The sequence below is a fragment of the Juglans regia genome, chromosome 2 (assembly GCF_001411555.2).
Source record: "Juglans regia cultivar Chandler chromosome 2, Walnut 2.0, whole genome shotgun sequence".
Classification (NCBI taxonomy): Eukaryota; Viridiplantae; Streptophyta; class Magnoliopsida; order Fagales; family Juglandaceae; genus Juglans; species Juglans regia.
This window is the reverse complement of record NC_049902.1, coordinates 772734-1020664: the sequence shown is the minus strand read 5'-3', so window position 1 is coordinate 1020664 and position 247931 is coordinate 772734. Positions and strand designations below refer to the sequence as shown.

The following is a 247931-nucleotide window of genomic DNA, read 5'->3' as shown; positions in this document are numbered from 1 at the left end:
AGGAAACACCTCATTAAACAAGTCCAAAACCATGTTGATTGCTTTTGTCGACATCCCACACAATGACTTAATGTGAAGCAGTCGCGTTCACATTCGCGCAATAAACGACATTTTGCTATGTTTTGTACATCTAGGGTAAAACTCACGCATCTTCCCACATTTTAGAGAAATTCTCTGATTTAGTCCCTCAGCCACTTGAGGCGTCCTTGTCCATTTCATCCATAAACATCTCAGCTTTAATATCACCTAACATCTCCTCCATCTCATTCTGCTCATTAAGGTCATCCCGCTCGGTACCATCCATGTGCCGCATATCAATACCATGACCAAACATAACCTCGGTTGATTGTTCGTATGGCTCACCATGCCAATACCCATCGGGTATATCCCAAATCCATATCATTTATAAATATACGACTTACTACTTCATCCAATCCTATAGCACACAAATTTTTGCACCCTCGACGTGGACACTTAATTTAACTGCGACTATCAGCAGAGACCCGAGCAAGATCAATAAAGGCTTTAACTCCACATGCATGCACAGTATAGTCCTTTCCAAATGTATCGCCAAGATACATCCAACTTTTATCCATTTCTAAAAAAACCAATCGATTAGCATAATGCAAACTAATTTCACACGCATTACAAGCTCCAATTCTCAATGCTTTTTAGATTTTCTGTAGTTGGTCTTATCTCATTCGAAATTATATCATCCATAACTTATATACTAGTACATAGTGTTATTAGTATAGCATATATTATTAGCTTATAATATGTTAATACATAATATTAGTTTTTAATTACACTTCATTAAACAAATTAACAATACTACACTAGTATATATACCATATATATTATATTAGTGCACTATGTAGTAGTAAAACTTATATACTAGGACATAGTGTTATTAGTATAACATATACCTTATAATATGTTAGTACATAACATTAGTTGTTAATTACACTTTATTAAACTAATTAACAACACTAAACTAGTATATATAGTATATATACTACTCTAAGTATGCACTATGTACTAATATAACTTATATACTACTAGATAGTGTTATTAGTATAAAATATATTATTAGCTTATAATATGTTAATACATAATATTAGTTGTTAATTACACTTTATTAAACTAGTTAACAACACTAGATTAATGTATATAGTATATATACTATGCTAGTGCACTATGTACTAGTATAACTTATATATTAGTACATAGTGTTATTACTATAGCACATTTCTTAGCTTATAATACGTTAGTACATAACATTAGTTGTTAATTACACTTTATTAAACTAAATAAAAACATTAGACTAGTATATATAGTATATATACTAGTCCATAATGCATAAGTATAGTGTATATATAATATATTATTTACTATAAATTATTTAAAATTTATTCTAGAGACGTTTGAACGTACCAATATAACGTTCACATGTCTCGGACATTAAGTGACAAACGTCCGCACGTACTAACATAACGTTCGCATGACATGTGAATTAAGTAATTGAACATTCGCATGTTATAATTGAAACATTCAGATGTCTTTCTCTCTCATCCCTTGACATTCGCACATTAACACTTTAATGTTTGCACGTTACGTGTATAAAATGTCAAGTCCGAATGTGAAACGGCACAACTCACGTTTCTCTCACATTTCCATCTGTTGCATGCTGTCGCCGCCGCCGACAAATTTCACCACAAACGTCACAACATAGGTAGGCATCCCTGTTTAACCTTTGGGTAGATTTTTCTTTTTTATGTTTAATGGAGGTTTCGGTGGTTCTTGAAACCCATTGGTGGTCGAACCTTCATGTAACGCCCCAATAGAAGGCCCAAACCACATGACCTATACTCCAAAAGGACTAGTTAATGATACAATTGGAGCCCCATTGGAACCTTATAAAGAGCAATAACTTCTCATTCCAAGCAATGTGAGATCTCATACACCACTTACCCTTATTCATATCATATGAGATATCATAATCTACCCCCCTTAAATTCCCGACGTCCTCATCGGGCCTGTCTATTGTAGGTGGCATGACTCAAGTCCCACATTTCTGGTTGGGATAGTCTCTGATACCATTTGTAACGCCCCAATAGAAGGCCCAAACCACATGGCCTATACTCTAAAAGAACTAGTTAATGATACAATTGGAGCCCTATTGGAACCTTATAAAGAGCAATAACTTCTCATTCCCAAGTAATGTGGGATCTCATACACCACCTACCCTTATCCATATCATATGAGGTATCACACTTCATCTTAATTTTCCGGCCATCACGGGTTGCTAATGGCCAAACGGCCACCATAGAAAGCTTTTTTAAAGTCTATATTTCAATTCTACGATGGCTTTCGGCCACTTTCATTATGTTTGAGGTGTTAGGAAATGACTGAGTCGACTCAGCCATTTTTGTCTCGTAACGTTCAAACGTTAGACATTCCAAATGAGGAAGACGATGTATACGATTGCACGTTAATCATATAACGTGCGAAGGTTCTATAGTATGTGCGAATGTATTGAGAGTGCGTGCAAATGTATATTTTATATTTGAATGAACATTTGTAACATTCGCACGTATGATCGTTCATATTCTTGAGCAGCACATACGTGCGAACGTTTTTTCGAATCTGTGCGAATGTAAAACCTTTCAATTGTTATAAACCAATTATACGTGCAAACTAATAGTTCTGTACGTTCGTACGTATTATTAAATACGTTCAATAGCTTCATAACATGCGAACGTGATATGTTTTGTATGTTTGAACGTGTGTTTTTCATCACGTTCGAATGTACCTCATCTTACGTTGGAATGTTTATTCTAGAGAAATTTAACGTGCGAACGTAACAATCGAAACATTTGCACGTTTAAGCTTAATGTCCGAATGTTATATATTACGTTTGAGCCTATTCTCGTAATAATTTAGATTATCGTACATAATATGCATTCCAATATTAATATTGCTTAATTTTTTTCTTTATTTTAGGATATGGCTTATCCTCTGACGACTAGGAAAATGGAGAGGGAAGGAATAAGCAATGTCAAGTCTCGAATCGAGGCTTGAACAGTGATGTCTGTATGAAAATTTATGATCAACCACTTTTACGAACTCATGTGGGAGCAAAAGAGCATTCGGGACGTGTTCGTTATAAGAGGCTAGATGAGTATCTGCACATTGAGTGGTATCCCTCAATGGTTCGGGAGTTATATATATAGGGATGTTAAGGACGAATCCTCTCACACCATAATAGTACGCAGTGTTCAATTCGAGGTCTAGGCGAATGTCTTCGTCGCGCTTCTAGGGATCCGTCGCGTACCTAAGATATTGACTGCAGGAGATGTTCAGCCTATGGATGGATTTCGAGTAGATGCACATGTAAGCACTTTTATATCATCTACTGGCCTAGTTAACCGGTCAAAGGTTTGGGATACAGATGCCTAGGATTAAGATGCCTAGGATTATCCATTTTTTTCGTGTTTGACTTTTTTGTATTCCTTTTTTTATGGATTTTGAATTTTCTTTCAGGGCTGACAAGGTGAAATGCAATGCTTGATAGGTTAAAAGGAAGAGAAAGTCCAACTTCAGTTGTAAGAAACCACGAATGGTCTATGTAGTTTCGTAGAGACAGAAACCGTCAAGGAAGATTTCATTGGCCATGTGCTTCAATATATTCAAGATAATTTTAACTAGCAAAGATATCGCACAACAATTTTTACGACACATTTTATAATTATATTTTAAAATAAAAATATTTTTATAAAGTAATATTATTTTTATGAAATATTGTGTAGATATCATTGTTCTTTTATAAAAGTATTCCTCATTTTATCATATAATTATATAAAATATTGTGAAAAATATTATGTATTTATCATTTTCTAATTTTAACAGAGGTTTTGCACAACAATATACTTAATTTTTTTTATACAAACAATATACTTAATTAAAGAGAAAATATATTTACAACCGTGAATTGTATAACCGCCGCGTAATCAATTTGAAAAAAGTGAATAAAACATGGGACCTACAAGAAAAAAAAAATATTTTTTTAATAGTAGATTCCACTATTTTTCAAAATGATTAAATGGCGTTTCCGCACTTCACGGTTGTATGTAGAATTACTAATTAATAGTATAAAATAGAGTACAGTCAGAGTTCGAATTAAAGATTTATGCTTTAATATATATGAAATCATCATCTATTTCAAAAATTTAAAATTGATTATGAGAGGAATGAAATTTGATTATTTATATTATATATATTCTTAACATACATATGTATTTATCTATTTATATTTTCCTTCTTCAAATATATTTTTCTTGTCCGATAAAATATTTTTTCCATTGAGATAAATAGAAGAAAAAATGATAAATATTCTAAAATTTTCTTTATAAAAGAAAACACCTATTACTATGATATTGTAAAATGTAGAGTTTTGGATACAACATGAATTCCCCCCAAGAATATTATCAATTTGCTTGAAGCCCTGAAGTCCTCTAAATCATTTATTGCAGCTCGAAGGCATTACGATACAATACAAGGTGATCAAGGAATGTGATTAACTTGCATTGTAGGCATTACATGGATATATAGGAAACTAAAACCTAAATCATCAAGCTTGATCTGACTGAATCACAATCTAACAACTTTGACCATCCATAGCCATTTCTTGAATTACAAAACAACAACTTTGAAAGAAAAATACATCCCCTATCAGTTTGCTTCTGCAAATTAACAACAAGCATAAGAAACCCAAGAAAAAAGAGACATTCTCAAGAGGCCAAAGTGCTTGGTGCACAACTATCATGAACACAAGCCAAGACATCAGTGTATTCCCTCATAATGGTGAATGAATCATACACCTTCCCGTCACTACTTTTCTTGTACTCAAAGAGCAGATAAGAGTGGTTGAATGCTGTCAGTTTTGTAAAGCCAAAGTCATAGTCTCTGAAAAGGCTCCAGCTGGGTATTTCCGCGGCAAAGGATGATAAATGACTACCTCCACCTCCAGCGACAACATGGATTGTTCCATTCATGACCCCGGAATAACTCGTATTTCCTGATTTTACGCATGTATTCTACAACACCAGCATTGAAGACATACAAAAAAGGTTAAAAAATGGCAATGAAGTGATGTTACTGTTTGGACTAGAAATGTTATTAGACAATTTAATTTAAATAATTGAAGTTGCCATTAATTTACTATCATTTTAAACTTTTGAGACAAAAAAATGTGAGATTTTGGCAGCATCCATTACCTGGTAAATGGGGCATGTTCTTTCGTAGTTATGGACATGGCCAAAAAAGGCAATGTCTACCCTGTACTTCTGCCAAAGCTTTTGCAAATCGTCCCTTCCCATTGGTTCTGAATATGCACCCTCCTCGGCATACCATTCATTAGAGGAATATCCTAGAGGCCTATGAGCAGCAAAGATCAACCAAGGTTGCTTCCTTCTATCCACAGTTGCAAGGCAATGCTTAAGGAATTGGTACTGTTCTGATCCCTCCCTCCAATCATGTTCACTGTCAGCTATGCAAAACCGAAACATGCCATAATCTGTTGAATACCTGCTCATTGAGTTGAAATTTCCATCATGAATCTCAAAAAGAAAAATCATTGTACAAAAAACAAAGGAATGCTTTAAGTTGCTACAAATCTATTGGATAACTCGAAAAACTTATATGTGATTGTTTTTACCAGAAGTTCGCTCTGTTCTCAGCAGGAACGTAGAAAAGGGTCTCAGCAGTCACACCGCACTCCCCTCCAGAATCTGTATGTTGATAGAAGCCTCCTGAATTTGGCCACGTACGTTCATGATTACCACTGCATGATAACCAATAAAAGATACATAACTTAATACAAATAGATGAATTTAATTATTTGGGATTTATTGTTACAAGGTTATGATTAGATGGAAACGAGTAACGGGGCAAACCTTGCAATCATAAATGGGACAGCTGATGCAATGGGCTCAACCTGTGACATGAATTGGTCCCACTGTGAGATGTATCCATTTGCATAAGCTAAATCTCCAATAAGGAAAACTATGTCGATATTTTTTAAGTCCTTGATGAGTTGGTCGGTAGTATTAAGAGATCCTGGCTGATAATCAGCATACATAGTTGAACCATCACGTTCAGCCTGAAATACAGAGGAAAAAATGTAAAATATTTTTACCATAATTCATGCAGAAGAAATCTTATTCATTAAACTCTAGGCAGAGGTTTTCAAGTTCCCTCCCAAGGCTATGGATATATCAGCTGGTTACTGGAGCTAATCTCTTTATAATTTTTGATCTATAGATTTCATTTAGTCAATTGATCTCATAACTACCTTCCCAAGGTCGCCAAATATTATGACACGTTGTGGTGAGTCCTGTCCAGGATAAGGGGATGATCTGAAAGAGTAGGATTTGCTCCAGATATACGAGCCATTCGATAAGAGATGACCCATCCTATAAGTGTACCTGAAATACCATCATAACCAACCTTCAATAAATATCTTCGGTCAACAATTTATGATAGTTTTGTGTCAAGAAAAATGTATAAAAACATACACAAAGTTGGGCCATAAACTTTTCAAGAAACTTGTATGTATGAAACCCTGATCACGCCACCCTACTGTCCGTGCAGGAGAACCTACAGAATACCAAGGAAATCATGTTATGCAACCGCCTTTCGGAACACTTTGAATTCAAAAGTAGATATCAATAAACTTGGTATATCCAAAACATTAGAACTTTAAGAAACATGATTCAAAGCAATGCTCAAATGCATTGGAAAGCTGTTGAAAGGTTTGTCCTAAATTATAAATATAAAGATTACACTCATGGACTTTTTTCATCACTAAAAGCTTTCTTGAAAGCAATGAACTAGTTATATATCGCAAACAAAGTATGCAATACTCGTGGGTAGATGAAACGAATAATACCACAAAGGCTGTTCTGATCAATTGTCAATGTTCCAGCTGGGGATCGAGCTTTAGCTTGCCCCTTCACAGCATATTCAACAAATGGAACGGCTTCATTTAGTGCATATCCACTAGTCCAAGTTACTGTCATCTGCAAATATCATCAAATGATCACTGCTTGAATTATTTGTATAAATGTGTTCTTTTTAAGTCCAAAATATGTATGAAAAACCCTCCTGGCAGTGTTGAAATTTCCTAAATCAAGTCTTCTTTGGGTTCTATTACTAAAAGGGATGGAGAAAAAAAGATTTTATAGGTGTTGTTAACTGTTGTGAAATGGACTTACTTCATCCCAAGACTTCCCTTGAGCAAGGCGAGGATATAGAGGTGCTTTAGGATTAACAAATGTTATGAAATTTGAAACTGCCACTAGTTTAGGCTGCAATATCCAGAAACATAATTTTTCATTAGCATGCATACACAGGAGAAAATCTTGGTTAATCTGAACGGTAAGTGATGCAGAAATATAAAGCATAAAAACACCTTTACAAGGATCTTAGGGGAGAAATGGACATACAGTTGACAGACCGCCTGAAAATAATACGAAGGAGAAATCTGCCCTCTGATTGATCAACTGAAATTTTAGAACAGTTTTGCCAGTTTTTGTATACTTTGAATTGGAGGAATTTACATACTTGAACTGTAAAGAACATCAAATATGTTAATTAGGAGAACCAAAAAACCAAACAAAATTTTCATTTTTTGTCTAATTTTAATTTCAAAGTAGTTCACATTGGAGACACCTTAATCGGGCTTGAGCATATATATGGCTCCTCTTCTTCACCAGTCACTGGCGAACAGGTCGATGCGCTGCCATTTCAAAACAAAAATACTCCTTCAACTTGAGAGCATTCACAGAAAAATATGCAACAAAACATTCTAATTCCCTGTCTGTGCATGATTATAAACTTTGGTCGCATGGCTATATTAATCTCCGAACCATATCATTCATCAGTTTGTAGAAGGCCAAAAACTAATTAAATTGCATTCTATAATTCAATGGTATTAATGTGTATTAAAATTGAGCAGCTTGCTAGATTGTATTAAGAGATGTATATGATTAGTACTTGAACTCTGCAGGAGAGAAAACTGCAACCCAATCATCCTCAGATGGATCTGGGTTCACAACATTCACTGTCACCCATTCTTTATCCTTGCCCTGTAATCATATAAAGAAAAGATCGAAAACACGCAACAAATTTTTAAGACTTCTGCATAAACAATGATATATCATCATGATCAACACCAATAATCAAATGATAAATTAATCATAAAACAAAGCACGTTTTTTGCATGTAATCAGTAGATGCATCCGAAAAATATTATACATGTTGTCAGATTACTCAATTATTTATCAATAAGAGAAATGATTTATATAGTCATATGATGTGCAAACTTCACGCATTTCGTTTTAAAAAAAAAAAGCGCGTGATGTTTGCCTACGGGGCCCTAAGACTATTTGTAGTATTATTCTTATTAATAAACAATTATAATTTTTGGACCACATGTGGGGTTATACAAACAACCCCAAATAACAATTTGTTGTAAATCATATGATCATCATTCCATTGAAATGTTAGGATGATAAGCTTTCATTATCAGGACTTCGAAAGATTAGCATATAAATAAAAATAATAATTTTTTAATCATCCTATATATTAATATTCATAAGATTTCCATCCACTGCATGACGCATGCATGCGGCCAACCTTCCAATATAATGCCTTTAATAAAATAATCAAAATTAACTAAGGAGGTCGTACGTCTATCTTAATTAACTGACACTTTGGCTTTTGGGTCAAAAGCTCGTTAATTTAAATCTTTGGTATTTGTTTTGTCGGTCCAAAAATATTCCTTTTGGTTAAAAAAAAAAACTAATTAATTAACTGACACTTTGGCTTTTGGTTATAATATATAAAAACAGATCTTCTATAAAAAAAAAATAATAATAATAAAAACAGATCTATCACGTGCAACTTACCGTTATACTATATTTTAATTTTTACAAACATGTTTCATTCAGTTGTTAAAAGAGTAATCTCGCAAGTCGATCTTGCACTGATTCTTTGTTTAAAAAGTATATCTCATTAAAAAAAGTATAAAAAAGTATTTTTTTTTTTATAAATTAAAGTCAAAACTAAAATAAATATTTAAAAAAATATTATTTTAATAGAAAGTTGTAGAAAACTGTAGAGGAGCAGTAAAGGTCCAAACTTTGAACCAGAAGCTGTGAAAAGCGAACAAGTATATTTTTCAATAAAATATATCTTATCATGTCTTTTTCAATCTCATAATCAATTATTTTTTACTCTCTTTACTTTTTCTTTCAACTGTATCATGATAGACTTTTGAAAATTGTTTTTTTTACTTTCTCCCTCTCCTATGATAGAGTTTTGAAAAGTGTTTAGTAAGAACTTATAAAATTAATTTATAAATTAATATAATATATTAAATTTATTTTATAATAAAAATAATTTTATAATTATATCAATTCATTTTAATTTATAAATTTATTTTAATAAAATCTCGTTGTAGCTTCTCCAGATATATATCGCGCGTATCATTGAAGTTTAAATTACAACGTATTCATGACATGACATGAATAAAACGAGAGATAAATTAATAAAACTTAGCAGCGTGGAGCAGTCAATTAGCATACATTAATTGTACGTGGATGAGATAAATCATGAGAGGAGAAATGCTTTGGATCAGAAAATATGTCCCGAATGAAAAATTTTTTATTTAATAATTAATAAAATATTTATTTAATAATATTATGAATTTTTTTATTTTTTAAAAAATATTTATAATCATTAAAAAAAATACATAAAAAATAAAATGAGCTTTTCGAGATAAGCATTCGGGACATTTTTTCGAGAAGTGCAGTGCTGCTACCACGAGAGATACCTTCAAGCCAAGAATGAGGGGGTTGGCTTTGATGGAGACAGAGTCACGGAGGGCAAGAGTGGTTTTGTAAATGTCGATCTCAGAGAGTGGGTGCTTGTCAAATCTGCCATGACCGTGACCAGATGCCAAGCCCATGCTCCCCAACCACCATAGCATCCCCATTGTAAAGAACTTCATCATCAGGCCACAGCTCCAGGCCGTGTCTGCCATTTTTGTTAACCTAATTTTTTTTTTCTGGCTTAGAAGGATCAGGGGAGTTCTGGAATGAGCGAAGAACTGCAGAGAAGAGAAGAAGGAAAACTCAGCTAGCTGAAGTAGTTGTAAGAAGCCATTAATGGAGGTTGCAAGGGGGTTATTAGGCTGTGGGCTGTGAGGGAGAGAGAGGCAACACCGGCGCGTTATATAGAGGAGCTAGTGGCCAAGAGACTCGTTGATCCCGAGCTTGTAAACTGTTGTTTTTTTATTGGAAAAATGATATTTGCGTGAGTGTGAAAGTGTCGTATAATTATTTTGAAAAAAGTAAATAAATATATAATTTATATGAAGAGAAATTAATTTTTTAATAATAGATTCTATTATTTTTAATAGTAAATTTTTTTATCTCATTTATGTAACGAAAGGAGCGTTTTGTTTTGCTGCATCAAGTAACCAGTCAGAAATAATCTTGTTAGAAAAATCAAATATTCGAGAGATTAGCAGAGGAAGAAGAAAAAGAATAAACACAGAATTTGGGATGTTTCCATCCGAGCGGTCCACGTTCACAAGAGACGAAAACCCTATAAAGTATGCGTATATTCCACACGTGAGTCTCATGCTACGGTACTGTTTTTTGTGTTTATTTTCCCAAGACAGAAGTCTTATAATTATTAAAACAATCTACAAAAATATCTTTACGTTACGGTGATTTCATATCTATTTAATTTATTTTATAATAAAAATTATTTTATAATTTGATAAATTACAGACATCAATTTATAAAATGATTTTTATATAACACATTTGTTGACAAAATATTTCTCTTCCCAAAATATTAAAGCCAATGTAAATTGAATTCCTCCAACAATGATTATATTAAAGAAAAAGAGTAATGTTAGATATAAATTTTAAATAAATAAAGAGTAATATTAGATATAAATTTTAAATAGATAAGTAGTAATAGGTCTCACTAATAAATAATAATTATTTTTATATTTTTTTTAAGATAGTCTATTTTTTTACAATAATTTATATGAACTTATCTATTTAAGATTTGTACAAATCATTTCTTATAAATAAATTCTATATAAGTCTTTTGTAAAATAATGAGTCATACTAATAAATAATAATTTTTTTATATTTTTTTAAAATAAATTTTATTTTATTTATAAAAATTTATATAAAATTTATCTATTTAAAATTTATACAATTTATTTCTACGAAGAAAAAGGTGAATAGGGACAAATATGTCTGAATAGTACTCTGTTTTTATGCTGGTCCGGCAGGTGTCAACCAGATCTAGATAAAATATTTCTGAGGTCCATGTTCGGTGGATTTATTTAATTGGGCCCGATGGGACCACCAAATAATAGATCCAAATTAATAAAGTCATATAATATGAAACGCGCGTTGCACGAACAAATAAGAGCAATAATGCTATCGGAAAATGATACACATATAACTCTTTTTACAACTTTTTATATAATTATGTTCTAAATTAGGTTTCGTTTGGTTCCTTAACTACTCTCAACTCATCTCAACTCATCATTATAACTTTTTCAAATCCCAACATAAAATATAATAAACAATTCAATTTTTTCAAATCTCAAAATAATAATAATATTAAAAAATAATATTCTAACAATATTTTATCATCTCAACTCAACTCAACTCAACTCACTTCAACATCCAACACAATAAGAATGTTTTTGTAAATTAACTTATAAAAATAATATTATTTTACCTTACATAAATATCCTCATTTTAAAATATGATTGTACAAAAAGTTGTAAAAATAGTTGCAAATGTATAATTACTCAATGCTATATTATAATTATTAGGTAGCAATCCCATTTTATCAATGTTTGTTTCTTCAATTTGAATCTAAAATTTTGAATTTTAAAATCTTCACCATTTTCAATAAATCCATCAGCACATATGATTATGTATGTAAAATTACAAATATAGATAATATTTTTTATAAAATAATGCTAGATACAGTTTTAAGATATACAAATCTCGCGCACTCTTTTTGAAAAAAAATAAGCTTTATTATTAAAAAATAATTTTTATATGGGTCTTAAGTTTATTCAATTTTTTTTAAAAAAGTTTGCACTAATGACAAATATAATTTTTTTATTATAAAATAATTAATTAAATAAATTTCGAAGAAAGAAAAAAATCAAAATAATTACACGTTTATGTATCCAGCTAAGCCACTTTGGCATCTTGGCAATTTCTAAAATTAGACTTTTTGTTTTATAAAAGTGTCCTTTGTGTTGGTAACTTGGTGAGGTCAAGAGCGAGAAAAGAAAAAGAGCGAGCTGCAGCCGTACGAGAATCTCTCTTTTTCTCGCACTTTTATAAGAGTTTTGATTTTATAAGAGTTTTGAGGAGTTATTTATTTTTCTCTTTTTCTCACATTAGAGGATTTTCTACGTAAAAATTTTGGTATCTTAATTTAATTTAAGTAAAAAATATTCTGTTATTTATTTGTATTCAACTTAATAAGTACGTGATGTATAGATGATAATCAGTAAAATAATTTAATTAATTTAAATAAAATTAAATAAAATTAAAATATATAAAATATATTATGTGAGATGATAAATAATACCTTTCAATAATTAATTATTATCCTGTGTAGGTAGGTAATAATAAAATATTTTAAGTTAAAATATTTTATGAAATATTGAAAAATGAGATAGAAAAATTTAAATAAGATTATAAAGTTAAAAAAATATTAGAATATTATTTTTGTTTTAGAATTTGAAAATTTTAAATTATTTTTTTATATTTTATTTAGAAGTTTAAAAAAATTGTAATAATGAAATGAAAAAGTTAAATATTTGAAATTAAAAAATATTTTTATTTATGATATTTAGATGTTGAGATAAGATGAGATATTTAAAAAAAAAAATACTAAACATTAAAAAAAAAAAACTGAAAATCCATCGCAAAATAACTTCCTTTCAAGTTTCAAGAAATCTTTTATCTCGATCTGGTTGACACCTGCCGGACCAGCAAAAAAAAAAGTAAAGTACTGAATCATGATTCAGAATTTCAGATTTATTTGTCCCTATTCACCTTTTTCTTTAACATAATCGTTGAAGGAATTCAATTTACATTGGCTTTAATATTTTCGGAACATAAATACATTAGTTTATATAAAAATATAATATATCTTATTGAAATGAGTTGACTTGAATTGAATTGAGATGATAAAATATTATTAGAATATTATTGTTTATTATTATTATTATTTTAAAATTTTAAAAAATTGAATTGTTTATTATATTTTATGTTAAAATTTGAAAAAATTGTAATAATGAGTTGAGATAAATTGAGATGAGCTCAACTTCCAAACGAAGCCTAAGACTTCTCTATTGGGAAAATAAACACAAAACACAAAAATCAGTACCATTGCATGAGACTCACGTGTGGAATATACACATATTCTATAGGATTTTCGTCTCTTGTGAATGTGGACTCGGGCGAAATTAGTATTTGGTGTGGGCGATTAGTAAAGTGTATCGCGGATAAATGGTAATTAACATTTAAGATGATAAAATATATTATTAATATTTAATATTAATCATATAAGATAGTTATTTAAGAACAACTAAATTATTCAAATCGCTAATCTAAACCTCTCACTTGAGTTAACATCAGACTTAAGTGAATGATAAAAATTAAGATAGAAATAGTTATGTGAAACTTGTTAAAACAAATGATAAAAATTAAGTATATAAACGATAAAAATTAGCTATGTGATTTTATCTCTGCCTTCACTCCTAATTATTAATTCAATGATAGTACATATGTATTTACTAATAAAACTAATCCAAATCAATAAATTATCCGGTGGAAGACTTGAAGATAAAAGTGTAAATAAATTTCACGGTCGCCATCTGTGCAAAGAGTCTAATAGATACTTGCTGTCAACAAATCTGAGGTGCAAGTAACCTTGAAAGAATTTGAATTTCAAGGTAAAGTTTAAGATGCGGAAGTGGTGGGTTCACAACCATCATGCACACAAGCCAGGACATCTTTGTACTCTCTTGTTATGGTGAAGTAATCAGATACGTTGCCATCGCGGCTTTTCTTGTACTCGAAGAGGAGGGAGGAGTGATTGAACGCTGTCAGTTTGACAAATCCATGGTCATAATCTCTGTAAAGACTCCATTTGGGTGTCTCTTGGCTGAACTTTGATAAGTGGCATCCTGCCCCTCCAACAACAACATGGATTGTTCCCTCTACAGTTCCTGAATAATGAGATCTTTCTGTATTCACGCACTGATTCTGCACCACCAACAAATTAACATATCATTTAAAGACATTGCATTGAAGTGATCTAAAACCCAGTGATTGAGCTATTTGGAATTGAAAATGATTAAGACGTACTAGTGCTACCTAACAGGCATTGAATACTACTACTTACCTAATAGAGTTGATAATCGAACCCACTTACCTAATACTGATATACAGAACTCGATAAACTACATGAACTCATTGAATACTAACTGCTGAAACTTAATTAACTACAGATACGGCATATTGATTAAATACAGATATGACATGTTTGTAGGCTGATGTATGCATCATGAAACTCTGTACATGTGTGGATTCATAGATAATCAAGCTTACTTGAATGAACTTTATAGAAGTTGGATAAACTTGCTATTGTATTTACCTCGTAAACGGGGCATGTCCTTTCATAGTTATGGACGTGGCCATAAAAGGCAATGTCCACCTTGTACTTCTGCCAAAGCTTTTGCAAGCTTTCCCTTCCCATGGGCTCTGCAAATGAGCCTTCCAAGGCGTAATAATAGTCAGAGGAGTACCCAAGGACACGATGGGCAGCAAAGATCAACCAAGGTTGTTTCTGTCTGTCCACCGACGCAAGGCAACGCTTTATGAATCTGTACTGTTCTGATCCCTCCCTCCAGTCTTGCTCACTATCGGCTATACAGAAGCGGAACATCCCATAATCCGTGGAGTACCTGGCATGCATATTCAGAGTTTTTTTATTTAAGAAGTTAGAAACAAAAGCTTGAATACAAGGCACTAATCTACAGCAAAGAAAGCAAATGAAAATAACGTACTAAACTGCCTTTTAGGAGCACCACTGTTAAGGATTGGACCCCTTTCCCAATCACTTTAACCAAACACAAACGTGCTCATAGGATGAACTTAAATAAAATTATCAAGGGAGGTTTAATTGTTTGTGTATCTTTGAACACCATTCATTATACTAGCAACCTATAAATGCTTAAAATAGGTTTAAAGAAGATATGCAGTTACCAAAGCTTGGCTCTGTTCTCAGCAGGAACGTAAAACATGGTGCTGGCAAGCACACCACATTCTCCACCTGAATCCGTTTTGTTATAGAAGGAGCCAGTATTTGGCCAATCACGCTCATGATTACCACTGCAGAGGAATTTAAAATAATAAAAAAAAAATCAACCAGAGTCATAAAGTAATATTAAAATCCAAATCAATATACAGACAAGTATAGGGTGAATAATTGCACAAAACCTTGCAATCATATATGGGACAGTGGATGCAATTGGCTCCACCTGTGAAGTGAATTGGTCCCATTGCGAGATGTATCCATTTGCATATGATATATCTCCTATATGGAAAACTATGTCAATGTTTTCCAAGTCCTTGATGAGTTGGTCGGTAGTATTGAGTGAACCCGGCTGATAATTACTATATTCATTTGAGCCATCGCGCTCTGCCTGAAAGAAGTTAAAACAAGTGTTGATAGTTTTATGTGGGCATCATCAAACAAGAGAAAATCAATCGACTTGAATTTTTCTTATAGAAAAAACACAAAAGCAGACATAAAATGTTAAGCAAAGGCTTGCAATGGAGCCTTGAATGCGTAGCAATGATCTCAACCAACCTAACCCGGTGCAAGTTTTAGTTCCATAACCAGGGATGCTGATTTGCAACATGACATATAATGATTGGAGAGGTAGCAGAGGTATGAATGGAAGATTATAAAAATCATAATGCTACCTTTCCCATGTCACCAAATATCACAACACGCTGTAATGAGTCCTGCCCAGGATATGGTGATGACTTGAAATAATAAGACTTGCTCCAGATATAGGAACCATTTATTAACCTATGACCAAGCTTGTAAGTGTACCTGAATAGCTAATCATCATCAGAGCCTTTAAGAATAATAATCTAAGCACTTACACGACATAAAACTTATTGATTAAGGTACTTACAGTGAGTTTGGCCACAATTCTTTTAAGAAACTTGTGTGGATGAAACCAGGATCACGCCATCCAACTGTCTTCGCAGGTGGAGCTGCAGAAATCAGAATGGAGAGCCCAACTTCATTAGTAACTTTGGCTTCGCTTAGTGTCATTTTCATATTCTTGGATCAATTTTTTCAGAGAATTTCAGATTCTTGTCCTAATTTCTTCCCATCGTTTCTCAAGTTTTTTGTACCAAGTGAAATTTGGTGGTTTGTATTATGTTTCTTCACATTCTACCACAACCTTCCAAATTGTTCTCCTGAACAGTTGGCCAAACAGTAGTCTCCAATAGGGATATATAGTAGAATCTTGAATCGTGAAAAATACTCATTTATTTACATATTATGAGAAAAGCTCGAGCCTGATTAAGGAATAGTTGTAACATATAACATAATAACATGGTGGGACTTACAATAGCTTGCTAGTTGAACAGGTTTTTCATTTGAAAGTAACTAATCAAGCAAAGTTAGAAATAAAAGGGTACAACCTCAACAAAGTAGTACAGTTAGAGGAAAACGTAGTTCATACCACACATGGAATTTCGACTAAAAGTCAATGTTCCAGCAGGCGATTGAGATTGGGGTTCTCCATCGAGACCCCACGAAACAAAAGGTACAGCCTCCGTAGCTTTATAGCCACTGGTCCAAGTTACTGTCATCTGCATGAGAGCATAACAACATTTGATGGAAATGTGAGTGCACATATTCTTAAGCCCAGTACAATGAATCATACAAAACATTGTTCCATTACATTAGTTGTAGGTTTGGTAATTATCATCCACGAAAGAAAAGAGATAATGAACTTACTTCATTCCAAGACCTCCCTTGGGAGAGGCGAGGATACAGAGGTGCCTTTGGATTTGCAAAAGCTATTATAGTGTTTGAGACTGCTAACAATTTTGGCTGGCAATATAGCAGAACAAAATTAATCAAATGTGATTTTCTGAAAGATTTAGGCTTGAGAACTAAAAGAAAATAAGAAATTTCCCCTTTAAACAAGAAGAATAGAATTGAATACAAATCACTAAAAAGGCAGACAGACAAGGGCTTACATTTGACAAACCTCCTGAGAATAACGCAAATGAGAAATCTGACCGTTGATTGATCAATTGAAATTTTAAAGATGCTTTCCCCGTCTTTGTATACTCGGCAGAGGAATCTTTGACAAACTTGTACTGGAAATTCAAGCCACCATTAATTAATCAGAGAAAGAGTTAATTTTAAATGGTTAAAAATTGAATCGAGTTAGGCATAGGGATATATATATTGCAATTACACATACCTTTATTGGAGCTGAGCATATATATGGAGCCTGCTCTCTTGGTTCATCATCAGGTGGGCAGGTAGATGAGCTGTCATTATAGGATTTTTTTTTATTATTTTTCATAAGATATAGGATTTGTGAATTCTATTATGTAAGAAAATTCATAAGAGGTAAGGAGACAAACATTACTTGAACTTTGCTGGAGAAAATACGGCAACCCAATCATCTTTAGAAGGTCCAGGGCTCTCAACTTGCACATTTATCCACTGAGAATCTTCCCCCTGTGCTTAAATCAATCAGACATTACTAATCCCATATTACCTAACAACACAGAGATATATAGCTTTAAGGATTAACCAATGTAATCCAGATACACATGTTCATCATATGGTTACTACATAGATGTGGGTGTCTTGCACCTTACGTAAACAGGTGGGACTTGCTTCAGCTATGTCTCTGACTCTCGACTCAATCAAATTATTACAGAAGGATGAATGGCCTCGATAACAACACGAGAATAATGCCCCGTTAGCCATTAAGCGATTGAATTTATAGATAAATCCGTTCTCTTTAGACTTTTCTTTTTTGGCCAGTAATACCTTTCAACATTTTACCATCAAATTTGAATCTTGAATCAGAAAGAGAAAGTTAGAGAGAGAGAGTGAGAAGATTAAGCTTGACATTGTTACAAAAAATCGCTTTCATTCTTTAGCAGCGTTCAAAATATTTCTTTGTTCCCTATTATCATTTCTCAATGAACCAAACAAGGACTTTCAGAAGTCGACAAAGAGAAGAAGAGGACGAAGTTTACGTCACCTTGCAGCCAAGAAGGACCGTTTCAGCTTTGATAGAAGCATTAACATGAAGGGCGAATAGGGCCCTGTGGATGGCGATCTTGGACAGCGGCTGCTCTCCAATTCCGTGTCCTCCAACATGAACTGCAACACAACACACTAGCCACAACAACACCACCAAGGGAACTCTCAGGGACGACACCAAGCTCTCCATTGTTTAAAGCGACCAGCAAGCATTCATCCAAAACTCAATACTTGGTTGAAGCCTCAGCAACCCATCGTATATATATACTAAGCCGGCCTTATAAGAACGTCTCGTCGTGATAGAGATCATAACAATCAAATTTTTTTGTTATCTCAATCTTTGGCCTAAGAACGTCTCTTTGATTTACGTCTCTTTAAATTTGATTGTAATCTCAAAGTAACGTTTTTACGTATACTCCAATCGAATTTCATTTTAAAAAAAAAAGATTTTAAAAAAATCTTAAAAAAATTCTAAAATACAAAGCTCTAAACTTTAAAAACTCTAATGCTAATTGTTGGAATTGACCAAAGTCCGGCAGCCGATCACCGGATCCACTCGGCGGGCGTCGGAATCCAATGGCTGGCAGCCACCGTTTGATTTAGAGGTCTATTTTATGGCACATTATTCTATTTTTAAATTTTGCCTACTTGATTGAGAGGTTTAACTTATTTAGAGTTTTGATTTTTATAATTATTAACATATTTATTTTATCTCATTTATATATAATTTTCTTATAAATAGGGAGCTATCATCTATACTTTTTATTTAATCATTGAAAATAATAAAAATATTTTAATTTGTTAGTCTAATTTTATTTTATTTTTTATTTTATTGAGCATGATTTGAAGTCTCAAACTCATTTTTGTTGGCATTTTGTTCTTTTTAGTGCAGTTACCAATGTCACATTTAGCTATTTAGCTCATCGTTGACTCAATCTCTTGACCTATTATTACCCTTTTGTTGATTTTGGCCAATTATCAAATTCTTGCCAGCGAAAGCTCCAAATTTGATGTTTGATCTAAAGATTTGAACTTTAATAATTATCTATAGATTTTATCTAATCTTATCTTTATATACTTTCCTCATAAATAGATATATACACTCTGATTCAATCTCACATTAATCTAACATTGAGAATAATAAAAAGAGAGTTTTGCACACTAAACTCACATCCTACTATATATTAATTATAAGATGTGACATTATCTTTTAACTTTTAGATTTTTTTTTTCTAAAAGATAAAAGATGATTCAAAGGGTGATAAGTGTAAGTAATGCTAGATACTACATATTTTCCACTTTCATTCCGTCATATAAAATGTACGTGTTATATTTATCATTATTAGATCAATTTGTTAAAAAAAAAATTTTAAAAATTGATGGAGAATATCAACTTATCACAATAGAATAAGTAGAATTATTTTAAAAGTATATTACCCAAAGATCTTCTCTGTCATTTTCCTTACAGTTCTATTATATTATAATTTCCATCATGATCTCACGTCCTCTTACCATATTTTTGTCAAGCAGCGCTTTATATTGACTACTCTTGCCAGGTGGGAATTTATTTTTTTATGTAAATGCATGAATATGTATAAACAAGATTATAAGATGCGTTCATGCAAAAGATATTAATCCACTTTTCCTTCGGCCTTCTTAGAGCATTCTCATTGAATTAGCTAAAAGTTAAATTTAATGAAAATTTAACTATTAAGTCATAAAATAGCTCACATTAAATTAGCTATATTCTACAATAATATCTAAAATTATTTCTAAATTTGAAAGGAACTATTCATTCATAAAATCTATTTTATATTCTTTTTTTCTCTCTCTTTTTAATATAAATTATTTTTCTCTCCATTTTAAATGACAATTGAAAAAATATAATTAGAATACAATTACTAATTAATATATAATATTATGAATAGTAAAATATGATAAAATAAAATAAATTCATAATTAAAAAAATTAAAAAATTAAAAAATTTTCAAAATTATTAATTACTCATTACTATATAATAAATAAATGAATAATTCAATATAAAGATTTGATGTGAATAGTTAAAGTTAAATTCATCTTATATTATTTTATTATCATATAATGAAAAAATGACTATTCTAATGTAGAAACTTATATGAATGTAATAGTTAAATACTAAATTCATTTTGTATTTATTAAAAATATACTTTAACTTTAACTAATCCAACGAAAGTTCTCTTATAGCAACTAAACATAAGAGCACAGAAAGTCTCCGAGAAAATGCAAGACCACCTTTCATTTCATTATTTTAGATAGATAGAAGTTAAAAATAAATAAAAATAAAGCATCGCTTTCTGTTTTGACTTCGAAAGACCCGCAACCAAATTCATTCAACCGATTACATTGGTTTATAGCACTAGTATTGATTTTTCTACGTGTATATATAAAATTACATTATTTAAAAATTAATTTTACATATAAAAAAAAAACTCATATATTGGATTATGTATCTTTAAATAAAATAATAATAAAATATTATTTTTTTTTTTTTTACAATTAACATCACTGCAAATTCTATCATTTAGCATCTACTAAAATTTTTTTCTTAAAATTTTATCTATTGGTGAAGAGAGAGAGAGGGGGAGGAGAGAGATAAATGTAATAAAGTAAGATTTAGAAAATGAACAGTATATCTTAAAATTTGTAGAAATATTGTTCATAGTTATGCAAATTTTGAGATATGCATAATCCAATGCAATCTAATTTAAGGTCATATTATATAAATATATAGATGCATATGCACTATACAGATACATAATCCAATGCTAATATTTACACGGTGTCTCGTTTTACTTGCATCACTTTCTTGATAGTACACTATAAAGTAGCTAGGATTGAATATTAAACATTTAATTAAATGGAGTAGAGTATAGAGTTAGAATTTAAAAGCAGAAGAAGTCAAATCTCTATTATGATACTATGTAAAATCACAACTTATCTTAAAAATTTAAACTAATGAAAAGAGTAAGACTTTATTATTTATTTATTTTATATCTGAACAAATATATTTGGCTTGTTTTATAAAAGTAATCCTCATTTAAAATAAAATTGTAAAAAAACTATACACTTCTCAATTTCAATTAGAGAGAGAGAGAGAGAGAGAGTTAAATGCTAGCCTAAGTTAGCAAGGGTTCTTTTTGACACAATCGCAACGAAACGCAACACGATTTTTGTAGCTTTCATGTTCTTTTCCAATGCAATCGTGATTCTGTCAACAGTGGTTACTCCAACAGAGGTCTCTGAAACCGAAACTAAACAAATTCCCTTGCATTTGTTGAGTAGTTCTCTTCCCCCCCGCCACCTTCCGTGGGAATAAATAGATTTGCACTGTTTGGCTAATCTTTGAATTTGGATGTGATGCCATTGAGATTCCCAGAATCTTTGAATTTGGATGTGATGCCATTGAGAATCCCAGAATTATACGACTTTAAACTACTTTTCGGGTCTCCTTCTTATTGGTTACTTACCCATTAAAGAAAAAGGAGAGCTTTTTTTGTGATGTTTGTTTGGGAACGTAGCACTTCTAGTTCTCTTTAAGAATTAACAGTGAGCTCCTTGTCTATCTTTAAGAATCAAAGCAGAGAATTCGATACATCAAACACTGATTATCTTTCATGGGGTGTCCAAAAGTCCATACAAAGCTGTAGTGATAAAAATATGAACTTGATTCCTCTGGGCGGCTCAGAATGATTATCTTCCATATTATTAACCATAATCTATTGGAAAGGGAGGAAAGAGATGGTGCATATAACTTTCTTATTTATTTTGTAATGGCGACATCAATTGCATTAATAATGCTGGAACATTTTTCTTGTCAATCATATAAAGGAAATCAAGCAAATTCCTTCAATCAAGCATCAGACCAAGGAGGCAGATTCTCAGCCTTGAATCAAGCTCGTATCACCATATTTAATTCCTGTATAATATTCTGTAACAGCTAGCTTTATTCTTTCTTAAAATAGTTTCTGCAAATGTGTATTTATTTAGTGATCAACTATTGTAATTTGTGTGTGAATATTTTCCAAATACAGTAGTAAATCATTCTGTGCAAACACTTGTACTTCTCATAATCTTATCATAGTATCATCCGAGCCACCCTCCCACGAGAATTCGGTCCCCACCTCTGAAAATACTTGCAACCCAGTCTCAAACCCACCATCCCCAATCGATATTCCTCTCATCGCACTCAATATTACTGCTCAAATAAATGAAAAACTCACACCGTCAACCTTCCCTCAATGGCGTGCCCAGTTTGAAGCTCTTCTTATTGGCTATAATCTACTTGATTATGTCACCGGTGATAATCCATGCCCTCCCCTCACTGATTCCTCCATTTCCAATCTCCATAAAACCTACTGGGTAAGACAAGATAAACTTATTCTTAGTGCTATCTTGGCTTTTACTACCACCACAATCACTCCATTTATTTCCGCTGCCAAAACATCTCACCAAGCATGGACCAAACTGCACACTCTGTATGCGAGTAAATCCCGGACTAGGGCAATGCAATTAAAGGAGGAGCTTACTATGATCAAGAAAGGAAATAACTCGGTTCAAGAGTACCTACATATTGTTAAAGCTCTTGCCGATGAAATCTCTCTGATTGATCACCCCATTTCCGAAGATGATCTCACTTTGTACATCCTCAATGGACTGGGAAGCGACTTTCGCGAAATCGCCGCACCCATTCGTGCTCGGGAAAAGCCACTCATGTTCGAGGAACTTCACGATCTACTTGTTGGACACGACGCATATCTTCGTCGACTTGATGCCACCACTCAACAATTGGTAGCCTCCGCCAACTACACGAATCGCCGCTCCGGATCTTCATCTGGTGCACATAGCTTCAAGAGTTCTTCCAAACAAGGGGCTGGTCGTCAAAATGGTTTCTCAAAACCTGATTATACCTCAGGCCCGTCTAGCGGCCCAAAAGACAACAAAATTTTTTTTAAGCCCAATGGTCACCGAAGGTATACACCCAAATGCCAGATATGTGATGAAGTGGGTCACACGGCCAAAAATTGTCCCCGGTTTCAACGTGCTGAGCCCACTGTCAACTATGTCACTACTTCCCCTGCCACGGACACCAAATGGCTGCTTGATTCAGGGGCTTCACACAATATTATTGGTGACCTGGCAAATCTATCAGTCCACTATGAATATGACGGTACTGATGAAGTTGTCATAGGTGAAGGTTCAGGTTTGCATGTTTCACACATTGGTTCACTGGTTCTTCATTCACCTAATCGAACTTTTCATTTTAAAGACACTCTTTGTGTTCCCAATATCTGCAAAAATCTCATTTCCGTGCATCATTTCACCAACCAAAATAATATTTTTGTTGAATTTCACCCCTTGTTTTTCCTTGTTAAGGATCAGATCACGGAGGCGGTTCTACTAAAAGGTGAATGTGAAAATGGTGTCTACACCTTCCCGGAATCCATGGTGAAAGCTTCATCAAAAATGGTTGCAAACGTGCATGAACGAACCTCTATAGATGGATGGCACTGGCGTCTTGGACATCCCTCTCAAAAAATTGTTCATCATCTTGTTACCAATTTTTCTCTTCCAATAATGCAAGAAGGGCCTAGCTCTAGTCTTTGTACCTCTTGTTCTATCAATAAAGCACACAAACAACCTTTTTGATCCAATAGTCTTCAAAGTCATCCACCTCTTGATTTAATTTACACCGATGTTTGGGATCCCTCACATACTATTGGTATTGATGGATCACGATACTATTTGATTTTTGTTGATCACTTCTCCAAATATATTTGGTTCTATCCTATGGAAACCAAATCTAGAGTTAGTGCTATTTTTCCAAAATTCAAACATCTTGTTGAAAATCGTTTTCAATCAAAAATCAAAAGTATTTATTCGGATAATGGTGGTGAATTTATTGCCTTAAAAAATTATTTTTCCATTCATGGCATAAGTCATTACACCACCGCCCCTCATACACCACAACAAAATGGTGTCTCCGAGCGTCGTCATCGTCATTTGGTCGAAACAGGTCTTACTCTTTTAACTGATGCCTCTTTATCATTATCCTTTTGGCCCCATGCTTTTTCCACCGCAGCCTATCTTATAAATCGCCAACCCACATCCATTTTACATAACAAATCTCCATTTGAGGCCCTGTTTCATCAGCCACCGAACTACCTCAAACTCAAAAAATTCGGATGTCTATGTTACCACTACACCAAGCCATATAACTCAAACAAGCTCCAACCCAAAGCTGTTCCCTGTCTTTTCCTGGGCTTTTCTTCAACCCATAACGCTTATAAGTGCTTTGACCCGAAAGCCCATAAGCTCTACTTGTCTCGCCACGTTGTGTTTGATGAGAATCAAACTCATCCTCATTTTCGTTCTGCAGAAACAGAGTCTCTCGTGCAAACCCACTCGTCCGCAACACCCAGGTCATCCACTCTTGTGTCGTCTCTGCCGGAACCACCGCCAGCACCAACGGGAACCGACACCATTTTCGCATCATCTACTGGTAATCAATCTCTCCACACTTCCTCTAATTTTCGAGATGATTCTCTTTCACATGATTGCCCTAATTCTTCTTCCTTACATGAGCATGCATCTTCTTCCTCCGATTCACGCACCACTCAAGTCACACAAATCACCACTGTTCCTGATGACTCTCACTTGGCCTCAAATCTTGACAATACCAACCGCACCCACACAATGACCACTCAGTCAATGAATAATATTCACAAACCTAAACAGTTCAACTCTGTCACCAAGCACCCTCTCCAACCATGTATTGAACCTACTTGTGTGGGACAAGCAATCCGTGAACCTCACTGGAGACAAGCCATGTCAAATGAACTCACTGCCCTCATGCGGCACAGTACCTGGGAACTAGTTTTCCCACCCCCAAACTGTAACCCCGTGAGATGTAAATGGGTTTTTCGTGTCAAACGAAACTCAGATGGGACGGTTGATCGCTTTAAAGCGAGGCTTGTTGCCAAAGGTTTCAACCAACGTGAGGGGCTAGACTACAAAGAAACTTTCAGTCCAGTAGTGAAACCTGCTACTATTAGAACTGTCCTGACAGTGGCTGTGATGCAAGGGTGGTCCTTGAGACAATTAGACGTAAACAATACTTTTCTGCACTTTGAGTTAACTGAGACAGTGTACATGGTACAACCACCGGGATTTAAAGATGCTACTCATCCAAATCATGTGTGCAAGTTAAAGAAGGCCATTTATGGCCTCAAACAGGCTCCAAGAGCTTGGTATTCAGCTCTCAAATCTGCCATTCTGGGTCTTGGTTTTCAAAACTCAAGATCTGACTCATCTCTTTTTATCTACAACAAGGATTCCATTATATGCTATTTATTAGTCTATGTGGATGATTTGGTACTTACTGGTAATGATAAACATTTTGTGGATGAAATCATTCAACAACTTGGTGGTCGTTTCTCCTTAAAGGACTTGGGGCAGTTACATTTTTTCTTGGGAATGGAGGTCATTCCCACAACATCTGGTATTTTCTTGTCTCAACATAAGTACATCCGTGATCTTTTATCCAAAACAAACATGGCTGGAGCTAAAGATGTGTCTACTCCTCTATCAACCAGCATTTCTCTCCAATTAGTTGATGGCACATCTTCCACTGACAGTACCGAGTTTAGAAGTGTTGTTGGAGCACTTCAGTACTTGTCTCTCACTTGCCCAGACATCTCCTTCTCAGTAAATAAACTTTCACAGTTTATGCACAAACCAACGGTGACACATTGGACAGCTGCCAAGCGACTTCTTCGCTATTTGAAGCACACTATTTTTCATGGTATTCATATCAGAAAAAATTCCAGTTTTGATCTCTCTACTTATTCTGATGCGGATTGGGCCGGAAACTATGATGATCGGACCTCAACCTCAGCCTATATCAGTTTTCTTGGTAAAAATCCAATCTCTTGGAGTTCAAAAAAACAAAGGGCAGTAGCACGATCATCCACTGAAGCCGAGTATCGAGCCCTTGCAAATGCAGCTTCCGAAACTACCTGGCTCATCTCATTATTCAAAGAACTTGGCTTACCACTCAGACGACAACCAAAGCTGTTCTGTGATAACTTGGGAGCTACCCATCTCAGTTTCAACCCTGTCCAACACTCTCGCATGAAACACATTCAGATTGATCTTCATTTTGTTCGAGATATGGTTCAACGGGGGCTTCTCGATGTTCATCATGTTAACACCCAGGACCAGCTAGCTGATCTTCTTACCAAAGCTCTTTCACGGCAACGAACTGAAATTCTAAGGAACAAGATTGGTCTGGCCGATGGCAGCTCAATCTTGCGGGGGCGTATAAAGGAAATCACGCAAATTCCTTCAATCAAGCATCAGACCAAGGAGGCAGATTCTCAGCCTTGAATCAAGCTCGTATCACCATATTTAATTCCTGCATAATATTCTGTAACAGCTAGCTTTATTCTTTCTTAAAATAGTTTCTGCAAATGTGTATTTATTTGGTGATCAACTATTGTAATTTGTGTGTGAATATTTTCCAAATACAGCAGTAAATCATTCTGTGCAAACACTTGTACTTCTCATAATCTTATCAAATCATACAGCAATAAATCACATTAAGCTAATGTGGTGGGTTCACAGCCATCGTGTACACAGGCCAACACATCCCTGTAGTCCCTGGAAATGGTGAAGGAATCATAAACCTTTCCATCACTGCTCTTTTTGTACTCGAACAGAAGGGATGAGTGATTGAATGCAGTCAGTTTGACAAAGCCAAAGTCAAGATCTCTGTAAACACTCCAATTGGGCTGAACTGGCCCAAATTCTGATAAGTGGCTCCCTCCCCCTCCAACAACTATGTGGATTGTTCCATTCACTGTGCCCGAGTAGTGAGATCTTTCTTTATTCACACACTGATTCTGCATCACCCACATAATCTTTAAGTGATCAAAACTTTTGTGTGAAGTATCTTTAACAGAAAGGGCCTGCCCTTTGATTGAATAACCATTTGGCAATACTGGAAATATAAATGAAATAAATAAATTTTTATTCAAAACATGGGAAGATTTCTATTATTCCTAACCTGGTAAATGGGGCATGTTCTCTCGTAGTTATGGATGTGGCCAAAGAATGCAATGTCTACTTTGTACTTCTGCCAGAGCTTTTGCAAGCTTTCCCTTCCCATGGGCTCCCCAAACGAGCCATCCTGCCATTGTGTGGAGGAATAACCAAGCACACGATGAGCAGCAAAGATCAACCATGGCTGTTTTTGTCTATCGGCTGATGCGAGACAGTTCTCTATGAATCTGTACTGTTCAGAACCCTCCCTCCAATCATGTTCGCTGTCGGCTATACAGAAGTGGAACATGCCATAATCTGTTGAATACCTGTAATGACCAATCAACAAGATTTTCAAAAGGGAAGTTTGGACATGTCAGTGTGGGATTTAGCAAGCAGACCAATTCAAAATGAAACTTGTAAAAATGGTCCTTTACAGAAGCAGAAATAAGTAACATACTGGGAATTATCATAAGCCAGTGCAGAAGATTTTATTAACTAAGTAACATACTGGCACATTTTGGCATGCTCTAAAAATTCTTGCAGACAGTAACCTTGTAGACAATACTCTAAATACTCTGTAAAATTGAGCTATCAAAGCCTGAATCTCAACTCCCCCCTGATCACTAACATTTACCGTTTATCTTTCTGAACTCTTTCTTCTAATGGCACCTTTAATAACTCTAAGAGGGAATTCACAGTACTAATAAAAAATTAATAACTCAAAGAAGAGTCGATATTATTTACCAAAACTTGGCTCTGTTCTCAGCAGGAACATAAAACATGGTCTCGGCAAGGACACCACATTCACCACCTGAATCATTAGAGTCATAGAAGGATCCTGTCCCTGGTACATCTCGTTCATGATTGCCACTGCAGGAGTACTACATGTGAGTTCCAACCAATATAACCAAAATATGCTTCAAACATAACTATACATGCAATGCAGCAAGCATCCGAACCTTGCAATCATATATGGTACTGTTGATGCAATGTGCTCGACCTGTGATGTGAACTGGTCCCACTGCGATATGTATCCATTTGCATAGGTGATGTCTCCAATGTGAAAAACTATGTCGATGTTATCCAAGTCTTTGATGAGTTGATCGGTGGTATTGAGTGACCCTGGCTGATAATTACTGTACTCATTAGAACCATCACGTTCAGCCTGCAACACATGGGAACAAAGTGTAAATATCTTATTTTAAATTTAGGAAAATGTATAATATCTACCTAGAAAGCTACAAATTTACTGGTGACAACTTTTATTGTCCATTCAACATTCTTTTGGTAGTTGATACTTGCTAGGGAATACACTTTACAATGAGAACTGGGAAAAACAAAGGAATAAAATCAATGAACCTTTCTAAGATCCATTGACACCAAAGGAAGAGGAACCGCTGGTAAGAAGAGATTTGGAGAAGCAACTATAGCCTATAGGACATATGTGCTTAACAGTTGCTAGGAATTCATCTTCTCAAATTGCATAGGAAAGAATTGTTGCACTAAATCACAATTACACTGAATAGTTTCTTTAATCATAGCTCTTTTTACTTTCATTAATAAATTGGTTAGGCATGCTTAGGAAGACATTGCTCAATGCTTGATGCATTTCTTCCACCAATAATACAGTATTAGTTTGTTACAGTAGTAGGAAAGAAAAGATCAATTCATTGACTTTCGAAACATATGTAAAGAGAATTTCTCGATTATTATTTTGATAACCAAAAATTATCATTCATTATTGTAATCAGATTCCATTAGATCAATAAATAAAGAATGAAAGGAGATGGAATGATGGAAACAAGATTCATGCTATATAGAAGCCTCACACTCTGCACATCATTTAAAAAACATGTAATTTTATTTTTTTATCCTTATATTTCATATTTTCCTATTTCATGAAATATAGAGTAAAATGGTAAAATTACATATTTTTAAGTGGTATGTAGGAGTGTGGGACTTATGTTTAAAATTTTTCAAGAAGTAAAGGTTTACTACCAGAAGGTACTCATTTATCAAACTTTCTATAACTTCTAATACTACTACCTTTCCCATGTCACCAAATATTACAACACGCTGTAATGAGTCCTGCCCTGGATATGGCGATGACTTGAAATAATAAGATTTGCTCCAGATATAAGAACCATTAAATAACCTATGGCCAAGCTTATAAGTGTACCTGAATAACCATCATCATAAGAGCCTCAAGAACAATAATCTAAGCACTTCCACAACATAAAGGTTATTGGTTAAGGTACTTACAGTGAGTTTGGCCACAATTCTTTTAAGAAACTTGTATGGATGAAACCGGGATCACGCCAACCAACTGTCCGTGCCGGTGGAGCTGCAGAATGGAGAGAGCCTAAATTCGTTATTACATTGATTTAGTGTCATTTTCATATTCTTGGGTCAATTTTTTCCCTGTTTAGGTCCACAAAGAAGTTCAAATGCTTCTCCTAGTTTCTTCCTATAGTTTCTCAAGTTTTCTGTATTTAAGTAAAATTTGGTAGTTTCTATGTGTTTCTTTCACATTCTACCCCGACCTTCCAAATTTCTCCTGAACAGTTGGCCAAACAGTAGTCTTCAGGAGGGATATACAATAGAATCTTGACAGAGTCAATTCCCAACTCATGCCGTGAGAAGTTTCATCTATTTAGATATTATGAAAATCGCTCGAGTATTAATCCACAATAATATTCTTCCTTCCTTCCTTGCTAGCTTTCTTTTGTTTCCCTGTTCTCATATTTAATTTTTATCAATCACTGAGGGATGAGATCCTGATTAAGGAATAGTAGTATCATATAAAAAGCATAGCACGTCAGGATTTACAACATGATATGCTTACAATAGCTTGCTAGCCGAACAGGGTTTTCATGTGAAAGTAACCGATCAAGCAACTTAAAAATAAAAGGGTACAGCCTTGTCAAAGTAGCATAATTAGAGGAGAACATGGTTCATACCACACATGGAATTTCGACTAAAAGTCAATGTTCCAGCAGGCGATTGAGATTGAGATTCTCCCTTTAGACCCCACTCAACAAACGGCATAGCCTCAATAACGTTATAGCCACTGGTCCAGGTTACTGTCATCTGAATGATAGCAGAACAATGTTTTATGGACATGTGAGTGCTCATATTCTTAAGTCCAGAACCATAAAGTACACAAAACATTGCTACATTACATCAGACAACTTTGGCTTCCACAATAAAACTAACACTTAGGGCCCATTTGGATACAAAGGTCTCATCTCATCTAATTTCAACTAATAATATACTACTATTCACAAACCATCTCAACTCATCTCATCTCATCTCACTATCCAAACGGGCCCTTAGTGATAATCCATATTATATATAATATTCTATCAATAATTTAGGTAGGCTTAGTAATTAATATCCATGAACAGAAAAGACATAATGAACTTACCTCATTCCAAGACTTCCCTTGGGAGAGGCGAGGATAGAGAGGTGCCTTTGGATTCACAAAAGCTATAGTATTTGATACTGCCAACAATTTTGGCTGCAATACAGCAATACAAGCTTAGTCAACACTTGAAGTGTCCTTTGCTTTGCTGAATAATTTAGGCTTGAGAATTAGAAGAAAGTCAGTAATTTGCCCAGTACAGCACAAGTTCCATGTGAGAAATATGTAGCACAATGAAGCTTTGAACAATAAGAATATAATTGATTACAAATCACTAAAACGGCAGACAGATAAAGAATTACATTTGACAAACCGCCTGAGAATAATGCAAATGAGAAATCTGACCGCTGATTGATCAATCGAAATTTCAAAGATGCTTTCCCTGTCTTTGTATAATCGGCAGTGGAATCATTGGCAAACTTGTACTGAAAATTCAAACCACCATTAATTAGTCTGAGAAAAAGTTAATTTTAAATGGTTAAAAATTGAATCGAGTTAGCATAGGATATATTGCAATAACAAATACCTTTATTGGAGCTGAGCATATATATGGAGTCTGCTGTCTTGGTTCATCATCGGATGGGCAGGTAGATGAGCTGTCATTATAGGATCATTTTATTTTATTTTTCAATCCACAGGCTCCAAGATATGGATTAACAAAAATCCTAAAATGAGAACTTATCAATATGAACTGTAACGAGCACGATTATGGTCCTATAAAACATTCAGAAATGATTGCTAATGGATGAAGCGACACCAAGTATTAAGGCTTACAATTACTTTCCGAGTTTAGTATTATTTTTTGAATTCTAGTACTCCAAACAGTCAAACTATGTAAGAAAGAACATGAGGGAACTTCATAAGAGGTACAAAGGCAAACATTACTTGAACTTTGCTGGAGAAAAGACAGCGACCCAATCATCTTCAGAGGGGCCAGGACTGTCAATTTTCACGGTTATCCACTGAGAATCTTCCCCCTGTGTGTAAAAAATCAATCAGATAATGGTTACTACATAGATGTTGGTGTCTTGCACAGTAAACAGGTACGTGGGACTTGCTTCAGCTTTGTCTCAATTCCATTAATAATTACAGACGAATGAATGGCCACTATACCAACATGAGATAGTACCCCATTAGTGATTAATCGATTGAGTTTATAGATAAATCGCTTTCATACGTTAGCAGCTTTCAAAATCTCTTTATTTCCCATCCTTTCAAAACGAACCAAACAAGGACTTTCAGAAGTCAACAAAGTAAACCTCTTTAAACCCAAAAATGAAAAGAAGAAGAAGAAGTAGTTTCTGTTACCTTGATGCCGAGAAGGACCGGTTCAGCTTTAATGGAGGCATTATCGTGAATGGCGTAGAGGGCCCTATGGATGGCGATCTTGGACAGTGGCTGCTCGCCAACTCCATGTCCTCCTACATGAATTGCAACACAACGCACTAGCAACAACAAAACCAAGGGAACTCTCAGGAATGACACCAGTCTCTCCATTGTATAAAACTACCAAAGCATGATTCATCCAACACTGAGAATCATTGTGTATATAAAGAAGCCGGCCATGGCCGTCTCTGACCCCTCCCTCACTATATTTTTTGTCAATCTGCGGTGTACCTAGAAAGTCCCCTCGACTATTCGTGCCAAGTGAGAATTTATTGAGAAATACTTGGGTGGGTCTCGTATTTTTTGTCATTTTAAAATAATAGTCACTTTCTTAATTATTAAATAAATATAAAATTAACACTAGTATTAACAGTACTAAGCAAGTACACTCTGGAGTCTTCTCTCTCAACCGTCTGCTGAAGGGCGATTGAAAGGTGGAGTTTGTTAGTCTGTTTTTTCCCGCGTCAGTGGGAGGAAAAGTGTGGAGTTAGACTCACTACGGTGGGTTGCAGAGGAGAAATGGAGGAAATAGAGGAGGTTTGGAGTCGACTAAGGCTTAATGAAGAAGAAAATACTCCTATTGAAGTAAATGCAGGGGAGGATGAGAGTATCAGGAGAAGGGGAGAAAGAAGTTTGGTGGGGAAAATATGTTCGTCGAGAGGGATCGGAAAAGAAATAGTAAAGGCGACATTGGAGAAGATATGGAGGGTGGGGAAACCTCTGGATTTTGAAGAGATTGGTTTCAATTGCTTTGCTATTACCCTAGCAAGTGCGAGAGACAAATCGAGAGTACTGGACGGGTGCCCCTGGCTTTTTGATAATTTCCTGTTTGTGCTAAAGGTTTATAATGGGGAAACTCAAACTAACCTAATAGACTTTGATTCTGCGGAACTCTGGGTTCAAATGAATAATTTGCCTTTGGGATATATGAATAAATGGATGGGGGAGCAGATTGGGTCTTCGATTGGAAGGGTGAAAGAAATTGATGTTAATGATGATGGAATGGCATGGGGCCGTTATTTGAGAGTGAAGATTGAGTGTAATCTGAGGGCTCCTTTGGCCAGGGGAAGAACTGTCAATATTTCGGGAGGGAAGATTTGGGTGCCTTTTCAATATGAAAAGTTATCAAAACTGTGTTTCACTTGTGGATGCATTGTTCATGGGAAAGATGGTTGTACTGGGAGAGGGGATGGGGAAGGAGCACAATATGGGACCTGGTTGAGAGCTAAGGTGGTGAATCGAAAACATTATGAGAAAAAGAGGAATATTAACCGAGAGGAAAAAAGTTCTGAGGAGGTAGAGGAAGAGAGGGTGGATGGCATGAAAGGGGAGGGACGTAAGAAGAGGCAGGAGCCTATAATTTTCTCTAAGGAAGTTATTACTAAGGCAGATGAGGAGGAGGATGAGAGTTTGGATAGGGGAGAATCATTTGTTAGTGGAAGGATTGGGTCAATAAGGCTAGAGGAGGGGGAGGTCTCAGTTCCAAAGTTGAACTCCAACTCTTCTCGGGCTGATCAACTGCTAGAGGCAGATCCAACCTCTAATGTCAAAGGTCAATCAAAGGAGCGAAAGAGGAGCTGGAAAAGGAGAGCAAGGGAAAAGGATCAGGCTAGTTTGGTATGTCTCTCAAACCTTAACTATAAACATTTTTTGATTGATGAAGTTGATGAAAGGGCGATGACTGTGGGAGGAAAGAAGGCAAGAATGAATGAGGGTGCAGAGCCTGTGGAGGATCTCTGTGAGGTGGTGGCTGTGATGCAGCCCCACCAGGCATTATGAAAATCATCAGTTGGAACTGCCGAGGGCTTGGGAACCCTCGGACAGTTCAAGATCTTCACCTGTTGGTGAAGGATAAGCAGCCTGATGTGGTTTTCCTGATGGAAACCAAGGTGAAAGGAGGCAGGTTGGAGAGGTTGAAGGGTATGTTACATATGGATGGCTGTGTCAGTGTGGATCCATTGGGAAGAAGGGGGGCATTAGCTTTGTTCTGGAAGTATGAGGAGGAGGTGGAGTTAGTAAATTTCTCACAATGGCACATAAGTGTTTTGATAAGGAAGAAAGGAGAAAGGGGTGAGTGGTTTTTTACAGGATTTTATGGACACCCGGAAGTGAGTAAAAGGAAGCTCTCGTGGGATTTACTGAATAAAATAAGGCCTTCAAACCAGGCTGCCTGGTGTGTTGCTGGAGATTTTAATGAAGTTCTTACACAAGCAGAGAAATGGGGAGGAAACCAGAGAAGTGAAGTTCAAATGACTCATTTTCGTGAGGCCTTAGAGAGTAACAGTCTGTTTGATTTGGGTTGTCAGGGTGGTTTCTTTACCTGGAGCAATAGACACACTGACAGTTCTTATACAAAAGAAAGATTGGACCGATGTGTGGCAAATAACCTTTGGAGGGCTTTATTTAAGGAGATTAGGGTGGAGGGACTTGCAGGGAGAAGTTCTGATCACTTACCTATCCTGTTATCAATGATGGGAATAGAGGAAAGACAAGGGAGAAGGTATTTTCCTTTTAGGTTTGAGGCAAGCTGGATAAAAGAAGAGGGTTGTGAGCAGCTGGTAAGACAAGGTTGGAACAGAGAGGGCAGAATTGCAGATCCTATAAAGAGAGTGAAAGGTCTTTTAGAGGCTTGCAGGAGGGATTTAGTGGGTTGGTTCAAAAAAAAAGACAGAGAAAGAGTTAAAGATATAGATATGCTCACGAAAAGAATTCAAGAGGAGCAGGATAAAGAAGGGCCACAGAATGTAGAGGTTCTCAGATCCCTTCAAAAAAATGTGGGGTCTTTACTAGAGCAAGAGGATTTGAAATGGAAGCAACGAGCAAAACAGAAGTGGCATTGCATGGGAGATAAGAACACAAAGTTCTTCCATGCATGTGCTAACCAGAGAAGAAAAAAGAACAAGATTTTGTCTGTGTTGGATTCAGAGTCAAATCTGAGATTGGATCAAAGAGGGATTGCTGAAACTTTTAGATCCCATTTTTCTGAGATATATACTACTGCTGCCCCTTCAAGCAGCATCATTGATTCTTGCTTAAATGCTGTTAAGGGCAGAGTTACTGAAGATATGAACAATTACCTGCAGCTATCTTTTACAAGGGAGGAAGTGTTAGAAGCTTTAAAGATGATGGGCCCTCTAAAGTCCCCAAGACCTGATGGTTATGGGGCATGTTTTTTTCAGACTTATTGGGGTATTGTTGGGGATGATGTATGTGAGGTTGCATTGAATTTTTTAAATGGGGGAAGGATGGATAGTGGACTGAATCATACCTTTGTTGCCCTTATCCCAAAGGTTAAAGAGCCAAAAACAGTAAATGATTTCAGACCTATTAGTCTTTGCAATGTGATGTATAAAGTCATTGCAAAGTCTCTTGCAAATAGGTTGAAGAGAGTGCTAGGGGATGTTATCTCGAGAAACCAAAGTGCTTTTGTCCCTAAAAGGCTTATTACTGACAATATCATAGTTGCATATGAAGTTTTGCATTTTATGAAAACTAGGCAAAATGATAAGGTGGGAAGTATGGCCCTAAAGCTAGATATTTCTAAGGCATATGACAAAGTAGAGTGGTCTTTTCTCAAGGAGGTTATGAGGAAGCTTGGGTTTTGTGAGAAATGGGTGATGTTGATAATGGATTGTGTGTCTACTGTTTCCTATGCAGTGTTGACAAATGGGAGCCCGGGTGAGTTGATTAAGCCTACAAGGGGTCTGAGGCAGGGAGATCCACTCTCTCCCTACCTTTTTTTGTTGTGTGCTGAGGGGTTGAGTGCTATGCTCAATCGGGCAGAAGAACAGAAGGTATTAAAAGGTGTGGCAGTGGCTAGAGGTGGTACAAGAGTGACTCACCTTTTGTTTGCAGATGATTGTATTATTTTTGCAAAGCAAGCTGGTCTGAATGGAGGACAATTATGAGTATCCTGGAGTTATATGAGAAGGCCTCGGGGCAAAGTCTGAATAAGAAGAAGACCACTGTTTTTTTCAATCCTAATGCAAAGTCAGCTGTGAGGGAAGGTGTGTTAAAGGAACTTGGGGCAAAACTGATTACAAACTGTGAGAAGTATTTAGGTCTACCAATTATGGTTGGCAGGTCACGATACAATTCCTTTAGAGGTATAAAGGATAGGGTGTGGCAGAAGGTGAATAACTGGAAGAACAAGTTTTTATCTCCTGCTGGGAAAGAGGTTCTATTGAAAGCAGTTATCCAAGCTATTCCTAATTACTATATGAATGTTTTCAGGTTACCTAGAAAACTTTGTAAGGAAGTTGCTGCGGTTATGGCAAAATACTGGTGGGGTTTTAAGGAGAATAACAAAAAAATTCAGTGGAAAAGTTGGTCAAAAATGGGTGTGTCAAAGGCTGAGGGGGGTTTGGGATTTAGAGAGCTAGAAAGCTTTAATACTGCTTTGCTAGCCAAACAATGTTGGAGATTGTTCACAAATCCTCAGTCATTGGCTGCTTTGGTTCTGAAAGATAAATACTTCCGACATTCTGAGGTATTGCATGCAAGGTTAGGCCAAAGACCTTCTCTGATCTGGAAGAGTTTATGGAGCTCTTTGGAACTTCTCAAGGCAGGTCTGGTTTGGAGAGTTGGTACTGGTCAGAATATAAAGGTTTGGGGCGACAAATGGATCCCAACCTTGTTAACAAACTACATTCAATCTCCTGTTGCTGTTCTTAGCAGAGAGGCGAGAGTTAGTGAATTCATTGACTCCAATCGTAGGGAATGGAAGGAAGTTCTCATAAGGGAGGTTCTTAATGAGGATGAAGCTTTGGTTGTGTGCAGCTTGCCTTTGAGTAAATCTGGTATGCTTGACAAACAGATTTGGGGAGCAACAAAAGATGGGCTGTTTAGTGTGAGAAGTGCCTATTATTTAGAGGTGGGAAGGAAGATGAGGGAAAAAGGGGAACAGTCTGAAGGGGCAAAGTTTGATTGGAAGAAGATTTGGAGCTTAAATGTGTCGGGAGTAGTCAAAGTTTTCCTTTGGAAAGCTCTAAATGATTGTTTACCAACTAGAAGGAATTTGTTCAAGAGGAAAGTGGTGGACAATCCTTGCTGCCCTGTGTGTGAATCAGAGATGGAGTCTATAACTCATGCTGTATGGAGTTGTCAAGGAGCAATGGATGTCTGGGCTGAGCAGAAGAGTCCCCTGTAGAAATGGTCGAGTGAGGAGCTGCAGCTTACTGAGTTATGGGATATGTGCTTTAAAAAGTTACTCAAAGGGGAGCTGGAGTTGGTGGCAGTGATGATGAGGGGGGTATGGCTGAGAAGAAATAATCTTATTTTTGAAAAAAAGTTTGCTAGCCCTGGTGCAATTCTTGGACAAGCTGCAGCAACATTAGAGGATTTCCAGATGGCTCAGGTATCAGTGAAGGGAATGGATGAGGTTTCTGCAGTAGGAAGAAGAGGTAGTAAATGGAAGGCCCCACAATGTGATCAGGTGAAAGTTAACTAGGATGCTGGCTTAAATCAGAAGGAAGGTATTATGGGAACTGGTATTGTGGCAAGGAATGATAAGGGGGAGGTTATGGTATCCCTGTGCAGTTCGAAGAGAGGTCACCACAGTCCAATAGTTGCTGAAATAAAAGCTCTGTGGAGAGCAATGAAACTATGTGCAGATTTGCATATGGATAGAGTTGTTTTCGAGGGAGATTAGTGGTTGTAAAGGCAGTTAATAGTAAAGAGGAAAGTTGGGAATGGTTTGGTCAAATGATTGAAGATGTGAAAGGAGTATTGAAGAATAGACCAAGTTGGACAGTACATCATACGTTTAGAGAATGTAATCAAGCTGCACATAAGTTTGCAAAGATGTCGCTTTCTATAGTTGAGGAAAAAATCTGGAAGGAGAGTGTTCCACCAGAAATTCATAGTATTGTTTTACAGGAAAGTTTGTATACAGATAATTCATAAGTAATACAAAGGAGGTTTTTATTTCAAAAAAAATAAATAAATATAAAATTAAAATATATAAAATATCAAAATAAATAGATAAATAAAATAGAAAAATTAATATATTTTTTTAATTACTTTCATGGTTCAGGAGAGCGTGCATGTTCACATGCTTTGTTGTCTGATAGTTCAAGAGCTACGGGCTACGTGCGTGGTGAGAAATGATTTATAAAAATCTTAAACTAATTACATTGAAGATCACGTTCAGAAAACAATACGACTTTCTCGTTAATTTGATAAAACGGCACAGTCAACTTATTCTTTTTTATTATTATTTTTAATTAATTTGATATTATTAAGCTGATATTATAAGATGTATTTTATGCTTCTGTTTTGAGTTAAACGGCTGGGCTTGACTTTCTCTATTACCAGTTCACACGCAGCCAAACACAATATAAGAAGAGAAATGATTTTTACAAATTATTATTGAAATTATATATTATAAGTCCCTTTTTTAATTTATTCTTGCTGAATCAAATTATTATGAGTAATCTCTTAAGATGGCACCTCTTTCTAATTTTACGATGATTCTTTTCAACTAAACGATTTGTTTTTCCTTTGTCCACAAAATGATTTCGCATGCAAATTGAACGGCAATAGGACACTTCCAGGAAAATAAAATAAATAATTTAATTTTTTAAAATTTTAAAATAAAAATAATATTAAAAATATATATTTTATTCAACTTTTAATTTTTATCTCAATTTATATCATTTCATCTCATCTCACCTGTAAAAATAAATAAACTCGCATCACTTTTTTTTTTACGTATACTTTGAGCTAAGAAAATAGGACCGGTTTCTTGGGCTTGGGCCAATAAATCACAAACCATCTTTCCACCTAAGCCCAAATATCCTCACAAATGACAAATAGAACTTATGATTAAAGTAGCTATAAGTGACAAATAAAATATAATTATAAACATAAATATTAGAGAGAGAGAGATTTTGATGCTCTAATTCTCTCCAGCCGAACAAGAATGCTGGAGATCGGAGAACCAATCCCATGATCATTTATTCATTAACAAGCTGAAAAATCTTGAAAAGAAGAAAACTTTAGATCAATAATAGTTGTGTAAAATACATATTTTATTTGCATAATCTCCAAAATTGATTGATCGTCATTAAAAACAAAAGAATCGAACATACCATATTAATGTTTAGTGTTAATGAAGAAGTATCGTAAATGTTCTCTTTAACTTATCTAAATTATGTAAGTCTAGAAAACTTCTCAGAAAGAAATGTCAGGATTAATTTGGAACTAGATTACTTACAGCCAGTAATCCAAAAATACAAAAATTCATATGCCAATTTTAATGTCACCCACGTCAAGCTGAGCAGCAATTTCTTCCAAATGTTTCTTGACGCTCATATCAATCAGCTTGGAGCCAGCATTCCCATACCTGACGGTGAACCCGGCCACCAAGCTCGGGTCAATTAGGGTCTTGATCCTCACGTTCTTTGCCCCAGTTAGCTTTTGCACCTGCTTTGCGATCTGGGCCAAGTGCTGCGACTCCAGCTGCACCACCGAGCTCACCACCGCCAGCTCTGTGTCGGTCAACTTGTTGTAAACCACCTCGAACTCCTTCACGATCTCCTGAATAAGGTCGATTCTCTTGCCGTCCACTAGGATGTTGAGAAAGTTGGTCGTGTGGGGCTGGAGGCCTGACGACGCCGATATTTCGTCAAGCACCTTGCGCTTCTTCTCCTCGTCGATGGTGGGGTTGACGAAGAATTCGTACACCTGCGGGTCCGAGAAAATCTTCTCGATCTTCTCGATGTCTGCGCTGGTCGTGTCGAGGGTGTTGTTAGACTTCGAGACGTCGGCGAGAGCCAAGGCGTAGCTGCCGGCTGCTGCGGAAGACATTTTGGCGCCGCCCTTACTGTTAGAAACGAAGATTCTCAATTTGAGTCTGAGAGATGGGAATGCGGTGGAGAAAGAGAGGATGTGGGTTAGGGTTCTTGGGTTTCTAGCGGACACTGGAGATTTGGGGGATTGGAGGGAGATAGGGGTGTGTTGGAGGACGGCCATGGCTGTTGGTGGCGGAATGCTTTGGCTGAGCCGGTGGGTGGAGGAAGTGTATTGGGGGGTTTTGGACCTCTGGTGTTGAAACGGACGGAGAGGATTGGAAGGAGTTCGGTCACATACGTGGCTAAAATATGAGATTAGCATCTTAAATTATTAGGAGCAGCGTAGCCCCTTATCTACAAAAGATAAGGAATTGACACGCGTACGCATTTCAATGTGTCGGAGATTTTGATTAAGGAGATTCATGGTATTCCAGGAAAAAAAAAAAAAAAAAAAAAAAAAAAAGGCTCATATTAAGAAGAAGTGAGATTTATTATTATAAAATTAATTTTTTTTATATAAATATTATATATTTTTTTTAATTTTTTTAAATAATTATATAATACTTATGTATTTATAATTGTAATTATCATTACTCAAATTTAAAATTGCCCAACAATAAAATGCTATTAACGTAGTTTTATCCCTGAGAGAGTCACCAAATAGAAAAAAAAATTTCAAACATTTTTTTTAAACTCATTAAAAATTTTCAAAAAATAAAAATCAAAATCACAAATTCATTAAAAAAATATTTACTTAACCAAAAAAAAAAAAAACTCAATCGGTCGGTGACCACCATTTGTGAGATAAGCATTTTCCTTTCGGGTTTTATTTTTTGAAATCTTGGCTAAAATAGGCCGGCCATTTTGTTAAATTTTCTTTTCAAAAGTTTTTCGAGCCCTACTGGGGTAACTGCTAAGGACAAATTAGAGTAGTGCTAGCACGAGAAGGGTCTCTATAAGGACAAAAAATATTTTCTTTTTTTTTTTTCTTTTTTTTTAAATATTTAAAAAATATTTTTTTAATAATTAAATAAATAAATAAATAATTATCGAATCCAATCGAGACCTAACTTTCAATGAAAGTAGCCCTTTTCCACAAATTAACATCAAACGTGTCAACTTTATTGAATGTCAAAAGTTCAATAATTACCATGTAAGTTTATCCAAAATAATATTGTAATGGCTAACTTATGGCTCCATGTTTTGACACATATATTGGGTAAACCATAATGGGATGTGACAGATGATGTGCAGCTCATGACCACGTCTTTTTTATATTTTTTCAAATAATTTGTATAAATTTTAAATAGACCAACTATATACATGCTCTTGAAAAAATGTAAACCCTATCTAAAAAATTGTAAAAAAATTATTATTTATTAATAAAACTTATTCTTTTATAAAAAAAAAATTTATATAAAACTTGTTTATTTAAAATTTATATCTAAGGTTACCCTACTTGACGTATAGCTCTGCGGCTGTTGGTAGTATGGTCTTCAGTCACGTTAAAAGACAGCACCAAGTACTTGAGAGCATGTCGTTCCTGACTTCCCTTTATATGTTTGTGATATGAAATTGTGGAAAAATATCTTCTCCAATAAAAAAGAGATGGTTATATTAAGTGTATCCGAATGAAAAGAATAGGATTTTGGACCTCGAGTGAAAATAAATAAATATATAAACTAGGTCTTATAGTATTGTTGGGTTTTGTGAATTCTGGTTTGTTGTTATCGCAGTCTGATTTGATGACCCGGCCCTGTCATGTAATGTTGTGCAAAATACATACATCAATGATGACAAATGAAATAAAAATAAGTACGATTAAACACACAACGCACAATATACATAGTTAGACAAATTGCCTATATTCACAAAACTGTAGAAATCTTATTAGCCAGAAGAGATTACAATCACTCAATATCAACTCACACTCTCTAGGGCTTTTTTCTCTCTCACACAATACGCACTCACTTGACAATTGTTCTCTCTCAAAATATGATGAGAGTCGTACAAAACAAATCAAATATGACATATATATATCAAACGGCGCTGAAAACCCTAATCTGGCAAAAATTGCGTTCTTTGTTCGAGCAGAGTATCAAGCGCGCATTGAGTGAACGGCCAAAAAAATATTGGCTCGAGCAGGGCTTGAGCGAACACTAAGGTTTGTGTCTCACTTGAGCTCATTGTCGCGTATGACTATGGCAAACTCACAGGTTGAGCTTCACTCGAGCCCACTGTCAAGTGCACGTCGAGCGAACTCAGGGGTTGAGTTTCGATCGAGCGCACGTCGAGCAAACACTCTGTTTCTCGATTTTCAGCTCCAAAACTAGTCTCCACATACACCCAAAAAGACCTGTCAAGATTTCATCAGATCTTTTTTGGTGGAGTTTCAATGAGGCTTGTCTATGTCCACTTCAGCTTGGGCTGCTTTCAGGAAAAATTTTGGCAATGTTTTTTCACTCGGGAAGCGCCAGGTAGAGAATTCAGTCTAAGTTCGCACGACAATTCGCTCAAACGAAGCTCAAGCAGAGAGTTCGTTCGATGATTCCTCGATAGGTCGCTCAAGCAAATATCGGATAGAAAGTCCACTCGATGGAATAATGTAGAAAAGTGAAAATTAGGACTTCCATCATATGATACTACAAATATGTACTTAATGAACAGTATAGCTGGTTTTGAATAATGAATTTCATCCTAAAGTGTATTTTATCATTTCTCATAATAATAAAATCTTTTACAACTCTGTGGAATTAGGTACGTTGCTTAACTACGTTAATTTTATATCGTATAATTGATTTATGTTCTTGTCTGCCTTTTACCTATTTTTTTCATTGTTTTCAAAACAGTAGTACTTGTTACTACCTAAACATTTCGTGTTGTAAAAAACGATGACAATACTTGAAAGTAAATGCGAAAAGAACAATCAAACAATCACACAACACAAAATTTATGTGATTCGACGACTTGTCTACGTCCATGGGAGCTATAAATGATTTTTATTAGTTGAGGAATCATAATACAATAGTGGGGCGACTACTGTGCACACACTATACGGCCACAGTAACACAAAACACAAATATATAGGGTACACGGTGGAAACCCTAAAATTTCATCAAAAGCAATGTTCGCTTGAGCGACGTGTCAAGCAAGCATCGAGCGAACCTATTTCCCATCAACTGCTCGAGCCATGTGTCGAGCGGCTCATGAGCGAACTCTCTGACTTGAACTCAACTCGATCGGTATGTCGAGCAAGTGTTGAGCGAACTTTCTGTATCGAGCAGATCACACGCGAACTCTCTATCTGACGTCTCCGCTCGAGTGGCATGGATGCCCTGCTAGAGCGGACTAGACCAGGCTCCACAATACTCAACAATTCTCCCACTTTCAGACTAGCACAACCACTGTATCACCCTCTGCCTTAAAACATGATATCCTCTACCTCTGCAATTCATTACCCTTGTCTTCATGCTAAAAGACCAACTGAAGTTGCGCATAACTTCAATTTCTCAAGTATAACACCATTTGTCAACATATCAGTAGGGTTCTTACTTCCATAAATTTTCTCAAGTAACAATTGCTCATCATCTAGCAATGATCGAATAAAGTGATACCTGAACTAAATGTGTTTGGTCCTGGAATGAAATACTGGATTCTTGGCAATAAATATGGCACTCTGACTGTTGCTGTAGAGAGTGCCCTTTTGATTTTTTTTACTAAATTCATCCAAGAAACCTTGTAACCAAATCATCTCCTTTGACAATTATGACACTGCAATATACTCAACTTCTGTAGTAGACAAAGAAATTATTTTTTGAAAATTAGAAGCCCATGACACGGCAGTACCACCCAGAGTGTAAACAAAGCTTTTGGTATTCTTTCTACTATCAGTATCTCCAGCAACATAACCCTGCACCTCTAAGCTCTCTCCTAAGAAACACAAGCATGTTTCTAAAAAGCCTTTTAGGTACCTCAGAATCCACTTCACAGCTTCTCAATATTGTTTTCATGGGTTACTAATATATCTGTTCACAACTCTCATTGCATGGGTAATATCTGGTCTTGTACAAACCATAGCATACATAAGTGAACCAATAATCGAGACATAAGGAACCTTACTCATGTAGTCTTATTCCTCCTCTGACTTTGGTGACTAATCATTGCTAAGTCTGAAGTGACTACCTAAGGGTGTGCCAACTGGTTTGACCTGGTTCATATTAAACTTGTTGAGTGCCTTTTTCACATACTCTGCATGCAAGAGTCTCAGCGTACCTTTGACTGTCTCTGACAATTCTCATGCCAATGATTTGTTTTGCAGCTCTTAAATCCTTCATTGCTAAGTGTTCTGACATGTTCTTATTCAAATCATTGATCTCATCAATACTAGCCCCTACAATAAGCATGTCATCCACATACAACAATAAAATAATGTAAGAATTGTCAAAATGCCTGACATAGTAGCAGTGATCTGCTTGACATTCGAGGTACCCTGAACTGAACATAAAACTGTCAAACTTATTGTACCACTGCCTGTGAACTTGCTTCAGGCCATACAAGCTCTTCTTTAGTCTGCAAATTGAATCTTACTTTCCCTGTCCTACGAACCCCTCAGGTTGATGCATATATCTTTTTTTATGTCTTCGTGAAGGAAAGCTGTTTTGACATCTAACTTCTCAAGAAATAAATCTTCAGTGGCAACCATAGCCAACACTAACTTGATGGTTGTGATATTTACCACAGGAGAAAATATCTCAGAGTAGTCAATACCCTTTTTCTGCTGAAAGCCTTTTACAGCAAGTTTGGCATTGTACATCTTAATGTCATCATGCTCAATCTTTACCCGGTACACCTACTTGTTATGCAATGCCTTATTCCCTTATGGAAGTTCTGTCAACTCTCATGTATGATTTCTTAACAAGAAATCCATCTCATTCTTCATTGCTAGCTATCACATAAATTTTCATCCTGCAAAGTTTCCTCATACCTCTTCAGTTCTCCACCATCTTTCAACAGAATGTAATTCAAAGTAGGTGGGAAACGTTGTGGGGGATGAATAGTTCTAATTGACTTGCGAACTGCAATTGCAGGAGTGGACGGAGCTGGATCTAACTGGAGAATAATAGGAATGGGTGCACAAGGCCCACTCTCCCCGTCACTCACATCTCTTCATTGCACTGCGACCTCTGGTCTTACAAACTCAGACTCCTGAGGAATTGTTTCAGCAACTGTACTGAACTTGTCCTCGTCTCCATAGCCAATAAAATAACATTGTTTTGACTTAGTCTCAAGCTTATTATGAGCATTTGACATCTTTCCCGCTCCAAGCCTCTTAAGACAGTCTACACTCCTACGAAACTGATGGTCCTCTATTTATCAGGTAGACGGAAGTGCTGACTGCGTCTACCTAGAATGTAGGTGGTAATCTAGCATGCAGCCTTATGCTTCTAGCACGCTCATTAATGGTTATATTCATATGTTCAGTAACTTCATTTTGTTGTGGTGTCCCAAGAATGATATTCTCTATTCTAATGCCCTGAGCTGCACAGTACTCATTGAACCCTCCATCAATGTACTCACCACCATTATCAGATTTCAAGCATTTCAACTTGAAGTCTGTCTCTGTCTCTCTCAACTAAGGCTTTCCAATTTTTGAACACATTAAATACATCAGATTTATGCTTCAAAAAAAAACTCATTCATTCCAACTGTGGTTGTCAATGAACGTGACGTAATATCAAGAACCTCCAAGAGATGCCACAGGAGAAGGTCCTCACATGTATGTGTGCACAAGATGCAACTTTCTTGTTTTTAGTGTTTTGCCATTCTTCAAGAAACTGACATTTTTCTGTTTTCCCAAAATACAACTCTCATACATACTGAGATCAATTGATTTCAGTTATGGTAGCTTGTCTTTAGATAGTAGTTCTTTCAAGCCCTTCTGACTCATATGGCCAAGCCTACAATGCCACAAATTTGTTGTACTCTCTGCAACGGTAGTAGTTACAATGTTATTCAAACCAGTAGTTATATACATACTACCAGTTTTCTTATTATGGAGTGCAACATCAATGTCCTCCATTCCCACCACATTCAATGTCTCTCCATCAGCCATGTACACCTCCCCAAATCACCAACAACATAGTTCTGTATTATTTCCCGATGAGAAGAAGTGTGAAACGAGACCTTTGAATCCAGTATCCAGTCATCAACTGAACTATGAATTGCAAGCAATAGTGCATCTTGTGCTTCTTCAATAACCACATTAGCACTATTATTCTTCGTATTCTTCAGGATTTTGCAGTTATTCTTTATGTGACCAGCCTTGCCACAAATCTAGCCAAGTGCTGCTGCCTAGGCCTTGACTTGTTCTTTCCCATGTTCTTTGATTTTAATCTACTTCTGTTTGAGTTCCTGTCTTGTGATCTCCCCCGAAAATCAACATTCAGTGTTGAACTTGAACCCGAGGTCTCGCCTGAATCCCTCATGCGTACCTCCTTAGCCAAAATCAAATCACGTATATCATCATATTTCAACTTTGTTTTACCTACAGAATTATTAACAACCATTCTCATGGCTTCTCAATTGGTTGGCAGTGAAGCTAACAGTATTAGTGTACGTATCTTATCATCAAACTCAATTTCAACAGACGACAATTTATTTGTGATAGTATCAAAATCGTTCAGATGTTGTGCAACAGACGTGTCTTCTGCCATCTTTAAATTAAATAACTTTTTCATCAAGTGTACTTTGTTATTCGCTGACGAATTTTCATACATACCTGACAAAGCCGCCATGAGATCCGCAGTCGTCTTCTCCTTGATGATGTTGTGTGCAATGGATCTCGACAGAGTTAGCCGAATAACCCTCAGAACTTGTCGATCAAACTGGTTCCAATCAACTTCTTCCATGCCCTCCGGCTTCTTCTCCAACAATGGAAGATGAAGTCTCTTCCCATAGATGTAGTCCTCTATCTACATCCTCCAATACTTGTAATCTATGACATCGAACTTCTCGATCCCGAATACCTTCAATTTTTCTCCAGCCATCGTTTTTCCTCAAACCTGAACCTTGGCTCTTGATACGAATTGTTGTGAAAAATGATGACAATAATTGAAAGTAAATGCGAAAAAAAATCAAACAATTACACGACACAAGATTTACATAGTTCGACAACTTGTTTACGTCCACGAGAGTTGTAAAGTATTTTTATTACTTGAGAAATCACAATAAAATAGTGGGGTGACTACTATGCACACACTGTATGGCCACAGTAACACAAAACGCAAATATATAGGGTATACGGCGGAAACTCTAAAATTTTCATCAAAAGTGATATTCGCTCGAGTAGTGTGTTGAACGCATATCAAGTGAACTTGTTTCTCGTCAACTGCTTGAACCATGTGTCGAGCGGCTCACGAACAAACTCTCTGACTTGAATTCCGGTCGAGTGGTATGTCGAGCGAGTGTCGAGTAAACTATTTGTATCGCATCTATTTGAGCTGTCTGTCGAACAGATCATGTGCAAACTCTCAATGTGACACCTCCGCTCAAGCGACGTGGATACCCTGCTTGAGCAGACTGAGCCGATTATGAGCTTGGTTTTATGCATTTGCTTCTTTTCAATTGACTTGGAGAATCTTGAACAGGGCCAAAACGCGTTGGAAGGAGTGCTTAAAAACTTGGTGGAAAATGAAAGTTGCATTTCTCCCTTGTAGTACTGCATTTCCAAGAAGGAAACAAGGTTGTCTTTCTCTTTTGATATTAGAAAGTTAGCTAGAAACTTATCGTAACTTGCATAAAAAGCTTAGGACATATATACCAGTTAAAACAAAAAAGTAAAGCTTGATTTGATTACAAATAGGAAAAAGCTTGATTTGATTTGATCACATTTGATTATAAATGGGACCGCTCAATTTGATCGATCGGAAAAAAAAAAATTTAATAATTAAGAAAGTAATTTTAAATATATTAATATATATATTTTTTAAAATATTAAAATATATTAAAAAAATAAAAATTATAAAATATAACTATTAATCAAGTAGAACGAATTATTCTGAACGACAGAATAACCCGACTCTTACAAATATTGGTGCGCATGTCCGTCTGTCTGTGACGCACGTACACCAATAATATAGTTTAAACTGTAGCTCATAGAAAATGTATGGTGCTTATAAAAAGCTGATTTTGGTTAAGAAGTCATTTATATAGTAATACCATATTTAATCGTGGAGATCGTAAAGATCACGCAATAGTTTTAAAATGAATAAAATTTACTATTAAAAATTAGAACGCCCACGTGTATGTACCAATATCATCATCAGATCATGTGAAGATCCATGCTGCATGCATGATCATGACAACCATGGGCTGCATGCGACCGACAGACATACGTGTAGTACTATTAATAGTACTTATTTTTATAAGTTTTGGATTTGCCAAGATCAGAAGCTAAAAGATAATTGCATGCGTCTTTAGATTTTTTTTTTTCCCTCTCGTTATGTTTCTTCTCCCACGCATAAAACTTCTTAATTAGTTCAATAGATCAGCAGCGCTGTGGATTGCTGATCAATATTTGCATGATTGTTAGGCTTTTCTTTTATCAACTTTTTTGATCATGATAAGGATGTTTGAATCCCTCGTGCATGTTTCAAATATGTGAACTGGTTTTGATTAATATTAATTAAACAAAGCCACGATTGAAGCGTATATATGTGTATATGTATATTTATATATGTATGATTCGATTATATATATTTTATATCGAATGAGAAAATAATGAATAGAATGATCTATCAATATCTTAATAATATTACAAAATCATCCCTTATCTTAAAATTAATTTAAATTGATCTCTCTCAATTGTGATATAACACGGAGAATATTTAATTCAATAAAATAAAGTGTAGAGTCGAGATTCTAATTCAAAACTTTTGTTCTAATACTAGTATCATATTGCGGAATCACAACTTCATATTCCAAAAAATTAAACTAATAAAAAGAAGTAGATTTTATTATTTAAATTATATAGTGACTGTAGAATTATGGACTCAAATATATATATGAAAATCCCATTTTTTGGGTCTTTATTATTATTTTTTTTTAAGTGATGAATGCATGGGGGGTAGGTCAATGATCCAGAAGATCATGCTTTCGTGTGATATATGTAAAGGGGCAGATCAAGTCTTGGTCTGAACGTATGGAATGGGCATGCGCGCAGTTGGAAGTTGGAACAAACTCATAAATATTAGTCATGTGACTTGCAAGCATAGGGAGCCAGAGCATATGTTTTTGAAAAATAATATGTTCTATTTTTAAAAAATAATTTTCTTATGTAAATTTTAGATTTAACTATTTTTTTTAAAAAAAGACGAGTAATTTGCATTCTAAGGTTGTAAAATTATATATAAGTATTAAGAATAAATATATATAAAAGTTACTATTGAAAGTATCTATTTTATATACACGATATGACATTATCTAGACTACACATCTTTCTAAGTGAATGTTAGAAACAATTAATTATAAACAGTTACGCAGTGAGTATAAAATATACACTGCTATAATAATTTCTCTCTAATATTATTCAAGTATTAAATCTATATCTTAAAAAAATAATTTAAGACCATTAGAAATTACTGTAATATATTAAATCTAATTTAATTTGATGGATAACGTTAAATTACGTCTCTGCCAATAAATATTTTTTCCTAAAATTAGAGTGTTGATCGATTTTCTCAATATTAAATCGACAAACATACGGTACGTATCCATAGCTTATAATGCTGTAGGTGTGCAGAGACGACTTCATGCACAGTATGATGCATGCGCTCACTCACAAGTCATTAAGCAGGCGCGCCTGCTATCTTTGATGTGACATCACTATATAAAAATATATATATATAATTTACATATTTTTAATTTTTAAATAAACATAAAAAAAGAACTTCATAAATTTGTGACTCAGCACTTTATGCGGCTTACAGCATTCTCAACGACTTTTTCATCTAATTTTTTATATTTTATTTATAAATTTATCATTTAATACTATAATGAGAAAATAATAAATAAATAATAAATAAATTTTTTCATCCTTTAAAACACACCACTAAAATTTATTTTTTTTATTTTACATATTAACTTATACAATATACTATATATAAACTTATTTATTTATTTTTATATCATTTAAATATTATATTTTTTTAATATTTTTTACTCATTTTAAATATTTTATCAAATTATCATTGATATTCTAATATATTTTGATACTCATAATATCTCTCTATATATAATGTCATATAATTATATTTTATTTTAAATTAATTCAAATTTATAAGTTAAACTAAAATATAAATTAATTGAAAAATATATTATATTTATAAGAATATTCTCAAAATATATTATGAAAACAGGAAAGACAATACACAAAATAACTCTTCTACTATATATCCATCCTCTCACCCGAATAAGAAAAAAATGATAGTCATAGAATGTAGCTAAACTCGAAGGTGAATAATTTTATTTTATTTTATTTTACAATGATGCCATGAAATGTTAAGTATTAAGCCATGAAATGAAAGAGAAAGGCTAAAATAAAAATATAATAATTTGGAAAAGTGGAAAAAGAAACTTAGAGGAGAGAGAAATTAATTTAAAATATTTTAAAGTTGTGAACAATATTCTCTATATTTAATGGGATTACTGTAGCAAAGTATATAACAAAGATGAAATACAAAATCTATTGAAATGAACTTTTGAGCAACTTTATTTACATTTTACAAAAATAATTGTGAATGCTAAAAACTCTCGTTCAAATTAGGCCGAAATATTATTACTTTACTTTATTTTATGGAAAATGCTAGTTTACCCTCACTTTGTCCACTCATTTTAACTGCTTGTCTATTTAATTTTTTTTAATTAATGATTAAGAAAATAATTTTTAATATATTGATATATTTTTTTATTTTTTAAAAATATTTAAATATATTAAAAAAAAAATCAAAATAGTCTAGGGGTCAAATGCTGAGTAGCACTCTCTTATTTTATTAATGATTTGCTTAAAAGAATATTTATTGGGGCCGCATATCCAAGTCTTTGTTTTGGTCTTATCTTTTCTTTTTCTTTTTTTTTTGGAAATATTGTTCTTTTCTCTCTTAGAACTGATCTAATAGAGGGATTTGTGCCTGGAGTGGTCGATTTTTCCGCCCCCACTCAATGTGTTGTTGCACTGCTGAATCTGGGAGAACAGGTCGATCTTTGTCTAGAAAACGTTCTTAAATCCAAGTGAAAGTTCATCGAAGTTTCCCAACTCCTATGCCCGAGCAACGAAAGGAAAGGTCCAAATTTGGCTTCTTCTCCACCGAATATGCATAAGTATTGGGCTGGCTTCATTGATTTTCGGATCATCATGTTTTTTATATATAGGTTACAACACCATTCTCCAACTTGATAATGAATTGGAATTACCACCAAAAACTATCCCTTGGAACGTGAACAACAAAAATAAAATGCATATACAATTTTAGTAGATAAATATTACAATCACAACAAGATTTTATGAAAATAAATTCATAAACTTATATATTTTTATACGATAAGTTAGATCTATTTTACAATCTACCGTACCGCATCAAATTATATGAAATTGTAAGTTTACTCTATGGTTTTTTTTTTTTTTAGTAGTTAAAATATCTCTCATTTTGACACCATAATATCTCTCAAATTATATGAAATTGTAAGTTTACTGGTGCAAAGAGTCGCTTGCAGAAAGGCTTTTTCATAAAAGTGAGAAGGGGGGAATGGAAGCAGTACAAAAATGCATGGATTTTTACTGCTCTCATAGTCATATCGATTCTCTACAGCAAAACACACATCATTGATCACTTTATGTCCCTTTCCTTGTGGATCTTTCTTTGCCATGCTTAATTTGTACACAAATCCAGCCTTTGTACGTCCATTTACTCCGCTGGATCTTCCTACCCACCTTTCTTAGATCCTTTAATTTTTTTTTTCTTTTTGTCTAAGCTTTTAAATTTAAGGTAAAAGTAAAACATTAATAAATCTTATTTATTGAACATTTACTAAAACAGCTATAAAATGCTGAGAAATGTACACAGATTGTATACAAAAAGAGATCAACAAATTGACTGTATATCAAATCAATTTTATAATAAAAATAAGTTTGCAATCTAATATTTTTTAGAATTTTTTTTTAATATCAGTCATTAAAAAACACCCTCACACCTTATAAAAAAAATTATAGATATGGAGTATATGAATAACTAGTGATTGATACAAAGCTTTCATCTATATCTTATCTAAGATTTATTTTGTAATATACTATAAATCGAATATTTCTCCAAAATGTTATAGGAAACATCAATTATTGATAATCTATTGTCTGTTTTTTTTCTATCCTGTAATTACTAAATGGCAATAATTGATAATATAAAGTTCTATCATAAATTTATTCGCCTAGTGTAGAAAGAAAACCATAATAATAATTAAATAAAAATATATGATTTTTTCTACCTATGTTCAGAAAAACATAACGTCAAGGAAAGGGAAAAAGTTGGATCTCACCCATTAATAATACGGGATTTTAATTAACATTTAGCATTTAATTCTGTATCATTCAATATCATCTTCAACCTCAACCATTCCTCCAACACCATCGGCGACATTGTCCACTGCACCTACCTCGTCCAACCACCGCTCCATCGGCATGCATTCCAGCTTGTGCCGCTGCTTCCAATCAAGCGCTTGACACCCACGCGAGCAGTAGTTCACCTTGCCACAGACTGAGCACCGCCGAAACTCGTGCGACCGCGTCTCAACCCGACCACACCCTCCGTGTGAGCACAGTCTCAGTCCCTGACCCAGCCCTCCCCGGCTCGACTCGAACCACTCCTTTAAAAACCGGTTCACGGGGTGTGCCTCCGGCGCCGGCACGTTGCACCCGAAGTCGCTCAACAGCCCTTCGCAACACGAACCGGTTGAGCACGGGAAGCTGTCGTTTTGGTGGGGCCGTTGCCACGTCAGCAACGAGCGGGAGCGTACGACGGACGCGAGCTCGCGCGCGTTGGCTTGGACGAGGAGCCGGCGTCCCTGGGCGACGTTTTGGCGGGCTCCGTAGCCGTCCTGGAGGCAATGTCCAAGCTCGCGAAGCGCATCCACGTGACCGAGGAAGGCGGCTCGGGCACAAAGAGCCACGCCAGCTTGAAGGTTCTTATCGCTCTTGGATCCTCCACTACCGTTGAACTGTATCACTGCGAGCGAGTACAGAGCCGGCGCGTGGGACTTCATCGCCGCCTTAGCCATAAGCGAAGCGCCGCTTCCTCGTTTTTGGAAACAATAAAATCGGATCTACAGCAGAAGAAAACGAAGAATCAGTGAAAAATAAAACAACATACTGAAATACCGAAATTTAACCTATAATAAATTAACAATTTTCAGAAATAAAACTACTGACCATTCCTAGAGTATAGGAGGCTTCGACGTTGCCGGCGTTAGCACACAGTTTGAGAAAACGATGAACGGATTCGGACCAGTTTTTGGCTTTGATTGCAAAAGCCTTTGGCCCCGCTTTGGATAAAACCAGAGGATGTAGACCTAAGCGGTTCAGTCTTTTGCATCTGTTACAGAAATTAGCCCCATGAAAAGAGTTTTCACAGAATAAGAAGAAGAAAAAGAAAAGGAGCATGATGCATAGGCGTACGTACGTGAAGAGAATGTTGATGAGATCAGAGGGGGAAGAAGCAGAGGAGCTGAGCTTGCAGAGGATGAAGACGACGAGATCGTCCGGCAAGCCGTCGAAGAGATCAAGATTCTCGGGGAGCGAGGTCGTGGTTGGAGTTCTTGGCTTCTTCCTGAACAACATGGCTGAGGCGGGCTTGGTTTCTAGCCTCTATACTGCATGTTGCAAGCGTAGGAAGTGTTAGAAATCGGAATGGCGGAGTGGGGTTCCTGATCTCAAATATTCGGGCGGAGTGTGTCTGAGTAAAGGGCATCGTGGCTATATATGGCAGAGAGGAATGGAGAGTGGAACCTCCGCGTCAGCAACGTCTGCAACAGGTAACGTGGGTTGGGTCCACGTGTGACTTAATAAATTATTTAACCTAATTACTCCACGAACACCACGAGTGCTCCCTTCCATTTTCAGTTTCCCATTTTGCAAGTTTTGTGCCTTCTTTCTATGTATCACAAGTAAATTCGTATATATATATTATGAAAAATATTCTAGTTATAAAATAATTATATAAAAATAATTTTATAAATTGATATAATTTATTATATTATAAAATTATTTTTATTATAAAATAGATCTGATAAATTATATAAAAATACGTTAATTTATAAAATTATTTTTATTTAATTCTTTTGTGACTATAACACTTCTCATATATTATTTGTAGCTGAGAAAATATTCTTCATTTTTTCTTTTTTTGTTTAACTTGGAAACATGCCTAAAGATACGGTCGTGAAACATATAGAATACGTCTTATTATTAAGTTACGTGTGTGTTTGTGTGTGGGGTTCAGACATATAGAATCATAAATATCCAAACTCAACATATCAAAATACTTAATTTAATTAACTTTTTAAAATCTAATGAATATTAAATCCAAAACAAAAAAAAAAGTACTCGAATGTTCGGTGCCCATTAATCTTTCGTTGAAAATAAAAGAAAAAGTTTGTTGTCGCAGCCAATTAAGTTGACAACTTTGAAGTTGTAATCAAATGCTTTGGTTTGGTATTCATTTAACAAAGTGAATAAATATTGAAACGGGTAACAATTACTTTGGTTTGGTTTGGTTTAATTTAATCAATCTTTGTGGTGTGCGCGCATCATCACTGCAAGTGATTGCTCAAAGACTCAAAGTGAACTCATAATATTTAAAGATTTTCTATTCATCATTTTTACATCACACATCTCTTAAAAAACAAAAATGTATGTTGTAAAATGATACGATGCATGCCAAAGTTTGGGATTTCTTTCTCTATTTTTGTTAAAAAAAAAGGTGGGTAAAATAAGAATTAATTTGGTGCTTATTTATATATAATAGGAGTAAATTAGACCCTTATAATTAATTTATTAGTATTAATTTGATCAACACCATTAATAACCTATCCAAAATAAACCATTTGAATAATTAGCAATTAAATATATGTAAATCTATTGATATAAACTAGCTAGTTTATGTATCAGATTTTGGAATTTGCTACCGAACTCATAATATTAATTATGATGAAACTAGTTGAATTATGGGTAGCTTTTTCATTGACCCTATTTATATATATATATATATATATATAGAGAGAGAGAGAGAGAGAGAGAGAGAGAGAGAGAGAGAGAGAGAAGCCAACGTCTTAACCCCAGCTAAGTGCATGCCCTGCTAGCTAGCTAGCTACTTTGGATAAAGAAAAGCCACCTAAACTGCATCCTACTCGATCGATGATCTGTGTATATATCTTTATATATTAGTCTCATGAGAACTATATATATATACACACACCCACGTACAAAACTGCAAGCTCGATCCATATATAAACGTGCTCTTTGACTACAATATATATTAATCTTGTGCCGTCTCCAAGAGTGACGGAAACGCTAAATTAAGGAAGTTTTAATTAATACATATTTAAGACAAACGATCGAAGCAATTATAACGTCGTCAATAAGCATTAATATTATCGATCAATAGTTAATTTATTATCTGATCATAATATATATTGTTGCTTGCACCGATCGGCGATGATCGATCTAAGTATACTTTGTATGTATAAAGATGGTTTAAACAAGGGGATAAGGTCTTATATTATATGTACGTTGAAGTACTAGTACAAATTAATTGAGAGTTGATCGAGAGAGATAATTGTGTACGTAAATCAAGCTAATTAATTAAGTTCACTATAATAAAAATAAATTTTTATGGTCATTTAATTGCAACGAAAATGATATTTGTGATCAAAATAGATTCATTTTAATTATAAATAATAATTTCACTAAAATTATATAGTTACAAATAAACAATTTTCTTGTAATGGTTATATGATATTTATTATGTTGTACGTGGAGATCAGATCACGTATTGATCATCATGATGACAATATTGATCAATATAATTGGGGACTGTTTTGAATTGAAAATAATGGCCGGGAATGTAGGTTTGGATCAGGTTTGAATTAGAATATGTGTGGATCGAGTTGGTGGAACAATATAACAAATGATCTTTTTCCCACTGATCAGTACACCGAAAAGCTAAACATCAATGAATCTCGAGCTCGGTTAGGTAGGAAACGATTGCGGCATCAATACTGCCATATGCTGCGCCCATCTGATCTTAAACCTTTTTCATTAATCTTCACCTTTTAATTACTTATTATTCCTTTTTTTCTTCTCTGGATCACTAAATTATAACACACCCTAATTATCAACTTTAGAACATATATAGATGCCTTAAAATTTCTTATACAACTCTGAGACCTAGTGAGAGAGATAGTTCATACATGCATGCAGTGAGTTTCTTAATAATTATTGATTATTGAGAAGTGTTACTGTCACAAAAAGATTATCTCACAAATTGATATGATTTCATATGATACGTTAGATATTTATTTTACAATAAAAGTAGTTTTACAATCTAACATACGTCTTACATTAAGTCACGTCAGTTTGTAAATTTACTTTTGTGTGATCTTTTTGTGACTAAAATATTTCTTATAAGTATTATATATATAATCCACATTTATGTGTGTATCCCTCTCTCACTTTAAGCTTTTGTGTTAGATCAAAAACTCTAAAAAAAATAAAATTTGTAGAAAGCATTAATTAATCACAAATTATCAGTGATGTAAAGATTTAAAATAACTAGAAAACAATTTTAACCGATACATCAGTTGCAACATGCATGCATGTGGTACTAGGTAGTTGTTGTCTTGTTGAGATCAGCTATCTTTTCACCCCTCATGATGCGTGATAAACATGATCAAATTAAGGGTCGAGTTAATTGATAAAGACCTAGCTGATCACCGGGCTGGGTTCAAATTTTGAACAAAAGGTAAGATGGAGTTTTCCCTTTTAAAGCGAGAAACTTACCAATCCATCCCACATATATATATATATATATATATATATATTATATATGCAATACATCACTTATATTTTTTTTTTATAAAATATATTGCATTTATTAATAATGGATATTATAACTTTGACCTGAAATATATATAACAAGCCAACACAACTGTGACTAGCATAGTCTAATCCATGCTGCAAATCTCTACAGACCATTGTGTGAGAGATAGCACATCTCTATCTAAGACAAAGTTTATAAATCCTATACTCTGTTTAAGACGGAGTAGATGACACACTTTATTGACAAAAGTTAAAGAGACTGTGTTTTTTGTTTTTATTTTTCTATAACAAAAGACATAACAGATATTAAAGATATATGGAAAAAAATAAATTACATTTTGGAAAGGCATAGAATTGCATTTTTAGCTTTGGAAGAAAAAAGACAAACAAAGTGACTGTGATGGTGCGCCACCCTAGGAGTATGGTGGTTAGTTAGGTTTGAATTAACTAGTGGTCCTGGACCCAAAAAAGCCGCGTGTGGTGGCAAAAAAGCACCCTTAGTGGTTGTGCGTGGATTTCACGTGCCCACTTTGGACTGCGCGTGTGGCTCACACGCAGCATCATTTGGCAGAAATCTTCTCTAGTTTGAAGGATCAACGACTTGGAAAACTTATGGTAGGGCGCGTGGTGATAGTTGGACGCCTGAAAATAGCAGATCGGCTTTCTGTCATACTTAACCTTGTAAAAATAACTAAAAAGAGAAAATAAAAGAAAAAAATTAGAGAAGAGATGAATGAGGGAGGGAAGAGCCGAAACTTTTCCCTCTTTACGCAAGTTTTGATTTGGCGGTAGATTTTAGAGAGAATGATGAGTCCTCTAAAACTAGGGCGATTGTCTCTATTTTTTTATTTAATACGTCACATATATAACACAATTTGATCATTGGCAATTCTAATTGTACCCGGATGACAATAATTTCCTATAAAGAAAAAATGCCTGAGATCAAATAATTAAGAGAGAGAAAAATAACTAGAATTAATAATTATAAGAAGAAAGCCCCTCAGCACTTGAAAAGAATTTCAAAGCCCATTAAAATCTTGGCATCGAAGATTCTTAACTGCTACAATTCAATCGCAAGTTGTGATTTGTGAGCAGTAGTCTGAAAGTAACAGTGTTTCACGCGTCAAATTGAAATGAATCGATGACGAACGAGTTTGATATTATATATTTATATATGAATGATTTGACAACTCAACAATCTCGTTGGTTTTTAATTATGATACCTGATGTCAAAGCATATTTTCTCGGTTCATGATAATAAGTAGTCCAGCATTTAATGTGAAAGGGATATGTCTGATCTAAAATCTTTCAAGTTTGAACTTTGAGAAATAGAGCATATATAGTTCTATCAATTGACCCGTGGTAAAAGGGAAAATTATTCTATATATATTATGCCTCAATCAAAGGAGTGAATGTTGTAGGAAAAAAACCTAGCAGCCAACTCGTGGTTTCGTTTGGTTGCATAAATATTAATAAAAAATAAAAAATTTATGAATAATAGTGAGATAATTTATAAATAGTAATAAAATAATTTGGATTAAGATTTTTATGAAATTTTGGAAAAGGAAAAAAAAAAATTGAATAAAAAATTATAAAGTTAAAAAAGGTTTATAATTTTTTAATATAATTTTTGTTTTATAATTTAAAAAAATTGAATTATTTTTTGTGTTTTGTTTGAAAATTTGAAAAAGTTATAATGATAAGGAAATAATTAAATGAAAAAATTAAAAATTTAAAAATTTGAAATTAAAAAATATTTGTGTTTGAATAATGTTTGGATGTTCAGATAAGACAAGAGATAATATGAGATGAGATAATTTGAATGATTTGTGAAACCAAACTAAGCTTATTTCTTAGTTTGAATTAACGTCATAAATCCCAAGCAACAGTACCTATATATTGCTATTCAGCTTTTAATTTGTATCTTACGATATCATGAAAATGATATTTGCAGTATTGAAGTGTACAGTCTTGGCGTATTTTTTTTTAAAAAAAGTAGGTAAGGCCCTGTTTGGATAGTGAAAATATTTTTATCTTATTTCATCTCATCTCATAATTATAATTTTTTTAAATTTTTACATAAAATATAATAAATAATTCAACTTTTTTAAATCTCAAAAAAATAATAATATTAAAAAATAATATTCTAATAATATTTTATTTAACTTTTATTTAAAACTATTTAATCTTATCTCGCTATCTAAATCGCACATAAATCTTAAATATACATAAAAAAAAAAATTATGTTTTTAATAATAACGCCCATTTTTTAAAAAATGAGTACGATGCTGCACGGTTCGTAGCATTATTATATATATACCTTTATTACAAATATGCAAACATTTTTATCTTGATTCTTGACTTAATTTTATGCCTCAAGTAATATATATAGCACAGAATTCGAAATTTTTTATCTCAACTGTTTAATCCAACATTGGTGACAATTCACACTTGATTATAATTAGAACTATATATGCAAAATAAAAACATATAGGACTCGCTAACGGGGGAAAATCGATCTCGCCCACAAGTAAAAAAGAAAAAGAAAAAAGAAGATAGAACTATATATATATATAATAACATCATGAACTATATATTATGTACGTCCCTTATAATTTCTTTAGGAGCTTAATTAGAGCAGATCATGAGGTCTTTCTTCTTTCTTCTTGGTTCACTTTCGGCCTGATCAGGCTCGCTTCCTCTTGGGGCAAACCATGCATGTTAAGTTCCACAATATACAACGAACATCGATCCTAATAATATTGTTGCTTAATTATAATTTTTGGACTTGAAGAGGCAGAAATTAAGCACATAACTTGCCACGATATATCAAAATATTATTTTTCCTCGGTAATCAAAAGAAGTATATACTTTAATCACAAGATCATGCTTTTATTTTTCTAATGGAGTTGTTTTATTATTAATGAACCACGCTAGTTTTAATATTTTTATGCTAGCTGATATGATAAACTACTTTAATATAATAATGTATTTAGCGTACGTGTCAATAAACAAGCTTGTCAATAAATTTGTTCTCTTTTTAAATACATAAAAAATTAATTAATAAAGATTGGTCGGTACGTACCTAACTAGTCCAGCAGAAATACACGCATGATTTATTGCAACTCTTTTGTTTTTGATCTGATCCTCGATTTTATAGTCAGTACCTTACGCAAATTAATAATGCACAAATGGGCCACAAACTTGTTGCTTAGAAAAGCATGAAAATGACTGATGTAAATGGTAGTGCTTGATGAAACGTTCGCATGCACGTCTCATGTTTTTGTTTACATCCACTGATCAATATCAATGAACCCCACAATATCGTCGTTATATATCCAATTTATGCGCATGAGAGAGAGAGAGAGAGAGAGAGAGAGAGAGAGAGGCATCTGAATTACAGAATATATAAACATGTGATTACCCCGCAGAGGCATTAATATTACAGCACTAATTGCATACACACACGATGCATGCTTGGATATCAAAACTTGATCAGAGCGGTAAAAAGGCGAAGGATAGCTAGCTAGCTAGCTAGCGCGGGAGCATCCACCTCAATAATTATTTCAATGGATAAGGCTTCGGTCAAGACTGTTTTATGGCGCTTACCAAACAAACAGATGCTGGCTGCTCTGCCTTTTCGTGGCTGCCGATGGAGATGAATATTAGAGACCAGGAATATTTAAGAATAATGTTGACGAGGCTGAAGAGTACTAGTTCTAAAACCACTGATACATGGGACACTTTTTATATGTAACAAATGATGAGTCTGATCCTAATGATCAAAGTATAGGAGAAAGATCCCATGCATGAGAATCGCTGCAGACTAACATCATACGTAATGATTAACATGCTGCACTTGCTTCTCATGCTGAAAGCTGCATGCACAGCCAATGTATCATCAGTACGTACTACTTTACTAGCTGACTGTTCAATAAAATGTAACTCATGTTCTGAAAATAGTGAAGCAGTAGTACTGCATAATTCCTTGGTCAGCTGCTAAAAGGTATATATATTCAATCAAATTTTGGTACGTACATGATCAGGGCCTACTCATTCCGTTCATGCCATGCGCAACTAAAACGAGATGTTCAATCGAATTGAATGACTTGTATGTATATATTTGATGTGTCGCAGTTATCTGCAACTCGATCTATTCCATTATTTAAAGAGAGGTGGACATGAGATTGGATGTGTAGAGGTGACAGATTTGAAGTATGTGAGGGCAGGGCAGTAACATTGATCTGCCGAGGAGGACTGGTGGTGGGTGGGCTATCAAACTCTTTTGTCTCTTAACAATATTGCAAAGAAGCCTGGACGTCAAGCAACTTAATCGTGATTATATTTGCTTTTGGGATCTGAACTAACTTTATTTTTGTGGGATCCACCCAATTTTGAAGAATAGACTGCTAATGACGTAGAAATCGCATAAATATTGGGATAAGTCAATCATTTAACGTTATGGAAAAGAAAATAAGTTGCTTGCCTATCCATTTCATCGTTAATTAGCTAGCTTTTGGGTGTTAACAATCAACGATTCCTAGCTTACATCTCATTTACTATTATTTTATTATTCAATTTTTTTTTTATAATTTAAATCTGAATTAAAAATTTAAGAATATAACATTTTTACATAATCTAAAAGAAAATAAATTCAATCAACTAATATAATTATATAAATTAATTCAAAATAAATTTAATTTTATAAAAATTGACTCAATGTGTCAATTTTTATAAAATTAAATTTATTTTGAATTAATTTATATAATTATATTAGTTGATTGAATTTATTTTCTTTTAGATTATACAAGAAGATCATATTCTAAGATTTTTAATCCATATTTAAAGAGCAATAAAAAAAAAAATTAGTTCTCTAACAAAGCAGTAGGAAGGAGGTGTAAGAAATCTAAAGATATCATTACCCTTAAACATATTATTAGATCGAATCTTCAGAGATTTGGCTAGGTTTTACGATGGGACTTCTTACCAAAAAAAAAAAAACTTATAACAGTATGTAGAGCCCAATTATCAGTGGGCCCAAGCCTACATGACACTCCCAAGTCTCCAACACGAAGCTCTGTCTCTGTGACCTCTGCCTCCACGACGATTATTGCAAGCAGGGAAACGAATCTAAAACGGGACGCATTCTCTGAGATATATTATATTTATATATATTTAGAGAGAGAGAGAGAGAGAGAGGGAGAGGTAATGGAGGTAGAATTCAAAGAGTTGCTGCATGATCTCGAATCTCTCAGACAATCTCTTTCTTATCCTTCTCATCTTGCTTCAATCCATAAGGTATATCCAATTCACAGGCGGCATATATGTACATATATTCATTTTTGTATGTAGCTATATAACAATTCATGAATTTAAAATTTGCAGATCTTAGCTTGAATTCTGGATTTTACGTATTCAGACGAAATACTTCATACTTGAATAAGATGGAATCAGAACGAAATCTATGTTCTAATATATATTGATGGTGTAGCTCTGTTGACGTAGAAATCTATGTTCTGATCTATATTAATACTTTTTGGTTCTAAAATGAAAAAAACATTTCAAACTAGAATCTATGTTCCAATTTTACAGTATGATTTACCATATTGCTTGATGTATAACTGAAGCAGCATTCTTTTTTCTTGTCCTGTTTTTGGTGTGTTTATGTTTAGTCGCTGATAATATTCGGCAGTGGTAGGGTACAAGTTAATGTTTTATGCATATTACTGTGTTGGTGAGGAAGAAATTGGCAACTTTCTATTTTGGATTTCCTTTGTCTCATAAGATAGAAAAATTTTAGCATTTGGCACGATATGTTTTGTTTTTATCTGACTGTAGTGCTAAGAATGTTTCATTTTGAAAGATAACACTTTTTTTTTTTTTTTTAATTTCTGTAAATTTATTTTGTAGCTACGATTGATTGTAGAACATCTCACGAGTCCGGAAAAGTCTGTATCCATTCGGCGTTTGAAAGTCCAGGTATTTGTCTTGTGCATTTCACTATTTTCTTCTTCTTTAATCTGTTTTGTATGGCCTGTGGTGTTATGAGTAGCGTTAATCTTCAATGGTAATACTAGTAAATCATACCTTAATTGCCGTGGTGGCAGGATATGAGTTCAGCGGTGGCTGATAGCAATCCTTATAGCAGGCTAATGGCACTTCAGAGGATGGGAATTGTGGAGGACTATGAGAGAATACGGGAGTTCTCAATTTCCATAGTTTTCTGTATTTATCTCCTCTTTGAGTATTTTCTTTGTTGCTTTAGAATGGAACTCTGGTGCACAAGAACACATTTTTGTAATGCACATACGGTGGTGTGTGTGAATTGATAAGTACATATGTTGGTCGTATTTCCCAGTGAAGAATCTGAGTCATTATTAGGTGTTTCAGATAAGTAATTCCGAGATTGGGACTAAGACCCTCTCCCCCAAGGCCCCAAAATTTGCAATTGCTGTTTTGGTTTTAATGCAATACTGTTGGATTTTCTTGATTGATTTTACAGATTTGCTGGAAAGAATGGGAAGTTACAAGTGATGTATTATCCTTTTCCAATTAATTTGTTCTGTTTATCCATTAATTTACTTTGTTCATGAAACTAAAGCAATATATGGCATCAAAATATGGTTCAGTTGGTGTTTAAAACCAAATCCCAAAATAGTTGCTACAAAACACCCATCACTTGTGATTCAGTAGAAAGATTAATTAGTAGATTCATTTATCTTCTACTAGTAATGCTAGCGTGCCTGAATGCTTAAGCATGGCTCGCTGGTTGATATTATTTGGGATTATTTTGGGCAGTAATAGAAAAACAGATCTGGTTCAGTTGAGTTATTTTTGGCCCTCTTCCACCATTTTCCCAACTTATATATATTTCTTTGTAACATGCACAATACATTATAGAATTCAACACATATAGTGGGGTTGTTCTAATTTTCTTTTATCGGTCACAGGGCATAGGCGGTGTAGGGAGTGTTGCAGCTGAGATGTAACGCCCCAATAGAAGGTCCAAACCACATGGCTTATACTCCAAAAGAACTAGTCAATGATACGATTAGAGCCACATTAGAACCTTATAAAGAGCAATAACTTCTCATTCTCAAGTAATGTGGGATCTTATACGCCACCTACCCTTATCCTTATCATATGGGGTATCACAATCTTCCCCTCTTAAATTCCCGACGTCCTCGTCGGGCCTGTCCTTCGTAGGTGGCATGGCTCAAGTCCCACATTTCTGGTTGGGATAGGCTCTGATACCATTTGTAACGCCCCAATGGAAGGCCCAAACCACATGACCTATACTCCAAAAGGACTAGTCAATGATACGATTGGAGCCTCATTAGAACCTTATAAGAGCAAGAACTTCTCATTTCCAAACAATGTGGGATCCCATATACCATCTACCTATTATCCTTATTATATGGGGTATCACATGAAATGCTGACAAGGTGTGGGATAGGTCGTCTTTTGTTATATGATTATGACAAAGTGGAGTTAGCAAACATGAATAGGTTATTCTTTCGACCATAACAAGTATCCACATTATTCTCATTCTTGATTCGTATTTAAAAATTTTATCATATGGTTTCCTCAATTAAGTGTTATTGATTTTTTTATAATAACATGGTACTTTTTTTTCTCTTTATTGGCTGTTTTCAATCTCCCTATATGTTATCTAGACCAACTATGATTGTCTTTCAAAAGCATAAGAACGTTATTTTAGTGAAGGAACACATAACTGCGCCAATAATGGATGCGATTTGATTTACCTTTTCGGGTTAGTATGACAAAGATAGATGCTGTTGTACAAACCCTTTCAGACATAAATCCTGATGTTGTCTTGGAGGTAAATGCTTTATAGAAAATTTTTAACTTCATTACATATTGAGGTTTATATCATCTTCAATTCTATATGTGATTTTGAGGAACTGTTCACTGCTATTTCTTTTCAGAGAAAGGCTCTATCTATCATCATTTCTTAACCATCATCCTATCATCATCCCCTGATGTACTGAGATCCTTCCACTAGTAACCTACCTCCTTGTTTTGTAGCCTTTAATTGCTCATATGAGGAAAGCCTTTATCAGAATAGTTTTACCCCTACCGACTTAAATTACTTTTTTATTAGTATACCACAATATTTTCCTTTCTTTTATTTTGATACAATTTGATGTCCTTTGAGTATGCTGCAAATATAGGCTCAACTTTTTTTTTTCCATTCTTATTATAATGGCATGCTTGTAAATCCAAATTCAGTTTGGGTGGTATTGTTTTGCATATGTTGTTAGTCTATTTTGAGTATATAATGTATGCTATAACAAAATGATGAGTTTGGCTTCGATAAGAATTTGGAGCTTGATGAGTTGGTACCAAGAATTACATGGGAAGAATAGATCAAATTTTGGAGAAATTGAAGAGCTGGAAATGTGTGTGTGTATTTGTATGGCTGCTGTAGTGGTTTAATGGGGTTAAATTTCATTGACCATGTTTTATGAGCGCTTCCCTCCTGCTTATTGGTGCATCTTTTGTTTAGAGCTATACACTGAACATCACCACGGTACAAGATTTTGAAACTTTTATGTCAAGTTTGAGAAATAAGTCATTATGCTTAAGTAAGGAAGGTAGCGGAGTGGATTTGGTCTTAAGCTGTGTGGATAATTATGAAGCAAGGATGGTTGTTAACCAGGTAATGAGAATTTAACAGTGGAGCCTTGTTATTGTTTGAAGTATAAGATTCTTGTATTTTTAGCTGTCTATAATGGTCATTAGAACTTTAAAAAATTTTGTATTAGTACGCATAAATATTTGTGAAAATCATAATCTAAAAGTGTTTGGTAGGGATGTGTCAATGCTTACATTTCAAAACTCTCCAGAAGGCATTTCCATTTCAGATACTTGCTGCTGCAAATTATCCAAGTAAAATATGAAAACTTTGTGTCTACATATTTGGTCTTATCAACTTTGGGGGAGCAAGGGATGGATTTCAATTCAAGAAATTTGGGCTGGCTACTGCAAGATTGGACCTTTTTTTATATGTGGATGTATGTTGATGGACTTTAGAAGGAGCTTTACTTGAAAAAAATAAATTTTCACAGGTGTGTTTGAGGATGTTGTTTCAGGTCATATTCAATCGTTGATATCTGGAGAAACTACTTGTTTTGCTTGTGCACCTCCTCTGGTATGAACTTTGAATTATCCAACTTTGGATGACTGGTCAGGGTTCTTACTATGTCTGATGTTGTTATGTGCACTTCCATTTGGATGTGTACAAACTATTTTAGGTGGAACTACACTTTTCACCACAAATACAACTTGTTTTTCACTTTGTGACCTAATTCTTCTCGAGGGTCAGATTTTACGTAAGGGTGGAAATTGAAAGTTTTGGTAACTTGGGGTGTAAAGTGAAAAAACAGGTTGTAGTTCGTGGGTGAAAAGTGCAATTCTTTAAATTTTTATGAAATATTTGTCAAAAGAATTAACAATTTCAACAACAATGGGTTATATTTTTTATTCTTTATAAATATCTTACTTTGTCTACCTATCAATCTGAATAATATTACATCTGCTATAAATGGCAGTGTGGAAGTTATATGTTCATGTAATATGTATGTCAATACATTTTATTTGTTACTTTTTAATTACTAATGTGTTTTATTATGTGATTAAGTGGATGATGAGCATGTGGCACGATCTTGTCTCTTGAAGCTAATAAGGTAGAGTTAATAAGCACGTGAGAAGCCCGTGACTTGAATCTGAGGAGTTATGTGCTGAGCCGTTGGATTTCTACACGTGGTGGCATCTGTTGTACCATATATATTCATCCTTATACGTTGTAACCCTAACACAGACTCATTTTGTACATATCAGCTAAAAAGAGAGGCGGAGAGAAGAGAGAATAGAGGGGGGGGAGGGTGAAACTAGGGTTTCTAGGGTTTGCTATTAGAGAAAAGAAATCTATGCGATTTCTTGTGGTTTCTGTGAGGGCTTTGTAACTTTAATTGTACTGAGGCTTCTCTGTGAAATATTGATTATCAATAAAGATCTCTGATGCCCATTCCTATTATGGACGGACCATTAGGGTTGAACCACGTATATCGATGTGTTCTTTCCTTTATTTCCTTTACAGTTTATATTTTCTTGATTTCTTTGATAACTGTTTATGTTCTTGTAGATTTGTGCTTCATATTGTTCTATACTGTTCGATATTTGTAATCTGGTCATATCTTATAATACTGTTGTTTTTGTAGTTGTTGTTGGTATCCAACTGCGATCATTGTGATTCTTGAGTTTTTGTTTGGGTGATAACTGAAAGGTTTTTTTTTCAACAATAAAACAGAAAGGTTTTATCACAAGAAAAACTGAATGTTTTTTTATAATAATAAAACATAACGTTTTATAACAATTGGTATCTAGAGCCTAGGTTTATAGGGACCATGAGGTTTGATATAGAGAAGTTTACTGGGGATAATGACTTTGGCTTATGGAGAATCAAGATGAGGGCATTGCTAGTCTAACATGGATTGCAGGATGCCTTCCTTGGTGAGAAACAGAATGGCTCTTCCTCGAAAGAGGAAGAAAAGGGGGTTGTCCATAAGGACACCCTCCAGAAGGCCCATAGTGCCTTAATTCTCTCTCTTGGGGATAAAGTCCTGAGAAAGGTGGCTAGTGAGGACACTGCTGTGGGTATATGGCTAAAATTAGAGAATTTGTACATGACCAAATCCCTAGCAAACAGACTACACAAGAAAACTAAACTGTATTCTTTCAAGATGACCCCTAGGACTCCAATAGGGCAGCACCTTGATGAGTTTAAAAAAATTATACTGGACCTAGCTAATATAGACATTAAAGTGGAGGATGAGGATTAGGCCATTCTCTTGATGAGTTCTTTGGACTCATCATACCTAAGCCTAAAAGAAACCATGATGTATGGTAGAGATTCCTTGACACTTGATGAAGTACAATCTTTACTTCATACTAGGGTGCTACAAAATAGAGGAGATACTAAACAGAATCATGGGGAAGGCTTGTCTGTTAGAGGTAGAATAGAAAAGAGAGAGAAGATGGGCAAGAATGAAAACAAGAAATTTAAGTCCAAGTCAAAGGGAAAACAATTTAAATGTTTTCACTGTCACAAGGAATGACACTTCAAGAAAGATTGCCCTGAAAGGAAGACAAACCTTGAGAATAAGACTAAAGAGGCAGGGGATGCTTCTGTAGTTTTAAAGGGGTATGAGAGTTCTAAGGTACTTACAATGAGTGAGGTTGATTCAAAAACAGTGTGGATAATGGACTATGGTTGCTCTTTTCATATGTGTCCAATTAGAGATTGGTTTAAGACATTCTCTAAGTTAGATGAGGGACATGTAATTCTAGGAAATAATAAGTCCTACAAAGTCATGGAAATATGGTCAGTTAGACTTAAAATGCATGATAGGATTGAAAAAGTTTTGAGGGAGGCCAGGTTCATACCTTAATTAAAGAGAAATTTAATTTCTCTTGATATGCTTGATTTGGTAGGCTACACCTTCAAATCTGAGGCAGGGGTTCTTAGAGTCACTAAAGGCTCCTTAGTTATTATGAAAGTGGTAATTAAAAATGGGTTGTATACACTACTTGGGAAAACCTTGGGGATGCTTCCCCAACTCAGGATATATTAGAGAATAAAGCTGTGTTATGGCATAGGAGGATTGAGCATCTAAGTCAAGGGGGTCTTCTAGAACTACAAAAACAAGGGCTGGTGAGTGACCAAAACCTAGAGAACTTACCTTTATGTGAAGATTGTATCTATGGAAAGGCAAAGATGGTTAGTTTTAAGTTAGCAACTCACAACACTAAACAAACACTAGATTATGTCCATTCTGACCTATGGGGACCTGTAAGAGTGAATTCACATAGTGGAGGGAGTTATTTCCTCTTCTTAGTGGATGATTACTCTAGGAAGGTTTGGATATACATCCTTAAAAACAAGAGTGACACCTTTGAAAAATTAAAAGAGTGGAAGACTCTAGTGGAAAACCACGTAGGTAGAAAACTCAAGACCCTAAGGACTGACAATGGTCTAGAGTTTCTGTCCAATGAGTTTAATATGTACTGTCAAAGAGAAGGAATTCTTAGGCATAAGACAGTGAGAGAAACCCCTCAACAGAATGACTTAGTTGAAAGGATGAACAGGACCATCTTAAAAAGGGTAAGGTGTATGTTGTCAAATTCAGGGCTGCCCAAAACCTTCTGGGCAGAAGCTGCCATTCCTGTTGTTCACCTTATAAATAAATGTCCATCATATGCTATAGGGTTTAAAACTCTACATGAGTTATTGTCTGGGAAACCTCCCAACTATGACTACCTAAGAGTTTTTGGATGTGTTGCCTATGCACACTCAAAACTGATAAGCTTGAACCTAAGGCACTCAAGTGCATTTTTATAGTGTATTTTGAAGGAGTAAAGGTCTACGAACTTTCGATAGATGGACTTGGAAGGTATAAGTGTATTGTGAGCAGAGATTTGACCTTTAATAAGTTACAAATGGCTCAGGTACAGGAAGAAAAGGTAGACCAAGAAATTGACAAGTCCCAAAGGGGATCTCAGATTGAGGTGGAGCAAGTTAATGCCCAATCTGAACCTGAAATTGGGGAAAGTAGTAACCCTGATGGAGAATACTCAGGGGACATTGATCAAGGTGGAGCTAACTCCTATAAGCTAGTTAAAGATAGGCAAAAGAGAGTTATCAAACCACCTATAAGGTATATGCAAGCAGAACTCACAATGTTTGCTCTAACCGTAGCTGATGTGGTGGTTTACAGGAACCAAAAACTTATAAAGATGTAGTAACTAGCAAGGATTCCTCTAAATGGATTCTTTCCATGCACGAGGAAATTGAATCTCTTAATAAGAATAAGACTTGTGTTTTAGTGCCTAAACCTAAATGGGTTAAACTCATTGGATTCAAGTGGATCTATAAGAAAAAGGAAAGCATACCAAGGGTACAAGGGACTAGGTATAAGGCTAGGCTTGTAGCCAAAGGGTTTACACAGAGAGAATGAATTGATTTTAATGAAATTTTATCTCATGTGGTTAAACATAGCTCAATTAGGCTACTGCTAGCTTATACAGCCTTTGAAAACTTGCATCTAGAACAATTAGATGTTAAAACCGCTTTTCTGCATGGAGAACTTGAAGAAGAAATTTATATACAGCCTCCTGAAAGTTTTACTAATAAAATTAAAAATAATCAAGTGTCTCCTTAAAAAATCTTTGTATCGTCTTAAACAATCACCTAGATAGTGGTATAAAAGATTTGACACACATATGATTAGTAACAATTTTAAAAGAAGCTGCTACGATAGTTGTGTTTATTACAAGGAAGAAAAATGAATATCTATTTATCTCCTATTGTATGTCGATGACATGCTAGTAGCTTGTAAAGATACGGAATTAATTGAACAAGTTAAATGCATGCTGAAATTAGAATTTGAAATGAAGGAACTGGATCCTGCTAAGAAGATTTTAGGAATGGAAATTGAAAGGGATAGAAGTGCTGGAATGTTATACTTGTCTCAAAGAAATTACATTTCTAAAATTCTCAATATATTTGGTAAGGAACAGGTAAAACCTATAAGTACACCCTTAGGACATCATTTCAAACTGTCTATAAATCAGGCTCTTAAAACAAACTCAGATATTAGTTTTATGCAATAAATCCCTTATTATTGCATGGTGAGAAGTATAATGTATACAATAGTTTGTTTTAGGCTTGATCTAACTTATGCAGTGAGTGTAGTTAGTAGATTTATGGGGAACCCAGGAAAATCTCATTGGCAGGCCATTAAGTGGGTATTAAGGTACCTTGTAGGCACTACCAACTTAGGTCTCAGTTTTGGGAACAAAGTGGAAAAATGTTGTGAACTGATTGGTTTTGTAGATTCTGACTTTGCAGGGAGTGTAGACATTAGGAAGTCATTAACTGGTTATGTGTTTACTGCTTTTTGGGGGAGCTATTAGCTGGAAATCATACTTACAATCTGTAGTGGCTTTGTCCACCACAGAAGCTGAATATATAGCATTGAGAGAAACTATTAAAGAGGCCATATGATTAAAAGGTATTGCAAGTGAGTTAAATATTTTTAATGGCAACATCACAGTACATTGTGACAATCAAAGCACAATGCATTTAGTTAAAAACCAAGTTTTTCATGAAATGTCCAAACATATTAATGTAAGGCTTGACTTTGTTAGGGATGTTATAGACTCTAAAGTAATAGGTGTGGAAAAGGTCTCAACTGAGGATAACCCCTTAGATATGATGACCAAGTCTGTCCCTTGGTCGAAGTTCAAAACAGTGTTGGTATGGAGTCAAGAGTTTGTCCCCATTAGGAGAACAATACAGGAATGAGCCAATGACGAGGATTAAATAAACAGTTGGCAAATAAATGTTTTGCCAAGATGGAGAATTTTAATATGTATGTTAATACATTTTATTTGTTACTTTTTAATTACTAATGTGTTTTATTATGTGATTAAGTGGATGATGAACATGTGGCACGATCTAGTCTCTAGAACCTAATAAGGCAGAGTTAATAAGCACGTGAGAAGCCCGTGACTTGAATCTGATGAGTTATGTGCTGAGCCATTGGATTTCTACACGTAGTGGCATCTGCTGTACCATATATATTCATCTTTATACGTTGTAACCCTAACACAGGCTCATTTTGTACATATCGGCTAAAAAGAGAGGCTGAGAGAAAAGAGAATAGAGGGGGGGGGGACTAGGGTTTCTAGGGTTTGCTCTTAGATATAAGAAATCCGTGTGATTTCTTGTGGTTTCTGTGAGGGCTTTGTAACTCTAAGTGTACTGAGGCTTTACTGTGAAGTATTGATTATCAATAAAGATCTCTGAGGCCCATTCCTGCCGTGGACGTAGACCATTAGGGTTGAACCACGTATATCGGTGTGTTCTTTCCTTTACAGTTTATATTTTCTTGACTTTTTTTTTATAACCGTTTATATTCTTGTTGATTTGTGCTTCATATTGTTCTATACTGTTCGATATTTGTAATTTGGTCATATCTTGTAATACTGTTGTTTCTCTAATTGTGTTTGGTATCAAACTGCGATCCTTATGAGTCTTGAGTTTCTGTTTAAGTCTGTTTGGGTGATAGCTGAAAGGTTTTTTATAACAATAAAACAGAAATGTTTTATCACAAGAAAAATGAAGGTTTTTTATAATAATAAAACATAACATTTTATAAAAGTTCATTCTTTGGTGTAGGTTGTAGCATTGGGCATAGATGAGCATACACTGAAGCGTGAAGGGGTTTGTGCTGCATCTTTACCTTACACCATGGTACAAGTTATCTATAAGCGTTTTTTATGTGTACATGTTATAACATATTATTGTTGTTGTTGTTGTTGTTATTGTTATTATTATAACTATATTGACTTAATTGGCAAGTTTCGTTGGTTTTGCAGGAAGTTGTTGCTGGGCTTCTTGTCCAGAATATGCTATAAATTCTTGCTGAAGTTTGGAAATGTTTCCTCGTACTTGGTAAGTCATCGCATTCTCTCTCTTCTCTCTCTAGGTTGAGTAGCACATAGCAAGGCTAGTTACTCTAGGTTACCTAGTCTTGTTGGAAAACCCAAATGATGTAAGGACCTAAGAAAAACTCAAGCCACGTCTAGCTACTCTAAAAGGACCATTCAAGGTTATAATTGAAGCATTTTGGGATCTCATTTACTACCTTCCTGTAGATGTGGGGCATTACAAATGACGTACTGATCTTACCTTGATTTTGATTGCTAGCAGGGATATATTTCTCTTAAAGACTATTTCCCAACCATGCAAATGAAGCCGAACCCTCTGTTCAAATATAGCTTGTCTAGAATGACAGGTATCATGATTCAATTCCAGTATTGGTTCGCTAAAGTTGATTGCTTGAAATATACACATCAGGTTATTAGTTTAACTTCTGATGGCTGGAATTATATGTTTTGTTTGTAGAAAGGGTACATCCTGGTAAAGCCAACTAGGGATGCTGCACTTAAAAACAAAGACAGATTCTAAAGACTCATCTGCTATAGAAGGCCCACTTCATACTGACAATGAATGGAATATAAGGTACTTCTTTTGAAGTTAGTTTGTGTTTTGTCTTGATTTTATGGTGGACGAAGAAATATTTCAGGATGCTTGAAAGGTGGGAAAAAGGAGAAGTTTATGAATTACATGTGTTTTGGAAGGTAGGTTGATGCCTTGACATAACTTTCAACTTTTGTTACCAATTATAATTGGGGTGAAAGCATATATGTAACTAATGGCGAATTGCTTATTCCCTTTGTTAGGCTTGTATTACTTACCATGTCAAGGTTAGTGATGTCTTCTCTTTGTTGATTTTTCAGCATCATCGATGATAATGAGCTGGATAGCAGGGATGCAGCTAGTTCTGGTAAGTCATCATTTTAAGCTTTAGCTTATTGAGATACTCAGCAATCCATATTTGCCAAGTTATCATAGATTATGGTCCCTTTTTTTTTCTTGTGGTGTTTAATCAAAGAAGGGTGGTCCATTCTTTATTCATTGGTTGCTTTAGAGGCCATTTGTGCACTAGTGTCAGAAAAGCAGGCACTCAGATGGCATTGATTTGTGGATTTGCATCCCACTAATGCACAACACGCCCATCGCTTCCCCTTAGTTTGGTTCAAGGATCTTATTTTCGGTCCACCGCTGATAACCCACTAGTATTTGCCTGCTGACTTTTTATATTGCTCCTCTGCTCATCTTTCGTAGCTTTATTTGTCTGAGATAGCTTTTGTTTTGGGTGGGGGGTTGAAAATGACCCTGGGCCTAGAAATTGTGGCAGGATTCGGCTGTGCCATGCTAGCTAGCAACTAAGTAAAGGATAGTAGTTTGTTTCTGCTAATTACTCTCTCTGGTGTGGCCTTTCACTTCAGATGCTCTTCCATAAGGTCTTGTTCGTGAGCTCCCAAGTGCAGACAAGCCTCAAGAAGTGCTGATTCCTGAAGCACCGCTTACTTCTATCGACTTAGAAGATCTTCGGAGGTAACTAGAGGCTCTTAATTCTAATTAATGTCCACAAAAAGAAGGGGTGTATTGGACAGGTGTGACTTTTGTATAGTACGTTTTGTGAATGCTGATTTTAATTTCTTTCTAGGGAGAAAGGAAAAGGGGGTGCTGGGGCTGGGATTACATCGTCTCCCTAAATGAAGCTCCATTCAGGCATTAGATCCTTACACCCAAGAAGTAGGATTCAAACCTCATCTTGGGCCGGAAGGCCCGGCTGAATCTGGTGGGCTGGGCTTACTTAGACTGTTTTAAATCATTGATTAATTAGATTTTTTTTTAAATGCTTGGGATAGGCGCTTAAAAGCCCAGCCTGGGGTCAACTTCTCCACAGAGTGACAACTGTTCTTCAAGATTTCTGGAGAGAGATTGAGTCAGGTTTTCTGGTTTCCTGTGAGTATCCTGATCAGTCCTCACTGTTAACTGCCAAAAATATTTTAGTGATTATATTCCATAATTGTACTCAAATTGAACAAAGGATGTGCAAGAAAAATCTAAGTTGTAACAATCAGAAACAGACTCGCAGAACAAGATGAGTCGATGAGTCTAGTGGGCATAAAATACAAGTGATGATCACGTCAGAAGATATATATTCTAAATGAAAACTGAAAACTAGGGCTCCTCAAACTTGATTAAAATATCATTCATCTGGGGTTGGTGTTTCCTGACCTGCAATTTGGAAAAGATTCTCTCATGTTAGAGACCTGGCTAATGTACTACTGTATCCCAAGCCGTATGGCACATGAAGCCAACTTTTGCAGGAATCAATAAAACTGAATAATGAGGGTGTTCTTACGCCAAATCAGGTACAAAGTATGTGAACTTTTATATGACTGACTCCAATTAGTTGAAAGATTCAGAATTTAGAAAGAAATATACAGTGAGATGTGGAAGGCTTACTTTTACACCGGCCATTGACAGTAGTTTGTTAGATGCCATATATGCAATGTCTGTATTACTTAGCCTCTTTTCCACAAAATATATAACTTCAGAGACACCTGCCTGCAGGAAAGATGTGTTAAGATCTATTACCACCTACCCATAAAAAGTGGCATCGGAAGGGAAGGAAACAATTGCAGGAAGACAATATATGCCTGGTCAGATCTCAATCCTTTTTTTAGATAGTTGATATGTCTCAATAATTGGTAACACGTTATGATCTAGAAGGCTAAGACCTATATGCCACTGATAGCTAATTACTATTATGGAGTCATGCTTTCCAAAGACATTGGTAAGATTACTAATTCTAGAACTCTATTGAGAATGTCTTATGAAACTGCAGCCAGCAATAAAAGTCCTGCATCTAAAATATCACACTGCAGTATAAACAGGATTCTGCCATCATTATTTGGTTGTCACAAAATATTTGTGGAAATTTCAAAGCCTCATTTTCCTAATTTGTATCATGTTGATACACTGAAATGGTATTAAACCTTTTTTTAGGGGTGAGTTGCTAATCTGACATTAGTTTTCTAGAAAAGTGTTGTTTCCTATGGCCTCGCCAGTTAGATTTCAGGCTGACTACAATTGCTGTTTTTTTGAGTAAAAGTTACGCATCAAAGGCAATCACTTGTGAATTGTTACAGTGGATTTAGTCCAGTAGTCAGCATTGTGTCTCACAGAAAAAGGTACAAGGGCAAAAACCTGGTGCAAGAATGGAAGGGTTCATGCTAATAGTAAAAAAGTTGGGGGTGACTGGTTTTGAAATTCCTGCATTATGGCTAAACAAGATGTAGTTGAAACTCTGTTTCAGTTCCCTGACAAGTAGAGGAGTAAACACATAGCACTCCCAGCAAGCCCCTTAGGCATGGTCAAATTCTTGACATCTTTTGGACATAATTGTGTAATCGAATGGGGGCATTTCAAATCTAAATAATCATTATTTATAACACTGATAGGGAACTTTAAAACCAGACCTGAATAATTATCTTGGCACATTCGTTGCAAGGAAACATGGTCACGTAAAGCCTCTGCAATGACCATAAAGAGATCAAAACAGCCCTTGTGTATCATAAGTTCTCAAATGTCTATTTTCACAATAGTAGCAAGATCTTGAAGAAAATAGCCAAAAACATCATTGGCAATTATTTATATTTTCAACTTCCAGTCTTTAATTCTGAATTCAAATATAGAAAATTCTGAATTCAAAAGAAACTATGATAGGATGCGTTAAACAAACCTGCCCAGCAGCAGAAGCGTGATTTGTATTAAGGATAGCATTGACTTCAGCATGACAAACATAACTGCGGTAAACAATTTGAAAAATAAAGAACAGCAGAGGGTTCAAAAAATTTTGTCCAAAATAAGATATGAAATAGGGTGGTGATACTTTAGCAAAGTACCATGCATTTGGAAATTTGATCACGTGGTAGTTTGATCACGATTATGAACCAGAAGACATCAAGCATCCATTGTGAATTTATACATGTATATAATAAAACAGGTTTCAAAAAGAAGAGCTCATGAGATCACAAGACTTACGGATACTTTGTCTCTAAAGGATCCCCAGTTTTAGATTTCTGGAACACAAGAGGGAAGATTTACTACTAGCCTTTTCTTAATATAAGAGGAAATTATTTATTATAAGATAGTGACCTTTGCCCAAGGAAGCTTGTCATCAGCACAGCCTCTCGGAAATCCATTATAGCCAATCCCTGAACAAAGAACATAACGCACGAAACTCTCACCAACATGCTATACATGGCTTTCACCGTTTTGCAGTAATTGTCAAACAATCCATATGAAAAATGGATTGTATGATGCTGCCCTGTTAAATTTGAACCGAGAGATTTTTTTCGAATTTGAAACTGCTTTAAAAAAAATTAAATAACAAGTTGAGTCTACTTTTCTTGGTCAATCATTTCAGGAAGAGTATTTACATTTATTAAATATTTGATATTTGTAGATTTTCATCTAATGGAGAACGGAGGGAATGGATTTACACTAGATACTTATGACAATCTAGATGCCAGTTTGAACTTACCGAGAATAACACCATTTTGACTCACTAAGCATGCACCAACCTGCATCACCAAATATACAACTTGAATTGGCTAGGATTCTCCAAGTAAACTAGCAAAACAACCACACAATATGAAAATCACCATTTTCACTACCCAATTAACAATAAATTAGTGATCGGGAACTCCTCTTGTAATGTTTTTTTTAATAATTATTAGGAAGATGTAGTATTGCAGATTCTGTTGGAGCAGTCAAGGTGTTGTAAATTAGTGTGTTGACTCCCAAATCAACATGTTTTAGGCCAAGCTGACTTATATTAACAATTACAAGTAGGGCTGTAAATAATTCGGTCCGGACTGGCAAAACCGACTGGAACGAAATTTTCAGTCCGGACCGGACTGGACCGGTCAGTCTCGGTCCCAAAATATGTGGACTGATGAAATTCGGTCCGGTCCTAGGGTCTACAAATTTAGACCGGACCGGACCGAATCAGACCGAACCCCTATATATATTTTTTAAAAATATTTTTATTAATTTAATATATTATTTTTATATAGTAATTATATAAATTAATAATGTAATTTTCATCTAATTTATTGTCATTGACTATATAAAATAGAAAATAATATATGCTATCAATTAATAATAAATCATAAATCATGTGAGAATTTATGTCATTATATATAAATAATTAATACATCATACATTCATAAATACTCTACTTTTTACACTTAATTAAAATAATTAGGTAATTATTTTTTAAATACCTAAGTTGTATGCAAGCATGAATAATCTATGTACAATGAAATTATTTAATATTCATTAACCATATATAAAATGTATAACATTATTAATAATTATGCATACAAAAAAGTAAAGTCTAAGTTAGTAAGTAGTAACTATCAACATCATAAATATAATTATAGTAAAATATTTTTTGTAACGAGTTAGTTACACAATTTACTTAATTTTAATTTAGTAATTTAGATAATTTTTTTATTAATTTATTTGAAAAAAATAAGAAAATAATTAGGCCGGACCGACCGGACCGGACCAATAGCCATCGGTCTGGTCCGGGGAAAATTTTGGTCCATCACAGAACCAGACCGATTTACACCCCTAATTACAAGGAGTTCAACTATGACCACTACTTCACCATATGGAGTTATGTATTTAGCATTTCACCGGATTTTGGCAAATGATATCAAAATCAGCCCGATTATCTCATTTGGAGTCCTACTTGGGGCATGTACTAATTTGATCTGGACTGTGTTAAGTGATTACGGAGACTCAACACACACTTACACAATTTCTTCACAATCCTAATCCATATAGAAACCAAGAACTGCACAATCTTATACACAAGCGCATATATAAAAGATTTAACGTATGACCTGCCTGTTAGGATCTTTGGATCTCTCAGCTGACAAAAATGCAATTGCCATGAAATAATCATCCCATGACAGATATCTGCATTCAAAATCAAAACAATAGAACAAAATAAAACCAATTATTTCCACAAAAAACAAAAACATACAAAGAATAGAGCAAATCATTCACGAAAACCTTAAACCGCAACAATCTCCATCAGCTCAATCTGTTATCGAAACAGAACTGAGCATAGTCGAGCGAACAAAAATCGGAATTAATACTGACCCTTGGCGTTTGGAGGGATCGAAGGGGCTACGAGTAGTGCTTTTATTCGAGACGACGCCGTTCCGTGAGGAACTTTTTCTGGAAAAGTGATTTTTGGGGACGAGGAAGAAGCGGAAAGCAAGTGCAGATGCTAAAGCACCGAATACAGTGGCCGTGGAGACCAGAGCGAGCTCACGGGAGTTCATGGACTTCGATGAGGAAGGAAATGCTAGAAGATTTGTGGGGGGAGAGGTTGAAGGTCACTTTCCCGAGAAAATCCTGCTTCTCTAGCACAGCTGCTGAGAGAAAGCAGCGGGAAAGTTAAAATGGAAAAACAGGAGACTGAAAAGCACGCGCGCCAGAACCAGGATTCGTTGTAAAACTAAAAAGGAATTGTTATGAAATTTATATATATATATATAATATTAAATACAGTTATAAATTCTGTAAAGTATATTGTAATTTTTTTTAAAAAAAAAAGGTGAATCATTTTCACATTTTATGACTATAAATATATTTAGATTGAGAATATTTTTTTAAAACTATATATAGTTGATATTTGAATAATTAGGAGGACAATTTTTGTGTCCCTTTTTTATATTTTTAAATCTTAATAAAACTAAAATAAAAAATAATAGAACAAAAAAATAAATCCATACCCTCAAATTTCAATTGATCTCCCTTTCAAAAACTCAATCTATCTTCTAATCTATTTATTTTTTAAATAATTATATAACAATTGTAGATATTGTTTCACCTTAATGATTCAGTGTTTATGGTACTGTTTAGTTTTGAAGTGTTGATAATAGTTTGGAACAGTGTAAACAGTGGCGGAATCAGAAATTTGTTATAAGGGGTCGAGTAAAGCTAAAATTATAATAAAATATTTTTTATTCTATTTTTGAATCAAAATAATTTATAAGATCAAAATAATTTTATAGAAGAGATTAAGGGTGAGTTTGGTTATCAAATTCATCTCAACTCATCTCAACTCATCATTACAACTTTTTCAAATTTCAATATAAAATATAATAAACAATTCAACTTTTTCAAATCTTAAAATAATAATAATATTAAAAAATAATATTCTAACAATATTTTATCATCTCAACTCAACTCAACTCAACTCATTTCAACATCTAAACACAACTTAAGATAACGTTTTAGAGAGAAAACCAACACAATATGAGATAATATAATCTTATTAAATCATAAAAAAGATTAATACAAAATTTTTTTTTTTTCAAACTTTGGCCCCCCCCCCCCCCCCGTGTAGGTCCGCCACTGAGTGTAAACAAAGTTGGTCATGTTCTACGAGTATCCTGCACGCACGAACGAACAAATCTGATTAAGTCCTTTTAAAAAATGAAATTGCTTCTCATTTTATTTTATTATTATAATTTTTTTAAATTTTTATAATAAAATAAATTATTTTTTTAATTTATAAAATAATAATATTATTAAAAATAATATTTTAATTAAATTTTCAATTCATTATAACTAAAACTCTAGCTTTAAATGATTAATGAGAAGTAAAAAGGTAATAATAAGGTTACTGTTTATTTACTATTTATTTATTATTTATATTGTATTTATTTATTATTATTATTTTTAAGTATTTTTTTAATATTTTTAATTATTAAATAAAATAAAAAATTTAAATATAAATAAATAGTAAGGAGGAAATCCTATCATTTCCGAAGCTAAAAGGTCTTGCCAAAAAGGGGATCACCCACTGGGTCAGAGTGGCAGAGGCAGTAACCCATAATCATAGTCAGCCTCACGAGTGTGCCCATCCCACGTGCCGACCTGCCCCTAGCATGGGCTCCTCATCAAAAAAGTGACTAACCTTTTTTATGTTTGGGTACTGCGGGCCGACAACCTAGGCCTACCAATGCCATAAAGCTGTCTAAATATTTATTTAATATTTTAATTATTTTTTCTAAAAATAAAGAAGTCGCACGTGCGAGTGTTATTATTACACACACCACCCTTTCACCTTCATCTTAAGAAAAGGAAAGGAATGGAAAGTCAAATAAACTTATGAACATTAGAAAAAATGAAAAAGGTAAAACATAAAAGAACGAAACATAAAATGTCACTTATACCCTTGTAAGTTGGTAACTTGCGTACGTGATTGTGACTCGAGAAACACCGAATAGAAAACTTGTTTTACAGTGGTTCGAGCGAACGGAGAAGTTTGGATTTAAAGATGATTTAAAGATGAGTTGAGATGAGTTGAGATGAGTTAAAATGAATTGTAAATTGTAAATAGTAATGAGATGAGTTGTGAATAGTAGTTAAATTTGTGAGTTAAAGTTGCTGAATAGTAATAAATAGTAGTGAGATGAGTTGAGATGAGCTGAGATCTCTTTCGAATCCAAACGTCTAGACTCATAACGAAATTTAAATAGAGAGTTCACTCGATACTTACTAGAATGAATATCAAATAAAGTGTTTGCTTAAAATTTACTCGACATTTTATTCGACCGAATAATCCAATAATTATGAAATTAGAATTTTTACCGTAAAATCCTATAAATATGTATTAATTAATGAATAGTATAATTGTGTAGAACATTGAATTTCGTCCCAAAGTATATTTTGTTATTTCTCAAAAAAATAAAATTTTTTACAACTCTATGAATATAATTATATAAGCACGTTCGTGTTATTAATTTCTTGTTTGTTTTACTTTTTTTGTCATCAATAACGGAAAACTTTCCCCTGTTCATGATAATCTCACCTGTTCATGATAGTCATATCTTCAAACCCAATTGATCAAACGATCCTTCATTCTTTTAGTATGATGATTTCGATAATTAATTAGAATATAAGGCATGCATTAATAATATCACACTCACCAACTTCTATATTCTTTATCTATGAGGAAAAAGATTTGCATGTGGAAGCTTAGCGCTTTATTTATAGCACGTCCCTTTTTTTTTTATAAAAAAAAATATAAAAAAAAAAAGAAGAAGAAGAAGAAGAAGATTATACAAGACATGCACACCCTAAATTATGTATAGGTTAAACTTACAATATTAACCTATACATGAAGTCTAGTTATATGCATTCCGATGATTGTCTAACATGATCATGACTTGTATGGTTTTAGTTTTGAGTTGATTGCATATATATATATATATATATGATGATCCTTATCATAACTATGTACTCTACCATATATCTTGTATGAGATTTGACACATACCATCTACCATCTTCACACTAGGGGCAATATTAATATTATGTGATTTCATGTATTATGAACAAGAATGTCAAAATTAGCACAGGGTATAGTAGTAACTTGAACAACTTGAGCTTCTTTATATACAGCCACAAGTTTCTGGCACCCGCCCCACAAGACCTAACTCCCCTCACCACCACCTTCTTAATTGATAATTTCCACTGCACCTAGCTAGCTTAGCTAGACCCATTTTCAATTCCTTTGGTCAATAAATGGAAGAGGACGATCAAAAGGAGTTGCAGTTACTTCCTGCTCCATACTCTCTACCTTCTTCTTCATCAATCATGTCATCTCGGCCATCTGATTCTTCTTCGTCAAGGTATCGATCAACGGTGTCTGATCGTAACTCCAGCTTTCACGGCCAAGCACTAGACCTGCAGTTATCAATCAGCTTAAGGCCAATCCAGCCACCTTCGGATTGTATTCTCTCTGGTCCTAGTCTCTGTGCATGCGACGATGTCAAGTCCGAGACGAGCTGTGTCGATGCTTTGAAATGGCAGGCGGCGGAGCAAGTTCGGCTGGCGGGGATAGAGAAAGCGTATGCAGAGCGAGTGAGGGAGCTGACGAGGAGAGAAATGGAGTTGGCGCAGTCGGAGTTTGCGCGAGCAAGGCACCTGTGGGAGAGGGCCAGGGAAGAGGTGGAAAGAGCAGAAAGAATGAAGGAGAGGGCGACGCGCCAGATAGACTCTACGTGCATGGAGATCACTTGCCAGTCTTGCAGGCAAAGGTTCCGGTCTTAAATAGTACTGCTCAAGCTGGGATATATATAGAATCCGGCATTCAGTTCAGGGCGTTCAAGGCAAAGGCCGATCAAGTAAATTTGTATGCAAATTTGGGTTCTTGGGTTTCTGCAATAACAATTATCTGTAACAAAAAGTTAAGTACAAGCTGATAAAGCCCACAATTAATAAAAATGGCAGGAGAACTTCGCAATGAACTTTTCACTTTTATCTGCGTGATCTGTATATCCTGAATAATTAACACAACCATCTATGTTATTATATGGTCCTTTAGCTTGAACGTAGCTTAAGACTAGGAGATTCTCGAGGCACTTTTTTTATGCCATTTCATCTCGGGATTTGATGACAGGGAGCGAATGCATCTTCTTGATTGATCTGAAGCCACAGCCCATGCATGTTCAGTTGATCATTTGATAGCTTTTAGTAGTATGAGTCACTGACAATCATATCTTTCGCCAAGATCTACAAACTCTAGCTAGGTGCAACGGACACACGTCGTACAGTACTACTGCCCGAGTTTGATTCTTTTCTTTTTCTTTTGGCTACTTGATCCAGTTTTGAAATCTTTTCTTTTTTATTTCAAGTGCATGTACTTGATTGTCGTTCTAAATGAATTTTCAATCGATTGCCTCGCTGCCAGACATAATTAAGCTGACAAGAGCTAGCTAGGGACCTAGCTCAGTGAATCTATTTTTTATCATCAGACGATCTTGAACACGTTGTGATAGAACATAACTTTCAGCATGGACGTCGAATATTTTGAGAATTCCTAGATACTTGATAGCTATGCGCTAGCTAGCTGCTCTCTACAGATATAATTATCCTATTTATAGATAAAACAACAACATTCATACACGAGAATGTAAACAGATCCATTTCATCGAATTGTGCAATTAGGTGACTACAAGTTTGGCGGAGCTGGTTTCTAATGATTCCCACAATATTGCAGAATCAAAACAGTTTCAGCTCTTCGATCATTTCATGGCTTGAAACTTCACCGTGGAGATATGGCAACAGAACCAGTTTTGAAAGTAAACAGAAGGGAATTAAGGAGAAAATAATCAAATCCAAGCACGGTTAACATATGATCAAGATCAGTACTAATAAATATTTGCTAATAAACACCGGGTCTTCACTATCTTAATGTTATTTTTGTTTATGGAACTTGTTTGATATTTCTTAGTGCTACTGAGACAAGTCAAACCTGATACAGCCAGGGTCAAGTTTGGAACCTTGATGTTGATAGAAGGCATATATATCAGAACAAAAAGTGAGTAATTCATCAAGAAGAAGACAGGATATATAGCTGTATCCACTTGTATTCAACTTCTTGACTTTTGCTCATCAGAAACCAAACACTCACTACCCATGTCTGGGATCCAACACTAAAAAGAAACATTTTTGGATAGGATGACTCTACTAAAAAGCATCCTTCACAATAGTGATCAGCGCCAGTGTTCCTTTTTACGATGTCTCTGGAATGGCATTGGGTTGATCGATCTGTCAGCAACCTCCAAGCATATTATTACTCAAATACAGTTAATCAGTTAAGATCAGTGGCTTCAATAATGCACTTCGATTCTTTGATGAGTTGATGACATAAAGTTGGGCCTTTCTGAAAAGTACATTTTGGAAACAGCTACCTAGATAGGAAAACAAGGGAAACAAAAATTTAAAAAAAAAAAAAAAAGGAAAAAGAAAAGGGGATCCTAATCTATTTGAACAGTATATCCCTATCTTCAATTTGGTCGCCAGAATCTCCTTTAACTGCCAAACCTAATTAAGGATCTAAAGATCCACTTAATCTTTCACCTCCTAATCACTTTCTATTATATATCTTGCGCCCTTCCCACCGACTTTTGCTGACATAAATTTAAAAGAGTAATGATAGTTAAAATGCATAAGTATTGCACAATCGTTTTGAAAAGAATGAGATTAATTTTTAAAAAATTAATTTTTTTTTACGTAGATCTTATATTTATTTACTTTTTAAAGAAATTTCACGAGACTTACACATTTTATGACTACAAATATATTTTCTCAATTTAAAAAGATGTTAAGACCACACTTAATGTCTTCTATTTGCCTTTTGGTAAAGCGAAATGATTTGCATAAACTCCAAATAGATAAGCTCTATACAAGCCTTTGTAAAAAAATAGACTCTACCTAAAAAAGTGAAATCTACTTTTTTACAAAAAAATTATACGAGAGTTGTCTATTTAAAATTTATACCTAGCTATCTTTACTCGTATTAAACATATATACACAGGCTAGTGTACGTCCATGTTAGCTTTAAAAAGTTTAACTTTAGTAGGATCAAAATCTTCAAAAGATACTAGGAAGAGTACTAGTGCTAAGATTTCTCAGAAAATGAGTGTAGTTGTTCTGTAGGGAACCAAACTGTGCATGTGATGCTCTCTAGTCTCCACTCAAAAGCTGGATGCATGGCAGTAATAGAAAATGTACAACCCTTTGACTGCAGGTAATTACTAAACAGAGATCGAATGCTCACTTGGGGACTCATCATCATGATCATATACATACAACATGATCTGCAAATAATCTAATTCATCATAAAATGCATGTACTCCTCCGACATATGACAACTTCCATTATACATAATTTGTCTTTTATCTTTTATTTGTTACGATGATAGAAATGCGAGAGCTAGCCATCAATTATTAATTCAGAAAGTCGAAGAGCAATATAAAGATGTAGGACATGTTTGCCCAGTTATCAAAGTAGTCATTATGACAGAACCTTAAAATTTGTCTTTTTCACGTTGTCTACATTCGATTGTCAAGTGATACGGTTTCATGTTCTAATATCACTATCAGTACTACTACTACAGTATCTTAATTAATGTAGAGAGCAGGCTGCAAACAAATATTTGCCAAATTCATAGAGATCATAATAATTAAGCAGTGGGGAAACACAAGTACCCGCTTGCATATATATGGTGATTTCCTATATACGGCTTACACATCAAAAGCAGTTCATTCTGGCATGTACAGAATTCTGTTTCTATATTTTATTAATGGAGATGATGAAGATGGGTGAGCTAAATACTGGAAACCTTTTCTTGGTTTCAATATATAGTATATATCCATATGTAATTGGCCGGAGACGAGAATCTAGTACGTACAACACTTTGATCATGGACATGAGTGCCAATCCTTTTCAAATATTCAGAATTGAAGTACTAACGTTTTGATGGGAGTGGCATGATCAGTGACCACTTAGCATTAAGGAGGGACAAAAAATGGTGCAGTTTACAGTACTATCATGTGGGTATTCCTGAGGAAGTTCGGCCCTGACGAGATAGATGACCTATAGTAATTTTTTTTTCTGGTCAGGAAGAGGAAATTAAACTTGTGCAAGTATTTTAACTTTTTTTCTAAACCAATCAAGAGAAAAAAAAAAGGTCTGGTGACCTTAATTTGAAGGTGGGCGCAAGTTCAGATCATGGTGGGACTATACTCTTGCTGTCACACCATGTGAGAATGGGATTTTCACATGATGACAATATTCACATTAATTAGTAGAGTGGGCTGATTAAATGGATATTATATTAATGTCGATCTAGGTGCTTTATGATCGGATTTCGCAGTACTACAAGTTCATCATTTACATGATTTGACATCAATAAAGTATAAAGAGTTGGCCGCTATATTACAATGAAGTATTCCTATGCTCTCTATCTGCTTATATCCATTCCAGCGGCTGAAATAAACACGCTAGGTGTAGATAGACATGAAAATGTTTCACTATCACGGAATTGAATGAAAGAAGGAAGCTTTCTAGTACTCGAAAGATAATTAATGAGAGATCTAACAATATTCTTGGACTGAAAAGTTAGAAGTATATATTTTCCAAATGTTCCTCTCTTCTCTTGGATATATATACTCGATCGGCCCCCTCTAAAAAAAACTATCAGCTTCGGCCACCACCCCCTCATCGCTCGCTTCTCTTCCCGCAAACATACCATTTTTTCCTTTCTCTAGCTCATTTCCTCTCCACTGAAAAATGTCTCATGATCTCTAGTCTTTTAGCCATCACAATGTCACATGCACCGCACCATGCATCGAGCTCTTCGACCGCCAATCTTCACAAGCCACTGCTTATTCTGATTTCCATGCAACAACCACATGCTCAGCACAATTGAATTTTTTACCTCCAAACCTTCCAATCTGGCTCACGTCATCTAATCACCGGCCCTCATTAGCGCGTATGGTACACAATATCCACGTTCCGCTCAGGAAGCAGATCTTTAATCCAAAGACGTTTATTAAACTCATTAAGCCCTCAGACATTCCAAGATATAATCTTTGGGCTTCATAAAGTAAATGTCGACCCCCTCTCTTTTTTTATTTCCAAAATAAATAATAAAAAATTTAAATAAATGCAGACATGAAATAACAAATTAAATACAAATTTCATCACGAAGCCTTCAAGAGTTTATTATGGTTATGGTACATTAAATGACATTGACATCATAATGCAACAAGTGAATTAAAAAATACTTTACAACAAAAAATTATGGAACTTAGAACATTAAACTTCAAAACAAAAAATGTGGAGTAAACTCAGTAAAATGGCAGGTTTGGGACACAAAACAAAATACAAAATTTGCATCTCATCTCATCTCATCATTACACATTTTTCAAATTTCTATACAAAATATAATAAACAATTTAATTTTTTCAAATCTCAATACACATTCTTCAAATCTCAAAACAATAATAATATTAAAATATATTATTTTAAACTTAAAAATAAAACACAAAATTCTCATCTCACCCCCTAAACCTGCCCTTAAGTATTCATAAATGGAGCCAGAAATCTTGACACCAACTTGTTGCCCTGCATACACTAATACACTAAAAATATTAAGCTTATTTTTAATCCATTGCATAATTACTCGAGTACTTTTAACTTAGTAATATTGTCAATGGATGTTTGACAGTAATGCAAAACTTAATTTGCCTCAACAATTAATCTTATATATCTAACACAGTTACATAATACAATTATACAAGCAATATGAGAAATAAAGTAAATCATTAAGGATTCAGGTATAGCAGTAGGCAAGCCGCAAGTTGCAAACCAGAGAAGATAAACAAAACAACTTAGCATGACACAAGAAGATAAACCTGCTGGCAGCAATAGACATACACTAATACACTAAAAAAAATAAGCTTATTTTTAATCTCTTATATGATTAGTAAAGTACTTTTAACATAGTAATAATTCAATGGATGTTTGACAGGAATGCAAATTTACCTCAACAATCAATTTTATATCTCTAATACAATTATACGATACAATTATACAAGAAATCTGAGAAATAAAATAAATCATCAAGTATAGCAGTAGGCAAGTTACAAATCAAAGAAGATAAAATAGAAACTTAGCATGCAAATAAGATAATAAACATAGACAGGTTACCAAACCAGATTCTCTTACAGAAATTAACATGACACAAGTTACCAATTTTGGCCAAAATCAAAACAAAATCAGCAAGTTATCAAACCAAAACAAAATCAACATGACACAAGAAGTCATCAATCTTGGTCAAAATCACCATGACAACAACTCAACAAGTTACCAAACCAAAACAAAATCAGCATGACACAAGTTCACAACAAGTTACCAAATTTCAACAAAATCAGCTAGACAATTGCAGTTACCAAACTTAAACAAAATCACAATGATAGGAAGTTACCAAATTTTTACAAAATCTGAATTCACTATGACAGAAGTCAGCAAGTTCTCAAACTTGAACAAAATTACCATTAAAACAACCTGCATACACTGTTACACTAAAAAATATTAATCTCATTTTTAATCCCTTGTATCATTGCTAAAGTATTTTTAACTTAGTAATATTTTCAAGAGATGTTTGGTAGCAATGCAAAATTTAATTTGTCATTTACAAAATTTAGGAAATCTAGATGGTGAGGAGTTAGAATTTAGAAATTACCTAAACTGTCATGACTTATATCATCCCAAACAAAATCAGATAGAACAACCAAACTATCCAAATATTTAAAAGCAAATTGTCCAAATATCATATATGAAATCGAATAGATTAAACCAAACTGTCCAAATATTAGATAGATTAAACCATACAAACTGTGAAAATAATAGTTTCACTTGAATCTAAGTCTCTATGACTATGTCAAGAGAATCTGAGTTTCTGATGGAACATCTTTCTATTGACAATAAAAAATATTAGTTAGTATTTCTGTAAATAATTGTTGTATAAAATAGTAATTTAAAATTCAAATAAATGTAAAACTTACAGAATTAGTTTATGATCTTTTAAACCCATATAATGCTCCAATCCAATCAGACCCACATAACAACATCTGTACAGTTTCAGTTGACAATGAAGCTCGATGCGGATTAATGACTCTGCCTCCTGCGCTGAATGTTGATTTTGAGATAACTGTAGTAATTGGTGTAGTCAATATATCTCGAGCCAATTTGGACAAAGTTTGAAACTTGAGACTTTGTTTTCCACCATTCCTAGGTATCGAAACTTGCATCTGAACCATCTTCATAGGTATATATATATATATATATATATATATATATATATATATATATATACATAATCTCCTCTAAATAATTGTCCAGTTCTAATTTAATAGGTTGCACTGTATCAACACTTCTAACAAAATATTTAAATAATGACTAGCCACTCAGCATGCTTCTGCCAGCACTTGAGGAACAACTGAATACGTTTATTTGAGCATTTTTCTGCTCTCTTTGTGCCACAAGAGTCAAATTATATTTCTAGACGTACTTATCATATAACTGATGCAACGAGTAGTTCTATATACAGTCCTCTTAAGCAGTCCTGGTCTATGAAATGTCCATCTTATCCCCATTTTAATTTATGAATTGACCAAATTAACCTTCCTTATCCAGAACTACTCTTCTGCATGAAAATTGGAACCAAATTCAAATCTCGCACCCCTGCTCTTACGTTTTCCCTCTGCACCGTGCATGCCCAGCAATCCGAACGAATCACTCCTCCACCATCGAGAAGAGGACCTTCAACCCACCATCGACGGACGATTCTCCACCAACGGACGGAACGCCTTCTGCACCATCGACTGCAGATTGCCGACGACCTCCTTGGTAAAAACCTTGATCTGCACTTGTTTATTTACATACATATCATGGGTTGTTTTACCTACTGCTGGGTTTTGGTTGTTTGCTGAATTAGTCTGTATAAATATAGAATAATCATGTTTTAGGATGGACAATATGATTTTTAGGGATCTGATTTTTTATTGGTGAATTAGTTTTGTATAAATACAGAGTAAATGAACAAAATCAAGAGGCAAAACACTTAAGTTCTTGAGAATCTTATGATCAAGTTTCAGCTGCACTCTTATCTCTGTTAATAGCTTCTCCATTTTTTAGCATTTTTATCATTTCCTGAAAATATCATTTGTAGATGTTCCTTCTCTAACATATAATCTTTGACTTTTGGATGGGTCCTGCATTTTTATTGCGAACGCTGCTTGTGTTTATGTTGAAGAAAGGATTGTGATGTTATTTGTTATTAGCTATATAGTACTCTATCAATTAATCCCCATTTGTTATACCAAAATATTGTTTACGTTCCTCCCTCTCACTCTTTTTTTTTTTATCAAAGAAAGAAATTGGTGATTTTTACATTTATTCTTCTCGTCCTATTTGTTAATCTAACTCCATCTATTGTGCTGGATATCATCAAGACTTCTGGATTCCCTTTTGGTGGGCATATGGTTAATTTCGAATACATTGGATATGTTTATTTTTTATCAATTGCCATTCTTTACTTTATTGAACTTTAAATCCAAAATGTTGCTTGTGCTACTGTTCTTGTTGGCATGCATGGAGACCTCATTGCGTTATAATTATCTGGAAGATGAATGAGCATCTGCAATACTAACTTCTTGACATATTTCTACAATTTCGTAGCGTTTCTAGTTTTTTATTTAGGAACTATGTAGCACAATAATTTGCAATGGTCAATATACAGATGGATCTTATAGATCGATTTCTGAACTTATATAGACTATGAACTTGCAGCGTGTTTTTTCTTGTGTACCAGCTAAATTTATCATATGTTGTGGTTAGATTTTTATGTAAATGTTGCTAATTTTTTGTGCTTTAATTTTAATTTTTTTTTTACTTCCATGTTGTGCTTTAAATATATGAAGATTGTTGCTGATGGAGAAAGGGGAAGAATGCACATCTACTAGGCGATCACTGTTTTTTTTCTTAAAGTAGTAATTATATGGATCCCCCAAATGTGAGAGATGATGAGGTAGTGATTGATAATCATGGTGTAATGCTGGGGAATGATGATGATGATGTAGTTTTAGAGCCAACGGTAGAAAATAATGATGATGGGGTTTCAGAGCCAACGTCAGGAAATGATGATGATGGGGTTTCAGAACCAACACCGAGAAATGATGATGATGGGATTTCAGAGCCAACGCCGGGGATGTTTTTTAAAACTGAGAAAGAACTCATTTATTACTACAAGCAATATGGGAGACAGGTTGGATTTGGCATAATGACCCAAAGAAGTAAAAGGGAAGATGATGGGAGTGTTAGATATGTAACACTTGGGTGTGCTCGTGGTCGTAAGGCAAGGCAACGTATTACCAACATTTCTAAACCACGCCTGACAACAAAAACTGATTGTAAGTCGAGAATTAATGCAGTTTTGGCTGATGGTGTCTTACGTATAACTACTGTTTGCAATGCACATAACTATGAGTTAAGTCCACAAAAGGCAAGATTTTTTAGATGTAATCGCGCAATTGATGATTCCGTGAAGAGGCAGTAAGATATTAACGACAAGGCAGGCATAGGTATGGTCAAAAGTTTTAACGCATTGGTTGTCGAGGCTGGTGGTTTTGAGAAACTTCCATTTATTGAAAAAGATGCAAGAAATTATATAGACAAGACTCGCCACCTTAGACTTGGCAAAGGAGGTGCTGATGCACTTCGTGGTTATTTTGAGAGGATGCAGTATAAGAATGATGGGTTTTACTCATCGATGGATTTGGATGATGATGGTCGATTAAAAAATGTCTTTTGGGCCGATGCACGCAGCAGAGCAGCATATGATTATTTTGGAGATGTTGTGAAATTTGATACAACATACTTAACAAATAGATATGGCATGCCATTTGCTTCGTTTGTTGGTGTTAACCACCATGGACAGTCAATAGTTTTGGGAGCAGGCTTGATATCAAGTGAAAATACTGAAACATTTGTTTGGTTATTTGACACTTGGTTGAAATGTATGGATGGGAGGGCGCCAAAAGCTATCATCACTGATCAAGACAGGGCCATGAAAAATGCTATTGCAATAATCTTTCCAAATACCCGGCAAAGATATTGTTTGTGGCACATAATGAGAAAACTACCAGATAAGTTGGGCTCACATACTGAATTTAAGTGTGGGTTGAAAAGTGCATTGCAGAAATGTGTTTATGATTCTCAGACTTCTGACGAGTTTGAGAAGCCTTGGGAGGTGTTTATTAACACTTACAATTTGAAGGAAAATGCATGGCTTCAAAGTCTCTATAGTGAGTGAATGTATTGGGTTCCCGTACATTTGAAAAATACATTTTGGGCTGGGATGAGCACAACTCAGAGGAGTGAGAGCATGAATGCATTTTTTTTATGGATATGTTCATTCAGGGACTACGTTGAAAGAATTCGATGATTAATTCGACAATGCACTGAGGAAGAAAGTAGAGAATGAGATGACAGCGGATTTCCACTCATTCAATTGCACAGTCCCTTGTATGACTCATTTACCCGTGGAGAAAAAATTCCAAGTAGTGTACACGAATTCTAAATTTAAGGAAGTGCAGTCAGAAGTAATGAGAATTATCTACTCTCATTGTGTTGTCATAAAAACAGAAGGGGCAATTACCACGTATCAAGTTAATGACCAAAGGGTAGTTGAAGACGGCATCAAGAAGTCAACTTTGCAGGCGTACTTCAATGAAGATGAGTGTGAGGCAAAATGCATGTGTGAACTATTTGAGATGAGAGGGACTATATGTAGGCACATTCTCTCAATTTTTGCTGCAAGGGATGTCCAAGTGTTGCTAGAAAAATACATTATGGAGAGGTGGAGGAAGGACATTAAACGTAGATATGCTCTCATTCGAAGCAGTTACGATGACTTGAGTGGTAAACCAGCTGCTAGTCGGTACTCTGGTTTGATAAAATTATGTTTCCAAGTAGCTACAAATGCATGTGAAAGCGAAGATAATTCTCTGGACATGACACAGAAGCTAAAGGCGATGAATGAAATTTACACTAAATCGAAGCCTCAAGCCACAGTTGCAAGCACTCATGCTTCCATTGATGCTGAAACTGGAAGTTCGAAGAAAGTGTTGAGCCCTCGTGTTGTCAGAGGCAAAGGCAGGCCGCCATCAAAGAGAAGACAACCTACAATAGAGAAGTTACAAACCAAAAATAAAAAAGCTAGTGGCAAGCGACAAAGAAAGAATGTATGGAAGATTTAAATAATATGATTTTGTCATTTGTTTATGTATTCAAATGTAGGCCCCATCGCGGACGGAAGATGTATTAAACCCCACAGAATCGGTAATACTGCACGACACACCAGAAGCTGTTGTTTCGCAACTACCTGTTAAACAACAAAGTGTTATTTCTCAGGTAAATGTTAAATAATATTCCTTTTTCTCTATATTTTGAACAAATAATGTTGAGTTTTGCATGATGTTTTATAGAATATTTCAAATTACTTGCAGGCGAACTTCGCATGTCCTGACCCTCTCGATAATTGATGAAAGACATGGTAGACTGCTGGCCTCATCAAAGTATTTGAGATTTGAAGACGTTGTAGACTGTTATGTTGACAAAAGCTCATAACTTCAGTTGTATAACTCTAATTTGCATTGTTGTAAACTTGGTGTATTGTTGTAAGATTGGATATTTATATCATTTTAAGAGTATGAATTATGTTATGGGTATGAGATATATTATTATTAAAGTGTTGATAAAAGTGTTGGTTCAAAGTTATAATCTCATGGGTTTTATTCAATGTAGAACAAAATACATGAAATATAGTAGAAGAAAAATACTTCTCATAACCATTCATAATGTTCACAAGTCTGATGGGTTTGAATATTACAATATTAATAAAGATTGTAAACATATCTATTACAACATACTTAACAACATTACACAGTTTGATATACACTGCTACTAATTTGTAACTGTTCTTGATCCTATCCAACAACAAAATATTAGAATTGCAAGTCCCCAATACACGCAGGGTCGCATGCTTGTATGATTAATATCTTTCATTACACCATGAAGCTCATCCTGATCATTTTGGATGTCATCTTCCAATTTTTGCATCTGTACCCTCTTACGTTGGAGTTCTTCCTCCCTCTTTCGGAGTTCTTCCTCCCATTTTTGGAGTTCTTCCTCTCTCTTTTGGAGACGACGCTCTCTTTCGCACACAACTTTTCCTTCATTTTCTATTTCAATATCTGCCCATAAAAAGTATTCGCAGTATGGCCTTCCCTGCAGCAAACACCTAATTAGTGTAAGAAAGTACAATTAATACAACAATATCTGATAAAGGTAACCTTTGTATTGTTTAAAATTTGTTAGTGTTACCTCTCTATTGTAATTTGGACAAGAATAAAAACGTCGGCTTGGATTTTTGGTTGTTTTCGATAATTTTAAACGTGCCATCTCTCCGCATAGACATTTTGGAGCATGATTCGAAGAAGATGAAGAACGCGATGAAGACATTGCGTATCAAAAATTTTACAAAGTTCTTGAAGCTGTGTAATACTGGAAATGTGTTATGCCTACATAGAAAATAGATAAAAGTTAAGATAAAAGTTAATATCTTTATGTGTTTGGTCTCCCAATCGATAATTTATGCACTAGGACCATGAGAGAGAAGACACCAAAAGTCCATTGTTGTTGAAGTGTTCAATAATATTGAAGAAATTTTGCATAACATTGGATAAATAATTTAAGGGGAATATGCCAATTAGGTGTTTGCTGCACTCTTAACTGTTCACTAATGGACTGCACTCTTAACTGTTCACTAATGGAATGTGCCTCGAACAAATGCCAAGCATAAACAAGATAATGATTTGTATTTCAATTTTCACCAGCACATGTACACAAAATGATATTTTACACTGTGAATAGCATAAAACTGTGTAGATGTGTAGAACTCCATGAATAATTTCTGCTCTGTTTGTTATGAGATTCATGCTTTGAGATGTGAATTTTTTAAAAGTTAAAAATGAGTTTTATGTTCTAATTCATGCTGACAGTATATTTTTCACTCGATCAAAGCCACTTAAGTTATTGAAGTGTGGACACACGATGCATATGGACTGCTTTAACCACATGAAAAAATAGAATATGTTAATTTTATGACTTTTGAAATTATTCATTCATTAATGTGCCATCTCTTAGTATTCAATTAATAAGTTACCAGAAGTATTCAATTAATAATTTATGCCATCTCTTAGCATAAATTACCAAATCGGAACCCATTCACAAATTTCAACAAACACGTAGAGTGCATTTCTAAACCAGAAGTATTTTCTACTAACAAGTAAATATCTTAGCACAAATTTACAACCAAGCAAAACCAATCTTACAGATAAAAAACGAGAAGAATTACGAACAGAACCAAGTCAAGGTTCACGCTCAGACCAGAAAAATTCACGCTCAAATCGCATTCGGGGAAATCCTCACCAAGATGGAGATGGCCACGCTGCGCGATGTAGACGGAGATGGCAACGGCGCTGCACAATGGGCTTGGGCACGGCGACGGCGCTGTTCGTGCGCGATTGGCTTCATCTGGGCGATGAAGGGGTCTGAAATGAAGGGGGAACGAATCACTGCTGGGAGCCGAGTCTTGCCTTTGGGGGTTGGTTTCTTTGCATTTAATAAAACGTTACGTTTCGTTCCTTTAATGAAACGTTGCGTTTCATTAAAGGACTGCATTGCAGTCCCCCATTCGGGGACTGCAAGAAGAATTATTCCTGATGCAACACTCGAGAGATATGCTCAATATTCTTAGAAGCTTCCGGCTCTTGATAAATTAAAGGAAAAAAAACTGAGTCAGCACCATCTTGAATCTAGGGTCTAACACCGTAGTAATTTCCATCAATAGATTACACTTCCCCCCAATATTTCTCAAACTTCACACTCATTTTCTTACCATTGATTTCATGTACTCATTCTCATCTCTACTTTTCTTACCCAAATTGTCATTCATTCTCCATACTTCAGAAAGAAATAAGTTTAATGTTAGGTAATCACTTACGGATACATATTGGTTACTTCATTAAAAATAACAAGTAGTTGACAAACATTTTCAACTTGCCCATACTCTTCACTGGTTGGAATCCATTCAAAACTGCTATCTCTATCACCATATCTGGGAAAACTTCTTTGAACTGAACTGCAGCGCCATCCAACATTAAATATGTTCTGTTCCATCTTTGAAGAGTTCTGCTCCCACTCTGTTTCCCTTCCTCTTTAATCTTCTTTCGAGTACCTTCTCTGGTTCGGGGGCCAAAGTATCATCCTCCATAATCGAAGGTAACTTAGGGGTACGGTTTACCTTGGCTCCTAGTTTCTTTTTTAGGCAAGAGATATGAAATACTGGGTAGATCTTGGATTTTTCGGGCAGATTGAGCTTGTAAGCTACCTTCTCAATCCTTTGTATAATCTGGAAGGTCCTGAAATATATGGGTGATAGCTTCAAGTTCCTCCTTACTGCAATCGACATTTGTCGATACAGTTGTAGTCGGAGATAAACCCAGTCCCCAACACTGTATTCCCTCTGTGTTCTCTTTTTATCAATATAGTATTTCATCCTTACTTGAGCTTCTTGCAGGTTTTCACGCACCAGAGCAAGAATGAAGTCTCGGCTTCTCATTTCTTCTTCAACTGCTTACACTGTCGTAGATCCAAGCTCATAAGGGAGGAGTCGTGGCAGCGCTTGACCATACACAACCTTGAAGGGACTAAACCCTGTTGAGGAGTGCTCTGAGGTATTGTATGACCATTCGGCTAAAGCTAGCCATCTGGCCCAATTTTTGGGTCTATCACTGGTAAAGCATCGAAGGTACCCTTTTAACCACTTGTTTATCACTTATGTTTGCCCATTTGTTTGAGGGTGGTATGTTGAGCTCATCAGAAGCTTCGTACCACTTAAATGGAAGATCTCCTTCCAGAAATGGCTTGTGAGTATCGCATCTCTGTCACTTGCTATGCTCTGTGGTATGCCATGTAATTTGAATATGTTATCCATAAATGCTTTTGCAACTATTGTTGCTGTGTATGGATGGGCTAGTGGTATAAAATGGCTATACTTGCTGAACTTGTCTGCTATTACCATGATTACACTATAGCCCTTCGACAGAGGTAAGCCATCCACGAAGTCCATACTAATATCCACCCATGCTTTGCTAGGTATGGGCATTGGCTTTTGGGCCCCTACTGGTTTGAGGTTTTCTGTTTTATTTCTTTGACATACCTCGCATTCTCTTATGTACTTTCTGATGTCCTTTCTCATGCCATGACAAAAGAATTCCCTTTTTATCCTGGAATGTGTCTTTTGTGACCTTGTGTGTCCCCCCATGTGGCTGTTGTGGAACTGCTGTATTATTTGTTCTTGTTGCGCTCTTAGGGTTCTCATGTGTAACCTTCCTTTATAGAACAAGAACCCTCCTCTAACTTGGTACTTGAGAGGGTCAAGATCACCCTGATGGTAATGGTTGAGTAACTGTTGCAACTGGAGATCTTGGTTGTATACTTGATGGAGCCCTTCCCACCATATTGATTGCTTTGGCTTCTCCACCAACAGTCAAACTCATTTCTTGGTTTGGTACTTCTTTCCCATTTGGTAACCTAGAAAGTGCATCTACTGCTTTGTTTCATTTTCCACTGCGATATTCCACACCGAAATCAAAGCCTAACAGCTTTGCAACTCACTTATGTTGGAAAGGTGTACTAACCCTTTGCTCCAAAAGGTGTTTCAATGCTTGCTAATCTGTCCTTACCTTAAAACTGTGTCCTAGCAAATAATGCCTCTATTTTCGAATAGCCAAGACTAGAGCCAATAACTCTTTTTCATAAGTTGATAAGAACATATTTTTACCTTTTAGTGCTTGACTCAAATAGGCTAGTGGCCTCCCTTCCTACATCAAAACAGCTCACAACCCATTCCCTAAAACATCACACTCCATCACGAATTTTCTTAAAAAATCTGGTAGTGCAAGACTAGAGCCAATAACTCTTTTTCATAAGTTGATAAGAACATATTTTTACCTTTTAGTGCTTGACTCAAATAGGCTAGTGGCCTCCCTTCCTACATCAAAATAGCTCCCAACCCATTCCCTGAAACATCACACTCCATCACGAGTTTTCTTAAAAAATCTGGTAGTGCAAGGATAGGGGGTGTCACCATAGCTGCCTTTAAGGCTTCAAAAGCTTGACTGGTCTTCTCATTCCAACTGAAAGAATTCTTCTTTAATAATGCAGTCAAAGGAGCTGCAATGCTCCCATATCCTTTTACAAATTTCATGTAGTAACCTCTTAATCCTAAAAATCCCTTTAGAGCTTTAGGACTTTTAGGCTCAAGCCACTCTATCATAGCTGTAATTTTTAATAGATTTGTCTTGACCCATTTTTTAGAAATACCATGGCCCAAATACTTTACTTCTCGACGTCCAAACACACACTTTGAGACCTTAGCATACAGCTGGTGGTGCCTTAAAGCTTCTAAAACAACCTTCAATTGAACCACATGCGCCTCAACAAATTTACTATACACAAGTATGTCATAAAAAAAAAGCCAATACAAATTTCTTGAGATATGACCTGTATATCTCATTCATCGACCCCTAAAAGGTCAATGGGGCATTAGTGAGCCCAAAGGGCATCACTAAAAATTCATAATGTCCCTTATGTGTACGAAAGGCAGTTTTGGACATATCTTCAGGTTTCATCCTGATTTGATGATAGGCTGATCTTAAATCAAGCTTAGAAAAAAAATTCAGCACCATTAAGCACATCCAACAATTCATCTACATTGGGAATGAGAAACTTATCTTTAATTGTATCTTTGTTTAGAGCCGGATAATCAATACACATGCCCCAACTCCCATTGGCCTTCCTCACCAAGAGGACTGGTGAAGAATAGGTACTTTGACTTGATTGAATGATTCTTGCTTTCAACATTTCCCTGACCAGCTTCTCGATTTCCTCCTTCTGGTAGTAAGGGTATCGATAAGGTCTAACACATGTGGGTTTGGCTGCTTCCTAGAGTTGGATCTGATGGTTATGACTCCTAGGAGGTGGGAGTCCACAGGGTTTAGCAAACATTATTTTGAACCCATCCAAAACAGTTTGTATGTCAGGCTCTATTGGTGCCCTTCCTTTAATGTCACTGGCCTCCATAAGCTGCAACCAGATTCCTTTTCCCTCTATAAGTGTAGCCTTGCTCAAACTGTGCTTCTCCTCTAATGTTTTCTCAGGTAACCTTAAACACTGTAAAAAAAAATTCTTTCCTTCCACAAAGAAACTCATGCTTAAATCTACAAAGTTCCACTGGATAGTTCCCAAACTTCTTAGCCAATCTACCCCTAATACAACATCACATCCTCCTAGGGTTAGCAAAAACAGATTAGCTAAAATATTACAACTTTGCAATTTTAAGAATACTGCCTTACAACAACCTCGGCAAGGAAGAGTTTTCTCATTAGCAACTTGGATTGCCAGGTGGCCTTCTTCTACTGGCAGCTTTGCTTTCATTGCTACATTCACATTTATGAAACTATGTGTACTACCAGTATCAATGAGAACAATAACTGAACATGCACTAATTTTTCCCACTAACTTCATAGTTTTGGGAGAAGGAGCTCCTACAATAGCATGCAAGGATATGCCTAACAATTCAACTTGCTGTGCTACTGGTATGGCTACTGTATCGGGCTGATTATGAGCCTCTTCTTCTTCCAATTCCTCCTCTGTCTCTATCTCTAACTCCATACCTTCTAGCAAATATAATTTAGGTCTGCTACACTTGTGCCCTATATGATATTTATCATCACAATAATAACACAACTCCCTTTATCTCTCATTTCTTGCATTTGAGTGGGGCTGATTCACCTTATAGGGTATTGGTTTTTGCTAGGGTGATTCAGGTTGGGTTTTGGATTTATTGGAGCGGCTAGTAATCTTGATATGTGGTTAGGTCCTGGTAATCTTAGTGTATGAGGCTTGGTTGTGGCTGAATATGAGTTGTGTTGGGTATTTATGTTTCGGTGGTTGAATGGTTTTCTCCCCACTTCTTCTTCTTGCAATTGAGCCAAACCAAACGCAACTGAGAGGGTATTTGGTTTGAACATGGTAACTATAATTCTCAATTCATCTCTTAGCCCACTTCTAAAAGTTCTAATTCGAAATTCTTCACTTACCTCAGTGATTTTGTTTGATAGGATCTCAAATGTAATCTTGTACTCCTCCACACTTTCTGTTTGTCGCAACTTGGTGAATGCACCCATCGAATCCTCATATGCTGAGGGTCCAAATCTGATGTGAAGAGCCACCAAGAAATCCTCCCAGCTAGCCACCAGACTGGACTCCATTAGCCAGTAGTACCATGTCAATGCCCTCCCCTCCATGTGGAAGGAAACAATCTGCAACCAATGGTTTTCTGGAGTTTGACAGTATGCAAAGAACCGCTACACCTTCAAAATCCATTCACTTGGGACTCCACCATCAAAGCGAGGAAAATCCAACCGGAGTGTCCTTGCCTGGATTCCACCTTGTCCATCAAATAGAGGATTAGAGTTCATCCTCATATTGTTTGAAGTTCCTTCTCCTAAACTCAATTTAGCAGATATTTGTACCAAACTATCATAGCTTGAAGCTAAATTGTTAAGTTGTTGTAACACTCCCTCTAGTAGTGCTCTCTGTGTTCCCTGCTCCTCCTTCAAGGAAGCAGTTTTCCCATGCAAGGAAGATACTGTCTCTGCAAGTTGCGCAATACGAGTGCCCTCCGCCATGTAGCTGGAACACGGCTCTGAGACCAATTTGTTATGACCCCTTCTGAATTAATAATATAAATACTGGCGATTCAAGGAGCCATAAGACCTCCACAATTCACATGGAATATTTGGACTAAAATCATGCATTTCATTCCTTCAAAAAATAATTTAAATACCTAAGTACAATGCAGGAAACTGGAAATAAACTACCCTTCTATGTGCACGGATTGGTGCCAGACCCATTACCCATGTTTAGAACTACAACCCATTGACTCATTCATATGGACTCTGCTGACTGAATTGAATAATAAAGTAAAAGACAATCATACCTATAAACAATTAAATAACCCCTTATCCTACGTTGCCCTTACATCCTTTACAAGCCTCCTATTCCTTAGGCTTATAACACTCGGTGGGAGTCGTATTGAGTGCGATTTTGATTCTGTATTTTGGCACTTTTGGGGAAGAAAATTTTGCATTTTGTTTTGTGCATTGAGCTTTATTCCAAATTTCAGATTTTGCTCAGAAATTCTTTGTGGATGTGTGAAGATTTGGATATACTTGTTTGTAATGGGGACATTTTAGGGTTTCCTTGGAAAAACTCGAATTGGGTGGTTAAAAATTGAAACTTTTGGGTGGTTTTGGATATGAAGCTCTTTTTGAACTTGTGAGAGGCTTTGGCATTGATGAAATGAGAAGGATAGTATGCATTCAGGAGAGAGGAACAATGATGAGGAAGTGTTTCTCAAGCAATTAGTTGATCCGGCGTCTAGGGAGATAAATGAAGACATGGTGAGAGATTACAACTTTTTTTTTTCCTTTTTGCTTTAGTGTATATTGTTTTATCTTCGAATGATTGTCTTGGGGGAATCATTATCCTAAAAGCAATTAGGTATACGGCATTCCATATTGATTTGGCTGGATGGTTTTTACTTTACGATATTTTTATTTATGCATAATTTATGTTAGGATTTTATTACACAGCTTTATGATCTTATTACATTATAACAACAACAGAAATAATTATAGGACAAATAGTAACCCCAGTAATCAGTTATAGAATTTTACATCTTTAGTTTCCTCATGATCATGGAAGACTAAGCACCGGTTCAGGGCAAAGGTATTTCATTTGAAATAGAGAAATGATTTGTACAAACTTCAAATAGATAAATTTTATATAAATCTTTTTAAAAAAGTAGACTCTACCTTAAAAAAAAGTGTAAAAAAAACGATTTTTTATTAATGAGACCTATTGTTTTATAAAAGACTTGTATAAAACTTGTCTATTTAAGATTTGTATCTAACATTATTCTTTAAAGTATTCTCGATTGAATATTGTACTTTCAATAAAAATTTATGCATTGATTGGGTTGAAGTGACTCATTTTAATGTCAAATGTGGTAAGTTCCATGCTGCATTTGAGTAACTTGTTCACTAGAATGTTTAGGTTTTATCTCTTGATTCTGAATTTTCTATGTTTGGAAAAAAATATAGGGAAAAGAATTGGAAACAAAAAGTAAAAAAGTAATAAGAAAATATGGTTTTAAAAAAAAAAAAATGTCTGCTCGCACCAGATTTTTATTTGAAATAATGCATAAATATGTACATATGAAATTATTATTTGATAAATTGTTAGATTATTAAAATAAAAATAAATATAATTATTGGACCTTATTGAATATTATAAAAATAAAATAAAAATTAATTAAAAAATAAAAATTAATTAAAAAAATATAATTAATAAAAAAATAATAATATTTTATTATTTTAGAGAATGTGATAATTAATTTAATATAAATTTTAAGGATGAAGTGATTATGTTAAGATTGTTAAGTTTTAAGTAAAAAGTTAAAAAGTTAAATATTGTTAAGATTGGAATTGGAATAATGCTCTAAACTTGCGCTTAATACTTTCATTATCCAAACGGCGATAAACTTGCGCTTGAAACTTACAGCGTGCAGATGAAGAGAGCCGGATCCTCTTTTTCCCAAAAGAATCCGATCGGCAAATAGCTTGCAAGGCGTCCCAATCCGTGCGAGAGAGAAGCGTCGGCACGGTAATGGAAGAACAATCGAAAACGCGGAAGCCAAACCCTAAACCTAGAACCAACACTTCGAAGACTAGTTGTGCCTATGATAACGGTCATAATAAGAAGCAGAAGAAGAGCGAGTACGAGTTCTGCAAGGTGTGCAATCTGAACCACGACCAGGGCCAGCGCCACAAGTACTTCCCCAGTCACAAGACCTCCCTCTCTACCTTCCTCTCTCGGTTCCAATCCAAGCTTTCTGATGTCCGTTTTTTCCTCAAGAATCCCTGCCCTCTCCCCTCCGACCTCGCCTCTCGCAACCGCCTCTGGTGCGTTTTTTGCGACAGCAACATCGACGAACTTGGTTGCACCTTTGCTTGGTAACTGCATTCTATGCATCCTATTTTTTTTATTATCTTCTTTAATTTCTGTTTGGTTGCGCGAGGAGAAACGGAAAGACGGTTGAAGGTTTTTGAAATTCTATGCTTTATGTTTTTCTGGTTTCCAAATTATAGGGTTGTAATCAACCGTGGTTCATTATTGACTCAGTTTAGTGGAGCTTCTGATTTTATCGAGATTCTTTGAACAATGAAGTCCGAGAATTATAGAATTTCTCGCCTTTATTGATTTTTAGGCAGCCAGACTGTTGAATGTGGTTTCAGAGCACTGCTTTGGTGGTTCTTTTTTTTTTTTTTTGTAAATGTTTGTGTCCTGTTAACAGTTATAATGCAATTAATCATCTAGCGAGTGCGGATCATCTCAAGAATTTGAAGCATTTTCTATGGAAATATGGTGGTGCGGTAGATCGCTTGGATACTTTTAGGATTTTAGAAGCTGACGTAGCTAAGGTACTTGGTTAAGTCCTTTGTAATCAATGTTTTTTTTACCATTTTGGAAGAGTGATTCTTCGGGACTTTCTCACGTCACTGAATTATCATTAAAACATCAAGGAAAGAAACCTAATACTGCTTTCATTTACAGACTGATTACTCTTTGTTTTTTCTTTGTGACTGCAGTGGGAGAAGAAGTGCAAATCTTTGAGAAATGATGATGTACTGTCTACTGAAGGAACTATAGGACCAGTGCTTGGACCTTCACATGATATCCACAATGAACTCAACTTTGGAAATATTGATAGTTTTGAAAATTGTAGTATCCAATCTGTTAAATCAAGTCATTCAAATGGTGTTATGCCTTTACAGTGTTATACGAATGAGTATCAGGTATCCCATTCAGGACGCTCCGAAGTTCCAAATGTTGGAATGTTTGATTATGGTGCTCAATCTTCTTTACCTGCAGAGACATGCTCTGGTAAAAAAATTTCAGAATTGATGGATTTTAGAGGTGAGCGTGCAATATATTTGAAGTACTTCTTTCTTTATTGTTGTTGTTGTATTATTATTATTATTATTTGACAAAGAGGCCAACACCCTGTAATTTCTTTATTATTATTATTATTATTATTATTATTATTCATAATTCAAGTTTTTAGTGTATGTTATCGAGAAGATTTCTCGTACTGAATGAGAATGCTTATTCTAGTTTTTTGTTGTCTGCTATGTTTTTATGATGTCGACTCAGTTAACAGGAATAGCCAATATTCTCTCCTTTATGACACAAAATGCTCAGCTGATGGATATTTCAGTAATGAAAGGGTAAGTTCTGTCATTATTGTGCTGAATTTTATTAGCTAAAAATATCGGGATCCCCAAGCAAAATGTCATCGTTACCTACCCATCCTGGTTACTGTAGGGTAGTCCGTTCTGTAGAAATGGTTTGAGAAATTGAAGAAAAATTTTTTAATTGAAGGTGGCAGTAGCATCTGCTTAGTTGTCTTCTTGTGGAGACCATCCACCACTGCCCTAAGTCTGAAAAAGAAATTACTACTATCTGTACATTACAGTGATATCATTCACGTATAATGATATTTGTTGGGGTTGTGAATTAACAATTTTTTATGTTCCACGAACTCGTGCCAACAATGGGGCTAGTCATTGGGTAGACAATTCCCAATTCTTGAATATGCTAAGCTCTAATGCTTGGAAAATTTGAATCAGCTTGCTATAGGGCAGAATGACTCTATATAGTGCTTGCGTATGTTCAGGTATAGCTATGTTTGGCATGTTGTATCTTTTGGAAGATACCGGTATTATATGCTAACTTCTCAGTAGTGAAAGGGTCAACCTTTCACTTCTTTCATGACCTGCCTGTAAATCTACTCTCTCTCTCCCTTTTTTTCTCCATATGTGCGTTAATATGTACTGCTTACAACAGCTTTGAACATTTAATCTATTTTGATATAGACGTACCATGTGCATGAGGATCAAGGGATTGTAAAAGGAGAGAGCAGTTTTCAAGGTATCAATCTTTGACTACATCAATTTTGGTTTTTTACTTTTTCTTTTGTCTTTTTGTCTTTTCGTATTATTATTTTTAGACAAAATACACAAACCCTTCTCAAACTACCAGCTAATTTGCAATCAGCCCCCAATCTATCAATTGTGGTAATCTCCTCTCAAACTACCAAAACATTGTAGTATACTTCTTGTGTACTCTGCTTTGCCTAGATTCTATTAATAAAATTCCTTCTTACTTATCATAAAAAAAAAAACTACCAAAAAATCGTAATCTACCCACTCTATAAAAAATTGACATAAATGATAAATGCCATTAATAAAAGATAAAAAATAAATAAAAAATAAAAATCCACATGTAAAATTACATTTTTATAAAATAAAAAAACTAAAAATTGGAAATTTGTTTAAAATATAATATTTTTTCAGATAAAAAAGCAAAACACTAAAAATCATAGAAAGAATTAAAATTGCAAAAGTAATGTAAAGTTATTTTTAGAAAATATTTTTAAAAATTGAACATAGGGCATCCAAACCATTAGGCCATGGTAGTAGCATAGGAAGCACCCGAGCGAATAACTCTACCCTCAAAGGTTTGCAACTTTGCTCTTCCAGAGTTGTTTAAGTTTTTAGTTTTTTAAAAAATATTTTTTTGATAAGTAAAAGAACGATTTTTAAAAAAAATATATTTATTGCTTTTTATTTATATTTAGGGGTAATTTTGTCTTCTAAGGGGAAAAGGCTGTACATTGCAATTTCAATTTGGTAGTTTGGTGATTGCCTAAATTGATAGTTTGGGGGGTTGGTTGCAAATTGGGTTGTAGTTTGAGGGGTTTTGCGCATTGTCTCATTTCTTTTTGTCACAGAACTTTTAGCTAGACTCCATATGAATTCTTCATTAGAGTGGCATGTTTTCGTAGGATTGATGTAACTGAGATTGCATGCAGCAAAATTCACATATAGACTTATGGTTAGCTTAGTGCACAAGTTGGTGGAGTGATGCTTTATTTGACACCTGATGTCCTTTCCTCATCTTGTGATTCATTTCTCTAGGTTTGCAAAATCTCACACGAATTTCTACCTTGGCTGCTGACAAGGCTGATAATGTGCATTCTGGAGCTCCTCCTCCATGGTTTGAAGTAACTGAAGAAAGTCAGATCAATGTTCAACGAAAACCCACAGTAGGCAGCCTTATGTCCCTAAATAAGTCAGGGAAGTCCAAAAAATTGAACCCGAAACGGGTTGGAGCCGCTTGGGCAGAAAAGAGAAAGATTGAGCTTGAGATGGAGAAAAGAGGAGAGATTGTCAATAGTGACTGCACTGCTAACTGGCTTCCTAACTTTGGTAGAGTATGGCAATCTGGTAGCCGAAAAGAATCTAGAAAAGAGTTTGAGATGGAGAAACAAGAATTTATCAAGCCTGAAGGTAAATCTGAGATGCCAGTTAAGATACAACCTTACGTCAGCAAGCGAATGGTGAGCTCCAAATTTTCTCATGCCACTTTGTAGGTTCCAATATCCTTTAGGCTAATTCTTGTAAGTTGAGGTGATGGAAATATCCTACTGTATCATGTCACTGGTACAGCATTGCATTCCAAGGTTGTCTGCGTTTTTTCATTTTTTTGTACTTGCTGGCACTTAGAATTAGCATTTTATCTGCTGCATGTTATTAAGTTGTGGAATACCACCCGTGGGTAGCCCAAGTGGTAAGGGCGAACTTGTGTGCATGGGCCCCATGTCATAGGTTCGATTCCCCCTGGGATCAATCTCCGATTTAAGTGGGAGGCATGGTGGTGGGTTTCTGTGCTAGTCTCCCCGAGGGTTTAGGTTCCATGGGTGAGTCCTAAGGGATCTGCCATGTGGTGGTTCCCTGTCATTAAAAAAAAAAAAAAAAAAAAAGAAAGAAAGAAAGAAGAAGAAGAAGAAGTTATTTAGTTGTGGAATGCTAGGAGCTGTAATTATCTTCAGCACGTTCCCCAATTCAATTAATCAAGAAGGAAGAAAGATATGCTGTAAACTAAAATGGAATGTGTTTCACTGCCTTACCTGCAGGTAAGGCAGTTTTTATGGTACTTGGGGTCTTAACTCTTTAAGTGCTGAAATCTGCTGGATATCACAGCTTATTCATCAGAGATGAATTGCCATCATTGTCGGGTAACAGTTAATTTTCTTTGAACTTAAAAAGCTAGCTCTGTTTTATATTCTAGACTTCTTTTTTTTTTTTTATCGGTGTTTTATATTTTAGACTTCTAGAATATGCATATGCATGTGTAACATGTGTGGAACTTAAAAGCTAGCTCATTTATATTTTAGTTTGTGTAGATACGTGTGGGCACGCACCTTAGTATGTGAGGCTGTATATGTGCTAAATAAATGCTTGTTGTTTCCAGAATGGACCAGAAGTGATGTTTAGCTTTAGCGTTAATTGCTTGAAACCTTAGTGGAGTTTGTTGCATGTAGTTTTTATGATTTCACATATATAGCATGATAATGAAGAAAGTTCCTTGCCAAAAATAATAATGTAAATAGTTATGCCTGAGTTTGGCTGTTATGAAGGGAGTTCCTAAGGCTTATACTTTTCTTTGGTCACCCTTGCAGCAAAGAGAAGCAGGTGAATGATCATATTGGAGACACAAATGACAAATGTTGCGGGCCTGGTGGCTGTCATGTTAGAGAATCACTGCATGTATTCACCCCTTCCCTATGCCAAGTTTTTATTGGAGATTGAATAGAGTTCTGATCTTGTAGGAAGAATGGGAAGCAGAGTTGGTGCAATGCAGCCTAATATGGGTTATATAGTTACTAGGTCATTGTACATTAAAAGAAAAAAGGACCACTACGTATAATCAATGACAGTGTAGGCATTTCGTCTGCCGTGCCAAATGCATTCAACACAAATCCTTTTTCCCACACTCATATATGCAGGATCAATTTTTGGTAGAATCAATGTTACCATGTAAAGAACGTATGTAATAGCTGTGATCCTGAGTTCTAACAGCTCCCTCGATTTCTAGATTACGAGAAGCTTGCTTCTGTCTGAAATGTTGCTCATATTGCATATTGGACCTTTTAAGTCGATGTGGTTGTAGTGCATCAGGCTGTTGAAATTGATATATTAGCATCATCTTGTGTTGCCTCTTATGCTTGCGGCCCAAACTTGATTGGCATGCTCTAGGCTGGTACATTCAAATTCCCATGTCCGTGTGTTTCTTATTTTTACAATTGCTCATGCTTTTGTTTAAGAGGTAAAAACCGCTCAGTAATAAAATCAGCTTGTTACTATGTGCTCTCACTTTTGACAAAAAGAATGATATTACACTATCACAACAGTATTAGCCGTGCAAAATTTTGTAGAATTGAATTGATCTCTGATCCTGAAAACCCATAGGTTCCCTTTGGAAGAGACCAAGTTCTCTTCACATAGAAACTCCCACGAAAACCACTTTTCTACCACTCGATTGACATCATGTATGACTACATCTGTTGCGTTCCCAGATCTTGCCATTATACTAGCAGTATAGATTGTTGGCATCCTACCTGGTGCCTCTGGTGTATCTCCACTCGGTCCATCCACCACTATCACATCCCACTTGTGCTGGTATACTTCTTGCGGTAGATTTGTCAATGCAAGCTTGCATGTTGATCCCTGAAGCGGTCCTGAGCTAGGTGCACAGGCTGGATCCTGTCTTGCTTGCTTGAGCAGCTTGTAAGCCTTGTTTCCAGGTATCTGATAATCAACCTTGTACGTTCTAGTGCTATTTGAATTTGCTTTGATTGTGCTTAGATCGTTAATCTCATCCTCTAGAAAGATGGTGGTGCCACCTGCATTGATCTGCGAGAGGTTCAGATATTGGTATGCAAACCCAAAGATAAGCAGGTTGCAGGGGGCCTTGTTGATAATAAGATTTGATAGGAGCAGAAATTCCTTTTCTGTGAGGGTGCTGGCATTGGCAGAGGTTTTTAGCTGATTTGTTGAGGAGCCTGGTGAATTTTTTGGACCTTCGATGCATGGGGGAGAAAGGCATGTGTGGTGAACAACAGTGGGTAAAGTAGGCTTTGAAGAGGAACTGGATGAATTAGTGATTGTGATCAAAAGAAATCTGATGATGGAGAAACTTGATAGGATCATGAGGAGGACCGGGATAACTTTCTTTACAGCGATGTTCATCCTTTTCCGTCCTCTGCAATATTTGTAAATAATGGGTAGATTGTGTTGTGCCTCAGGCAAGAGTGCAGGAGAAAACTGAACAAGAGGAGTTACAAGAGAACGGCAATGAAGCACTTCTGGGGGCATTGTTTCAGCAGTAGCACAGCTACCAGCACCCCCTACCCTCTTAACAGGTCAGTTGGGATTTTTTTTTGATGACTCAGGGTTGTTAAATCTAATGGAGACCCCTTGGTATCTTCTTGAGTGACAAGGAAGGAAACGGTTTGCTTTTGTTTCAAGTGTTGTATTTTTCTCTTTTTATTTATGAGTTGTCACCTAATTCCTGTGGTGTTTGCAGTATATTTTGCGAATTGGAAATATAAATTAAATTATAAACTACGTGCTTGTATCCATTTGAAAAAGATGGGTGAAGAAGATTGGCGTTTCAATCATTTTAAAGGGGGTGGTAATGGTGGTGACTTGGGTTTTGGAACTTCTAAGAGATAACGATGTTGGTTCATTATGTCACCTTTTGTTTTTGTTTTTGTTTTTGTGTATCGTGTGCTAGTTTTGAGTGAAGTTGAAGAAGGCTAGCATGTAGTTGAAAGGCCACTTTCAAACAATGACTTTCTAGGATATTTTTTCATTTTATTTATATTAGGAGTCTTGTCTGTTATCCATTTAGATGGCCAGTGGACGTTGGTGTTGTAATTTGCTTATGGAATTACCCAAGACATGGAAGGAAACGTGATCATGGGGCACAAAATACAAAAGTGGGTTGGTATATGTTTTAAATCTGAAACCTAGGCCTGTTCAACCAGGCCGGGAAAAATCCTACCCGGTCCGGAACATATCTGGGTACACTTGTACCGGATTTTAAACCCGGAACTCAGGTTTACAACCTGATACCCGTTCTTTTTTTTTTTTTTAAATCTTTTGATTTATTTTTTGTTCATTTCTAGCATCTAAATGAACATCAACTCAAAAGGAAAATGCATATTATGTCCAATGAATTTTTCATTTTATAATTTTTTTTTTCTCTTCTCTTATTGGTGGTCAAGGTATATGTAGGTTTTGATTTAAAAAATTAAATAAATAGAGTTTGAATGTTGCATCAATATTTTTTTCATGAAAAAATATTTATAACATGTAGGTCTTGATTTTTAAAAAAAAATTGGGTGCAATCCGCAACTTGGGTTTTGGGTTTTTTAAAATCAGTTTCAATCTAGGTTATAGCCCGAATTTGGCCTGAGCTAACTTGGTTTGGGTTTTTGCCTGATTTTGAAACTTGGGTTCCAGGACTGGAACCGGTTGAACAGTACTACTGAAACCCTTCAATTTTTTTTTTTTGAGTAAACGGGTGTTAACCTTCATTAAAAGAGAACTTACAAAGTTGATTTGAAAAACAAATCAATTACAATCGTTAATATCTTTCCAGTACACTTTCGTGACTGACATGGTCTAGTCCAGACAGTAAATCTCTAAAGACCTAGATTTTTAGAGAAAATAACACTCTGTCCACGACAGAGATTACAAAGCCTCATACCCCGTCTAAGCAGGGTAGGGTATACGAAACCCCAACAACCCCCCGTCAACGTGGAGGGGGGACTAATACTCCATTCGGACCAAAGTTCGAAGGTACTAATTTTTTTAAGATTTTTATTAACCTAGAAACTACATTACACAAAGAAAACTACAAAGAAAAACACTGCAATAAAAGAAAACGGAACACAGAGGCTGCTGTGGCACGTGCAGTACACGTGCCACTCTGGAAAGGGAACCGCCAATCGACCTTGGAGATCCCGGATTCACAGACTCTAGAAACGCCGTGCGTGGTGTTGGCAGAGGGCTCCCGGGTGGTGCGTTAAGGCCACGCGCCAAATGACGCCGAAACTTCGAGCCGCGCGTGCGGGCTACTCACCGCTATATTTGGTGCCGCATTCGGTGGTTTTTAAGATCGGCGGCAGGGCATCATCATGGCGGGGCGCATGCTGGCCTGTGGCGGCGGAAAGACCCAGATCTGCGATTCACTCTTATTTCACCTAAAAATACACAAAAATTCAAAACAAAAACTACATAGAAGAGAAGGGATGGAGGAGGAGGAGGAGGGAGGGAGGGGAAGGGAGCCGAAGCTCCCACCCCTCAAGCCGGATCTGCGAAGGAGGTTATTAGAGAGGGGCTGGAGAGAGGGGCACTCTAATGTACGCAGACGTGGACATTTTAACATGCTGCAAAGAGAATGTGAGAGAAGTGAAAAAGACTTGTTTTCTCTCCGCAGAAATTAATGCCACGGAACTTGTAAAAAGATGCTAATTTATAGATAGGTAATTTGTAATTCGGATACTTCTAACATTATCTTCTGTATTTTACTTAAAATGGATTATTGAGATGCTTGGTAAATAAGATGAGATAAGAATTTTGTGAAAAATAATAAGATTATTTATGAATAGTAATAAGATAGTTTTTTTTTTTTTATACATGGGGAGGGGGGATTTGATCAATGGCCTTATTTGTTTTCAGAAAACATTTCATCTCATCTCATTTCATTTCATCTAATCATTACAACTTTTTCAACTTCCAATACAAAATAAAATAAACAATTCAACTTTTTCAAATTTCAAAACAAAAATAATATTAAAAAATATATTTTAACAATACTTTATTCAACTTTTTAACTTTAATCTCATCTCTGAAAACAAACGAGCCAGTGAAAAATCAAGGTGTTGTCAATTGATCCAAATGATCTTGGCTAGTAGTAAGATAATTTGAGATAAATATTTATTGAGTTTTGGAAAATGAGAAAGAAAAAGTTGAATAAAAAATATTATAAAATTAAAATATTGTTAGAATATAATTTTTTAATATAATTTTTATTTTAGAATTTGAAAATATTGAATTATTTTTTTGTCTTTTATTTGAAAAGTTAAGAAAGTTGTAATGATTAATTTGAAAATATTTCTGTTTAAATGATGTTTGGAAAATAAATGAGATGATATGATATGAGATGAAAAATGTTTCCAAACATCCCCTTAGGGCTTTTTGGAAAAAAATTTTATCTTAAAATTTTCATTTCATCTCATCTCCTTCCCAAACATCACTCATTTCAAACTAATCATTACAACTTTCTCCAACTTTCAAACAAAAAATAAAAAATAATTCAATTTTTTCAAATCTCTAAATAAAAATAATATTAAAAAATTATATTCTAACAATATTTTAACTTTATTATATTTTTTATTCAACTTTTTCTCCCTCATTTCTCAAACCCCATAAAACAATTAACTATCTCACTATTATTCACAAACTATTTTATTATTATTTTACAAAATTTTTTATCTCATATCACTCTCTAAACTTGTTAGTATAAAATCTGAGGTATTTCTACTCGTTTCATAAAAAATGCCCTATGTTTTACAAGCAATTAATATCATTTATTTTAAGAGTAATGTTAGGTACAAGTTTTAAATAGATAAATTTTGTATAAGTCCTTTATAAAAAGTGGATCCCACTAAAAAATAACATATATTTTTTTACTTTTTAAGGTGTGGTTCACTTTTTTTATAATAGGATTTCGTGGGACTTGTCTATTCAGGATTGTATAAATCATTACTCTTATATTAATTGAAATGAAGAATATCCTTTCGGAAAAAGAGACATAAAAGCTAGGGATAAACATGAATGCACCAATTAAAAATAGATTGCTGAGAATGAATGCAAAAGGTAAGGTGGTGCTGAAAGATCTTGATATTTGCTGCTACGGAATGAAAAGAGTTGGCGAGAAGGACGTTCTTTTCACACTCTTGCTTTAAATATTTCAAATTAATGAAGACTTTGGAAACAAATATTGTGACATTCATCTCCTTGAGTCTTGAAGGAGATTTCTCTAGTCCTGAATATAAGGAATGCACAGGAAAAACTCATCTTTTAGGAAAGAAAGAATAATAAAAAGATAATGTTCCAAAGTCCCAAGCCATAGTTGACGAAAGGGGAGTTTTTGGCTTCGCAGTCCTTTTCAAGAGCAGCTTCCCAGAAGCTTCAATGCAGAGAATTGTTCAAACAATGGTTGATATATGTATTCAAGGAAGAATAAACAGAGCCACAGGTAATATTTGGTTATAATAATAAGAATGTCTTTGCACTGTTAGGTTCGACTGAGACATAAGGTAAGGCTGTTCCTGGTCTGGCATATATATATATATATATATTGATTAATCTTATAATACGTGAAGTGGCATATATATATTTTAATTTCTATGTCATTGTCCGTGACTAATCGCTTGTTCATGTGACCTTGTCTGTATGGAAGCTGCTGTCTCAGGCATCTCTACACGGCATATACTCTCTCCTGTCTCTCTCTCTCCTCAACATTGTTTACACCGAATCACAAGCATTTGTTTTTTTGGTTTCTTCTGTACTTAGACAAAGCTTCGAGTCATGTCTAATTGACCCCATTTTAACATATTATTTAACCAAGAATGGCTGATGAGCTCATACATTATAGCAAGCAATTGGCAGCAAAAATTCATATAGTTTCAAAAAAATCTTTTGCTTTTATTCTTTTCTATCGTATATACCTCAGTAGGATGAGTACTTCTTATATATTATTCAATAAGGTTTTGTATTCAAAGTGAGATAACCATCAATACCTTGACAGATGAGATTCTCTAAGACTCTTAACTATTAGATGCTAAAAAATTCTTGCTCTGTTAATTGTTCTTTGCATAAATGCTAAATTTATGCATGTAACCTCGATACTAAAGACAATACCGAACGGTATAGGTATAATAATAATGAACAGCATATGTATAGGTATAACCATCTCTCCTTTATGGCTTACCTATTTTGCATTTTTATGTAAAATGACTAACCAACATGTCAATGACATATTAGAATTGTGTAAAATCAATGCAAATAACATATGAGCTAAAGTCATTCTCTACATTTATATTACATGCATTATTCATCTATGTAAGCCTTTTTTTTTCTTATTTCTTTCTTTATATTTATCAGGTTTACTCTTTTATTTATATAATATGAAAAAGTTGTGACATTTGAGTTTCTCATGATGCAGGTGGAACCATGAGGGTCAAATTCTGAGGAAATTTCATACTCACGTTTACCAGCTATTGGAAGTAACTCTGCCCTTAAAGTCATTACCAATAAATGGGTCCATTGCTTCAAGCCGAACGCACTCAAGGGTCATTTTCCCTCCAAAATTTAATATTTCAGAGCGTGTGATTTCATCTCCAATCAAATATATATTGAGTTTTCTTCTCAAGTCATAGTTTCATTTAAAATTTTGAGTCGGTAGGTATTCTAGCCAGACCAAAGGTTTAATATGATACCTAAACTCAACCAGAGATAATCTATATACTAAACCATGGTTATAGCAACAAAAACTAGTTCTAATGGTTCGTGGTATCCTGTTTCAAAGCATTGCTGCTGTCATTGTAGACGTAATGATCATTAGTTCTAATAATTTCTTTAATACCCCACCTTTCAAATCCACATCTGCAACAACCAAAGTTTTGGGGTGTTTGGCTTGGTCTTCTCTTTACATCTGCCTTTGTTTGTTCCTCCAGATCCTCTCTTTTTTTCTCTCTTTCTAGTTGTTTTATCTAGTACACCAATCTATATCAACAAGATGTTTTGATCAGTTCGGCTTGTTTTTCTCTATTTCCTCTTCTTCTCTCTTCTGTCATCTCTTCCATATCTTCTATTCTTTCCTAAATCTTTCAGCCTAAATCCATTCTGCAGCGAGTTTTTTTTTTTTTTTTTTTTCCCCAAGAGAATTTGTAAATACATACCTCTCTTTCTTCTCTTGATTTCTTGAATTTGTAGATACATACCTCTTTTTCTTTCACAGATCTTCCCAAAACTTGCATATTTGGCCAATAAAAAGTTCTATGTTTCAATAGTGGCAGAGTATACATACTATGTGTTCTTCATGCAGGATCTAAGGTGAGTGCTTATAATTCAAAACCATATTCTTTACTGTCATATTCAATTCCGTCTCACAAAGTTATGACAAATCAAGCAATGAAGGAAGGTGATAAAGAAAAATCCCTCTTTGCTTCTATGCACAAACCACCTGCATCAAATGGCAGACCAAGCAGTATGGTTGTTAAGGTATAATTCATTTTCTTATGTCTTGTTTTCTAGAAGGTTTTAATGGTGCCTAATATAATCTCTTTCTGATTGTTCTTTTTCTTGAACTAAAAACAGAAAGCACATACTGTGATACCTGCTCATATAGTAGCCGAAGCCATATCAACACTCCATGGTCTTGACCTCAGATGGTCAGGCCCGATCACGCCAACAGAAATGCGGTATGTTGAGCAGTATGTCTTAGCAAAGTATCCAGAGTATGCCGGGCTAGTGGAAGGAGAAAAGAGAGATCTCTCTGGTCTTTGCATCAATGAGGAGCCTTCAGATACCACGTTTGATGATAGGCGGAAGTCCCCTAGGGGTAGTTTAAGAGACCCTTCCACCCCTACTTTTGGAAGCAGTCATCCTGATTTGGATAGGACCCAGTTGGAGCCATCAAGATTGCTTGATATTCTCACCAAGAAATCCACGTTTCCTGGAAGTTTTATCTCGATCCCTGAAATCCAAGCTCGAAACAAGGTTTTGAAGCACTGTGGATTATCCGATGATGACTATCTTGTACTCTTCACTCCCAGCTACCAGGATGCCATGAAGTTAGTTGGGGAGAGCTACCCTTTCTTCAAGGGAAACCTTTACATGACAGCTATAGGGGAAGAAGAAGAAGAAGAAGACTGCATACGGGAGTTTGCAATTTTCAAGGAGTCCAAAGTGATATCAGCACCTAAGGATTGGCTGGATTTGAGGATCAAGGGATCACAGCTTAGCCAGTATTTTAGGAGGAAGTGTAAGCACAACCCAAAAGGACTATTCGCTTATCCTGCCGATATTAATGGGACTCGTTATTCAATGCATTGGGTTTCAGAAGCCCACAGGAACTACTGGCATGTTCTGCTTGATGCTACCGCACTGGTTGTAGGGGAGGATAGGTTGAATCTCGCACTCCACCAACCAGACTATGTATTGTGTAGTCTTGACAATACACATGCTAATCCTTCAAGGATCACTTGCCTCTTGGTCAGAAAGAAATCCTTTGACACCACAACAGCTTCATCTCAGGCAAATGAGTGAGGAGAGAAAGTTCTTAATCTGATGCTAACACGGCTTTGGATCAGAGCAACTGAGTTAACGAGGTTTGATTGACATTGTCTTGTAGGATATGTTTAAACTGGTGTAGCAATATCAGTACATTTTAGCAGCTTGGACATTTACATTTATACTGTTTTTCAAGAAATACCAGATAAATCGTTAGCTGATTATGATATATAGACTCAATTATACAGCAAGTCTGGTGACTGAAACAACGGGGAAGCCTAGCCGGAGCCTAAAGGAGCTTTATAAATTCCATCCATAGTGACTCCTGTTATAAAACCAGGAGCGTTCCTTTCACATCTCCTTCGGAGTTTTCAAGGGCCAAAAAAGTGGGCTCCATTCATACAAACTCAGAGTTCAGATGTGTCTCTCATATACCACGTACGCGTGAAAAGTGCAAAGCTACCTCGTATACCACGTACGCGTGGAAAGTGCAGATCTTTCCTAGATTGACGGGATAGAGTTTAATAGCACTGCAATAAAAATAGAGCGCACTAGAGCCACCACTCCCATACTGTTGAGAGCTACTGTTAATAATTTTGTGATTTTTATTTTTTTTATATATTTTTTTAATATATTTAAATATTTTTATAAAAATAAAAAAATTCATAATATTATTAAAAAATATTTACCTAATCATTAAGTAAAAAAAAATAATAATAAAAAAATAAAAAAAGTAGAGCAGTAAAAATCATTGATAAAACTCATTGGTAAGAATAGTATTATTCATAAAAATATATTGAAAAGAAAAAAAAAACTTACTTCTTCCGCATTAGATATTGATATGATATATACGGCTGTTCATCAGGATTTCCATCAAAATTTGGGTATAACTAAACCGAAACTCAAGTTTCAAAATCGGACCAAAATTCGGACCGAATTGACCAGGTTAGATCCAAGCTGCAATCTGGATGAATTCGAATTGTACCTAAATTTTTTTATTTTTATTTTTATTTTTTTTAAGGTCCATATAAAGAGTTTAGAAGCATAATTATTATTTTTTTTTTATAAAAGCCTATAATTAAAATGTTGAAAAGCATAATTCTTCTATATTTATTAAAAAAAAATTTAAAAAGTGTTGAAAAATACAATTTTTTATAAAAGCATATAGTTTATGAAAAACAATTTTGAATCATCATTAAAAAGCATAATAATAAAATTTTCCAGAATAATAAAAATATATAAAAATTTAAATGCATGCAATCCACTACATATTACACTATTTTGTTATTTACACATTACATTACATTGCAAAATACAAAACTACAAGATATGAATTACAAAATAATTTCGGCAAATAGCAACTTCAAGTGATCTGACTAAGAGAGATTCTGCACATTCTGTAAGCTAAAATGGTCAGTACAAAATTACTAGACAAGGGGCTAATACAGTATAACTTTAATTATCACCATATTGAACATAAATTAGCATCTATAGATTTTTGGAAATACCTTTATAAGAAGAATATATTAGGCAATAATATTACCTCATAGAGTTCATCTGAAACATCCGATGAGAATATATTATCTTTGAATTATCGTTAATGGTTGAATCAGTTCTGGGACACCCAAGAATATACCCCTGAAACCATTTCAAGCAATTAAGCATGCAGTTTATTAAAGTAACTTAATTTATGAATTACTTAATTAAGGTAATGGTTCAAGGTTCTACAATTTGAAGATGCACCTTGAGATTCAGGCGTGGCACGAGCAAAGCATCATTTACCTGATTTTTATTTAGCGAAACAGGTTCAAAGTTAATGAGTCAATTCTCTTTGATTAATATCACACTTCTAAGAGCAAGATCATGATAAAGTTACCATTAATGATATGTTTAACAACGAATGGGCCGGATATGCCTGAATAAGAATCAGCACTGATAAATAACTGATTCTGCAGGTATTGTGGGATGCTAATATTAAATGCTTATCATATATATGCTATCTGCAATGATCTGAGTCTTGATCACCCTTATATTACAGTCATAATCATGAAGATGGAAACAACAACAACTTCTACTACTAGGAATACTCCTGTTGCAAGGCAACTTAGAAATTAGGAGACTCTGTGGTTATGGATATATTCACTCCTCCCTACTAAGTCTCACAAATCCAGATCTAACCCATAAAAACACTACACAAAGATTACTCCATTCAAACATTCATGTAACAGCATATAACAGAGCCAAATAAATAAAAAACCGCCACGTTTAAAAAAAAAATCCAAAATAGACCCTAATCCTTTCCCACGTGCTTACAGATCGAAAACATTGTCAAAAAACACATATTTGGAAGTGTGAAGCATGAGTTTTGAGGATATTTTAACTCTAGACATAATAGCATAAAAGAGTTCAGATAGCAAAAATCCTAATATTTCAGATAAACTTGTTTGGGTAAGCAAAATTAAAATGTATTTATGTATGGAAGATAAACAAACCTAGTTACGCATATTCACCAATCACCGAATCAATACGAACCTAGACCCACTAATATTCACACAAGCCCAACAATTCTAAACCGCAACCAGATATTTTCTTAAAGCACAAGTTTCAAATTTAGACGAGAAAAATTAGACAAAATAGCAACGAGTGCCTTACATTACTTCCTTTCCAGGTTTCGTACATGTGTTTTTAGCTACCACACTCAAGCAGGAACGGTCTCTAGCAGATCTAGCTATTAACAACAAATCATAAGAAACAAAAGAACCATAACGTAAACCCTAAAAAACTTATAAAAAAAAAAACACATGTTTAACAAAAAATAGCAGATCTAAGATTTGTTCAAAGGCATTGCTCATAGATCGAGAGAGAGAGAGACTTACCAATCGAAGTGAGAGAGAGAGAGAGAGAGAGAGAGAGAAGAGAGACTTACCGATCAAAAGTCCGGCAAGCGGCAATGGCGAGAGAGAGAGACAGCAGCAAAGGAGAAGGCTAGGGTTACATGGCTTGAGGGGGAGAGGGAGGAGAGGAGAGCAGAGAGATAAAGATCAGGCTTCTAATCACACAGGGCGCGGGGGGTCAAAAAGTTCTTTTATTAAAACCGGGTACTGGGTTAAAATCTGATACCCAAGTTCTAATACCGTAACCGGCCTGGATTGGGCCGGGTTAGGGTGATGCGGGCCGGACCGGGCTGGATTTTTTTCCGGCCCAGATAAACAGTCTTAATGATATGCTGAAAATTATGTAAAAGTGCAATTACAACTGTAGCATTACTTCACACTGCAAGAAGAGAACTAGAGATCCTCTTTAGATTCATAGGGCGTGGAAGAAAATATTTTGCACTCCCACGTATAAGCAAAGAATGATTACGATGAGATGAACATTTCTTATATTCAAACCGGAAATAATTAAAAAGGGAGAAAGGGTGACTGGGAATTTGTCCAAGCAAAAAGACATCACAGCTACTAACTCAAGAACTAACTTACTTTAAGCATGAGCCGACTCAAAACATACATACAAAAGCATAAAAAGCAGATATAATGGCCACGAAATCAGTAAGCAGACCTCCCATCACCCTCAACGATCACATCTTTGAAGGCCCCGCCACTCGGTATCATAGGAAGCACATGTTCTTGATGTGGTACAATCACATCCAGTAAGTACGGTCCAGGAGTGTCCAGCATCTTCTGAATTGCTGCTCTTACATCTCCCTTCTTTGTGATGCGGGCAGCAGGTATATCACAAGCTTCTGCAAACTTCAACATATTCGGAAAAATCTCCGACTCCCGAGATGGGTCTCCAAGATAAGTGTGAGCCCTGTTAGCCTTGTAGAACCTGTCCTCCCATTGCACCACCATACCCAGATGCTGGTTATTCAGCAACATTATCTTAACCGGAAGATTTTCCACCCGGATGGTTGCCAACTCTTGGACATTCATGATAAAACTTCCATCACCATCGATATCTACAACAACAGCATCTGGGTTCGCAACTGCTGCTCCAATGGCAGCAGGAAGTCCAAAACCCATCGCCCCCAATCCCCCAGAAGTCAACCAATGGCGAGGCTTCTTATAGTTGTAAAACTGAGCAGCCCACATCTGATGCTGTCCAACACCGGTGCTTATAATTGCATTCCCATCAGTCAACTCATCAAGTACCTGAATCGCATATTGAGGAGGAATAGCCTCCCCAAAAGTCTTAAAACTCAATGGATATTTCACTTTCTGCTCTTTCAACTCCTCCCTCCAAGTCGAAAAATCAAGATTGAGCTTGTGACGTTTCCCCTCCAATATCTGGTTCATCCCCTCCAATGCCAACCTCAGATCAGAACAGATGGACACATGGGGCTGTTTATTCTTCCCAATCTCGGCTGGATCAATGTCAATATGAACAATCTTAGCTCGGCTGGCAAAAGCCTCGAGCTTCCCCGTCACACGGTCATCAAACCTAACCCCGAAGGCAAGCAACAAGTCAGACTTATCCACAGCATAATTGGCACACACAGTGCCGTGCATCCCCAGCATCTGAAGCGATAACTCATCTGATAATGGGAATGCCCCAAGACCCATCAAAGTACTCGCCACTGGGATCCCAGTCAACTCAACAAACCGCCTCAACTCCTCACTCGAATTCAAGCACCCACCACCAACATATAGCACCGGTTTCCTCGACTCAGACACCAACCTCACAATCTGCTCCAAATGCACTTCGCTCGGCGCCTTTGGCAACCTGGAAGTGTAACCAGCCAACCCAATGGGTTGATTCCAATTCGGAACCACCAACTGTTGCTGAATGTCTTTCGGTATATCAATCAGAACCGGGCCTGGACGACCCGACGTGGCCAAGTAATAGGCTTCGCTAACAATCCTAGGAATGTCTTCAACATCGAGAACAAGATAATTATGCTTGGTGATAGAGCGAGTTACCTCCACAATCGGGGTTTCTTGGAACGCGTCCGTACCGATCATTCGGCGAGGAACCTGGCCGGTGATGGCAACAAGTGGGACGCTATCGAGCAAGGCATCAGCGAGGCCGCTGACAAGGTTGGTGGCACCTGGGCCGGAGGTGGCAATGCACACCCCAGGGAGGCCGGAGGAGCGAGCGTAGCCCTCCGCTGCAAAAACTCCGCCTTGCTCGTGGCGGGGAAGGACGTTGCGGATGATAGAGGAGCGCGTCAGAGCCTGGTGAATTTCCAGTGAGGCGCCTCCAGGATAGGCGAAGACGGTGTTGACACCAAGGCGCTCAAGGGCCTCGACGATGACATCAGCGCCTTTACGCGGCTCGTCGGGAGCAAATCGGGACACGAAAGATTGTGGGGTGGTGGACGTTGTTTTCTGGGTTTCAGTGGTGATTGCAACAGCGGGGCTGGGGAGGGAGTTGGAGACGTGAAGGGAGATGGGGGAGTGGCGGGGAGCGGAGCGGTTTTGGAGAACGTGGCGAGAGAAGGGAATGGAAAATCTGGAGATTAGGGATTTGGAAGATAAAGAAGAAGGTTTAGGGAAGGTGGTGGGTGCGGCAGCGGCTGCCATTGAAGACATGAGGGGGAGAACCAGAGTATGAGAGATAAAGAGACGTCCGAAGTCAGAACCCTAAGAAGAAGAAGAGCGGCGGCGAGCAAAAGATCGTAAGTGAATGGTGGCCACGGAAACAAAATTGGTTATGCTTTTATTAGAATGGCCTCGGTCTGTCGGTCGTTGAGCTTGCTACTTTGCTTATTTAAAGGGCAGAGTTGGAAAATAAGAGCGTGTCAGTTTGTCCTTCTTGTTAGCTCATTTTTTTTATTTGTTTATTTATTTCACTGAAAATCTAATTTTGCATTGAATTTTTATTACTTATCACTTATCACACTTTTTCTTAATTTTTATTTTAAAATTTTATTTTTTTTAAACTTATTCAATTATTCTACGCAACATCTATATATCACATATTTAATAAGAAAAAAAATAAAAAATACATATATAATATGTGGTGTGTGAGATGATGAATAGAATTTTTCTTTATATATAATTTTTAATGAAATAAAATATATTTTGTGTTAATTTTCATAATTTATAGTGTACATTCCTTCACGATTTTATATTTGAGAAATAATATTAATGTATGTAACTCTCGCATACTTCCCTTAAAGAAATGGATAAATTTAAGACTTATACAAAAAATATTTTTCTTAATAGTAAACTCAACTTTTTTTTAGTTATTTGTACATCCTAAGAAAGTAAGAGTATATCTAATATTATTCTTTATATTTAATAAAATAATGGTTCGGTTGGATGAAATAATCAGATTTTCAATAGTTTGGTTTGAAGAAATAATTAATACTTTACTTATTTTATTTTTTTTAAATTAAGGTTTGATTGGATGAAATAATCATAACAAAATTTAAATGCTTACTACAGTGCACACCATATTTGTTGATCTCCTCTAAGTCTATGTTATCATAGCTAAAAAATTGGAAAGTTTTTTTTTTTTTTTAGGAAAATTAGACCTTCATTGCATCACACTGCTCTATGGCCTGCAGCCATTACGTTAAACAGAGAACTTGATCGATGGCATTCAGCCATTACTTGAGACATAATACAAGGATTGATATGATCAATCTCTATAACCTCATTGTATGCATAAACTGCTTGCTTTGCTAATTGGTGAGCCACTTGATTTGCATTCTTCTTGACATGGTGGATTTCCTAGTTTGTATCAACCAAGATAGTATGTAAATCGTAGCTAAGCATTTTGTTGTGTATGTCGTCTCATTGCATTCACAACTTGAGTTGAGTCCCTTTCAAAAATCACATTATGTAAACTAAGTTCTTTACAGAAAATTGTAGCTGAAACTAAGCCTCTAGCTTCTGCCATGGAAGAATGTGAGCAAAAAAGTAAGGGCTACATTAAGGAAGCCAGTAAGTTACCCTCACTGTCTCAAATTACCACCCCCACCCCTATCTTGTGTCTGTTTCTCTTATTGCTACATCCCAATTCATTTTGATCCAATTTGCAGATGGAGATTTCCAATGAATAGTACTCTGTTGATTTGAATTGGGTCTCGACCTGAGTTGCTTAATCAGTCTTTGTTGAAAGTCCTGATATGCTTGTGTAGCTCTAGTAACCAAGATTAAAGGGGGGGGGGGGGTAAAAAACTATCCTAAAATAATAGCTTATTCCTTCTTGTCCATAGTGATCTGGTTATCTTTGCAGAGAGGCTGATCTCTGTTGTACCTATTCTTTGAAGCATTTGCATGAAGATGGCTCCAAAGTCTTCCTGTGTGATTGCAGCTTTTTGAAACTTTGTGCTTCCTAGTATCCATGCATCCTGTGCAGATAGACAAGTCCATAGGATATGGCCTGGAGTTTCTACTTCATGCTGACAGATTGGACATAAAGGGTCAGAACTTTCCTCTTGCATAAGTTTTGTTTGGTGGGTAAAACATCTTGACATGCACGCCACATAAACACTTTGACTGAATTTGTAGTTTGCATTTGCCAAATCTGATTCCACAATTCTTTATGCTCTCCCTCTGTTGAAGTTTCCCCTTTATTAAGATGATGCTTCTGTTTGCATAGGTGATAGGCACTCTTGACTAAGAAGCAACCATTATTAGTGTATTTCCATACCAATCTGTCTTCAGACTTGGTCTGTGCTACAAGTAGCTTTAGGATTTCCTTACTCTCTTCTTCCTAGAAAATATCTTTAAGAAGTTGAACTTTCCACCACCCAGTTTTAGGATCAATTAACTCAACTACCCTTGCAGTTGTTGGCATTATCTTTATAGGAGACTGTATGGTACTTGATCCCTGATTTGGAATCCATTTTTCCTGCCATACTTTTATCTCTTCTCCATTGCCAACTCTTAGGGCTATAAATGAACCAGTCTGTTTGATAGCTCGCTCAGTACTTGCTCGATTAAACTCGAATCGAACTCGACTCGTGAAAAAAAAAGCTCGTTCGTGAAAGTAAATACCCGCTCGATTTGTAAATGACACATACCTGACAAAACTCGACTCGACTTGGCTAAGGCTCGTTAAGGCCCGCTCGTTTATGCTCGACTCGTTAGCTTGAGTCGATTAAAACTCATTCATATATTGATATATATATATATATATATATATATATATATACACCGTACATATACATATATATATGTATTAGTTAATAATATAAGCATACCACTTTTATAACTAAATATATAATATGTAATCTAATTACTTATGTCTATATAGTGAATATATTTCATAGGTATATTTTATAATTTGTATAATAATTAGTCGATAAATAATTTCATATATTAGTATGTGGAAACTATATATGAAATAGATATATGCTATCATATTAAGTGTATATATTAATAATATATACACGCATATAATATATTGTTATTTTGAATAAATATCAACTAGTTAGATATTAATTATTTATAATTTTTTTAAAATTTTATAATTCAATGAAGGTTCTACTTGTTAGTTGTATAAATTCAATATTATATTATTTATTTATTTATTAATTATTAAATCTTATTCAAAAAATAAAAAAATAAACAATTCAAGTTCGAGCTCGACTCGACTTGAACTCGTTTGTGGGACGGGCTCGAGCTCGAGCTCAAGTTAAGAGTTAAGCTTATCGAGTTGAGCTCGAACACAGAATAAAAAAAAATCTCGAGCTCGGGCTTGAGCTCGAGCTCAAGTATTTTGAGTCGAGCCGAGCTCGGCAAGCCAAAGTTCGACTTGGCTCGGCTCGGCTCGGCTCGATTGCAGCCCTACCAACTCTCCATATCATGCCTTCCTTATCTATATTAATAACTGAGTTAATGCTCTTCCATGTAAAGAAAGGTTTGGAACTTGTTTTAGCCAGTAGAATAGAACCATATGGAAAATAGACAACCTTAAGAATTCTATCTGCTAAGGTTGTTGGATTAGTAAGCATTCTCCAGACCTGTTTAGCCAAGAGGGCATAATTGAAGCTCACTAAATCTCGAAAACCAAGCCCCCCAGTTGCTTTGCTTTTGCTCAAACAATCCCAATTTTTCCAATGAATCTTTGCATCTTTATCTTGAATGTCCCACCAAAAATTAGACTTGAGGGAGTTAAGCTTGTGACACAGGATCTTGGGTAGTAGGAACACACTTATACTGTATGTAGGGATGGCCTGGACAATTGCCTTGATTAAAATATCCTTGCCAACTTGTGAAAGGAATTTGACCTTCCAAATCTCAATCTTCTTACTCACTTTCTCAACAATTCCTTGAAAAGCTGTGGTTTTTTACCTTCATATGAAAGATGACAACCCAAATATTTCTCCATGTTTGCTGAGGCTCTCAAACCAGCAACTTGCCTTATGTAATTCATTGTAGCATGCTTAGTATTGTTGTTGAAATATAAGGAGGTCTTGTCCTTGTTAAGTCTTTGCCCATAAGCCTACTCATAATAGTGTAGAATCTGGTTTAAAGAGACCCACCAATTGGAACCCCTGAGATTATCCTTTTTTATTCTACCTCCTTAAGTTTCGTTGTTAACACCTCAACACATATAATAAACAAGAGAGGTGATAAAGAACATCCTTGTCTAAGTCCCCTAGTAGGTTTGAAAACTTGTTGAGGGACACCATTTAGTAAAACAGAAAATGAAGAGGATGTGATACATCTTTGAATTAGGCTAGTCCACCTTGCATCAAACCCCATCTTTAGCATGGCCTCTTTGAGAAATTTTCATTCTATCCTATCATAAGCCTTGCTCATATCTAATTTCAATGTCATGTAAACCTTTTGTCCTTCATCTTGGTTCTCATTGTATGCAAAGTTTCATAAACAACTAAAATATTATCAGAGATTAGTCTTCCAAAAACAAAGGCGCACTGATTTTGAGAAATAATTGAGGGAAGGATCTGTTTGAGTATGTTGGCCAACAATTTAGTAATAATTTTGTAGAGAATATTACATAGACTTATAGCTCTATACTTAGTAATGTTCACAAGATTGTTACATTTCGGGATCATCACTAAATAAGTGAAGTTGATAGCAGCCATGTCCCGATCTGAATTTAAAAAGGATAGAATTGCCTCACTTATCTCATCCCCCCACCACATGCCAATATTTTTAGTAAAAATTGGATAGTTTTATGACCTGATCCAATGTACTCCGATTTTAATACATGTTAGTAATTTTAGGAGCTCCACTGCTATTAGGAACAAACAATTCTATCTCATATTTAAGGGTGTAATTGGTTTAATTCGATTTAGTTTTAGACATATTTTGAAATCGAATTGGTCTAAATCGATTTTATAATTTTGAAAATTAATATAGACTGGTTCATTCAGGAAGTCGAAAGTTTCAATTTTTTCGATTTTAGTCCGGTTCAATTCGATTTTACATGTGTGATTCAGTTTTGGACTTTTTCGTTGGGCTAGTTGGTTTTTCTCATCCAAATGAAAAAATGATACAAAAAAAGTGTAAAAATATACTTATCAAAAATGTATTCATCCTTGATATATAAACAACGTATATTCTTATACTTATGCCATAATATCTTATATATAATAAGCGTCAATAAGCATGCATGCAGGTGTCGAACACTATTTTTTCCGATTTTACCCCTAATGTTTTGAATAAATTTCGGTATTATCTTCTTCTTGTTTTCAAATTTTATTTTTCATTTTTGTCCTCCATTTTTATTCATTTTCCCGCTCTCTGACTTCCACTACGTTCTAAGTTTTTACTCGCTTCTGGCAATTTTTTTTTTCGGTTACTGAAGTTATGATTTTGTCTTTTGTGTCATTACCTTTTGTCCTGGCAATATTTTTTTACCAAGATTGTCCTTATTAGCTTGCTGCCTTATTCCATTTTTTCTGCCGATTTTACCCCTACATTTCAGTTCAATTTTCGTATGTTTGTCGTTCTGTATTTCTTTTCTTTTCCATTTTTACCCTTGCTTTATATTTGTTTTTCTTTCCTTTTCCACTTCTTACAGTCTTCTCGTAAGTTCTACAATTTTCTCTCAATAATTTGTTCATCTCGTTTTTTTCCTCCCAGCCGAAGCGGTCGCCGCTTGCATTGTTTGGCATTTATTATTCTCAGATTTTTAGATAGTGGATAAATAAACTCATTTTCTTGTATTGCTATGTATTGTATTTTCTACTGTTTGCAATCTGATGAAATCACAAATCTAACTGCTGCCTTGTGATTTCTAAATTTGGTCGACTCAACTCTTTCATCTGTAAACTATGAAGATATATGAAGATCTATTGAGATCTAAAGACGAAACAAATTCAGAGATAGACCAACTAAAAATAAATAAAATAGATCATGTTCGATCCCTATGTACAAAATGAAAACATAACAGAAAACCCAAAGAAATAAAACCATTCAGAAATTTAAAAAAAAAAAAAAACCTGCACATCAACGAAGAAAAAGACCAAAAAAATGTAGAAGGGGAGGAAACAAACTGATGAGAGTGTTATGAACCCACTAGGTAGAACTCACCCTTGAAAACTAGCTTACAAGGGAAGGGTGCCTAGGAGCTTATAAACCATCAACTAATCCCATACTTAGTCAATGTGGGATCGTAACAGAGAGCCAAAACGTGGAGGCCTTCTTAGTATTCATCTGTCTGAGACAAGAACAAAGCTGGTCTCTGTGGTCTAATGGTGAGATTGCGATAGAGATGAGAGAAAATGAGAAAGAAAGAGTACGGAGAGGAGGTGGTGAGATTGTCGGTGACAGCAGGCGGTGGAGAAGGGAGGAAGAAGAATTTGGAGGCGCGTTGTGATATACACTGCTCATTTCGGAGAGAGAGAGAGAGAGAGAGAGAGAGAGAGAGAGAGATGAGATTAGGGTTTGCTTGGAAAATATAATAAAACAGAAGACAGTTTAAGGGTACGTTTGGGAGGTGAGATGAGAATTTTGTGTTTTGTTTTGAAATTTAAAATATTAAATTTTAATATTATTATTGTTTTGAAATTTGAAAAATGTGTATTGGGATTTGAAAAAGTTGAATTGTTTATTATATTTTGTATGGGGATTTGAAAAAGGTATAATGATGAGATGAGAATTTTATGTTTTGGTTTTGGCCCCAAACCTGCCCTTAAAAGAAAAAAAAAATTTTAGACATTACTTATTACAAATATATTTGAAAGTTAAACTTCAAATTGATAATAAATTATATTAAAATTATTAATAAAGATAAATTTGTAAAAAAATCAATTTTAATATTCTGCAAAATTTATTTCTAATCACAAAAAAATCCCTTCTAACTACATAGTCAATTTTATCTACAATAGAAAATTGTATAATTATATATATGTTCTTGCAAATTACTATGTTATAATCATAGATATTCTACAGATAATATGTATGATTATTTTTATGATCATTGAGAATCTTAAAATATAAATAAAATTTTTGCATTTTATAATTATATATATTAACTTATTTTTTATTATTACATATTTTTTGATTTTATAAATATTATTTTTAAAAATATTTTTTATATTTTCACAATTGGGCACACGTGCATTGCACGTGTTTGCCCTTTACTAGTATATATATATAAGTATGTAATTTAATATATAAGGATAATTAATAACATATTAATAATTTAATATTAATATTCATGTTTAAGAGTAAATTTATATCAATGAAGCAAAAATAATAAGATTAATTTTTTTTTATATTAATTTTATAATATGTATAATATATTAATATATATATATATAATATAAAAATTAAAATATATATATTTCAATTCGATTTAGTCTAAATCGAATTTCAAAACAAAAAAATGAAACCTGCTTTTTGGTTTTTCCTTACACCCCTACTCGATCATATCTACTCGCAAGTCTTTCTTCCATTTGTGCTCTCCCATATTTATTGCCCCAAAAGAAACCGTCGTTTCTGTTTTGATTGGTTCGAATCTACTATTTTTCTTCACCATTTCTTTTATCTCAACTACATAAGATTTTCTTGAAATGTTCTTTTTTTTTTTAACAAATAAAAAAAAATCAAATTATCGACATAAAAAATGAAAAGGAAGAAAACCACAAATGATGCGAAAATCCCATTTTTCATGAAGCCATTGTTAAAAAATGCTGCTTATAGTTATTGGGACAGGAATGTGAAGAAACATCTCACACTAGAAGTAATTTGGGATTGCAGTGCCTATGGAATTCCAACTTTCATTCCTATGGCCTATGCTGTAGATTGTAAAATGATAACTACTACTGTCATTCCTAAAAAGAAATGTATGCTTGTGTGTCAACGTGGATATGTAATTATGGAAATAATTGTTAAAATTAAAAATAAAATAAGAGTCATAAAGCAACAGATATCTAAAGCATGAGATAAAATTGAGAGAGAGAGAGAGAGAGAGAGAGTGATAGAGAGAGAGAGAGAGAGAGACATTGGAAGGAATAAAGAGGTGTATCCATAAAAATATGAGTTCATGGTACACAAATTTGACTAGCTTTAAAGAATTATGCATTTTGGAGGGTAATAAAATGAAAATATATAAAAATCCACTTTTGCAGCCTATTGGAGATATTGAATTATCACCTTCAGAAATAACGCATATCATGTAAACTGGCCTTCCCTTCACTTTATGGTAAAGCTGAATTAATCTTGAGGCCTCCTAAAACTTCAAACAAAACTGTGGTTCCTCCAAAGTATCCAACAAAGAAAAATTGAAGCCTGCTGAATTGGTATCAGTATAATGAGTCACCATTAGTCTTCAGATTAATTGCCGAAAAGATGACAAAATGAAAAGCAAACTTCAAACCGAAATCAATTTGGGTTGAAATGAAAAGCCTATACTTGTAAGTTTTCAAAACTAGTTTCTGCCATTTTCTTGCCCACTAGAGTAAAAACAGAATCCCTGCATCATCCACTGCCAAAACTTTTGGTATTCACTTGGCACTTTCCACCATTTTATCTTCTCTCAACCGTCTCCGATTATATACTAGTATCTTTTCTTCCTTCGTCCCATTTCCCTTCATTGTCACTTCCGCCACAACTTTTCTTTTGATATCTTCTATCAGACCTTTTTCCTCGGTTGGTTTGCCAATATTCACCAGCTCTTCTTCCTTGGGTTTTCCCATGCACCTTAATATATCTTCTTCCGTAGCTTTGTCAGCAATTCCAGTCATCTCTTCGCCCTGAGCATTCATTGCTACATGAAGAAGTTCCAAAGGCGTAGCTGCTGGATCAAGCTCCCAGCAACCTTTAGGGGCATTAGGACCCTCTTGACCTGTAAGCAAGTAAGAAGGGACTTGGTGTGAGAACCGAAACATTTCTTCTTTTGGGATTGTTCTCCTGATTTTACTTGGGTCCAAATTACGGTGGAAAACTGCCCTGAATCCAGCAACTTTAACAAGCGGAACAACAGTCACACCTCCCTCGCTGTAATCTTCAAGCACTTCCACCATGTCATATTTGTGTATCACTTCGTCTGGGGTAAACTCATTCCAATCAGGTGACCAGTTCCTATAAAGAGCCCAAACATCTCCCTTCATAGGATATATTTGAATGGTACCTCTTGTGCCCTTTTTCCACTTAACCTTATGCGAGAAAGAATTAAGAGAGCGATTGATCTCATGCTTGCCAACATAGAAATCCCCACTAGTCTTGTAAAAGCCAGAGCTAATCCAGTTAAGAGGAGCCAGCTCATCGTTGGTTTTGGAATTAAGCCAACTAATCCGCATTTTTAGTGGTCTCCTAGATATCACACTATGAATCATAGCATAATAACGAGGCATCCCATCATCATTATCATAAGCAGCCCAAACCTGGTTATCACCAAATGACTTTTCTGTACGGTCCATGTCAAAATCATGAAAATCTGGATCTGGTACACTCATTGACATTGGATCTGCACCTTTTGTATCAGAATCAATACCAGAATTGGCAGGGGAAGGCTTTTTAACGTTAGCTGTGTTTTTGTTTTGCACAAAAGCTCTATGTTTCTCAGCTTTTACCCCATTGACAGCAAGTGCCTTCTCTCCTGAATTCTTCTCTCCAATCTCCTTCTCTGAAGTCTTTGACTTGTACGAAGTCTTTGATGCAGAGTCCATGCTCCACTCATTAAGCTTCTTGTGAATCTCTCTCTTAGCCTTCTCCATCAACATATTTCGCATTTCTACTGGTGAAACCTCCCTTGTCACATTCAGTCTATGTTTTCTAGCAGCATTCATCCTTCCTGTTTCAAAGCTACTCTTCTGAGTTCTAGATGCACTCTCCATGCGAAATCCTCCATCCATTACCATTTGATCTGCCATTTCTCTACCTTTATTACCCATCCTAGGCCTATCCACACACCTTTTTTTCTTAGGCCTGTCTCCTTTCTGAACGGAACTGAAATTAGCATTGGAAGATTCAAAACTAGTCCCAGCTTTCATAGTAGCATGAGCTTTCCCCTGATAAGCCACCTCACTCATGGCAGCAGCTGCTGCATCTTCACGCACTCCATTCGATTGCTTGAATACTGGCTGAAAAACACCAGAGGCGTGAGCATCAGAGGAAGTTGATGCTGGCGCATTTACAACATTGCCTGATTTAGAGAATGCACCTGACTGGAAAGTTTTCTTTGACCAGACAGAAGTGGAGAATCCTGCTAGTCCTGCATTTGTCGTAGAAGTAGGTATCTTTCCTGGAGCATATTGGTTATTGACCATTGTCTGTGGACCAGAATTATGTCGCTGCATGTAAGAAAGCCATGAAGCAGAAGAACCATCGAAATTGAAAGGTGCAGGCGGTGGCTTCTCAAAAGCCTTAAATGGCTTATGGCAGTTAGAGCAAACAAGGTTGTAGTTGAGATAAGTTCTAAGATACTCAAACTGCATCATGCAAGAATCACACACGGTCCAAAATGTGGGCTTCAATGACTCAGGAGTCTGAGCCGGCCTGGGATGAGTAGCAGATCTCTGATACTTTGAAGTGAAATTGTTACCATTAAAGAGATTATTAGAATAATTCTGACCATCTACCACAGAAGTTTTCCCATCGGCGATTTTTCCATATGTACCCGTTAGGTTTCGCTTCTGGTCGTAGACAATTCTCTTGGCTTTGTCAGACAACAAACTCCAGGCCTCAGACAGTATTTTAAAGGCCCCATCTGCACCAACTGATTTGTTTTTATCAGGGTGAAGAATAAGAGCCAGTTTCCTAAAATGTTTCCGGATTGTGTCATCATCAGCCAAGGGTTCAACACCAAGGACCCTGTACCAATCAACTTCTCCATTTATTCTTTCCTCAGCAGAAATGTACACGTCAAGAGTTACCAGAAACTGAGGAAGACCATCAAGTCTAGGATATAAGTTTTGAGCCTTCAAAGCATATTTTTTTGCGCCAGAAATGTCCATCTCCATAAGCTTCTTCTCCGCAATTTCTTTAGCCCTGATGGCCTCTTCCTTATTACATTCCATTCTGAGAGTTTTTCGCTCACTGTTTCTAACCGCTTATTAATTTCTTCTTTAGTTATTTCTTCATAAGGAAAGCCAGCACTACATGAACAAAGATCTCAACCGTTAAATTCCATATCTAGATCCCCGTTTTTTCACGTGCATGGTTAGGGAGATACCTTCAATTGTCCAAGCCTAAAAAACCACGAGGATTAACCCAAAATAAGGAAACTAAAGCAAAGAAGGAAAAAAATGATGCGAAGTTTACGCCGATCCATAAGGACACGATTAAGTATAATACAACTATTAAACACTCATGAATGCTTCTTCTCATACATCAATTCCAATACCATAAAACGTCTTAATCTAAAATCCGTTAATTTATCAAGCACAATACCCGCGAAAGGCTTTAAATTCAAAAAATCGGAGTAACGAACTTTCAAAATAAGCAAAACGCCTTTTTAAAATACAAACAAGAGAAAAATATAATAGTAGTGCCATCTCCATTGCTCACTCATATTGAATAAAGAAATCACAACACAAACGAGCACTGATCTATTTTTCTTTTTTCTTTTCCGTGAGATCAAACAAAGCTAATGATGGAAACGGAAAAAAAAAAAAAAATCTTTCAATAGGTAGCAGTTGAAAATCTCTCCTAAGAATGCAATATTTCAACCACTTTTCCTTAATTTCACAGAAACCAGACGTGGCAAAGTTCCTTTGTAAGAGAAATCTCAGCTATTAAAAACTTCAAGTGAATAAATCATTCCAACCTAAAGCCAGGATTATGAAACCACAGAGAGAACAAATACACACTTCTCAGTTTGACTTACATTTTGGCGAAAACAAACAAAACCGAACAACCCAATAGCTTCTAACAATAGCTTCTAACAACAGAAAAATTTCACAATCAAAGCGCACAATGTTAGTAGCTTTAAATTAAGCCATTTAAAGTTTCTATCAGCAGTAACACAATCTAACAAAGAAACAATGGAAACAATAATATTCCATAGACAGCATAATGATGTATAATAGATACGTAAATGGATTTTTAAGACAACGAAAATTACCCTTTCGCTTTCAGGAATTTAGAGTAACTTTGAACCACAGAGACGCCAATGATGAATTACCTTCGAAGTTTTTAATCTGCCGTCTTTTATATGCCACCCGGATCAAAATACAGAACAATTCAGGTATTTTGTTTTTGTGAACATCTTCCAAAACGCAGGAAATGAAGGCAAAATAGTATTTTACAAATGATAAAGGAAACGTGGGTTTTCCTTGTATTTAAGTGATTTTGTTAACCACACAGCCTTCTTTTTTGTGGGGTTTGGAATTTGGTAAAAAAAACCCTAACCATGATTAATTTTTAACTCTGGTTAATAGAGTTACAGCTTTGCCAATTTCCTAAATATGGTAGAATTTGCAAGAGTGGAGAATTTCAAGGGACCTGTATTTTAAAGCTTTAATTTTGTAAGAACTGATAATGCATGTATGTTTTTGGATTGTTAAAAGAAATCATTTTTAAGAGTTGTACTATACAGAAGTTTCACACTTCTATACACTATTTAAAAATATGTGTAAAAAAATAAAATCACATATTTATATGGCTAATGTCTAGAATTTTTTTATTTTTAATTATCTAATCCAATAATTAGAAAATATCTCAATTTTTTTTTGATTGGTTGGATGGAAAATATGTCAATTACACATGATTGAAGCTTAATATTCACTTGCAACACTCACCCAAAAACATGACACCTCTCATGCATGCAAGTCAGAATGCTGAACCACATTGGAATAGTCTCTTTTATTTATTTATTTATTTTTTGCTTATGACTGTATAATTTTCATTTTCCTTCCATACAAGTCGTCCCGTTCTCATTGATTGTCGTGTCTAAAATCTTTCATCAACAACATATAATTCCTTTGCTTTTCATTCTCAATATGGTTTACATGACTTAATATGGTCCATTCATCTCTGGAAATATAAAACCTCTACTGTAATTACCTTATTATCTAAGAAAATTTGTTATTGTTTGGGCAAATTCCTAATAAGAGTTGTATTTCCAAACTTTAGTATTAGACTACATTAATGGAATCCTCTAAATATGTCTATATTTGACTATAATGGACAAGAATCCAAGCCTAATTGCAATTTGCTTCTCCTCTTGCAAAATCCATTTTTTTTAAAAGAAAATCTTAGAGAATGGATGTATTTGCATTATTTCCTAGTAAAAAGGATCACGAGAATTCTTAAGTGGGACCAGGACTACAAGAGTTACCTTCCCTAACCGAGGTCCGGTTAAGAGTTCCAAGTTCAAACTGTATTCACTCCCCTGAGTAGAAGTGCAGGGAAGTATGGACAGTTAAATACCAGAAAATCACTAAAAAGATACTCTGCGTGTAAGATTGATACTAGCAAGGTGCCTTTCGTATGTTGAGAAAGAATGATTTGGGCTTGACCCTTTTGACTTTCTCCAATGAAATCATCAATAAGCGAGTAAAACTCTTTACTTGCAAACAATAACAAGCTTAGCAGAAATGGACAGTAACATTATGTAGACCCACTGGATCCTACTGTTTCATGTTGTTTGCCGGCCGCATCACGAGTCGAAGACTCCAATGCGCAATGTTATCCATTCTCATGACTTGGTTGACACTAGTCTGTTTAAGCAATATGGGATATTTCACTCGAATAGTCATTGGTAAGGCACTTTTGTGTATTAATCGGCTAAACTAGATGGCCCATGAATGAAGATGTTGGAACCAGCAAACTTGCAGCACAATATGCCTGACTGCCTCAGTCACAAATTAGATTGTTCTCCTTTATTTGTTCTGCATATATAGGTGAATCAACAAAAATGTACTTTATTTTCAAAAATAGGGAAAAAACAGATGGAAAGAGAGGGATCATCCCACAGATAATGAAAGAAAAAATTGTATTTTACAAGTACAAGAATTATTTATGATGATTATATGCCCAAAACAAGCACGTACTTCAACCAACATTCCAAGCAGAAAACCTATGCAGGTCTTGGTTCCCATAATTAACAGACGATAGTCAGAAGTAGAACTTGCTTGATTGCTCGTCCCCAGCTTATGTGTAACCATACACTGCTAATATTTTCTGCTCTACACTTTCCACTTAAAAGATTTTCAGCCATATGGTAAAAATGCAGAATTCTTGGCACCCCTCTCGCACTAAAGGGTTTCCTCTTCTTGCGACTCAAGTGCGAGAGTTTCCATAGAGTTGGGCATAAACACTCTTTGTACGATAAACAACAATCATGCTCAAGGCTGTTGCAACAATGCAAAGTCCAGACAAGATCCCAAACGTGATGGAATAGCATATGGAACCCTCACAAGAAAGTGCGTCGTCATCCTGAAGAGGTACTGCTAGCATGGCTGTGGATATTTGCTGCGAGATGGCAGCTTGCTGCTCTGCGTAGTAGTCGTATATACCACTAGCAATGACACCTGAGAATATTAGAGAACCTGCTGTACTGGCAAGTGTAAGAAAGTTATACAACGCACCGAAACTCTTCAGTCCAAATAGCTCAGAAGCCGAGGCTGGCACAATTGCCCAGTGGGCACCATACCCAAGCCCTATCAACACGGTGACAACATAAATTTGCCCAGGCCATCCCATGGAATAGTAGAAAAGTCCAATTGCCATGACAACCTGAGCCACAGCCATTGTCACTGGTCTAGGATATGCAAACTTTCTGGTAAAATAACCAGTGAAAATGAGGATTAGGAAAATTGTGTGCTGGTAATGGCTGAAAGAAAATATCGAAGTTGTGATTTTAATTTAAATAATTATATTGTACCTTACAACAAGCTCAGAGAAGTAGCCACCACCAACACGGCCAAGAAAGTTCCAAATGCTGATCATGGATACGTATATACTTGAATCAGTATATCCCAGTGATTGACAAATCTGACCCAAGTTATCAATAACTGTCAAACCAGTTCCAGAAGCCAGTACAAGGGAGAAGAAGATAAGCAAAAAATCTGCTTTTTTTAATGCCTGCAATAAGGTGAAATCCTCTCCTCTACGTGGGCCTTTTCTCCGCTTGATTCTAACGGCTCCTTCTGCAGCTGCTTGAAACAGTTTAACTTGCAAATGGGCAATTCGTTTTTGCCTTTCTGATGCTGGAAGCAAGTCCACTTCTGGAGACTTCTCGTCCTCAACCTCACTAAGAATAACCTCATTTCCATCCTGCTCAGAGTTACCTGATTCTTGTTTCTGTGGCTCAGAGAGAAGGCTCTCTTCTGCTGGAGGTCTTGACTTTGAGAAGAAAACCATTAGAACAGGAATTATAACAGGAAGCAGTATCAAAATGATTAAGAGAACTGCCAGTAATACGATAACAGTTTGCTTCAAGTCGATCAGATCTTCAAGCAGCAACACTCCCAGCAAATAACCAGCCAGAATGAGGCAAAGACTATAGGTAAATAAGAAGCTTCTACCATCAGATGGTCTAACTTGTTTGTGACCTCCCACAGGTCTAATAATGAACATCAGGGCCAAAACAACTATTGATGGCCCGACTGCAATCATGAAAATGAGTGACGATTGATCAGGGAAATTGATCATAAGATAAATCTGAGTCAAAATTGCACCACTCAGTCCAGCAAATCCCTTCAATATCCCCACAATGGGACCCCGGCTTTTGGGGAAGTTTTGCACACAAGAAACTAGAGCAGCTGTGTTGAAGTAGGTTTCACCATTTGTTCCCACAAATATAGCAATGCACAACTGTAAACTAAAACCTGGTTAACACTTTTGCTTGAACTAGTTTAAAAAATCTACGAAGTTACTAATTAACATGAACTAATCAAATTTTAAGCACTTTATGCTAAATAGTTTGTCAATCTGTGATGGAAAACTAAAGAGCATAGCTATAATCAATGTGCATGGCTCTTTATACACTTCCTGGACTCTGAAATGCATCTGTCTCTGCTGTGCTTCATGCTATTGGTTTATGAGCATCTCTGATACATATCCATGTTGCAAGTGCACAACATGCCTGGGTGTCAAAAAAAATGGAGGAAGTGCCAAAGTCCAAAATGTGATAAACAAACTTCAACATGGTATGAGGTCTCGAATATATCTCAAGAGAAATGGCTATGGCAGCAAGAAGTATAACTCCCAATAAAAAGAAAAATTTATCTTTATTTATTAAGAATGTTGTACGAAAAGGCCCCATATTTTTATTTATTTTTTTTCAAAATGTTAAATGAAAAGGACATGTACAAAACCGTGGTCAAAGACTCAAATGTATTTCAGGCTAAAATAAACAATCCCCAACACCAGGCACAAACTATCAGGGCTTCAAGCAAATAGGCACTTAAAAGAACTAGAAGAACCCTCTCATCTTTCAACATGTCTATCATATTTCCAGACGTCTACAGTTGCAAATTAAGAAAATTGGCTAATCTAACCTACAGGCAACAACTGAAAGGTTTCTTTATAAACGCAAACCCTTGTACCAAATACAGGAACTCTTGTATTGCTGATGAAGAAATTATACGCTAGAACTTCAAGCTCGTGTGTTCTACTTCTGGAATAAAGAGAAATACGCTAATCTAACCTAGACGCAACAACTGATGATTTCTTTATAAATGTAAACCCTTCTACCATATACAGGACCTCTTGTGTTGCTTATCAAGACAGTATACGCTAGAATTTCAAGCTCGTGTGCAGTCATTTTCAGCAAGCAAAGCCAATGGCAGGCTTTTTATGCGGATTTCACTATCTATTAAAATGTCGCTAAAGCAAGTTATATTGACTACGATTATCAGTCAAAACCAAATCTGCAAGACCCATCAAGCATGCTGATCAATCAGAAGGATTGTACTAAGAGACTAATAACAGTTCTGCAACCGAATGAGAAAGATCAGGCTCCCAAAGTTTTACGCTTTTGTGTCCCATTTCATTATATTTCTGCCACTCTGCTCAGTTGAGAAACTTCAAGCGTCTCAAAATTTTGATGAAACAGGACTAAAATAAAATTTGGTTGCAGAACACTCGGATTTTGGGTATACATCTTCCAACTAATACAACAAATATCCAAGTTTGGAAGATGATCACCATGACCATCTCTACCAACGAGAGAGAGAGAGAGATCAAATATTTCTTAAGGCTCAACAAGGAAAAAAGCCCTAATCAGACAAAAAGGGAAATGAACAACCAGGAAGTTGATTAAACTCACCACCCACAATGGCAGAGAAGGCACTATACCCGTGACAACAAGCCAAACCAAACCATACCCAACAAAGTTCTGCACCACCCCAATGAGCAAAACCACCCAGATGGGCAAGACCTCGGACAAGCTTCCCGCCACAAACCCAATACTATCACCCAAATCCTTGGCCACACCCAGTATGGCCACCTGCCTCTGGTTGTAACCCATGGCGCTCTTTATCACTGGCGATATGCTCCCAAACAAGTACCCAATCCCTGCACAGGATTGAACCCACATTGCACACACAAACACCAGCCATCTGTTGTTGATGAAAGCCTTGAATTTGCCACGAAATTGATGCATCCTCTCTCAGACAGTCAATATTCAAAGAGGTTCAGCTTTACATATATACCAGCTGGATGGGATTGGAGAAGTTTCGAAGATAAAGGTGTGATTTTTTAGGATAATAAAAGCTGTTCGACTCCTTTAAAAGGGATGAGAGGAAGACGAATGATCAGCAAGAGTGGATTATCGGGCGTGCTGTAAAATAACAGTCTTGACGAACGGTCACTCATGAACTGGGTAGCCATGTACGACTGTTCCAGCTTCTCAATTCAACAATATAGCTTGACAATACGCTTGAGATCATTTAAGGGAACGCTTTACTCTAATAACTAAAGATACTCTGTAATTAGTTAGTTCAGTAGATGGAGCCCACTCAAATCTCATCTAGAAAAGAAAAGGAAAATATCCCAATAGATCATTTACATTGCATTCAGATTTGTCCAATTTTGAGCTTAACAAAACCAAACTTGGGGGGGCCCTGACAAAACTCATCATACAAACGGATGAACGTGACTGTTTAACGTCGATGGCCGAGGAGAATGAGATCCAAGAATAATGGGGAGTAGGAGTAACGTAACAAAAGGAAATTATTGCTATTGAAATGGACCACTATTAGACTCTTTGGCCACGTTTCAAAAAAAAAAAAAAAAGATTTTTTTGAAAATGGAATAATAATTGAGATTATTTGTTATGAAAAAAAAAAGTTAAATCCTATCATTTGATTTGATATCATTGTAGAACTTACTTCAACTTGTGTTGGGTTTATGTATTCAAACAAAATTGTAAATATCTTTTTATTACCATTCAAGAATGAAACTCATTAGATAAAAAGTTGTCTGAGACTCTGAGGACATCAATTATTATGAATAAATAAGGGGTGAATTTTGCATTTGGGTTAAAGCACGTGAAATTTTATTTAGAAATATGGTGGTAGACAATGAAGTTATCTCGAGAAAGATGCATTTTGGAGCGGGAGATGGAGGTTGCCAATCCTAGCTAGCTAGTAGCATTATGACCAATGTTCTGAATATCGTACTGGATGTTGTACCGATCAAGACATTAAAATGAAATATTTCAATACTGGTACCGTTTCGAGATAGCATTTCGGGATAATATTTTTCGGAATGGTCGATATATAAATAAATTATATATAAAAATTATATTTTAAAATAATAGTCTATATATAAATAAATTATATATAAATACATATATATATAAATTATAAATAGTCTAGTCTGAATTGAGGGTTAAAAAATAAACTTATAATTTGAAAAAACAAAAAAAAAAAAAATACTGGCCGAAATATCGGCTGGTACGAAATGTATATAGTCCCTGTACCGGCCGGACGGTCGGTACGAAAAATTTCGACCGTACCGGCCAGTACGGAATGAAATTCAAAACCTTGATTATGGCTGGTGGGTATGATAAAAAAAAATTAAAAAAAAATAAAATAATTACAAGATGTTAAACTCGCCATGCATGCTTTTATTGATCATCTTAAATAATAAGCCATGAAATGGTTGAATACCTTGTAGGTTAACCTCTTTCATATAGTTTGGTGAATTGAAAGTTATGAACATGAGACTTGTACCTATTAATTTCTACCTACCTCCTGCCCTTTTTTACCCAAAATTTCTATTAGCTAGAATGATAACTCCATTGTTTAAATTAGTTTAAGCTTTTTTTTATCTAAGAAGGAAATGTTGAGAGATGAAACTATCTCTAGATTTTCAAGAGTCCATTGTTCATATAATAATAATATTAGCTATGTTGTTTTGGTAAAAAATCATATTAGGGTGACGGTATACTTCACGTGAAAAATTCTTTGTTGAGATTAAATTGGACCTAGGTCCCGAATACCTGGTGCAAATAAAAAAAAGAAAAAAAAATTCGGGATGAACTCAAGTTATTATTTTCAAACTTAATGAATCCAACCCAAAGCATGATAAAATAAAATAAAATAAAAAAGTCACTGCAATCAGGTTTAGGTTGCTTGGACCCAATTAAAGACAATTATATATATATATATATATATATATATATATATATATGCATAAAACACATGGGAGACTCGATTCTTGCTCCGGAATTTGTTTAATTGCAAACTTAGCATTTGGTTTGACATGAACACGTAAGCTTTAGTCCTCAAAGTAAGAAGATATAATCGAAGGGCAGATCATGTCATGTTCATTTGTTTAAACACTTAAAAGATATTCAATTAAATATAAGTTATTGTCCATTCTTTTCGGTTTGAAAACGTGCTGTTTAATAAGAAAACTTTCTTTGCTGATTTACTTATATATATATATATATATATTTATATATTTATATATTTATATATTCCAATTCATCGTTATCTTTCTTCCCGCATCAAATGCGCTACAGTAGTGTTTATATGATATGATATTGCGGTGGCCAACAACTATGTTTTTCTCTTCCTTTTTTTTTTTGTCTTTTTTTTGGCAGCCGACAAATCTACTGCATGTCAAGCGTGGAGGTGTGAAAGGAACTTCTAGAGAATCCCGCAGATAATCGAAGTAAGATCGAACATGAACATTAGAGGACAAAAAAGAAAAAGAAAAAGAAAGAAAAGACATGTGCATCAGTGCATGGACTGCTGTCCCTCCAAACCAACAGGTTCTCTTTTGTTTTGTTTTGTTTTGTTTTATAACGTTCGATCCATTACAATGTGCATGATTTACCAATAATCTTTTCTAGTTTAATTTCTCTTCGCCAGAAAAAAATAGAGAAGAAACTAGAGATATCTCTTGTATGGATATTGTAATTTTAGAAAGAGAAAAAGATATCGTAAAATTAAATTTATAAATTGATATGAATTTTTATGATATATTATATCTATTTTATAATAAAAATATATTTATAATTTAACGTACCACATCAAATTAAATTAATTTGTAAATTTATTTTTATGAAATTTTTTCATAGTTAAAATATTTTTCTTCTCAAAAATAATATCTGAGATAGATGGGATATGAATTTATCATATAAGACTAAGAATATGATATCGGAGTCGATATCAATTAGAATTGCTGGATTTAATGATCATTACAACTAAAATAAAATGGAAAATGTTACTTTGACACCTCATTTTGACACTTCTTATATATATATTTTTTAATTAATAGTTAAAAAAGTAACTATTAATATATTAATATTTTTTTATATTTTTTAAAAACGTTTAAAAATGATAAAAAAAAATATGAATAAAAAAATTAAAAAAAATAAGAAGATGAATTTATGTTAGGTGGCATGCCCAACGGTCAATGCTGAGCAGCAACCTAACACTACTTAAATAAAATAACCTAATGAGGACATAAGGATTTAAACAGTAAGATTGTAATACCTTATTTCAATGATAAATGAGAGGGAAATTTCTTTAACTTCTATAAAATTTTAAGACTTGGACTATAACATTGATTAGTTCTTTTAGAATATAGTAATGATATGTATAATCGTAGAGTGCACAAGTACTACGCAATTATTTTGAAAAAAGTGAGGTCTATTATTAAAAAATTAATTTTTTATGTAGATTTCGTATTTACTCACTTTTTTCAAAATGATTGTGGTACTTGTGTACTCACAACTACAAATATCATTTCTCTTTAGAATATAATTAAGTTCATATATGACTTAAGTTTTCATTAAACCAATTACATGGATAATTCTTTATATTAATTAAATCTAAAAATGGTTTACTTTGTATTACCAATTATAATAGATTATTCAATTAATTATAAAAGAAAGAAGGCGAATGTCACGTACGTAGGAAATTCATAAGAGGAAGCATCTCAACTTTAAAATTCTTAATCCAACATTACTTTTTAAATTATTTTAAACTTATTTATAATCATATAGTACATGAATGAATGACGTCACTCAATCAGAATTAATAAAACTTTAGCTTGGGAAATAATATAGGTTTTAAATTGTTACAAATATATTTGTGGATCATGTGAATAATTTTAGATTACTGCTAAGTTGCCTGCATCCGGTGCCCTCAAGTGTTACCGATAAATGCATTTGTTTTTTTAGCATTTGTATGTGTTTTTTTTAAATATTAAAAAAATACACACAATGCTTAAAAAAATAAAACAAATACATTTATAGGTATACTCGGGGACACAGTTTTCGTATGGAAGTTAAATCGTGTTAACGGGTCGTGTTTATATCGTGTCAAGACATGTACATTATCCTTAATGGGTCAATCCGAACATGACTATTCAAGAATTTTGTATCAAAATCTTAAAATCTAACGTGACCTATTAAGATAACGGGTTGACATGACACGACTCGTTTTGACCCATTACTGAATACGAAATAGATTGACACGACGCGACGTGACGCCACCTGTTTCAACTCGTTTATGTTAATGGGTTAAATAGACTTATTTCAACCCGTTTGATCTGATTGATTTTATATAAATATTAAAATATAAACAATATTTATAAAAAATAAAAAAATTAGCTACAAGTCTAAAATTACAATCTAAACAATTTCAAAATATCGACATTAAAATCCCAACAGTACCAAATATAATAAACACATAATTACACAAATATGATAAACACACATTATAAAATATTAATGTTATAAGGGTTACTGGTTGAAGGGGGCAGCGTGAGACTTGGTCACTTGAGTAGTTGAGAAGTTGAGAAAACTGAGGGACTCAAGGGCAGTAGGGTTACTGGGTTAGGGTTACTGGGTTAGGGTTTTTGTCAATTTTTTCAATTTTAGATTTATGGGTATAAATGTAAATTTAACTTTCTTAACGGGTCATACCAACATGTACCCAAAATTGCCCTAAATCACGGAAAGATCAATGTTTCTTACTATACTTGCCCTTATTTATCATCTCTAGGTAGTTTAGAGCCATCAATGTGCAATTTGACAGTTCAATATCGTCTGAATTGGACTCTCTTGCATCAACAATACTGCTACAGCCATTATCTCGGATGTAAACCAAAACGTTATATAATACAATAGGGAAATAATAATGAAAAATTCTATTCCTAAGTCTCATACACCACACATCAACCTTTTTATGATTTTTTTAATTTTATTCTCTTACCAAATGTGTGGTATATGGATTATGAGTAGAATAATTCAATTATTTTAAGAATAATAAAACCAAAAAAAACTTTAAAGAAATTTTAAAAAAATAAAAAAATTTTGGTGTGTGGTGCATAGACTTATAAATAGCAATGCTCAATAATAATTAGACCGATAAATCCTATCGTGAGTTTGTATCGATTGATTTGTTTTTTTTTTAAATGTTCAAAGAATTTAAAAATGTTTAAAAAAGAAAAAAAAAATGCACTGTCGGTAGAAATCCCTCGATGCAGTACAATATGCTCAATAAATTATGACAGAAAGGCAATGAAAACATAGCCCTAGCACATGCCATTCCATGTTTCAACGACAACCGCGCGCCAGCACATGCCGTTCCATGTTTTTGTAAGTCTTTGATAAAACTCATGAATGATTAATTTCATGATGCAAAAGATTTTTGTTCACTTTGACATGCATGCAAAGTGATTGGCGTGACAGCTGAAGGCATTTCCAAATCAATACATCATGAATTATAAGCAAATGGAATTTAAAAATACTTAATTCCGTATCTGTCTATCACGTAGTAGAAAAGTCGTACACTCTTAGAGAGTTTAAGACGCAAGCTGTTTGTTCATGCAAAGTCATAAACTTAGGTATTAAATGTCCAACCACCTACATGCATGCGGGTCCATGCAAGTTTGTCCTCGCATATTAATTAATAAACACATGATGCATACAATGCTTGCCCCTTGATCTTTAGCTATCTTCTTTTCTTTGATAATCCTTTTGACATGTTAGATTTATAATGTTCTTCCCAGCTAATATGTACATTATATATATATATATATATGCAAGTTACCAATCGGCTAATACTACTAGCTAGAATTCTTATATTTTGTTATGCTCTTCCCTTCTAGCTAGGTTGTGATACTCGTGATTTCCACAATCAATATGATCAATTTAGCCTTAAGTTTTAAATGAAATTTTGCACATTTTTATAAGTAAGAAGTAAACATATGATGTCACTTAAAAGTTGAATTTGACACAAATTAAAAATTTGTGATTGAGGATGCCAAAATTCAAATTTAAGATTTATCTTCACCTAAAATGTCCTTTTGAAGATTGATACATATATATGAAGAAGCCAACGACTTGAATGATCCATTTAGGTTATACTACTATAGCTTTGTCTCGAGAAAAAGATTGCCAAGATTACAAACCCAACTGATATTAACCAACCCCACAAAAGTTCTCAATCTCTTTCAATTTGATACATAATATTAATTTCTTTCCTTCCATATTCCAGCTTTCAAGTTGTTCCACACGCCAAGCCACTGACTCATTCATAAATTCCAGTACCCCTACTTCTTTCAAGTACATCAAATGCTATATAATTAAACATCAAATTAACAAGCTGCATGACTTAGACCCAAATATATATATATATATATATAAATTCTTCTTATCAGTCATTATTCACTATTCCACACCCCTACACACTTTATTATGTTTGTTTTGGCAAGCGTTGACAAAGCATGCATGCGAGTGAAACCATGACTGATTACATAGATATAATAGATTACGATAAATTTCAAGTTCCGCTATGTTATGATTTTCGAGATTTCTCACAATCCTCTTCATCTAAAAGTAGGTGAAAAGATCCTCTAACAGTACTGGTTCGTGGCTGTGATAGAAATTGATCGGCTGGCCGCTAAAGACATTAATCCTGGCCATAGTCATGGTGATGGTCTTAAGAGATATGGTTGCGGTGGTGAGGAGATATAGCTAACTACAAAGCATTTGCCATTTTCATATAAAAGAGATATGAAATTAATTTAAAATTAAATATAGTAAGTACAACCCAAGCGTCGATATGTCCGAGTGGTTAAGGAGACAGACTTGAAATCTGTTGGGCTTCGCCCGCGCAGGTTCGAACCCTGCTGTCGACGTTTTTATGTATCTTTTTGACACACCTCTGTTTGGGAGCTAAGAAACCGTGGGAAAAAATATATATATATTTTCATATTTATATGTTTCTTACAAAATAAATCATTCGTTTTTTTTCTTTTTCTTTTCTTTTCCCTTGCTACCTATACTTTTTCAGCAACCAAACTGATCCTCCCGAATTCCGAACATGGAAGAGAAAACCGCGACTGCGATAACGAACCCAAAGTCCACTCAAGAGCTGGCAATGGATGGCCAGAAGCTTCTAGAAGAAACCATAGAGTCCGCCTTTCATATCCTCTCTTCCATGAACGACGAGCTCTGCAACCCCGCCTTATGGTCCACCATTTCTTCTGCTTCTTCTTCTTCTTTATCATCTACTTCTAGTACTGCTAATATAACCTCAATTCCTAATGGTCCTTCGCAATCCTCGAACGGTATCGCCAATGGCGACGCGGCCTCTTCCGATACGCATCACATAGAGAGTGGTGGTGGTAGTGGAGGAGCGCTCGAAGAGGCTCGTTTTCGGTATAAGAGTTCCGTGAACTCGCTTCGTGCAGTTCTCGCCGCAATCCCCAACTCTGAGAAGGTAAATCAATTTTCAAAACCCTATCTCACTTTTTGACTATTTTGGTATCAAAATCCTATCTTGGTTGATATATTTTGTTCTCGAATTTTTTGTTTTCCGTTTTTCCAGACTATAACTCTCCCCATTTAACAAAAACGGCGTGCTTAGTATCGAAGACAACCATGCATTACGGACAAAACTTGATACATTTTAGCGCAATTAATAACATTTTTTTAGGTTGTTTTGGAGTTGTGGGAAGGGGATTGTTTGTCGATTGTTCTGCTAAAGCTTGGGCCACAAATTTTTTTCAAAAGACAGAAGAAAACAAATGGATGTAGTAAACGCGGAAGGCTTTGAAAATCATGGACTGAATTCTACTTTTAACAACAGAGTAGTTCTAAGTGTAGTGAGAAACTATTCTTAGTGCTCCTCCTCTGTAGTCCTAGCTGTTTAGTTAATGAAGTGGTGCAAGGTAAAACTGATCATTGTCACATTGTTGGTGTTTATTGGAAAGGAATTTGCATTTCTGCAGTTAGTTATGTTTCTTGATAAATGAAAGTGATCTTTTTATTGGTGAGATGTTTTGTCTACAATAAAGATGTAGACTTTACTTTTTGTTACCTCCTATTTGAGCCAACTCAATTTTGGTTGTGTTAAAGTAGGCGAAATCGTTTGAATTGGGTTCAACTCCAAGTGGTCCGCTATCCCCAGCAGGTCAGGATGAGATTGAGAAGTTAGAAGAGCGAGCCTCTGGTTTAAGAAAGGTAGTATGCATTGAGTTGTAAATTTATATTGGTGAATCTTATAGGCCATGTGTCGAATGTTTGTTTCTCAGAATAGTGGTGGGAGTCGGGACATCTCTCCTTTGATGGGGATTGGATGGTGGGGGTGGGGGTGGGGGTGGGGTGCGTGTATGCTTCAAACTATGAGTATTCTTAGGCATTTAGCATGCCCTTGCAATGTATCTATGCTTTTACTTAAAGTTTTTTACCTTTTAGGGCTTACATTTTCTTAAACTGTCTTTAGATTCCAATTTGAAATCTTGTGTTTCTAAATATAGGAACTTGCAAGCAAGAACAGGTATCTCAAGGTTCTCATAGATCAACTACGAGATCTTATTACTGACGTATCCACATGGCAAAGCCCTTGTTCCATATGAAGTTCTGGACCGATATAGTCATCTTGAAAGACCGTGCCTGAGAATAGAGACTTGAGTAATGTTATACACCACACTCTCATGTTATTTTGATCATACTAAGTAGTATGTGACACATTTATCACCATTAAATGATAAAGAATCATGTAATAAATGATCATTTAATGATGATAAATGTATCACATACTACTTAGTAGGATGAAAGTGAGATGATACTATGGTGTATAGAATTTTCCTTTACATATATTCCTTTTAGAGGTTAAAAGGGAGGAAGATCAGGTTTCACAGAGTGAAAATTGTATCAGAACATTTTGAATGAAAAATAGAGTAGTGATCTTGTATATCCTGGTATATTTAACATTATGAATTAAGTGCTTGTTGAAAAGGATTTCAGGTATGACTAGCTTAGTTTATTCACGCTATTCATTCATGTGATGAGACTCTTCATGTAATGGATATCATACCAATCTTAATATGTAGTTTGACGTATGCATTTCAGGAGTTTGTTCCCATAGGGCTGCAACTCGAGGATTGTTCTTTTCCTCAAGACGGCTGCTACTGAAAATTATTTAAACTCCAGCACCAACAACTTGCTTAAATAAAGCGAGTGGTTAGTTTGGCTTCACTGCAATGATTTTAGGACACTGAGTTGCTGCTTTTTCGCTCCTCACAGATTCACAAATACTTGCAACGGCTGATTCTCTGTTTAGATTGAGAAATATTCTCAACTCATTTTATCTCATTTCATCATTATAATTTTTATAAATTTTCACATAAAATATAATAAATAATTCAATTTTTTCAAATTTTAAAACAATAATAATATCAAAAAATAATATTATAACAATATTTTATTTAACTTTCAATTTTTATCTCAATTTATCTCATCTCAATTCACTATTCAAACCTAACCGTTGCTATTCTGACTTGCATCGGCTAATTGGTTGTTGTATAGGGGCTGCTGACAATACTACTATTAGTCTAAGAGCATTCTCATTGAATTGGCCAAATGTAAATTCAAATTTTAGCTAATATCACTTGAGTTTGCATTTGTCTATTCCATTCAAATCCAATCCTCACATTAGATTATCAATTTATTTTTTATATAATAATAAAATATGATTAATTTCATAATTTTTTATTTAATTTAATTTTATCACATTTTGTAGTTCTACTAATTAAATGTTAATAATAATTATATTCTAATTAATATTAATATTAATATTTATCACATTTATTAAATAATAAATATTAATATTAATAATAATGATTCTAATTAAATTAATAATTAATATTAAGTAATTTATTTATTTTTATCACATTTTTTATTTAATTATAAAAAACACCTACATTTTTGGTGAAGGGAGTGAAAAATGAATATTATAGTGTTTGATTAAGTTACTGTACACCCACATATTTGGTGAGTTCCTGTAGTTGATGTCTAAATTTATATAGACATGTCTAATTCAATGTGAGATGTTTTAAGTATGTTGTTAGCTAAATTTAGTTAAAGTTAGATTTTAGCCAAGCCAATGAGAATGCTCTTACGTAGAAAATGACCATTGACTAACTAAATTGCATCTATCCTTTGTTTTCCTAGAGCTGAATCGTGGAATTGGTTTCATGTAGCCAATCTCAAATACTTGGGTTTGAGTTTTGTTAGGATGACTTGAGTTTTAAGAAAAATATGTTGGGCTGTGCACATCCCTGTAAAATATATGGACCTTTTTGTGCAAAGTTTCTCTAAACAGAACAATTGCATGCACCCGACCTGTTAGCACATAAAAATCCAACTTCGTTTTTGACATCGGCCAATACAAAAATCTACAATAGTTGCCATAGCACTTGTAGTTGTATAGATGTAGATTTTTACCGTACCATCGTTGGCACCCTTTTCCCATGCGTCTTAAAGCTTTTAGCTGTCTCATTTCATTCCAAAACGCCTCTTGAATGCTAGGAATTCCTGAGGCTTTGCACATATTGTTCTGTTGTTCTGCCTAATCTTGCTTACTAAAGTACCAGAAAAAGGCAAACAAACTATTATAGAAAAAAAGGCCGTATAAACGTAAGAGTTCCTGAATCTATTATACTAATATCACATACGTTGCTTTGGGTAAGAGTTGACTTCTTTACAGTTTGTTTTGATTGCTTCCATAACCACTTAAAGCAAAGGAGACAATGGAAATAGCCGAATCACTCGAGAAACTATTGCTTCCCCCTGTTTTCATTGCATTTTACTTGAAGAAAACAAAGACAAGGGACACCTACTGAGATATTTTATAAGACAGACATGGATACTACATATGACCTAGGAGGATTGATTAATTATGAGTTGAGGATCTGGTAGTGAGGGATGATCTCATATCAACAATGGCAGACTGCTCTGCGCCTAACTTGATGGCTTCTTTGCTTGCTCTTGTGAACCTTGCAACGGCACCCTTCACATAATCATGCGCTGCTTTTACATTCATTTTGCTGGTCATTTCATTTGGGAAGCTGCTCAAGAAGTGATCCCCATTGAGAACAGCTGCTAGTTGAACTACCTCACTCTGAAACTCGGATAGCTCACTATCTTCCTTTGCTTCTGTTGTCCTCAAAGGTGCCACATCTGGAAGGGTCTCTGCAGCAAAACCACATTACACTATTATAAGGTCTTGTGGGTATAAAAGATCATACAAAAACTAAATATTAGTATGGGACTGGAATAGTAGGATAGGTACCGGGGCAATCGGTTCTGGGAGAGGTTAATTCCCCAACAACCCGCTCAAATGTCCCAGCCCATGCATCCCTGTGAGTCAGGAAGTTAGAGGAGAGGTTGAACATCTTCTTTATGGTTGCGGGGATTGAAGAATGCTCGAACTCGGAGTTTGGAGCAGGCCCTTTTGGGCCACTTATCACTGTGGAAAGAGATAGAGATCAGTACAATAATAGATGAAAGTGAGTGAAACAACAAACATTAAATTTGAGTTTGAAGCAAAACTCTCAAAGTAATATGCACTAAGACTTCGGGTACCAACCAAACCACTAGTAACAACCAAATCCCTCATAACCTCTAATCTCTGGCAGCATTCGAAAATCAATCACCAACTTGTCAAAATTTGCTGACTTGAAACCCATAGCCACGCTCCTCAATCTACTTTCTCCCACTCAACCCATAGATACGTGTACAGAAGACACGTCACTAAGAAAATTAACCACCACCTAATCCAACTTAATCTCAGCAACAACATAATGAGATTGTAACCTTACTAGCTACAGAAAATAGCTAGCAACTATGATATAATTATGTAGATACCAACCGATTCTATGCAACTCAAAGCATCTCTAACATCAGCACAAACAGCTTTAACAGGACAAAAAGAACCATACAAAAAAAAAAAAAGGTTTAAGTATGAGCATTTTGAACTTACCAGTCCCTTTCTTAATCCAAGGAGAGACCATAATTGTGGGTACACGAACACCAAGCCTATCAAATTTGAAGAAATAAGGAGCAGGTCCTGTGTTCCCATCTGGATTAGGAACATTAACATAAGGAGTCTGGACATGATCATAGAACCCACCATGTTCATCATAGGTAATGACCAAAAGGGTCTGATTCCACTGCGGACTTGCTCTCAATGTCTCATAAACCTCCTTAACTAGTTTTTGCCCATTAGCCACATCATGAGAAGGGTGATCATCATTTGCAGGCATTCCATTTAGATCGAAATACCTCGGCTCGATTACGGTTAAGCTTGGAAGTTTACCTTTTAAAGCATCTTTCTTGAACTTTGAATCAAACGGGTGGAACTTGAATATGTACTTTAATTTCCTCAAATTTCTATAAAAGAGAGTTGTGGGTATGTTTTGGAAGTAGATCCCAAAGTTCATTCCATTCTCATGAAGAGAATCAAATATGGTTTTTTGTGGATACCCTAAAGCCAATTGCTTCTTAACGTGGGACGTTGAACCATGAGAAGTAGCCGAATACACAAACAGCCTATTGGGTTGAGTTGGGCCGGGGAGTGAAGAAAACCATCTATCAAAGACCGCAAATTCACGAACCAAAGTAGCGTAGACTGGCACGGCTTGAGGTCGGAAGCCTTTCATGACAGTTTCCGAGTGGTTTGGGAAAACTGACAGTGCTTGTTCCACAAAACCAGTCATGGAAGGAATGGAAGCAGAGCCAAATACCTGTTGCGCCACTGCCTCAAAGGAGTGTCCCGGATTCGGATCCACGAACTCAGAATCATCTGTGAAGCAAACGGACTCTGAGTTTGGGTTTTTGGTGGAAACCGGGTTGCATTCTTTTCCTGTGACTCCATTGATTAATGGGTTAATGGCTTTTTTCATCCATCCAAGCATGTGGTCAAAGGATCTGTTCTCCATGACCAAAACAACAATAGTTTTGATGGGTTGTTGGGGTGGCGGGACTGCTGAGGCAAAATGGGCGGGTGGCAAAACCCATGATTGTGTGAGAAATAGAAAGAAAATGCAGGTAAATGAAGGTGGACCTGGTAACCTGGTTTTGGAACTTCCCATACTTGCTGCTTGCTCACTGAAAGTCGAGTGTTTTGGCTCGATGGGTTTGCTTTGTTTCGCTCTCTCTCTCTCTCTCTCTCTCTCTCTCTCTCTGTGGGCTCTGTGAGTGATGCCACAAATTAGCACTTGGGAGGGATATCTAGTCTAACACATTATCACTGATATTTATCAGAAAGGGAGAGAGTTACAGTAGTTGATTTGGGAGTACGGAGCAAGGAGAGGGGAAGAAGTTTCTGGTTTTCGTGCTGTTTCTGCTAAATGATTCTTTTAGAAAAGGAAAGCAATAAAGGGAAAGTGAAAACGGTACTCCTGTCTCGTGCTGCTAACTTTTTCCAAAGTTGAGATCAACCTGCTCTATATCATATTCACACCGTTGTTTGACAGAATGTGGCTGATCTATGGTTTTGAGGACATAAAAGAAACAAGGTCAAAACAGCCACCGCCTCTTTTGCAGCTTCAGTTAGCAGTATATGCGGGGAACATGGCGCACCACGACAAACAAAACTTTCGGATCATCAAGATGATGGATCTATGACAGTTACAACTCGATTCAGTAATTTCCCAAAAATGGAGCCCAATAATAAAAATTTATATAATTTGCTTTGACATATCAAACTAAAAAACATTGGTTCATATCATAGTTGGGCCTTATTGTTCAACAACAAACCTACTTATTAGTATGCATAAGAGGCATATTTGACTGACAGACATTGTAAGGATCAGCTGGTCTTACTTTCCTTATCAATTTTAAAACAATAAGGACAGGTTTTATTATATGGCAAAAACTACTAGTGTTCACAAGACACGCCCATAACGAGAATTGGTCGAGATAACAACCCAATTAACAATTGAAAGCCAACATCTTTAATGCTGCTTTGACATCACTGTCAACCTCTTTGTCTCTCCACAATCATATTTCATATACGTCCTTTCACGTAGCCTTCATCCCCACAAATCCCACATAGAACCGCTACCATTAGCTTACTTTTCTTTTCCTTTTGTTCGCATGCATGGCTGTGAATTAACTAACATGGGTGCCACTAAAATTTCTCATGGTCATGGTGGAGTGCACGTGAAGAAGGTAAGGTAAATTTCAATTTTGAGGGTCGTTTGAGATTGATGTCATGGACGATACAGTGATTTTTTTACAAGAATAGGACGAATGAAATCGTATTGAGGGCAGGGCCATGTGAGGATTCAATTTCCGAATATCTATCATAAAAGAGTAGGACGAATGACATCATATTGAAACGTTATTAACAAGATAATTACGTTTCAAAAGTAATTATGCTCACAGGTAGATCTTGTCAAATTGAGGTCTAAATTGTAGCTGTCCCATTTCTTTCCCATTCATTCCTCTCTCTCTCTCTCTCTCTCTCTCTAATCTGATTGTCCTTTGTCAGCATAAAGTCAAACATTTGTACCACAAAATGTCAAATAAAGCTAAAAAGGAGTTAGAAAATATTGCCACGTGGGTCTAACTCAAGCACGCGACAGTGCGTCATTCTGGAATTGTCGTTGAACCCTGATGGGCTCCGTTGATGAAGAGGTGCATCAGCGTCTTGTGGACCTGTGGTTGCTCGATTCATGCCTCGTCAAAAGTCTTTACGACTCCCAATTTCCCCCTCAAATCCAATAAATCTCATCCCTAATATTAGTGTATTAAATTTATTTTTAATCACATGTATATACGTGCACCTTAGTTAGTATGTTACTCACCTTTACTATATATTGTTTTTACTGTTTGATGAAATATACGAAAGTATTCTAGATCCTTCTATTTTGTGCCCTAGTTCTCTCTATCTCTTGTCATGGTATCAGATGTAAACAAATCCTAGCGTCATTTCGTCTCATCTCAAAAATGGCCACTGACTCTTTACCTCCCCCTTCTCCCATGCTCCTTCTCATCAACATGAGGATTACTCTAATCATTTCTATCTTCAACACGGTGACCATCCCAGTGCCATTCTCGTCTCTCAGCCACTAAACGTCGATAACTATCTTACTTGGAACCGATCTATGTCCGTGGCTCTTATTTCCAAGAATAAGTTTTATTTTGTGAATGGTGCTTTGCCACCGCCTCCTACCTCTGATCCGATGCATAGTGCATGGATCCGGTGTAATATAGTGGTTCTGTCATGGCTTCTCAACGCTATGTCGAAGGAGATAGTGTCATCTGTCATCTATATCAATTCTGCCGAGACTAAAGGAAAGGTTTGCTAAAAGCAATTGCCCTCACATTTTTCAGATCCGAAAGAACATTGATTCTTTAACTCAATAAGCTTCATCTGTAAGTTCTTATTTTACTCGTTTAAAAAGTTGTTGGAAAGAAATGGTTCATTTTTGCCCACTGCCTCCATGTTCTTGTGGAGCTATAAAGAAAATCGTTGATTTTCAGCAAGAAGATTATGTTCTACAGTTCTTGATGCGCCTCAATGAGTCTTATGCTTATCTGCGCAGTCAGATTTTACTTTTTGATCCATTTCTCCCAATTAATAAGGTTTTCTCTTTTGTTTTACAAGAAGAGAAACAGAGAGAAATTGTATCTGATTTTCTGACTTCTATTGAATCTGTTGTTATGTTTTCGAATAGAGATTCTACTCGAGATTTTAATCGTAGATCTATTGGATCACCTGGATCTAATGGATCCAAACATGGCAAGGCTTTTGTTCCTCGGAAGGATCGACAATACTGTACACATTGTGGTTTATCAGGGCACACCATTGATAAGTGTTACATGATTCATGGGTATCCTCCTGGATACAAACTGAAATCTTGAAACCCTAATGTCAATCAAGTGTCTGCTAGCCAATCTAATATTTATGATTCAGTTTTAACCCAATCATTTCATTTTTCTCAAGAACAATGTAAACAGCTCATTATATTTCTTCAAACTCAATCTAATGTTTCCTCTGCAAATCAAGTAGGAACAGTTTCAGTACCCTCTAATTTTCTGTATCCTCCACATTTGATCCTTGTTTTTCAAGTACTTCCATTGTTCTTGCTAATAATACTCATAATTCCAGTCCATCTCAATCTTGGATTCTTGATTCGGGTGCAACAGATCATATGATTGGTCACTTATCCATTTTTTCTTCCATAAATTCCATTGTCAATATTTGTATCAAATTACCTAATGGGTCATATACTCAAATCACACATAAGGACACGGTTAGGCTTTCTGATTCCTTTGTTCTAACTGATGTTTTGTATGTTCCAGAATTTACTTTCAATCTTATTTCAGTAAGCAAATTAGTTTCATAGTTATCATGTTTTCTTTTATTCTTACATGATTTCTGTTATATTCAGGACCTCTCCAATTGGAGGACAATTGGAGTAGCTAAGCAATCACAAGGACTGTATTATTTAATGCAAGTACCAGGCACTACTTCTATTTCTTGTAATTCTGTTGATAATGATACTTCACCTCACTGTAATTCTGTTAGAAATAACTCTTACATATGACATTGTTGACTTGGACATATTTCTAATTCTCGATTACATGACATTGCTTCTAACCTTTCCAACCTTACATCTCAACATATTAATTATTGTGATATATGTCCTTTAGCTAAACCGAAACGATTGTCTTTTCCTTTGAGTACATCTCATACAACATCTGTATTTGAAATCATTCATTATGATGTATGGAGACCTTTTTCTATACCCTCTTATAATGGCTTCAAATATTTTTTAATCATTGTAGATGATTTTAGTAGGCGTACTTGGATATACTTACTTAAGTCAAAATCTGAAACTCGATCTTATATACAAGCATTTTTTTCTTTTGTTGAGATTCAGTTTAATTCAAAAATCAAAACTGTTCGTATTGATAATGTTTTGGAGTTTGATATGAAATCTTTTTTGCTGATAAAGGGGTTATACATCAACTTAGTTGTGTATATACTTCTCAACAGAATGCTATTGTTAAAAGAAAACATCAGCATATATTAAATGTTGCTCGGCCATCAGATTTCAATCTCATATATCTTTAAATTTTTGGAGTGATTGTGTTTTAACTGTTGTTTATCTTATAAACAGAATTCCAACTCTTATTATTTCTAATAAATCACCATATAAGGTGTTATTTTCTATTAAACCCCAATACAATAATCTTAAAATTTTTGGTTGCCTTTGCTATGCATCCATTCTTGGTGGTTCTTCAACCAAATTTTCTCATTGAGCTCAAGCTTGTATATTCCTTGGATATCCAACTAGTATAAAAGGGTATAAACTCTATAACATCCATACTCATAAGTTTTTAATTTCAAGAGATGTTGTCTTTTATGAGACTATTTTTCCTTTCAAATCAGATTCTATAACTTCATTAGATTCTGGTTTCATTCATGATCCTATTTTACCAGGCCCTTTATCAAACATTGTTCTAAATCCTTCTCAATCTCCATCTCATTCTCAATTAGATACTCTTACATCATCCAATATTCTATCCACATCTTCCAATCCAGAAAATGATTATGTTTCCATTCCTACCTGAAAATCCACAAGAAATAGAAGACCACCTAATTACTTGCAACATTACCATTGTTCCTTGATCAATACTAATGAAGTTACTCATTTTCCTCTGGTTGATAGTTCTTCAGCAGTAGGTATTGTCTACCCTATTTCTTCATTCTTATCATATTCCAAATTTTTCAATTCCTATAAACATTTTTGTCTTCTGTTGACTCTCTATATGAACCTAAATTCTTTCATCAAGCCATAAAACATCCTCATTGGAGGGATGCAATGGCCGCTGAAATCAATGCTCTTGAAGCTAATAATACTTGGGTTTTTACTAACTTACCTACTGGTAAGCAATCAATTGGTTGTAAATGGGTATATAAGTGTAAGTTGAAATTTGATGGCACTTTAGAGAGATATAAGGCTCATTTAGTAGCCAAGAGTTATACTCAACGTGAGAGCATTGATTATTTTGATACTTTTTCCTCTGTTGCAAAGCTTACTATTGTCCGTTGTTTTCTTGCCTTGATTGCTATTCGCAACTAGGAATTACATCAACTGGATGTAAACAATGCATTTCTTCGTAGGGAATTAGATGAAGAAGTTTATATGAAATTACCACCTGATTTTTTGAAACCTGGAGACACTTGGGTATGCAAGTTACTTAAGTCTCTATATGGCTTAAAACAAGATTCTCGTAAGTGGTTCTCTAAGTTCTCTTCCACTTTGATTACTTATGGTTTTAATCAGTCTAAATTTGATTATTCTTTGTTTACAAAGTGTTCTGGTAGTTCTTTTATGACACTATTGGTGTATGTTGATGATATTGTCATTGTCTCTAATAATCCCACATTTGTTGCTGATCTTAAGGAATTTCTGCATTTACATTTCAAGCTGAAAGACCTTGGCAATTTGAGGAATTTTTTGGCTCTTGAGGTGACAAGATCTACTAAAGGTATTTCTCTTTCTTAGAGAAAATATGCACTAGAGATTGTTATTGATTCTGGTCTTCTTGATGGTAAGCCAGCCACTTCTCCTATGGATTAGAATTTATGATTGTCCAAAACTGAAACTTCTAGCCCTTGACTTGATGATCCAGCATCTTATAGAAGGTTAATTGGTAGACTTCTTTATTTGACACTCACTAGACCTGACATTTCTTATTCTATGAATACTTTGAGTCAGTTTTTGGACCATCCACGCCAATCTCGTCATGATGTTGCTCTCAGAGTTGTAAGATATGTTAAGGCTACTGCTGGTCAAGTTCATCTTCTCTGCAGCTAAAAGGTTTTTGTGACTCAAATTGGGCCACATGTCCTGATTCCAAAAGATTCGTCACTGGTTTTTGCATCTTCCTTGGTGATTCACTGATTTCATGGAAGTCCAAGAAACAAGTGAGTGTTTCTAGATCTTCCGTTGAAGCTGAATATCGTTCAATGGCTTCTGCTTGTGAAATAAAATGGCTCACTGCATTACTTGCTGATTTAAGAATTATTTTTTCCTCTCCATTTGTTTTGTATTGTGATAGTCAAGCAACATTACATATTGCTGCTAATCCTGTTTTTTATGAAAGAACAAAACATATTGAGATAGATTGTCATTTAGTTAGGGACTTGATTCAAAATGGCATTGTAATTACTTTACATGTTTCTTCTGAACATCAATTAGGTGATTTTTTTACTAAGCCTTTAGGGATAGATATATTTCATAGTCTTCCATCCAAGTTGGGTGTTCTTAATTTACACACTCCAACTTGAGGGGGCCTATTAGTGTATTAAATTTAATTTTAATCACCTCTATGCACGTGCACTTTAGTTAGTATATTACTCACTTTTACTATATATATTGTTTTTACTATTTGATGAAACACAAGAAGTATTCCATATCCTTCTATTTTGTGCCCTAGTTCTCTCTATCTCTCATCACCTAATTCAATTTTTTAAAAATTATCACACGTATCTCTCTAGCAAAAGATATCGTAACATCAAAGTTATTTCTCATCACTAATTTCTTGATGATGCAATCAATGTCTAGTTATTTATAGTGGTGAAGATGATTGTGAATTATGAAAGTGATAATAACAATAGTGTTAATGATGCCGAATGGATGATAATGACAAAGAGCAAAGAGATCCATCCTAATTTGTATCTTAGAAGTCTTATAATTTTAGAAATATGAAACAAATTTCAGATTTCATGGGATCATCATTTATTTTTCACACAATCTCTCCAGAGTCCACCAAGCTGAAAAACCTTGGTGGTGGACAAGAATACACAGGTACAAAATCAGTCGCGCATACAATCGTATCAATAGCCACTGCCCAAAAATTGATTGTACTTCGTATATAGTTGATACAATAACAGATATCAATCAGAAGACATGCCCTCCGGACCAATTTTGATTTGGAGTCTAGTCTTTGGAAGCAAATCGGCCCTGCTAATCTTGAAATTCGCTTAAATACCACCAAGTACTCTATAATATTAGGTTGATCTTCTCAAGAATGCTAATACACCTAATCCAGCAACAAGGGCAGCTCCTGCTGCAACAGCGCTATATGCAGAGGCCCATGCATCTGCATTGGCATAATCCAAATCGCCTGAACCGGTAGCTCTCCTTCGACCACGTACTCCTGAATAATCTAAATGCAATTTCAATCCCTGCAAAGTTTGATTTGCTCGAACGTCAAACTTTGTAGAGTTCTTATGAGAAAACAAAATTCCTTTGCTAAGAAAAAAATGTCTCCATTGTGCTTGGACTGCAAAATGCTACAAACACACGCCCAAAGGAAAATAGTTCTGAATGCTTTTTTCCAAAAACCAATAAAGAAAAAAGGAAAGGCAAAGTTTTTGTGGGTATCCATATTTTGAACTTTCACGGTCCTCTCTAAAACTCTACAAGATGATACCCCCTATGTTTCCTCGAAAAATCTCAAGGACAAATAGACAGATCAACCATACCTTCCAACCAGCTGACTTTGCATGGTCCACAGCAGCAGCCAGATCGTTATCTGATGCTAGTACAACTTTATCATGGTCTTCATCTTCATACTACAGAATTTAGCTAATATCAGCTTATAATTGGGTGACAAGGAAAAACAAAAAAATCCAGCCAAAGGAGGATGATATACAATCATCATAAAAAATACCAGAATTTGAGGTAGCCTGTTGGGATCAATGTCATCTCCCACCCTCTGAAGGATTGCAGCTATGAGATCTGCCAAACTGTGGGCACCTGAACTCAAGCAACAATACAAATACCCAGTCAACCACCAAATATAAGTAAAGTGCTGTATTAGGATGCTGGGGGTGAACCCTGATCTAAATGACTCATCCAGATCATCTCCAAAACAAAAAGCTTGATCCATTATTCAAAAATAAATAAATAACAAGTTACCAACAAGCTTTTTCTATACTATTATAGTGTTACCAGCAAAGCTTACTATCTTTACAATTACATACTAGACAACATATATGGTAGTGAAACTGCCAAGTTCAGAATTCAGGGCCGAACAGAGAGCCACTTATTTAAACAAGTCACCTAGATGAAACAAATGGACACAGCCAATTGAACAACGGGCTAAATATGGGGCACAGTGGAAAATGGAATACCACAAACTAAAAATTAAAAAAGAATACACAAATGATGGATGCCTTAACGGACAAGAAGAACAAGTAGCATACCGCAAGTAAACCTATGCATTCTTCCCTTCTTGTCTTGGATTTTATAAGCAAATGAATTTGGCAGGTTTGGTGAGGGAAAAGGAAGTGATTTCCCAGCCTCCGTTCCTTCTGAAGCCAATTTAAAGGAACCTTCACTGAGACCTCACAATGTGTAAGTACAAATTAATGGTCAAGTCAGAATGATATTCTTGCAGTATCACCAATGCATATAAATAACCTTTGTGTATCTTCATCATCATGGTTGCTTAAGGCCATGGCGGAATCCCAGAACTTTTGCATCATAGTGTTTGTGGCTTCATTACTGATGCCAGTAGTACTTCCAGCCTAGTCAATGAAGGAAAAAATGAAGCTAGATTACCCTCCATAACAATTACATTTTGAAGGTCCTAGAAGAAGAAAAAGTATCATATGCTTCTTCAAAATGAAATCTCAATAGCAGAACTTTGGAATTTGTTCTGGCCAAGTAATTTCTACAACTGGTATTTACTTATATCTTCTGTATGGAAGAGGAATAAGAAAGAGAAAGCAAAGAAAATTACACTATTCTATAAATTTGAATCACCCAAGGCTAAAATTAGATGGGCAGCGAAAGAACAGGCAAGTGAAGGTGACAAATCAGATAAAAACATAAACTTCCTGCTAATGCCATATTTATGCTAACTAGTGATCAAAAGAAGTCATATAACTTGCTACCTTAGTGAATAGCATGGCATGTCATCATTTTTTTGTTCGGTTGCTAATGTCCTACTGCCTCCATTTTATAGTTTAGAATCATACGATTTTTAATGAACATGTAAAAACATAGTGATTTTAATAACATGTCTGCCACTTTATGTTAAAGCTGATGCAAATGTTTATAAACATCTTGTTTGCTAAGGCGAGGCAAATAAAGAAACTTGAAAAAGTGAAAACTTTTTGGAAACTTTCTTATATTATGTGACAATCCAAAAGGAAGCACATCATATATTGTGGGACGGACAAGTATTTGGCTATTTCCAATTTCTCCAAGAAGAAAATTATAAATCACAATGGATATTTTGATACTTCTGATCAACTACAAAGAACACCAGAACTGGTGCACTTGCTTGTTCTCACCCAACAGAACTGGTGCATTCAATCTCCGAAGACTGTTCCAGCCTTAGGATAAACATGTACAGGCATGATATGGCCACCTACTTGGGCCCCCTAATCATTCTAAACAGTTGGACATACTGAAAAATCATAAGTTTTAATTCATAGGATAATATTCAAAACTACATTATTATCAAAGCAGTCAATTAAAACAAAAGGAACGAGAAAAAGTGAACTGATGTTCCCTCAACAAGACTTGCATTTTTTCTAAGTTATATCAACAATCAATAGAAACTACAACTAAGACACTGTTGCAACTTAAAATAGGTTATCTCTTTCAATATGCTGAAATGTGATTGGATGTGGTGGCTTTTATCCTGTAAAATTCATGTGAGATTAAAATTAACTGCGTGGACAGAACATTATCAAGCATTATATAGTCCCAGATAGGTACATAATTGACTTACTGTAGCTACAGCAGCATGAGTGATATGTATCACATCCACAACAGCAACCACAGCTCCATCTGTATCCAACAATCAGTACTTACCAGAAACTACAATGATTTGTTTACAACATTTGTGCTCTTTAATAGTAGCGGTGTAATACCTCTATCTACTACAGGAAGATGCAAAAACTTCCCATCATGCATACTATGCAGTGCATCAACAATTGGTGTATCTACCGTAGCACATTCTGGATTCGGTGTCATGACCTATATATTGAATCAGAAGCATGCACATCAATAATTGATTTAGTTTCTTGTCTTAATTATACATAAAAAAAAAAAAACTTGCGGTGCCTCTTTGCAATAACTGATATTTCAAGGAAAAATGTCTACAGGAAGTTCTTTGTTGCTTCTTCTTTGAAAATAACCCAAACATGTTTCCCTAGATGAAAAAAGGAAAATACCTTCTCCACTGAAGTGGACTCTGGAGGAAGATTTTGTGCTATTACCCGCATCAAGATATCCTTTGAACTGACAAGATTAAATTGCAGAAATTATGAACGTACTAATGAAAAAAACAAAAAATGCATCACAAGAGTTAATGTTTTTCTATGAGGAGAAACCCGGAGACCATGCAAATGCAGTTGTCTTTTAGCCGTTAAACTCCGGACCCGTGTAATGGGCCCACATCATATGGATCAAGAATTATCAGCTTTTTACTGATGAGATGTGGCTCCTAAAAATTGTTTGCAAGGGTTCAAACCTTAGACCTGGGGAGCATACCCCCAAGACAGGCCCTCACCAGTTGAGCCAACTCCTAGGAGTTGCATCACAACAGTTGAAGTTAACGACTCTTCTCTAAGAAATAGAAAAATGATGGGCAATGTGAGGTTTTCCTTTAGGGGTTGAGAGCTAATCAAGAGTGAAGTGCAGCTATCCATAACAGACTTACGTAAGTATTCCCCGCGGTTTGTTATCAATTGTCACAACTGCAGAGCTTAATCGAAGTTCAAGCATCTTCTTTGTTGTTGCTAAAACTGTTTCTGTCGGGGAAACCGTTACAACCCTGAAAGATGCCACTATTTGTTGAATAAAGTTGAATAAAGTACTCTATTCTTTTTAATAGTTGTATACAAAATAAGTTGTACAATACTGTCAACATATAGCATTATATTATACCACATAACAAATTATAAAAAAGAGATATTACCTACTTTGAATTCTCCGGAATGATTGTAGACAGAGAAGGCCTAAACATCCGCTCCCGAAGTGTTTCAATGAAGGTATTGGGACCTGTACATCAATTGAAACAGCAGACAATAACATTTTTTCCTGGAGATACCTAAAATTATTACACAACCATAGAAAATAAGGTATTCTAAATAACTCTACCGACCTGAAACTGATGTCCCCCAATGTTTTTCGACGCCTTCAACAGCTGCGGCAATAGCCTTACCCTTTTCAGCTGCCCTTTCCATACGTGCAATGGCATCATATAAACACTTTGCTATATCAAGTAAAGCAACGACCTCCCCACTCTCCACTACTGGCAAATGTCTGAATCTTCCTGTACAGACACAGACACAGACACAGACATCAGACAGATGTTCAGAGAGTAAGATTGTTTTTTATAAGAATTCAAAGAGCAAGATATCAGACAGTATTTCTTATGAAAAAGTGAGAAAACTTGGATGGTCTCTAAAATTTCAATCAACCTTGCACCATCTTCTGAAGGGCTTCTACAGCAAGAGTGTCAGAAAGAACAAAAACCGGGTTTCTCGTCATAACTTTGGAAACATGTGTCTCCTCAAGGTTAACCTCACGGGCAATAACTCTAGTCGCTATATCCTTCAACCATAAAAAGGAATAGTTACATGAAACATATTACAGAACTGTTAAAATCCCTGTATATGCAGCATTTAAGCCAATGTTTTTGTTTTTGTTATTTTTTTGGGAATTTGGTCACACAACGAATTCAAGTATCACCTTGTCTGTAAGGATTCCACAAAGTAATGCATTGGAGTCAGTTAGCAATAAAGCATCAACCCTACGATCAGCCATCCGACGGCAAGCCTCAAGAATAGTTGTTTGTTCAGGAAGCGTCAGAGCCTTCGAGAGCCGCAGCCTTTTTACAGTGCGCTCTCCAGTTGGCCCCCTGTTCCAGATGCAAGTTGACAAGGAAACTTTCTTAGAGTTTATTTTACGAAAAGTCGACTTGGAGCTAGCCTATTAGCCTTCTTAGAACAGTTTGTAGAGTTGGTGCGTATAGCTACATATATATCAATTTGCTTCTGATAACGCGACTGTGAATGCTTTCATAACATTTCAATGTTCTCATGACTGATGATAATAGCAAAACACAATAAGCAGTGCTCCCCATAACCCTTACATCCTACGCATCCACTTCAAAACATATCATTTTATCTTATTTTACTTACAAATATATTTGGAATCATTTTTATTACGTGAATAAAAAAAGTAAAATAATATATTTTTAAATAATGTCCAGGTGTAAGGCTTAAATAGAATTTTTCAAACACAATTTTCTAACAAATTTTACCTTGAGACATCAAACGGCAGAATCTCTACAGAAATAATAATAATAATAACAAAAGACCGTAACATATAGCGTACTGGTACATACATAGAGCGCGAAGATAAAACAGATTTTCGCGTATGATCAAGGCCTTCATTCTCCGAGTTTTTACTTTTGTTCATTAATGATAGACTTCTTCTTGAAGCACCGCCTTGGCTCGCCATCTTCAACGATAAAACAACTCAAGCTCTTCCACCTTCTATTTCAAATAAATAAATCACCATCAGCCTTGCGCAAAATGAAAAGAAATATGTAACAGCTCTGTTTCGTCGCTGAGAAAATTGAAAAGAAAACGAATTTTTTATTACCAAAAAAAAATCATTTCCGGTCTTTTGGGTTTTTTCTTTTGTACATAGCTTTTGAATGAAAAATAGAGAATATATGGGAAAGAAAGAGAGAACGAGAACAGAAAATATGAGTTCCAAATCATATCGAGGCGGCTTCTTCCATTTCCACCGCTTTTCTCAGCAACCAATCAAGGCGCAAATTCAAAAAATTATAAGCTTTCCGCAAAGCAAAAGTAAACTCACCGAACATGGAATACTCGATATCAGAGTCGGCGGTTTCAATGAAATTAGAGATCCGATGAATGACAGCTAAATCGCGGCAAAAGAAATTGAAAATCCCACGAGGTTAAGGGCAGTCGAAGATTTTTTTGCCTCGGGGAGCGTGAGAGATGTTTTCTTGGAAAAGTGAAACAAGCGCGATCGGAAATGCTATCGGAAAATTAGGAATCTTCCGGAATGCACCGACCGCGCGCGCGAGGGAGGGAAAGAGGAATGGAGCCCCAATAAATGGGAGGATGGAAAATTCTAAACGACGGGAGAAGGGACCAATACAATTCGTGCACGTCAACGAAACCTTCAACGGAAATGGCTCCAATTTCACAGCATCTTTTGCGAATGCTGAATTACTGGCTTCCGAATTATTAATTTACACTTTTAGCCTTTTGGATAGGTTAAATATGTGAAAAATCCAAGAGAATTAAAAAAATGAAGTGATTAACTTGTTTAATAACTCAAAAAAATTAAAATCTAAATTTATTCACCAAATATAAATTTGATTTTTATTTATAATTATAAAATATGACTGTATAAGTCAAAGAGAAAAAGTAATAAATAAATAAAATTAGTTTCATGTATATGTGAAAGAAAAGGAATGCATAAAAAGATTGGGGAGTCGCGAACTATTAGTAGGACGGGACCATCCTGTCATTTCACATGTAATTGAGTAAAGGCTGCTTAATTAAAAAGAGGAAAGAATTGAGAAAAATATAAAACTTTATGATCGATTGCTTTGTAACAAAGCCGTTTCAAAGGAAACGCATCGAAAATTCAAGTCAACGCCGCCTCCACTTCGTAAGAGCACTCTGAGAGAGAGAGAGAGAGAGTCCATGGGTCGTTGTACAGGTGTGGGTATACACTAAGCCGGGGTCCCACGCTGAGGCACCATCAATGTACAATAAAAAAAAAATACAGTAGTAAGTATTACGTAATCAATTAAAAAATATATATATACAAATTTACATAAAAAAAATAAATAAATATTTAATAATAAATTTCACTCTTTTCTAAAATAACCGATATTTAAATATTTTACAACTATATGTAACATTACTCATATATATATATATATATATATGCGTACTAGAAATATTTTAATCATAAAAATAAATTTATAAATCGAATTTATGATACGTTAAATTGTAAATTTATTTTTATTATAAAATAAATTTAACGTATTATATGAATTCTTATCAATTTATAGATTTATTTTTATGTAATATTTTAATGAATGTAGTACTTATATATATATATAATGTTTTTCTATGGTTGAATAGATGGGAAGTGCAACTTTAAACTGCATATATGCCGAAGATCAAGAATATTAATTGGGATTTGCTTAGAATTAGTTGCTAATTTTCTCCAACCATGGGAGAAAAAAAAAAAAAAAACAATAGTCAGCATAGATACTTCTAAATCTTTGTCAAATTAATGTTGTTTTCAGGATTTATTATTATCTAGTTGGTATTGAAGTTATGTGATATGCACTAGACTATTGGAACGTGTAACGTGGTTAATTAATTATGTTGTGGAATAATTGATAGTGATCATAGGATAATTTGGAAAATCCACCCTACCTTAGATCTTTGTAGAACACTTTGAGGAGTTTTAAGTGATCTCCCAAAACAAACACAAAGATTTGCCAAAATTATTATTCTGCTTAATTTTATTAATAATCATGGTGATGATATATAACATGTTAATTAATTCATTGATAGTCAAACAAATTAACCCAAATGCAAATATATATATATATATATATATGTATGTATGTATATGTATGGGATAAGAAGCCTATCTCTTATAGCTGATTAATCATATTCCTAGTATAATGAGATAAATAGTTTATCTCATACTCAATTATTGATACTTATTTAAGCTAACTCAACTAATAAGTTGTCAACCACTTCCACGTGTTAGAACATGAAAGTTGAAACAACGTATATGATACACATGATATATAATCGTCCACTATATAATATATACATAATATTAGTTACTCTAGTTGCAAATCGATGTCGAGAATACACCCTCCATACTCTTATAAGACAAGATTTGATTTGCAACAAAAGTTTTAAATTAAATTATCTTATAAATCAAATCGTCAGCTCGTGTGTGGAAGGTGTATCCTCCATTCCAAGTTTCCAACTTAAAATTATACTTTTCATATGACATTATGCCTCTGGAAAATATTAATGAATCTTCGTGATCATTTTTTAAAGAGGAATGATTTGTACATTTTTAAGGTGTGCAAATATGTCATGTACCTTTTATTTTTTTAAGAGTCGGGGTCACATGTTCAAGAGTGATATCTACTCAATTTTATTTAAAAAAATCCTCACTTATGATGGAAGAATACATTGCAATTCCAAAACAAAAATATTTACAAAATGAACCTTTCCCAAATAACAAACCACAAAACCACAAAAACCCACAAAAACCATAAAACTATTAACATCCAATCTAAAAAATTAACGCCTAACATACGGAAGCCCAATCTTATCCAAATGAATCATTCCCTTTGGCTTGAAGGGAAGAGGAGAATTTCCTAAGTATCTGATATTGATGTCACTTTCCTCTTGTCTTGCTAGAAAATCAGCTATCTGATTTACCCCTCTAAATTGATGCGAAACTTTAAAATTTATACTAGTGAGCGACTCTTGTAAAACCTCCTAGAAGTCCCACAAATACCATACCATGCAACTCCTTCTCATCACCCAATTGACCACCACTGTAGAGTCACTTTCTATCTCAACATTACGGAAACCCAATGCTTTACACAGTCCCACACCAGTAGACAAGGCTCTTAGTTCCGATTCATTATTGGTTCCAAAACTATAGGATTTTGAGAAAGCAGCTATCAAACAACCAGTAGAATCTCGTATGACCCCACCCCCACCACAACTTCTTGGATTCTCTCGACAACTCCCATCAATATTCAATTTAACCCAACCTGCTGGCCTCCCCCACTTAATACACCTCGGAACTCTCTGTTTTGTAGGAATTATGGGCACCTCCAAATCATTGAGCACTTTTTGGTCTGTTGAAGACAAACTTGTTGCCTTTGAAATATTTTTCGATACATGACGTACCCAGAACTTAACCTCCATCCATACCGAATCAATCGAAACTTGAACCCCCTCCATACGGGCTTTACACCGTCGTGTCCATAACCTCCACGTAATAAGACTCGGAATTATCCCAATTAAAATTTCCCTTTGTGATGATCGCTTTGCATAGCTGAACCACATTGTTACCCGAGCCCACCATGAGCAAAACATTTCTCTGTTTTTAGACTCACAGCAATCACACCGAGACACTAGAGGAATGCCAATCGAACAAATTCGACTGTCTACAAACAAACAATTAAACTTGGCTTTCCACATACAAACAACTGTTTTCCTAGGTAAATGTTTTTGCCAAATCCAGTCTAACCATGGAAGTTTCTCCCTTCTCACTCTAATTACGTCCCAAGCACTAGCCGACGAAAATAAACCATTAACATTTGGCTTCCATATAATAACATCCGCAGCTTCACGCCTCCCATCCACCTCATGAATAATCTCCCAAGCTTTGACTCTTTCTACCAGATCTTCAAGCAAATCTTCATCCCATTTACCATTCAACCAGCAGTCTTTTATTTGGAGATTGGGATTCTCAATATTAACCATAGTGGAACTCAATGGACCACTCCCCATCCACTTATCAAACCAAAACGAAGTCGTTCCTTCACGAACCCGCACCTGCATGTTTTCTACCACATCTGGTAGTACATCCACCATCGATTTCCAAAACCTAGACTCTGTACTCTTCCTTTCACTCAGCACCATGTGACCGTTCATGCCATTTTTAGCTTTGAAAAATTATATCTATAAATTATCAGTAGTAAGAAAAAGCCAAGCAAACTTCATGTGCAATGCTCGCTGAACCTCAACAAAATTTCTCAATCCTGTCTCACCCTCCGAGACAGGAGTGCACATGTTCGACCACGCATGCCACTTTCTTCTCAATGTTCCATTAGATTCGCCCCAGAAAAACAAAGAGAGAATAGAATTAATTTTAGAGAAAATCACACCAGGCACCTTCAAAACAGCAAGTTGATGAATCACCATACTTGATAGCACATGTCGAAGGAGAATGAGTCGTCCTCCTTGAGATAACAACTTTAAACGCCAACCCGCCACCTTCTTTCTAACTTTTGACACCAAAGGCTCAAGAAATCGAGCCATGAGTTTCCCAGATACAAGTGGCACCCCCAAGTACATTGATGGAAACGAGCCTTCTCTGAAGCCAGACAATTGGAGCAATCCCAAACGTCTATTAGAAGATATTTTCTTGGACAAAAATAGTGCGGACTTATCCTTATTCACTGCCTATCTTGACCAGTGCTCATAAAGTGACAATGTCTTCAACAGTTCTCTCATAGATCTTTTAGCCCTATTGCAGAAAATGAGAAGATCATCTACATATAGTAGATGCGAAACAAGTGGCGCCCCCTACGGATGATGGAAAGTACCTATCCTACCGTTCGTAATACTCTGCTTTATCAACCTCGACAATATCTCCTCCATAATGATAAATAAATACGGCAACAAAGGGTCACCTTGGCGTAATCCTCTGCTAGGTTTAAAAAACCCTTTATAAGAACCATTCATCATAACATAAAACCATGGCGAACTTATACATTCTGCCACTAGGCTACAAAAATCCTTAGAAAACCCAAACCCTTCAAGCACAACCATAAAAAAATCCCAATCCACCCTATCATAAGCCTTCGTCATGTCAATTTTCAACATAACATTACCACCATTAGCATAATGATGTAATGAATGAACCATCTTTTGGGCAAGTGTTATATTTTCAAAAATGCTATGCCCTGGAATAAAAGCACTCTACTCTTGAGACACAATTCTAGGCAATAAACTTGTTAGCCGGGAAACCAAGATTTTTACAAACAGTATATAGGCAACACAATACAAACTGATAGGTCGAAACTTATCAAAACCCCGAGAATCCTGTACCTTAGGGATGAGCACAATATAAGACGCAAAATAAAATCTCGGAAGGGAGTGGTTCTTGAAAAAATCTTTGGCAGCTGCCACTACATCGTTCTTCACAATATTCCAACAAGAAATATAAAATGCTGACCCGAAACCATCCGGTCCTGGACTACTATTCTGAGAAATATAACACCCTGCGTACTTCTTTTGAAAAAAGTTGACAAATCTTGAACCCACATAAAAAAAAATCCACAGCGTAATGGTGGGTCCCACTTTTTTATACAAGACTTGCATATCATAGGACTGTATCTAACATTACTCTTTTCAAAATCCTACCATCTACCTCAGTATGCGTTTATTTTGTAGCTTGTGCTTCAAACCTTCTAAAAATATGCTAGGTCATGTGCCATTGTCTTCAATTGGTAAGTTAGTAGATAGTTTCTTACAATTATTCCCAAGTTTACCCAGTCAGTCCAAAATTGTGTTGAGGCTAATTTATTTTTCAGAGTAGACACTGTTGTGAAAAATACATACCAATGATCGCAAACAAACAAATTAAAGCAACGATTAAGCAATCACACGACACACAATTTACGTGGTTCGGCAACGTGCCTACGTCCATAGAGCTGTAGAGATTTTATTAATAAAATGAGATTACAATCACATAATCTCAACTCACTCACTCTTGGGCTTTTTCTCTCTCACAATATGCACTCACACTTTTTTTCTTTTGTTCTCACTGAAAACTACTGAAAAAACTATACAAAGATAAAAATATTACATATTTATAAAAAACAGTGCTAAAAACCCTAATTGGAAAAAATACGTCATTTGCTTGAGCGGCGTGTTGAGCGTGCATGCGCCTCGAGCAAACAATCAATAAATATTGGCTCGAGTGGTGTGTCGAGCACAGTTCGAATGAATACTAGGGTTTATGTCTCGCTTGAGCCCACTATCACACAAGACTCGAGCGAACTCACAGGTTGAGATTCGCTCGAGCTCACTGTCAAGCGCACTTCAAATGAACTCACAAATTGAGTTTCGCTCGAGCGTCATGTCGAGCGATAGACAAGCGAACTCATAGATTATGCATTTTCTGCTCACAAATCAGGCTCCACATGCAATCCAATAGACACAAGTAGAGACAAACAAGGCGCAATAGGTAATTAACTTAATATATCCAAATTATACAATAGTGATAAAGGTACCTCAAGATATGACATATAGGTAAATCTATGTAAGATATATATAATATATATGTAAATCGAGTGGCGGGAAGAGGAGGAATAGGTGGAGTCAGCCATCATAAGATTGACTAAGAAAATTCCTCCTCACAAGGGCCTAGCTAGTAGCTGTAGAATCAGTGCCCCTATCTTTGAAAACGGTCACTCATATCTGGTGGCGCATGTAGCACGTGAGATACCGGAGAGGCTGCAATTTGGGTGATGTTGGTCGAGATAGAGGAAGCTGAAGATCTTCAAGATCATGCATATATGTTGAGGTGATGTGTGGTGGTCAAGTAATTAGTCCCAAAATTGGCACATACTTCTGAGAAAACCTTGCACTATAAGTGGAGAGAAAAAGGGGAAATGAATAGACAATGGAAAGGAAGAGAAAGAGCACAAGGGGATCGGCTTCTCCCTTCTTGATCCAAAGGAACTACAATGAACGTCAATGGCATCATGAACGAACCTCACTTAACAGAGGAGGGAGCTAGGGTACTGAACCGAAGGGACTTAAATGATGAAGAGAGAAAAATTTGCAGAGGGAACTCAAAAAAATAAAAATAAAAAAACGATCGATATCGTCATGCTGCATGCACATTCATGTTATTGCTAATTTATCAATAATGAGTACGTGCAAGTTCGTTGATGTTAGTTTTTTTCAAAAACAACACCGATCATATGCAATTCACGTGCATTACCATGCATATTTTTGAAAAAGGCATGAAAGAAAGCTCATGATGAGATGCGAAACCCAACAACTGGGGCGCCTTGTAGATGCATTTCTTTAGTGGAAAGAAACAGTAAATCAAGAAAGAGGCATTTGTAGAAGAATCTTCTTGCCATATGCAGGAATCAAAAGCTCGCATTAACCTTAAGTAATGGTTGCGTTTGATACAAGATGTGTATAATTAAAGCGAGAGATTCTCATATTAGTTTTAGAAGCTTCAGATAAATATGCGCCTACCGACCTATAGTCTATCGAATAGATCCAATCTTACATTAATGAACTATTTTGACACATCTTTTGCTAGAGATTTTCGTTTCATTGTCTCCATATCCTCATTTGAAGAAAGTAAGAACTTGACAGGATAGTTTAATAGGATCAACAGGTTATAATCTTTGACAGCTAGCACTAAAGGGGCACACACGGGAGCCTATACCTATGATACATTACTTGATCGAAAAGATATCTTTGGATCCCCAGCTTTTCTAGTTTCATTCAAATTTCCTCCCATGATCTCTAATTGATGTATTGTCTCAACTGATACATGAGGTGATTAAAAAGACCCATCAGGTACCTCTCTAAGTACAACTGTTTGTGCTTTGGCCAAGCAAAAAAGAAGCACATACATGCATATAGATAAACGAAAAAAAGAGCTGGGGACATACATGCAGAAAAACGTAAAGCAATTCAATTTAAAGTACTGCTGTGGAATCAAACTTTTCTTCAACAAACGTTCTATAAAATCCCCAAGCTTTGTTGGTTGGACTATTCATTTAATGATCACAGTCTGCAATTAAATTTCAAAGCCAAAGCCATAGCCAAAGCCGAAGACAAAGGCAGCTAGCAATGTTGGACTGGGCACCCATTTTAATTGGGTTACTGCTGTTCATTCTGCTATCCCCAGGACTCCTATTCCAGATCCCCGGGAACACCCGCCACATCGAGTTTGGCAGTTTCGCCACCAATGGCAAGGCCGTACTTGTCCACACCCTCATTTTCCTTTGCATCTTCACTATCCTCATTTTGGCACTTGGCATTCACATCTACGCCGGCTAGCTCACGATTTCTTCTTTGTGTACTTATTGTAGCTGCTTCATGCCTTCATCTGATCTTTATATATCTTCATGATGTTCGTTGTAATTTTGGCCTCTTTTGATTGATCTCTTTGATTCAAATACCTTGTTTTACTGGTTCTTTAATTGCGATGGCGTGGTTGGTTTGCAGTTTTTCCTTATTGATAACCGTGTAACCCAAAAAAGAAAGTGATACAATTGTTCTATATATAATATTTTTACAATCTAAATTACTTTGATCATCATCTGCAAACATTGTGTTTCTGAATAATTCAAACTATCAGAGTACTATAGCATTATAAATAGTTGCATTGGAAGATCACGTCTGATGCATTAATTTGTAGTCGTACACAGTTTGGGAAAATACCTTTCTGCAATATTTCGCATGTCTGCTATATGAAAGATGCCTATTTTTCATATATATCATAATTAATTATCAGTTAGCATATGCTTTGCATGGGCAAACGAAGTTAAAACCAAAGAGAATTAGCTTAACCAGATCAGTGAAAATCAGAAGCAGACGCGAAAGCAGACAACCCCAGATGAAGCACAAACTGTCCCATCTTGATCCCAAGAGAATCGCAGCCGTTGAAAGCACGAAAACAATATGCTTTGTTACGAGAAGCCAGCTCAGATCAGATCAACGCACTTGTCATTCTGTTAATTTCCCCAGTAGAGAGCCGGCCCCACCGCTCTTTCTCAGACCTTACGCAGTACCTTAATACTCCCAAGATTTGTGCACTACCCTTTCGTAACTCGGGCTTCGTGTTTCCCTGTCTCTGTATCTCTCTCATTCTCTTCCTGAAAGTCTCTGTTTTTAGTGTGCAAAGTGTGATATGGCGGACTGGGGGCCAGTGATAATAGCAGTGGTGCTGTTCGTGCTGCTTAGTCCGGGCCGGGCTGTTGTTTCAGATACCAGCGGGAGGGAGGTTGATCGAGTTTGGGAACATGCAGACAAGCGGTGCTTCTATCTTGGTCCATGCCATCATTTACTTCGTCCTCATCACCATCTTCCTCATTGTCATTGGTGTCCACATCTACACCGGCTAAACCTACACTCATTTTTTCTGGTTTGTTTTTTCATGGATGATCCGTTGCTTAACATCCATCTTTCTTTTATAGAAAATAAGTTTTTTCTTTGTCGTGCGGGTGTTTGGATCGATGGTTTGATGCTTCTTGCTTTGTAATTGGGAGATATGATGAAGCTTTGGCAGTACTGTTAGAAAATGCCTTTTCTATCTATGATTGTGGCCTTGTACTTATCCAAACAAAATGTAGCATATATGATTGCGTGAGAATATTTGGAATAAATTAATTTAATAGTACTGGAGTTGAAAAAGCTCTAAAATGTTAGTCTGGCTCAGTTGCTTTGTAAAATAGTATATTCAATTATGAAAAATAAAAAATAAAAAATTACGTTTTTTAGTTAGACCTATATCTTTTTTTTTTTGAATAAACCTCATTTCATTCGTACTAATTGTTCATTACAAGCCATATCAGAAATAATCAAACTTGAAATACAACCAGGATACTCTTCAATCCAACAAGTAAAATTTTCTATATTTAATGCATACTTTGCCAAACTATGGGCGACCATATTGCCCTCTCTACGCACGAAATGAAGCTGCCAGTGCAGCAGCTCTCTCAAACTGCTCTTCACATCTTCCACAACCTGCCCATACCAAGCCAAGCATTCGACATCTTATTTCACAGCATTGATTAATGTAAGTGCATCACCTTCAAATAACACTTTATTGAAACCCATCTCACTACATACTTCTATAGTTCTTCTCAAGGCAATGGCTTCAGCTATCACAGCTTTAGCTTTCATTTTATGTGGTTCACTAATTGCAGCCATGACCTCCCCCTACTGTTTCTGATGATAATTCCCAGTCCCACACCACCCTTTTGGTCATCTATTGTCGCATCAAAGTTTGCTTTCAACCATCCATCTTTAAGTTTCTTCCACTGTTTGATAGTAGACACATGGCCCCCACCTTTCAAGTTGGTTTCATGTTTCCTCACAGCTTCTCTGAAATCACCTATGGCTTGAAAGGCCCCTTCAATGACCTGTGCAGGACCAGAAAAAACACTTTCAAAAACAAACTTATTTCGTCTATGCCAAATGCCTCTGAGAATAACTGCCACTTCCTCTAATAAACTAGTGTTTAGTTTCAAGCAAAATCTATCCCATAGGTCCCTAAAATCCTCTGCCATAACACTCCATTTCTGCACACCACTCCCCTTACAGGCCCATACATCATTCACTGCTGTGCACTGCCATAAAGCATGTAAAATGGTCTCACTTTCAGTTTTACAAAATGGACATTTATCATTTATCTAAACACTTTTCTTAAGAAGCAAAGCTTTTGTAGGAAGAGAGTTGGTACATGCCCTCCATAGAAAATGTTTTGTAGCCTCAGGAATATTTAAACTCCAAAGTTTTTTCCACCTGTCATCTTTTTTTCCACCACCTGAAACCTCTCCTTCTTCCCTTTTCCTTATGTCTCTTGTCATGTGATATGCACTTTTAACATTATACTTCCCATCAGTGCTATGCATCCATATCATCTTATTTTCTCCTTCTCTTTTGCTAATTGGCATACTACAAATTAGTTCAGCCTCCTCAACATTCAAGTGGTCTCTAATTAAACTCTCATTCCACTCCTTTAATTCTGGGATGATTAATGCTAAAACCCTTGCCTCAATCCCTAGTGAAGAGACTTGAGATTGAACACAATAAGATGAAGGTTTGGGTAACCACCTATGATTCCAGATCTTTATGCTTCTTCCATTACCCACCCGCCATATTAGTCCTTCTTTAGTGACCTCTTTTGCTGCCCATACACTTCTCCATATAAAAGATGGAGCATTGCCAACCTTTGCATCCAAAATACTACAATTTCTGAAGTACTTACTACTGTACACCTTTGTCACTAATGATGTAGGGTCATTTAAAAACCTCCAAACATGTTTACCTAATAAGGCCACATTGAAATATTTCAAGTTTCTAAAACCCAATCCTCCACTACTTTTTGCCCCTGCCAAACAGTCCCAATTCTTCTAATGAATCCGTTTTCTGTCCTTATTTTTCCCCCACCAGAATTTATTCAATAAAGCTGAGATTTCTTTGCACAGTCTTATGGGAAGCTTAAAAACATTCATAGTATACGCGGGCACAGCCTGTAGAACATCTTTAATCATGATCTCTTTCCCTGCTTTGGACAAGAAGTTATTTTGCCAACTACTTATCTTTTTCCAAATCCTTTCTTTTAAGCTTCTGAAGGTATTATATTTGGATTTACCAACTAGGGAAGGCAATCCCAAATATTTTTCAAAGCTGCCATATGCCACATTACCTGCATCACTCCCAATCAGCTCCTTACAACCACGGCTTGTGTTAGAACTGAAAAAAACTGATGTTTTGTGTCTATTAAGTTTCTGCCTAGAAGCATTTTCGTACTTCTCCAATAAAGACTTAACATTTTGCCATTCAGAGTTAAGGCTTCTACAGAAAATCACACAATCATCTACAAAAAGCAGATGATTGATTCTAGGACCCCCTCTAGCCACTTTAACACCCCTTATCTGCTTATCCAATTCAGCTTTATTAAGTAAAGAACTTAAGCCCTCAGCACATAATATGAATAGATAGGGGGAGAGAGGATCCCCTTGTCTAAGACCACGTTTTGGAGTGATAATGTCTCCTGCATTTCCATTCACCAAAACCGAAAAGCTCACACTCCTAACACATCTCATAATCAAATCCACCCATCTCATATCAAATCCTAGCTTCCCCAAAACAGCTTCAAGGTAATTCCACTCCACTCTATCGTACGCCTTTGACATATCAAGCTTCAAGGCCATACTCCCATTCTTGCCTTTCTGTTTTGTTTTCATAGTATGAAGCATCTCATATGCTACCATAACATTATCAGAAATTAATCTTCCAAGAATGAAAGCACTTTGTGATTGTGATATTATTAATGGTAGCATCTTCTTTAGTCTATTAACTATGGCCTTTGATATCATTTTGTAAAAAACAGAACATAAGCTAATAGGTCTAAAATCCTGAACATTCTCAGGATTTTTTACCTTAGGAATTAGAGCAATGAGTGTGTGATTTACAGCTTTAGGATTGCCACCATTGTTAAGAATATTAAGGGCTGCTTTACATACCTCATCCTTCACTATTTTCCAATGCCTTTGGTAGGAACCAGCACCATACCCATCATGTCCAGGAGCTTTATAAGGAGACATTTGCCCTAGAGCCTCTTCAATATCTTCATTAGTAAAAACCATCCCCAACTCCTTTCTCATTTGTTCGGTTACTCTCCTTTCCACACAATTTAAAACAGCCTCTACATTCCCTTCCGATGGCGTTGTTGTAGAATAAACCCCTTCAAAATATTCTTTAAAAGCTTTTTCAATTCCTTCAACTTCTGTTTGCAAAACATCATTACCATCTTTAATCTGAAAAATTCTACTCCTCCTCTTCTTTTCATTTGCACATGTATGGAAGAATTTGGTGTTCCTATCCCCCATTTGATACCAATGAATTTTAGGTCTTTGTCTCCATCTCATATCCTCCTGATCAAGCATTCTCCCTATCTCTTCTTTTAATTTTTTTATTTCCCCCACGTTTTCTGCACCTTCATTTAACTGCATTTGCCTTAAGAACTCATTTTTCTCTTTTATTTCCTTCTCTCTTTTTCGGAAGATGTTATAGCTCCAATCACTTAAATCTCTGCTGCATTCATGCATTCTGCTCAGTAACCCCTCCATCAGATTTTCAGAAGGCCCCTTTTTTTTCCACCCCTCTTCCACAACCTTTTCACACTCGACCTCAAAGGACCAGCTCAATTCATACTTGAAACACCTCTTCTTCTGAAAGAGAGTTCTCTGCCCCTTACTTGCATGGAGCAAAATAGGCTTATGATCTGAAGTACATGAGACTAGAGTCTCGACCTTTTACATTTCTGTAAAAACAGGCCCACCTTTCATTTGCTACCACACGATCTAATCTCTCCTTCGTATAGGACTCATCACAGTGATTGTTGCTCCAAGTGAACTTGGAGCCTGACCATCCCATATCAAAAAGGTTGCAAAATTCCAGCACGTTCCTAAAACCCTCCATTTGACATTCACTCCTTGCTTTTCCCCCATATTTCTCCTTTTGTACTAAGATTTCATTAAAATCACCTAATACACACCATAGATGATCAATTGGTTTTAGGGATTCTAATAAACTCCAGCTCTCATGCCTTCTACTAACCTCGGGTTGACCGTAAAAACCAGTTATTATCCATTTGCACTTTTCTTGCTTATCGAAAACCCATCCACTAATGTGGTGGTTTGAGTAGTTAATAAGCTCAAAATGCACCTCCTCTCACCAGAGCATCATAAGGCCCCCACTTTTCCCATTTGCACTCACTGCAAAACAACCCTCAAAACCTACCTTCTTTCTCACATATTCTGCTTTAATGTTTTTCAGTTTAGTTTCCATTAAGAAAACTAATAAGGGCTTCTTAATCCTTACCAAATTGATAAGGTCTTGAACTGTCCGGGGGTTCCCAAGCCCCCGGCAGTTCCAGCTCAAGGTTTTCATTGTTGATGGCAGGGTTGCCGAGCAACCGCCGCCAATAACATATCTTGTTTCAAAGTCCCCTCCTCTCCCTTTTCCCCACTCCTTTTTTTTTTTTTTTTTCCTGAATCACACTCATCCCCATCCCTACACATCCTCTTCTCACCCACCTTCACATTTACTTTGGTGGACTTCCCACTAGCACGAGCCCTTCTCTTCCAATTCCCTCCCTTCTGCACCATTGTACCCAAGCTCCCTTCTAAACCCCCCTGCACCTTTTTCTGATCAGCACACACAAATGAGCTGCTTGTATTATCAGCACACACGAGTTCCTCCCTATCCCCATCAGAATCTTCCTCCGATATTTCCTCCACCACCTTATCACCTATTTTAAAGCCCTCATCCCTTTTTTTGGAAGGACCACTTCTATCTTCCCCAAATTGCCCTTCCCATTGTCCTCCTCCTTTCTCCCTTGTGGCTATCACCACTTTGGTCCATCTCCCAAAATCCTCATTTCCTTTTTTATTCTCCCCCACCCCTTCATGATTACTAGAAAAATGCAGCCTACCCACAGATTCTGCCCTAAGCCAAGATCCATATTGGTTTACATTCTCATCCCTTTTTTTTTTTTTTTTCTGAATTTTGCATAACAGCTCATCATGTAAAACCCTCCCACATGTAAAACAAATTCTAGGCAGTTTCTCATATCTAATCGGGATCCAAATCTTCGATCCATTAGACATGATTGTCCTACCTCTTGCTAGTGGCTTCGTTAGATTGATCTCAACTTTCAATCTGAGATATCTCCCCCAACCTATCCCCCCTTCATCTACCTCCACTTCCTCCACTTTCCCAATCGAGTTCCCTAACCTTAGCCCCGTACCCTTATTCATCATTGCAAAAGGTAAATCATGCAATTGAACCCACAAAGCCTCATGTGTGAAGAGCATTTTACCTGGCTGGAAATCTCCCGAGAATTTCTGCAAGATGAACAAGCTACTATCGAACATCCATGGCTTCCCCTTTTCAATCTTCTGTTTGTCTTCCTGTGTGTTGAAAATAATTACGAACAGATTAGCCCCCACCTCCTGGAACACAGCAGGTCTGCTCAGCTTCCAAATTTTAGCCATGGTTGCCGCGATGATGTTCCTCCTGATAGTCCTCTCCGTACAAATTTTCCCAATCAAGCATAGTTGCCCCTTCTTCGTAACAGCCTCCGATTCCTCAGCATTTAGTTCAATAGTCTCCGATTCTTCCTTGGAAAGCTTCATTTGCCTCCAAGAGTCCTCTAGATCTTCCATGGTCTTCAAACTTTCAGCCCTAACCCTATCTCTGTTTCCCACCCAATCACGCACTCACTCAGACGAGGAAATCCCTACTTATTGAAGACTCCCTCTCTGAATCTCTCTCTGTTTACCCAGGTAAACAAAGACTCTCACCCGATCCCTCACCAGAGTGAGAAGATCCGACCCTCACCACCTAGGCCGTTATCACCCTAATCGTCTTCGAGAAGACGACGAGAGAGAAAATTGTTAGAGGAGACTTAACTCTAGTCGTTTATAGTTAGACCTATATCTTTACAAAAGGTTTACACAACTTAGACTTACACCTAGTTTGCATTATTCTTTAAAAAAAAAAAAATAGAGATAAGAAATTGTAAGGTTTAGACTGCGTTTGGATGCTAAGATGATCTCAGTTGATTTGTGAATAATAGTATTTTGTAGATCACATTATGTGTTGAATGTAAATATATTGATATAAGTGTTTGAATGTATGAAATAAATTGATATGTAGATTTAACTTTGTAATATAAGTGTTCAGAAAGAAAGTCGGATATTATATGTAGTATTTATATGTAGCTTTTATTGAATATTAATTTTGGTTGATAATTCACAAACATAATATATAATAAATATTATGAAGGGCATTTGTATTCAGATCTTTATCTTCCTATATATATATATATATATAAGCTATAATATAATTTGAAAAAAAAAAAACTCTAGAAATTAAATCTTTGTAGTCTTGGATTTTTGTAATTTATTTTCACACTTAGTAATTTATTTTCCCTAAGTGTGTTTATTATAGCTTATATATATATATAGGAAGATAAAGATCTGAATACAAATGCCCTTCATAAATTGCTCATTTTTATTTTCTTGATCTCACGGAGATTAATTTGGTTTTCCCAGAAAAGTTTTTTTAAAATTGGTAAGAGATTATTCTTGTTTGGGCTTTGGGCTTTTGGACCGCCTGCATGTGTTGGACCTATCTCAAAAGAGGGCCGGGTGATACAGCCTATTACTTGTAGTACTTCATGTAGAAATTAATTGAAGCACCAAAATTCAAGGGTACCCTAGATTTGTGGCGGCGGATCAGGATTTAATATATTATTGATTACAACTTAATTGTCATCTATATATATCAATTAAACAAAAGGAAGAAAACAATAACTAGTTTAAACCAAATTAAAGGCACTTGTGCCTCAAGCTAGCTAGCTAGCTTGGTATTGATCCAGACTTGTCTGAGTACTGATCAAAATGCCCAATATTAATTAATCATGTACGTCCTAATTAGGAATTAACAAAACCACTAGGTTAATATATATATATATATATATGATAATTACAGTCGTAAGTGTGTAAGGACTGCACAATCATTTTTTAATAGTAAATTCTATTCTTTTTCAAAGTAACTACACAACGCTTATACATTCACGATTATACGTAGCATTATATATATATATATATATATATATGTTGAACATCAACACTAAATTAGTACACATGAGATTAAACAAACTCCGTACAAATCGTAGCAGTTAATCAGATAATAAAAACATTTTATAGATATAGGGTTTGGGTACAGAAAAAAAACGATCACATATATAGAATAATTATTGTTTCGAGCTTATTAGCATCATGATCATCAGGCTGCTAATACCAGTCTGCGATCGACGCTAAAGGTCTGATTGCGACATTAAAATTGAGGGGATTTTATTGGGTTATTAAAAATAATTTGTGTTTAAATCACGTTTGAAAAGAAAATTTTAAAAAATTTAAAAAATTTTTGAGATGATATGAAATAATTTCCAAACCATCCTTAAGAATAAATCAGAATATTTGTAAATAGTAATAAAAAATAATTTATAAATAATAATAAAATAATTTAAAAATATATTAAAACAATTATGTTACTAAACATGCACTGTGAATGTGACATGAGGCACAGAGACAGATCTGAGTGCAAGATCAAATCATTGAGAACGAGATCAGAGACATCTATATAGAATGTGGCTATACGCGTGTACCTGCAGGCCGTGTAGGGCCAAGTGATTATCATGGCAATGTCGACACATCTATATGTACGTATTAGAAGAGACTGATCATCAGTGAGTTATAAGGGAGAAGATATGCATATAATGGAGAGAGCTAGAGAGTGTTCTTAAAAACGAAATCTAGCTAACTGCAGAACACATGATCAATGTTTTCTTTTTTCTTTCTTCTTTCTTTTTAATGACAGTGTGTGGAGTTTGGTTAATTGGCTAGTTAGGGTTCCTTTTGTTTAGCTCTAAAGTCCTCCGCAATCAAAGCATAATATGTTCTTTCAAACCATAAAAACACCTGATCTTGCCAAGAATAATGAGAAGGAGGTCTCATTAACCTTAATTTGTCACTTGTACGTTCTTGATCTCCTCCAAATTGATACCTATAGGTTTACAAGAAACAATAAAATGTGAAAAATTTAAAATGAGGAAATCATGATTACACTCTTTACAAGATATGTAAAGTCTAGAAAATTATATTTATTTACCAAATAAAATAAAATGCTCTTTAACCAAATAACATATGCGATGTTGGTTGATCTATTATATGATCTTAGCAATATATATTCAAGCTCCACCCATTGCTTTCACTCTTTTTAGATCTAGCACTGAGAATTGTCAGATTATCATGATGTAATATTTCACATTAAATGTTAGGAAAAATCTTGGTATTAGCCGGTTGTTGGGCACACACCCCACACCCCACGTGGCAAACCGGTCATGCACCTACCCAACCCGTCCGGGTCCCCCCCAGCCTCCCCACTGCGTAAGTCTATCTCAAAACTGTGAAGCTCCACTCTTTGAAAAACTTTTCTTGGTTTTGGATGATTCAAACTGTTGTTTCAGATTCTTCTGATTTTGTAGAAACCCAGAGAGACTTTCTCGACTGAAAAAGTTCCCAAGTGAGTTTAGTTAAAATTTTCTTTGAATTTTAGATTTTGGGATTTTCTTTTCTCTAGCTTTTCTCCTAAGCCCCTCTCTCCCCCCTGCCCACATCCGCACATAGCTCTTAAGCATTGAGTTGCCATATAGAAAATATGAGAAGATGAGAGAGAGTTTTGTTAGAGAAGATGAGAGAGAGTGATATAGAGCTTTGTAGTAAGTTTTCTGTAATCAAAGTGAAAGAGAGCTCTGTTAGAGAAGATGAGAGAGAGAGTAATAGGGTGATTGATCATGAAAATGCAAAAAGGTTGAGAGGAATTCTTTCAGCCTTAGGGAAGGAAAAAAATAAAAAATAAAGCCCACCACGTCAGGTGTGGGGTGTGGGATCAGCTACAGTTGCTGATCTATAGAATTTCTCTAAAGCTGCGTTTGGTTCTCAAACTCGGCTGAGCTCAATTGAATTGAGTCTAACTTTAAATTGAGTCTAACATCCAAACACTTAACTATCAATTAAATTATTAAACTCATCTCAACTCAAAACCTTATTACACGTGAGACCCACAACTTTTTTCAATTTAAAACTTCTTTATACGTGAGACCCAAAACTTTTTTTCAATTTTTCATAAAAAGTACTAAACTCGTCTTAATATCTAAACATACTTTAAACTCAGTTTAGATGGGTTCTACATAATTTTCTCCACTATTTAACTCATTACTATTTATAAAAAACTCAACTCAGCTGAGTTCATCTCAATATGCAAACGCAACCTAAATGTTAAGTTCAAACCCTCCAACCCCACTCATTTTGTTAAATTATTCTTTTCCATTGAAGTTGGTATAGAAAGCAGTCTTCACAGTGAGGAGGCCCAGCCAGATAGCCCCATAGGTTACAAGTCAAAGAAAAAGTGATTCATCCATCAAGCTTAAAAGAGAAGTGCTATAGATATAAATAAATTATACAAAAGTAAACTCACAAATTGATCTATTAAATCTTTTACAATAAATATAACTTTACAATCTGATGTACCGCATCAAAGTATATCAGTTCATAAATTTACTTTTGTGTAATTTCTTTATAATTAAAGTATTTCTCAATTGAAAATAATTTCTCTTTGAATATGGGTCACCCAACTTTATATGCACCAGTAAGGTAGTCTAACAACTCATTCATAATTTATAGACAATTTTAAATATAATAATATTTTTATTATATTTAAACACATTAAATAAAAAATAAAAATAAAAATAAATTTAAAAGAATATTATTTTATTACATAATTATATAAAAGTTGTAAATTTGTCATTTCCCATAATAAAAACCAACACCAATTATGTGTAAATCAAGATGTACGTCCCGAATCATTAATTGAATTAGGGTTTTGAGTTGAAATAATGATATCCAAAGAATATATTTCATAACATATTTTATAAAATAAGAATATTTTAATAAAATGATGTTAAAAATATTATTATATAAAATATTATAAAAAATGAGATGTGTTTATCATTTTTATACGTGGAGAAGGTAAGCAGCTTACGATACATATTAATGAGACAGAGGCCAGAGTAGTTCGATGTCCGAGGTTTGAAACTTTTTGAATACATCATAGTTTGGTGGGCCACGGGGTGGTGTGTCTTATTAGTGATTATCTTGAGGGGTCAAATGTCAATGGGGTGATCAAGCAGGCCCCACTTTGGGATTAATGAAATGAAATCTTGACATCTGTTACTCCATTTCCTCGTAAAGCTGAACACGACTTCGTAATTTTCTGAGCACTCCACAATGACTTCGTAACACGATCATCTTCTTTGTCCAACATTATATGATGCGATTCGCTAACTTTTCATTTTGGTGACCCATTGTACGTCCAATCACAACTGTCTAAGATCGTAGACCTATCATATCCACGTAACACGTGTTGATCTCTCGTAGACCCTTTGAGTGCCTTTTTAATGGTCATAAATCTTTACGTGTCGAGTTCTGATTGTTCTTCTTCATAATATTATATATATATATATATATTTATATTGAAACCATGGTTTATCAGTTGATCCCAAAAAAAGAAAAAAGGGAAAACGTCTAATTAAGCACATTATGGCTTTCTTTTCTTTCAAAATGCTGAGCATAAAGAAAAAACATACCTTATTATATATCTTGTATGATTTGATGCTGTTTTTTTTTAATAATTCTTTTCATCAATTATTATTTACTATACACATTTGATATCTTATAAAAAAAAAAAAGTAGTCAGATGTGGGGTTTAAATGTGAATAGTTACTGATGTACAATAAAACTCTTTTTTTATTTTTAAAAAAAAATTCTTTAGATTTTTAATTTTTAAAGCATACAATCATATCGATCAATTATTTTATAAACTATTTGCATATTCTTCTTCTTCTTCTCTTTTTTGTTTTTTATTAAAAATTACCAGGGAATATCATGTGTAACATACGTACAGTAATCACTTGCAATAGAGTAATACTACATACAGTCGTGAAATGCACAAACGTTGTGCAGTCGCTTTAAAAAAGAGTGAAGTTCATTATTAAGAAATTAATTTATTTTCATGTGGATCCCATATTTATTCACTTTTTTCAAAGTGACTTTATGATGCTTGCACACTCACGACTACAAGTATCATTTCTCCTTGCGATACGATATTTACCTCTTCAATAATTTTATGCAATATTTTAAAAGTTTTGCGACATATAAATTAAATTGGTGATCATGTGTTAATACATTACTTATAATAGGACCCATTATAACTTTAAAAAAAAAAATTAAAAACATGACCAATAATTTTTTAGCATATATAACTGTGTTAAAAATAAGACTTTTTTTTTTTTTTTGAATGGAGCATACTCATCTCATTAATAAAACGAAGTTACAAATGTGACTTATCGATACAAGAAATTCCAATACACAGAATATCCAGTAATAAGCCAACTAACTCAACAGATCTGTAGCTTCCCTACACACAAATACATTTGCGGTAGACATTGTCTTAACTTCTAATCAAACTTTCTCGAACCCGAGAAAGCGCTCTGTAAAAACAGAACTTAAGGGTCCTCTCTATCCTCCCAGGGAAGAAGAGTACGGGACACTGCTATGGACATCAAATCTAAAGCCTATTCCTATTTTATTATAACTAACGCTAACAAACTACTATAAAAAAAACTACAATAACAACTACAAGACCACAAGCTCTGATGAGACCTCAGACGACACGCCCACCGCAAGCATCGTCATTTCGAGCTCTGGTGGAGCGAGCACCCAGCGTACATACAGACCACAACAGCCCGGCCGTATAACCACCGGCCGTAACATCGCCCAACACTCTCGAAAGCCTTGCCTCGGATTACGTCCGATCTAAAGGTCCAAACCTCACTCGGGTCAACAAAAACAACACCACCATAAGAAAACAAGACAAGCTACAAAAAACTGAAACGGACAACAACATAGAAACGAAACAAAAGACAGTACAAAAAACAAAACGGATGAACAGTACACATTTGGTCGGCAATATTTCGTGCAGGACTGTTCACGCTGGGAGGAAAGCCGATGGTCAGACTTGGAAGACCTGGAGCCAGCGGTTCCACAGCAACCGAGCGTGGTGTCGGTAGAGGGTTCGTCGGTGGCGCGTGAGGGCCACGCGCCAACGCTGTCCGGATTTTCGTCCCGCGCGTGCGGTCTACGCGCCACTCCGATGGACACCGGATTTGGAGGTTTTGAAGATCGGCGGCTGGGCTTCACACCGGTGGGGCGCGTGTAGAGAACTGGTGGCCGGAAGGGCTCGAACGGCGATCCTCCCTTATTCGGCCTAAAAACACGAAGAAAAATAAAAACACTACACAAAAGTTAAAAACTAGACAGAGAAGAGGGAGAGGGCAGGGGGAGGGGGCGAGGAGCCGAAGCTCCCACCCCCTTTCAGCAGGTCTTGAGGTTTTGGACGGAAAACGGGTGTTTTTCGTTCGGAGCTAGAGAGAAAAACGGGACGATGGGGACGATGCCATTTGTTAAAAATAAGACTTAATTATATATAAATAGAGTTTCTTCATTAAATTTATATATTGTAATTAATATGCGTTAACAGCCTTCGCTTAAAACAAAAAGAGGTTATATTCAAAGCATATATATTCAAGATATATATAACTCTTATCTGGATCGTAAATGATCGATACAGTACTACCCCTATTTCCTCTAAACAAACAAAGAAGACAAAACAAAAACCATGAAAAGTAGTACTAGTAGTGTTAATTAACCATGGATCGAGGAGTTGAGGTATGAGAATATGCCGAAGATGCATGCATTATAACTAATAATCCTGTAGGGTCTTCGTGATAATAATGAAGAAGTTCATATCAGAAAGAGAATGGGTAGTGCTGTCGTGTCACACCAGCGTCATTTGCGCCTTGACTGTAAACCAATCTCCTAAATCTTCATTCATTTTGCATCATTATATGTTTTTCAATTTCCTGAGCAATTTTGCGTCATTCAGCTTGATATTAAAGTAGAACAGTCTGCGCATTTTTGTTTGCATGGGCATATATCATCATCATCTTGTATTAGTTTTCTTCCGTATACACACTCTAATTTCTCAGAAACTACTACTTATTGTTTAGGTCGATCGTGTATTAGCTTATTATCATATATAGTGTATGATCATAAGGTTTTGCATGCTATATATATTTTGTAACGGTTGATCAATAAATGGGGAGAGGAAAAGTCGAGCTGAAGAGAATAGAGAACCCAACAAGTAGGCAGGTGACCTTCTCAAAGAGGAGAAATGGGCTTTTGAAGAAGTCTCTTGAGTTGTCCATCTTATGCGATGCTGAAGTTGCAATCCTAATCTTCTCTCCCTCTGGAAAGGCTTACCAGTTTGCTAGTCATGAGTTAGTATCAATCATTATTATATCTCTTCTGCGTGCCTAGCTTGCAGCTTGTACCCTTCTTTCTGTCATTTTTTTAGTATCATGATGATCATTTTCTTTTGTGAAATGCAGTACCTTTTATTATTAGATGTGTAATTATTAATATGCAATCTGAATGTAAAACAAAAATGTTAATACAATATTATAATTTCTGTGTTCATGTTATCGGATGCAGCATGGACAGGACCATTGCAAGGTATCGCAGAGAAGTTGGATTTCCTCTATCAAGTGACCTACGCTCTGTATCAATGGAGGTACTATTATCACTATTGCATGTTAAAGTAGTACTAGCTAGTACTAGAACCTTGTTGCGTTAGTCTTGTGTTTGTGGTTGAAAGATATTCATTCAAGATCACACCGTAAGAAAATTATCTGAGCCTAGCTAAGGCGACTAAACAAACAAAGGGTTGAGCTGCTAGACTGTCACATGCATTTAATCTTGAAGTTAAATACACGAGTGACTTAGACTACGAACGTACCGTACTATACTTCCTATTGATCATCTTTCCCTATGAAAGGCCAAAAAAATACAAGGACTCTCATTTTGGACAACTAGAGAAAAATGGTAAGATCAGAATATATATAAATAAATTAACTATATATATATTTACACTTTATATATATACAGATTAAGCCAGTGACTGAGAATACATGTATTCTATTATCTGTAAAACCATTTATTTTAAGTACTTCATGACTATGATCTCCTGTTTTTTAAATCACGAAAATGAACCAGACTTGAATTGTATCTGTACCATATATCAGAGATGGGGCTCCTTGATTGATTTTGTGCACTGGGGGTACTCTTCAATGTCTTCGTCTTCTCCCGTGATTTTTGATTCTTGTTGAATTGGCCATGGATTCTTGAGGTTGTAGAGATGCTTTATCACTAATTAGCACTAGATAACTAGTCGCCAAGGTCTGGAAAATATTTTTCAGATGATTCGAGTATCAAAATTTTGGTGAAAAAATTATGGTTTCAGATCATCTGATCTTCACAACTTGGATTTGTAGTGGGGTTACTGATCTCCTTTATCATTAACTGGCCGTGCCTATGGTCAAGAAGAAGTAAAGCCTAGATCAACGGAGGATAAAATGGAGGGGAAAGTGTTGATTTTTAAAAACAAAGCTGATCTGGCTGATTATCTGTAATATTTCCAAGGTAAAAACAACTACTAAGAGGCCGCCGATGGATCATATCCTTAGACACCAACAACTCGGTATTAATTCCCTGCACTTTTGTAAGAAACCAAAGTTCCAAGTATTAATGGCAGACGAAAGAGTCAAAATGATTGTGAATAGCAGCTAGCTGTGAATTAGTGTTAAAATAACTAAATGTGTGTACAGATATTTTGTGGAGTACTTAAATTATTGAGTAGTGGTTTTTGCTAAAGTCGTCGATCGAATTTCCTATCGATAACAGTTTTGGAAGACGGAAATTGAAGAGCTAAAGAGATCAGCAAACTTATTGGAGACAAGACTCAGGTATGTTCCATATACTACGTACCCCCTTCGATCTGTCAGCTTTTTGATTGTCACGGCGCGCTGCCTAGTACCATAAATTAACTTATAAGTTATATGATGTGTAGGCACTTAGCTGGAGAAGATCTATCAATGTTGAACATGAAGGAGTTAAAACAGATAGAGCGACAGATAAAGACGGGGGTTGAACGTGTCCGTTCTAGAAAGGTAAATCATTCAGAGCTATAAATTCACATAATTTGTTTCGTTTTTAAGCATAACTACTAATTATAAGGTCGTATATATGAGATTAAAAGGATTGTTTTTGGACTAATTAACAGAGGCGCATGATGTCAGAGCACATCAACTTGCTGAAAATGAAGGTGAGATACAAACCTTATAATTTGGAACCTGTCTGCTATTCTACTAGGATTGAGACTTCCTTGGACTCAAATGCCAAACCCAAGAAAAACAAAATTGAGGACTGACTTCATGATGATTTCCAGGCCGTAACTTGATCTTAGATAACCTTTTATAAAAGTTCACTGTTAACGACGTGCTTCACTGCTATACCATTCCCGATCTCCTGCAATCAAAGAGAAAGGTGGCTTGAGAGGTTTGATGGGTTGCCTCTAATGCCTAAGTCAATAATGATAGAAATCTTTTTAGAGCCAAATTATTCGAGAGCTTTCATTAGTGTACCTGAATTCTTTAAATAGAGCTTTTGACTTTTTATGATCACCTGAATTAATTGTTTCACCTATTATTTGAAATTTGAACCCTGAACATTCGAGCTATTTACTCACTTTAAATGATTAAATATCTCAACTATCCCAAGATAAGCAGGCGGGCATTCATGTCTTTAACAAATTGGCATGAGCCCTATCAGGCCAGAGAGGTTTGAGTATTAAGTGGAGTGATTAGTCGAGCCACCATGACACAAGGCCATGGTAGCACCCCGCGAGCCTTTATGGTGGTATTAAAATCCTTCCATTCACAAATGTTTGTGAACCTTGACAAGCTGGGCCTGACCTGAAATATATATATATTTTTTGGTAGAAGGAGGACGGTTGCTCTAAATTTTATTGATAACCCTCACTTATGTCGAAGGAATATCATGGTAACACTAATCCAATCAAACTTAAAATAAAAAAACAAGACATATGAACAAATATTTATCAAATACTCCTGTGTAAAAACTACTAACATAAAGAAAACCCATTGCAACCCCATAAACCAGAATAAACAAATAAAAACCATAACATTCTACTGCCTCCTCATATGCGGTAACCCAAGTTTATCCAACCTTAGAACTCCTTGCGTTAGCATCGGAAGATCTATAGCATAGGAAGTAAAAACCGTTTCTCATTTTGTGCCTAGCTAATTTGCCATTCTATCTGCTGCAACACTACATTCTCTGTAACAATGTGTGAAAGTACAAATGACGTCATTCAAAATACAAATTATTTCCTCCCAGAAATCCTCCATATACCACAATCCTCATCTCCTTTTTTTAATCCAGTCAATAACCAAAGCCGAGTCAATTTCTATTTCAATTGCATCAAAACCCATTATTTTGTCGGATAGGAAGATTCAAAGAATTCAACAACTCTTCAACTCTTTTACTCAGAGGCCCTTTCCCTTTTAATTTTAAGCCCACCCACGCCATCCAGAATTTTATAGAGTGCCAAACTGATTCCTTAAACCCCTCCATTCTAGCTTTGCACCTTTTCCACCATAACCGCCAAGTGATAATAGTAGGGAGTATACCAAGAAACTGACCAGTTTGAGATGATTTTTTTGCACAACGGAACCAACATTCCACCTTTTCCTTCCATGAATTTCCTAGCTACAGAGACATACCAAAATAAGAGGTGCACCTATTCCATATTTGAACAACAAAGTCTCCACTGGCCAACACGTGATTCTGATCTTCATAGGCACCAGATGAGCAACAGTCACATTTGGAAACTAAATTTATTCCAACTCTGCTAATTCTATCATCCATCGAAAGACAGCCATACATGGCCTTCCACATTAAAACTAACATCTTTTTAGGAATGGACGGATGCCAAATCCATTCCATCCATTATACCTTTGGTGCACTTGTACGTAAAACTTCCCATGAACTATGAGTAGTAAATTTTCCATCTGGTTTTGGGGTCCAAATAATAGCATCATCCTCTTTTTTTATACTCCCCAGCTTTTTCAACAACTCATCTGTTTTTTCCATGCCTACCAAACTCTAAAATAAATCGATATTGCACCCCTTCCCTGTTTTACAATCTGCCAAAGCAAGGTTAGGATGGGCCGAAATTTCCATTTGCTCACAAAGGGACCCTCTCCCACCTAGTTATCTCTCCAGAAGGACAACTTTCTATCCTTTACACGCTACAAGGACTTTTTTTGCACCTCCTAAAGACTGTGCATAATCATTTTCCAGAACCTTGTACCCTTCTTTGGATCAACAAAAGAAATGTGAGTGTCACCTACATATTTTGCCACAAAGAAATTTGCCCATAAAAATTTACCTTCTAACAAGTTCCATGCAAGTTTCATGTGTAAGGAATTCTGAACATCATGCAAATTCCTATTTCCAGCTCCTCCCTCCAAAACAGGTTTACACATATCATTCCAAGATCTCCATTTTTTCTTTGGTTTTCCTTCATTCACACCCCAAAAGAATGTACTCATTAACCTTTTTATTTTATCCAGAACTGTCTTCGGCGTAGGCAAAATAGATAGACAATATATCAGTATACTTTGCAGGACATGCTTGATCAATAATAGACGAGCACCACTTGAAAGCAACTTGCCTTGCCATCCCTATATTATGATTCAAATTTTGTTCACTAAGTCCTCAAAGTGACGTGCCAACAACCTCCTTGATATGATAGAAGCTCCCAAATACGTAAGAGGAAATTTCCCTTCAATAAACCCAGTGAAATTGGATGGCCTTAGTTGTATGAGCAAACCATCACATTTTTTAGGCCATTTTTTTATCCTTTTTGTATAAGGATCATAAACGGAAGGCCGACGTTCTACAGTACAAGAACGAGACCCAACATCACTTGTGAGGTTTGTGGTAACTTAAGCTAGTCTAACTGTCTATTTGTTGGAAAAATATTCAATCTCAAAACTTTAGCTCACAAACCTTTCCTTAATTACAACTTCAGACACCACACTTCATTCTATCAAAATGAAACTATTTATATATGTCTAATATTACTTGTAAGAAGAATAAATTTTATTCGTGTTTAAACGCAGCAAAAAGCCCTGCAAGAGGAAAACTCTCGTCTGCAGAAAAGGGTAAGATCTCAAAGATTATATATATATATATATATATATATATATTTGTGTGTGTATCATCTTATATGCATGCAAATTTCTTCGTTTTATTTCACTCATTGTATATATCTAAGTTTGACACGTAATTTCACATTTTCTTTGAGGTTAAGTTGCATGAGTTGCACGATGATAACGTAAGCTTAAGAGCTTCGGGAGAGAATGTGTATAATGCATACCCAAGGTACGTATGTAATCACTTAGGTTTTTTTGGTGATGTTTAAATTGATAAAAGAAGAATGCCTCCATGTACACTTGAGTGGTTTTGCCGAATGATTTTCCATGCAACCGAGGACAGTACTACAACCGTACGTATATAACATGGGAAGTATACATGAATCCTAAAATTAAGTAGTATGCACCACAAAGCTAGGTTTCTAACTTCTATAGGTAGTAAACAATTACTCTCTTGTTCCCTTTACCCATGACCACTTTTTTTAGAAGATGACGGTACTCCAATTTTTTTGATTACCTTCACTTATGGCAGATGAATACCTTATACAGATAATAAAACTTGGGGGTCACAAGGACAAAAAGTAAAATCCCAAAACCAAGTTCTTAAAAAAATCAAAGACCTTATAAAGAGCAACTTAATTACAAGAAGACTAAGAAATAACCTAGAAAACTATGCTTAATAGTAGGAAGGCCTGCATGATCCAAAGAGAATAGAGAAATCCTATGCTTAAGGAGTTGAAAGAGAGATGACAAACTTACTGTTTGTTTCATAGCATCATAATCTGCTAGACTGTCTGCTATCTCATTACCTTATCTATAAACATGATTAATACTAAAAGAAAAATAATTCTTCAAATGTAAAGTATCATCCCAAATTTCTGAGTAAATCAAGGGAGAGAAGAGCCTTTATGATGCCGGAGCAAAATAAGGATTATTTTGACGGCTAGCTGAACAATGGAAGTTAGAAATTGAAATTGAGAAAAACACAAACAAAGAGAAAACTCTTAGATAATCGCTGAGATTAGAGATCTTTACAAAAATTGAATAATCTTATGAAGCCCACAAGCTGGGCTTAAATAATTGAGGTAAAGAAAGCAAAATTATAATTTTGACCAAATAATAAAATACGAAATAAAATAAATATCTCGCTAAAATCTAGCCCAAAAACCAAGAATAAAATTGTTCTTAAAAATAAGTAAATGAAAAATAAACAAAAATAGAAAAATAACTTAAAATGACGATTTGGAAGCAAAAATGGCTAATTTTGGGCTCCAAATGGAAACCATCATGCATAGCACAGTGACCACAATGTACACGCCGAAGAGAGCTTTTCGAATTGGGGTCATATGTGTAATTCTGGCACGTGCGCAATATCACTCCCCTTTTCTCGCTAATCAAGGAATGCAGTTTCTCGCCCAACCAAGGAATTTTCACATTTTCTCACTAGTTTTGCATTGATCTACCTTCTCGAGGTTGTACAGTGCTATTAACATTGAATTTGTTGGCCGAGCATTATCAAAATCGGATTCCCTTACATCATTAAGCCAATTAATCATAATGAGGGAGTTAGTCTCAATAACCAGATCACTGATGCTTAGTTCATAGCCCAGAGTTAAACCGAATTTTAAGGCAAATAATTCTGCAAAAGTATTAGACACAATACTAAGGGAGGTGGAATTCATTTGACTAAGATAGGCTTTTTTTTTTCCCTAATAGTGATTAAAGAGATATGTAAAGAATTTAGAATATTAATGTTGAGGTTAGACACAATATATTTAGCCTTTAGCAGGGGGTTTAGCTCCCAGAGTCACTTCTTAATCTTACAAATAATGTTAATGGCCGTTGTATTAGAAACCTCAAATCTTGCTCTATTACATACTAGCCATAATTTCCAGAATAGAATAGATGGTAGTAAACAAGCAAGTAAATTGAATTAATCAAAACCCTTGAAAGAAGACCACCAATGAATATCAATACTTTTTCAACAGCTAGAGTTCAAAGAAATTGACCAAAAACTAATGAGAAGTAATGTCAAATTCTCTTCATAAGAGAACAATCCAAAAAAATATGGCTGGCATATTCGAGAGATCCCTCGGAAGAAGAAGAGCATTTAGAAGCCATGTAAATCCCACATTATTGAACTTTATCATCAAGGGGGATTCCATTATGCAATAGTTTCTAGACAAACTGAAATCTTGGTAGGGAGGACTTGGTTCTAAATAAAACTCAAGGTATTGACGGGAGAGAAGTGGTCCCGAAAAAGGTTCCAAGCATGGGAATGTTTTGAAACTCTGATATTATGACAGCTAGGTTTAAGAATGATGGGGTAGTGATTAACTTCATGAAGCAGGGAGGTGTCACCCAAATTAGAGAGAATTGGCATGTTCCATCCAATAGAGGAAGAGGAACAAACATCTTTTAATTGAATATAAGAGTTGTTGATATGGAATCTTTTATGAGTCAAGAAATCATTCCTAGTCTAGTTATCATACCATAAATTTAAAGCGCACTCTCTAATTTCCTATTGACTTTCTTAGTGAAGGATAGGGAGGTTGTGACATATAACTTTCCAAAAGCAGGATTGATAAGTCTTAGCCTCTACAATATTATGCGAGAGAGAATTTCTCATGTATTTATGGGGAAGAAAAGTAGCCTAAGGTGAAGTAGAAGTGAGAAAAGGCCAAGCAAGCTTACAATGAAGGACTTGGAGGACATTAAGTAAGTTTCTAATATCCAAGACTCCTTCAAGAATTGGATAGGTAATATGATGCCAAGAGATCCAGCTATTTTTGTATGACTCTGTGACTCCTCCTAGAAAAAAAGTGGCAAAAGCATTATGAATGGAATCAATGACTTTTTTGGGTGGATTGAGAAGAGAGAGAATATGGATAGGAATAGAGGTAAGGACAAATTTGATCAAAGAATACACGACCTCTTGTGGATAATAAATGACATTTGCACCTAGCCATTTTCTTTATGGTTTTATTCAAAATAGAGTCAAAAGTGGAAATGAAAAGCTTATTATAGGAGAGTGGGGCGCAAAGATAAACAATGGGGAATTTACTCTCGTTGAAACTTCTGACAATTCTAATAATATTCTTCCTAACACTTGGAGCATTTTTTTGCAGCAGGAACACACTTTTAGAGTGATTGATCTTTTGTCCTGAGATATTCTCATATTGAGAAAAAGGTCAAAAGAGCTTGAAGACTTTTCTTGAAGACATTTGTGAAAATTAAAAGAGCATCAGCAAAAAGGATGTGAGTGATAGATTGACATCCATGAGGAATAACATAAGGAGTGGTATGAAAATCAACAATTAGCTGATGAAGAACTCTACCTAATGACTTTTCATTAAGAATAAAAAGAAAATGGGATAAAGGGTCCCATTGTCTAAGATCATTGGTGGCCGTGAAATAGCCTGTATGAGTACCATTGAGGCATATAGACAAAGTAGACTCAGAGACCCAAGCCTACAGAAGAGAGACCACACTCACAGTAAAACCAAAAGTAGATAGAACATGGGAAAGATAAACCCAATTGACTATCAAAAGATTTGGCCATATCAACTTCAAGCATGACATTACTACCACAAATATTTTTAGCCAAGTTATGAGTTAATTCCTAAGCTAAAACAATACTATCAAAGATGATCATCCCTTCAACAAAAGCATCTAGATGCCCGAAGGTAATCTTAGGCATAATGGTAGCGAGACGAGAAGCCATAATTTTGGAGATCATTTTATAAGATAGTACTTGACAAAACTGATGGGCGCTTGAATCCAGAAGGAGTGGTAGGCTTATCAATTTTAGGAATTAAAATAAGTGATGAAAGTGTGCTTTTAAGATGGGGGAAAAGACCCCCTAGAAGATCATTGAAGATAATGGACCAACATGCAACGTAGAAAGAAGAGGAGAAATTATCAGGACCAGAAGCAAAGTCTATATGGATGCTCTAAACTGCATGTTTAACTTCTTCAAGAGTTGGAGTTTTAAGCATTAAATCATTGTTGTCTTCAGACATAAGATTGGGAATATGATTAAGTAATTGAGTGGCCTCCTGAACAGATTCAACAGTTAATTGAATATGAAAAAAGTCAAAGGCCACAACATGAATGATATTATGATCAGAAGTGGTTGTTCCATCAACGAGAGTGAGAGAAGTAATGCTAGCTAATTTTCTCCTTTCACGAGCAGCCATCTGATGAAAGAATTTAGTATTTTTGTCTCCCTTTAACAACTAGTGTATTCCTGATTTTTGTTTAAGAATAATATCTTCTTGAATGAGTTTGTCATCATATTCTTTTTCTAATTCTTGGAGAGCAATAATATATATCATAATCAAGATTGGATTGTTATAAAGTAATTTCAACAATTTTTATAATATTGTACCTCAGCCAAGTAAGGGTTTGAAAGTCCTTTATTGTCTTAGCCATTTTCCAAGTTTAGGATGCATATATAAGATGTATATAACTTGTTGGGATACAACTCTTGCGCTGCGAGCTTAAGCCTATATATGGATTGTGACGGCCTACTTAACTATATGCTACATCAGCTGTTAATTTGGTTTTTTATTTTTATTTTTTATTGTTTTTGTGAATGCCATACAACGTGGGACATGACGGCCACTTTTCTCCACACACAATACTCCAACATGTTGCCGTTTGCAACTTTAAAGTCCCACACTTGCAAGTTCCCAACATTTTCCCAACATTAATGACTTGTAATATTCGCTGTACTCGGGAATATTATTGCCATATGCGCGCTCTGATTCCACATTCGATAAAATTATCTGACCCCGTTGATCTATCGCAGTACTATACATGAATTTTGAAATTAATGCATGCAGGCCGGTTCTTCAGAATGGAGTTGGCCATTAAAGTACTGGCTAGACCTCCGGCCCACCGGTTACGTGCAATCTTATTAAAGGATCTTCAATTACACCTATGATACGGTGTTGTAACCATATAATTGTATATATAGCTGCCACGAATGCAGGCTTTTGTTTGTTTCTTTAGCTGATCCTTAATTTGGTGTTGACGTGTGTGTACTATATATGTTTTTTTTTTTTCATAAAGAGGCCTGAAAGAATTCAGCAGTGCATGTGTACTATATATTGAAAGTTTGTTTCTAGTTGTGAAGTGTTACATTAATAATTTCTGTACGATCAACAAGCATTTGAAAATATAATTGAACCAGATTGCTTGATTTCTCGAAGAAATATTCCATCTTAAAGTAGAAACGTCCTTTCGATCGATCGATCGCGAGTAGTAAGTACCGGCCGCCTTTGAAAATGGATATTATATATATAATCAGATCGAACAACTAGCTCATGAAACATGCATGCATGCTTTTCATGAATTGTTCAAAACGCGATCTATCGACCTTAACCTCAAATGCATGCATGCATGCTAATTCCTGGTCGATCGGGATGATCAGGACATATGTTAGGTTTCTCGATCGGTCGCTAAAGCTATGAATTTATTATATAAATTAGGTGTTTAATTCTGACTCCACTTTAAATATATATCTAAGTATGTATGTATGTATTTATTTATTATGACATCAATATATATATATAATTATATGGCAGATTTAACGAAGAAAGTAATTATATATTTAATCAGCTTGTACTACTACGTACTTTCATAAAGAGTGAGACAAGTAAATTAACTCAGTACTGATCCTTTGGTCGGCATTACATGATGATACAAAACATATAATATATATTACATTCATGAGTACTTCAATTACCAGATGATCTTGCAAGCCGGAAACGCTCTTGAACGCATGAGATGTACCTCGCAGCTCTGGCATCTATGCTTTCATCACAGCTGAGTTGGTTCTGATCAACATGGTAACATGAAATATCTGCTTCAAATAAAGCTACAGAAGCAGATGAAGCAGCTGGGCTGAGTTTCATGTTGCCTGCAGTATACTGCAAAGATTCTGACGGCTTGGGTGATCGATTCAGAGATGCAAACTGTTCTTGCTTATAACTCGACGCCATAATTAGCTAATCGATCTATACAAAAGGTACGTTGTGATGGTACGTGAATTTCTCGATCTCTAATTATATATATGTATAAAACATGAGCAATTCCATGCCTACTTATATATGGTGCAAAAGTAGACGTAATACGTACTATATATTGAGATAAGAACAAAACCCTGCAAGGGCGGTGGTGGTCCTTCCAAAAGCTATCTACTGGATTAGATCCTTATCATCAGATAGGTATATTTTTAGAAATCCGATCTTTTAGCTTGTGGGATCGATCGAGCAACGTACGTACATGAGCAGATCACAGATATAATTTTGAGAAATCATGAAATACCATGCAATAAGATGATCATGAGCTAGCTTTGAATGGGTATATGCGGGCTTAGATCACTTTCTAGGGGATACTGCTTGATCAATCTGAAGCAAAAGAAAGCAAAACACGGAGAATGCCCGCATTGGGGTACTATATATGAGTACTGTTGGGCGGTACTTCTTCTGTAAATTAAGATTATATTCTTCTTTAAATGTTTTATATATGCTCTTCGATCTACTAAATTACTGTTCCCCAATCCTTGAGGAAGAATGATTATATGCGCGCTTTTCTAGCTAATTGCCTGAAAATATCTTATTATAAATTGCTTAATTCCTACCGGTCCAAAGATTATGTTGCAATTAAATTGGCTTTCTTTTTTATAAGAATTTAATTTCCAAGTTAAACATACAATTAAATTCCATTTTATGGACCAAAATTATGTTAAGAAAAGTAGCACTGCATGAGAAAGTAACAAAATAAGTACTAGATAAGCTTAGTGTCTCTTTCAATTATCATCATCATCATGTATATATCCTCCTGCATGCTAAGAATTGAAACACGCAATAGTGAAAGCAAGATTCCATGCATTATATATGCAAATTGCATTTTGAATCACTTTTCCCTCTCAAGTTGGTTTAAAAATTGCATTTTGAATGAGTAGTACTTGACTAAATTCAGTACTATAGATATTTTCGCAAAAAGAATATACAAGATCACCTCACTACTTATATATATATATATAATTATGAGCTCTATTTGTGCACAACTTATAAGTCAGTGTGTAAACAATAAATCTTTACAACCTCCCATCACTCCACACTCTATAGTTTTTTAATTTTTATTATTTTTTTAATTTATCAAATATTTATTATATGAATAATGAATAGATAATTTGAAATAATTTAAAAAGAATAAATTCAAAAACAAATTTAAAAACAAATATTTAAAAATTTAAAATAATGTAAAATACAGAGTTTGGTGGAGGTTGTGTAGTAAAACTTGTGTAAATATGCGGCCATGCATGCACTCACTGTGAGATGAAAATGGTTATAAAATTTTTTGAAAAGATATTAATATTTATGTTAGATAATGTGGCAGATTTTCACTTCATTAATAGTACTAGTACTGCGTTTGGTGTGTCAATAAACAATAGTACTGCAAATCTAAATTTTCTTAGATATGTTATATGGATAGATGTTTCAATACTTTTTCCTGTCTAGCTAAGACTTTATATTATATTATATATATATAGATATATACTTACACACTTGTATTTACATAATATTTTGGGGCACACTTATTCTATCGTTGTCGTTTGAAAAACGTTGTACATCCATACTTATCTTGTTTCTGTCGTAATGTGATGCATGGCATGATAATCATAATATCCATCAATCTTTAAAATTTGTTATTTTGAAAGATAAGAACTGACTTGATTGTTGATAAAAAAGAAATGTCGCGTCACTATAAAATGACCGAGAAATAAGACAATTATAATAGAATAACTAGTGAGAATTTATAAGAAAATTGGGTATAGTTCTTTTGTAAAAAAGATTATTTAAATATATGCAAAGAAATATATAAAAGATGTACAAACTTGGCCGGTAAAGAAAACCCACCAGCTGAAAATCACAGAAGAGCCCACAAACTGCAATGAAAACCCATCTGCTGGCCCAAAGATCTACCTCTCCCAGTCCACCCACCTACTCATCCTTGCAGTCTTTCCACTCCCACTGTCAGCTCCCTCCTACCCATCGAAACCAAGCCATGGCAGCGACTCTAGCTCGCTTTTCGAGTAGAGCTCTGCGCTCCACCCACGCCAGCCCCCTCCCCTACAGCGTCCGCTCGCCACCTCCACCTCCACCTCCACCGCCACAGCATCACCATCGGCATAGAAGAGTATCACGGAGTCACCCAATCGCGTGTGCTGGGACTACAGAGGGCAGAGGAAAATAATACCGCTGGGGCAGTGGATTCCGATGGTCGCCGTGGATGCCTACGTGGCACCTAACGTGGTGCTGGCTGGCCAGGTCACCGTTTACGATGGAGCCTCCGTCTGGGGTCTGCTCTGTTCTCCGTGGCGATCTCAATAAGATCACGGACGGATTCTGCTCCAATACCACGCCGCCTGGTCATCCCCAACAGGTTCCAATCCATTCTCTTTGGTTCCGTTGTATGGTTGTGAAGAAGTTGTTGAGTAAAAAAAGTGCTTCTTTATTGGTTATAGCGTATATTTTGCTTTGAAGTTTGAGGTTAAGAATGTATCTTTGTGGAGTTTTACAAATTTCGTTAATAGGTCGTGGCATAAAGCTCGTGAATTTACTGAACTGAGGCTACGAGTCCAATGTAGTTTACGATTTCATACCTTTTCTGACAATTTAGTTAAGGTTTAAAAGACTGAAGCTTTGTGGCGCAGCTTCGTGGACTTTGTATTGCAGACGACTAATTGTTGATGTGATGGAAGAGAATAGAAAATTAATGGCAATTATCTTTGTACCTTTTGTCTAATTTCATGATTTTTCACCACGATTAGAAAAAGAAAGAAAATAAAACATAGACTATTGTTTTGAATTGGATTCTGAGGTTAAAAGTATAGATTCCTTTTTAGTTTTCAGGCATTTAATTAATGGGTCATAATACCTATCAAAAATAAATTTCTGAATTGAGTGAGTGTTAGGTCCAGTATGGTTTAAAATATGATAGCTTTTGCTACCTATAAAAAATAAATATGATAGCTTTTGCTTACTTATAAAGAATTTCATATCTCTGCTTATAATTGAGGTGGGTTTATATGGTTTTGTTGAAAGCCTGAAACTTTATATCGGATTGACTAGATGCAGCTGGTTTTCATTAGATGGTTACTAATTTGTTGTAGGGATTGGTGGATGGTAGGCATATTTTCTAAATATGTGTATCGCGTGATACATTTTAGTGGAACATTTTGGTAAGCCATTCCATATGTTCTATTACCCCTTTTTCTTAGCCTATTGGAGCTTCTCAGTCAATCTTAGGACCTATTTGGGTCATGCTTTCAACCACACCCAGATAGATATGCTGGTTATTGTACTGATAAAAAAAAAAAAAAAAAGATATGCTGGTTGTTGCTTTCAAAAACCAAGTGATGTTGACAATATTTCTTCTTGATCCTTATGCAACAACCTGAATTTTTAAATTTCAACAGACATGAATGGAGATCGATTTTCAATTTGGTTTTTTGTCTTTTACCTTTTATTGATTTCCCCTTTTCTTTCTTTCTTTTATTCTTTTGTTTTTTGAAATGAAAATTCTGCAAATCATGTACTCTTTTTTTTATACTTTTGCATGCATGATAGATTGGAACATTGGTAGGTGGTGTTTCTTTCAAATTCAGTTGATTACCTTAGCTTTAAAATGATCTTTGTTACCCAAAGGAAGGTCTCTCTTAGAGTATGGATGAGTTGTACCATGTGAATAATGCATGGTAGATTAACCCCTAGGGGTTGGCTCAAGTGGTAAAGGCCTTGGGCTCGGGGGTATGCTCCCCCCAGGTCCAAGGTTCAAATCCCCTTGGGTGCAAACAATCTCTAGGGGCCACACTCCTTGGTGAAAAGCTATCAATTTAACCAGTTCCGTATAGGAAAACTTTCGAAGGTGCGGTGCACGGGACTGAGATTTACTTTGCAGGGGTGGGTCCGAAGGGCCTAGCCTTGGAGAGATTCCCCGACAAAAGAAAAAAAGTAAAAGCATGGTAGATTGGAACAATAGCAGATGCTGTTTCTTTCAAATTTGATTGCATTAGCTTATTGAAAGTCTTTGACGCCCAAAAAAAGGTTGCTTATAGAGTTTGGATGGGATGTGAATGAAGCATGGTAGATTAGAACATTACTACATGCTGTTTCTGCAAAGTCCGTTGATTACCTTGGCATACAGAAAGATCTTTGACACCAAAAAGAAATTTTTTTGCATGGTGTGGAAGGGATGTGAAGGATTACTTTCTCTGTCTCTCCCTCTCGTATATGCTGCTGCACAACTTCATGGATTGGTCAATTTTGCAAACTTAACCAAGTATATAGTTAATAGATCTCGCCACTAGAAAGCCAAGGGGTGCATGTTTGGGAACCTTATTTATGTTTGGAATTCCTGAGTGATAATGTTGTTTGCATTTCAAATTATGTTTAAAGTGTCCTCCATTTGCAGTTAGCTTCGAGCCATCCATATGTTTCCAGTGATTTTACTTCATTTGGGCTTTTATGTCCTGAAAAAAATCATGAAGAGTTTAGATTCTTGATTGCCACTAATCTTTGATGTAATCTGTTCTGGAGCCATGGGTCTGGAAGCTGACTCATAATGTCTAATAAGAGAAGTACTTGAGATAGATATTTTGTGATAGATTTTAGGTCAACTTTGAACACCCTATAATAGAATGTTTACAGGAAGGAATAATAACCTCTTCCTTTCATTTTCTACGTGAACCCTAGTCTTTACAGGTTTATTAATGTGCATCACAAGCATGGAACTATTCAGGTTCTGCTCCCATGTTGTAACATGTTGTAACATGTTGTTTTACCCTTACTCATTAACTTACATCAGGGCCTAGCAGTACCCCTAGCTGGGTCTCAAACGTTTATACACACACATGCAGGTCAATGGTTTGAGTTTACAAGTGTACTTTTTGTATAGCCTGTCTAGTTTGAGACAGACTTTGGTGAAGTTCTTCTTTGTCAACCGGAAATACTCATCGCCCAACCCATAAAATAATGCAACCTTGATGAAGGTGTAATTTGATCCGATGAAGTGGTTGTCTCCAGCTTCGAGTTTCCTTCAATTTCTGATTGGACATAGAATAGGAAGGAAATGCATGTAATAAATCCCTCATGATGTTGGGTTTGTGGAGTTTGGTTTTGTTGGTGTGTCGACCCGACTAGACCCGACTCGACGAGGGCACCTTTTTTTTTTTTTTTTTTCAAGTTTTGTTTTATCAGATGAGTGAAATGAAAGAGTTTTTGATCTAAAAACCCTAAAGGCCGAATGGTTGAAGATCAAGTGATGTCTTAGAAACTCTCACATACGCAAGAGCACGAAATAGGATTGTTAAACACTTTCTAATAAAGCACATTCGGATTTACAACTTGCTAGTATTTCCTTGCATAGATTTTTGTAAGTAGACACTCAACTTACTCTTGATTAATACTTGTATATATTTGTGTAAATACTTTCATTTTTATGTTTGTTTTGTTTGCTATTTCTTGTTTGTTTGTTTGAATATGCTTATGTGATATTAGAATATGAATATTACATTAATGGTATGATTTGGTTTAGGATGAAAATGGCAAGAATGTTCTTAACATGTTTCGGTTCTAAGGAAAATATTGTTGTCAATTTGTGATACTTGGTAATTCAGCTATACCATGTCTTAGAAGTTTCGGATTTCGGTCAAATACCATGATTTTATGTTTAATTTCGTTATACTTTGATTTCTAAGCAAATATTTATGAAGAAGAAACATCCTCAGGTGATGATTCTTCATTTTTTGCACCTACATGTTTCGACCAAGACTCTTTTTCATGATTCAATGTATGTATTTTGATATCTCATGTGATTTATGTTATCATGCCATGAATTGAATATGTTATGCTTGGTTATTTCATGCACGACATTTAATGAGTCATATGTCAAGTGTAAATACGTATGTTTTAAATCTCATGTCAAATGCATTTGGGGAAAAGTATTTCCAAATAAAAGAGTTTATAAATTTTATCACGACATCAAGTGCTAGGGTGGAGGAATATCCTAGTGGAACTCATATGTCTACTTTGAAGTACTTAAGAATAGAGTGGTAACTCCTGGGTCGACAAACTACCGTTGATGAGTCTCGAATGGATTATTTTCAAAGAATGCCGGAGCGAGGAAGCGTCTAACGCTAGTGGGTGCATAAGGCATGTAACCCGATGAAATAAGATCGAGTTAATATGAATCTCTATTTATGACGTACTCATCACGGTGCATGGACTGTTGATGATGTAGTAACTAGCAGGAACACACGGTGCAAAAGGGAACCGTGTTGTGTTCACCCTTTGATCAAGGATAAGAGCTCATAAGTTAAGGATCACTTGATGAAAATCTCGTGATATGATAAGGATTACTTGATGCAAATCTTTTGATATGTTTGAGAAGACAAGTTCTGATTAAGATCAACTTGAATAAGAAAGTTAAAAAGTTTTGCTGAAAAGTTAGTCTCTATTATAAGTCTTTTGAAAACGGTCAAGTCATATGTCAAGTTCATGTCCATGCACGCATTTCATGATATACCTCTTATATTCTTGTGCTAACTATTGTATATTGTGTGATTATTTGTTAAGATTTATTGAAATCTTATTGTAATAGTTTCCACTACATTCCCCAACCGGAATAGTAGAAGTTGTTACAGGTACCCCGGACTCCCAAGAAACATGAACCTAGACAGTTCCTTGATAAAGGACGAGTATGCTGTTCAGGCTCGTCATGACTATACTGCTGACGCATTAAAACATATGACCAAGCTTCTCAGGGAGATCCTAACTAGTATTAGTAAGACCGAGATTGATGCTACGATCTATTAACCATCCAAGAATCTGAAATTTTGATGGAATATGAACAGCTATCTACTTATTTGGAGCGAGCCTCCAAGGCCTCGGCTGGCGCAACGGCAACGGCAACAACAAAGGACTTAGGTTTGATATCGCCCGAGCCTCAGCAATCCCTTGGGGTCTTCTAGTGTTTGTTTCCTGATGAGACAGTAGTGATGAAGAAAATGAGAACCCAAGTTATTTTGTGAAAAAAAAAAAAAAGAACCTATGGTTTAGATCTCAAATTTTTTAGGAACAATGTTTTGAGGAGGTCCCATGTTTTGGGAGATTTAAACTATACTCTATGTTTTTGGGATGCAATATCTTTATGATACATGTTTATGGTTTTGGACAATGTTGGCATATTTTGTTAGTATGGTGCCATGTGCCTTGCAATTATTTATCACATTGCTTAGAATATTCAACTTTTACTATTTTTCCGCTGCTATGTTATTGCATACTACTAGTATACTTAGGTGCATATCATTTTATATGTCATGTACGAGGAGTATGTAGGCTTGTGTTACATGTCACGGCATTTCAGTCACCGTCCAATCCCAAGCAAGGGCTGAGGGCACCACAAATGCAAACCTACAAGTTTTTTAATACGATCTAATAACAAACATGTCTTTTGCTAGGATATTCACATGAAATGCTAGTGGAGTTGGAAGGAACTGATGGTGGCGGAAAGATATAGCTAGAGGCTTGTTCCTTGATTGTAGTTACTTTACGTTTGTTTTCAGAAAAACATCTCATATTATCTAATCATTACAATTTTCTCAACTTCCAATATAAAATAAAATAAACAATTCAATTTTTTCAAATCCCAAAATAAAAATAATATTAAAAAATATATTCTAACAATATTTTATTCAACTTTTTAATTTTAATCTCAACTCATCTCATCTTTTCACTGAAAACAAACGAGCCTGTTTCTTTGTGCTTTTGAAATCAGTTTCTTATTGAGTGATTGTTGTCTTAGGAATCAGCAAATGACAAGAACTTGGTTGGCTCAAAGATTAATGTTTGTTCCTTGACTATAGTTACTTTTAAGTTGTTTTGATCAAGTAGCAATAAAGTTCTAGTTTTGATCAAGTGTTTTTGTATTATATTATATAATAATTGCAAGGTTTGTGTAAAAATTATTGATTAGACTTAATCATACACTCTTTGCAACGTTGCCAATTGTATCCTTGATATATGTCGATGTGGGATATGAAAATCTCAAGCTTGTTTTTTCATAACGTTTATCTTCCAACTTTACAGGTTTTATGAAGGTGTTAGTGATTGGAAAGAGAAATCCTAAGGAAAAAAAAAAGCATAAGGTGAGATGACAAATATTAAAGCCAGATACAATTATTGATTTTTTTTTTTATTGCTGGTCTGGTCTCTTTGAAACTTTGTTATTTATCTACTTCATTTCATTTATATGGTCGTGAAATTTTGCTAGTCTAGTCTCTTGAAACTTTCATTTCACTTTTTTTTTTTCTCTTTTAATTCTTGTATAATTTTGATGATCTTGAAAATTTTGAACAAACAAGACTCTGGTTAAAGGTGACTTAATTAAATATTGAATATATTCAAATTTAGACTCTGTAGTATATAATATATTGTTGTGTTGGTTTTTTTTTTAATGTTTGTATGATTCATTTTTTTTGTTGGAGCCTAAAGTTTTATGTTTGTTTTGGTTGGACTTATTACATTCTCTTAGACTTGTTCATACAAGAATCATAAATAAAAGGTTCAACATCTCAAAAGATAATTACTTATTGCCACTGAAGAAAGAAATTATAAACTGGAGGTTACTAAATATCAGAACTTTAATGTTTTATTTTTGGTTACTATACAATTTTCAAATGCATTTCTTGGCTCCAAAAATGCTTACACAAGTTGTCGTGGCTATGTGTGAAACCCATAGGTGCACATTATAGCTTTGGTGTTGTTTCTTTTATTGATCCCTTGCATTTGTTTACACAGAAAGCATGCAGAGCAGATACTTTTGAGTCATCAACCAGAAGAAAAACTTATCCAAGAAGTCCCAAAAAGGCTTGGTGAATCTATTGCAAACATATCTATGAGGTTATATGGTGTTTACCTTGTAGAGGTCATTTATTTTTATTCTTTTGGTTATTTTTTATTGTGCTTGGATTTTTATTGATTTTTCTCAAAATATAATGTTTTTATTGATCTTGGGTTTCTTGGCTTGGACTTTTACTAATATACGCGGTTTTATGCTTTTATGTATATATATATATATATATATAAATAAAATATATATTTATTTATATATATATTTGGATAATTTTTATTTGTGGCGAATCCTAATTCGCCGCATATATTTTTTAACTTTTGATCATTATTTGCTGTGAAACTATTCCCAGCAAATAATAATTTCCGTACAACAAATCTCAAGACAAAAATGTTTATGCCTTCCGTGAAAACGATTATTTCTGACGAAATCTTCATGACAAAAGATATTATATCCGAGGAGATTCAAAGGTCACTGCAATGGATCAACCTAGACGTTTTATTCTCGACCAATTAATTTGTTGCGAATGAATGTTGGTCGATCGGGTAATTTATTTTGTGGCGAAAATAACTCGCCGCAAAAGGTTAGATTTTTTTGTAGTGTTAATGTGCGATTTGAATAGAGAGATGAGATTATATGATTTTAGATGAAAATTAAAAGCTAAATAAAAGATTGTTATAATATTATTTTTTAATATTATTATTTTTTTGAGATTTATAAAAATTGTAATATTGAAATAAGATGAGATAAAATATTTTCACTATCCAAACGAGAGTGCCTTAGGTATTTTTAAAATACTTCACTATTATTTATTATTTTATTATTATTTAATATTTTATTATTCCTATTTATAAAATATGTGAAGAACAGATTCGCAGGCTCAACGGAGCATATTGGGACTAGGCTATGGACGCGATCGATTCCATCCACCTGTCTTCTTTTGTTTGTTACTTCAATCATACAAAAAGAAAAATGATAATTGTGTCGAAAGTACAGTTATGTACGTACGATCGAGCTTCTTGGTTGGTTTACCAAATTCTTGTAGCTTTGAATGGTAGCCTATTGTGACCCCTGCCCTTTCCCAACAGTACTACCTGACCATTCATTTCACTAAGAAGTCAACTAAATGCAAGCTGGAAGACTGGTCGTAATCATGATGATCGATATTATTACATGTCAAGTACTTCAACAAATTATGAGAAGTTGAATTAATTAGGAAATGGGGCAATGGATTAAGGAAGAAGGACTATTTATATAGTGAATGTTAATGAAAATGGCAATGAAGTTTGAGTTTTATTTTTCCCACATGATATAGAGCAGCTGTACTGTGTAACCAAGGGGCCGTAAAAACAATCCTTTGCCTTTCAATAGTACTAGAAGAATATATACATGATCATGTTGATCCAAGCGTACTAACATGATCAAGAACAGATAGTACTAAGGCAGGTTTGGGGGGTGGGATGAGACACAAAATTCTCATCTCATCCCATCTCATCATTATACCTTTTTTAAATTCTCATATAAAATACAATAAACAATTCAACTTTTTCAAATTCCAACACAATAATAATATTAAAATATAATATTTTAAACATTAAAATAAAATATAAAATTCTCATCTTACCTCCCAAACCTGCCCTAAATTTTAAAAGAGTTAAAACCCATGCATGTAAATCGATCGGCCAGTTCCTTGCAGGGGATCACCAACTGCCGATAGATCGATAGATCGAACCTCAAGGTAAATCTAGTTGGTTCTTTGGCAGTCGGTCGATCACTTGGCATGAAATTATCTCAAGGGGCAAAACGTATGGCCGGCCCAGATTCTACTGATAAATTATATAATATTATGGGGTCAAACCTAATTTCGTTTTCAAAGTCGATCCAAGTATATATTCATTTTCTTAATCAAACCATTAGCTATATGGTGGAGAGGACGGGACAAGAAATTAGGTATGTATGTGCTAATGGGCAAGCAGGCTTTTCTTCGTGTCTTTAGTGGAGAGAATGGAAAAACCATTAGGAACCCTTCCCACCCAGAAAAGTCTAGCAATATTAACAGTAGTACTACTATTAATATATTAAATTAAATTAATTGCTCCATTTTAGGTCATATATGTTGGTCGATTTCTTGTCAAACTCCTTTTACGACTTAATGATCATATGATGTTAAACCCTTTTTCAACAACCCTAGCCTTGGGTATGACACCACCAACAAGCTAGAATGATTATTAATTTATTGTATTTTATTTGGACCAAAAAATATGTAATTAATGCAGTTGAGACTTGAGAGGCAAGGTGGAAATAGATAGCTAGCTAGCCCGCCCATTGATATATGTTATTTTTGTTAGTATTGATACTAATTATATATTAAGGTTACTTATATAATTAATGTCATGCATGGGACCACTCCACCACAATATGATGTGGAGGATCTTATCATCCCACCATGCAGTAAGCATCATTTCATGTGTAAAACAACTCATGTCATTGGAATATATATGGAGGGGCAGTCCATGCCTTCACGGGTTGGTATAGTACTACTACTAGTACTCGATCAGGCTCTAATCACTATTCTGGTAAGTACATTTTGTAACCAAGACGAATATGCCATACATACATACGTACGTATGTATGTACTGTACATGTATATGCATTTTAATTTGGACTTATTTTAAACAGTACAGCAACTAATGTATAGTTCAATAAAGTCAAGGGCAAGATATATATATATATATATATATGATAGTGATAATTACATGAATTAGTATTGATCAGGCCGATGAATATCATATGATCATGATAATAAATTAATTATAATTATGCATGAAAAAGGAATATGATAGAAAGATTTAAAACCATTTTAGAATTAGGACTCTTGGAAATGAAATTATAAGATAAGACATAATTAATATTAGTGAGGAAATTAGGAACCTTCCTTGTGCGCGCGTTTGACATTGTCATGCATGATCAACTACCATGCCTTGTGGAACACCTAATCTGGACATTTTTTTATGTCAATTAAATTTCTTCTAATTGAAGCAAGGATTTTGACATCTCAACCATCCAAATTTTGTTGCTAATCCCTTCTCTATTTCTTCCACTTTCTTCTTCTTTCTCTTACTTAGGTTTCCTCCTCCCCCACGGTACCAGTACTGAGACCTAGTAGGTCATGTTTCTTCTTCCCTTTTTCCTACAAATTTGCTGTCATGGCTATGTAATAGGCATCAATTTTGGTGGGGCGTATCCACGTACGTAGGTAGATTGGCAGCTCACGATCATCTGGCAAATTTGAACATGAGCAAGTTCGGTTTATCGGAAACGTGATTGAGATCATGATCGAACATGTTGATTGTTTCATCGTTCATCATCAGCCATCTTCACGTAAGGGTAAGAAAAAGGAGCAAACTCATGGGATGTTGGAACGGCTCAATCAAATCAAATCTCCCAAGGGATTTGGGTCCTTTAATCTGATTGAGCCGTGCCAATATCATAAGTTTTTATGCTCCTTTAATATCCTTGGGACAAACCTAGCTCATATTTACATTGATTTTTATTTTATGGATCATATATATACAACTTTAGTGCAGGATTGTTGATTTCTTCGATAACTCTCTGACGGTATCATGTTTAGAATGCAATTCAGAGGAAACTGGGTTTATCTACTGGCCTCTAGAACGGGTCACGTGAGTTTATGAGATCATCAGTGCCATTATATATATAGTTTAGCATGATCTGCAGGATATATATATATATATATATATATATATATATAACACGTTTTCAGAACTTAAGACTTCTGAAAGTAGGCATGCAAATGATTTACTGATATATAAAGGAAACTATTGCAATGATGGTCCTTTTGTCTCCCCATTCCCCAAGTATTTGCATGTACAAAAAAGAATTTCATGCATATAGATCAAAAGTTTACTTTGTTGTCACAGAAGAATTGGAACATGATAGTCATGTATTTGCCTCTAAAAATTTCACTCTTACTTGAAGACGTTGCTTCAGATCAGAAACATCATAATCACGATAACAACTGCACGAAACACTCCACATATATGACATTGGGTTTTTTTCTTTTTTCTTTTTTCTTTTTCACATTCGGTTTTTTCCCATCAGAAACCTGAAACTATGATCCTAATTTCTTTTCTTACGTACCCTAGTATATATGGTTTACTATGCTTAATTCTTATTATCTTTCCACTCTGTTTGGTTACATATATATATGAGATCAAAGAGAGAGTAAGTGGCTCATCCTATCAAGAAGATGATGATACTGCTTTGGGACCGTAAAACTTAATAGGTAGGCGGCGGTCGAGATTCACTTCAGTTCATTAGACAGTGTAGTATATGCCATGCATATATGGTGTCAAGAAAGTAATCTAGCTAGCTCCTTTAATTCCGACAATAAATATCTGTATGTTGGACGTTTGAGATCGACCCTCAAAACTGAGTATACAATTAGAGTCCTTTTGTCGTGTGTGTGCATTCCACTATAGTTTCTTTATACGCACTAACCATTGAATTTTTGTGTATCAAAAGCAAGGAGTTTTATGCATATCTTATTGTTGGATTTTAAATTTAGAAATGATTAAAATATTTGATGTAAAGTATAAATAATATCAATCATTACCATTATTCAATGTATTAGTTCAATTGTCTAGATTTAAATGAAAATGTATCTTGATAACTTGAAACAATACATGCCTCTTAGGGATAGGAGCCTTAACCGCTTCCGAACCAAACAAAGGATTGTACGTGTCATTTGGTGAATTAGAAATATTTTTAATCTATCATCTAATATTTGAGAAGTTGTGACTTTTCAAAAGTGCTCATTCATTTTAGTTGTGGCTTTTCACAAATACTCTTTCTTTTATATAAGTTGTGACTTTTCACAAGTACCATTTAATTTATGTGATGTGACTTTTTACATGTATCATTTCATTTATATGATGTGGACTTTTCACAAGTGTTATTTTATTTCAGTACTTGTGACTTTTCACAAGTGCCATTTCATCCTCTATAAATAGGGAACCCCACCCACAAATTCATTAACTCAAAATTCTCTACAAAAATTAGAGAAACACTTCCTCCTTCAGCCTCTTGTCTTTCTTTCTTTAGGTTTTGGCTATTTTATATCGGGTTCGAGGATCTTCTTTTGTATGCACCGACGATGAGATTAACGAGATCCAACATTGTTGTATCTTGAGAGTAGACTGTCAAGAAGCCTAGTGCATGTTTAAAATTGGAGGCGGCGGAATCTACTCTAAGGAAAGCGTCTATCACAACGTGCCTCAACACCGGGTTATCCCTTTCTAATTTGTTCTTGTTATTTTATATATACTCTAGTTTACAAAGTGTTTCAGAATATTTCCCAACACTTATTTCTGTGGGTATGCATCTTCACTTTGTTCAGCTGCAACTAATCCGGATAAAACTAAGTCTAGGAATATATATATATATATATATATGTTTCTTCTTATAATGATCTTGATTCTTGAAGTTAGTTTTGTATGTAAGTGGTCGTTTTTGGCACTTGGATTTGGGTTTTATTGAGGTTCCTACGTGACTCTCAAGATCATGTTTGAGTTTGTTACAACTGCATGTACTAGTTCTTCGCTGCAACTGAGACTTTTAATAAACTTCAATTAGTACCACTTTTTGTTCTTTAAAAAAAAAAAAGTGTGCTTTTTTAATATTCTGTCAAGTAATGAACTGATGATCTCTAAGAACATCAAGAATTAATACTACTTCTAATCTTTCTAATTATTTTAGTTTATGCTCCACCAAGAGTAGTGGAAGAATTCTTCCTCAAAATTCAACATATGATTGGAAGAACTCAGTTAGCTCCGGCAACCTTCATGTTCAAATACTTGCTACATAATTTCACTGGCCTGTATTCTACATCACTACACTAATAATTAGTTCTTATTGACTAAAGTTGAAAGAATGAAAAGATTATCTGATGAGCCACAATAAAGGAAACGGATGGAGAAGAATATATATATATATATGTGCTACTCACAACTGCGTAGGGGAACCCTCGCGGCATCGTGTCCAACGTGGCAATTAATGGAACGGCGTCGTTACGCAACTTGCTTGAAGACGGAAGGGATTTTAAACTTCACACTAGTAAACGTCATCGTTTAGCCTTGTTTCCCTTGAAGACAGAAAAGGTCGCTTCGCCTTCTTTCCCATTTCGCCCATCCCCACGAAAACTTACCCTTCACTCTGTGTTCTTCTTCCTCCTCTTCTTCGCCAAGCCCCATCGTCCTCCATGAACTGGCCACCCCATGAAGCCGCCACATACGAAGTCTTCGCCTTCTTCGCAGTCATTCTTTGTGGTCTCCTTCAAACCCACAAACCCTTGTACCCACGAACCCCACAAACCAATAGTTTTGCGAAGTCACTGTGTTTTGCAGTCTTCATCTTCTCTGCAGTCAGTCTTTGTGGTCTCCACTAACCCACGAACCCTCGTACCCACGAACCAATGGTTTCCGAAGTCACTGTCTTCATCTTCTATGAAATCTTCTCCACGAAGACACAGAGCCACGAAGCCATAGAGCCACATCCCCTTTGTCTTCTATGTCTTCTCTTCGTCTTTTCCACGAACCCTCATTCCCACAAAACCCCGAAACCCTAACCCCAAAAATTTTTTTGTAATCATTGATCGGGCCGAGTTTCAAAGTATCGTCACTGCCAAAATGTCGTTAGTTTTCTCCTTTTTCTGTGCTTTGGTTTTACTTTCCAAATGTTTGGAAATTAATAATTCTTTATCATACATTGTACATTTAGTCATGTAATACATTGCCTATGATGTATAATTCTTGCATTAACTATTTAGTGATGTAATTATTCAAATCACATACCATATCATCGTTGTTAAGTTGCCAATTTATAAATTCCACGTGTATGAGAGTAGTAGCATCTATATGGAATGCATAAAATAATATTTGAGCAGGGTGTTTTAGTAAATTTTATTTTATTAAGCTATTTCTATAAAATGTTAGTGGGATGTTTTACTCTTGTCTATAACAGTCTCACTGCCATATTAAACTGTTACTCTTGTATATTTATTCTTGTCTGTTTGGGATCAATCTCATATTTCTCAAGTAGGGAAGTAATGGTTGTCAAACTGAAAATTTTATAGTTAATGAATATAGAAACTCCTTGAGATGCTATAGGACATATTATTATTATTATTATTATTAATGTAATTTTGAGGATCAAATAACTGTAAACAAATGGGCATATATAAAGTAAGAGTCAAATAAGCAAAGCTAAAACTACATATCAACATGGGCCCTCCTAATGGACACAGTCTAGCATGATAGCATGAAACATAATCAGTTTGTACAACATCCCAATATACTGTTTTTAGAACTGAATAAGCAAGGTTCAGTTCTCAATTTCTCACTGAAAGTTTTCTTAGACTACCAACTATTTTTAAAATGAGGTACCCTTTCAATTGTCTTAGTGTTCTTTAAACTTCACAGAACATCACTAAAATGTTAAACTGCTACTGTTATTAGGATGCTTACTTCCACATTAAAAGTTTAAACTGTTACTATTATTGGGATGCTTACTTCCACGTTAAAATGTTTAACTGTTCTTGTTATTGAGATGCTTGCTTCCACATTAAAATATTAAACTGCCCAACAAATTCCTCCCGACAGTTGAATTTTCTGTACTATTGAAATTACTGCCATACGAGGATGTCATCATCGATATTTTCATCTTCCTTTGGTAAACGTGTTTTGGGCATACCATTCTGTTTTTGTGAGGAGCCAGCCACACTAAGATTGGCTCGTACTACAAAGAATCCAAGACGACCTTCTTAGGGTGTCCAAAGTACAACATTAAGGTAACTACATAATTTGTACATAAAAAAATTTTATTCTTGTAAAGATTAATGATTAATATTAAAATATCTAACATTTGTTATATAATGATTAATATTAAAATATCTAACATTTATATCTTCTTAATCTTTTGGGATTACCATACTGCAGATTTTTCAAGTGGGCAGATATTAATAAAGAGAATGAGCTCCAACTTCGAGAAAGCACCAATGAACTGCTAAGGAAGGAGAAAGAGCTCGAGAAGAAACTCGACGATGTCCACAAGAGGGAGATTGAGGTTATGAAGGAGTTGGTGCTTCGGGAACAAGAAGCTGAAATATGGCGTTCACACAGACTACTTCGGTTGTATTGGGTTTTTGCATTTCTAGTTGCATTTTGGTTGTTGCTTGGTAGTGTCTAAGTAGTTTCTGGATAGTATTAGTAGTTATTCTTGGATAGTGTTAGTAGTTTCAGAAATTGTATTGGACTATGTAGTTGATGTAGTTGACGTATAGATATTGAGCAGATTGTAAAACTGCTATTATGTATAGTTTGAGCAGAATGTAAAACAGTGATGTAATATATATTGCTTGTAAACAATATGGTTATGTTAATGTATGAGCAGTTTGTATAGATCTTAAAACAGTTTATAAAACAGTTTGTATGGATAATGTTTGTTGAGAAGCAGTTTGTAATGAAAAGGTTATGAGCAGTTTGTAAAGCAGTTTGTAATGTATATTGAGCAATTTGTATGATAGTTTGTATGGATATTGGTTGTTGATAAGCAGGTTGTAAAACATAACAGTTTGAATTTGAGCAGATTGTAAAACTGGTATGTACAATTGTTATTGGACAGGTTGTAAAACAGTTTTGTGTATGTATGGATATTGGTTGATAAGCAGTTTGTAAAACAGTTTAGTTTAGATTTGAGCAGATTGTAAAACTGTTATGTACAGTTTGTATTCGACAGGTTGTAAAACAGTTTTGTGTATGTATAGATATTGGTTGATAATAGGGTTGTACAGAAACCGACGCAACCAGCCGCCGCTAACGCGAATCGACCAGCCGCATCAGGAGCTGGCTGGAATTGATGGAAAATCGGCCGGCATGCGGTGGAATAATAAAAGAACCAACGTTCAACGGTTCGATCCCGATTTGAGGCTGGGCTGGAAAGCTGAACCAACTGATATAATAAAACTTATTTTTTTTAATATACACTAATCAAAACGACGTCGTTCCACTTAAGTTTAAATGAAACGGTATCATTCTATATCTATAAGTATACGATAGATAATAGAAACGACGCCGTTTGGTATTAAACCAAAACGGCGTCATTTTATTAAAGACTTAAGAAAAAAAAATATGTCTGAAACGACGCCATTCCACTTAAACTTATGTGGAACGGCATCGTTTTGGTATGGGGTCTTCTTCTTCCCCAACCTTCTTCCATTTCCCGATCTCCTCTACAACTCTCTCTCTCTCTCTCTCTCTCTCTCTCTCTCTCTCACTCCATAGAATCATGTCGCTAGGGGAACCGACGCCGACCAAGAACTGCCTCGATCGGTTTCCTCCTCCCCATCTACCGGTTATGGTCGGTTGCTCCCCCAGTTTTTCAGTCGTCGGTCGGCATCGGTTTTGCCCAAAAACCGCGTCGATGACATCTGTTTTCACCCCTAGTTGATAAGCAATTTGTAAAACAGTTTAGTTTGGATTTGGGCAGATTGTAAAACTGTTAAGTTTGAGCAGGTTGTATGGATAATGTTTGTTGAGAAGCAGTTTGTAATGCAGTTTGTTATGAGCAGTTTGTAAAACAGTGATGTAAAGCAGTTTGTTATGAACAGTTTGTAAAGCAGTGATGTAAAGCAGTTTGTTATGAGTAGTTTGTAAAGCAATTTGTAATGTATATTGAGCAGTTTGTTATGGATGATGTATGTTGAGAAGCAGTTTTTTATGAGCAGTTTGTGAAGTAGTTTGTATTTGTACATAAAAGTTTAAGAAGCAGTTTGTTATGAGCAGTTTGTTATAAGTAGTTTGTAAAACAATCCCGTATAGATATTGAGCATTGATAAGCAGTTTGTATTTGTACATAAAAGTGTTTACACAAAATGTCAACTACTAAACTGTATTACATAGAATATAGTTTCAAAAAAATCATTACATGATATAACTCGGCATAAATTTAGTAAATTACATGAACGAACTTGCCAACAAAAAGTAAATTTCAGTTTGTATTTGACCAACACTACACTTGCCACTACACAAACATCAACAACTTTAAAGCCAAATTTCAACAAAATGTCCTCCCAATACTACCAAAGCTCCAATAAATGTCCTCCCAACACACAAATATCAACAAATGGCTTCCCAATTAACAAATGTCCTTCCAATTAACAAAATAGCAATAATTGGCTTCCCAATACACAAATATCAACAAGTCTGCTCTGCCCTGTGAAACATACAACATAGATTATTTCAGTTCCCAAAATGACAACTAAAAATATCAATTGTAACAATATTAAATGTTAGTATTATTAATAACATACTCAACGTATCAAATCATTGCATCGATTGTGATTCACTTAACCCAAATTCTCCCGGTTGCGATCCAAATTGCATCTGTAAATAGTAAACACCAATTGTTATTGCGTTGTATTGTGGATAATACTATTAAAATATCGACAACACAAGAGATTCACTTACACTTTATTGACTACCAATCACCGTTTTTCGGGCCTGGACTTGTTCAACATTGGGAGTATCCATATTCGAAGGGCCAAATAACCTCCTGCAAGTGTTCATGACTGATGTATCTCCTCCATCTCGCTAATTAACAAGTCACAAATATCCTTTAGCATATTTTTCATATTTGCATTAAATGGTAAATAAAATTTAAAATATTTAAAATATGCCCCTGTTTGCATTTCTCCTTCACTGGTGCTCTCTTCATCTTTGCTTTAACTTTCCGGATGCTTTTCTCCATCCTCGATGCTCTCCTCAGAAATAGAGTCTGCTGTTCACTCTCACAACGTTCGGACTTAGTACTTTCTTTGAACTACCAACTGTAGTTGTATTAGCAGTCGTACAATCAACATTCGCACCGGTTAGGGTTATCGATGGAGGTTCTTGGTTGGCACGATATAACTCAATCATAGCATACAATTTTGTAGTTGCATCCTCAGTATGCCGACTTGAACCCGCAGCATGAGTAATCATCTGATAACAGATATTCAACAAATTTAAATATCTATTAGCATCTGCCCGCTGATCTCCTGTATCATAGCTACTATGGATTAACGTGTACCTCCTTTTGAAATGAAAACAATACCCTGCTTTCCCTCCTTTTTCTGTTTGTGTTCGATTTCTTGTTTTTTTTTTTAATTAAATAAACCGGCTGAGTTACGCAACGAATGCTACAGACGGTTGTCTGTAGCATTATTATATATATATATATATATATATATCTCTCTCTCAAATAAGAGTTGTTTGAATAGCGAAGGCTCAAGGACTACCGATAGCTAGCGAACCAAATTGCTGCACTATTTCGTAATATTTCTCACTCGCTTGTTACAGCGAACCTTCAATTAAATTTCTGTTAACCAACCTGAATGGTTGTGCCTGCTTCATAAGAGATCAGTTCAACAAAAGAAACTTACAAACGCAAGTGTTTCACCAGTTCCTAAGCTGAAGACAAAATAATTTCAGAAAGAGTTATGCTACGTACTGTCATTTTTACGTACTTTTTGTATATTTCACTGATGTGATTGGCTAAAACAGTTATTTTATATTAAAAAAAGTGACGCACCCAATCATATTAATGAAATGCACAAAAAATAAATACGTAAAAATAAGTGCACATAAATTTTTGTTTAAGAAACAATGGGTTCTTTCAAAATATCCTCCTTTCCATGAGATGGGAAATGAAAAGCCAAAAAATACCCATTAGTACAGCTGATCGTAGACCTTTTGATGCCCTTCTTAATTAAAAGGGGCTGTTTTCAAGAATAATTCGACGGAAACAATTTGTTTTTGAGAAAACGAAAATATTTCTATAATGGATTTTAGCACTATTTTTGTGTTTTTGGAATTTAAAAGCACAAGAAAGTGAAAAATAAAACAAAATAAAATAACGGGTTCCAATTTATCAATTCTCTCAAATGTGGGCAGGAGTTGAATGGTTAGTGAAGTCCATGCTCAACAATTTTATTTTTTTGGTTAAGTCAGTCCACGTTCAACAATTGACATGTCCATACAGAAAATAGAGAGAAATGTGACAGAAACTGAACAATCAACTGCAAAAAGGAAAACAAATACATCTCCCATAATACACCTACCAAACAGCTGAAGGCCCCAGGGTCAGTGTCCACCTGTGGTCTAGAATCTAGAGCGTCCACCTCTTGCAAGTGAAACAGAATATTAATTTTTGGGCAAAAGTAGCAGTGCTATTGTTGCCCCCATACGGATATTAATGCTCTAGACGAGCTGTGGTATATGACATCACAAGATAAACAGAACTATAGACATGCAGACTGCAGTGTACCGAGCCTTCTTTGTTGCCTTCTCCAATCAAGCTTGAAAAGCCACGTCCAATTTCCCCTCCGCAATATATTCCTGCCAATGGAACCCCCGGGAAGTTCTCGGTGAATGGAGTGCTATCAACGTTGGGGCGTCCGAAGAAAGACTCACCACGACCAGAACATGAGAAAATAAACCCTCCAAAAACTTCCTTATTTGCAATATTAACAGCAACAGCCCTCGGGCGACAGCCATTGCTGGAATTTCCATCTACCTTCAGACGTTTGAGGTTTGAAGAGGCATCGCTGCATGTGGACAATGCAGTAGTGGGATCTGAATGGTAGAACTGAAAGTAATCACCAGTTCTGATGTTAATACCATTGACATAAAGGTACTCTTCGTCTGCGCTGTTGACAAACAAACAAACAAAAAAAAACCTTCTTTGTTATTATGAAACAAAAGGACTGCAACAAAGAACTAGTTAACTTTAACTAAAATAAGAATGATGTAGCAGCACGAGAAAATTCACTTGAGTTGTTCCGAACAGTTACCCTATAACTCCATGGAATGCCAAGGATGTTATTGACCTTGGTTTCTCAGACCCAACACAGCATTTTCTTCGTTTTGTAACCCCAATGTACAGATCAGGACTCTCAATACGATTTTCCAACTGTAACATATTCACTTTAAATTTCACTTCATAAGAACCAACAGTATAGAAAGGGGCTAGAGAAACAGATACAAGGCATGTTTCTACATTCATTCTATGTGACATGGTAGAATTGAATCTATCGGAAGCAACATTAAGATTTAACCACAAATTCACTTTTAGAAAGCAACAGTCTACCTCATCATTGATATTATCTAGAATTCTTTGGCCATCAAGAACCTCACGCAGTCCTTCCCTAAGTTCCCTTCTAGCAGTAAGCCAAGTAGTACGATCAGAGCAGTTCTCTTTAACAGAAGCTGCCTTGTGTATGGGACCTACTGCTGATACACCACTTGACAATGCAATATGGAATTGAATATTACCTATAATTCACACCAAACCAAAAAAAGAAAAAATTAGGTAAATTATTTTAGTGCGAATCATGAACAAATTATTTATGGCAATGCTAAATAATTAGGTAAAGTAACACATCAATAAATACCAACGGACTCGTCTCTATCCATCGCAAATACTAGAGCTACAGCATCTGTTAAGTATTTTGTACTCCCACAGACATTTCTAGATTCAGTCCCACTTTTGTATAGAAAGCGGCCTCTCTCATCACCCACAATGACGGTTTCCATTGGCAGAGCATAATCTGCAATATGTGATTCATAAGCAATTTAAACCAGTCAAGCACAAGCTAGCTATATATTAGCTTATCACAAGGCACTGCCTGTAATAAATACAAATAAACAAAACTTTCAAGGACCAGAGGAAGCCTTCAGTGCCTAAGTTTTTTCAGAAACCAAACAGTGACTTAATTTCTCTTTCCTCTCATAGGAGGTAAAAAAATACAGATCAATACTCACCCAAAGCATCAATAACGGGTTTCATGTCAGCAAGCCCTTCCTACAACATCACCCACACCACATGTTAGATTTGCAACGAAGGATGAACTCCTCCGGAGACAATATAAGAGCGAGCAAGCAAGTAAAAGGGCACTAACTTACTCCAAACATTATAATCCCAACTGGGGATGTGCAACCTGAAACAGAAGCTGTGTAATCCTTAATATCCATCACAAACTTGTCAACCATTGCCACTCGTGGTTCCTGACGTCAGTGAAAAAGTTCTTAAAGTCAACGTCCTTAAATAATTCAAACAGCTCAAGAACTCATTACAAATAAAACACTTTACTAAAAACTAAGAAAAGACCAAAAGTACATTACAAGCCAATACTTCTTAAAGTAATCTGAAACACATGCCTGTTCACTTTCTCAATTTGATCCCAAAGATGAACATATTCTCATTGTCTTACACACCATTGCCACATCATCTGTTATGGAACCTCACTAAGACAAGGCCATTTAAACCGCTCCTAGGGAGTATGATGCAGGACAACACAATATTGAGAAGAAACTTGAGAGTGAGAAGAAGCCAAGAAGGAGCAAGAGAGAAGAGAGAAAAGAAGCAAGAAAACTACGGGGGAGAAAGAAAGAATCCAGACGAAGAAATCAATATGCCATCAAAATATGCTAATTCATCAAAGTTTCTAACAGTACTAGAAAATTATGTTCAAATGTACCAGAACCTAACCCCAACCCAAGTGACACCCATTAAAATACGACAACAGCCAAAAATAACAGTCTGAAAAGTAAAATAAATAAATTGCAAACTGAAATATAAAGTCCAATCAAAATCCAGTTCCTTTGGGATGGGTGGGGCCATCCTCTGATGTCGACTCCAAACATATGCACAATTTGTGTCTAATGCTCCCGTCAAAGTAAAACCCAAATACGTGACCCCACCCACCAAAACCGTGCTATCAAGTTGTAATAACCCAATCGTACATTATGAAACGGAATAACTTGTGTAGAATGTGTAAACTATAGACAGTCATAGATGCTAAGTCCCACGTTGACTACTAACTAGGTGTAACTGAACTTTACAAGTGATTCTAGGAAGCTTAAAAATTGACTAGTCCTTTACAATTTATAGTGCAGATATGGCTAATGCTTTCACTGAGTTGTTACATATGGTATTAGAGCCACCTAGTAAGGCCATCCATGCAAAACTGGAGCACTGTGTGACATGACCTTGACAAGAGCATCAAGGATTTACGAGAGAATGTGTGCAATACCCTAGTTCCACATTGGGAAAAGGAATATAACTAACATAGAATGGAAACTTGTAAAGGTAGTTTTATAGATGCTAATTCTCATATTGACTACTTACTAGGTGAAGCTGGACTGTTTAAGTGATTCTAGGAATATTCAAATTGACTAGCCCTTTGGAGTTGTAGCGTAGACATGGCCTGCATTGTCTCTGAGTCACTACACATGTAATTCAGGGGAAATTTTAGTGCGAAATGGAATCTAGAATGCTCGATCCTACAGCTCATCCCAAGCTTGTCCTTTGGCTGATAGGCTGCACCCTAGGTACCCTTTCCACATTGTCCATTTGAGATACATTCATTATATCAACATAATAACAAATATTTCCACAATAAAACCCTTATTAAGAGAAAATCGGCATTGAGATTTCAGAGAAGAATTTGTCACCTTTACCGATCGTAAAAGTGGGATAGCATCAACTTTTAATCCAGGTACACACCCAACGGTCAAAACAATGCCGTTATTTTCGTCTTCCGCGGGTACATAGCCAACTTCATCATCCAAATCACCACCAATATCTCCCCACTTGACCTACATTTAAAGTTTTTCTTTTGTTTTAATCTTTAAAATGACAGTTTACAAATAAAAAAAGTGAATAAAAAAAGAAACCTCTCTAAATTCATTGGTAAGAGCATCCCTTCCAATTATTCCACTAGCCGTAGAAATAATAAAAGGCATACGCGACCCCAATTTTCTTGTTATCTGGATTATAAAAGATTAACAATACAAAGAGTCAGAGTTTGAGAAACAATAATGAGAAAGAAAATACAATAAGTGATAAAGATATTGCTGAAGCTGAGAATTCATACAAGCCGAAAAGCATCAATCAAGCTGAATCCACTGCCAATGCTTGCGATAGCAAAATGCGGCCGAATGGGCTCGGAGAGCACCTTCTCAAGAACCTCTTCTACAGCAATCTGTCATTTCCAACATAAAATTAAAAAATGCCGGGTAAATTAAGATCAAAAGAGCAATTTCCAAAATCTTCTAGTATCAAATTAGTCACAAATTAAGCTGGCACAAAAGAAAATTTACTTATCCCTAGTTGAATCACTTGTAGATTCATGTAAATAATCTCAAACCAAATTTCCAATTCAATCACTTTCAGCTTATTTTATCCTAATATCGCCCATTTCAAGCAGATAATTTCAAAGACTCCGTTTTTATAAAACAATTTTAATTTACAAGTAAATGAATTTAAAAATCCATGAATATTAAATTTCCTATCACATAAGAAAGCAAATGGGAACGTTTAGGAAAAAGGTTTAAAGAAAGTGCTAGAAATGAAGAATGATGACTTTACTCGGGGAGAGGGGTTGAGAGAGAGAGCAGAGGCGAGCTTAGGGCGAGAGAGGAGGATGCGATTGCAGAGGTGGTTCCAGGATTTGCTAACGCACGCCGCCGATGCGAAGGATAAGGCCGGTAGCCTGGAGAGAATGTTGTGGAGAAGGTCGTCGTTGATCGGGGTGAGCACCGTAAACGGCTTTTTGGGTTCGCTGTTGGTCTTTGGCGATGACAATGGCTTTCCCTCCATTGCTTAGTCGCTTTGCTTGCTTCGCGCAAACTGCTTTGGTTCTCCGAAGCACAAGCGTGCGTTTCAGGGTCCGTTAGTAAATTAATTAACGTTATCCCATTCCGCCACGTGTTATTGCTGCCAGCATCTGATCAGGAATTTTATTCCGATGATTATAATAAGGAAAATACTTTAATCAGATTACACAAAAATACACTCATCCGTAATTTATGTAATACGTCAGTTATAAAATTATTTTTATTATAATATAAATTTAACGATCTCATAAATTAACGTTAATTTATAAATTTATTTTTATCTAATCCGGCTGTAATAGTTTTCTTAAAAAAAAAAAAAACGGTAGATACAATTGTAATACAATTAATAAAATTTAAGTAACACTTTAATTTGAAATGTAGAACACGTCATCTTGTAAAGATTGGACTTCACTACGAAGAGGACAGATTCTGATAAAAGAAGCACCTATTTCAGTTAGAAAAATAATAGTTACAATTATTAATATGTAAATATTGCATAATTATTTTATAAAAAATAAATAATTATAAGATTTATATAAAAAAAATTAATTTTTAATAATATATATATATTTTTTAAAATTAATTATATAATATTTATGTATTTCACGACTGTATATAATATTATTCTTTTTTACTCAACGCTACAAAATTCTTGATCAGATGCCGGGCAGCAATAACACCAAGCGAAATGAGATTATAATAACTTTTTGTATTTTATACTATTCATTTTGTCGATTTGTCCCACATATTTATTTAGAATTAGCTTTGATATCATTGTAACAAAAGAAAAAACTAAGCCATGTATAAACCTATATTCCAAGTTAACTAATTAAAATAATGATATTTTTATATATTCTGAAAATAGTAGTAAAGAAGTAATAGAATATTGAATAATAATAAAAGTAATAAAAAATAAGTAAAAAATAATAATAAATAATAATAAGATATTCTAAAATATTCTCAATATCTCAACTAGACAAAAGATCCCATTAACCGAAGAACTCCTATAGCCTACCGCCTAAAAAAAAAAATAATAATAATGCTTATAATGCACTAGGAATTTAAAACAAACCCATATTTTTTTAGAGAAAAAAAAAAAAAAATCTATAACGTGTGGTTTTTCTACACATTTATTTGATCTCTTCAATCTTTCTATCGTGTTTTTCTCTTCTATACAACCAAAACTTTAAAGGTAATTGAGGATTTTTTAAGTTGAATATAGAAATTATAATTTGAGATTTATGATGTTTAGATATATTTATATATATATATATATTTATACGTTCACATGAAATTGATAAATACATTGATAATATTTAAATTGCATTTACATTTATAATATCTTTTTAATTAATTAACGTAAATAAAAAAATATATAATATTTACTTTGTAAGTACAAAAATAGTAACCAGCTCAGCTCACAAGTTATAACTTTTTGACCCACAGATTAGTGTTTGTGGTGGTTTTTGTTGCATGCGACTTTTGTGAGCAAAATGAAGTCAGTTGGGAATTTCCTCAGCTTATTTGAATGAGAAGAAAGAGAAGTAGTACTTGATCCCGTAAAGGCATACATGAAATCATTTGAATACCTCGTACGTACGTCAGTACATTCATGAAGAATATATTAATCACAGCTTATTCATTCTCTTTTCTTTTAAATTCTGTCTGCTTAAAGGAAAAATGAGCTCTCTTTTCCCACGTACATCCTTGAGGGGAAAACCAAGCTGCCACAATGTCGTTTCATGGTTTTGGATTCTCTTAACTGATTCTCTTTTGATGCTTTCTTTGACTCAAGATCAGATTGATTGTGCTTGCACCCACAGTAAAATGGTACCAACTCATGCTCACCTATATATATATATATATATATATATATATATATATATATATATGTTCAGTTTATGTAATTTTTAAAACAACGAAACTTTGCCTTTATGACAGCAAAATTGTTCAACTTGTGCCTTTTTCTTTGTACGTCGAGAGACCGAAGCCTGACCTCATTTGTTTTCACAGATAATATAAGATAAATTGATATTAAAGTTAAAAATTGAATAAAATATTATTAAAATATATTTTTTTAATATTATTTTTATTTTGATATTTAAAAAAACTGAATTGTTTATTTTATTTTATATAAAAATTTGTAATGATTCGATAAGATGAATTATGAAAACAAAGAAAAATAAAAAGTATAGAGACATAGCTAACCACATTACATAATGATAAAAATGAGTTCACAAAGATAGACTTTTTAAGTTTTTTCATTGACTTTTGGGAGTTCATGAATATATCTTTAAAATATTTAAAACATTCTCAAATAATATATTTATTTTAAACAATTATACATTATTTTTAAGTATCTTTAATGTCTGTCCTTTGATTTGGGTTCAGAAAAACTACACGCTTGAATGTGATATTGACACTGTCGTCTGTATACCATCATAAGTGCTAGAAAAGGGTTCAAAGAACTTAATTTGGAGTATCAAGGCTTGGGATGGACAGCATGCTAAGCATACAAATTTGTCCTTGACGAAGCACTGTTTTGAAGTCATGATTTTTGCAGATTTGAATTTGACATCAAAGTTAAACGGGAATGGGGAGCTATAAAGTATAAAAAGAGCAGAATTTTATCGAATATATATGTTTCTGTCATGGGCGACCAAACACTGGAAAAAAGAAAAGAAAAGAAAAGAAAGGAAACTTGAATATTCCTTACAACCATTACAGAATCAAGCGCAGAACCATAGTAGTCAGTCTAAAAAACATGAGGATAGTATAATGAAGTCCACTGATCAAGGAGATTTAATAAACAAACATCTTACCTCTGAAAGGAAAGAAATCCAATCCATCGTCAACAAAAGAATCCAGAAACATAATGCAGCTAGGTAAATTCCAAGTGGCATTTTTTTACTCCCACCGAAAGGGAAATGTTTGAGGGGTTTCGTTTGCTGGTGATTCCTCAGACGCCATATGAAACATTCCCTGGCAATGGATGTTACTGTCACTGCCACTGGAAATCAGAACTGCTTCCATGGGCTCTAAGTTGTTACCATGTAAGCTTGAGTCTAAGGGCTGCACCAGGGAGACTGAATTGGGATGCACCATGTGGCTCAAAGCAAGGCCAGATGACTGTGACTGAGGCGATGACAGAAGAGAGAGAGCACAATCCGAGTCATGGACTCCAGTTGTTAGCCTGTCACCATACATTTTGCTCCTAGTTCCACCATTTTCCGATAAAGCAATGTTCCTCAGAAGCGGCTGGCAGACAGGAGCTTCAAGAGATGATTGGTTGTTGAGTATGGTGCTGCCACCCTGCAAGAACGAGAGTTGCTTCCCTCCCATATAATTGGTGCTGCTAGTACTAGGGGAGGATCCAAGAAATAGTTTTTCTTTATCCAGTAATTGTAACTGTTGCTGCTGGTTATGAAGCCTAGCATCTGCAGCAGTATTGAGAACTCCAGCCCAGGCAGGGCTCACCATGGTAGTGGCGGGATATACGTGTGAACTGGAGAATGGCATCAACTGGGTGCCTGAAAAGAACAGAAGATATATTTACTGAAAGAAGTTCACATTGCTATGAGCATCTAACAGTCTTTTGGTGCATCTTATCAACAATAAGGCTTCTAATAAGCCATAATATGATACTGTGGGCAAGCGGTCCAAATCAGTTTGGGGATTAGAACTAACTAGGAAACTTGAAGCAACCTTGATGAGAATGAACCTATAAACACAAGGTTTATGTATAGACTAAACATCCATGTAAATTCTTGTTGATGTTGAATTGAATAACTTCAAGAAAAAAACTGTTCATGTTGGATTGAATAACTTCAAGAATGTCAGTTTTAGTAATTTCCAAAAGCAGATTTCAACTCAGAAGTATTAAAAAAGAGCTATAAGCGATGAAAGAAAACAATAACAGTGATTGAAGTAGGCATCTAAAATGACTCTAGTGGACACTAGATCACCTTACCATCAATCAGAGAAGATAATTAAGCACTTACCGAATGTATGTTCAATATAAAGAGTTCTAGAGGAAATAATTACACATAAAAGCCTGATCATGTATTTATGCGCATGCATACAGATAAACGTTCCTACTTCAGAGCTGACATCGAATTAGATCAGGTAATCTCGAAGCCAACCTTGGTAATTGGACAAGAAGTTCCCAGATCGAGACAGGGGTTCAGGTTGAGGCTTTCTTCGCCTCCGATTATGTCCATCGAGACGTTTTCTGCAGCTTCTCTTTCCTTCATCAAATTCCTCCAGTGAATGGAACCTATGAAAAGAGTGATGGAACTGTTGAGGAACTAGGCTTATGGTGCATTAGAGAAATTTTCCATGCATAAGAACTCCAACTATTATATTATAGAGACATCAATTAAATCTAAAATTCAAATCCATCATATTTACATGAGAAGAACTTTGGGAGGAAGAATCCAGGTTAGTCATCAGCAAAGATTTCACAAAAATATTTTTAAGGAAGTTTTCTGGTTCCTCGCTAATTTTAAGCTTCCCTTGTCGTCCCCTCCACTTTTGAGCATATAAAACCAGACTATAATAATTTATATCAGAGGAAGATCTTTTTATGGTAAACCATCTAAAGGCATGAATGGTTAAAGGGCGTTAAAGAAAAATACAGCTTCCATATAATAAAAAGGCTTCAAGGACGTGTCAGAGTGCTCCAAGCTATCTCATCCAAGAAAGATAGAAAATAGAAAATAAAAAATGAGCTCCTCTGTGATTCACTCTTTCTTATGATATTAATATGCATTTCTTTAACTAAGCGTTTCCCTTAAGCTACTTTTTATCAAGCTATTAAAGCAGAAAGGACGCTTCTGTCAATTCTTGTTGATTAAGATTACACCCCTAAACAAAAGTAACACCACAAATCCCTCATGGCAAGAGATTGCCAAGAGGTGAAATAAGTTCAGAAGCTTTTTTTTGTCCTTTCATGGAGAAAGATTTGAAGTACCTGCTGTGGTTCTTAGATTAGTTCATATGCTTTTTTAAAGCCAATCACTCTAAATAATAGACAAGGACAAAAAAGAAGCTAGTAGTGTACCACAACATGATGGATATACAATTGAGAAAAAGTACAACTCAAGAGCTAAAGGACTACAAATACCATCATTCATGTAATACCTGCTGCACTGCTGGCAGAACCTTTGCTTCTGGCCACAAATGATTACTTGGGGAGTCTTGGAATGGAGCTCACACACCTTGTGGCGTCTATTGTAGTCCCTACAATTACTAAGGTCAGAAGTGCAGCCATCAACAAGGCATGACACTGGGTGATTACTACCATTGTTAGTTGCTCTTGCCCTCTTTGATGATCCGGAAGGTGATGATGACATTTTTGAGACTCCAGGCTCCTTCCATTTATTCACTGGATCATGGGCTGAATTACCCAACTGACCAAGCTTCAAATCAACTGAAAAATCTCCTTCATTGGTCCTTTGATATCCAAAACTACTTGAACCACCTACTGTTTCTGTGTTGGGAAAGGCTTCTTGTTCTAATTCTGTGAAATCCCAAGAAGGTGCTTTCAAGTGCCAGTCCATACAAACAATCACTTCTAGATTTCTTCTACCTGTCCACGCACCTGATCTCCCCCAATCTTTTAAGCTTCTCTTTCCAGTACTATGAAATGGAGTGATCAGTACCGGCCTTAAAGAGAAATTAGTCCATAACAGCATCAAATCAAAACAGGACCAAGTAGTCAAGAATTAAGAATTATGTGAGAATAAGCACTGCTTTAGAAACTCGAACGAGTAAAAAAATTATGATAAAAAACGAATTCACATACATCTTTATTGGGTAGCTTCAAAATTGCCAAATATCAAACAACACAACAGTAGAAAGTAGAAAACATATAACTTATAAATAAAGCGGCAAAGCTAGAAGTGCAGAACAGGAATCTTTGAAATACATGAGGAGTTTTTGTTGGAACAAAAGGCAAAGATGGTATAATATAAGAAACCATATCAGAAAGCCCAAGTTTTTTACTTAAAAAAATCTTGAAAAAGAAAATCTTGGTAGGAAGGGAAATAGCAGAGACTTCCAAGGACATTGGAAGGCTACTGACTGAAAATAAACAAGTAATAAAAACAAATAAAGAAACGAGTGAAAGAGGTGAGAGAGTGAGTACTTACAGACAATTACAGCAAAGGAAGAACGGTTTGGTCTTTCCAGCCACTCATTCGCTGACAAGGATTGCATTACAAATTTACAGGCCAATAAAGTAGGCAGTAAAAGCTTTAGGTCGTGTAGGTTAGGCAGAAAGAATCACTGAGCTCTGTACCTGTTGGGTTTATTTTGTTGAGGGAGAAAGATAAGAGGAAGTGAGAGAGAGAGAGAGAGAGAGAGAGGAGAGGAGCTCCAGCTCCAATGAAGGCAGAAAAAGGAGATAGATTTGTTGGGTTCTCAAAATTCTTAACTTCACCTGATCAGTGTTTCTATTTTTTTTATTTATTTTTAAATCTCATTAGTCTTTTTTTTTTTCATTTTGCCATTTTCCATTTTTAGGGTTTGTGTAAGATGTATGTATGGGATGAGATAGAAGTCCAATAGGGACAGCCTAGTTTGTAGCTTTCAACTTTTGTGAACCAAGAAAAAGAAAGTACAAGGACGGATGCTGAGGACAAGGCATGTGGCATTGTGTTTCACATTTCATGGCATGTCTTTCTTTTAGGTTTCTTTTGCTGCTCTTCTTCTTCTTCTTTCTTCTGCTAGCTTTATTTTTACAATATCCCACGCTCCTTTCAGAAGAGAGTGGGGGAAAGAAGAGTTAAAACAACTTCAAATTTTGAATGGGAATCTTTAATTTACTTGCCACAGACTTTTGCTGGAGACCATGCCCACCCCTAATCATTATTTCTGTAGCAGGGCCGGCCCCCCTTAATGTACGCTGATTATCTTCTTGTTGCTTTCTTTCATGACTAATTGACTATTGATATCTATATATATATTATTTATGGGCAACGCTATTATGCCGCTAGCGTTTCTCGCTGGCCGTACTGTTCAGCTTTTTTATTTTTTTTATTAATATTTTTAAAAAATAAAAAATATATATAATTAACTTAAAATCACTTCTTTAATTATTAAATTAAAACAATTTGACAAACAGTCTATTAAGGCAATATAATTGTGAGGGCATAACAGTATTTTCCATTATTTATAGCTGCTTGCTTGGGACATAATTGCTTACCAAACTTCTTAAAACAACAATAATAATAATATTAGAGTAATATTAGAAAGAAGTCACTATAATAATGTACATTTTATATTCACTGTGTGATTGCTTCTAGTTGATTATTTCCAACACTCATTTGAAGAGATGTATGATTTAAATAATACTACATCATGTATGTAAAATAGATACTCTCAATAATAATTTCTATAAAATGTAATGCACCAAGTAATTACCTCTTGCATGTATAAATTTCTTAGAATAAAATTTAATATAAACTTATGACCAGTAATTATATCATGAATATGTTACTAGTCTAAAGGTTGTAACAAAGGACGAAACCATGGTTTTCTTTTTTTTTAAAAAAAAAAACGAGGTTCACATTTCTGACGTCACAAGATACGTAACTCATTATTGCTTCTCTCATAAGGTTGAAAACTTAGTTTTGTTTGTTTTAATAATTCCTTTCAATTTATTTTATTTTATTATTATAATTTTTTAAAATTTTTATAGAAAATAAAATAAATAATTTAACTTTTTTAAATTTTAAAATAAAAATAATATTAAAAAATATATTTTAATAATATTTAATTAATTTTAAATTTTAATCTTAATTTACTTCGCTTTATCTGTAAAAATAAACGTAAACAAAAAAAAACTTTTAATTTAATATTAAAACATTGGTCGGTTTAAGTAGTACTTCTCTTTTCAAATTCTGTGGGTGGCCTGGATAAGAAGGAACTAACTTTACGTACCGAGAGTCACTTCCTTTGAATATTTCCTGAGAAGTTGCCTCCAAGTCTGTCCGTGTGAATAAGGAACCGACCAATATTGCACTATTATGTTTTTTTTTTAATTTTTTTTACTTAGTAATTAAAAAAATATTTTTTAATAATATTATTTTTTTTTATTTTTTAAAAAAATATTGAAAAGTATTAAAAAATACATGTATGAAAAAGCAAAAAATTAAAAAATCCTATAACATGGTACTTTGGAAAAATGTTTTTGGTGATTATATGTATAATCTTCAATTCACTTAAATATATATATATATATATTTATTTTTTATGTTTTCTAGGTGTGTTTTAAAGTTTCATGTCTCGGATCTTTTTCAGTAAGATTTTCATGGGGCATAGGCAGACACAAAATATCATCATGTAAAATGCAAACTGTGGACCACATGTGGCTTTGTCCCTTTATTTTTTCCTAAGTTGTGGGACAGCAACAAGAGGGTCCAGTCAATTAAAATGATTTATTGTTGTCCAATATTAACTGGATGTTTGGTATCGAAAGTAAATTTTTATCTTACAGTCTGACAATTTTTGTCCATTCTCTATGTTGGAAATTATATTCAATACTTGAACCATTTCCTTGGAAAAAAACACTTCTTTCATTTTGATTTCATCATTCTTAATTATAATTATTTATACAAAAATGCTATTAAGAAGCCCCATAATTAAGATCCATTGTATCACAATAGGAAGGATCTTCGAGAAGCTAGAGCAGAGGTGCATAAGTGGTTAGAAATATGGAAGATTATGTGGAGGCAAAGATCAAAAGTACTGTGGTTGGCAGAAGGGGACAAAAATACCAGGTTCTTAATTCACAACAAAGCAACACAAAGAAATAAAAAAGAACTTAATTAAATGTGTTAGAGATTCAAAAGGGAGGTGACAAGTGGAGGAAGGGAGGGATGTTGTAATTCTTGATAATTTCAAAACTCTCTTCAAGGCTTCTGATGAGATTGGTAATATGGAGTTCTTAGAAGAGCTTGCTGGAAGACTTACTACAGATATGCAAGAAAGACTTGACCAAGAGTTTACATAAGAAGAGGTTGAAGTAGCTCTTAAAAAGATGAATCCTACAAAGGCCTCAGTGCTGATGGTGTGGCCCATTTATTCTATAAAAAATATTGGTCTATAGTAGAAAAGATGTTTTAGATGCAGTTTTACAAGCTCTTAACAGTGGTCAGTTTCCTACTAAATTAAATCACACTTATATTACTTTGATTCCCAAAAAGAAAAAGCCTGAATTTGTTTATGATTTTCGGTCAATAAGCCTTTGTAATGTTATTTACAAGTTGGTGTCCAAGATACTTGCAAACAGACTCAAATGCATCTTACCAGGCTTGATTTTCCCTTCACAAAGTACTTTTGTGCCAGGAAGAATGATCACTGATAATGTTCTGGTTGCCTATGAGTTCATCCATTTTCTGAGGAGAAAAAGAGATGGGAAGAAAAGTTTCATGTCATTGAAGCTAAACATGAGTAAGGCATATGACAAAATAGAGTAGGGCTTTCTTGAGACATTGATGATTAAGATGAGGTTTGGAGAGAAATGATTGAGGTTGGTGATGCAATGTGTAAAGTCAGTGTCCTTTTCAATATTGGTGAATGGTGAGCCTAAGAGACCTTTATATCTAACTCGAGGGCTGAGACAAGGGGATCCTATCTCCCCTTGCCTCTTATGCACTAAGGGTTTAATCTCACTCCTTAATCAAGCTGAGAGGCACAACCAGATTGATGGGATTCATGTTTGTAAGGGAGCACCAAAGCTAAACTACTTATTATTTGCAGATGACTTTGTGCTATTTTGTAAGGCCAATTTGCAGACCAACTTGAATATTCTTCATCAACTGGAGATTTATGAAAAAGCCTCCGGATAGAAAGTAAATCGAGATAAGACCTTCATGGTGTTTACCAAGAATGTTCATATCAGTCAACAAGCGGAGACAATGCAATTTTGGAGAGTCCAACGCTACCAGCAATATGACAAGTACTTGGGACTTCCACCTATGATTGGTAGAGGGAAATACCAAGCATCTTCTGAATTGAAAAACAAAGTTGGAAGGAGAAGCCCTTATCTCAAGGGGGTAGGGAAATTCTTATTAAGACAGTGGCACTTTCTATCCCAACTTACACAATGAGCTACTTTAAACTTCCTGCTTCATTATGTTCTGAGTTGAAAATCATGATGGTTAAATTTTGGTGGGGTCAAAAGAAACAAGAGAATAAGATAAGGTGGGTGAGTTGGAAAAATAGGTGTGAATCTAAATCAAATGGATGGATGGGTTTTAAAAACTTATAGATTTTCAACTTGGCTCTCTTAGCAAAGCAGGGATGGAGGATTTTAAAATATGAGACTACACTGCTACACAAGGTTCTTAAGGCTTGGTATTTCCCAAATACTAGCTTCAGTGATTCTACATTTGGTGTAGCACATTCTTATGCTTGGAGAGGCATATGGGAGGCTAAGAACAATTTGTTGCAATGGTGCAAATGGAGAGTGGGGGATGGGAAATCAATCAATATTTTGACAAATTTTTGGTTGTCAAATCATAGACTGATGCTAGCTCCAGCTATTGTAACTACAACACAGATGAATTCAACAGTGGCAACTCTGATTGATGAAAATACAAAATGGTGGGATATTGAGAAAGTTAGAAGAATCTTACCACCTAGAGAGGCAACTGAGGTGCTCAATATGATTTTGACTTCAGAGAGTAGACCAGATAGTCTTGTATGGGAGCATAAAAAGAGTGGAGCTTTTAGTGTGAAGAGTGCATATCGTTTTTTTCAATCCCTTGGCCATGTTAGGCAGACTGGTGAGGCTTCAAATGCTGAAGAGTAGAGAAAGGTATGAAAGAAAATATGGAAGATGAATGTACCAAATAGAGTGAAAGTGTTTGCTTGGAGGGTGTGCAAAAATTGACTCCCAACACTTCAGAATTTAAGGAACATAAAGGTACTCGAGAAGGCAAAGTGTCAATTGTGTAATAAGGAGGAGGAGGATATGAGCCATGCACTTGTTTATTGTCCCTTTATCAAGGATTACTGGTAAAACCATTTCAGTTTCTTAAAAGAAACTGATGTCATGATGGATTTTGTTTAAATTGCATTAACTCTACTGAGTAAAGGAAATATTGGGCAGATAGAGAAGTTGTTTCTGATGGATTGGGGTTGTGGTATAGGAGAAACCAGAAACTTTATAAAGATAAGGTTCTTTTACCTGAGCAAGTTGTTGATCATGCATTATCATTACATCAGGAGCATAAAACTGCTGCAAAAAAAAGAAAAGAAAAAAGGGATGAAAGCTTGTTGTTGTTGGTGCCACCACCTGTAGGGGTTCTGAAATTGAATATAGATGGAGCTCTTTTCCATGATCAATGCAGATCAGGTGTGGGGATGGTTTTAAGAGATGAATATGGAAAGGTAATTTTCTTTGCTAGCAAACCAACACATGAAGTGCAAGATCCTATGGAAATTGAACTTATTGCTATTCTGTGAGGTTTACAGATGTGCATTCCCTTAGGCAAATGCAGGAATTGAGTGGAGATGGCACCTCAATGTCCTATGGGAAATTTGGTTTATGAGATCAAGAACATGATGCAAATGCTTCCTAAGTGTACTGTCCAACACAGAGGGCGTATGGCTAGTGAAGTAGCCCATAATTTGGCAAGATTTGCATGGAATCTAGAGGATTTGATAATTTGGTGGGTTCTTTTCCTGATTGTATTTCACAAATTATTTGGTTTGATCTATGATGTGATTGCTTTAATGATGAATAAAACAGTTTCCTTGGTATATATATTTATATATATATATATATAAAATAAAAAAAATAAAAAAGAAAAAAGAAACACGAGACACACACCCTCCACATCAGTGGGCTGAAATGTCAATTTTATCCTAATCCAAAGAATCACTCACGGGAGGAAGGAAAGAATAGACCAATGAAGAAGAATCACTGGAGGGAAATCACAAACCAGCGAACTCACCCATAGGGGGACGAAAATCATGCAAAGAAGAATCACTCATCGACAGAAGAATCACCCAGTCGGGGAATGCGATATATCACACAAAGAAGAATCACTCGTTGACAAAAGAATCACCCAGCGTATTTCTCGTATTTTTTTTTTGTGATTTTTTTCCATTGATGATGAGATCATATTTGTGATTTTGTTGCCTAGTGATGAGAACCCAACTTTATTGATCTGTGATAAGATCGCGAATGACTTTTCAAATTGCTAGAACATCTTAAATGATACTGCCTTAACATTCAAATAGTGTGTACAAGATTATCAATTATTTCTTAGTTTTATATTTCAAACTGCTAAATAGAGCAGATTGGCAACGGACTAGTGATTTATTCACCTATTTCGAATTGTTGTTTCAAGATTCAGCTCATTAACATTTACAATGTTATTCTTAGCAACGTGTTTACCCACTTTTCAGAAGCATATGACGTATTTCATAGGGAATTATTTCTTGATTTATGGCCCGAATATTTTTTCAAACAAATAAAATTGAGGAGGTTTGTGTGACCAACCTCCTACTGGAGTAAGTCTCAATAACGTGGTTGGTTTTGAGCTTTAATGTCTATGCTTTTTATTTAAAAAAACTGATAAGCATTGAGGTTGGTAATTTATAGTTTGAGATATCATTTTGAGATAAGATCCCTTGGGTATTTAGCATTGTTGGATATCACTAAAAGAGTTATTAAATAGAAAACTAACACTTAAGAGAAAGTCTTAAGTGTTCATGTAGTCCATGAACATGCAAAATTTATAAGGTGCAATTTAATTTGATGAGATGTGTTCAATGCATTGACATTGGCTAGTTGAAGTGGAGTGGAGCACAGTTAGAATCTTGTTGAAGGGAGAAATCTTTTAGGTTAGTGTTTGGCATGTCTAATTCATCATTTGTGAGGAAGAAAAATAGTTTAGAAGCTGTTAAAATCAAATGTTTCATTTGGTATTGTCATAAGGCCATCTTGTTGTGTCATTTAGAACTAGATTGTTAATTATTTTATGATATACATGCAGAGGTTTGGTGGTTGTTAATTATGGCATCTTCACAGTCATATGCTATAATCGATGGGCTTTGGCTAGACTTACCCCTATGTTGGTGTAGTTTGAGAGCACCACTCCAAACATCGCACACCAAAAAATAAAATCTAGGGCAACAATTCTTTGATTGTCCAAAATATAACATGGTAATTACGCAATCCAATATATAATAAAATTTTTATGTTGATATATAATTATATATAATACTTACACAAGGTTCTAACTGTTATAATCAGATTGCTCATTTTCAACCACTTTAGCGCAGATGGTGGGCCCAGTCAAAAAGGCCTTCCTCCATGATCATTCCCATTACTGTAGGAAGCACTAGTGTAGAATATTACGATTATATTGTATTAATAGTGTACTTTTGTATTACTTTTGAAAAATTCCACTCTTAAATTTTTGTGAATGAGATGTTGTGTAATGCAAGACTGTGTTTTACCTTCTACTTTGTGAATGAGATGTTGAATGCAAATTTGTAAAAGATCCACTTTTGGAGACTTTGTAATATTGTGGTAATTCAGGCATTGTTCATGTGAACACCATCAAAGTTTTTTTCTCTTCATTTTAGGCACTTTGTCGTGTAGCACATAATAGGAACATAAAACAACCATATTCAAACCCTGCGCTTTCAACTCTAGTACATTTAAAAACGATCATGCAATTGTTCATAACTGCTCTTATACTTTCCATCAAAACTAAACATGAATTGGCAACAATCAAAACTAAAGAAAATATTGTACAAAGCTAAACAATATTCTCATGGCAGCTAGTGAAGCCATCAAAGCCAAACAATTGTCTCTATTACATCCTCATGCTAAACAAAGCTAAACAATTGGCCCATCAAAACTAAACAATTGTCTCTATTATATCCCCATTCTAAACAAAACTAAACAATTGGCAACCATCAAAGCTAAACAAAATGTTGTACAAAGTTAAACAATAGTCTCATGGCAGCCATGAAAAAAAGAAGAAGCAAGCATTAGACTCCAAAGTGTATTAGACTCTAGTAGGTGTTATACATTCTTCCTGCAGAGATGAAGGAAAAGAATTATTAGTAAGGAAACTATCATAGAGATGAAGGAAAAAGATTATTAATAAGGAAACTATAAACAAAGTCATCACCTTCATAGAGTTTGAACAATCTGTCAAGGATATTTTTGACGGGTCATTATAATCCTAAGCCTTATCTTCCTCTTTGTCCATCGAGCTATTTGGAAAAAAAAAATAGAATACACTACTATCGTCATTTATTTCATAAAATCAGAGAATTAACAACAAATTAAGTAAAATAATACATGAAAGTCTACACGGAACGCTCGCCAAATTAGGGTTTGTGGAATATGTTATAGTTAGGAATGGACGGTAAGGAGTTGACAGAGCAAGAGACTGCACTGAGTGATCGCCAAATTAGGGTTTGGGGCTCTAATGCACATAGAAGGTTTGCACATATATTCGTATATATATATAGATATAAGCTTTCTATGCTGATGTTTTGGTTTTTCTTCTCCATGATCAGGTAATGATACATTACAATGCACGATCAACTTAGTTTTTTTTATGAATAATTGGAGTCTTTTTTTTAATAAAAAAAAGTATCAGTTTGTTAATTACAAACTTATCTTCGATAAATATGATATCATAGTGATTAGTTGTTGCTTGCTAGCAACCAAAGTATGGCATAAGTTCTTTTGCATCAATATGTATTCATAGTTTGTATATATAGTTTCTTTGACATGTTTCTTTGCATTCTATACAAGTGATTGTTGAAACTTGTGGTGAAATATTTGTCAACCTACAACATCATAGATATTCAATTAATTAAAGGTGATCATCTTACTGTTGCTTTTTGGGTTATGATTGTGTCATTTTTAGATGCTCCTTTTCTGTCATTATTCAAATTCAAACTGTCCATAGACGATGGAAACATTTGGCGGCACCAAATTTTCTTTCATTGTTGACTGAACTTTTCTTGATTTTATGTGTGTGGTCATTTTATTTGTTTTATTAATGATTGATTTGCATGAAAAATGACACTAGTATCATGTATGTCTAATGCACATAACATTGACCTCCTATAATGCATTGTAGTCATTTGATATATATCTTCAATGGATAACTCACTTTGAACGAGTTAAATTCTTCTGAAAACTAATCTCCATTAGAAGGAGAAGATTTTACACGCGGTTTCTAGAATATTTTTTATAGTAACCAATTTCTCACTTGAATGTTCGCATCAAGTCATGGGAGTTTATTGCAAAGTGTAACTAAACTCTCTATACTAATATCAAGAGTTTCTACTGAAATGATATGGCTCTGGAATGGTTAATAGCTCATCATCAAGGGTGCTCAAATGTTTTTGCTTTGGTTTGTGCTAGCTTATGGCTGATATTTTATATGTTTTGGCTCTAAAGCATATTGGCTAATAATCATTTTCAATAATCATACTTGATTACAATAGTAGTACTTATTTAATTACTTTTGATTTTATTTATTACTAGAAAAAACTTGAGGAAACCATTGAATGCCATCTGCAATATCCAAGTATTGAGGTGCGACCTTTTTTTTATTATTATTTTTTCTTATCAATTTTTCTTTCCACTGATGCTGAGATCTCTAATTCTTTTCTCCATTATATATACTCTTTTATTACATCTCACTTTTCAAATGAGCTAGCTTTAATTACCCATTCATTCAGTATATATGGAGGCGTGGAGGGGATATGTTATAAGATTTGAATCTTAACCTAATGTTCCCGTCTGTGCATTATGCCTTCTGTACTACAACAGCTTTGGCATCTTTAAGTTTCATAGACATATCTTGACCCTTCATAGACATACCAAGAATAAGGGCTCAGGACCTTTTTTTTTAATATAAGTAAAAGTTGACCCAGGACCCTTTTATGAAGTTGAAGTATAATTAGTTTCTACTTATATAAAAATATAATTAATTTCTTGAATAAGATGTGTGGGTGTATATATAATACTTGCATTTTCCATAGCACAGTTGATGTATACAGCTTGAGTGCTTACGTTTCCTAATAATAATTTGTGTTATCCTTTCATCCCAAGAAGCAGTTTTAGTACCTTGGCGAGCGCTTCCAAGGAAAGTGGAGAAGCTATACTTTTCTATGATAGGTCTGGTAAATTATAAAGTAGTAGCTTCTAACTTTAATGAAAGAAAAAGAACTGTGTTGCATATGAAGACCATATCAATTAATTCATCTGCTATACCATATCTTCCCACCATTACAAACTGGCAGATCTATGAATGAGAAGTTAGAGGTTGCTTTTGGCATTTTCCAGTGAAAAAACTACTCGCGCTATCTTATGATGTGTTATTAAGTGATTTGAGATTATTTATTATGTTCAACTTGTGAACCAATTATTTGATGACACATTAAAGGATGTTGAGAGGATGGTAGTAAGAAGAATGATAAATAAAATTTTTCTTCTTTCATTTGTGCTTTTGAGATTTGGCTTATTGATCTATAAATATGATATAACTTGTTAAATACGAACCAAATTATCCTTGCTCTTGTTCCTGTGATTAAAAGGTTTAAGGAGGTTGAGGGGCATAATCTAGAGGATGTTTCAATCTTTGATCTTCATGGTGTTATGAAGCTGAAAAGGGAACTTTGTGAGGCAAATGTGTAACGTAGTAAAATTTGTTTTTTGTGTTTTAGAATAGCGTTTTTATATTCTCACCCTTGCTTACCTAATTGCATCACAATCATTGGATGAATATCATGTTCCTGACGCACTACTTGAAAGATTGGTAATCGGTGCAAGAGATTCCCTCCAATTTGTGCCATCATTGGAGGAATCCTTGGATAGGTGTCATATCGAACTATTTTTTTGTCCTTCTTATGTCTTGGAAAGTTTAATACATTACTTTCACATGGCTAAATATGTACGTACTTCATAAGAGGTTATCAAAGAGATTTTAGACGAAGGGGAGAACCTTTCAAAAATTTCTTTTTCTTTGATGGTATGGATGAGATCAAAGGCATGATAATATAAGACATTTCAAACCCTCACAGTGGAAGCTGATTGTCCTTTCTAAGGGAAGCTTTTGAAATGGAGGGTTTTAACAGAAGAACCATTCATAAGTACGTCTTCGTAGGTAATTGAGAACTCCAGTCAGAGATATCTCAAAGAAACTGACCCCTTCTTGAGGATGATATACTAATGTACACTAGATTGTTCGACTAGTATATCTGCAATTCTGCGACTCTTCTGCTTTGCTAGTGAATCTTTAAATATGGTATAACTTTGCTAATGAGTCTTAACTTATGACACTTCATGGTTAGAATTAAATCTAATTGTTGTATAAGTGGTATAAAAGGTGTCCCCCACACTGGTTTTCAAATAGAATAACTTTTGTGTGAATTAGTCAACATTGTTTGATGTTAGATCCAGTCTTTGTAATTAATGCTTGAAATTTCAGATGTTGTTTCTAACAAGAGAGAACAAATGAAAATAATAAAAATAGCTAAAGTGGAGAGAGCGATAGGTAAAAAATATTTCACCGACTGATGCCAACTAATTATCAAATCCTATGAACAAAAGGGAATATTATAGAGCTTTTCAGATTTTATAGACATGCCTAATCATTATTTTACCTGTAAATTCAAGCCTAATTAATGGTCCAAATTTGTTCCAATTAATGGGCAGTTCTTATCTCACTATATATTATATATAATATCCCAATGTTCAAATAAAAATTAGCAAAAACTCTGATTCAAAACCACAAATAACGATACAAAAGCTAGCCATGATAGAATGAATAAAAAGAAGAGAAATGCTTTAGTGACAAAGGATGAAATTTTACAAAATTAAATTCATAAATTACTGACGTAACTTGATGTGGTAAGTCATGTTTCGACAATGGATGGAATTTCACAAAATAAACTTATGAATTGAAGTGGTTTGATGTAGTACATCAAATTATAAAATTATTTTTATAATAAAGTAGATCTAACGTATCATATGAAGCAAAGTTAGTTTATGAGATTATTTTTATAAAATCTCTTCATGATTGTAGTATTTTTTTTAAAAAGAAATGAAAAGGGAAGGACGGTCACATTGTGAAAGGCTCTAGCTAGCTAATATTGTGGAGATAAGCTCATCAAGAAAAATTGAGCAAGTCGTTCGAGGCTTTGCAACAAGATACTTGCATGCACTCGAGGATGGATTGGCTAAGGAAGGTGTACAAGGAGCTCCCATGACTGATACACGTCTATTTTTCAATAGATATAGCAGGATTTCGATAAATACGATAGAAATTATTGCTTAATAATTAATGTATAGATGCAATAACATAAGTCTTCATGAAACTTTAAATTTGTAATCATAGTTTTCTTCTGCAATAAGAGAGAGGTTTTATTGAAGAACATCTCTAGTTTTCATTTAGTTTGTTTAAAAAAAGATTTTACAACAAAAGTGGGACTCTATAACCAGTCTAACAAGAGATCAACCTTACCCGAATTGATATTCAATGGATTCTAAGGCCTTGGGGCTTGGCTAAAGCTCTTCTAGACAGGTCCTCAAGAAAACCATACGAGTCACGTCTTCGCTTTATAACAAACGCTCTCTTTCAGGAAGACGATAGATTAGGTCCAATGATTTGGCAAAAAAAAGATCAAAGAGTAGTTGCATATCGAGAGCAATAATTCGAAAGGGCATAGCCTTTTTTAAGGTGAAGGGCGAAATTGAGATTGGTTTGGAAGGGGGAGATCGAGAAGATATGTAATTGTTGGAATCTTTTGGTTGAAGAAAGTGAAGTTGTCACAGTTCAGTTTACAGTGACAGCAGTGGGCCGAAGTCATAGTGGGCTTGGGTAGATTTCAAGAGTCGGCCTATGGCCTTTAGTGTGTAATTAGCTTGGTGAATGGGGTTTGGGCCATGACCCACTTTTCTACTTTTTTACGCCCATTATGCTTATGTCATTTTCTTTTGTATTAATGTATTGACCCTTGGCCCATGAGTTAGTTAAGGATTTTGTTAGTATATGTAGTGGAACGTCATCTTGTAATGGCATACATAAATTTAATGAAATATCTTTTTTCTTATAGAGGTAATCCCCTCGAAGTCAACTTTCCATTTGTGTAATTTTACCAAACACTTAAAGGTACGTTACAAAGTTGGTATCAGAGATATAATCCGAGCGAACATACCACAAGCAAGTAGCTCAAGTGATATCATCATGAAATTAATTCTTCAGATGAAAGAAAGTTGTGAAGTACATCAATGACAAATACAAAGGTTTCGGGATAAAATTGTTACCATGAAAATAGAAACTAGAGTAACGATGGATAAAGTTTCTATAGAAATAAAAAACCTTAGTCATCAATCAAACGAGGTTCAAACGAGTCCTACACCTTCTTCCATGGTCACAGCTAAAAATGAAAATGACACAAAGAGGACAGAGAGTTTCTTTCAACTTTTATATCTCCCTATCCTTCTTTAATTTCTTCACTTTTCGTCGGCCATACTTAGCAAGAATCATACAATGGCCAGAGAATGAGGCTCTGTGAACGGGATCAGTCTCGGCACCAACGACAAGGACTGGGGCATCTTCGATTATCTGGTGTCAAGGATAATATTGTCTCAACAATAAAGTCCAGCTCACAAGCCTCACAACCAAAGGACTATAGCAAGATCACGTACAAATCATCTGCTGCACAGCCAAAGGAATATACCAGAAGCACGTAACAACCATCTGCAGCATGCAGCAGTGTACCTCATTTCCTTTTGTAACAAACCTAACTCTAGAACATTCTTTGTAAAGCATTTCCTTTAGCTATAAATGTACGAAGCATTTCTGTAAAAAGGTTAACGAAATGAATAGAGAAAACTAGAGTAATTTCTAGTCTTAACATGGTATACAGAGCCTTTTAAGGACTAACGTCCATGGCTTCTCCTTCAAACCCACCGCCTCCCACCCTCTCTAATCCTAGTTTCTCTCATACTATTTCTATCAAATTAACCCCAGACAACTACCTAATGTGGAAATTACAGCTTGTTCCTTATCTTCGTGGACAGAGGCTGTACAAGTTTGTCAATGGCTCATTTCCTCCTTCCAAACCTGTACTACCTGAAGGCACTCTTAATCCCAATTATGACGCTTGGCTTCAACAAGACCAACTCGTAATGTCTGCCCTCATATCATCCCCATCCGAACCTCTCATGGCTCAAGTTGTGGAATGCAAATCTACTCATGTTGTGTGGCTCTCTCTCGAGTCCACCTACGCTTCTGCCCCCTAAGCACGACTTATTCAAACTCAGCTACAGTTAGCCTCCCTCAAGAAAGGTGCCGATTCTATTTTGGTATATTTTCGTAGTGCCAAACTGCTTGCCGATACTATGGTTGCTGCAGGACGCTCTCTCCCAGATGAAAACTTCATTCCCTATCTCTTGGCTGGACTAGGGCCTGAGTATGATGCCATTGTCTCTTCTACTACCCCTCAATTTGAGCCTATTCCCTCTACTAAACTGCTTGGCATTTTGCTAGCTCATGAAGCTCGCATGCTTCATCATACCAACACAAGCATTTTCTCCTTTGAACCATCTGCTCAATATACGGCCAACAATCAGTCTGCTCAACGTGGTCAAGGAAATCACTAGGGCCGTAATAACTCTCGTGGTTGTGGCCATTCCAATCATGGTTGTGGAGTTTCTACAGGTAACAATGGTACCATGTCCCATTTTCCAACTAACAATCGTCTAGTTTGTCAGGTCTACAACCGTCAGGGACATTCTGCACTCACCTAAATGTATCGATTTAATCAAGCGTACACTGCTGCTTCTCCAACAACAGCAACCTTTTCCTCAAACTATACCTCTGATTACAGTTGGTATCCAGATACTGCAGCCACGAATCACATTACCAGTGACCTGTCCAATTTGAATTTACAAGAGGCAGAGTATCACGACAAGGACACTTTGCGTGTTGGTGATGGTTTCGCAGTACCTATTTCACAGTCTGGTTCAGCTTCTTTTCCTTCCACTTCTTCCAATTTTTTGTTAAACAAAATTCTTTGTGTTCCTTCATTTAAGAAGAATCTCATCTCTGTTCGTCAGTTTTGTGCTGACAATAACGTATTCTTTGAATTTTTTTGCTGATTCTTTTCGTGTCAAGGATTGCAACTCGGGGACATCTCTTCTTCATGGGACCATCCATAACGGCCTCTACTCTTTTTCGCCACCACCTTCAGCTGCTCTAACTACATCTCTCTCGATTCCTCTTATGACATTCACGGCTCAAATATCCATCTATCAAGCTCGTTCGTTCCATTTTACAGCAACATGCTCTGCCTTTCGATCCACTAATAAATCCATCCTTTTGTAATGCATGTGCTAAGGTCAAATCTCATAGACATCTAGCTCACACAAGGACTCACAAGTCCACCACACCCTTCCAACTTGTTTTCTCAGATTTATGGGGTCCTTCCCCACATGTATCACATGATGGTTTCTAATATTATATTAGCTTTATGGATGATTATTCGCGTCATACGTGGTTGTTCCCTCTCAAAACAAAATCTCAAGCACTTGATACTTTTATTAAATTTAAAACTCAAGTTGAACTTCAATTCCAAACAAAAAAAAAAAACAATTTCAATCCGACTGGAGGGGTGAGTTTCGACCCTTCTCTCAATACTTAGAATCTCATGGCATCCTTCACAGTGTTACATGTCCTCACACCCATACACAAAATGGTATCATCGAGCGTAAACATCGTCACATAGTGGACATAGATTTAGCTCTCAATGCTCATGCCTCCGTTCCATTCATTTTTTGGCCGTTTGCATTCACTCATGCTGTGTACTTAATCAATATTCTACCATCCCCATCACTCAATAATCTTTCTCCTCATTTCCTCATTCATCAAAAACCTCCAGACTACACCAACTTGAGTGTTTTTTGGGTCTGAATGCTGGCCCCTCATCACCCCATTCAACAAACAAAAACTCTCCTATCGATCCTTAGCATGTGTCTTCCTCGGTCTTAGCCAAGCCCACAAAGGTTTCACCTGCTATCACATTCCAACAGGTCATTCCTATACATCCAAGGACGTCAAATTTAATGAAAATAAATTTCCCTTTGCTCATGAGTCCAAACCCAAGCCCATCATTTCCCAACTCACGTGGCCCTTTCGTCTTTTCATTCTACTCTGCCTACGACTACTAATCCACTCCCTTCTTCTATCTTAGGCCCACATCCTTCATCTTCTTCCTCTTCCCCACTCGACTCTGAGCCATCACCATCTACACAAAGTTCCTCCTCGACCGATACTCCATTGCCTATCCATCCAATGGTGACATGGTCACAAACCAGTACCCTTTGACCTTGCCAGTTCACCGATGGCACCATTAAGTGGCCTCCTCCCTGTGCTCTCCTCAGTGACTACACCACAAACATTTTAGAATCTCCAACAAGCTTCACCATTGCTCAAAAGTATCCCGAATGTTGTGAAGTCTTGGCAAATGAGTTCAATGTCCTTCTAGCTAATCATACATGGTCTCTCGTTCCAACTTCGCAAGCATCAAACACTGTCACGTGTAAATGGGTCTTTCACACCAAACGGCTTGCCAATGGTTCTATCGAACGATAGAAGGCTCGGCTAGTCGCCAAGGGATTCCTCCAACAAGTTGGAATAGATTTTGAGGAAACCTTCAGCCTTGTAGTGAAGTCTACAACCGTGCGCATTGTGCTTGCCTTGGTTGTGACCCGTCGATGGCCCATCCTCCAATAGGAGGTTCAGAATGCGTTTCTCCACGGTCCCTTGCATGAAACCGTGTTCATGACACAGCCGCTTGGATTTACTCACCCTCACTTTTCATCTCATGTTTGTAGGTTACATAAGGCTATCTATGGATTCTGTCAATCACCACGAGCATGGTACTCCAGACTCAGCTATCGACTAGTTGATCTCGGGTTCACAATTTCCTCAGATGATCCCTCACTATTTTTACAAACAACAGAGTCCAGCACAATTCTTGTCCTTGTCTACGTCGATGACCTACTGATCACTGGTTCCTCAAAC

General features: G+C 35.3%; 22 protein-coding genes, 1 long non-coding RNA gene, 1 other non-coding gene and 2 pseudogenes across 38 annotated transcripts; 10 read left to right on the top strand and 16 right to left on the bottom strand.

Moving 5' to 3' along the window:
* Positions 1-4491: 4491 nt before the first annotated feature.
* Positions 4492-10309, bottom strand: LOC108994751 (probable inactive purple acid phosphatase 27). The gene is made up of 12 exons (XM_018970112.2): positions 9896-10309; positions 8056-8147; positions 7732-7798; positions 7506-7628; positions 7275-7367; positions 6950-7079; positions 6576-6657; positions 6353-6485; positions 5955-6160; positions 5717-5842; positions 5277-5586; positions 4492-5096 (listed from the first exon to the last, which is right to left on the bottom strand). The coding sequence occupies exons 1-12, from the start codon at positions 10103-10105 to the stop codon at positions 4791-4793; spliced, it is 1878 nt and encodes a 625-aa protein (XP_018825657.2). The 5' UTR covers positions 10106-10309; the 3' UTR covers positions 4492-4790.
* Positions 10310-13916: 3607 nt separating this feature from the next.
* On the bottom strand, positions 13917-18639 carry LOC108991322 (probable inactive purple acid phosphatase 27). Its single transcript, XM_018965546.2, has 12 exons — positions 18448-18639; positions 17821-17912; positions 17650-17719; positions 17420-17542; positions 17175-17270; positions 16897-17026; positions 16336-16417; positions 16118-16250; positions 15629-15834; positions 15395-15520; positions 14784-15093; positions 13917-14392 (listed from the first exon to the last, which is right to left on the bottom strand). Exons 1-12 carry the CDS (start codon positions 18637-18639, stop codon positions 14087-14089), a joined length of 1866 nt encoding a protein of 621 aa, XP_018821091.2. The 3' UTR covers positions 13917-14086.
* Positions 18640-22204: 3565 nt separating this feature from the next.
* LOC108995096 (probable inactive purple acid phosphatase 27) lies at positions 22205-32583 on the bottom strand. Of its 2 annotated transcripts, XM_018970686.2 has the most exons (13): positions 32263-32583; positions 31840-31931; positions 31481-31550; positions 31257-31379; positions 30958-31050; positions 30491-30620; positions 29793-29874; positions 29577-29709; positions 28490-28695; positions 28275-28400; positions 27553-27856; positions 27065-27388; positions 22205-22305 (listed from the first exon to the last, which is right to left on the bottom strand). In XM_018970686.2, the coding sequence occupies exons 1-12, from the start codon at positions 32449-32451 to the stop codon at positions 27086-27088; spliced, it is 1851 nt and encodes a 616-aa protein (XP_018826231.2). In that variant the 5' UTR covers positions 32452-32583; the 3' UTR covers positions 22205-22305; positions 27065-27085. The 2 variants fall into 2 exon arrangements, with proteins under 2 accessions (XP_018826231.2, XP_018826175.2); XM_018970630.2 differs by lacking the exon at positions 22205-22305 and having other exon boundaries at positions 26974-27388.
* A 6823-nt stretch (positions 32584-39406) lies between these two features.
* On the bottom strand, positions 39407-40453 carry LOC108995257 (ATP synthase delta chain, chloroplastic-like). Its single transcript, XM_018970787.2, has one exon. It carries the CDS (start codon positions 40312-40314, stop codon positions 39583-39585), a length of 732 nt encoding a protein of 243 aa, XP_018826332.1. The 5' UTR covers positions 40315-40453; the 3' UTR covers positions 39407-39582.
* Positions 40454-52689: 12236 nt separating this feature from the next.
* Positions 52690-54128, bottom strand: LOC108995229 (F-box protein At5g50450-like). The gene is made up of 3 exons (XM_018970781.2): positions 53858-54128; positions 53608-53770; positions 52690-53501 (listed from the first exon to the last, which is right to left on the bottom strand). Exons 1-3 carry the CDS (start codon positions 54013-54015, stop codon positions 52767-52769), a joined length of 1056 nt encoding a protein of 351 aa, XP_018826326.1. The 5' UTR covers positions 54016-54128; the 3' UTR covers positions 52690-52766.
* Positions 54129-62361: 8233 nt separating this feature from the next.
* Positions 62362-74515, top strand: LOC108989759 (annotated as a pseudogene).
* A 241-nt stretch (positions 74516-74756) lies between these two features.
* LOC108995380 (deoxycytidylate deaminase) lies at positions 74757-79329 on the bottom strand. The gene is made up of 9 exons (XM_018970976.2): positions 78962-79329; positions 78700-78775; positions 77328-77367; positions 76940-76998; positions 76826-76863; positions 76524-76587; positions 76261-76314; positions 75245-75346; positions 74757-75013 (listed from the first exon to the last, which is right to left on the bottom strand). The coding sequence occupies exons 1-9, from the start codon at positions 79144-79146 to the stop codon at positions 74957-74959; spliced, it is 675 nt and encodes a 224-aa protein (XP_018826521.1). The 5' UTR covers positions 79147-79329; the 3' UTR covers positions 74757-74956.
* Positions 79330-82308: 2979 nt separating this feature from the next.
* LOC108991391 (protein indeterminate-domain 16) lies at positions 82309-83163 on the top strand. Its single transcript, XM_018965661.2, has one exon. The coding sequence runs from the start codon at positions 82402-82404 to the stop codon at positions 82927-82929; it is 528 nt and encodes a 175-aa protein (XP_018821206.1). The 5' UTR covers positions 82309-82401; the 3' UTR covers positions 82930-83163.
* A 9671-nt stretch (positions 83164-92834) lies between these two features.
* LOC108989839 (protein FAR-RED ELONGATED HYPOCOTYL 3-like) lies at positions 92835-93773 on the top strand. Its single transcript, XM_018963634.2, has 3 exons — positions 92835-93473; positions 93529-93642; positions 93738-93773. Exons 1-3 carry the CDS (start codon positions 92835-92837, stop codon positions 93771-93773), a joined length of 789 nt encoding a protein of 262 aa, XP_018819179.2.
* A 2678-nt stretch (positions 93774-96451) lies between these two features.
* On the bottom strand, positions 96452-96913 carry LOC118347627. The gene has a single exon (XM_035687320.1). The coding sequence runs from the start codon at positions 96911-96913 to the stop codon at positions 96452-96454; it is 462 nt and encodes a 153-aa protein (XP_035543213.1).
* A 6035-nt stretch (positions 96914-102948) lies between these two features.
* LOC108995580 (TITAN-like protein) lies at positions 102949-108548 on the top strand. Its single transcript, XM_018971200.2, has 7 exons — positions 102949-103436; positions 103778-103904; positions 104073-104400; positions 104638-104711; positions 105360-105414; positions 106464-106885; positions 108008-108548. Exons 1-7 carry the CDS (start codon positions 103090-103092, stop codon positions 108026-108028), a joined length of 1374 nt encoding a protein of 457 aa, XP_018826745.1. The 5' UTR covers positions 102949-103089; the 3' UTR covers positions 108029-108548.
* A 46-nt stretch (positions 108549-108594) lies between these two features.
* Positions 108595-110059, bottom strand: LOC108995728 (glucuronoxylan 4-O-methyltransferase 1). Its single transcript, XM_018971380.2, has one exon. It carries the CDS (start codon positions 109701-109703, stop codon positions 108723-108725), a length of 981 nt encoding a protein of 326 aa, XP_018826925.1. The 5' UTR covers positions 109704-110059; the 3' UTR covers positions 108595-108722.
* Positions 110060-115047: 4988 nt separating this feature from the next.
* On the top strand, positions 115048-117009 carry LOC108995803. 3 transcript variants are annotated; one of them, XM_018971601.2, is made up of 3 exons: positions 115048-115517; positions 115602-115685; positions 115782-117009. In XM_018971601.2, exons 2-3 carry the CDS (start codon positions 115635-115637, stop codon positions 116730-116732), a joined length of 1002 nt encoding a protein of 333 aa, XP_018827146.1. In that variant the 5' UTR covers positions 115048-115517; positions 115602-115634; the 3' UTR covers positions 116733-117009. The 3 variants fall into 3 exon arrangements, with proteins under 3 accessions (XP_018827146.1, XP_035543445.1, XP_018827005.1); XM_035687552.1 differs by having other exon boundaries at positions 115594-115685; XM_018971460.2 differs by having other exon boundaries at positions 115048-115685.
* A 3043-nt stretch (positions 117010-120052) lies between these two features.
* LOC108996161 (acetolactate synthase 2, chloroplastic) lies at positions 120053-122370 on the bottom strand. The gene has a single exon (XM_018971955.2). It carries the CDS (start codon positions 122225-122227, stop codon positions 120242-120244), a length of 1986 nt encoding a protein of 661 aa, XP_018827500.1. The 5' UTR covers positions 122228-122370; the 3' UTR covers positions 120053-120241.
* Positions 122371-130071: 7701 nt separating this feature from the next.
* LOC108995976 (meiotically up-regulated gene 184 protein-like) lies at positions 130072-134319 on the bottom strand. 3 transcript variants are annotated; one of them, XM_018971713.2, is made up of 2 exons: positions 134133-134319; positions 130072-133257 (listed from the first exon to the last, which is right to left on the bottom strand). In XM_018971713.2, exon 2 carries the CDS (start codon positions 133084-133086, stop codon positions 130573-130575), a length of 2514 nt encoding a protein of 837 aa, XP_018827258.1. In that variant the 5' UTR covers positions 133087-133257; positions 134133-134319; the 3' UTR covers positions 130072-130572. The 3 variants fall into 3 exon arrangements, with proteins under 3 accessions (XP_018827258.1, XP_018827421.1, XP_018827343.1); XM_018971876.2 differs by having other exon boundaries at positions 130084-133164; positions 134133-134298; XM_018971798.2 differs by having other exon boundaries at positions 130084-133257; positions 134193-134298.
* Positions 134320-135861: 1542 nt separating this feature from the next.
* Positions 135862-139919, bottom strand: LOC108996253 (protein NUCLEAR FUSION DEFECTIVE 4-like). Of its 2 annotated transcripts, none has more exons than XM_018972060.2 (3): positions 139284-139915; positions 136896-137827; positions 135862-136790 (listed from the first exon to the last, which is right to left on the bottom strand). In XM_018972060.2, the coding sequence occupies exons 1-3, from the start codon at positions 139617-139619 to the stop codon at positions 136292-136294; spliced, it is 1767 nt and encodes a 588-aa protein (XP_018827605.1). In that variant the 5' UTR covers positions 139620-139915; the 3' UTR covers positions 135862-136291. The 2 variants fall into 2 exon arrangements, with proteins under 2 accessions (XP_018827605.1, XP_018827687.1); XM_018972142.2 differs by having other exon boundaries at positions 136627-136747; positions 139284-139919.
* Positions 139920-146235: 6316 nt separating this feature from the next.
* LOC108996363 (mediator of RNA polymerase II transcription subunit 30-like) lies at positions 146236-148832 on the top strand. Of its 2 annotated transcripts, XM_018972266.2 has the most exons (3): positions 146590-147204; positions 147846-147947; positions 148244-148832. In XM_018972266.2, the coding sequence occupies exons 1-3, from the start codon at positions 146806-146808 to the stop codon at positions 148340-148342; spliced, it is 600 nt and encodes a 199-aa protein (XP_018827811.2). In that variant the 5' UTR covers positions 146590-146805; the 3' UTR covers positions 148343-148832. The 2 variants fall into 2 exon arrangements, with proteins under 2 accessions (XP_018827883.2, XP_018827811.2); XM_018972338.2 differs by lacking the exon at positions 147846-147947 and having other exon boundaries at positions 146236-147204; positions 148244-148454.
* Positions 146539-146620, top strand: TRNAS-UGA. The gene has a single exon. It is a non-coding gene; the product is annotated as a tRNA-Ser (tRNA).
* Positions 148833-150399: 1567 nt separating the features above from the next.
* On the bottom strand, positions 150400-153244 carry LOC108996489 (non-specific phospholipase C6-like). The gene is made up of 3 exons (XM_035685232.1): positions 151750-153244; positions 151060-151236; positions 150400-150959 (listed from the first exon to the last, which is right to left on the bottom strand). Exons 1-3 carry the CDS (start codon positions 152858-152860, stop codon positions 150661-150663), a joined length of 1587 nt encoding a protein of 528 aa, XP_035541125.1. The 5' UTR covers positions 152861-153244; the 3' UTR covers positions 150400-150660.
* A 1455-nt stretch (positions 153245-154699) lies between these two features.
* On the top strand, positions 154700-158964 carry LOC108996652. 2 transcript variants are annotated; one of them, XR_001997065.2, is made up of 3 exons: positions 154700-155074; positions 156170-158276; positions 158507-158964. It is a non-coding gene; the product is annotated as an uncharacterized LOC108996652 (long non-coding RNA). The 2 variants fall into 2 exon arrangements; XR_001997061.2 differs by having other exon boundaries at positions 154700-158276.
* Positions 158965-159440: 476 nt separating this feature from the next.
* On the bottom strand, positions 159441-165948 carry LOC108996730 (CBS domain-containing protein CBSCBSPB5-like). 2 transcript variants are annotated; one of them, XM_018972826.2, is made up of 15 exons: positions 165647-165948; positions 165165-165312; positions 164507-164675; positions 164236-164368; positions 163917-164087; positions 163735-163813; positions 163473-163586; positions 162985-163051; positions 162682-162787; positions 162540-162598; positions 161219-161325; positions 161002-161135; positions 160467-160552; positions 160279-160368; positions 159441-159978 (listed from the first exon to the last, which is right to left on the bottom strand). In XM_018972826.2, the coding sequence occupies exons 2-15, from the start codon at positions 165278-165280 to the stop codon at positions 159802-159804; spliced, it is 1608 nt and encodes a 535-aa protein (XP_018828371.2). In that variant the 5' UTR covers positions 165281-165312; positions 165647-165948; the 3' UTR covers positions 159441-159801. The 2 variants fall into 2 exon arrangements, with proteins under 2 accessions (XP_018828371.2, XP_018828320.2); XM_018972775.2 differs by having other exon boundaries at positions 165165-165315; positions 165647-165917.
* An 8085-nt stretch (positions 165949-174033) lies between these two features.
* LOC108996860 lies at positions 174034-175022 on the top strand (annotated as a pseudogene).
* Positions 175023-175257: 235 nt separating this feature from the next.
* On the bottom strand, positions 175258-180952 carry LOC108991470. 2 transcript variants are annotated; one of them, XM_018965827.2, is made up of 2 exons: positions 180242-180952; positions 175258-175772 (listed from the first exon to the last, which is right to left on the bottom strand). In XM_018965827.2, exons 1-2 carry the CDS (start codon positions 180585-180587, stop codon positions 175765-175767), a joined length of 354 nt encoding a protein of 117 aa, XP_018821372.1. In that variant the 5' UTR covers positions 180588-180952; the 3' UTR covers positions 175258-175764. The 2 variants fall into 2 exon arrangements, with proteins under 2 accessions (XP_018821372.1, XP_018821301.1); XM_018965756.2 differs by having other exon boundaries at positions 175258-175374.
* Positions 180953-187765: 6813 nt separating this feature from the next.
* Positions 187766-198331, top strand: LOC108996948 (truncated transcription factor CAULIFLOWER A-like). Of its 2 annotated transcripts, XM_035685220.1 has the most exons (9): positions 187766-187912; positions 188117-188386; positions 188601-188679; positions 189849-189910; positions 190015-190114; positions 190228-190269; positions 193154-193195; positions 193339-193415; positions 198034-198331. In XM_035685220.1, exons 2-9 carry the CDS (start codon positions 188205-188207, stop codon positions 198062-198064), a joined length of 615 nt encoding a protein of 204 aa, XP_035541113.1. In that variant the 5' UTR covers positions 187766-187912; positions 188117-188204; the 3' UTR covers positions 198065-198331. The 2 variants fall into 2 exon arrangements, with proteins under 2 accessions (XP_035541113.1, XP_018828657.1); XM_018973112.2 differs by lacking the exon at positions 187766-187912 and having other exon boundaries at positions 187926-188386; positions 193345-193415; positions 198034-198330.
* Positions 198332-220127: 21796 nt separating this feature from the next.
* Positions 220128-224882, bottom strand: LOC108997080 (F-box/LRR-repeat protein At5g63520-like). The gene is made up of 10 exons (XM_018973232.2): positions 224597-224882; positions 224103-224210; positions 223903-223995; positions 223681-223824; positions 222130-222231; positions 221989-222028; positions 221619-221774; positions 221315-221499; positions 221019-221137; positions 220128-220874 (listed from the first exon to the last, which is right to left on the bottom strand). Exons 1-10 carry the CDS (start codon positions 224825-224827, stop codon positions 220418-220420), a joined length of 1635 nt encoding a protein of 544 aa, XP_018828777.1. The 5' UTR covers positions 224828-224882; the 3' UTR covers positions 220128-220417.
* A 2573-nt stretch (positions 224883-227455) lies between these two features.
* On the bottom strand, positions 227456-231286 carry LOC108997158 (squamosa promoter-binding-like protein 13A). Of its 4 annotated transcripts, none has more exons than XM_018973493.2 (4): positions 230997-231286; positions 229987-230511; positions 228987-229120; positions 227456-228374 (listed from the first exon to the last, which is right to left on the bottom strand). In XM_018973493.2, the coding sequence occupies exons 2-4, from the start codon at positions 230403-230405 to the stop codon at positions 227752-227754; spliced, it is 1176 nt and encodes a 391-aa protein (XP_018829038.1). In that variant the 5' UTR covers positions 230406-230511; positions 230997-231286; the 3' UTR covers positions 227456-227751. The 4 variants fall into 4 exon arrangements, with proteins under 4 accessions (XP_018829038.1, XP_018829105.1, XP_018828968.1 ...); XM_018973560.2 differs by having other exon boundaries at positions 227470-228374; positions 229987-230484; XM_018973423.2 differs by lacking the exon at positions 230997-231286 and adding an exon at positions 230651-230942 and having other exon boundaries at positions 227470-228374.
* Positions 231287-247931: the final 16645 nt, after the last annotated feature.

Coding starts and splice junctions, on each gene's coding strand:
- LOC108991322 (XM_018965546.2), bottom strand. CDS start 18,639: ATGGAGAGCTTGGTGTCGTCCCTGAGAGTTCCCTTGGTGGTGTTGTTG. Junction 17,720..17,820: donor TTTTCTCCAGCAAAGTTCAA/GTAATGTTTGTC, acceptor CTATAATGACAG/CTCATCTACCTGCCCACCTG. Junction 17,543..17,649: donor TATGCTCAGCTCCAATAAAG/GTATGTGTAATT, acceptor TTGAATTTCCAG/TACAAGTTTGTCAAAGATTC.
- LOC108995257 (XM_018970787.2), bottom strand. CDS start 40,314: ATGGCCGTCCTCCAACACACCCCTATCTCCCTCCAATCCCCCAAATCT.
- LOC108994751 (XM_018970112.2), bottom strand. CDS start 10,105: ATGGCAGACACGGCCTGGAGCTGTGGCCTGATGATGAAGTTCTTTACA. Junction 7,799..8,055: donor TTCTCTCCTGCAGAGTTCAA/GTACTAATCATA, acceptor TTGAAATGGCAG/CGCATCGACCTGTTCGCCAG. Junction 5,587..5,716: donor GAGAACAGAGCGAACTTCTG/GTAAAAACAATC, acceptor CTCAATGAGCAG/GTATTCAACAGATTATGGCA.
- LOC108989839 (XM_018963634.2), top strand. CDS start 92,835: ATGAGAATTATCTACTCTCATTGTGTTGTCATAAAAACAGAAGGGGCA. Junction 93,474..93,528: donor GCAAGCGACAAAGAAAGAAT/GTATGGAAGATT, acceptor ATTCAAATGTAG/GCCCCATCGCGGACGGAAGA. Junction 93,643..93,737: donor AACAAAGTGTTATTTCTCAG/GTAAATGTTAAA, acceptor AATTACTTGCAG/GCGAACTTCGCATGTCCTGA.
- LOC108996948 (XM_035685220.1), top strand. CDS start 188,205: ATGGGGAGAGGAAAAGTCGAGCTGAAGAGAATAGAGAACCCAACAAGT. Junction 190,270..193,153: donor TCAACTTGCTGAAAATGAAG/GTGAGATACAAA, acceptor GTTTAAACGCAG/CAAAAAGCCCTGCAAGAGGA. Junction 193,416..198,033: donor GTGTATAATGCATACCCAAG/GTACGTATGTAA, acceptor TAATGCATGCAG/GCCGGTTCTTCAGAATGGAG.
- LOC108996363 (XM_018972266.2), top strand. CDS start 146,806: ATGGAAGAGAAAACCGCGACTGCGATAACGAACCCAAAGTCCACTCAA. Junction 147,205..147,845: donor CAATCCCCAACTCTGAGAAG/GTAAATCAATTT, acceptor GTGTTAAAGTAG/GCGAAATCGTTTGAATTGGG. Junction 147,948..148,243: donor GAGCCTCTGGTTTAAGAAAG/GTAGTATGCATT, acceptor TTCTAAATATAG/GAACTTGCAAGCAAGAACAG.
- LOC108991391 (XM_018965661.2), top strand. CDS start 82,402: ATGGAAGAGGACGATCAAAAGGAGTTGCAGTTACTTCCTGCTCCATAC.
- LOC108995728 (XM_018971380.2), bottom strand. CDS start 109,703: ATGCCCCCAGAAGTGCTTCATTGCCGTTCTCTTGTAACTCCTCTTGTT.
- LOC108997158 (XM_018973345.2), bottom strand. CDS start 230,540: ATGCTGTTATGGACTAATTTCTCTTTAAGGCCGGTACTGATCACTCCA. Junction 229,121..229,986: donor TTCTGCCAGCAGTGCAGCAG/GTATTACATGAA, acceptor CTCTTTTCATAG/GTTCCATTCACTGGAGGAAT. Junction 228,375..228,986: donor CTTCTTGTCCAATTACCAAG/GTTGGCTTCGAG, acceptor TGTTCTTTTCAG/GCACCCAGTTGATGCCATTC.
- LOC108995976 (XM_018971713.2), bottom strand. CDS start 133,086: ATGGAATGTAATAAGGAAGAGGCCATCAGGGCTAAAGAAATTGCGGAG.
- LOC108996161 (XM_018971955.2), bottom strand. CDS start 122,227: ATGTCTTCAATGGCAGCCGCTGCCGCACCCACCACCTTCCCTAAACCT.
- LOC108995096 (XM_018970686.2), bottom strand. CDS start 32,451: ATGGAGAGACTGGTGTCATTCCTGAGAGTTCCCTTGGTTTTGTTGTTG. Junction 31,380..31,480: donor TATGCTCAGCTCCAATAAAG/GTATTTGTTATT, acceptor TTGAATTTTCAG/TACAAGTTTGCCAATGATTC. Junction 28,401..28,489: donor GTACCATATATGATTGCAAG/GTTCGGATGCTT, acceptor GTACTCCTGCAG/TGGCAATCATGAACGAGATG.
- LOC108995380 (XM_018970976.2), bottom strand. CDS start 79,146: ATGAACTCCCGTGAGCTCGCTCTGGTCTCCACGGCCACTGTATTCGGT. Junction 76,315..76,523: donor ACGCTTCTGCTGCTGGGCAG/GTTTGTTTAACG, acceptor TGGTCATTGCAG/AGGCTTTACGTGACCATGTT. Junction 75,014..75,244: donor TGTCAATGGCCGGTGTAAAA/GTAAGCCTTCCA, acceptor TCCAAATTGCAG/GTCAGGAAACACCAACCCCA.
- LOC108996489 (XM_035685232.1), bottom strand. CDS start 152,860: ATGGGAAGTTCCAAAACCAGGTTACCAGGTCCACCTTCATTTACCTGC. Junction 151,237..151,749: donor TTGGATTAAGAAAGGGACTG/GTAAGTTCAAAA, acceptor CTCTTTCCACAG/TGATAAGTGGCCCAAAAGGG. Junction 150,960..151,059: donor TCCCAGAACCGATTGCCCCG/GTACCTATCCTA, acceptor GTTTTGCTGCAG/AGACCCTTCCAGATGTGGCA.
- LOC108997080 (XM_018973232.2), bottom strand. CDS start 224,827: ATGGAGGGAAAGCCATTGTCATCGCCAAAGACCAACAGCGAACCCAAA. Junction 223,996..224,102: donor TGATTGATGCTTTTCGGCTT/GTATGAATTCTC, acceptor TTTATAATCCAG/ATAACAAGAAAATTGGGGTC. Junction 221,775..221,988: donor ACCCGTTATTGATGCTTTGG/GTGAGTATTGAT, acceptor CACATATTGCAG/ATTATGCTCTGCCAATGGAA.
- LOC108995580 (XM_018971200.2), top strand. CDS start 103,090: ATGGAAGAACAATCGAAAACGCGGAAGCCAAACCCTAAACCTAGAACC. Junction 104,712..105,359: donor GATATTTCAGTAATGAAAGG/GTAAGTTCTGTC, acceptor ATTTTGATATAG/ACGTACCATGTGCATGAGGA. Junction 105,415..106,463: donor AGGAGAGAGCAGTTTTCAAG/GTATCAATCTTT, acceptor TCATTTCTCTAG/GTTTGCAAAATCTCACACGA.
- LOC108995229 (XM_018970781.2), bottom strand. CDS start 54,015: ATGTTGTTCAGGAAGAAGCCAAGAACTCCAACCACGACCTCGCTCCCC. Junction 53,771..53,857: donor CTCATCAACATTCTCTTCAC/GTACGTACGCCT, acceptor TTTCTGTAACAG/ATGCAAAAGACTGAACCGCT. Junction 53,502..53,607: donor CCTCCTATACTCTAGGAATG/GTCAGTAGTTTT, acceptor CTTCTGCTGTAG/ATCCGATTTTATTGTTTCCA.
- LOC108996253 (XM_018972060.2), bottom strand. CDS start 139,619: ATGCATCAATTTCGTGGCAAATTCAAGGCTTTCATCAACAACAGATGG. Junction 137,828..139,283: donor CTTCTCTGCCATTGTGGGTG/GTGAGTTTAATC, acceptor TTTAGTTTACAG/TTGTGCATTGCTATATTTGT. Junction 136,791..136,895: donor TTCTCTGAGCTTGTTGTAAG/GTACAATATAAT, acceptor TTATTTTACCAG/AAAGTTTGCATATCCTAGAC.
- LOC108996730 (XM_018972826.2), bottom strand. CDS start 165,280: ATGGCGAGCCAAGGCGGTGCTTCAAGAAGAAGTCTATCATTAATGAAC. Junction 164,369..164,506: donor GTGGAATCCTTACAGACAAG/GTGATACTTGAA, acceptor TTATGGTTGAAG/GATATAGCGACTAGAGTTAT. Junction 164,088..164,235: donor CCTTCAGAAGATGGTGCAAG/GTTGATTGAAAT, acceptor GTGTCTGTACAG/GAAGATTCAGACATTTGCCA.
- LOC108995803 (XM_018971460.2), top strand. CDS start 115,581: ATGACAAATCAAGCAATGAAGGAAGGTGATAAAGAAAAATCCCTCTTT. Junction 115,686..115,781: donor CAAGCAGTATGGTTGTTAAG/GTATAATTCATT, acceptor AACTAAAAACAG/AAAGCACATACTGTGATACC.
- LOC108991470 (XM_018965756.2), bottom strand. CDS start 180,587: ATGGAAGATCTAGAGGACTCTTGGAGGCAAATGAAGCTTTCCAAGGAA. Junction 175,375..180,241: donor CTCGGGAGATTTCCAGCCAG/GTAAAATGCTCT, acceptor TGGTATGGGCAG/GTTGTGGAAGATGTGAAGAG.
- LOC118347627 (XM_035687320.1), bottom strand. CDS start 96,913: ATGAGAAGCCGAGACTTCATTCTTGCTCTGGTGCGTGAAAACCTGCAA.